The sequence below is a fragment of the Geotrypetes seraphini genome, chromosome 7 (assembly GCF_902459505.1).
Source record: "Geotrypetes seraphini chromosome 7, aGeoSer1.1, whole genome shotgun sequence".
NCBI lineage: Eukaryota > Metazoa > Chordata > Amphibia > Gymnophiona > Dermophiidae > Geotrypetes > Geotrypetes seraphini.
The window spans coordinates 140,998,794-141,287,151 of NC_047090.1; the positions used below are offsets into that span (position 1 = coordinate 140,998,794).

General features: G+C 42.7%; 1 protein-coding gene across 2 annotated transcripts; it reads left to right on the forward strand.

Moving 5' to 3' along the window:
* Positions 1-89,319: 89,319 nt before the first annotated feature.
* On the forward strand, positions 89,320-215,205 carry TMEM260 (transmembrane protein 260). Of its 2 annotated transcripts, XM_033952092.1 has the most exons (17): positions 89,320-89,775; positions 102,880-102,911; positions 113,594-113,745; positions 146,142-146,319; positions 146,847-146,960; positions 155,035-155,214; positions 165,217-165,257; positions 180,213-180,299; positions 182,857-182,971; positions 187,316-187,488; positions 190,782-190,953; positions 193,086-193,234; positions 193,376-193,465; positions 195,740-195,916; positions 197,785-197,838; positions 206,023-206,113; positions 212,560-215,205. In XM_033952092.1, the coding sequence occupies exons 1-17, from the start codon at positions 89,598-89,600 to the stop codon at positions 212,803-212,805; spliced, it is 2,229 nt and encodes a 742-aa protein (XP_033807983.1). In that variant the 5' UTR covers positions 89,320-89,597; the 3' UTR covers positions 212,806-215,205. The 2 variants fall into 2 exon arrangements, with proteins under 2 accessions (XP_033807983.1, XP_033807984.1); XM_033952093.1 differs by lacking the exon at positions 193,376-193,465 and having other exon boundaries at positions 89,324-89,775; positions 212,560-215,204.
* The last annotated feature ends 73,153 nt before the right edge of the window (positions 215,206-288,358 follow it).

Below are 288,358 nucleotides of genomic sequence, written 5' to 3' on the forward strand. Positions count from 1 at the left end.
CACAATTCACTGATGTTGCCCGCTTCAGGCCTTCCTCTCTGTCGGGTCCTGTCTTCATGAAAACTGGAAGTAGGCAGGACCCGGCAGAGAACAAGGCCTGAAGCCGGCAACAGCAGCGAATTGTAAACGCTGCTGCTGCCCGAAGAAGGTAATGGAGCACCGAGGCAGTCCGCTTCTCCCCCCTCCCAGCCGAACCCCCGCTGACCCTCCTATCTCCCCCCCCCCGTGAACCTTTCCGACCTTCCCAGCGAGAGTAGCAAACCTCCTTCGCGGCTTTCTCCTTCCTCTGCCGCGTTACTGATGACGTCATCAGTGATGCGGCAGAGGGAGGATAAACCCGACGCTACTGGAGGGAGGTTTGCTGCTTTTGCTGGGAGGGTCAGAAAGGTTCACTTGGGGGGGGGGAGAGAGATAGGATGGTCAGCGGGGTTTCGGCTGGGAGGGGGGGAGAAGCGGTCTGCCTTGGTGCTCCAAGGCCTGGCGCCATTACCTTTTTCGATAATGGCGCCGATGCTGCTTTCGCTGGGAGGGTAGGAGCGCGATAGGGACCGGGCCAGCTGTGCACCCCCCCCCTAAGGCGGCACCCGGGATGGACCTCCCCCTCGCCCCCCTTGGTACGCTACTGCACTGGGGAAACAGCCTGCAACAAGATCGCGCGATGCCAGAGATTTTTGCCTGCTTCGGCTGTTTCCTCCGCCGCGGTCCCGCCCCTCCTCTGACATCAGAGGAGGGGCAGGACCGTGGCGGAGGAAACAGTCGAAGCAGGCAAAGATCTCTGGCATCGCGATCTTGCTGCAGGCTGTTTCCAGACGCGACACCCGGCGCAGGGGGGGGGGGTAACTGGACCGGACCGGGAGCACCCCCTCAGGGCTTGGTACCCGGGGCGGACCTCCCCCCCCCGCCCCCCCCCCTTGGTACGCCACTGCAAGCATGCTTCTGGAACGAATTATGCTCGCAAACCAAGGTTTTACTGTACTCATGTCTGCCTGGGTGCCATCCCCGTGACTCAGCAGCTCTTCCATCTCTTCTCAGGTAGCTCAGCCTTAGCTGCTGATCTCAGGGCATCTTGGGGGTTGTAGTTTCTTCTCTCTGATTAGTGCCCCACCCCCACCCCTGCTGCATGGTGGTAAAATATCATCATTATTGAGGGAGAATTCCTGACTCTTTCACATACATATATATCCTGATACCTCCAACCTGGATTTCTTTTCTGCTTAGAAAATGAAGGCAGACTAGAATGAAATAGATCCTGAGATAACGAAGCAGTATAGCAACACTGGTAAAATCTAAATCAAAACAAAAAGTTACTTACAACAAATTTACTATTACGCCATCTCAAAATGTGACCCAAAGGAGAACCAACAGCAATGGGTGAAATAGTATTTTCATTTCATTTTTGTTATATAGCATCTTGAACAGCATCCATTGTGTCAAAGTAGTTTACATAGTGTAAAACAGGCACATAAAATCAAATGCAATGTAGTATCCAGTGACGTACCTAGCATATGTGGTACCTAGCATATTTGGCACCCCCCATCTGTATGAAAAACATTATTTTTAGTAAAATCCACACGTCACACAAGAGTATACCTAGGAAAAGGCAGCATCTTACATATTGCAGTGAGCAGTATGTCAATAAACCCATTGTAAAACTAAACAAGCCAGATTAGTACAGATCAATCCTACACAGTCAATCCTAACAGAAAACCATGTCTTTTCGAACACACAGAACACAGAAAATACCTTCGCCTAGTATGGAATATGTAATCACAAACTAACCCCTCCTCCTTTTACAAAACTGTAGTGTGGATTTTAGCCACGGTGGTAACAGCTCAGATGCCAACGCTAAAAAACGCTCTACAGTTTTGTAAATGGGGTGATAGAATAAAAATACATAGACAAAGATTAAACTGAGGCACCAAGAATCTGGACTCTGCATATAATGCAACACCACAGAAACAGCGATGCATCTCCCCTAAAGCAAAAAAATAAAAAAATTAAAAATTAATAAATAGAATTTTTTTCTACCTTGTCTTCTCTGGTTTCTGCTTTCCTCATCTTCTTGTCACTCTCTTCCTTTCATCCATGGCCTACCCTCTCTCTGCCCCATCTATATGGCATCTTCTCTCCTTCTATTCACCTTCCAGAAACTTTATGCCTCCCCCTTCCATCTCTCCCACACCCCCATGGTCTGGCATTTCTCTCTCTCCTCTCCCTTCCCCCCACTTCCATCAGCATCTGCCCCATTTCTCACCCTTCACCACGCTTCCATACCACCCTGACCCCCTTTCTCACCCTCCACACCCTTCCTTACCACCCTGACCCCCTTTCTGTCCACCACCCTTCCATACCACCCTGACCCCCTTTTTCTCCTTCCACCACCCTGCTATGCTCCTTTCTCTCTCCATCAAAATCAGCAAGGTCCCATGACGACTACTTCTGCTGCCTCTGCTCCGGAAGAGGTATGTGACGTTGGAGGTGGGCTGGGTCGGCAGACGCAGGGAGTTGCGGCAAGGTCCCGCGATGACTGCGGTTGCGGTCCACCCCCCTCCAATGTCACTTACCTCTTCCAGAACAGAGGCAGCTGAAGTAGTCATCGTGGACCTTCATGCACTTAAGCGCGGTTGCAGTATTTATTCCAAAGTAGAGTTGGAATACAGCAGCCGCGCTGATGTGCCGTTTTCAGCAACGCGGGAGCTTCTGGACCCGGCCGGCTGTGCACCCCCATGGAGCATGCATCTGGGGCGGACCGCCCCCCCCTCCCTCGCCTTGGTACGCCACTGGTAGTATCCCATCAATCTACCAAAACAGAATACAGAAAATAAAAGCAAATCTTCAATCTCCCCCAAAACAGTGCAAATAATCAAGCTTTCAAATGTTTTCCAAACTCTAAGACAGTTTGTTTCCTCATGTAACACAAGAAGCAGATCATTCTATGATTTCAGCCTAGCACATGGGTCGGCAACCTTTTTACAGCAAAGAGCCAATTTATCCAGTGTGTGACTCAGATTTACAAAGAGCAGCATGGTGTTGCTTCTCTTCCTTCCAATCTCTTGCAAGTCTCTATACCTCTCATCCCTCCCCTGTCCATAATCAAGGCTCTTTCCCCTCTCCAGGCCCCAACCCTTTAATCTCCCTCCCAACCCCAGGACACCCCTTGTCTTCTCTGGTTTCTGCTTTCCGCATCTTCTTGTCACTCTCTTCCTTTCATCCACTGACTACCCTCTCTCTGCCCCTTCTATATGGCATTTTTCCCCTTCTATTCCCCTTTATGCCTCCCCCTTACATCTCTCCCTTCACTACCATTGGTCTGGCATACATCTTCTTCCCTTCCTTCCTCCAATGGTCTGGCATCTCTCTCTTCTCCTTCCCTCTCCCACACCCCCATGGTCTGGCCCCATTTCACTCTCTTCTCTCCCTTCCCCCCACTTCCATCAGCATCTGCCCCCCCTTTCTCTCTCTCCACCATGCTTTCATACCACCCTACCCCCTGTTTCTCCTTCCACCACCTGCTATGCTCCTTTCTCTTTCCATCCAAATCAGCAAGGTCCTACGATGACTACTTCTGCTGCCTCTGCTCCAGAAGAGGTAAGTGACGTCGGAGGGGGGTGGGCCAGCAGACGCAGAGAGTTGCAGCAAGGTCCCACAATGACTGGGGCTGCCATTCCATCCCCTTCCAATGTCACTTACCTCTTCCGTAGCAGAGGCGGTAGACGCAGTCATTGCGGGACCTTCCTTCACTTCAGCGCAGCTGCCGTCTCTGCTCTGGAATAAGTACGGCAGCCGCGCTGAGGTGCCATTTAGAGCAGTGTGGGAGGTTCCGGACCCGGCCGGCTGTTACCCCCTTGGACCGTCCCTCCCCTCTTGGTATGCCACTGGAGCCATGTACCAATGTCAATGTTAGAGCATGACCATTAATACAAAAATTGGAAAATCAGCCTTTTTATTGCTCTGGTAAAAATGGTCTTAGAGCATGGGAAAGACCCACGTAACAGCATGATAAAGCCACTTTTTATGACCCCCTAAGTTAAGCAGGTGCAGAATAAAGTCTGTTTGCCTTACTAGCATTTTATTTATTTACTAGTCTTTAAGCCCGTTAACATTAACGGGTGCTAGACTAGATGTCTGTCTGTCTTTCTTTCTTTCTCTCTCTCTACCTCCTGCTGTATTTCTCTCTCCCTGACCCCCTTTCTCTCTCTGTCTTTCTGTCCCTCTTCCTGCCCCTGTGTCTTTCTTTCTTTCTGTCTTCCTCCCTCCCGCTGTGTGTCTGTCTTTATTTCTATCTGTCTCTCTCCCTGCTCCATATGTAACATTCCTTCCCCTTTCATTTCCCTGTGCAGCAGCATTTCCCTCCCCCAACCTCACTTCCCTGTGCAGCAACAGCAGAAGTATTTCCCTCTCCATCCACTTCTCTGAGCAGCAGCAGCAGCAGCGGTATTTACCTTCCCCTACAGATCCCTGTGCAGCAGCATTTCCCCCAACCACCCCCCCTTTGCTTCCCACGGTCTGGCCTACCATCGCACTCACTGTGGTTAAGGAGATCGAGAGGGCACAGCAGGAAAAATGGCAATACCGGAAGAAGTTTATTTTTAAGTTTAAAGTTGCCGCCGCGGTTCCTCTCAAGATCGCTGCCTGCGTCGGAAGCCTTCTCCGATGCAGGTGCGGCTCGTGAGAGGAGCCGCCGCAGCACCTTTAATCTTAAAAATAAACTTCTACCGGTAGTACTGTTTTCCCTGGATTTAGGTTTGTGCGAGGTGGAGAGCAGGGAGAGAGAGAGAGAGCTTCGGGCGGCCAGCAGCCGCTGCGGCCGACATCCTCCTCGGGCCGCCGACAGCCGCCGCGGCCGACATCCGCCTGGGAGGGGAGGGAGAGAGAGAGAGAGCTAGCTTCGCGCGCATGCACACTCCTACCTGCAATGCCCTACATCTCACGGAAAACGGACGCACGCAGATGGGAGTGCGCATGCGCGAGTAGCCTTTTATTATATTGGATTCAATTCAATTTTCTATACCATTCTCCAATGGAGCTCAGAATGGTTTACATGAATTTATTCAGGTACTCAAGTATTTTTCCCTGTCTGTCACAGTAAGCTCACAATTTATCTAATGTACCTGGGGCAATGGGGGGATAACGTGACTTGCCCAGGGTCACAAGGAGCAGTGTGGGTTTGAACGCACAACCTCAGGATGCTGAGGCTGTAGCTTTAACTTCGCCACTCTAGAAATCAAAATGTAGTAAAAGTGAGTCATGTTTAGGACAATGAAGCCATTGTGACATCACTGATGAGGCTGGCTCTTAGGCATTGGTGGAATGAGGCATTATGATGTCACAATACCAGCTCTGGTTATCAGAGGCTGAAACTTTTCACATTATTTATTCATTCTATTTTCTATACCGTTTTCCCAGGGGAGCTCAGAACAGTTTACATGAACTTATTCAGATACTAAAGCATTTTTCCCTGTCTGTCCAAGTGGGCTCACAATCTATCTAATATATCTGGGGCAATTGAGTGAATTGTCCAGAGCAAGGAGCAGCATGGGTTTGAATCCACAACGTCAGGTTACTGAGGCTGTCCCATATTCTCCTCTTTCATGTTTTTGTATACATAGATGTATGTGAGTGCTAGTATGCTGGACATTAACACACAAGTGGCGTGTAAATGTAATGCCTTGATCCTAGATTTACCCTTTAGGTATGTGTGCATTTGTTTTGTAAAATATACATCCAACTCTGCTCTATATCCACTCAAAATACACCTCGGGGAGGCCAGCCTGCAGATAGCATAAAAGTAGACAGAGTCTTTTGGTGAATGCGTACTCCTGCACAATTTTAGAAAAGCCTCTTTCCACTTTAGAAGTGGTTAGAAGTGGGAAATGCTTTACACAATTACTCCCAAAGTGTCTTAAGCATTGTGGATTCTATTAAAAGACAAATTGCATACGCTGATTATAAAACTATGATTTCAAGCTCACATGACCTTTACATCAGCACACAAATTCTAGGACTCAAGCACAACAAACACAGCACAAGCATTGTCTGTAAAAAGAAACACTTTGGGGAGGGAGGAAAAGGATTTGAAAATTATATATTTTTCCTCTGCAAAAAGAGAAAAAAATATGCAAATTGCTTAGCAATAACTCTATAACCTTGATTGTAATTATAGTAATTTATAGTGGCTGTAGTGAAGTTATGTTCAGCATAAATATATTCTTTCCTTCCAAGAGTACATGCTTTTAACTAGCTCCTTTCTTTATTCTTACACATGCACCTCTGCAAAGAATTTCCAAAAGCACTTTGAAAAGTTGCCTATGTATATTACGTATTACATTTTTTTGAAGGGGTGAATAAACATGTGGATAAAGATGAGCTGGTCGATTTTCAAAAGGCATTTGACAAAGTATTATGCCATGCCATGCTTTGTATTGTAATTTGAATATTTTTACTGCTGTAAATGTCTATAGCTTATGTTTGACTTATCGTATTCTTGCTGCACACCACCTTGAATTATTATTATTTTTTTTAATGTTAAATAAATATTAGGAACTTCAGAAGCAAGCTCTCGGACATACCCCCTCTTCTACGAAACAGCGCTAGCGGTTTTTAGCGCGGGGAGTCGTGCTGAATGGCCCGCGCTGCTCCCGACGCTCAAAGGAAATCAATGAGCATCAGGAGCAGTGCGAGCCATTCAGCGCGGCTCTCTACACTAAAAACTGCTAGTGTGGTTTCGTAGAAGAGGGGAATAGGGTCATCAGACATCTGGACTTCTCAGGACATGTCCTCCTTTACGAGGACATGTAGAGGGGTCTGAACGGCTTTTCAAAACCCAGCATTTTGTCTATCTGTGTTTGTTTTTCCCTTCTTAAGAGGTAGCCTTTATAAAAGATATCTTCATTGGTGATTATCTTTTCAAACTGCAAACTGGGAAAGAGACTTAGGCCCAAATTCTGTACACGACATGCTGCAGTTGGTGGCAGTAGGCACCCGACCGCTACCTAACTAACCAATCAGTGCCTTCCCTTTACAGCACTATAAGCACTTTATAATTTTACTAGTGTTTAAGCCCGTTAGATTAACGGGTGCTAGATGTCTCCTGCTTTTGAACTTGGGCAGGGGCAGAGGCAGAGCCGGGGCGGGAGGGAGTGACGGTGGGAGAGCAATTTCAAAGCCTCAGCAGCGGCGGCTCCTTGACCAATCCGCGCTTACAACGTCCCCACACTTGCGGTCTGGCTGGCTCCCCCACCAAAGCCCTTCGCAGCGGCAGCCCCTCCCGCATCCGTCCCCACGTCCCAAGCCTCTCCGAAGACCGGCTCCCACGAAAATGGTACCCCTCTGTCCAAAGCCGTGGCAGCAGCCTCCCTCAAGACACATTTCAAATCTGACATATTGTAATCACAAAACAGAAAATAAAATTATTTTTCTTACCTTTTGTTGTCTGGTCATTATTCATATCATGTAGGGGTCCCAGGCTATGGTTGGCTTTTGATAACTCGCTTGCCAGGGCCCCTTCTTTCTTCTTCCCTCCCTCCATCCCGGCAGCTGAAGACAGGCACCTCCCCCCAGTGGTCTGAGACAGGAGGGAGCAGTTAGGAGAGGGTCTGAGGGCAAAGAGGGGCTCAACAGCGCACAACCACCTTTCCTTCCCTCCCTCCATCAAGTGCAGTGCAGCTCCACCAATGTTAAAAGGAGCCGCGTCGAAATCGGAGGCCTGCCACTGCCGTAGCACATTCCCCTCTGCCTTGGTCCCGCTCCTTCTCTGACATATGGGACCGCGGCAAAGTGTTACGGTGGCGGCAGGGCTCCAATTTCAAAGCAGCTCCTTTTAACATAGGCGGAGCTGAACTGAAGGGAAGGAACGGTGGGCCCAAGTGAGGAAGGCCGCCTGCTAGGTAGGGGGACAACAATGGCGCTTATGCTCAAGCCCCCGCCGCAGCTCCTCTCTCGATCCTGGTGCGGTTCGAGAGAGGAGTCGTGGCGGCGGCTTGAACATAAGCGCGATTGTTGTCCCCCTACCTAGCCGCGAGGCTGCGGCGGGGTTTCCATGGCAACCCGATCGCGGATCTCAGTGTAGGGCCGGGTCTGGCGGAGGCGGGACCTCAGCACTGCACCGCCGGGCGGCTCACGCCGCCGGCCCCCAGGAGCTCGAGGCCGGTTGCGGACATGCCTAGCGTGGCATAGTGCAGGAGGAGTGATCGGTGGCGCGAGGTAGAGAGCAGGTGATGACAGTGATTGGTGGCGCAAGGTGGAGAGTAGGTGATGACGTAAAACGCGCGCATGCGCACTCGTGTTTTCGGGACGGATCAGGGAACACGTTTTTTTTAGTGCGCATGCGCGGCCTAGCATTTTATTATATTAGATAGAGCCTGTTAAAAATAATCAATTTGCATACGTCACTTTACCAAGACCGATGAGGAACACATCACCCCAGTAAGAGCATGAAAAATCAACAAAGTAGTGCCTTGGGTGTTTGAGGTCTGGTAATTAAATTTACTTGATACGAGTTTGTTCTCTATTTCATTCAAGTTTGTTTTTGGAACATCTCTGTATTTTTCCATTTTCAATTGACTTAGGTGTACTTAGGCATCCCTATGCGCCTCCATAAGCATGAGACCTGCACCTTAAATATAGGCCTTTAAAATGCTGGCCTATATTTAAGGTGCATGTTTTTTAAAAATAATCGCAAAACTGTGAATAGCGCCTATGTGTGAATAACACGTGATTGCGGCCATTTCATAGGCAGCTGCCGATATCAACACTGTTTATAGAATCTGGCCCTTAGGGCCTTTGCTGTTCACTGCAAGTTCTTACTCTCATTTTAGAAAATTATTAAAAACTTTTTATAGGTTAACTATCTACCTGAATGATGCTATGTAATTCACTATTGTTCAGTTTCTGTTTGTGAATTGTAAGCCGCATTGAACTTTATAGTATTGCGGGTTATAATTAAAATTTTATGTTATGTTATGTTTATGCTACTGATCTCAGGGCATCTCCCATGCCTATCTCAATAGCAAGACTATGGATTTTTCCAAACCTTTTTTTAAACCCATCTACGTTAACTACTGTTACCACATCCTCTGGCAACGTGTTCCAGAGGTCGGAGTAGTAGCAGTTAACCATTCTTTGAGGGCAAAAAATATTTCCTCCTATTAGTTTTAAAAGTATTTCCCTGTAGCTTAAAGTCCCTTAGTCTTTGCAATTTTTGATGGAATACAAAATCGATTCATATGGATATTGAACAATGCTGGTGATAAGATAGTAAAGAAAGAGTGAGAATGTGGTAATATTGATCCCAGTGAGACTGCTGGGTGCAGTCCTGGAAAAAAGATTTCAATCAGGCTAGACCAGGTCCTGCTAGCCCTGAGCCCTTTTAGTGGGTAATAACCATATTTCATCAACTAGCTATATTAAAAATCTGAAGCCGAACTGGAATGGATCCAAGCCATTTGTGGTTTATAAGACATCAGACAGCTGTTTCAACAATCTTACCTAGACATGGTGCAGTAGAATATCAAAGAAAGAAAATGATGAGGAGTGACAATTACTCAGCTCACCTCGTTCCAGTCTACACTGGATTTCTTTAAGGTTGGTTTTACTAGCACTTTTTTTAGGCTTTCTGATAAGTGGCTTCAGTTAAGAATGCTGAGGCAGTCAAGCATCCCTAATTTGGACTGCTTGGCTATCTGGGTGAAGTAGCATCCCTAGCATGTTGTAGCTTTAAGGTTCAAAAGAAGTTTGAAAAGTACATTAATGAGATCGTGTGTGTGTAAGGGAAGGTATAACCTGGAATGTCAGTGGTAAATACTCTTTATTCACAAAATCCACTTCTTCTTGGATGTTTGCAAGCTTGTCAGAGAAAGTTTTGCAAGCTTATTACAAGGTGCCTCTGAGATCAAGGTAGGAGATAGAGAGAGAGCAGATTCTTGCAAATTGTTAGCTTTCTGAAATAGTTCTCTTGGTGAGGTGGGGTGTTTTTGGTTTGTTTGTTTTTTGCCAGTTGAGTGTGTTTTCAGAAGCAGGCCTTTTGGCCTCAGCGAAGGTTCTATGCTAGAACACCAAGGGCTCCTTGCATTAATTTCTATCAGTGCTGCCAATTCCTATCACTTGTGTGCCAGCCTTCTTCCAGCTTGCTTTTTTTTTTTTTTTCTTTTTAAGTGCTGGTAAAAATTATATTTATTTATTTAATTAATTAATTAAATTAATTATTTATGTAGCCTGTCCTCCTAAAAGGAGTCCAGAACAGGTTACAAATCATGGATTTCTTTACCCTTGTTGATTTGGCCAACTTTCAGTGGGGCAATAATATTGTTGGTTATTTTGATTTAAGGCCTTTTTTTTTTTTTTTTTTTTACAAAGCCACGGTAGCAATTCCCCTGTGGCAAATGCATCAAGCCCATTCAGTTCTTATGGGCTTTGGTGCGTTTGCTGCATGAGAATCGCTATTGTGGCTTTGTAACAGGGGTCCCAAGTGCAACTCACTGCTCTTAAACTGAAAAATTCTACAGTATGGATTACATACTATGGGCCCCTTTTACAGTAATAAGAACATAAGAATTGCCGCTGCTGGGTCAGTCCAGTGGTCCATCGCACCCAGCAGTTCGCTCACACGGCGGCCACTAGGTCAAAGACCAGTGCCCTAACCGAGACCAGCCCTACCTGCGTTTGTTCTGGTTCTGCAGGAACATGTCCAACCTTGTCTTGAATCCCTGGAGGGTGTTTTCCCCTATAACATATTCCAGAAGAGCGTTCCAGTTTTCTACCACTCTCTGGGTGAAGAAGAACTTCCTTAGTAGTGATTCCCAGGTGGCAAATGTACCCCCCACCTACAAAACCGTAGTGCGATTTTAGTGCCGGTAACAGCTCTGGCGCGCATAGAATTCCTATGAGCGTCAGAGCTGTTACCGCCAGGGCCAGCGCTAAAAAATGTGCTACAGTTTTGTACAAGAGGGGATTATGCAGCCCATTCAGTTTCTATGGGCTGCGTCGCAATTGGCGATGCCAAGACTCACTACTGCAGCTTTGTCATAGGGGCCCTATATTTGCTGTATTTGTGAGTCTTTCTAGCTAGAAAGAGGCTTTATTTTAATAGAACTTTTTGCTTCATACTGAAAATTATATTAAATAATAATAAAAGTGTTTATTGGGTGAAAACCTGCCTTATGTTTTATTTTCCAATTATGCTGTCTATTAGCACGTTGCAGAGGGATTTTTAACCACTGAACCTACTCATTAGTACAATGGCAGCAGATACAGATGTGCTGTTTTTCATTTGGGACCCAATTGATTTAAAGATTCATTTGTTTCATTTTCTTTGCATTGATTCATTGATGAGGTTTCTCTGCTCCTTAGGGGCATACCATATGAAATCTTCCTAGTATGACAAATCTTTTTCATCCTTGCTCTTCATCACTAGTCATAAAATCAGATACCAATGCTTGAATCATTTAGTGACTGAAATAACCTCTCTGAACTGTATACTTGATGGAGCATTTTCTCAAAAACCACTAACCATGCTCCTCTTCCCACTAAAGACGCTACAGACAAAAGATATTTACTTGTAGAAAACAGATTGAAAATATCTACGCATGCTCAGTAAAACAGTGAAAGAAGGGACACATGAGAACTGCTTATCTAAAAGGCTCCCATTTAAAACAGGCAACCAAAGTGTAATCAACAAGGAACTAGATAGATCTCTAGACATATGATCTAATAACCAGAATAGTTTGCATGCTTTCATTAACCTGAAAGCCAGTTCAAGAACTGTTGAGGACTACTGACCTAAATGTTGCTTCATAAGTGGTTACAGCTGCTCTGTTCAGTGTCTGTCAAATGAGTAGATATTCTCATGAGACATTATCTTGGATGATCAACAACTTGAACTAAAAATCCAAATTTCCATATTCTTTGTGTCTGAATATTTATTTTCTTGGCCCAGCAGTTTTACCTCTAGCTATGAGTGGAGGAGTAGCCTAGAGCAGTGGTTCCCAACCCTGTCCTGGAGGAACACCAGGCCAATCGGGTTTTCAGGCTAGCCCTAATGAATATGCATGAAGCAAATTTGCATGCCTATCACTTCCATCATATGCAAATCTCTCTCATGCATATTCATTAGGGCTAGCCTGAAAACCCGAATGGCCTGGTGTTCCTCCAGGACAGGGTTGGGAATCACTGGCCTAGAGCTTAGTGCAGTGGCCTGAGAACCTAGGAAACTGGGTTTGATTCCTATTGTAGCTCCATGTTCCTCTGGACAAGCCAGTTAACCCTCCATTGCCCCATGTACATAATAAGTAGCTGAATATAATATGCAAACCACTTTGATTGTAACCACAGAAAGGTAGTAATATCAGCATTAGTGTGCTGGCAGGTCCAGAGTACAAGCAAAGGATTCTGGGATATTATTTTGAACAATCTGACCCTGGGAATATCTGCAGATAGTCTGAATGGCTCCTGCCAATTTGCATGTATTAAGCCCAATGTTTGGGAGTATCCTGCAAAGCCCTGAACTTTCAAAATATATGATAATTACAGGGTCCCAGACAGACTGATTCCATCCACCAGGTTGCCACAGGAGTCACACCCCCTTGTCAATTAAAGGGCATTGTTTCAAACAAATACCAAATTGTGACAGAGGAAGATGCTGGATGATACTATTTTTAGAACAAATTCAAATCTATAAAAGTCAGGCTTTAAGCCCTACCCCCTCTTTTCTCTCTTCCTCCCTCAGCCTTTCACTTCTCTACAGCTACCATTCAAAAACACAGGGCATTCATTCATACATATGCTCTCTGTTCTGCTTTCTTACACACCCACATTCTGACCCTCCAACCTCATCCATTCAGGCAGGACATAGACACACATACATTGAAGCTGCTTTTCAACTAATATATGTGCTCTATAGTTATAATAAGCCTATTCTTATATTATATGCCTTTTCTAAACCATCCCTGGCTGCTGTCTTGTTAATTTACTTCCCACTGCCTCTGAGGACTGAACCTGGGGCCCAAAATAAAATAGACAATACAAAACAGAAAAGATTACAGGTATGTCAAGTCCCATCCCTTTTCCTTTATATGGGCTTCCATCTCCTTTGAGAAGATCTCTATTGGTCTGCAGTTCTCTGAACCTTCATTGAAAACTGCCCAGAATGTGTTCCTTTTTCCCCTTCCCTTCACCCCACCAACCCCATTTCTATATCTTCCTTCCCTCTCAGCATGGACATTATAGCAAGAGTCCTTGGATAGTGGTCATAAACTAGAGCTCCTTTCCAAACTTAGCTCACATCTCCTGGCCTCTTGATATTGCCATTGATACTTCATCTCCACAGGCCCTATGAATGCTGCATCCCAGTCCTGGTTGGCCCATAAGGCAGAAGCCTGACTAGAAATCAAAGCATTTTCCTCACATAACTGTGCACAGCACTGAGTCACCGAGCAGACCTCATTTAAATCTGTTTGACAAAGGCAGGATGCAAATATTTCACATCAGAATAGTAGAGGTGTCAGAATCCACATGGATTTATTTAGCACCATTCCTTTGTGCTTCAGAATAGAATCTAGAAAAGAACTTAACCCCCCCTTTACAAAACCACGGTAGTGGCTGCTGCACAGCAAATGCTCCGATGCCCATTAAACCCTATGAGTGTCAGAGCGATTACCGCAGCAGCAGCTGCTACTGTGGCTTTGTAAAAGGAACAAGGGATAGAGAATTTACCAACAGTAACCGTATGAAATGTATATACAGCTTTGGTTGTACCACAGATAGGCAGGCGGGGGGTTCTTATACTCCCATAAAGCGGGGGGAGCCTCTGTATTTCAGAATCAACCCCAGTGCCGGTCTGATAATAGCATGGCAAAACTGTTGAGAAATCCCATTCAGTTCAAACCCTTCTTTACAAAACTACTAGATAACTTGCAGGCCAAGTACCAGAGCAGGAGTCTAGATAGCATGGTGCTAAGCAGATAGGCTTTGTAGGGTTCTAGTATAGAGATGTGGATTCAATCACTGGAAAAGCTGTGTAGGGCTCATCAGCCATCATGTTGCTGGGAACAAGAAAAAGTTCTCATTTAACCCCTTCCATGGTTAAGAACCCAATCTGGCTCCTTGGGGCTTTCTTTCTTTGGCTATACTAATACTACCCAACTGGCAGGATATCACAACTCATGGCAGGCCCTGACAGATGGCGTTGATAAAGTCTATGGTAAGGGACTCTCCCACAGGACAAGAGTGCATTTTAAACTCTCATACACATGAATATACAATCATAGGTCCTGATTTTTTTAAAAGCAAGAGCAAAAGATGGAAAATGGTAAAAGCTATCTGGTATATCCTTAGCACTGCGTACAGGAATAATTGACACCTGGATATGCCATTTCATATTTTTCTATTATCATTCACTAGGGTTCTACTATATATTGTGTTTTAAATGATGCTCTAATTCAACACAGTGTAAACTGTAATGTCCCATCTGATCATAACATTACAACAGATACAAATCTGAATACCAAGAAACTAGACATAATGGTGAAAGAGAAAACACCAGAATGGCATTGATCACAGAAGTGTCAATTCCAAACTGTTTTATGGAGATCTTCAGATACCAAGAAAACGTGGCAGAAGGATATGGAAATATTTCCCATTGTTTTGGGTACCACGAGCCTGATTTAAAATGACTTTTCAAGCATGTCTGGATAAATTGCTTTATATGTAACGTGAAGTCCAGCATGATGCAAGTATTTCAGAGAATGTCTGTAGTAAATTTGAGAGACTGAGATCATATTCCACATATCCTGCCATGGTTTGTGCAGAACTATAAAACTATAAAATGTTGGTGCCAAAGGAACCTTAACAAAGTCAGGTGGCCTCCCCAAACTGCAGTCCAAACAGACAAAGGGGGTAGAAAAAAGCCTCGGACTTACGTGATAGTAACCAAGGATGGGCTGGTTGGTTCCCCTGATGCAGCTGGTATGTCCGGCGAAATGAGGATCCTTGTTGATATGAAGACTGGTGGAATCCCTTTTTGGTTTGAAGATTGAAGCTGACTCATCAAGAAATAAGTGATTTCCGACTGTACAAGTGCAATGCATTGCAAGTTGTTGATGGCTGAGTCCACACTACAGCTATTCTGTTTAATTAGAGTAGGAGGGATGTACTTCTGACAGTATATGGACTTTGTATCCTTGATTTCTCTAAGAGATCCTAAGTGCCAATCTCACGCTTTCTTGAATTCAGACACAGTCTGTCTGTACCACCTCTTCCGGGAGATGTATGGAACAGTCACCTGGAAGAGGTGGTGGAGACAGAAACTGTGTCTGAATTCAAGAAAGCATGGGAAAGGCATGTGGGATCTCTTGGAAAGAGAATGAGATAATGGTTACTGCGGATGGGTAGACTGGATGGGCCATTTGGCCTTTATCTGCCATCATGTTTCTATGTTAAGTCTGAGGCTTTCTACTCTACCCTTTGTCTGTTTGGACTGTAGTGTGGAGAGGTTGCACGACTTTGTTAAGGTTCGTTTAGCAACAATATTTTCTGGTTTTGGAGTTTAATTACTTTGTTGCTTCCCTTGATTGTGGTGTATGTGCAAAACTACCCTATTTGGAGACATTATCCCTGAAAATGTAAAATAATTCCTGGCAAAATATCCCAGCTCAGTAGTTTTACCATAAATGCAAATGTCCTGGCAACAGAACGTATTCAAAATCTGACATAGTTTATGCTTCTTGTTTTGAGGCTGCTACAACTACTATGAATTTGGACGGGGGACATGATGTTTGTGGGCACTCGTTTGTTCCTCTTGGACTAATCTTATCATAAAAAAATCTTATTGCTCATGTACAAAGACCCCTGTGATTCTGCATTTCTTGTTTATATGATCACACATCCATATGGTGAATGTGACGTGGGCCAAACTACATGTGCACTTGGGACCCATCTGATTGAACACCGGAGCAGTATCAACGCTCAAGTTTTGAAGGCTCTGTCACTGAACAGACCTCAGAAGCCCCAATGTTCAAAAGCTTGCCTTGAAATTAAGACTGGTTGCAGCCCATTTACTTGCCAGGCAGCTGAGCCAGTGGCTTAGTGAGGGTAGGAGGTGCTTGTGGAGGTGGTTCCCCCCCTGCACCCTCCTCTTTACCCCCCCCACTCCTTCCGCGCCTCCATGCCACACTTGTGTTCTCCCTTCCTACCCCACAACCCGGAAGTGATTTCAGAGGGAGCCAGGCCTGAGCGAGTAGCAGGCTAGAGTAGTTGCTCATGCTGGCAAAGATTTTAAAGAGGTACAGAGGCAGGGAAGGGAGGGTGTGAGTGTGACATGTGGTGGAGGCAGAGAGATGCTGATGCCCCCCAAAATGGCATGTGGGGCGAGTGTGGCATGTGGGGGGAGGCAGAGAGGTGCTGACGCCCCCCTGAGATGGCATGTGGGGTGAGTGTGGCATGGGGGGGGCAGAGAGGTGCTGACGCCCCCACCCCCCCCCCGAGATGGAGCTCAGGGCAGACCACCCCACCGCTCCCCCTTATTACGCCACTGAGCTTAGCTTCCGACACTCAAAAGGATTATTGGGGGAGGGCAGAAGTCACCGAAAACCCTATGCAAATATATTACAAGGAACTCATTAGTATTAAAATGAGCACTCTTTGTAATGTAATGTAATGTAATGTAATTTATTTCTTATATACCGCTACATCCGTTAGGTTCTAAGCGGTTTACAGAAAATATACATTAAGATTAGAAATAAGAAAGGTACTTGAAAAATTCCCTTACTGTCCCAAAGGCTCACAATCTAACTAAAGTACCTGGAGGGTAATAGAGAAGTGAAAAGTAGAGTTAGAGGAAAAATAAAAATAAAATAAACATTTTAACAAGACAGCATTGATCTAAATACTTTGGAAGGTAGAAGAGAGGAGAGAAAAGAATAGAAGCATGATGAAGTGATGAAGTGGAGCAAGTAAGTTTATACTGCTCAGAAGAGAACATTCACCTCTTACTGGGCAATATTTTCCAGCAGGTCTGGAGCTCCTCTTAGCTTTTGGTACATGTGTTGTGTATGTCCCACACATGGTCAGAATGCGGCTGTTAGGCATGGGACACACACACAAAGAAGCTGCATCTATATCACATATATGAAACAACAACAGCAAAAACCCACAGAAAAATAAACCTCTCGGAGCTCTGATGATCAGGAACTCTACTGGCCCTGCACAGAAGAGCTGTGCCAACCACTTAGCTTTTCAGCATAGGTGCCAGGCACATTTTCTCCTGGGATACTCAGCACAAATAGCATGCCCCTAAAATCTAAATCACTCCCAACCCAGTAGAGAGAGTGGCGCAATGGTTAAAGCTACAACCTCAGCAACCTGCGGTTGTGGGTTCAAATCCATGCTGCTCCTTGTGACTCTGGGCAAGTCATTTAATCCCCCCATTGCCCCAGGAACATTAGATAGATTGTGAGCCCATTGGGACAGACAGGGAAAAATGCTTGAGTACCTGAATAAATTCATGTAAACCATTCTGAGCTCATCTGGGAGAAGGGTATAGAAAATTGAATACATAAATAAATTAATTTTTTAACAGGTTGCCAGAGCTTTGAGAATCTCCCCTAAGAGGTTTCCTGATAGAAAGTCCCATTTACAACTTAGAGAGCAATTTTGTTTTTTTTAAATTGAAATCAGTACAGTCGTTGGGTTTGAATGACTCTATATAGTGACTTTTGTATGGTTCAATACAATTTTCAGGATGTCATGTTGGGTACTCCCTTCTGTGATCAAATAGTGTCGGCATTTTTTCAGAGCCGTCATTGTAGCATACGCAAAGGATTCTGCAATGGAATAGAAGTCTCCTGCAATTCCAATACCAAGGCCCTCTTTTACTAAGGTACGCTGATTAATGCACGCTAATCGAATTAGCGCGCGCTAAATGCTAACGCGTGCATGTTAGTCTATGGATGAAGTTACAGGGAAATACTGTTAAAACCAATAGGAGGAAATATTTTTTCACTGAGAGAATAGCTAATCTCTGGAACGCGTTGCCAGAGGTTGTGGTAAGAGCAGATAGCGTAGCTGGTTTTAAAAAAGGTTTGGATAATTTCCTGGAGAAAAAGTCCATCGTCTGTTATTGAGAAAGACATGGGGGAAGCCACTGTTTGCCCTGGATCGGTAGCATGGAATGTTGCTACTCTTTGGGGTTCTAGAATCTTACTATTCTTTAGGATTCTGAATGGAATATTGCTACTCCTTGGGTTTTGGCCAGGTACTAGGGACCTGGATTGGCCACCGTGAGAACGGGCTACTGGACATTGGACCATTGGTCTGACCCAGTATAGCTATTCTTATGTTCTTACCTGAGCCAAGTATAGGACGATCAAGCCATTATAACATCACTGATGAGGTTGGCTCTAAGGCACTGTGGAATGAGGCATTATGACATCACAGTTTCATCTCTGGAATGTTGCTCTCATTGGGGTTCCAAAATCTTGCTATTCTTTGAGATGCTGGAATGTTGCTACTCCTTGGGTTTTGGTCAGGTACTAGGGACCTGGATTGGCCACCGTGAGAACGGGCTACTGGGCTTGATGGACCATTGGTTTGACCCAAAAGGCTATGCTTATGTTCTTATTGAGCCAAGTATAGGACAATTAAGCCATTGTAACATCACTGATGAGGTTGGCTCTGAGGCACTGTGGAATGAGGCATTATGACATCACAATCTCAGCTCTGGAATGTTGCTCTCATTGGGGTTCCAAAATCTTGCTATTCTTTGAGATGCTGGAATGTTGCTACTCCTTGGGTTTTGGCCAGGTACTAGGGACCTGGATTGGCCACCATGAGAACGGGTTACTGGGCTTGATGGACCTTTGGTTTCACCCAGTAAGGCTATGCTTATGTTTTTATGTTCTTATCTTCTCCAGAACTTAATTTATCCATGTTGCAAATGTAACACCATCATCTCAATATTTCAATCTAGTACCATCTTCCAATAACCATTCCTTTGCATTTATTGAGCTGCAGTTTGCCAGAGGATTGGAATAATAAAAACAGAATTAGATGGACGAATCACTATTGTAACCTCAGGAATTGTGAGGGTTGTCGTCCTGTTTAAAAATGGAGCTAAAAAAAAAAATCCCAGAATTATTTAAAACTGTACTATAACAAAGAAATTGGTACTTTAATGTTAAAAGCCGATGCTGAATACTTCAGTTAGCCTAACAAATTAGAATAGTTGGTAGCTGTGTTGAAATGATAAGCAGTATCTTGTGGAAAAGGACTTTAATCATTACAAATGTTTGCAATTCAAAACATTCATTACTATGAAGAGCTATGATAAATCGCTGCCCTTCCATATTAAACTGCACACAGGAGGGGGAGCTTTGGCAATTCCCTGACTCAAAATGGCTAGGCTAAGGAATTATATCATTTTTAAAATGGCCATTATTATTTACCAGTGATTCATTGATAGGATAGGTCTATATAAATAACTCCACCCCTCATTTCTTGTTAAAATAACCAAAGATATTGCCAGCATGAATAAGGGTGGTCCCAAAGATGGGGACAATAAGTTGAAGATAATAAATTTGCAATGTAAATAATGCAAGCAGAAAAAAAAAAATCTAGTACATTTTCTTAGAGTTAATTCACTTTCATATTATGCATTTGATAATCATGGTCTATCAGAGACAAAAACATATTACAATAAATGGAAATTATTAACATATCTTCCATACCTACCACAAACTGTACTAATAAGATAAATGTCAAACTTTATACTCACAATTAAGCAACAAATGCCTACCGTGTTGGCATCCTGCCTCAGGATTTATTTGTTTTTAATGCATATCCCAATTGGCTGCTAGATAGCAAGCAGTAGGATGCCTACTGCTACCTACAATCGGGACGCCCATTTATAGAATCAGCCCCCTGAAGTCCAGATTCCTGTATTTTTATACCAGAAATTAAACTATATAACTATGATCTAAAAGGCAGGAGCATAGCCAGCACTCCAATTTGGGGGACACCTAATGGTAGACTGGGGGGCAAAGTTTTGCTCCCTCTTCCTCTCCTACCCTCCCCTCAAGACAAATATGCCTTTGCTGGAAGGGATGCTGAGGCCCTACCAGGTAAAAATATACTGTGCCCACTCCTTTCCTCTTCGTGCTGGTTTCTTAAGGCAGAAGTTCAGCGTGAGCCTTCAGCCACTAACTTATGTCTTAAGGAAACAGTGCGAGGAGGAGAGGAGCAGTGGCACTGTATTTATTTGGCTTCAGCATTCCCTCCAGCAAAGGTAAAATGGTGCTATAGTTATGGAGGAGGTTTGAGCTCAAAGTGTGTTTGTAGGTGGGGGGGGGGGGGAGAGAGCAGGCCCCAGTCCTTCCCATGGCTATGCCACTGCTGTGAGATAGGAGAGGAACTAATTGAGGGTAGTTTCTGTCAACCCAATCTGGCATCATCTATGGAGCAAGATTAAATGATCAACAAGCTCAAATGCTGAAGAGACTGATCCAAAGATGTACAGTGATATTGTCTAAAACCCATCCGATTAGGATGGAGTGAATGTGTCTTGTTGAAGTCCATGAATTGGGAGCGAACAATAGATTCCGTGATTTTTGCTATAAACGGAAGGCGGGGCCTCTATCACAGTAGAGCAGGGATGTCCAACCTGCGGCCCAGTGAAGTATTTTGTGGCCCCGGTCGAGGGCGATGCAGTGTTTTCCTCTGCTGACCCAGGGTGTTTACTATCTTGCCGGCTCCCTCCTCTGTCTTGCTGCAGCGTTTGCACGTTTGTGTGGCCCCAGAAACATTTTTTTTTTGCCAATGCGGCCCAGGGAAGCCAAGAGGTTGGACACCCCTGCAGTAGAGAGACTGCAAGATCACTCTTGGTTCATAACAAGTCCAGGACAAATGTCAGGAGGTTCTGCTTTACGCAGCGAGTGGTGAACGCCTGGAATGCTCTTCCACAGGAGGTTATTAAGGAATCCACTGTGCTAGGATTCAAAGGCAAATTAGATGCACATCTCCTTATGAGAGGCATAGAGGGATATGGGTGGTAAAACTACATCAGGTGTATACCTGACTGGGCCTCCGCGTGTGCGGATCGCCGGACTCAACCACAAGGGGGCACCCGCTCAAACTCAAGGGCGGAAAATTTCACGGCGACACCAGAAAGTATTTCTTCACGGAGCGAGTAATTGATCAATGGAACAAGCTTCCAGTACAGGTGATCGAGGCCAGCAGCGTGCCAGATTTTAAGAATAAATGGGACACCCATGTGGGATCCCTAAGTGGGTCAGGGTAAAACATTGTATAGTATTAAGGGGAGGGTCTATAGAGTGGGCAGACTTGATGGGCCTTGGCCCTTTTCTGCCGTCATCTTTCTATGTTTCTATGTTTCTATGTTTCTATGATGGACCATGGGTCTGATCCGGAGATGGCAGTTCTTATGTTCTTATAACAGTAGGAGACAGGGTGCTCTAAATGCTTTTCCTACTGCTGGTATAACTGGGAAAATTGAAAGGGAAGATCGAGAGGTGGTGGGATAACACTGGTAGAAAATTGCAGGTAGACCTTAGGAAATTGGAAGACTGGGCATCCAAATGACAGATGACATTTAATGTAGACAAAGTGATGCACATTGGGAAGAATAATCCAACTCATAGTTACCAGATGCTAGGGTCCACAAAAGTGGTCAGCGCCCAAGAAAAAGATCTAGGTGTTATCGTAGACAGTATGATGAAACCTTCTATCCAATATGTGGTGGCGGCCAAAAAAGCAAACAAGATGCTAGGAATTATTAGAAAAGGGATGGTAAATAAGACTAAGAATATTATAATGCCTCTATATTGCTAGGGTCACCAGACGTCCGGATTTCCACAGACATGTCCTCCTTTTTGAGGACATATCCGGGGGTCCGGACGGCTTTTCAAAACCCGGCAATTGTCCAGGTTTTGAAAAGCTTTCAGCAACATGTGACATCGGGACGGCATCTGCGCTTATGAAGATGCAATGCAGTGATGTCATATGCAAGCATGTGAGGTTATTGCCATGCACAAATGCCGTCCCGATGAGCAAATGAGGTTAGGGACGGGGCTGGAGGCGGAATGGGGCGTGACTCTGGCAGAACGGGGCATGGCTAGGTGGAACAGGGCGGGTCTGGGGACGAGGCCATGGTTCCGGATTTTCATTTACGAAAATCTGGTAACCCTATGTATTGCTGCATGGTGCGACCTCACCTTGAGTATTACGTTCAATTCTGGTCACCGCATCTCAAAAAAGATATAGTAGATATGAAAAGTTCAAAGAAGAGCGACCAAGATGATAAAGGGGATGGAACTTCTCTCATATGAGGAAAAACTAAAAAGATTAGGGCTCTTCAGCATGGAAAAGAGATGGCTGAGGGGAGATATGACTGAAGTCTACAAAATCCTGAGTGGTGTCAGTTTCCTTGAAGCATATAAAAATGAAGTTCTATAAAAATGGCCTTTGCCCTGTGTATCTGCAGTCTTTAAAAAAAGAGGCTATCATTGCTTGGTAAGAGTAGGGATCTATTAATGAACTCTGTCATAATTCCTGTCAGTCTGGGAGGGATGGAGTGGGGAGAGGGTGAGTGTGAAAGAGCTATAATCGGCCATTTCTTCTGGAGTCAGAGTGACATCTGCTCAGCTGCTTCATTTTCAGTATGATACTGACCTTGACTTGGGACCATTTGGGACTAATGACTAGAAGCTTAAGGTTGTAAAGCACGGCACATTAATTACTGGGTTCCCAATAGAACTACAATGTTATCTGCAATTTGGGAAAGAGGCATGAACTGTAAAAAGCAATTGTTAGGCTTAGCTTCTGGATGCCACTTCATTTGTACTGTACTTTCATCAAGAGCTTGTACAGTTAGACTGAACAAGAGACACAGTGAATACAGTATGGCAGAAATTTTTCTTAAAATAAATCCAATTGTTTTGCTTGGTGATGGTGGAGGAAGGGGCAGTTGGGGGGGGTGGGAAGGAGGAATTTCAGCAGCAGCGGTCTGACGACCTGTGATGGAATTCAGCCAAGTATTTGCATGATTCTGATCATTTAGTTGACCAGGAACATATTCAAGAATTATATGAATTTTAGAAGCTTCTCTGTCTTGTTTCATATGCTGTGGAATATAACATGAAAAACTGAAATGATCTACCACAGAAATGCAATGGGTAACTAAATATTTGGTTGACTAATGACTGGAGCAGATCGTTTTTGATAAAGGTACACATCTGCTTTCATGGATCATTTGGGATAATATAGACTGAGGAATGATTCCAATGACAGGTCCCTAGGATTCAATGCAAATAAAGAGTAATAACCTACTGTAGTTACAAGAGCTCAAAAATGAGAAATCAGTAGTATGCATGTAGATTCCACAGTTGCAGTTAAATCAGGATGGAAGTTTTCTCTGAGAGGGGAGGAAAAGGCCTCTCCTGCCTACTTAAACCCCTTTGAAAATCTACCCGTTGGTCATTTCTAAGCTCTATTGTTTGTTTGTGAGAAGACTTGCAAGTTATATAACAGAACATGGGCAGGATGTTTTGGTGTCTTCTGAAACTTTGGATGTTTCTGCTTTTTAAAATCTTCCTCTAACAATATTTTTAACACCACCATCCTTCTTGTCACATCTCTCAGGAAGATTCATGAAGTTAATGCGTTAAAAGCCTATTTCCAAAAGGACATAAGACTTGAAGCGGACCAGAGGAGGGCAATGAAAATGGTAGGAGGTTTGTGCCAGAAGATGTAGGAAGAGAGACTGGAAGCCCTGGATATGTATACCCTACAGCAGGGGTAGGCAATTCCGGTCCTCGAGAACAGGGGCCAGGTCAGGTTTTCAGGATATCCACAATAAATATACATGAGATATATTTGCATCTCAAAGAGGCAGTGCATGCAAATCCATCTCATACATATTTATTGTGGACATCCTGAAAACTTGACCTGGCTCCGGCTCTCGAGGACCGGAATTGCCTACCCCTGCCCTAGAGTAAAGGAGGGACAGGTGAGATATGATTCAGATGTTCAAATACTTGAAAGGTATTAACGTAGAACAAAATCTTTTCCAGGGAAAGGAAAATGGTAAAACCAGAGGACATAATTTTTGGTTGAGGGGTGGTAGACTCAAGAGTAATGTAAGGAAATTCTTCTCTACGGAGACTCCCCACAGGAGTCTCAAAGTCCCTCCTTGAGGGCCGCAATCCAGTCGGGTTTTCAGGATTTCCTCAATGAATATGCATGAGATCTATGTGCATGCACTGCTTGCAATGTATATTCATTGGGGAAATCCTGAAAACCCGAATGGATTGCGGCCCTCAAGGAGGGACTTTGAGATCCCTGACGGAGAGGGTTGTGGATGCATGGAATGTGCTCCCGAGAGAGGTGGTGCAGAAGAAAACAGTGACAAAGTTCAAAAAAGTGTGGGATGAACATAGAGGATCTAGAATCAGAAAATAATAGTATATATTGCATAGTATATATTGAAGAACTAAGGCCAGCACTGGGCAGACTTGCATGGTCTGTGTCTGTATATAGCCGCTTGGTTGAGGATGGGCTGGGGAGGACTTCATTGGCTGGGATAGTGTAGATGGGCTGGAGCTTTGACGGAGACTTCAGTAGTTGGAACCTAAGCACAGTACCAGGCAGAGCTTTGGATCCTTGCCCAGTAATACCTAAAAAACAACAACAAATTTTTAGATTGAATCAGGTTGGGCAGATGGGATGGACCATTCGGGTCTTCATCTGCTGTCATCTACTACTATCTTCCTATGTATTTTTACTCTTATTCTGGAGGCTGCCTGAAGATTTAAGCAACACCAAGTTTCAAGTTTCAAGTTTATTTAACTCTTGATATATCGCCTATTTAAATATTCTAAGCGATGTACATAATATAATAAAACATAGAAACATTAATATACATTTAAAAACAGCAAATTTCAATAATGACTAACAAGAAAGCGAGGAAAAGGGGGCAAAGTTACAATAAGGGCATAGGAAAAAAGGGAAAAAACGAAAGGTTGGGTAAATAGTTACAAGGCACTCTTTAAGAATATTAATTTAAACAAAGTAGATACATTAGAGTTTTAAAGGTCATAGGCGTCCCTAAACAAATAAGATTTTAAAAGAGTGGGAGAAGAGTGGGTGGCAGGGCCAAAAAAAAGGCGACAGAGAATTTTTTGGGAGGCCATGATCCCTGTGGCCTCCCCCGTTCCGACGCCTATGGATTTATCTATATATTTAACTGGACTGGTAGATATGTCAGTCAGCTGCTGAATATCTCAATATAAAGTTCAGCAGCCTTTCACCATGACCAGATTAATATGCATCACTTTATATGATCAGCACTGAGCAAGATACTTTAATTCCAGAAATGTAAAAACATCTTTGACAGCATGAACAATGTCAAAATAGTTATGATTAATAGCCTGGAAATATCTATAAATAAGACAAATACAGGAAAGTGTCTGCACCATTCACAAGGATCCAAGGCAGGAGACCACCTGGATGATAGGGCAGTAAAAAAGCAAGCCACTTTAATCTAATCTAATGAACATATTTATTTATTTATTTCGATTTCTATCCCGTTGTCCCCAAAGAGCTCAGAGTGGGTTACATACGTGGTATATACATACGTGGTATATACATACGTGGTATATACATACGTATGTATATATATACATACATATGTATATATATACATACGTGGTATATACATACGTGGTATATAATTAACAGGTTACAATTTACACTAGATTAGCCATAGTTTTTTCTAACTAGACACATATATAGGGTCTAATACCAATATACAGTTTACTGGTTATAATTTACCCTGGTTATTCTACAATACAAGTTTTATCCTAATTGACAAACAGTTTTATAGATTCGATTTGCTTTCCTTAGGTGACACATAACGGGTTCTGGTACCAATGTACATTTCTTTGTAGTCCATCAGTCAAGGGCAGGGATTAGGTGAAGAGGTGTGTTTTTATTGCTTTCCAAAAGTTGAGGAGTCCTTCGAGGGATCTGATCTGCAGGGGCAGCCGATTCCAGTGGCTCGGTATGTAGTGGGAGGAGGAACGCCGTTTGGCGCTTTGCAGTTGCAGGGTACGACCATGGGGCATTTGAGGTCATGGTATTTCATTACATTGCATTACATTGTGCTTGTTAACCGCGTAACCACAAGTTCAACACGGTTTACAAAAGACTATTAACAATAAGCTTAGTACAAAATGAGTTAATTAATCAGATATTTGGAAAAAAGATACGTCTTCAGCTGTGTTCTAAAATGTCTATAAGAACAGGCTGTGAGCAATAACACTCGGAATTCTTTATTTGAGAATGACACGGTGACAAAATTCATCACCGTTCCCGTCCCCGCGGATAACCGCGGGAAACCATCTTCATGTCATTCTTTAAGGAGAAAGGAAAGAATCAGAGTATAATTGGGTACAACCACTGACCCGCAAGCTTTGCTCTGAAGAATGCTGGTGTAGAAGGACTGAGGTTGAAATAGACACTACAGAATGACAGTCTCTGGTATCCAGAGTAGATATTGTGATGTCATAATGCCTCATTCCACCAGTGCCTAAGAGCCAATCACATCAGTGATGTCACAATGGCTTCATTATCCTTGGCTCACATAAGAATCAGAGTATGAATGGCCACAACCACTGACCCGCAAGCTTTGCTTTGAAGAATGCTGGTGTAGAAGGACCGAGGTTGAAATAGACACTAGAAAATGACATGGGATTATTTCCCGCAGTTTTCCGCGGGAACAGTGATGAATTTTGTCACCGTGTCATTCTCTATTCTTTATCATGAGAAGCTGCTTGGTATGGTAGAGTATGAGCAAGACATTTTTGACTTCTACAGCCTTGGACAGAAGGAAAGTTAAACAAGGGATGAGTTTTTCAACTGTGTTTATATGACGCTAAGGAGAATCTATTGACCAAATAAGGAGGAGCTGATCCATACAGTACTTTATAACAAAAACAACCCAGTTTAAACAGACTGGGAGCAGAGAGACCGGCTCGGTACATATGTATCAACAACAAAAAACCATATTCATGTTTCAGTGGAGCCTGCATCCACCAAAAATAAGAAATAAATTATACAGTTTGAATGCATATCCATTACATACAAATAAAAATTTATCATGACATTTTTTTTATATAAATTGTAATTTGCATGTGAAGGATATTTAGGGGTCCATTAACAAAGGCGCAGCAAAAAAGTGGCCCTAGCATGCCCTTATGTGGGTCTTTCCCACCTGCTAAGGCCATTTTTACCACAGAGATAGCATGTGGCCTTCAGTGCATGAGTTCTTACTGCCACTTATTTTGGAGGCGGTAGGGACTCATGCGCTAAACCTATGCTAATTGGTTAGCATGTGACACTACCAATGCCCTAACCAATTTGCATAGATGTACCCATTCTCCACCCAGCAGACACACCTCCTCATAAAAAAAATTGAAAACATATGTTAGTGCAGTAAGGGAGTACAGGGGGATGGGTAGTCTGTCCTGGGCACAGTCTTCCTAAGGGCACTGCACCCCTCCTACTCTCCATTCTTCGCTCCTCTCCTTGCCTTTCCCCATACCTTTTTTATTTCCCCGGTGTCAGGTTGCTGCCCGTGTCGGCATCAGCACTCTCTCTGATGTCACTTTAGGGACCCGCACCCCATGGTACGTCATTTTAAGCTGTGGTAAACACACATTAATGCTTACCACAGCTTTGTAAAAGAACCCCTTTGTATTTTAGGGCCTCTTTTATCAAACCTAGTGCCATAAGACAAATGCACCGAAGCCTTTTGTATCCCCATGGGCTTCGGTGCATTTACCGCAACAGTCCACTCTATTCGGCTTGATAAAAGAGGCCCTTAATTGGCTGAGATTTAGGTTACATATTTTTCTACCTTTGTTGCTGCTTTGGTCTCCTGGAAAAATCTTTACCTTTAATTCCTAAAATGAACTTAATGCATTTCCACTAGGAATGTGAATTCATTAGCACACACATTCAGGGCCCCTTCTACAAACCCGCAGTGGCATTGCTGCCATGGTAAATGCGCCATAGCCCATAGGAACTGAATGGGCTTTGGTGCATTTACTGCGGCAGCATCGCTACCGCGGTTTTGTAAAATGGAGCCAGCAAAAAAATGAAAGGCCCTTTTACTAAAGCTTAGCCTGCACTAATGGAATTCGCATGCGTGAAACGGTAAGGAGCCCATTATATACCCCCTCTTTTACTAAGGCGCGCTAAGCTTTTTAGCGTGTGATAAATATTAGCATGCGCTAATCATGCGCTAAACGCTAACGCGTGCATGTTATCCTATGGACGTGTTAGCGGTTAGCGCACGCATTGTTTTAGCGTGTGCCAAACGTGCGCTAAAACGCATAGCACACCTTAGTAAAAGAGGGTTTTAGTGCATGCTAATTCCATCAGCGCTCGCTATTTACTAATGCCCCTCTTTTACTAAGCCGCGGTAGAGGTTTCTATCATAGCCAGGAGCGCTAAATGCTCTGACACTCATAGGAATTTTACGAGCATCGGAGCATTTAGCTCTTCCGGCTGCGGAAGAAACATCTACTGCAAGCTTTGTAAAAGGAGCCCTTAATAAAATACTGCTAGATTTTTTTGAATAAAATTTCTTTTTATCGGTACATCATTATTGAGTATGAAAACGTAAGAGTTCAACAGTAGCTATACTACCATGAAATTTGCTCCATTAAGCAAAATTAATAGCAAATTTTTTATTATTTTTTCATTTTAGAATATTCAATAAATGTTTACAAAAGAAACATAACAGGATATGAAAATCACAAAAGACAATTTTTTTTTTTTTACATGGAATCATCAAACTAAGAAATTCCATCTAGCCCTCATTAACTGGAGAGGAATACATTTATACAGGTGAAAGAAAGACATAAAAAACAAAAAGAAAGAAAAGAAATTCTTTCCTTAACTCATAGAAACATAGAAACATAGAAGATGACGGCAGATAAGGGCCATAGCCCATCAGGTCTGCCCACTCTACTGACCCACCCCCAAGTCTACTATCCTAGGGATCCCACTCCTGGTGACAGGTTCCCTTGGCTTAACCCTCTAAGGGATCCCACATGGGCATCCCATTTGCTCTTAAATTCTTGCACGCTGTTTGCCTCGATCACCTGCACCGGGAGCTCGTTCCAAGGATCAACCACTCTCTCGGTGAAGAAATGTTTCCTGGCGTCGCCGTGAAATTTCCCGCCCCCGAGTTTGAGCGGATGCCCTCTTGTGGCTGAGGGTCCTTTGAGAAAGAGAATCTCTTCTTCCATCTCGATACGGCCGGTAATATACTTCAACGTCTCGATCGTGTCTCCTCTCTCCCTACGTTCCTCGAGTGAGTACAGCCGCCAATTTTTCAGCCTTTCCTCGTACGATCGATCCTCTAGCCCCGAGACCATCCCGGTGGCCAACTCTACAAGCATCTATTCAATTATTACTCTTCAATAGAAATCAGTTATCTCAAACCTAAAAATGAAAAAAAAAAAAACCTACTTTTGATCAAGAAATTGTGTTAACTGGATAGGATCCCCGAAAAATATAGGGCTCCTTTTACGAAGGTGCGCTAAGAGTTTTAGTGCATGCACCGGATTAGTGCGCGCTATAGCGCACGCTAGCCGAAAATCTACCGCCTGCTCAAAAGGAGGCGGTGGTGGCCAGCGCGCGCAGCAATGTAGCGTGCGCTATTCCACGCGTTAAGGCCCTGATGCGCCTTCGTAAAAGGAGCCCGTAATCTTTACTTTGAAAGGTTACCGAGCATTTGCAGGGAAACTTCACAAAAACGGTGGCTCCGATCTCCACAAGTCGAGGCTTAACAGCAAATGTTAAGAAAAACAGAGCTTTGTGTGATCAGTGGCTTTGAGCGACCCCAGGTTGGTCTTTAAAAAAAAAAAAAAATTTAATTATTTTTTGATCAAGTGCGATGAAATTCATGGGAAAAACTTTTCAATTCGCACACTTTTCCCAACTTTAGCGGCCTCTTTTACAAAGCCGCGCTAGCAGCAGCGCTGCGCTAACGGTCCCGAAGCCCATCGAGATTTAAAGGGCTTCGGGGCTGTTGCCGCACAGCAGCCGCTAGCGCAGCTTTGTAAAAGAGGCCGTAGGTTTTTCTAGACAACCCTAATGTACTTTTATTTTTCTCCATATCTTTATTCATTTTTTAAAACCAACAACAGGTGCAACATATTATCAAACAGTGTTCAAAATAAACAGCACTTAGGGCTCCTTTTACGAAGCCGCGTTAGCGGCTTTATCGCATGTGACTTTTTATCACGTGCTAACCCCTGCGCTAGCCGAAAAACTACCACCTGCTCAAGAGGAGGCGGTAGCGGCTAGTGCGGCCGGCAGTTTAGCACACGTTATTACGCGCGTGAAACCACTAGCACGGCTTCGTAAAAGGAGCCTTAATTCCATCAAATGATATAATAAATACATACCCTTCCCCCCCCCACCCATCCTTTCATACAGTATAAAGATAAGCAAAAGTAATACAAATGATCTAGACCAACAAATTACAATCAAATAATAATTTAAAGGCATATCCCCCCTACCCCCACCCCTCCTGGATGTGCATAATCAAAGGGCTAAAACCAATAATCAATCTTTACAAAATTTTGTCAATGGGTCCCAAACATCCTTAAATTTCTTATAATGTCCCAACTGCATTGCTCTCATACGTTCAAATTTATAAGCTTGGCCCAAGGATTCCCACCAAAAGCTATAGTTTAACCTGTCTCAATTTATTAACAAATATAGGCCCCATTTTACAAAGCCATACAGCCGAGTGCCGCGTGGCAAATGCTCCAACGCCCATTCAATTCCTGTGGGTGTCAGAGCATTTGCTGCACTGGCCAGTGCTGTCGGCTTTTGTATAAGAGGGGGATAAGCATTACCGGTTCCTTCCATAGGGGCCCTTATACCATGCCACATTAAAGAGTGTCCTGCGTTATCCCCTCTGTGGGTCCTTCTCACTCGCTAAGCCCACTTTTAGCATGGTGGTAAAATGGCTCATTTTCTAGATTTCCTATTAATGGCCAAGCACTAGTGTGTAGCCATTAGCACCTGACACCTTACTCCCATCTATTTTTTAGGCGGTATGAACGGCACCTATATTGTATGCAAGGCTATGCTTATAGAATCCAGCCTAGTGGTGCCTAGGCGTGCTTAAGCATCACTAGGTGCCCTAAAGGTAGACACTGGCAAATTAGTATTCAAATCCACGCTACAAGCCCACTTTTTTGCAGCTGCCTTCAACTCTTAACTCTCACTCACTGTTGGATCTCCCATCGTGTCGTTTCCTCTACCAGAATCTCCTCAACCCTGAGATGTCCTGACTGTCTGTCCAAATTAGATTGTAAGCTCTTCTGAGCAGGGACCGTCTATTGAATGTTCATTGCACAGCACTGCGTATGCCTTTCAGCGCTATAGAAATGATAAATGGTAGTAGTAGTAGGCCAAGTTTTACTTCGCAGACAGGAAACAGAGGGTTGGAGTAAAGGGACATTACTCAGACTGGCAATGGGTCACGAGCGGAGTGTCGCAGGGGTCGGTGCTGGGACCACTCCTGTTCAATATATTTATTAACGACCTGGAGGCGGGAACAAAATGTGAGGTCATTAAATTTGCGGATGACACCAAACTCTACAGCAGGGTTAAAACCACGGAAGACTGCAAAGATCTCCAAAAGGATCTGACGACACTGGAAGAGTGGGCCAAAAAGTGGCAAATGAGCTTTAACATAGGGAAATGCAAGGTCATGCATGTAGGAAAAAAGAACCCGATGTTCACTTACAAAATGGGGGGATCACTGCTAGGGGTAAGTAACCTTGAAAGAGACCTGGGAGTGATGGTAGACACAACATTGAAGGCGTCGGCACAGTGCGCCACAGCCTCAAGGAAAGCAAGCAAAATGTTGGGTATCATTAAAAAGGGTATCACGACCAGGATGAAGGAAGTCATCCTGCCACTGTATCGTGCAATGGTGCGCCCGCATCTGGAATACTGTGTCCAGTACTGATCGCCGTACCTCAAGAAGGACATGGCAGTACTTGAAGGAGTCCAGAGAAGAGCAACTAAGCTGATAAAGGGTATGGAAAATCTCTCATATATTGACAGACTAAAAAAGTTGGGGCTGTTCTCCCTGGAGAAGCGGAGACTTAGAGGAGACATGATAGAAACCTTGAAGATCCTGAAGGGCATAGAAAAAGTAGACAAGGACAGATTTTTCAAATTATGGGGAACCACAAGTACAAGGGGGCACTCGGAGAAATTGAAAGGGGACAGGTTTAGAACAAACGCTAGGAAGTACTTTTTCACCCAGAGGGTGGTGGATACATGGAACGTGCTTCCGGAGGCTGTGATTGGCAGGAGCACGTTACAGGGCTTCAAAGAAGGTTTGGATAGGTTCCTAGAGGACAAAGGGATTGAGGGATACAGATAAGAGTTGACGTAGGATGTAGGGATAGGAGTAGAGATAGGTTATAGAAATAGTCAAGGACCACTGCTTAGGCAATAGGCCTGATGGGCCGCCGCGGATTGAGGGATACAGATAAGAGTTGACGTAGGATGTAGGGATAGGAGTAGAGATAGGTTATAGAAATAGTCAAGGACCACTGCTTAGGCAATAGGCCTGATGGGCCGCCGCGGGAGCGGACCGCTGGGCGAGATGAACCTCTGGTCTGCCTCAGCGGAGGCAACTTCTTATGTTCTTATCTTCTTATAATTTACCGGTGCCTAACTCGGATACCTAGCGACACCCAAGTCAACCAAGCCTATTCTCTACCCCCCTAACCATGCCTACTTTTCTGGTAGGTGTCATCAGGCATCTGAGGATGCCTCAGCTTAGATGGCCTAAGAACTTGGTGCCGAATTCTTAATTGGGTGATGTAAACTTTTTTTTTTTTATTGGCTGAAAACTGGTGCGGTCAATTACCACACCAATTAAGCCAATTGTTTTTTTAAAAAAAGTTTGTGCGGATTCCAGTTAGATGTCACTTGGCATCCTTGATTAGGGTTCCTAGCAGCTCCTAATGTAGGTATCCTAAACAGAATCTGGTCCTAAAGGCTTATGCATTAATCCCAAGCTAATCGGTTAGCGCATGACAATGTAGATGCACCAACCAATTAGCACAGAACAGGCCTATTTTCTGCCTCGACCCACCCCTAAAACTACTGCAGGACAGCTGAGCACACCTGCAGTAGTGATTTTTAACCTGCTGCAAACACACATCAGTGCTTACTACAGCGCCAGTAAAAGGACCCCGTGGTGGCGTGTTTCATTCGGCTATTGTTATCCCTCTAGGACCCGCAAAGCAGTTGGTTCTAGAACTACTGACGAGAAGCAAAAAGAAAACTGTAGACTAATAGGTACAAGATGTAGGCTATGTTTATTATACCAAATATTTCATGCAGTTAAATGCTACCACCTTATTACAAACCAGGAGACCCGACACGGTCCGTGTTTCGGAGAACACGCCTTCTTCAGGGCTCCTAATGAATATGTAAATAGCAGATCTAAGAAATGCGTACACGAAGAGTACAAAAACGGTGTGCAGTTATGATAATGTAATAAACCATATAAAGTGGTGAAACAGTGATAGTGCCATAAAAAAGGGATACTTGAAAGCTGTGCAAGACACTGCAAAAATACTAATATTCATTATAATGTGTAAAAAAGTGCCACATGCTAGACATAAGTCACTGCTAAAACTAAAATCAGGATGGTGAAGTGAACAAAAAAAACCGCTGAACCATCTGAAGAATGTGAAATGATTTATGGAAGTTCACCATCACGTATGGCAGCACCTATGACAGATTCCAATTCGTCGTCTTACTGGTTTTCGGCAATACCTGGGCACTGCTTCTGCTGGTAAACACCGACTGCACTTCTCCTATGCTACAAGGAGCGCACGGCCTCCACAATGCAGTCTCATCTGTTAAACGAGGGAACAGTGCCTGCAGGAAGAGATCAGGGGAGAATGTAAATCAGAAAGCCTGGCATTTATAGCTTGCAGCGCAGGTAGGGGAATGCAAATGAACTGGACGGAGCCTGAGCAGGCTGCAACATTAGCTGAAGTAAAATGAAGAGCAAGCCAAGACCCGACATCAGCTCTTCACAGACACATGAAGGAGATGCTTTACCTTTCTTATGTGCTCAAATGTTTTACAATGTTCATTTCCTATTCCCGAACACACTATTTTCTTCTTTCCCCTTCCCTCCCCTCCCCCAGAAATCCATAAACGTTTTTGCTGATTGTTATCCTTGGACATATGTGAATGATGCTTCCATCTGACAGTGGCATAGGGCTCCTTGACTGTATCTATACCATATAATGCCTCAAAATGTTAATAGAGAGGAACTCCACCAAGACACAGAGCTTAAGAACATAAAGAGCAGCCTTTACTGGGTCAGACCGACGGTCCATTTAACCCAGCAGCCCATCCTCACTAGTACCTGGCAAAACCCCACATAGTAGCAACATTCCAGGCAATATTTCCTGCAAACAGCTATCTAAACATTTTAAAACCAAAAGGCATTCCTTACTGCTTGATTTACACACGTGAATAGATACAGCTGGGAATTCTGAATCCCCCCCAGGACTGAGGACTTTAGAAGGCAACAGCTTTGGAAAGCCCACTTCCAAAATGATAGGTAATGAAAATGTTATGTGTCGATTTCTACCGAAAAACATTGCTGCCATCTGTGGTTGAAAGTTAATATTACACTTCATATATTGATAGTTTTGTCTTCTAAAACAGTGTTCTTCAACCACCGGTCCACAGAAATTTCCTGCCGGTCCACAGGGCCAGCACATGCCTCGGGCCCAAAACAATGTTCTTCAACTGCCTGTCCACGGTGCGATTGACGCGGCGTTATCTTCGAGCCAGCTCCCTCTTCCTAACTGATTCAGTGCACAAAGCCATGGGCATCCTGCGCCTGAACCAGACGCCTTCTCTCTGACATTGCAACGTTAGAGGGAAGGCTTCCAGATGAGGCACAGGACGTGCAAGGTGCAATTAGTACTATTAGGGGGGGCAGGGTCTGGGTGGAGATTGGGTAGAGATGGGCGGGGTCTGGCCCATGACTTAGCCCCGTGTTCTTCAACCGCTGGTCCACGGACCAATGCCGGTCCACAGAATAATTCTTTTATTTCTGCCGGTCCATAGGTGTAAAAAGGTTGAGAAACACTGTTCTAAAACCTCTGATATGATATAACAAAGCAGTTTGTATACTGAAAACAAACTAAAAGCCACTGAAGGGCTTGTGACCCACTCATGTTTAGCGGACAGTGAGGCTCTGTTTTTTTGTCTCCTTGAATTGTATAACAAACAAAAGCCCCAAAATGCACTGTACCTCCCAATAGAAACAAGGATACTTTAAAACGGGGCTGTATTTGTTATAAGACATTGTATGGCCTGTTGTGTCAACTTATCTTGTCGATCATTTTAAATTCTCAGACAGAAAGTCAATATTCTGTAAATTGACTATATTTACGTTTCCCACAGTAAAAGGTTGCATTTACAAATCAGGTGAGTTCTTGGGACAAGAGTTTCAGCAAGTTAGGTTAAAGTTCTTATCAAGTTTTTAGAAAGATGTTGAAAACTTATTTATTTGATATATTTTCTAAATGAGTTTATAATTCACAGTGTAAGTACAGTTTTTCTTAAATTTCCTTTGTAAACTGCTTAGAATTGAAAGGTATTGCAGTATATAACCCTACCCTCTCTAACTGCATTCCATATGTATTTTTCATACAGTTCTTCACTGTCAGTTTAATTTCCATCCTATAAGTTCACATAGAATTTTTCTTTTTTCAACCATCTTTATTTTCTCTTCTTTATTAATTTCCAGGTACTTTAGTTAGATTGTGAGCCTTCGGGACAGTAAGGGAATTTTTTAAGTACCTTCTTACTTCTCATTTATAATCTTAATGTATATTTTCTTCAAACCGCTTAGAACCTAAAGGATATAGCGGTATATAAGAAATAAATTACATTACATTACATATATAAATGGATTATTATGTTATGTTATGTTATAAGGTCAATGTACTAACCCATGAGTTTTAATGAATGAGCTGCTTTGCATATTTTTAAACCACAGCAGCTCATTCATTTTAAATTTAGTACACTTTTGCACTTAGACTATGAACAAAAGTTTACTATTGTGAATGAAAAATTTTGGAAGAAATTTTCAGAAACAGGGTGTTGAGTGCTATAATGCACAATTTTCACATGAAGGGTATCTGGCAGTGCTGAATTAGCATAAGATTGAAAGTTCTACTAGTACCAATTCATTAGGCTTAACCCCCTCCCCCCCCCCCCCCCCCCCCAACAACGCTGTGAGTGAAAAGAGCCTGGGATACAGGAAACAATGTACTGTGCACATTATTAGAGGCAGGAACAGTAATGTTTTCAGAATTCCTTCATTCACAGCTTTACCTCTGCAAAGTGCTTTTACAGTAGGGGACAAAAGGTCTCCTAAGCAAAGGTGCATCTGTAACCATTTATTGACAGATTCAGGAAAAGATTGGAAACTACTACTCTGAACAAGTCTTTGTATCAAATTAAGGTTTTGTTCCTTAAAATGGAGTTTATTTATTTTTTTCAAATTTTCTATACCGTTCTCCCAGGAGAGCTCAGAACGGTTTACATGGTTATTCAGGTACTCAAGCAGTTAAGGGTATGTTTTACTAGGGTTTACTAGGGTTACCATATGTTTTACTAGGGTTACCATATTTGTGAAGACAAAAAAGAGGACACATGAGTCTGCCTCCAAAGCTAAAGTATTTTAGTCAATAAATTCATTTTTTTTCACCTTTTGCTATCCGAGATTTATTTTTCCATTAAGTTGGTCCCAGTTTCTCTTTTTTCTGCTTTCCTGTCTTCTACAAATTCTTCTTCAAGCAGTTGCTGTCCGTTGGTTCCTCCCACCATGGTCCAGTATTTCTCCCCTTCTTCCCTCCCTCCCTCCCTCCCATTGTATAGCATCCTTACTCTTTTCCCCTCTCCACTCCTGCCCAGCATTTTTCCTCTACCCTCCTGTGCAACATGTATTCCTCTCTCTCTCACTGTCCACATCTCTCTTCCTCTCATTCTCTCTTTTCCCACTCCCTTGCTGAAAAGGGAGTGGGAAAAGAGAGAGGGGGTGGGAGGGCTCCAGGGCGCCACTCTCTCACCTCCCTCCCCCCCCCCCCATAGCCACATCCAACATTTCTCCCTTTCCCATCTCCCGGCCCCTGTGCATTATGTTTTGCCCCTCCCCATGCCCAGCATTTCTCTTCTATCACCCCTTTCCAGCACCATGCCGCATTTCTCCCTCCACCAAAGGTCCAACATTCCTCCCTCTTGCATCCCTTTCTCTCTCCTTCCCTCCCTCATCTCCAACACCATGTCTAACAGTTCTCTCTCTTTCTTCCTTTCCCTATGTGCACCATCTCTTTTTCTCTCCTCCTTCATGCAACCCATTTAACTCCTTCATGCAACTCCTTTTCTCTTCCCTCCCTCACCAGCAACATCTCTCTTTCACTCCCTTCCCATGAACCCCCAGTCCATGCAGCATCTTTCTCTCCCTTCCCAGCCCACCAGTCAATACAGCATCTCTTTCCCTCCCTTCCCACACCCTCTCCCAGTCTGTGCAGCCCTTCCTACCTAACCCCAGCCCATACATATTTTTGGACCTTATAGGCCTTTCTCTTCAGGCCGCTGGCAGCATTCCTTCCTACACTCTGCCAGTGGCTGACCTGGAAGTCTTCCCTCTCTAATGGGAATCAGGAGAGCAGGACATATGGTAACCCTATGTTGTACGAATAGGTAGCAGGTTATGATGTAAATTTGTATCTATATGTGTTGTATGTCTCTAAAGATATGTCCTACAGTAAGTTGTAGACCACTGAGATCTAGATAGGATGGGAGGTTTATACATCCTATACTATAAAGTGAACAATAATTGTATTTTGAATGTATGCAGATAAATTTTATCTTGATAACAGCTCTAAGGATTTTCACGAAATGTAATGACTCTAGGGTTTTTGGGTGCAAGAAAGTGATTTAGTTAGGTCTGGAGTTTGGCAAATTTCATTTGGGGGATTTTTCTGATGTGCCCGCTTCCCATTGCAGCCCATTGGTCAGACATTCCTAACAAAGAAGCTTATCCAGCCAATAGGTTGCAGGGAATAGCAGGACTGAACATTGCTAAGGCACTGTCTCTGTAGCTACTGCTCCTGCCTCCCCCTGCAGCCCATTGGTCAGACATTCCTAACAAAGAAGCTTATCCAGCCAATAGGTTGCAGGGAATAGCAGGACTGAACATTGCTAAGGCACTGTCTCTGTAGCTACTGCTCCTGCCTCCCCCTGCAGCCCATAGGTCAGACATTCCTAACAAAGAAGCTTATCCAGCCAATAGGTTGCAGGGAATAGCAGGACTGAACATTGCTAAGGCACTGTCTCTGTAGCTACTGCTCCTGCCTCCCCCTGCAGCCCATTGGTCAGACATTCCTAACAAAGAAGCTTATCCAGCCAATAGGTTGCAGGGAATAGCAGGACTGAACATTGCTAAGGCACTGTCTCTGTAGCTACTGCTCCTGCCTCCCCCTGCAGCCCATTGGTCAGACATTCCTAACAAAGAAGCTTATCCAGCCAATAGGTTGCAGGGAATAGCAGGACTGAACATTGCTAAGGCACTGTCTCTGTAGCTACTGCTCCTGCCTCCCCCTGCAGCCCATTGGTCAGACATTCCTAAGGATGCTTAGCCAGCTAATAGGTGTCAGCCCAGCCTTACATTGCTAGCTATCAGCATTTTCTGTTGGCCTAACGCCCTAACCAACGTCAGCAGAGGCATATGGGAGTCAGTGCAGATGGACCATCAGCCTCAGAATGCCTAAATTACATCTAAATTAAAAGTAACATAAGACCTTGTCACAGTCCTGAGGTTCAAAAGATGTGCTAAGATATGCTAATGTCTGGTGCTTAAGATAACCTCCCACTCAGTCCTAGGTACATCGATATCAGTTTTATTTCGTTTGGTCTCAGACCCACCACTCCACCGCTTCAGAAAACCTTTTAGCATGGAGAATTACATGGTTCTTCATCGTCGGCCTAATTTCTTAGTAAAACATTTACTTGTTTTAAGTTTTTTAGCAATTTTAATAATTTACTTATACCTTAAAACTTCAAGGGTTCATTAGCTATGATCAAAACTTTTTTTTATATAAACTTAGCTTTTAGTAAGTACAGCCCGGGAAGACATGACCCGACATGTTTCGCACCGGAGTGCTTTATCAAGGGTCCCCCTGCAGAAATGAAAACACAGTCAGAGACTTTTATCAAAGTGCATTCTCTCTTCTCATATACTAAATTATTATCTAAAAATGTAATGTAATGTCATCAGACTCCAATAGGATTTCAAGAGTAAGATGGCGGCGGCGTCTTAACCACCCATTTAAATACATCCTTCAAAACAGCTGATAGCCCCTGCCTACCATTGGACGAAGACATTAACCTATCAGGGAAGCCCATTCCACCTCCGTATTCAGGCCCTGCGGCTCGACTAAATCCAGTTTATAAATTAAACGCTGTTCCTTTTCATTTCAAAGTTTTTCCACATTGCCTCCCTCCCGCCCTTGTTGAACCATATCTACCACATGCCATTAAATCTCATCCACCTTGTGCCCCTTACTCATCCAATGCTGTACCATCGGAGCTTGTACACACTCCGTGGTCAATCTTGATTTATGTTCTGTCAATCTCAGCTTTACCGGTCTGCTCGTGCGCCCTATATAAATAAGCCTGCACGGGCAGACTATAGCAGAGATTACATTACTGCTGTTACAATCCGTCGGGACTTTAGATCTTATCATAATCTCCCTTCCTGGAACTTGCCAACATACCCCCTCAATGGTCTTCCAGCACCACTGGCATCTGCCACATCTCCCATGCCCACCCTTGTCTAGTAGTTTTCTTTCCCCAATTTTCTGAAAATTAAATTTTTGTCCTATAGTTTTTCCCTTGGAGGGAACTCCCTCAGCGAGGGATGAATCCCCACCACATGCCACAGATCTCTCATGATGTTCACCAATTTTGGAGCTGCTTGAGAATAGGGGAGGACACAGGTTAAATGTCTCTCCTCTTCCTCATGCACCACTTCTTCTAATAATAGCTCTCTCTGAGCAAATCGTGCTCTTAAATATGCTTTATGTATCGCTCGATTAGGACACCCCTCTATCTCTAAACCTTTGCCTGAGATTTTGTGCTTGTTCTTTAAAATTCTCCATAGAGGAACACACTCTAAGTGCCGTTAAAAATTGCAAAAGGCAATTTGTATCGCAGCTTGTAAGGGTGAAAACTAGTGAAGTGGAGTAAGGTATTACGTGCCACAGGTTTTCTAAAGAGGGTAGTCTCTATTTCTCCATTCAGCAAATTCACTCTAACATCTAGAAACTCAACAGTGCTTAAGATTCAATGGTGCTTAAGATAGACAGTAGCCCCAGCTGCAGGTTCTAGCACAGAAACCATTGTCAGAGTGATACTGGAAATTAACACTATCTCCCAGTCTAGGAGGGACAGTTTCTCTCTCTTTTCTTTTCCAGTCTCTCTTGCCCCACACACCTTATTTACCATCGTTTCAAACAGTTTATAAAAATAGGGGTACGTAACATCTATTTTTAGAATAAGACTCAAACTTATAAATATAAGTGGTTTATCGCTTTCTCTCTCTCTCTCTGGACCCTGGTTTACTTTCTCTCTGGAGTCTGGACTACCCCCCCTCCCCCCTTATCTCTCTCTCTCTCTCTATTTCCTCTGGACTTTTGCTCATTTCCCTCACAGACACAGCCTCTCACCTATCCAGAAACACGTTAATGCAGGTAAACTGTCCTTTTTCTCTCTCCTAAACAGCCACTCTGTATTTGTAAAGCTTATTTCTATTTCTTTCAGTACATCTGTAACCCAGTATATGCTTGATGTATCTTTCTAAACATTGCCTTTCTGTACTATTCTGTATAATATATTCTTTATGCAACTACTCTTGGCTGTCCTTGTCATTAATTTCACTTCCTACTGAACCTTCTACGAGGTATTGAACTCGGGACCTGGCGGATTGTAAGGCTGCCACCTTACATCCTTGGGGGCTTGTTTGCTGCAACATCACCCCTGCAAAGACTTACATTTTGGGGGCTTGTCCTTACAATAGGCTGCAGGGAAAAGCAGGACCATAGGCTGATGTTCTGTCTCCTCTGCAGCTTATTATCTGGCCTTCCAGAACAGCCACCCACTATCCCATCTTTACAGTGGCCCACACTCCTGAACTGCCAACACATCAGATCTAAAATCTTCCTGATGTAGAGCTGCAGGGGCAAGCAGGAAGAAAGGTAGTGTAGTTGTAGCTACTGCTCTTGCCTCTTCCTGCTGCCCATTGGTCAGATATTCCTAAGCAAGCTTAGTAAGCCAATAGGCTACAGGGAAAAGTTTATTGGCTTGTTAAGGAATGTTTGAGGAATGGACTAACAGCAGAGAATACAGAACAGCTGCAGTGTAGGTAAGAGAGGCTTCCTGCCTTTTGTCTCCCATAGAGTGCTGAAGGAGGCTCTGGGAAAGGAAAGAATAGACAGAGGCATTGGAGCTGGCACATAGGGATTGTGAGGGGAAGAGAGGTTGAGGGAACACACATGGATAAGGTGACCATTTATTTTTTTCATCAAAATGAGACATCTATTAATATTCAGCCCCTTCCCATGTCCTTAGTGCCCCCAGTGCCTCCTTCCCATGTCCTTAGTGCCCCCGGTGCCTCCTTCCTATGTCCTTAGTGCCCCCAGTGCTCCTTCCTATGTCCCCCTCACTGCCTTCCAGCCTTTGTCCCACCCCTTCCCTGAAGCCAGCCAGCCTACCTCCCTCCCTGCCGCACTAAAGCCATCCTGCCTGCCTCCCTCCCTCCAGTGCCGAAGCCTGCCCCCCCCCCCGGACCTGTTCCCGCTCCTGCTACCTACCTGCCAAAGCCTGGCCTACCGCCGCTTCAACACACACATACCCAACCGGTCTGCCGCTGCTGCTGCTGCCTGCCGCAACTAAAGAAAAAGAAGGTCCAGGCTCTGGCCTGCAAACCTTCTTCCCGACATCAATTCTGACGTCAGAGAGGAAGTTCTGGACCATCCTGGCAGTGATTGGTCTGGCATCCATCTTCTTTCCTTCCCTCCTCCAATGGTCTGACATCTCTCCTCTTCTTCCCTTCCCTCTCCCACACCCCCATGGTCTGGCATTTCACTCTGCTCTCCCTTCCCCCCACTTCCATCAGCATCTGCCCCCTTTCTTTCCCTCCAACCTAATTCCATCCAGTATCCTTCCCCCTTTCCCTGTACACCAATTCCATCGCATCTGCCCCCTTTCTTTTCCTCCAACCCAATTCCATCCAGTATCCTTCTCCCTTATGTCTCTCTCCTTTCCCTGCACACCAATTCTATCAGCATCTGCCTCCTTACTCTCCTTCCACCACCCTGACCCCCTTTCTTTCCCTCCACCACCCTTCTTTGCTCCTCTCTTCCTCCAAACCAGCAAGGACCCTCGATGATGACTTCTGTTGCCTATGCTCCGGAAGAGGTAAGTGATGTCGGAGGGGGTGGGCCGGCAGACACAGGGAGTTGCGGCAAGGTCCCATGATGACTGTGGCTGCCCGTTCACCCCCTCTGACGTCACTTACGTCTTCCGGAGTAGAGGCAGAAGGTGGCAGTCATCGTGGAATCTTCCTGCACTTCAGCGCGGCTACCGACTCTCCTTTGGAAAAAGTATGGCAGCCACGCTGAGGTGCAGGTGCAGATTACAGCAGTGCGGGAGGTTCTGGACCTGGCCGACCGGCTGTGCACCCCCCTAAGACTGGCATCCGGGATGGTCCTGGTAACAACAGCGGGAGCCAGTCCAGGGGGGCAGGCTTCGGCGCTGGAGGGAGGGAGGCAGGCAAGGCTAGCTTTGGCATGGCAGGGAGGGAAGGGAAGCGATTGCCTGTCCTGTTGTCCCCCCGCACATCTTAGGGATGCTGTCCCTGAAAACGGGACATTTTGGCATCCCAAAGCTGTGCGTGGGGACAACGGGACAGGGGATCTAAAAATGGGACGTATGGTCTCCTTACACATTGACTATAAAAGGGAGAACAAAACTGAAGTGAATGCATGATGGGGTTGTGTGCAAGGACAGTGATACAAAGATAAGGGGGTGAGGGAAGGGCTCAAGATAGAAACAGATGAGGACAGGGAGAGGAACTGTGTGTGATTCAAACAGCAGGGGACTGATAGAGGAGATAGACAGAAAAGGGTTTTAAGAAGAGAGAATCAGATTGGAGGGAAGAATAGGGTTACCATTTTTGTCTCCTGGAAACTAGAGGTCTGCACGGAAACGGGGAATGCGGGAATCCCGGGATTCCCGCGGGGGTCCCATGGAAATCCCCCCCTAACCCACGGGACTCCCAAGGGGACCCCCCTCTGGCCCACGGGACTCCCACGGAGACCACCTTCTAGCCAACGGGACTCCCACGGGGATGGAAGACTTTGGAAGCAGGGTTCGTCCATATAATATAATGGACACGTCAGCCTTAGTAAAAGAGGGGGTTTATAAGTTAATTACCTGAACAGAAAACAAAAAAAGGGTTCCATCAAAGAGATTCCACAAGGAAAAGAGCAGTGCAAACACAAAAGAAACTGGAATTGATGATCCTGTCAGAAATAATTGCTGCTTTTTATGGGGACAGGCGGGGATGGAGGTAATTCCTTGCGGGGATGGGTGGGGATGGAGAGGATCCTGACGGGGACGGGTGGGGACGGAGAGGATCCTGGCGGGGACGCGTGGGGACGGAGAGGATCCTGGTGGAGATGGGCGGGGATGGGTGGGATTTCTGTCCCCGCGCAACTCTCTACTGGAAAACCCGGACATATGACTCCACCCCATTCCACCCCCAGCTCCGCCCCCACAAAGCCTCCTCTCTTCTTCTGGCTGAGGTCCAGCTGCGCCTGGAGGCTTTGTGGGGGCAGGGTTTGGGGCAGGGTGGGATATGTGTCTGTGGTTTCCCAGGAAAAAAATATGGTAACTCTAGGGTTCATTGACTTGCCCCAGAGTCACAGAAAGCTGCAGTGGTGTTATTTACAGGTGAAATATATGGTTTTGTATCAAGGCAGCATCTGGACATAAGCATGAGACTTGCGCTATTCTGAATAAACATGGGCATGCTGCTCACGCCAAAGCAGTTAAAAAGGTATGGGGAAAGGGAAGAGGCGGACGTGCGTGACAGGGGGACAGGAAACAGGGCGGGGAAAGGCACCACCGCCCTGGCCACCGCTCACCCTTACTATGCCACTGCATCATTTCTGAGATGCAGCAACCACAATTGCATACAATACTCAAGTTGCAGTCTCACTATGAAGCGATATAAATGTATTATGATCTTCATTTTTATTCTCCGCTCCTTTCCTATGAATTCTTAATATTCTGTTTCCTTTTTTACCTGCTGCTGCACACTGAGGGCCTGATTCTGGAAACAGCGCCTGCAAAATGGGTGCCTACTGTGTGTCAAATCGCCAGTAGGTTCGGTGTCCAGATTTGCAACTTTATCTTGTACAGACACTTTAAATGTAGGCCAGCGCTTTACAGGCCTACTTTTAAAGCATCTGACTCGCACCTACGGAAGTGCCTAGGCCACTTCCGGCGTAAGCCACCCCTATGCTGGCCTTAGGCATCCGTAGGCATGCATAGGCACTTCCGTGGGCATGAGTCAGGTGCCTATATTGTAGGTGTCATTCACCGCTTTGATTTTTTTTTTTTTTTTAAAGTGTGTGTCCTGATTGGTCCATTAGATGGTAGTGGGATGCCTATTTATTTATTCAGTTTTCTATACCATTCTCCTAGAGGAGCTCAGAATAGTTTACATGAATTTATTCAGGTACTTAAGCATTTTTCCCTATTTGCCCCACAATCTATCTAATGTACCAGGGGCAATGAGGGGATTAAGTGACTTGCCCAGGGTCACAAGGAGCAGCGTGGATTTGAACCTAGAATCTCAGGGGTGCTGAAGCTGTAGCTTTAATAACTGCACCACAATCTTCCCCTACTGCTGCCTACAATAGGGAAGCTGTTTTGAGAATGACCCCTAAAATCCTTTTCCACAGTGGTGATTCCTAATGTGTAACCTCGTAACTGTAGCTACAATTTGGGTTATTCTTCCCAGTGAGCATCATTTTGTACTTATCCATCTGCCATTTGGATGCCCAGCCTCCCAAGGTCTTCCCTGGAATTTCACACAGTCTGCATGCAATATCAAAACTTTGAATAGTTTTATGTGTAAAAATCTGATGACCTCATCCAGCATTCCAATTTCCAGAACACCAGTTAAAAAGCGCCAGTCGCAGTGCAGTCATTCTCACTGCTCTTCAGAGTTGCTTATGTGCAGTCCATTTCACAGTCAGAGGGGCTGATTCTATAAATGGTGCCTAAATTGACCAGCGCCTGAAAAATGGCACTGGCTGCATGTCGGACACATTTAGACACCCGTTTACAGAAACGCGACTAGTCTGAAATGTAGGCAAGGGTTTTAAAGGCCTACACTTCAGGTGCCTACGTTTCTGGAGAGTCGCATTTAGCAGCACCTAAGTCATGCTCTGCCCACAGAAGTGTCCACTTAGGCGTTAGGCGCAGCTAAGCGCCATGCGATAAGTGTCTATCGCCTAATTAATTTTTTTTTTCTAATTGTTGAGGTATTAAGGGTATTTTGCCTATTAAGCTAGGCACCCTTTATAGAATCAGCCCGAGTGCCTACCCACCACAGAAACTGCACACTTGGAACCTATTAAAGCAGAGTGTCACAAACTGTGTGCCGTGGCACAATAAGGTTCCACAAGAAGATTCCGGGTGTGCCGCAAGAACATAATAACAGCCGCTGCTGGGTCAGACCAGTAGTCCATCGCGCCCAGCATTCCGCTCACGCGGCGGCCCCCAGGTCAAAGACCAGTGCCCTAACTGAGACCAGCCCTATCTGCATTTGTTCTGATTCAGCAGGAACTTGTCTAACTTTGTCTTGAATCCCTGGAGGGTGTTTTCCCCTGTAACAGCCTCCGGAAGAGCGTTCCAGTTTTCTACCACTCTCTGGGTGAAGAAGAACTTCCTTACGTTTGAACGGAATCTATCCCCTTTTAACTTTAGAGAGTGCCCTCTCGTTCTCTCTACCTTGGAGAGGGTGAACAACCTGTCTTTATCTACTAAGTCTATTCCCTTCATTATCTTGAACATTTTAATCATGTCCCCTTTCAGTATCCACTTTTCAAGGGATAAAAGGCCCAGAATCTCCAATCCCTCACCACACGGCAACTCCTCCAACCCCCTGACCATTCCAGTCACTCTTCTCTGAACTCTTTCAAGTAGTACCATGTCCTTCTTTATGTACGGCGACCAGCGCCGGATGCAGCACTCCAGGCAAGGGCGCACCATGGCCCGGCACAGCAGCATGACAACCCTCTCCAATCTGCTCGTGATCCCGCCCCCCAATCATTCCCAGCATTCTGCCCGCCCCCTCGCCGTTGCCGCACATTGCTCAGAGGTCTTCATCGACCTGTCGACCAATACTCCCAAGTCTCTATCCCAGGGACTCTCTCCAAGCACCGCCCTGGACATCCTGCACTCGTGTATGGGATCTTTGATACTGACATGCACAACCCTACACCTATCCATGCTGAACCTCACCTGCCATGTCGCTGCTCATTTCTCGAGCGTGGTTATGTCGCGTTGCAGATCTTTACAATCCCCCTGCGTTGTCACTACTCTGAATAACTTCGTATCATCTGTAAATGTTTGATTAATTTCAAGGGAGCTAGGTATACTTTTTTTGACTCTACACAGTTGACGAGATTCATTTTGGAAAAAGAGGTGAGGTCTGCAAGTACCCCTGTCAATATCCAGGAATGAATGTTCGAAGATAGACGTTTAGATTAGGTCCACTTCAGGCTTCCATCTGTTTCCTTAATAAGTGAGGGAGTAAAATTAGTCTTCAATCTTTATGAAACTCTTCCTTCATTTTATTGTGGACTAACAAACAGTTGAAACATGTCTAATTTACCTTATTATATTATTTCTTTTGAGATTTGATATAAGTTGGAAACTGTTGATTGCATATGATTGTTATTGTCATAAAAAATTGAAATTTAATAAAGAATAAGTTATAAACTGAAAGACTTGTGGACAGCAAGCCAAGAAGATGTGAGGCAGTAATCAAAGCTAAGGGATATCAAATGCGCTACTAGTGAGACTGATAAAGTCATTGGATAACTGGACAAATTATCATTATTAGTTTGGGTAGCTTATGAACAACATTATTGTTGTGAAATATGCCAAATACTATGCTGGTCTCGTAAAGTGATTTATGCATTAAATACAATTATGATATTATAGCCATTTTTTTTAGCGCAATGCCTAAAATGCTAAGTGTTTCCACAATTTTGGCCACTAGTGTATATGGAGGCAAAATAGTGCCTTTCATTATTTAAATGATTATATTCTGGCAAGAGATACATTGTGTACGTGAGTCTGTCACTGTCAGCACTGGAGACGGCGCCTCCTCTCTGTCCCCTCGGCGTACCTTTGTAAATGGAATTTTAGGGTTATCTGATGGAGGGATTTCCAAAACTCAGCAGTTGTTCCGGGTTTTAGAAGACTCCCGAGCGCAGGGCCATGTCTGGAGGTAATTCTGACCATGCGCAGACATCAGTGTGACGATGTCACGCACATGTGTATAATGTCATCGGTCAACGTCCGCATATGCTCGGAGGCCCTCTAGACGTGCCCCGAGTTTAGTGTGCCGGGCTAAAAAAAAGTTTGCACAACACGGTATTAAAGTAACGAAACACAAGAAAGCATCCACTTTTCCAATTATTTAACTTTTAAGAGGAGAAACTGAAACAGATTCTGTTCTGAGATCAATTGAGATGATGGTCTCGCACAGGCACAATTAAAGATCTGTTTGAAATGAGCAATTGCTGAGAGTATACTGGGAAGGACTTTTAAGCTTTAGTCTGTACTTAGAGTATCCCTCCACCAGAGGGCAGTATATCACCTGGGTAGAACAAAAAGGACATTAGCAAACAAAAACACCTGTGATGAATTTAAGTGGATAAACAAAACCATCATAGGGAAATAACCTCTCATTTACCAACTCATCAATTCAGATCAAAGATAAACTGTTAAAGTTAGAAAAAGTCTGATGAAATCAAAAGCTGGCACTACACACTGCTTAAATTTTCATCCTGAATGTTCTTACAGTGCAGTGCTGTATATTGTTTTGGATAAAATCCTCAAAGTTCACAATTTCCTATCATAAAAGTAAAATTAAAAAACAAGACAGCAGTCACTCTGGATAAGAACTGGCATGCTAAGGAATTATAAGGGGAATTCTATAACTTAGATGGCCACATTTAAAGGGATGATAAATGCATAAATGTTTAGGATAGACAGGCACAAATTGGATGAAAAGGTGTGGCTCACTGATAGACCTGCTGCCTCTGCAGCCCAAGGTTGTGAGATCAAATCCCAGTGCTGCTCCTTGTGACCCTGGGCAAGTCACTCAATCCTCCAGTGCCCACTGTTTTGAATGCCAAAGCCACAAAAAGGCAGTATACAGTACTCCCCTGAAATTCACAGTTCCAAGAACACCCGCAAATTTCAAACAACCACAAATGCAGTTTAGGAGCAGATCAGAGGCAGGAGAGGGCAGCTGGGACACCAGCAGGCGCTGAAAATCAGGTGCAGGATCGTTCTTAGTATTTTCCAACCTCCTCTTCCGGGAACTAAAGTCAGGCTACACCAATCAGGGGCTGCTTTGACACACTATCTGGCGTGTCAAAGCAGCTCCTGATTGGTGTAGCCTGACTTTAGTACCAGGAAGAGGCGGTTGAAAAATACCACTGAAAAAGACTGAGTCCGCGATTCGCAAACTGCAAATTCACAGGGGGGTATACTGCATAAGTCTCATTTCCCTAAGTGATTATCTGCTTACTTACATAGGGGCCCTTTTACCACACAGCAGTAAAAAGTGCCTTTGGTGCACCCTTAAGCAGGTCTTTCCCAGCTTAGGACACTTTTACTGCTGGGATAAAATGACCAAATTTCAAAATTAATTGACATAAGTACATTCATAAATCATATGCAGAAGCAAGCCAACTGTCTGTTCGCAGTTCCAACAACTATTAGTAGATAGAAGACTTGCTAAACAGAGTTTATGAGGGGTCCAAAGCGCTTTGTGGAAGAAGAAAAGCATGAACTGGAACATATTAGCTGAAGCTAGTGGCCCCACAGTTTTGCTCCATAACTGAGACCAATCTTTCTTTTCCAGGGTGGTGTCGCAATCTTTTTCCCAAAAGTGTTGCGTGCTGCTAATGGTAGTTTCGCATGTGGGCAATAGTATTTTTAAGATTGAGGCTGTATGTTCATTCTGTATTAATAGAGTGGCTTTATTTGGAATCGAAGGGATATATATATGGAAGATATTTAGAAGATTCTTGTGCGTAAGGCAATGGTGTAGTGGTAACCATTTTGAATCTGGTAAAAATTTCTCTCTTAGAATGGAAAAAGGAATCAGAGTGTTTTCAGAGGTTAAGACATCAGAAAGCCTAGTAATGCCTTTGTCAATCCATTCTTTCCAGAAAAATGGAATTCTGTTAATTAGTATGTGAGAGTTGTACCAGAGATCTGCATATACTGAGGAATGGAAAGGATGCTGTAGTTATCTTGTCAAATTCTCCTAAGCATAGGTATATGGAAAGCATGTGGATGGGCAGACTAGATGGGCCATTTGGCCTTTATCTGCCGTCATGTTTCTATGTTTCTATAATTAGGTTTTTGAAATGGGAATGTGATACTGATAAAAGTGTGTGTAAGGGCAGAGGTTGGGAGTATATTAAGTGAACCAATGAAGACCTTGTTGTGCGATAAAGGCTTTGTGATAACTAAGGAAATCAGGGAAGAGCACTCCACCTTGGTCTTTTTTTTTTTTTTTTTTTTACCAAATTTCTAATTTTTTGTATTAATGGCCAGACGCTAATTTTCAAATACAAAAAGGAGTCCAACAGTAGATCACAATATACAAATGTTCACCGCTGAGTATATTGCACAGGAGTAGCGACTGTTATTCACACTGCTTTAGTTTACAATAAATATAATGGTGGAGAAAAAGCCTCAGATCTATACGGTAGTCTAAAACTTTTCAAGTGTAAATGCTTTCATTCTCATGATCACTGGCCTTAAAAAAAACCTCCATCAATTGAATTATCTTAAACAAATACAGTGATACCTCGGTTTATGACGAGCAAAACATTCGCAATATTGGCGCCTCGGAAACTGAGCTTGCCTCGATTTGTGAGTGGCGCCCCCAGTGATCCGGCACCCCCCTGCAATCTAGCACCTCCCCCCCCCTCCGCTCGTGTCGCACTCCCATCCCCTGCTGCGATCTGAAATTCCCCAGATTCACCCAAACAGGCTTCTTACTTCCATCTGGCCACCGGCACCGGCACCAGCATGTCCTGTGTGTTGGTGCCGGTGCCCAAAAATCTGCCTCCTCTTCTGTGCTGGAAGTAAGAAGCCTGTTCGGGTAGGTCTGGGGGACTTCAGGTCGCGGCAGGGGGTGCCGGATCGCGGAGGGTGGGGGGGTAGAGCAGTGTCGCTGGCCTCGGGGGGTGGGGGTGGGTGGGAACATATCAAGCGAGTTTCCCTTAGTTCCTATGGGGAAACTCGCTTTGATATACGTGTATTTTGGTTTACGAGCATGCTTCTGGAACAAATTATGCTCATAAACCAAGGTACCACTGTACTGACTTTTACAAAGCCACGGTAGAATTTTCTACCACGGGCTGGTGAAGTAAATGCTCCAACACTCATAGAATTCCTATGAGTGTCGGAGCATTTACCTCGTTAGCCTGCGGTAGAAACCTCTGCCGGGGCTTTGTAAAAGAAGCCCAAAAGCTGGTTTCTCCTGAAGCAGTTGGTATATCCGGCGAAACATAAATTCTGTCATGACTTTTTTTTTTCTTGGGAATGACAATTCTTTGCTTCAAGAGATGATGAGTGAACCCTTTTTTATTTCTCTAAACTGGTTTCCTTTTGAAGTTGTGCATGTGAACAAACATTGAAGAGGAATTTCCATTGTGCAGCAGATATGCAAGGTTGTGTGAAATGTGCTCCACATTGCAATGTTTTGATTTATTAAGATAAATCAATTCAATTGGTGGAGTTTGTTATGCCAATGATCATGAGAAAGATAGCATTTGGACTTATAGCTTTGAGGCTTTTTCTCTACTGTTTTATATATATATATATATATATATATATATACAGTATTTTTAATTTTTTTTGGAGGGGGCGGGATTGGTATATCGCCTTTTTGTGGTTTTGCAACCACACTCAAAATGGTTTACATACAGATACTTCAAACAGTTTCCCTATCTGTCCCGGTGGGCTCCCAATCTATCCAATGTACCTGGGGCAGTGGAGGATTAGGTGACTTACCCAGTGTCACAGGGAGTAGTGTAGGGTTTGAACCCACAACCTCAGGGTGCTGAGGCTGTAGTTCTAAGCACCTCGCCACACTCTCCTCCTATTTGTTGTAAGCTAAAGCAGTGTGGATAACAGTCCCCACTCCTGTGCAATATACTCAGTGGTGAATGTGTGCATATTTATATTTTTGTCACCAGCTAATTTTGCCATTAGCACATGGCCATTAAAACGGATTAGCGTGTGAGCCCTTACCGCCACTCATTATATAGGTGATAACGACTCATGTGCTAATAGCTAGAGCAGGGGTGTCAAAGTCCCTCCTCGAGGGCCGCAATCCAGTCGGGTTTTCAGGAATTCCCCAATGAATTTGCATGAGATCTATTAGATCTCATGCATATTCATTGAAGAATACTGATGTAGAAGGACCGAGGTTGAGATAGACACGAAAGAATGACATTGGATGGTTTCCCGCAGTTATCCACGGGGACCAATTCTGTCTCCATGTCATTCCCTATGAGAAAGCTCTGCATGCCTTGGATGTAGTAAGTATGCAAATCTTTCTAATGCATATTCATTAGGGATATCCTGAAAACCTGGCCTGCTTGCAGTCTTTAAGGACTGAACTTGGACAAGCCTGGTTTAGAGTTTGTTTGCATGGCAGTTGGAATCAAGGAAGGTTTTCTTAGGGTGGTATATAAAGTCTGATAAATAAATAAATAGGACCTCAGCATTTCCTGTTACTTTCCTTTATCTTGTAATGAGATGTCTTGGGGAGGAACAGAGGCAGCTTGAAGAAATTTGGAAAGGTTTCTAGTCTAAGGGAAATGCTCTTCTTTTTTTTTTTTCGAATTATTTGTTTATTCAATTTTATCAATACAAACAAGCAATACATTACTTGTATTCAGATTAACATAAGTTATTAAAAAGAAAACTTATAAACCAATTCCACTTAAATCAGTGTTTGGTTATTCATTTATACTTCCAATATATTTAGTCCACAATCTTTTAAAAGAGATTCTTAGAAAAAAAAAATAAAAAAATTAACAATAGAAACAATCTTTATCCAACCTAGAAAGCGGCAATTATCTGCGGTGCTACAGCCATTCATGGCAGGTTATACATTCTCAGTCATAGGCACTACTTGCTCTTTGGATTCTATAAATCCTACTAGTTGTTTAGGTTCAAAAAACAAGTAATTCTTATTCTGATAAGAGACAAAACATTTTACAGGAAATTTCAACAAAAAATTTGCCCCCAAGGCAAGGACTCTTGGCCTTAATGCCAAGAATTCTTTCCTACGCCTCTGGGATCTTAAAGACATATCAGGAAATATTCGAACATTAGAACCTAAAAACTGATCATTAATATGACCCTTAATTTCACCAATGGAGATGGCAAGAAAGTATTTTAAGGAAATTTTGCTTATTCCTATTGAAAGTTTGCCACCTATTGTTAGAGCTAATTATTTTCAAATCAAGAGACCTGTGGAAGTTTCCACTCCTAATGAGATTCAAGGGACTAACAATGAAAATATGAACTTAACAACTTTTCTGGAAAACTCCTTGGAGGTTATAACGGAAAGGAAAACCCTGTTAATAACTCTCGCTTTGGAAAGTGATAGAGAATATATATTGCGTTTGTATTTTCGTCATATTAATGATCAGTTTTTAGGGAAATGCTCTTCTTTATGAAAAATGTCCCTGTCATTTTCTGCCTGCTCTTCAATTTCAACAGATTGGCACTTGAGTGGAAACCCTAATTGCTCATATTTTGATGTTCAGGTACCCAGTCTTAGATACAGCTCTGGTCCACAAAAAGATGAAAGTGCTGAGTTTCCAAACATGTAATTAACATAGCACGAAGGCAAGGACAAGAGTATAGACCAGACATGGGCCACTCCGGTCCTCGAGGGCCAGAATCCAATCGGGTTTTCAGGATTTCCCCAATGAATATGCATGAGATCTATTTGCATGCACTGCTTTCATTGGGGAAATCCTGAAAACCCGACTGGATTCCGGCCTTCGAGGACCGGAGTTGCCCATGTCTGGTATAGACACATAACTTCAAAATATGACTTGTTTGACTGATATTTCTTCAACAAAATGTGCTTTGGGGTTTGAAGCAATATACTTGGGTGCTCTTTATCCTCTCCCTGGGCTGGATTCCATGTAGATTCTCTTGCAAGTGCTTGTTGCCTTTCTCCTTTGTTATCCATTTATAGTGGCACCATAAGAACATAAGAATTACCGCTGCTGGGTCAGACTAGTGGTCCATTGTGCCTAGCAGTCTGCTCACGCGGCGGCCCTCTGGTCAAAGACCAGCGCCCTAACTGAGACTAGCCCTACCTGTGTACGTTCTGGTTCACCAAACTGTGAAGCCTGAAAATACCACATTACTGTATACCAGGGGTGTCAAAGTCCCTCCTCGAGGGCCGCAATCCATTCAGGTTTTCAGGATTCCCCCAATGAATATGCATGAGATCTATTAGCATACAATGAAAGCAGCGCATGCAAACAGATCTCATGCATAGTCATTGTGGGAAATCCTGGATTGCGGCCCTCGAGGAGGGACTTTGACACCCCTGCTGTATACTGTACCAACGCAATGTCTACAAACACCCAACCTAGATAAGTAAGCATTTATTGCAGTAAGAAAGACAAATGATGTCATGCATTATGTTATAAGTCTTCTTTGCTTTCTGTTTCCAGTGGATGGGTCTCCAGAGGCGGCAGGATCATAGTTTAGTCTCCAGCGAGAAATTGATTTTTTTTTTGTCCATTCAATTACAACACTATCTTTAGATGCTTAAGAACCATGAATATGACCTTCAGATGATCAAATGGAATGAAACAAACTACTAAAACATAATCAGCAATCTGCAACTATGTAATAGACATCTCTCTCTCTCTCTTTCACTGGGTTTATATCACATGCAGCAGAAATCACAGATTCATAAAAATGTGACAGGAGCTACCCTGTGAGTGTGTCTGCTTTGGCCTATGGAGTGGATTGAGGGCTAGATGCACTAACGATCATCGCTAAACTGGTTTGACTGGTTTAGCGACTGATTAAATTTGCCGACCCGATGCACAAAATGGCTCACCATGTGGTTTTCCGTGCAGCTGTATACTTTTCAGATTCTGGCATGAAAATGAGGTCATTAATATTAAAACAAGTCATCCGATCGATAGGCTAACCTTGCATGCCAGAATTGGATCTGTATTACTGACCCGGAAAACCCTTTTTTCAATTTTTTTATGGGTACAGATGTGTCCCCGCCCAAAAAAAAAAAGCCGTGCCGTGCCAGTCTCTCCCAGTGACCCCAGTATCAAAAAATTGGCAGGAGGTATGCATCCCACTAAAATGATGACCCTCCCAAACTGACACCTCCGATCCCCTACCTCACGCCCCTTCCTAAAAAAAAGTTGGCAGGAGGGATGCCCATAGGCCCCCCAAGCCCCCCCCCCAAACTCCTGAACTTTTCCCACACCTTAAAATCAGATGACTTCAGGAGGGATGCACAGTCCCTCCTGCTTGCAGGCCGACCACTCCAAAATGGCGGGTCTACCCCTTCCCATTGCATTCTAGGTTGTATTGGGAGGGGCCTAAGGCCCTGAGTGGCTCAGACATCTATGGCTCCTCCCAGGGGAGGGGCCTTATGCACCTGAGCCATTCAGGACCTTAGGCCCCTCCATGTGTATCCCAGGATGCACTGTGAAAGTGAAGGCCTACCATTTTGGAGTGGCGGGCCTGTGAACAGGAGGGACTGGGCATCCCTTTTGCTGCCATCTAGTTTTGAGATATGGAGAGGTTTGGAGGTATGGGGGCTTTGAGGTGGGACCAGAGGGGCACCCAGTAGAAAGAGGGAGTGGACATCCCTCTTGTTGATTTTTTTTAGGAAGGAGAGTGGTCAGTTCATGGGTCCTTGCGGTGGGGGGGGCAGTCAGTACAGGGTGGGGTTCATGGTGGCAGAAGGGAGTGGGCATCCTTCCTGCCGATTTTATGGTTCTGAGGATCTTTGGGGGGGGGAAATCATCGGGGGTTGGCTTGTGTGTTGTTGTTTTTTAATGGGGTAGATATTGTGCATGTGTAGCATCATCTGTGTAATTAAAAAGAAAAAAGCCCCAACAACTGAGTGGCAGAAGGCTGCTTTGAGGCTTCTAATCTAATCTAATCTAATCTAAATCTTGGGTTTATATACCGCATCATCTCCGCAGATGGAGCTCGACACGGTTTACATGGTTAGGGAAGGAACGGAACTCCAGTGGAATTATATAAGTATGAGAGAAGAGAGGTTGGTGTGAGAGTGCCAGGAGCGGGACGGGGTTACGTTCTGGAGAAGAGCCAAGGCTTCCCCAAACCGGCTCTGCACATGTGTGAAATCTCTCTCATAGCGACTGATCGGACAGGATTACAGCGAACTCTGTGCAAATCATTTGCATGCAAACTTGGAACATCGATCGCTGTTCCAGAATTGGCCAAAAAATCGGCCAACAGTGACTCACATGGTCTTAATGACCATGTTTTGTGCATCTAGCCCCAAGACATCTAAACTGGTGTCCCAGAGATAAATGGCTCTGAAATGCAGGGACTATTCTCCTGAGTCATCTAGGCCACACTAGGGCATGAGGTTAAAGGTTCAAAGAAGAGTGAACAAGATGATAAAGGGGATGGAACTCCTCTCGTATGAGTAAAGACTAAAGAGGTTAGGGCTCTTCAGCTTGGAAAAAAGACGGTTGAGGGGAGATATGATCGAAGTCTACAAAATCTTGAGTGGAGTAGAATGGGTACAAGTGGATCGATTTTTTACTGCATCAAGATTTACAAAGAATAGGGGACACTTGATGAAGTTACAGAGTAATACTTTTAAAACCAATAGGAGGAAATATTTTTTTTTTCACTCAGAGAATAGTTAAGCTCTGGAATGTGTTGCCAGAGGATGTGGTAAGAGTGGTTAATGTAGTTGGTTTAAAAAAAAAGGTTTGGACAAGTTCTTGGAGGAAAAGTCAATAGTCTGCTGATGAACAGACATGGGAGAAGCCACAGCTTGCCCTGGATTAGTGGCATTAAATGTTGCTACTATTTGGGTTTTTGACAGATATTTGTGACTTAGATTAGCCTCTGTGAAGACAAGATACTGGGTTAGATGGACCATTGGTCTAATCCAGTAAGGCTATTTTTATATTCTTATGGTATGGGGATTAGGGATAGGTATGTGGAACATATGTATCTAGAGAGTAGCATAGATGTGTATATGGAGGTGGAGGGGATGCGGTGTGTGGCTATTATTTTGTTAAGCACCAGCAAGATGTTGTTGACTCTTTGTGATCCACTGGACTAATTCAAGATTACCTATTGCCAAATGCATTTCAAAGTTGACGTAAACACACATCAATGTTGATATTGCTATGTCTAAATAAAGATATATTGTTTATTGGAAGCTTCTATACCACTATCAATGACTGGGAAGTCAATTCTGAGCGGTTTGAATGAGCTTCAGTAAAGGTGTTACAATACCAGAGCTTCAGTAATAGTGTTACAATACATGAGCTACATATCTGTGAATCTTACCTATTTATACCATCTACTATATATACGTGGAGGGGCATAATCGAAAGGAACGTCTAAGTCCGTTTTCGTTTAAGTCGCAAGTCGTCCAAAGTAAATTACATCCAAATTTTTTTTCGTTTTGAAAATCATCTAAGTTTAAGTCCTGCCGATCTTATCGTCCAAGTCGCTAAATTGTCCATCTTTATACCACGTTTTTGTCCAACTTTTCATCCAAGTCAAAAACGCCTAGAACAAGCCCTGTTGGACGTGGGAGGGGTCTGCAAAGTGATGGACTGAACACCTAGGCATGGCACCTAAATAGTTGGGTACCTTAAAGGGCACTGCTGTGAACTTCACAAAAAGGGTTCCATGTCTTCATCTTACTACAGCTCCCTTATAGGTCATGGTGAGCCCCCCCAAACCACTTCCAGAATCCTCTAGTCCAGGGGTGTCCAACCTGCGGCCCGAGGGCCGCATGCGGTCCAGTGAAGTATTTTGTGCGGCTCCGGTCGAGGGCGATGCAGTGTTTTCCTCTGATACCCTCGGGTATTTACCATCTTGCCGGCTCCTTCCTCTTTCTTGCTGCAGTGTTTGCGTGCTTGTGTGGCCCCGGAAACATTTTTTTCAGCCAATGCAGCCCAGCGAAGCCAAAAGGTTGGACACCCCTGCTCTAGACCCACTTATCTACCACCCCAATAGCCCTTATGGCTGTAGGAGCTACTTATATGCCAGTACAAAAGGGTTTTGGGGGTGTATAAGGGAGTGCACATGTTTCAATATCAATGCAGTGATTACATGGGCTTATAGGCATGGGTCCTCCTCTCCATGGGTCCCTAACCCACCCCCCAAGACTGCTTAAGACGCCTCTGTGCAGCACGACTAGGCTTTCCTATGCCAGGCTGCCAGGTGATGATGTTCTGAAGGCACAATTTTCAAGTTATGATTAATATTTTTAGGGGGGGGAGGTGATCACTGGGGTAGTGTGTGGGGTCTGTATTATGTGTTTGCAGTGCTTATCTGGTGACTTTAGGTGGTTTTTTTGTGACTTAGACCATGTTTTAAATGGTCTAAGTCACAACGTCCAAGTTCCGTCGATCCTGTGCTGTATAACTTTCGGCCCACATCCCGCCCAAATCCCGCCCTCGACACTCTTCCTGACATGCCCCGTTTAGCTATGGTCATTCAGCGGCACTGTGAAAGCCTAGGTCATTTTTAAATACGTTTAAAACCCGGTTTTATTTTCGGATGTTTTTGACTGATGATCGTCCAAGTGCCGACTTAAGCCGGTTTTTGGATGTTTTTCCTCTTTCGATTATGAGCTCCATACTGTATACTATAATTATTGTTTCTGTATTGTCATATACTCATCTCTCTCTGTATTATTTGTGAGTTCACCCTTTCATGTACCAAGTGGAGGGTAGCCTGCTGTTTCCTCCATGTTGCCATTCCCCCTAAATGTTTCTTTATTATTTGCTAAAGTGTTCTGTCTTTATTCCTTTCTTGAAATTTTTGGTGTCTTTTTCTAGTTTTAATGCCTTCAGAAGGGAGTTTCACCACATTGGGGCCATCACAGAGAACATTTTTTTCCTGATGCTTTTGTATTTGATTTCTCTGAAGGAGAGTATTTCCAGTAGGTAATCTTGGCTCGAGCATAGGGCACATGTTGGTGTATATAAGGTACCATGGTGGAGAGGAAAATAATTGTGATATAAGAGTCAAAATAAACAATTAATTACTTCTGTGATGAGGACATTTTAAATGTGGGCATTGTACTAGGTGAAGTTTCAGTCTAAAATTTGCAACAGAAGTCAGCGTCAGCTTGAGATGTCATTGTTATTTTCTGTTGTGTTTAAGACACCCACGTAGACGTGTTAAAAATAAAAAGAAGGGAAAACATTTGTCTTTGATATTTATTTGCTTAGAAAGGGCACTTTGGTAGTTCAAAGTGGACGGCAGTGTGAGTCTGTATGCTGATTTTGCCTGTGATCTTCACCATTCTGAAGCAGAGGAGCCTGTAGGCTAGTTTAAATCTCTCACTGTGTAATCTAACCAACAGGATTGATCCAGGTCAGGTATTAAGGGCTAAAATGGATTAAACAAAAGACATTTCCTTTGTAACAAGGAGGAACAAACTTCAAAGGTGGGATTTGTTCTTGTTATGACAAAGAAAGTGGATTTGCCAACCGCCTTGAGGCACACCCCTCTGCGGCTTTCAATTTGCTGGCCCCAGAAATGAAGAGACAGGACAAGTTTTCTGAGCTCCCCAAATCCTCCCTTAAGTGAGAACTTTAGCTTAAAAGGATTGGATCAGGATTTTTTTCTTCTTGTTTGCTTTAAAGGAAGATGCAGACCATATCAGCTGCTACAAAAAACACAGACAGCCCCCTTACACCACTCCTGATGATGATATGCAGATATCCAACAGTAAGAGCTTACAGATGAGAAGTAGGACAAGTTAGAGAGCTGACAAAGGCTCTGATTGTCATTCATCTAAACTTAGATCAGAGTTTTCATCTTCCTTCTCAAATTAAGTTGAAAGCAACCAAACTGCTTTATTATTTTGATTAATATATTTTTTTACATTTATATTAAATACATTACTAGTAATTTGATGCCTAAAAATAAGATGTGGTAAGAGCGGACAGCGTAGCTGGTTTTAAGAAAGGTTTGGACAAGTTCCTGGAGGAAAAGTCCATAGTCTGTTATTGAGAAAGACATGGGGGAAGCCACTGCTTGCCCTGGATCGGTAGCATGGAATGTTGCTGCTCTTTGGGTTTTGGCCAGGTACTAGTGACCTGGATTGGCCACCGTGAGAACGGGCTACAGGGCTTGATGGACCATTGGTCTGACCCAGTAAGGCTATTCTTATGTTCAAACTCTAGCTTCATGCAAAAGTTTCACAGTTACAAATGATGCATTCCAAAACTTAACTGTTTGCTTATACCTTACCAGCCGGTAAGAAATCTGTGATCTTCTGATGCTAATCTCCTCGTTTGTTCCTTCTTTCAGGAAACTACTATTTGATTCTTCCCGTAAAACAGCCTTTAGGTCTGTGGGCCCAAGCTTATGGAATCAATTGCCCCTTTCCTTGCAGTCCGATCCTTCCCATACTAGATTTAAATCATCACAGCAAATGCTGCTTTTTAAGCGTGTTTTCCTTGTAACTTTCTCTTGATGACCTTTTTTTCCAAGTGATTTATTCTGTTCATAGTTTTCCAGTTTTAATTGTTGCGCTATGCAACTATCCCTTACTCTGATTGTTTTTACATGTTGCTGTTTGTTTTCTGTGTTCATATGGGATATTGTGCACCGCTTTTTTTTTTTTTATAATCTTTATTAATTTTTAATACTTTCATTAAGTGAAAACAAGGAAAAGAATACATTTTACACTTTATACATCACCTAAAGTCTTTACAATATATAATGAGATCAACATATTTCCCCCGTAAAAATTATCTAATATAATAAAATGGTAGGCCGCGCATGCGCACTAAAAAAACGTGTTCCCTGATCTGTCGCGAAAATACGACTGCGCATGCGCGGCCCCGGTGGCGGCTTTCAAATTAAAAAAAAAAAAAATACACAGCGAGACAGGAGCTGCGGCGGCGGCGACGGCGACTTTCAACGACGAAGAAGCTGCAGCTCGGGAAGTCGGGGCCTCCCCCGCCACGTACAACCCGCTCCCTCTCCTGCAGCTCAGGCACCACAGAAGTTGTGAAAACGCGCAACCCGGTCCCCGCGTCTGCCTACCCTTCCCCCCAACACAGCGCATTTGCCCCCCCCCTCTCTGAGAGTCCTTTGCCGCTCACCACCCTTCCCTTGCTGCTGACCCGACTACCTACCCGGCGATTTAAGCAGCAGTCTTCACACGCTGCTTCAGGCACTTCTACTGCCCTGATTTGCTCTGCCGCATCTCTGATGATGTCATCAGGGACGTGCCAGAGTAAATCAGGGCAGTAGAAGAACCTGAAGCAGCGTGTGAAGACTGCTGCACAGGCTGCTTGAATGGGAGCAGGAAGAGGTGATGATGGACAGGGGGGGGGGAAAGGGAAGGGAGGCTATTGTTGGACAGGGGGAGCAGGAAGAGGTGCTGATGGACAGGGGGGGGAATGAAGGGAGGCCTACTGCTGGACAGAGGGAGCAGGAAGAGGTGCTGATGGACAGGGGGGAGGTAAAACAAAGGGAGAAGGACTGCTGCTGGATAAGGGGAGCTTGAATGGGTGATGGTGGACAGGGGGGAAAAATGAAGGGAGGCCTGCTGATGGACAGGGGGAAAAAATGAAGGGAGGCCTACTGCTGGACAGGGGGAGCAGGAAGAGATGCTGATGGACAGGGGGAAAAAATGAAGGGAGGCCTACTGCTGGACAGGGGGAGCAGGAAGAGATGCTGATGGACGGGGGTGTGTGTGTGTGTGGAAATGAAGCGAGACCTACTGCTGGACAGAGGGAGCAGGAAGAGGTGATGATGGACAGGGGGGAAAAAAGGAAGAGGGAATGCTGATATGGCTACTGTACAGGAAAGTAGACAAGGGGAGATAAATGCTGCATAGGGGGCAGAAAGAGAGACAAATAATAGGAGGGAGGGAGACAGAAAGAAAAGAAGAAAGACACAAGGGCAGGGAGTGAGACAGAAAGAAAGAAAGAAAGACAGACATACATATATTCTAGCACCCGTTAATGTAACGGGCTTAAAGACTAGTTATATATAAAGTGATTGATAAAGTAAATTCATACGCTTCCAAATATGCAAATATTTAATTGTGCAAACCCCCACCCAATCCTTCCCACCCACCCCACCCATCCCCTCTGGATGTGCAATTGATATAACAACAAATTCAAAACTATAATAGATCTACAAATGACATCAATGGGCCCCATATTAATTTAAAAATTGTGCACCGCTTTGATACTCTTCTGACACTGTGTTATTCCAAAATTTACAAATAAATGAATTGCTTTTCTCTCAATGAACAGTTCATGGAATGTGACGCTTTCCCTAGTGGTTTTAAGAACAGCTTATCATTTTAGAAAACTCAACTGCTACTATTAATTATTTCTATAGCGCTACCACACGTACACAGCGTTGCACAGAGTCTCAAAGAGTAAGAAAACAGTCCCTGCTTGAAAGAGCTTACAATCTAAACAGGCAAGACAGACAAACAGGATGACATTGATACAGTTAAGGGGAACGGTTGGAGGGCAGAGGGGAGTACAAGGCAATCAAGCCATTGTGACATCACTGATGAGGTTGGCTCTTATTGGTGGAATGAGGCATTGTGACATCACAATCCCAGCTCTGCTTCCCAAAGACTGAAACAGGATGTCATGGATACAGTTAGGGAAATAGTTAATCAGCGGGCTGGGTTGGAGGACAGAGGAATGGGGTTAAGGATTGAAAGCTATATCAAAAAGGTGGGTTTTCAGTCTGCTTTTAAACAAGGGAAGGGAAGGGGCTTGATGGACAAACTTGGGTAATATATTCCAGGCATAGGGGGCAGCTAGATGAAAGACATGAAGTTTGGAATTGGCAGTGGAGGAGAAGGGTAATGCTAAGAGTGACTTATCTGAGGAACGGAGTTCTCTGGGAGATGTATAAGGAGAGAGAAGCGAGGAGAGATATTGAGGGGCAGCAGAATGAACACACTTGTAGGTCAGCAATAAGATCTTGAACTGTATGCGATGGCAGATAGGGAGCCAGTGAAGTGACTTAAGGAGAGGGGTGACATGAGCGTAGCGAGGTTGGTAGAAGATGAGTCGCGCAGCAGAGTTTTGCACAGATTGCAAGGGGGAGAGGCGACACTGAGGGATACCAGTTAGGAGTATATTACAGTAATCTAAGCATGAGGTTATGAGAGCTTGGACAAGGATCTGGGTAGTGTGCTCAGAGAGGAAGGGATGAATTTTGGTGATATTGAACTGCACTGAAATATAGAGCTATCCCATTGGTTTTAAACCAATAACGAAAAGTTATACATGGCTGCTTGTTGGAGTGAAGATCCGGTATGTGTTGTAAAATAGGGAAAGAAAACTGTGAAATCTCACTTTTGGTCATAAGAATAAATGAAACGTAACCCTTTTGTAAGGGAGCAAGCTGAGCCAGCCACCCAAAGAAACCCCTGACAAAATGATGCCATTTGTGTAGCTTGGAGTTTAAAATATGGTTTATCTGTGTACATTGGGTTTGAAAGCCAGAGACCTGAGTTTGGAATAGTACAGAGGTATGCAAAAGGTTTGTTACAGGAGGAAATCACAGCGCTGAGCAAGACATCCCCCTAGGCTAGCCCACAACGCCTTTGGGGTTCCTTTTACCAAGCTGCAGCACATACTAATGTGTGCTTACTGTACCTTAAAAAGGCATGCAATGGGGCACGCTGAGGTGTTCTGTGGTACAATCCCAATGCATGTATACTATCCCCAAGCTTGTCTGATGGTCTGCAGGTTCTGTGTTTGGTTTTTTCTGGGGCTAGCTCATTCAAGGTTGTTTCGCTTAGGGAGCGCCAGTGTTTTGCGAAGTCTTGCGAAGTCTTGTGAAGTATTTATTACCTGAGTACTCTAAATATTCATTTTTCACACTTTATTCATTTGTTGAGTACTTTAATATTCATTTCAGATACCCTCTAAATATTCATTACCTGATTACTAACATAGTAACATAGTAACATAGTAGATGATGGCAGATAAAGACCCGAATAGTCCATCCAGTCTGCCCAACCTGATCCAATTTAAATTTTTAAATTTTTCCTTCTTAGCTATTTCAGGGCAAGAATCCACAGCTTTACCCGGTACTGTGCTTGGGTTCCAACTGCCGAAATCTCTGTTAAGACTTACTCCAGCCCATCTACACCCTCCCAGCCATTGAAGCCCTCCCCTGCCCATCCTCCACCAAACGGCCATACACAGACACAGACCGTGCAAGTCTGCCCAGTAACTGGCCTTAGTTCAATATTTAATATTATTTTCTGATTCTAAATCTTCTGTGTTCATCCCACGTTTCTTTGAACTCAGTCACCGTTTTACTCTCCACCACCTCTCTCGGGAGAGCATTCCAGGCATCCACCACCCTCTCCGTAAAATTATCCCCACTCTAAATATTCAGTACCTAAATATTCTAAATATTTATTTTCACACTCTAAATAGTCATTACCTGAGTACCCTACATATTCATTATCCACACTCAAAATGTTCATTGCCTGAAGATTCTTAATATTCAGTACCGGAATACTCTGCATATTCATTACCCACACTCTAAATATTCATTATGTAATTTGACCACTCTGGCCACAGGGCTTCAATGGACAGGACATGATGTGTTCCAGTTACAAAGACATCAGATGGAGATTTCCATTTTGTTGTTATATAGAGACCAAGGACATAGCACAATAGGCTACAAATAATTGATATATTGCCAGTCACATCACATTATGGTTAATGGAAATTATTATATCCATATCACAGACAGTAAATAATAGAATGTTCTTTCACCTAACATTTTATTCATGTTCTACTTTAATACAGCAAATGTCAAATCATCAAATCTCTTAGCAAATTGAACTAGTGTGTGCGTGTAGTGATGGTGGGGGGTATCTTCACACAGAAGATGGTAAGTTATTAATTCTAGGCTGTCTTCATCTTGCACAATTAGTCACTGTTTGGAGCTGCAAATGTTTTATTAATTTTCCAGAGTAGTTGATTTTCCACAGTTTTCGCCACTTAAATTAACCACTAAGAGCTGCTGTTTCTTTTTAAATGAATTTCCTTTCTACGCATACAAAAAAAAAAAAAAAGTGCCTCTGGTTATGTCAATTTTCCCATTTGATTAAAGTACCAGCAGGCAATTAATAACAGTGCATTTTACAGTACTTTTTGCAAAAGTAATTTGAAAAGCCAAACTTGTGTATTTGAATTGACTAGTGCTGAAGATTTCATGTACATTTCAAGTCACAGAATCATGGGACAATTTAAAAGAGAAGAAATCCTACTGCCTGCTTAATTTTGAGTACTGTCTTCATACATAATTACAATGTGCTCTGGTTTGCGGAAATAATTATCTCTAGCAGGCAAATGTGTATACTTCCAGATATTGTCACATAATCAAACTAATCACAGAGGATGCTGTATATCAGTGTTTTTCAACCTTTTTACACCTATGGACCGGCAGAAATAAAATAATTATTCTGTGGACCGGCATCGGTCCATGGACCGGCGGTTGAAGAACACGGTGCTAAGCCGTGGGCCAGACCCCGCCCATCTCTACCCAATCTCCACCCCAGACCCCGCCCCCATAATAGTACTAATTGCACCTTGCACGTCCCGTGCCTCATCTGGAAGCCTTCCCTCTGACGTTGCAACGTCCAAGAGAAGGCTTCCGGTTCAGGCGCAGGATGCCCGTAGGAGCCACTGCCTGTGGCTTTGTGCACTGAATCAGTTAGGAAGAGGGAGCTGGCTCGAAAATAACACCGCATCGATCGCACCATGGACCGGCGGTTGAAGAACACTGTTTTGGGCCTGATGCACATGTTGGCCCTATGGACCGGCAGGAAATTTCTGTGGACCGGCACTGGTCCATGGACCGGTGGTTGAAGAACACTGCTGTATATGACATTTGCCTCCATTTTAGACAGATCGTTGAAGTTACCTGTGAGCTTCAGGATATAGTCTAAAGTGGTCATTTTTTTAAGACTTTGATATTATTCCTATTTGAAGAAAACCTTGAAGTGAACCAGCTCGCTCCCTGAGACCAACAGTAACTGAGCTTTTGGTGCTGCCTTCTTTAGCAAAGATTCAATATATTGACACTTTTCAATATACAGCCAAACCTTGGTTTGTGAGCATAATTCGTTCCAGAAGCATGCTTGTAATTCAAAGCACTCATATATCAAAGCGAATTTCCCCATAAGAAATAATGGAAACTCAGACGATTCGTTCCCCAACCCAAAAACTTTAATACAAAATACAATATGTACTTGTATTGCAAGACCTCGCTCATTTAGAACAGCCACTACACTCCTGCAGCGTCAGAGAGAGAAGAACCATCGGCTCAGTTGTGATGTGTGTATTAGAGAGTTGCACGGGGACAGAAATCCCACCCATCTCCGCCCGTCCCCACCAGGATCCTCTCCGTCCCCACCCATCCCCGTCAGGATCCTCTTCATCCCCACCCGTTCCCGCAAGGAATTATCTCCATCCCCACCCGTCCCCATAAAAAGCAGCAATTACTTCTGACAGGATCATCAATTCCACAGTTTCTTTTGTGTTTGCGCTGCTGTTTTCCTTGTGGAATCTCTTTGGTGGAACCCTTTTTTTGTTTTCTGTTTAGGTAATTAACTTATAAACCCCTTCTTTTACTAAGGCTGACGTGTCCATTATATTATATGGACGAACCCTACTTCCAAAGCCTTCCATCCCCGTGGGAGTCCCGTTGGCTAGAGGGGGGTCCCCATGGGAGTCCTGTGGGCCAAAGGGGGGTCCCCGTGGGAGTCCCGTGGGTTAGGGGGGATTCCCGCGGGACCCACGGGATTCCCGCAATCCCCGTTCCCATGCAGACCTCTAGTGTGTATACTGTATGTACTTGTATTGCAAGACATTGCTTGTATATCAGTTACAATTTAATCAAATTATTTTGCTTGTCTTGCAAAACACTTGCAAACCAAGTTACTTGCAATCCAAGGTTTTACTGTATTGACACTTGTGACAGTGTGTTACCCCTTGCTGGACTGTGCCTATGGAATAAACTTCCTGGAAGTATTCGGATGCTCTCATCTATTTCTGAATTCAAGAAAAAAAGTGACCACCCCACTGTTTATTTGGGCTTTTATGGTTTTAAGGAAATGTAAAGTGGTTTTCAAGGCTTAATTCCATGTCCATGTTATATCTCTGAAAGCAGGCAGTGGCCTATGTTGCAGACACTCAGCTGATGTATTTTTAACCACATTAAGTGCAGATACTGAATCAAGCATATGGGGGTCTCAGGAGATAAGGAGTTGCAATTTTTATTAAGGATACTGGTGTTTCACACATCCTAAAAGTGTGATGTGCTCCAACTGAGATATTCAATTCATTTTGCGCAAGATAAAATGGCAGCCGTATTAATTGATTAAGAAAATCAAGAAATAATAAGATTAGCACCAGTTAGGACTTTGTAACCAAAAGGTCATTTTGACAGATGCAGTTTATGTTACTGAGCATCTAAAAATGAAGGTGCGGTTTATCTGAGGCCTCCAAGGCGAGCGTAGCAAAACTGAACCTGTCAGTATCTCCACAGAGGTCAGTTTTCAAAGTAATTTACACAAATAATGTTTTACCTATGTTTTGTCAGATGTCTGAAAATTGCCCTCTCTCAGTGTGCAAACACTACAGTATGCAAGATTTCCACAATGTACGGGGTTTTTTTTTAGCCACTTGGAAAGCAGATAATGTATGGTATGGTGAAGGAAGAAAAGTTATTACTGAGCTTGTATTTTCAGATCTTCACGTCATTTTCCAGCATCTCTTGACTTTAAGATGTTTCCCCCCTTGTACTAAGCTCAGTACTTTTGAAAGCCAGGACTTTGAGCTGTGTACAATTCCTCTCATCTCGGCCATTATATCAAACTTTACTGTCTGAAATTTACTGGTACTCTGCAAGGTGCTTACCTGGACTGTAAAGATGTTTCCACCAGAGGAGGAAAAGACAAAGAACGTTTGCAGGTTAAGGAAAGAAATCAAGGATCAGGAGAGAAAAATGATAAATGAAAAAGAAATACAGCTAAAAAGAAATATACAATATTGAAATGAAGTAACCTGAATGTGAGTACAGCTTCAGAAATATTTAAAAAAAATACTGACACACCCCATCCCCAAAGAGGAAATATTTGGGTCAATACTCAAAATACAAAAATTCTCAAAAAACAAAACACTGCCCCTCCCCCAATGCAACCCCCCCTGCTTAAAAATCTTATATAATAAGTTTCAAGATGCAGATAACAAATAACTCAGGAAACTGCTGTGAGCATGATGTACCTCCAGGAAAAATACTCTGCATCAGCTGATACTATGGGAAGGTAATAGAAAACCACCATGTTTTCAAAACTTTTCGAAATGCAGAATAACTTGGTGAATCTGAAACTGCTACAGGCAAGATATTTCACAACGATGGCCCAGCATAAGAAAATATTCTATTCTTTGTGGTAGTCAATCGCACTCTCTGTAAGGACAGAAGATTCTGTAAACTTCGCTGTGATGAGCGAAGTACTCTGCCACGATTTAATTCAATCAATTTCTCATTGAGATAGACTGGTTCCTGAAGGCAAAATGCTTTAAAAGATAGACATAACAGTTCAAATATAATTCTTGCATGAATAGGTAACCAATGAAGTTTCTAAGTATAGGTGTAATGCGATCATATTTGCTATTAAATGAGACCAACCACGCCACTGTGTTGTGAACTAACTGGAGCCTCTTTAGCTCTACCTTAGGAATGCCAACATATAACACATTACAGTAATCTAATCTACTAATTACAAACACATAGACTACATTTATCACATTTTCCTTTGTTAAAAGAGATTGCAATTGACAAATCAGCCTCAACTTAAAATAGGAAGATCTAACAACTACGTGAATTTGCTTATCAAACGTTAATGCTGAATCACAATGAACTCCCAAAGTTTTAATTTTTGATTTAATGGGGATAGGCCTACCTCCCAATATTAGTTGAGAAAGCAAAGGATGTTGTCATCTAGATCAGTGTTCTTCAAACTTTTTAAACCTATGGACCGACGGAAAAAAAAAAATTATTTTGTGGATCGGCAAACTACTAGGACTGAAATTTAAAAACCTCATTTCCGCACCGTCTCCGCAAGCTCAGTCCTTGCAAACCATCTGATCCCATCCGCACAAGCCTCAGTTATGATTTTATATTGAATGTATTTTATTAAAGTATAAAAAGAAACAATATTCTATTGTAATTTTATAAATACAAATAATATAGAGCAAGGATCAACAAAACCCCTGTCTATTATCAAGAAAACCGAATAAGCCAAATTATTACAGAATGCTACACAGAAATATCATGCTAACAGAATACCTCAGTCACACATAGCAGGAATAGGGTTAGGGGAGTGCAACTAGGGCAACTGCCCCCCTGGTCAGAGAGAGCCCTAAGCCACTGCCTGGACTTTGCAGTCCCCAGTTATGTCTAACACCAGCTCTAGCAGGATATATATTTCAAATCTGATATATTCTAATCACAAAATAGAAATAAAATTATTTATTTCTACCTTTTTTTGTCTCTGGTTTCTGTTTTCATCTTCTTTTCACTCTATTCCTTCCAGCGTCTGCCCTCTCTGTCTCTTCAATCCAGCATCTGCCCCTACCATCCATTGTCTGTCCTCTCCCCCTTCCATATGGTATCTGTCTTCTTTCTATGCCCCTCTCCCCTTTTTATCCAGCCTGTGCCCCCTCTCTCCTTTTTACATGATTTATTCCAGCTTCACTGCTCTCTTCATTTTTATCTCTCCTACACCAGATCTAGCATCTTTGTCCCTCTCTATTTCTCTGCTGACCCCCTTCCCATCTCTCTACTTTTTCATTCCTGTCTCTCCACTTCCCCTCCTTTAATCTCCTTGTCAGTTGTTTCCTTCCTTTTTCCATTTTCCTTCTCCCTTCCCTCCTCTCCCTGTCCAGCAGTAACTCTCTTCCCTTTCCCTCCTCCCCTCCCAGCAGCATCACTCCTTCTCCTTCCCTCCAGGTCCAGTAGCAGCTGTCCCCTTTTTTCCCTTATTCAGCAGCTTCCCAGACTCCTTTCCCTCCTCCCCTCCCAGCAGCATCTCTCCTTCTCCTTCCCTCCTGGTCCAGTAGTAGCTGTCCCTTTTTTTTCCCTTACCCAGCAGCTTCCCAGCCTCCAACAGTGCCTTTCTCCCCTCCAAGCAGCTGTCAGTATTTACCAGCGCAGCGATTCAGGAAGGCAGCCTTGGGTCCTTTGATGGGTTGCGCCGCCTCTGAGGAAAGAGGAAGTTGCATCATCAGGCGGCCGCGACTCAGCAAAAGCCCCAAGGCTGCCTTTCTGAATCGCTGCGCTGGTAAGTACTGACAGCTGCTGGGAGGGGAGAAAGCCACTGTTGGAGGCTCTCCATGATCTCCCCGACCCTGCACGGACTTCAGCTCGTCGATCTTGCCGGCCCTGCATGGATCGGCAGGAAATTTCTGCGGACTGTCACCGGTCCGCGGACCACCAGTTGAAGAACAGTGATCTAAATAAACCATAATGCTGCACATTTATCCACAATGAGGAATAAATCATGATCTCAAAGCCATTTCTGGATCTGCCTGCATCTTACACACCAAGATATACACCTAATTTCAGATGGTGTAACTCCTCATGTTCATAATTAGGTGCAGATCTCTGCGCAAAGTACTATTGTATAAAGGATGCTAATCCCAGAATGTCCATTATAGAATACTGTTTAGCACCAATTTATTTTTGTCCAAATTTTGGGCATCATTTACTATTACTATTTAACACTTCTATATTGCTGAAGGGCATAAGCAGCGCTGTACAATTTGACATGAATTAGGCAGTCTCTACTCGAAGAGCTTACAATCTAACTTGGATGGACAGACATAGAGGTAGCACCAATACTGACTGCATAAGAGCTTTTAAGTACTGACCTTTTTAATGTTAAACAATATTTATGGGAAGCACAAGAGTATTATCAAGCAAAATAAATGAAACTTTTCATATGTTCAACCTTGCAATGTTATTAAACTCTGCTTTTGAGGTCTTGCATTAAATAATTGTTCATCTCATACTAAAAGGTACTTCATAGAGAGTATCTATCAGCAAACTTGTTAGAATAAAACATATTCTTTGAGCTGTTCTTTAAATAATTATCTCTCATTTTTATTTTTTTTTACTCCTCCAAGTGACTGTTCCATACCACTGTAAGTTTAATGTACCAAATTGCTTTAATTATGGAGTAATTGCGCAGAGTGAGGGTAATTAAATCTTGATCATTTTAGGTAAATGAACGAATTAATTGCTCTAACTTGGAATGCACACCATAGCGAGAGAGGCTGTTGCGCACTTTAATTAAAACTAGCTACGGAATGCTTATCATTGCTGAAATGTGTTTCCTTAATTAGTTTTATATTCCGCTCTCATCTCAGCAGAGCTGGGATGGAATACATGCAGAGAGAGGTAGCTTTGATGGGAAATTGATATGAAACTTAGCAATCCTGTCATTTATCTACTGTTAGTTTGCTTTGCGATGAAATATGAAGATCCTGGACAGGTTCAGAGAAGGGTGGCAAAAATGATTAAGAGATGAAACACTTACCTTATGAAGAATAGCTAAACAGGTTAAGGTTTACAGAAAAGATAATTGAGAAGGAATATGATAGTGATTCATAAAATCATGATTGGGGTATGGCTATTTAATCTTTCAAACAACATATTGTAAATGCCGGCAGATAAAGACCTGCACAGTTCATCCTGTCTGTCTAATAATTTAGCCAGAGTTGTATCTGGCACTCTGCACAGGTTCCGTTTATGGTTTATTGACTTATATCCCGCTTTTTATAAAGCACAAGGCAGCTGGCAATTGCCACCTTGCCAAATTCATATAAACAGTTATCTGATGGAATCTGGCACATAATACCATTGCTTTTAGCTCTAAAAAAAAGTCTTTCCCTCCCTCACAGCTAATTAGCATTATTTATTTACTAATATCAACTTTATGATACTATCTCTCCACCCATAGAGATATGATTAAAAAGAAGCTAACAGGATCAGTTGCAAAGGTTAGGACTGTAAACCAGGCTTGGATGTTATTTAAAAATACCATTGAGGAAGCCCAGACCAGATGTATTCCACGTATCAGCAAAGGTGGAAACAAGAGCCAGCGTGGTTAAAAGGTGAAGTGAAAGAGGCTATTAGAGCCAAAAAAATCCTTTAAACAATGGAAAAAGGATCCGAATGAAGAAAATAGGATGAAACACAAGCACTGGCAAGTTAGATGCAAAGCATTGATAAAGACAGCTAGGAAAGAATATGAAGAATAACTTGCAAAAGAGGCAAAAATTTATAGCAACTTTTTTTAGGTACATCAGAAGCAGAAAACCTGTGAGGGAATCTGTGGGACCATTGGATGATCAAGGAGCAAAAGGGGTGCTCAGGGAGGATAAGGCCATAGCGGAAAGACTGAATTAATTCTTTGCTTCAGTCTTTATGGAAGAAGATGTAAGAGATCTACCAGAAATGGTTTTTAAGGGTGATGATGCGGAGGAACTGAAAGAAATCTCGGTGAATCTGGAAGATGCACTAAGCCAAATCGACAAGTTAAAAGTGATATATCACCAGGACCGGATGGTATACATCCCAGGGTAATAAAAGAACTAAAACATGAAATTGCTGGCCTGCTGTTAGTGATCTGTAACCTGTCGCTAAAATTGTCTGTAGTATCTAAAAATTGGAGGGTGGCCAATGTTATGCTGATTTTGAAAAAGGGCTCCAGGGGAGATCTGGTAAGCTGCAGGGGTCTGTACTGGGACTGGTGCTATTTAACTTATTTATAAATGATCTAGAAATTGGAATGACGAGTGAGGTGATAAAATGTGCAGATGACACTAAACTGTTCAAAGTTGTTAAAATGCATGCGGATTGTGAAAAATTGCAGGCGGACCTTAGGAAATTGGAAGATTGGGCGACCAAATGGCAGATGAAATTTAATGTGGACAAATGCAAAGTGATGCACATTGGGAAGAATAACCTTTATCAAGGTTACCGGAAGCTAGGGTCCACCTTGGGGGTTAGCGCCCATGAAAAGGATTTTGGTATCATTGTAGACAATACGATGAAATCTTCTGCCCAATGTGTGGCGGTGGCCTAAAAAGCAAATAGTATGCTAGGAATTATTTAAAAAAGGGATGGTTAACAAGACAAATCGAATTGTCTTCTAGATGAATGCCCATCTAAGATCATGCAAGTTGTAATACCCGAATTCAAAAGGGATCTATTTAACTGGACAACATCCACTCTCACAAGTGGGTCTTACCATGAAAATATGGGCCACATACTGATCACACCCATTCCCAAAAATCAGAAAAACTCAATTGCATTGACATCCAACTATAGACCCATAGCAAGTACCCCCTATTCACCAAACTAGAAACATAGAAACATAGAAAATGACGGCAGAAAAGGGCCACAGCCCGTCTAGTCTGCCCACACTAATGGCCCACCCCCTAACTACCTCCATGAAGAGATCCCACATGCCAATCCCATCTTTTCTTAAAATCTGGCACGCTGCTGGCCTCAATTACCTGTTGTGGAAGATTATTCCAGTAGTCAACAACCCTTTCGGTGAAGAAATATTTTCTGGTGTCGCCATGAAATTTCCCACCCCTGATTTTCAACGGATGCCCTCTTGTTGCCATGGGTCCTTTAAGGAAAAAGAGATCCTCTTCTACCACGATACGGATCATGACATATTTGAACGTCTCGATCATGTCTCCCCTCTCTCTGCGTTCCTCGAGTGAGTACAGCTGCAACTTACCCAGTCGTTCCTCATACGGGAGATCCTTGAGACCTGAGACCATCCTGGTGGCCATTCGCTGAACCGACTCAACTCTCCACACATCTTGGAACTTGTAAATCACCTAGATAAATTCAACCTCCTCAACGAGCATCAATCAAGTTTTAGAAAAGGATACAGCACAGAGACAGTCCTAGGTTCTATCCTCAACCACCTATATGATCTCTTTAGTAAAGGTACCAGCGCTCTGATCCTACAGTTGGATTTTAGCAGCGCATTTGACCGAGTAGATCACAAAATAATGCTGAATTGTCTAGACGCAATGGGCCTCTCAGGAAGAGTTTGGACCTGGTTCCAGGGTTTCTTAACAAAACGTTCATATCAAGTGGTCTATGACGGGAAATACTCCAATTCTTAGAAAAGCTCATCGGGAGTCCCTCAGGGCTCCCCCCTATCTCCCATCTTGTTTAATATCTATATCTCATCCTTAGGCCACTTATTACAAAAGTTAAACCTAACTTACTATATATACGCTGATGACATCTCTATTCTAATCCCTGTGACCAATCACTCATATTATGACCGAAATCGAAAAATGGACCACTAAGGTTAAACTGAAACTAAACTCAGAAAAGACTAAAATCTTCTTGGCAAGCCCAAAAGACAAAATCACTGCAACAAAAATACACCTAAATGGTCACGACCACTCAATATCTAACACTTTAAAAATACTAGGAGTCACCGTAGACACCCACTTGACCTTGATCGAACACACTACCTCAGTGACCAAAAAGTGCTTCTCCATACTTTGGAAACTAAAAACCATCAAAAAATATTTCGATCCTCTTTCATTCAGACTACTAGTACAGCCACTGATCCTATCCACCCTAGACTACTACAACATCATTTATGTGGGTATACCAAAAGAAACCGTGAGAAAACTAAGAATAGTGCAAAACACGGCTGTCCGATTAATATTCGGACTAAAGAAAAGTGATCACATCAGTCCCTAATACAGACTTCTACACTGGTTGCCAATTGAAGCACAAATTTTATTCAAGTTCTCCTGCTTTTGCTACAAACTGGTGTGGGGAATGGCCCCAAACTATCTATTACCTCATTTCGAGCTTTACACCCCCACAAGGCCAACCAGAAATTGCAACCTCTTTGCCCACCCGAAGATCATAGGTTGCAAATTCAGAACCTTCCTGGATAGATCTTTTAAGTTTCAAGCCGGCAGACAGCAGACCTGGTTAGGCAACTTCATTGATCAAACCAGGTTGACCTACGGCGCCTTTCGGAAAGAAATCAAGACCGCTCTGTTCAATAGATTTATTTCCTAGCCAGTCAACTCCCCCTTTTTTAAGACCTTACTGACCATGCTGATACTATGCACCATCTCTAACGTTTTTCTGTTTTTTCACAGACAACTCGATGTCTTCCTCACTTTCTGTATTCTGTAAATCGCTGACTTTCCAGCCGTTTTGATGTAACTTTTTAAGATTATTTCTGTAACCATTTGTACCCTGTAATCACTGACTGATCAGTGACTTCTTACCTAATTTTCACCTTGTAATTCGCTGATTGTACAGCCCTCTTCACTGTGAACCGCCTAGAAGTCGCAAGATTATGGAGGTATAGAAAAAATAAAGTTATTATTATTATTATTATTATTATAATGCCCCTGTATCGCTCCATGGTGCGACCACATCTGGAGTATTGCATTCAATTCTGGACTCCCTATCTCCTTACCTCTTCTACTAAACTATGATAGCAGATTTTAGCACAGAGAGGAATGAGAAGAGGCAGGGGGGCAAAGAGGAGGAGGGGTGCCGGTGCCACCACCAACATGGCGCCCATGGCGGACCATCTCCTCATCCTCCCCCCTTTCCTACGCTACTGGATAAGCAGTTGATTTCCCCACATCCACATTAATAGTGGTTTATGGACTTCTCTTTCAGGAAGTTATCTAAACCTTTTTTAAACCCTGCTAAGCTAACTACACATGTATAATTGCACATATTAGTTCCTGACCAGTCAGCTAAGCACTACTATTCGGCGTGAGATGACTGCTGAGTATTATCACTTAGCTACTAGCAGATAGTCAGTGATGTTGCATAACTTAGCCAACTATTTGCAAAATTTAAATAATAATAATAACTTTATTTTGTATACCGCAATACCACAAGCAGTTCAGAGTGGCCGGCTAAGTGTAGCAGCTAAATTAGGCTTCCTAAATAGCTGATCTATCTTTGGCCAGTATAAACTTAGCTGGCCATTGCTGAATATCAGCTTAGCTGGCTAATTTTATAGCATCCATGGGATGCCAGGCTCAACATGCAAACAGAGATCTTAACTCTGTGGTTTCTTTTGCCTGGTTACCTAGCAGTGACGTAGCGAGGGTGAGAGGCGCCCGGGGTGGTGGCAACCCTCCCCTGCCCTCATCTCTGCACCTCTTGCTCCTTTCCTGATCCCTCCTGCTGCGCGCCCCCTTACCTTCCCCCATACCTCTAGTGGTTCACTGCCGCAAGCAACAAGAACTTCAACGTGTTCCTCGTGACCCCGTTGTCTCATGTGCCTGATGTCACTTCCTATGCAAGGCACCCAGAAGTGATGTCAGCGGGAGAAATGATGCGGTCACGAGGAGCACGTTGAAGTTGGTGGTGACGGTAGTGAACCACTAGAGCAGTGGTTCCCAAACCTGTCCTGGGGGACCCCCAGCCAGTCAGGTTTTCAAGATATCCCTAATGAATATGCATGAGAGAGATTTGCATACCTGTTACTTCCATTATATGCAAATCTCTCTCATGCATATTCATTAGGGATATCTTGAAAACCTCACTGGCTGGGGGATCCCCAGGATAGGTTTGGGAACCACTGCACTAGAGGTATGGGGGAAGGGGTGTGTGCGTGTGGTGAGGGAGGAGTGGGAAGAGGTGGGGTGGAGAGGAGGAGGAGGGGTTCCGGTGCCACGTGGTGTACCTAGGGTATGTGACACCCGGGGCCCATCATTTTTTGACACACACCCCCATGTAAAAAAATATTTTTAGTAAAAGCCCTTGCCGGTCCGATGCTTTGCCTTCCGTCAAGCTGAAAAAACTACCGGCCTCGGCAGTGATTCAGCTACATTCTCCTTGGCTCCCCTTCTTGCTTTCCGCGTCTGCCAATGACGCAACTTCCTGTATCCGCCCGGGTGGATCGCAGCAGAGGCAGATGGAAAGCAGGAAGGGGAGCCGTGGGCGACGTAGCAGAATCACTGCCGAGGCTGGCAGTTTTTTCAGCTTGACGGAAGGTAAAGCATTGGACCGGCCAGGGTTTTTATTAAAAATATTTTTTACATGGGGGGGTGTCATAAAATGACGGGCCCCGGGTGTCACATACCCTAGGTACGCCACGGGGCACCGGCACCCCTCCTCCTCCTCCTCTCCATCCCACTTCTTCCCACTCCTCCCTCACCACACGCGCACCCCCTTCCCCTGTACCACTAGCGCTAACCCCCAAGGTGGATCCTAGCTTCCAGTAACTGTGATAAAGGTTATTCTTCCCAATGTGCATCACTTTGCATTTGTCCACATTAAATTTAATCTGCCATTTGGTCGCCCAGTCTTCCAATTTCCTAAGGTCCGCCTGCAATTTTTCACAATCCGCATGCATTTTAACAACTTTGAACAGTTTAGTGTCATCTGAAAATTTAATCACCTCACTTGCCATTCCAATTTCTAGATCATTTATAAATAAGTTAAATAGCACCAGTCCCAGTACAGACCCCTGCGGCTTACCAGTCTGTAATTTCCCGGATCTCCCCTGGAGCCCTTTATAAAAGGGACATCGGACCGGAAGAGAAGGCTGGGAATATGCTGGTCAACGGGGGCTACCCAGAGCCTTGTGGCTGGGCCGTGACTCCAAGGCCGGGAACACCCTCCTCATAGCTGGCATCTGGGGCGGTCCGTCCGTCCCCCTTGGTATGCCACTGCTGGCGCCTCCACCAATATGGCACCCGGGAGGACTATTCCCTCCCCCTTACTACACAAGTTAATCTAGTCATGTATTTTTTTAATGGGTATGGCTTATGGGCAGACTGGATGGACCGTTCAGGTCTTTAGCTGCCGTCATTTACTATGTTACTCTGTTACCACTGTTACCTAGGAATCCCTATAACCATTTTCTTAAGAAGTGTTTAATTAGTTCTACTCTATGTGGTGGCAAATTGCAGGTTTCTACATTTTCCCATATATGTTTTTTTCCTCTTTTCATTATGTCTCTAAGAGTTCTGCTCTTAAAACTGAAGTGAAATACAGTAAAACCTTGGTTGCAAGTAACTTGGTTTGCATGTGTTTTGCAAGACAAGCAAAGCATTTTATTAAATTTTAACTTGATATACAAGCAAGGTCTTGCAATACAAGTACATACAGTATACACGCATCACATCACAGCTGAGCTGATGGTTCTTCTCTCTGATGCTGCAAGAGTGTAGTGATTGTTCTACACGAGCAAAGTCTTGCAATACGAGTACATACAGTATACACGCGTCACATCATCACAACTGAGCCGATGGTTCGTCTGTCTCTGACGCTGCAGGAGTGTAGTGACTAAATGAGCAGGGCCTTGTAATACAAGTACGCATAGTACTTTGTATTAAAGTTTTTGGGTTGTGGAACGAATTGTCTGAGTTTCCATTATTTCCTATGGGGAAATTCACTTTGATATACGAGTGCTTTGCATTACAAGAATGCTTCTAGAACGAATTATGCTCACAAACCAAGGTTTGACTGTATATGGTGTTCAACTTTTATAGCGCCAACCCTTCTATCACTAGTGACAAGGAGTCCCTTTAAGCCTCTGACCTCTAATCAGATTTACTATGTTTACCAGATGTTTCTGCTGCATCATTAATAAAGTGATGACATCAGTAATCTGCCACTCCATTTGTTTATATAGCTGGAGCATTTCTTATCATTCATTCCTTTTTTGTAAATGTGAACATATGTTTGAACACTGTAAAAACATCAGTAATGGAGACTAATGCTTTAGAGAATAATTCTTTAAATGTTACTTTTCAGACTGATTTCAGATTATTGAAAAACATAATCCCATTCTATTGATTTAACCTAGTGGAAGCAGATGGGTTAGAGGAGTTTGTACAAAAGCATCAAGCCATCTCAAGTTGAAGAAAGTCTCATTTTTTTCTTACTAAAACACAGGGTCAGATTTATTTTTAAAAACATAGTTTAAGAAGAGATAATCTGCAAAACAGACTATATTTTTTTCCTCTGAGTGCAAAGGAAGTAGTGTATTTCATACAGATTTGGACATTAAATAGAATGGACACCGAAGTTAAAAAGTACTCGGCTCAAAGCAGGCTTGGAAAAACGTGTTTCAAAAATCTAAGCTGATATAAGCTTTTCCAGATATTCCCCAGCAGATGAATAGGTACATGGTAGAGGGATTGTGACCGCAGATCCTCTCTCATTTTCAGTGTATTTGTTGGGGAAGAGTGGTCTACAGTGGACCTTCAGATTTGCACTCCTTTCAATTAACTTTTAGACCCCTCCATATGAGCTCAAGATTTTCAGAAGTAAACAAATAATGTTTTCCATTTGTAGCATCTATTAGAAGTATATGATCGTCACACAACCATTTTTCTATATCGCTAAAGAGGTTTTGCCAAGGTAGAGATTATCAATGCTACTTTATGACAGCCAAAATTCTCCACATTAAATAAATTGTTTCCTTGTTCTGTGACCATCATTGTACTTTCTCTTTAAAACACACCAAATGTTTTTGCCATGCTTACTGAGACGTTTTTCTGATTCCATGTGAAGAACAGGTTGAGGGATGAGGCTGGGGCGTGACTTGGGCATAATGGAGCTGGGCTGAGTGGAACTGGGAGGGCCTGGGGGGTGTTGCTATGGATCCAGATTTTACAAGAGTAAAATCTGGTAACCCTATATATAATTACTCCCTACAAACAAGACTTTGTTTCAAACCTACAATATGAAATTAGAACAGAATTTGACCAATGTTAAGCCTTTCTTGTTTCTCTCAATTTCTGTTCTGCTTTTGGGATTTGTTTGAGTCAGAGATTGCAGTGTGTCAAACATGGTTCAATTTCACATTGATGACACCTTCTCTACCCCATACACTGCTTTCTGCAGTGTCCCTAAGGGCTTGATCTTAGCACTTACTCTTTTATTATCACCCCTTCCAATGTCGATACAAGCTGGGGCCCAGGACAGAAATCAAGGACAGGCCCCCAATTCCTCTCCTCTCCTCCCTGCAACCTTCCCCCGATTTCTCCACCTATAAATGCTTCCACATTCAGCACTCTCCATTCTTCCCTCCCCACCACCCCTAGGTCCATCAAATGTCCTCCCAACCAGCATCCCTCCCTTCAAATAAGCTGATACAGGGGGCCCCCATGGACTAGGAAGTCCTTCCCTTATTCCCACCCAGTTCCAAAGCCCCCTGACCTGTAAAAATGCAAGAAGGTTGCCAATAGTTCTTTAATGCTGCCCATGGCCTCCTTGGCACTGTTCCTCTGCTGTGGCCTGGACCATGGCAAATGAAGTGTGCCGAGGAGGCCATAGGCAGAGCTAGAGCATTTCTACTGTGCTGACCTCCTTACATTTTTACAGCTGAGGGAGGCTTTGGAATCAGGTGGGGAGAAGGAAGAGACATAGCCCAAAGGAGCCCCACTTGTGCAGGGCAGCTGCCCTGTTTGAACCCTCACCCATACACTGGCCCTGTCCTTGGTTGTAGTCCATACTGCTATGCAGAGAATATCCAGATTCTATTTACTTGTTCTTCTTCATTAGACATACCTAGTCTGACTGCCTGGTTGAATGACAACCATCTATTCCTGAATGTAACCAAACATGAATTTATTCTTTTTCCATGCACCTGCTACTTTATGCTTTCTCCTCCTGACATCATAGGATGTATTTTCACTTTCCAAGAATCTGTACCCATTCTAGGTATTCTCCGTGACTTCAGGAAGTGACATCAGAGGAAGAGGCGACGCTGGCACGAGCAGCAGGTTGGGGTTGCTGTTCACGCCGGGAACGTTAAAGAAGTATTGGGGAGGGAAGGGGCAGGAGGGGGTGGGGGAGGGCGCCTCTCACCATAACTACGCTACTGCATGCAGTAGTACTTACCACAGCTTGGTAAAAGAACCCCTTAGCAAGTCAAATGCTAGAAAATTACTTTTTAGAAATTATCAACTAGTGAGGAAGTGCAAATGTTTTCATGGGCATGCACAGAAGCAGAGTTTGTGCAGCATGGGCATCGTTTGCACCTAAACAGTTTACAGCATCCCATAATTTGCATATCTATGTGCAGAAAGTATCACATACAGCAGCTCTGAAGTTGTGTAAGTGCTAGCCTCTATATGCATGTACATTCTTTCACATTTTATCGAGTCATATAGGCACATACTTGACTTTATAAAACATGCATCAAATACTTTATAAAATTATCCTTTTAATGATTTATATACATAAAAGCTATGCACAAAAATGCTCTTATTTTAAAATTACCAATGTTTTAGCATTCAGCACCATCATCAGTAAGTGCATAAATGCTTTTGAATATAGGGTCCAATATTTTTTCTGCATGTGTTTCTTCCCTAGTATTTTTTAGGTCACACGTGGATTTGGGCACATTTTAGTATTTTGTTGTAGTAATTAGAATATAATAAAGGATTAACATTTTCAATGGCTGCTTTATTACTTTGATCTAGTACTGTGTGTGTGTGTGGGGGGGGGGGGGGGGAGGGATATGGATTGTACCTGTCCTTGCACAGAATTCATAAGAAATAACATGGTCTGGCCCTTAAATGAAAAAGATAAATTGATACAGATGGGCCCTGCTGTTCAAGTTAAAATGCCAACATTACACATCATTTGACATTTCATCACATTGAGAGCCTAGCACAATAGTTGTCAGACAGGCACAAATCCGTCTCAGTCAACCAAAATTGAGCCTTCACCAATACATGCCCTGCCCCTTCAATTACCCTTCTTCTTTCCCATCCCTTCAGTTCTGGGGGCTACGCCTCTTGGCCTTCCTATTTTCAAGAATGGAACAATGCATTATACAGTGTGCTTTCAAGCTTGTAGAAATGCCCTTTGCTTCACACATCTGAATATATTTCTACAGTTATACATACCTGTAAACTCAACCTGAATGCGTCTTTAGAAAACATTTATTGAAAGTCCATTATAACGTTTTACTTTCTTTCTTTTTTTTTTTTGTATTACAGTTTTCACACTACTCTCTCATGGATGGAAAAAAGGGAAGGAAATGATTTTCTTAAGGTCAGTGCTTTCTAGTAAGTGTATAATTCCTGTGTAGCAGAGGTCTCAGAAGTGCACTCCCCATATCCATAAAAAGGGATAGTCTTAAGTCAATATTTAGCCAGTAGTGGTCAAAAATTCAGTGCTGGTAACTACATACCTAATTGGGCAGACAGGACTGTTTTTTATGCAGTTCTATCTTCCCAATTAAGGTATACCATACCAATGCCTGCATGGTGATCACATAATTTCTGGGTATGCCACAATCCCTCTCATAGAGCCTAGCATTTTCCTAATTGTGCCAGGACACATTTGCTAAATTTTAGCTTCAAACTACCCAAGTGTCATTGAATATTAGTAGACATCAAGCTCTGCATGGTTGAAGGGGGCAAGAATGTCTCCTGCCCACTTAAACTATGATAGATATCAAGCCCTAAGCTCCTAAATCAAACCCAGGTTGTAATATGATGTTATGGAGGTTGGACCGCTCTGTCTCTCACACAGCAGGAGTCCCCTTTTCAACCCATCAGGGTCTCGCAAGTCAATGCCCATGTCTTCCTTCCATAAGGAGTCCAGAGAAATAGAAGAGGCTGAGGCCACAGCATAGCCAGGGTGCCGCATCTGATGTGACCAACTCAGCCCCTGCATCGGTGAGAGTAGTTCATCCACCAGCTGGCTAGGCTTGAACAAGCAGCTTGATAAATAGAAGAAAAATACAGTACAGACAAAGGGAGGTCTGTAAGAGGAGACAACAATCTAGCAACAGACGATGTAGGACAGAAGTCTCCATAGTTGTTCTGGGGGACCTCCAGCAAGTCAGGTTTTAGAATATCCACATATACATGAACTAGGTTCTCATGTAATGGAGGCAATGCATGGAAATCTCTCGCATGCATATTATTTTTGGGTATCCTGATAATCCAAATGGTTAGGGGTTGAGAGTCCCCTCAGGTAAGGTTAGAAACCTCTGCTGTAGGAAGGGCCTAACACCCATGTGTATCTCTAGTGTACTGCTTAAGGACTCAACATGGCGTGGAAAGGGATCCAGTTCCCAGGGGCATCTCTCACAAATTAGGCAAGCTTTTATAAAATTACCCCCAGTAAGGGTAACTTGGAGCATTTTGCATGTTTTTAACCTTGACATAAACTGCTAATAAAGGATCTCCGACCACTTAGCTGGTTTTGACATCTCCAGTGCCTCTTTTTGTTTGGTTTGAGGTTTGGTACCTTCTTTTCCCTTTCCTATTGAATTTTTGGGGACAACGCTGGCAGTAGTCAGTAAAATGCTGATCACTGTAGGCTGCATATCAGGCCCAATAATTTTAGCAAACATTACAGACTCCTGTGTTTGCACACGTGAAACTCATCTTCCACTAGAGTATGCTGTAGTGCCACATTTACTGTCACTTTCATTGCTTTATTAGAGTGAACTCTGAAGAGTTTTAATCTTAGAAAAAGGGTCAGAGAACACTTAGCTAGTACAAGTGTTTTAGGCTATTTTTGTAGCCTGCTCGAATCTGAAATCTGCACTCCACTTAGTAGTTAACTTAGTGTAGTCTACCTCTGTAGCAAATCCCAATATATACTTGTGATGATATTTCAATGGAATTCCTGACTGAGCATTTAAGCAATACAATTCAGATAACAATAGTTATCAGTAGTTGAAGGAACTCGGTACACTAAGGAGTTATTTAATATAATACAGTAGTACCTTGGATTACGAGTATAATCCGTTCCAGGAGCATGCTCGTAATCCAAAATGCACGTTTATCAAAGCGAGTTTCCCCCATAGGAAATAATGGAAACTCGCTTTGATGCGTTCCCCCCACCCCGAGAACCGGCATTGCTCCCCTCGAAGGCCCCTCCCTGTGATCAGGCACCCCCCCTGTGATCCGGCACCCCCCCTGCCTCGAACCGGCACCCCCCCGCCATGATCCGACCCCCCCCCGCCACGATTGGGCACCCCCCCCGACACGATCCGACCCCCCCTGCCACGATTGGGCACCCCCCGCCACGATCCGACCCCCCCCAACACGATCCGACATCCCCCCCGACACAATTAGGCATCCTCCCGCCGCTTCTTACCCTCATCTGGGTACTCTTGAAGATCGGCCTCCTCGTCTGCTGGGCCTTGAGCATCTGAGCATGCTCAAGGCCCAGCAGACGAGGAAGCCGATCTTCAAGAGTGCCCAGATGAGGGTAAGAAGCGGCGGGCAGGTGCCCAATTGTGTCGGGGGGGGGGGTGCCCAATCGTGGCGGGGGGTCGGAACGTGGCGGGGGGGGGGGGTGCCGGTTCGAGGCAGGGGGGGTGCCGGATCGCAGGGGGGGTGCAGGATTGCGGGGGGAGTGCTTGTAAATCGAGCCATGCTCGGTTTCCGAGGCACCGATTTTGCAAATGTTTTGCTCGTCTTGCAAAACACTCACAAACCGGTGCACTCGTAAACCGAGGTACCACTGTACTTGTGTTAAAGTATATGTGCTGAAAGATACTCCACAAGTTGATAATTACATAATACTTTAAAAAGAAGCAATTAAAAATGTGTATATAAAGTGCAACAAGTGCTATTAAAATACTCAGTCACCAACTGATAAGTGCTCAAAAGTACTAATAGAAGTACAAGCGCCGGTTGTATCTAGGGACCATCATAGCACTTTTTAAATGTCCCTTATCCAGCCTTCAACTCTTTGTAAATAACTTTGAGTGTTAAATACACAAAAGTATAATCAATGAATCACTTATCTTCAAGATGAAATGAGAAGGTGGTAGATCTATAGTCTCCTGCGTTTGTATCAATTTCTAGTAACACCCTTTAAAGCCCCCGTGTGTGTATAAGATCAAAAAGCCTCCCTTTGACTCGAGTTTCGTGTTAGTGTCATCAGGGGCAGCATTGCGACAGAGCCAACGTGGTGCTGAGGATGACGGCAGCCTGCAAGTATTGCTATAGCACCATGATCCTCTATGCAGGCTGACGATTATCTTAATGTATGAGCGGGAGGCTGGGGGGGAAACCGGAGGATGCTGCAAAGGCCTATTCCCAAATGACCCTCCCCTCTAAAGCAGGAGCGGCAGTGGATAGCCAGCAAGAGGCAGCACGGCTGTTCCTGCTTTAGGGAGCTAGGGGGGAGGGTTGGTAACTGAATCGGCGAGGCCAATTTTTTTTTTTTTAACAAATCAATTCGAATTGGTGAATTGATTTGAATCAGAAATCGGGCAGCACTAGTCTGCCCTGCATTGGTTATCTGGTCACTTTGGATAACGTCTGGGCACTTAAACCTGGTTTTAGATCACTTAAGTCACAACGTATAAGTTCCATAGAGGCAGCCTTGTAAATCTTTCGATTATCCCTATAGTACAACTAAGTCTAGGTCAGCCCACATCCCGCCATACCACTCCTTCAAAAATGCCCCTTTCAGTTCTGGGCGCACAGCAGGATTCAGAGGCATAAAAAGTCTCTGGATACGTCAAAAAATCCGTTTTGATTATTGGCACTTGGAGGAACTGTCTTTTTGATCGCCAAGTGCCGACTTGAGTGGGGTTTTAGATGTATTTCTGTTTCGATTATGAGCCCCATAGTATATACTCCCCTGTGACCACTCCTCAAAATGAAAATGAGGTCATTCCTAGGATGAAATTCCCATTGCCTTGAATTGGCAGAAGAGGAGAAATAGTAGGTGACAAGTAAAATTTCTTACATAGCCACGTCAAGTGGTACAGAATGGTCTCAACAGGAACATATAATGCATCCACTTTCCTCCTTTAGACAAAGAGGAGGCATGTATCATATAGCTAAAGTGACAGGGGTGCCACCTATATGGATAAATAAGAAAAATGGTTTAGGGTCCAAAACCAATCATTGATATGAAGCATATGGCATGCCACCACAAAATTATGTATATCCAACAAGCCCAACCCCCTTCCCTCCCCCCTTTTTCTTTAGGCAAACTAACTTGCCATAGTAGAAGTCACGCCCACAAAAAGGTCCTGAGTCTATTCAACTAGCATTCAGTTTTTCCCAACAGTGTCAGGGGCAACGTCTGATACAAGTACAACTAGTGGGGCATCATAAAGATTAGATAATGTTGCCAACTAAGTAATTTTATTTTAGTACGGTCATCAGTGGGTATATATTTAATTTTGAAAGACACCGCAAGTCTCATGGAATTTGAACTCCCAAATATTTTATACAGTCTACGATCTAATATAAGGTGAAAGCAACACCTCAGATACCTGGAAGAGTGTCTGAGAAAGTTAAAGCCACTTATTTGTATGTATTTAAACCACTCCTTCAAAAACACCCCTTTCAGCTCTGGGCACACAGCAGGATTCAGAGGCCTAAGTCTAAAAAAAGTCTAAATATCCATTTCGATTATCCTACGTAAAACCTATACTCATCCAAAGCATTAAGCATATGTGTTAAAGAGCGATTTGGGTCTGTGAGGACCAGTATAAAGTCATCTGTGAATGCTAGTACTTTAATAGTGTGCCAAACTAAGGTAACTCCCATTATTCGGTCATCTTTAATTAAGGTACAAATCAAGGATTCTAAATAAAGTAAAAAGAGAAGAAGCAACATTGGGTACCCCTGCCTGGAACCTCTTGTGATCAAGAAAGAGGTGTGGAAGCCATTAACTAACAGCGTCGCTCAAGGAGAGTCACATAAAGCACAGATACTTTGGAGGACCAGCCCTGCAAGCCCATAGTTTGCAATGTACAAAAGAGAAAGGGTCATTCTGCCTTGTTGAAAGCTTTCTCCACTTCTAAGCTTACCAACATATCTGACTCATCCCAACTCTGACAATGTGCTAAAGCCAATAAGACCTTGTGAACATTCACCACTGAATGATGGCCTCTCATGAAACCCACCTGCTCCTCCCCAATTCAATCCTGAAGATACACTGCAATTAGATTATTAGGCTGGGTATATATTCGTGATCACAAGACACCTTTGTATTTAAAATTCCTTTGGTTATCAATGGAATTTAGGATTAAATTTAAGCTCCTGATGTTGGCACATAGAGCATTATTTCAGCTACAGCCTTCATATCTTTCTAACTTGGTGCTATTTTATGTCCCAAGGTGTTTATTATGATCTCTGAACAATAATAGGGTAGTCATTCCTTACATCTTGAAGGCACATCTTGTGTCAACTAGAAATTGTGCATTCTTTTATTTAGTTCCGCGGTTATGGAATAACTTGCCCATAGATTTGAGAAAAGAAGAATCCTATTTAATTTTTAAAAGATGTTTAAAAGCATATATTTTTCAATTGGCTTTTTCCCAAATTAGAATGGAGTTAGGGACTGTGATCTGTGTTTATATAATGGTTGATTTTGTAATGGAGAATTTTTAGCTGTCTGTATAAATTATGGTTCATTGAGATTTGAATGTTTTACTGTTTTGTCATTAGAATGGTTTTTATGGCGATGTAGTTTGTTATAATATTTATGAAGAAAATTAAAAAAAAACCAAAACATTGTAACCCACTTGGATCCTTTTAGGCCGTTATGCGGTATATAAAGTTTTTAATAAACAAATTATCTGCTAGTACTAGAGATAAAATTTTGATGTATACATTGAGCAGGGAACTTGGCTGATACGAGTCAACCAAATGTGGATCCTTCCCTGGCTTTGGTATCAAAGAAATTAGTGCATTTGCCCCATAGACAGGAGGTTAATTTGATTATGTATAATAATATAACAGAGGACACTTATCGTTTATTAAACTTGATATACCGCCTTAGTTGCAGCACAGTTCAAGGTGGTTTACAATAAAATACATTAAAAAAAAAAAGAAACGCCACTGAAAATAGGATAGTACACTACTTTTGTACAGAAACATGAAACCTTTCATGGTCCATCACTGTAAAAATGTGTTCTCTACTAATTTGCTGGATTAAGAGAAAGCACATTCAAAGAGGTAAGTCTTCAAAGTACTCAAAACCGAGAATATGAAGATTCCAGACAAACTAGTCGGTAAAGAGTTCCATAAAGCAGGGGCAATTACAAAAAAATGCTGAGTGTCTGGTCTCATTTCGTTTTTGAGGGATGAGGAATCACTAGTCTATTGTCTAAAAGATTGGAGAACCCGTGATGGACAATATGGAATAATTAAAGATGTCAGATAGTCCGGAACACCCAAGTATAATGTTTTGTAAGTCAAACTTAATATTTTAAACTGTATCTGAAAATAAACAGGTAACCAATAACGGAGTTACATGATCATATTTACACGCATTACTAAGAATTCTAACTGCTGTATTTTGTAGTGTCTGAAGATGTTTTAGTTGTGATTTTGGCAGACCAGCATAGCAGATCACTTTACAGTAATCTAATTTTGAATTTATAAACAACTAGAAAAGTTTTAATAATGATTCTTTGGATACAAGGTTTCGAATTGTTTTAAGTCTCCGTAGGGTGTAAAAACCAGACTTAACCATAGCTGATATCTGTACAGTGAATAACTGGGAATCAATAATTATTCCCAGATAACGGAATGAATCAACTACCTGAATTTGTTTAGTCCAAAATGTAGGAATCCATGAAGGAATTGATTTCTCACCTGTTATCTAACATGTGTTTTTTTTTCATGATTAAGGCACATATGATTCTGATCTGTCAGCCAAAGTGAAATCTTTGCTAGGCAAGTTTGTAGACAAGAAAGATCCAAAGAAGTTAGTAAGGTGTAAAAAACCAACAATATATTGTCAGCCTAAGAAAAAAGTCTTACAAGATTGGATAAGTAATGTGTGTAGTTAGCGTGTTCAAATATTCTACGGAGGTCCATTTGGGCCTGATACTGTATGGGGTTTCATACTTTTGATGGCCTATCGTAGTTCTGCGCCTCTCATCAGAGCATTACGGTAACGAGCATTTCCTAGTAAAACTTGGGAGGGCTGCATCTTCCAAGTAGGAATCATTTAGGGAGGACTGTGAATCGGTTGATGTAATATTAAGCTTCTGAAAATGTTCATGAAAAGCTTGCACAATCTAGTCAATTTTATTAGTGATTTGGCCGGCATTTTTATCATGGGAACGAGATGGGAGCCTGTCCATATTTCAGCAATCTCACACATTTAAAAACATACACGAAACTCAGAAAACTACAATAGCAAATAAAAACACTAGAAAATAAAGTAAAATTGTAAAACTGCTGAAACAAAAAACCGCGATGAGAGAAAGCAGCGCAGAAGGCCGAAGCTTAAGCGCTCCCATAAGCCTCCCTTAGCAACAGTTCACCAGGAACCCATCACTCTTTTCCCGAACATACCAAAACTCTGGGCCGCTAAAGAGGGGGAGAGGTACGGGTCTAACCAGTACACAGGTGAACCCCCCCCCCCCCCCAATAATGCCTATCCATGAGCAGTCACACTATTCTAAAGTATGAAGCTTTCAGAAAGTAAAGGCACGCTACGGCCTTTTGTTCAACGAGTTGTTTTTCGTGTTATCAGGGGAAAAACCTCCCAGCCCGTGAAGTGGAAGCCGCCATTGTGACGGGATTGGTTCGGTACAGGGAGAGGCTGCTGATTTGAGCTGCGGTCGGTGTGAGACGCTGAAGGGAAGTAGTTCGCGTTTTCCCAAAAATAAATAAATAAAACGACAAACTCGAGGACCACGCCTTTCTGCTCCCATAGGGTTAAGGCTCATCAGTGCCGGAGAAACTAACCACCGCCTTTCCGAACCGGGATTGGAATTGATGGATTCCTGTAGGAGGCGGGGCCGCGGGCCGCATGGCAACCGTCGGGAAGGTGATTTGCGCTGTCAGTCCGTGAAGCCTACAGCCCACGCCGCTATGATCAGCCTCCTGGTGTTCAGCGGCGTGTCTGCGGTGTACATTAATACGCTGCACCCGTCGGTTCCAGGCGGAGACTCGGGTAAAGTAGCCACGTTTTCAGGTCACAGAGTGCGTTGAGGTTCTCAGTGCCAGGGATGTGACTGAGGGGAATCGCAGAAGAGGTTTAGTTCCAGGTTAGAGACTTCTTGGCCAGTCCTGGTTTTGAACTTGAAATGCAAAGCATTGTGGGATTTGTAGTGTCTGATCCTGCCCCATTGAAAATTAGTCCTGCAAGTCCCATAGTGCACCCGTTGGGATGGTCAGGAAATCCACCTGGAACTGGGTAACTTGGTACTTCTGGAATGACATCTTTGGAGACAGTCGAGGGTGGCTTTAACGGCTGATGATAACAGGCTTCCTTGGGAGAGGGATACATTTTATATTCTGGATTATTTGGAAGTAGGGCTTGTTTAAAAACAAAAACCAAACAAAATATTAAATCGCACATCAGTAGTTCAAAGTTAAAAATTTTTGCTACACTAATTTCCAAGCATAAACTTTCATTTAGAGAATATATTGTGAGAAGTCATACTTTGCCCTGTGTTGCATTCTTGGTCTCTTGGAATGCCATGGTGCTTGTATGAAAGGCTTCCTAGGAATGCTTTCAGGTACCCAGAAGTAAGCAGTAAGCTTTAAAAGACACTATCGTTTTTAATTTAGGAAATAGTGTAATGAAACTGAATTGCTTAATAGCATTCCTGATCAAGTATAAAAAAACTAAAATAGCTCTTTCTGGCTTAGAAGCAAGCCTTATTTTATTTTTCTCTCCCCATATCTCTCAAAATATTCAAATAATAGACTGTCACAAGATAAGAGGGAGAAAATATACTTAACCCTTTATTTGGCATTGTTGCTCAGAAGCAACATGTGCTTTCTATGGGTCTTATGGGAGATCTGCATCTCCAAATGTCTGTTACTTGGCACAGTTGCTCTTATTCAACATCAAGTCACGTAAAGCAGCAGTTTCACCATCTGCCAATTAAAGGGTTAATATTATTGCATGTTGTTAAATCTGTGTGGATATTTGCAAATTTGTTAAATGAGGAGCCTTTTTACTAAACTGTGATAAAATTTGCTTTTAACATGGCAGCCACTAGAGGTGTCCCAGCATTTGCCATTACAAGTGCCATGTCAAATCTGAAGATAAGGCTAAAGCACCAACTGCCAAATTCTATATAATCCCCCTAAAGATAGGTGCCTATATTGATGTACTGCCCTAGCCAATGTAGGTATCAACCAATATTTTTTGTTCTATTAGATGCACCCGACCATAGGAAGCACCCTCCTGTAGAGGAGGAAAACCCAAAGAAAAAAAATTCTGCCCACTGCCCTCTACCCTGTTCCCCATCTGGTGATCTAGTGGTAGGTCAGGACAGGTTACAAGGCAGGTCTACAGGTAGGAAGCTGCCCCCTCCCTCCCCGGGCAGGTCTAGCGGTAGACAGTCCTCCCCGGTACCTTTTTTTAAAATCCTAGTGGTCCAGTGCACTTTCTGCGCTCCTGCCTCATTGGATGGCTGCTGATCTCTTCTCCTGATCTCTTCCGGCAGCAGCAGAATGGCGCACAAGGCAAGCGCACGCCTGCCTGGTCTCGTGCCGCTCTCTGAATGGCTGCCGTCAGTTCTCGCAGGACTCACGAGAACTGACAGCAGCCATTCAGAGAGCGGCACGGGACCAGGCAGGTGCATGTATTCCTTGTGCGCCGCTCTGCCACTGCCGGTAGAGATCAAGGGAAGAGATCAGCAGCTGTCCAGCAAGGCTGGAGCGCGGAAAGCGCGCTGGACTGCCGGGATTAAAAAAGGTACCAGGCTGTGTGTGTGTGTTGTTATATTTGCTCCATAAGAAGCACCCTTATTTCCACCCACTTTTTTTGAGGAAAAAGTGTGTCTTATCGAGCGAAAAATACAGTACTTTAATTGTTGTAATAGACTTAATTGGCGCCAATAACTAATAGCAAACTGTAATTGACATAAATTGCACTTAATTGGATGTTAGGTACCTACTACTTTGAGGTAGGTGTCTAGTCCTAGGTACCTATTACAAAGTAGGCGTGGTTAGGGGGCGGATTGTGGTCATGTATTGTATGTAGATGCCTGTTTTAAGAACATAAGAATTGCTGTACTGGGCCAGATTGAAGGTCCATCAAGTCCAGTATCCTGTTTCCAACAGTGGCCAACCCAGGCCCCAAGTACCAAGCTAGATCCCAAGTAGTAAAACAGATTTTATGCTGCTTATCCTAGAATTAAGCAGTGGATTTCTCCATCTATCTCAATAATGGCCTATGGACTTCTCTTTTAGAAAATTATCCAAACCTTTTTTAAACCCCACTAAACTAACTGATTTCACTAAATTCTCCGGCAACAAAATCCAGAGTTTAATTACACGCCTTGTGAAGAACTATTTTCTCCAGTTTGTTTTAAATCTACAACTTAGTAGCTTCATCGCATGCCCCCAAGTCCTAGTATTTTTGGAAAGAGTGAATAAGCGATTCACACCTACCCTTTCCACTCCACTGAGTATGTTTATGTTTGTATTTATATACCGCTCTTCGCTGCAACATCAGTGCAATTTACCAAAAATAAGGAAGGAAAGGAACGCCAAAATTAAAAAGGACAGAAAAACAGTTTAAAGTTGCTGCAGGACCTATTTCCCCAAAATTACAGATTTAAAAATTCAAATTTAGAAATAAAAACATCAATAAAAACCTAAAAGTAAGAAATTAAGAAAATGCCAATCAAAAAAGATAAGTCTTCAATAAAGCCCTAAATTTAGAGTAAGAAAGTTCACATCATAATTCATTTGGAAGAGTATTCCACAAACTTGGAACTGAAGTAAAGAAAGCAGAATTGCGAATTGACGCTAATCTAACCAGATGAATTGGAAGTAAGGCCAATCGATTGATGAATGTAAAACATGAGTAGGTTTATATGGCACAAGGAATTTTGCCAAATAATCAGGCTGGCCAGTATACAATACCTTAAATGCTGAGGCTAAAGCCTTATGCCTTATGCGATATTTAATAGGAAGCCATTGATACTCCTTAAAAAGAGGAGAAACATGATCATTCTAATAGCAGTATTTTGAATAGTCTGTAATTTCTTAATAGACTATTCAAAATACTATTAGAATTCTTACTAATGCTCGCAGATATGATCATGTTTTTTGTAGTCCTCTTATCATATCACCCCTGAGATGTCTCTTCTTCAAGCTGAACAGCCCTAGTTGCTTTAGCCTTTCCTCTTAGGGAAGTAGTATCTTCTCTTTTATCATGTTCATCGCCCTTCTCTGTATCTTTTCTAATTATGCTTTTTTTTTTTGAGACACGGCGACCAGAACTACATACAGTATTTGAGGTGTGGCTGTACCATAGAGTGATACAAGGGCATAACACTTTCATCTTTGTTTTCTATTCCTTTCCTGATAATTCCTAACTAAACTAAACTAAACTAAGCCTTAGGTTTATATACCGCATCTTCTCCACTGAAGTGGAGCTCGACACAGTTTACAGAGTTTAAAAAATATGGGAAGAGAGAAGAGAAAGAGTTTACAAAGCATAAAAAGAGGGGATGTAATCAGGAGAAGAGATTATTATATGCTAGAGAAAAGCCAGGTTTTCAGTTGTTTTCGGAATAGTTGGAGGGAGTCCAGGTTCCGCAGCAGGACAGTGAGGTCGTTCCAGAGGCCGGTGATTTTGGAGAGGAGGGATCTACCCAGTTTACCTGCGTAGAGGATGCCGTGTAGAGAGGGGAAGGATAGTTTATGTCTGTGGGCAGATCTGGTGGTAGTTCGTGTTGGTGTCTATTTGCTTTCTTAGCCTCCGCATGAATAGACATAGAGTACACCAAAAGATAGGACACCTTATACCGCTTAGGCAATGCTAAGTGCTATTCTGTACAGTGCACCTAACTTTTATAGAGTCATGCTTAGTGCTGCACTGGTTAGCACCAATTTTTTATGTGGACTATATAATATTGGGCCCTTAGGCCCTGATTCTATAAAGGGCGCCTAAGTCACGCCTGAAGTTAGGCGTGCTTTAGGCGTCCAATCTAAAGTAGTTAATTAGCCAATTAAGGGTCTTAAGCGGTAATTGGTACTTAGGCGTTCAAAGATATAGACCCCACTTTGTAGATGCAGCCACAATTTCATGGACATCCATGTTTAAAACTTGCGCCTATCTCAATGGGTGTGGAATAGGCGTGGTTTGGGAAATGACTCAATTTGGGTGTCCTTTGATTCATTTACATAACACTGAGCGACCTAGGGCGTCCATATGATGCCTATATTGTAGGTGAATGAAAATCAGATCTACTTTTGAGCTTAGTTTGTGCTTCAAATAGATCTGAGTTCTATGGACAGAACTTAGGCCCTCTTTGGACGTTCTTTCGGAATTTAGGCACAGTTTGGATATCCTTAATGCGATCTTCTAAATAGCTCTCTGGGTTTTTATTTTCGCATTATTAAGCTAAAAATACATTTAATAAGACATCACATAAATGGGGCACATCAAAACAGATATATTGCAATCAAAACCTATTTTTGTGGACAAACAGCACTACTATTTGCTAATTAGAGGAAAAGATCCATTAACTGAAGCACAGCACATGAAAAACATAGCTTTAGTTTTCTTGCTAAAATGCTACCCTTTTTTTCTGACTAAACAGTGCTCCAATCAGCTCATTCTTGATAGCAAAGAAAGCACATGACAAAAATATGTAGATTGCATACATAACTTCATTTGCAAAAGGTTAAAAACAGATACAGACCTTAGTATGGCTTCTATTTCATTGCAAATGGAGGTTTGCAGCTGCACAATGGTGACCTCATTGTGAGATCATCAAGGTGCACCTGCAAGGTAGAATGCCACAATTAAAATATGTGCTGGGGGAGTTGAACTTATGACATTTGAAAGAGGAGCACAGGGCTTTTACTTATTGAGCTATAGCAGCTTCCAGATAGGTGTCTGACTGCCCTGTGATATGATAGCATAGGGATCTGCTAAGTTATCATATCACAGGGCAATCAGAGACACCTGCTTACAAGCTGCTATAGCTCAATAAGTAGAAACCCTGTGCTCTTTCAGAGGTCATAAGTTCAAATCCCAACCAGCTCCCCCAGCACATATTTTAATTGTGGCATTCTACCTTGCAGGTGCACCTTGATGATCTCACAATGAGGTCACCATTGTGCAACTGCAAACCTCCATTTGCAATGAAGTAGAAGCCATGCTAAGGCCTGTATCTGGATTTAAGCTTTCGCAAATGAAGTTATGTATGCAATCCATACATTTTTGTCATGGGCTGTATTTGCTGAATCCACCTGTTTTAAGAATGACCTCATTGGAGCAATCTTTAGTGAGAAAAAAGGCTAGCTTTTTAGCATGAAACATAAAGCTGTTTTTTTTTTTCATGTGCTGTGCTTTAATTAATGGATCTTTCCCTCTAATTAGCAAATAGCATTGCTGTTTGCCTAGAAAAATAGAAGGTTTTGCATCTTTGTATTGATGTGCCCTGTTTATGTGGTGGCTTATTAAATGCATTTTGAGCTTAATAAAGCAAAAATAAAAACTCAGAGCTATTTAGCAGATCACATTAAGGACATCCAAACTGTGCCTAAGTTCCGGAAAAGTAAAGCAAAGACTTTGCCATCTACTTTGGCAATGGGGCCTGATGGACTGACATCTTCACTCCATTTCGGTGACAACTTCTGACAGTAAGATGGATTTATTATCTCATTCTGTCTCACTCTCCTCGAGTGAGCCGTCACCTCCTTTCCAACCTGCATCAAATTTCTTAGGGAGAACCGATTCAAGTTTCAAGGAAGGGAAGGAATCATAATCACCCTCTTCTCAGACGCTTGATTTGGGAGTGACTACATATCTCCTGTTCAAATGATTCCAGGACCAAGTATTAATTTGGTTACTGGAAAAAGAGCTATTACCTTACAAGATGTTTGGACTTTGGTAAACCGAATAGAAACCTCATTACAAGGCACTGTTAGTAAGCTTTGTCAATTTTCAACAGAAATTACAAATAAGGTAACTGGACATGAAACTCAGCTTTGGTTGATAAGAGAATAGATAAATTAGATTCTTCTGTCTCTTTAATACAATCGTCTCTAACATCTAATATGAAAGACAGTACTTTAGTACATTTTCAAATGGAGAAAATGGAGAATCTCATGAGATCTGAAAACTTCTGTTTTTTTAATTTCCCTATATCTCATTATGAAGCACCACTGGAGCTCCTGAGGATGTATATGAAGGATATTCTTCAGTATACTCAGGTGGATGTTTTCAAACCTGATAATCTTTATTACATTCCCAGGAGTTCCAGAGGTACTATTGGAGGAGGGATAGATCAGCTAGTATCTCCTGATAGTTTAAATGTTTCTCAATTCGTAGAATCTTCTAAGGACTATTTAGCGGGAAGGGGTAAAACACAGCCCTGCGGATCTAAAACCGCATGTCCTTAAAAATCTAAGGTCCGTGCATTGACAAGCCCGCCTTTTAGCTTGTTTTACCCAGACCCTTATTCCACCGCTTTCCCTGCAGCTCAGGCCCCTGGCTCTGCCTTCCCTAATGGCTAAGGAGAGAGGAGGCGCACCGTGGCTTTTGCTAATTAGCCCGATCGTCCCTTCCTTCAGATCTCTCCCTCCACACTGATTCTGAGAACCCCCGCGATATGACACTGGATGGCAAATAGCTAGGTTTGGGGGGGGGGGGAATAAAAAAATGTGTTCAAAGGTCTGCAGTGCATCTGACCTTATGGACCTCACGGATCTGAACTGCACAATGCACATCCTTAAAAATCTGAGGTCCGCGCCACTTTTAGTTTCTGGCTCTGACAGACCTCTATGACATTTTAGTCGCTGACGGATCCTAATGCTTTTCCCTCCCTTTGCTGAGACTAAAAGTGGCACAGACCTCAGGGCAAAAGTTTTACCGCTAGTCTCAGCATAGGGAGGGAAAAGCATTAGGATCCGTCAGAGCTAAAATGTCATAGAGGTCTGTCAGAGCCAGAAACTACAAGTGGCACAGACCTCAGATTTTTAAGGATGTGCGGTTTTAGATCCGCAAGGTCCGTGAAGTCCGCGCTTTACCCCTTCCCCTATTTAGCTAAAAGAGCTACATTGTTAGTTACATTTAAATCTGAATTGGAAAAACAAGCTATTCTTAAATTTTGTTTTTCCAAGAAACAAGCCATGTTTTGTGGACAACAATTAAAAGTTTTTACAAATGTTTCCAAGCAAGCGCAATTTAGGAGTTCCCATGCAAATGTTTAATATCTTATGGTAATAATAAGTTTATATTTGTTGATCCATTTCAATTGGAAATTTTTCTTCAATATAAGCCTTTGCTTGATAATGTTTCTAAAATTAATACAGAGGTTGGAAATAAGTGACTTTATATAGCGAAATAGTCTGTTTGCTTAATCAAGGATAGTTTTTTTTGTTTTTTTTTTTCTTGATCCTTCTATGGAATTTGACAGCCCCAATAATGTAGGCTAGTATAGAAGAATTGGTATGGTTGAAAAAATTATTTTTTCTTTCCTGTATCTTCTTTATTATTTTGCTTGTACTTGTTATGATTTGTAACAAATAAATAAAGGTATAAATAAAAAACAAAACAAAACACGTTAATATGTATACTTTAGAGCAGTGGTCTCAAACTTAAACCTTTTTCAGGGCCATATTTTGGATTTGGAGGTACTTGGAGGGCCGCAGATAAAAATAGTTAGGGGTCCTTTTACTAAGGTGCACTAGCCGATTTAGCGCACGCTAAATATTAGCGTGCACGCTAAATTCTAAAGTGTCCTTTAGATTCTATGGATGCAATAGCGTTTAGCACGTGCTAAATCGGCTAGAGCGCCTTAGTAAAAGGACCCCTAACTCTTTTTATCTGCGGCCTTCCAAGTACCTCCAAATCCAAAATGTGGATTTGGAATGAAGCAATTAAGGAAAGATTCTATTACAGTTTATAAATCTTTCCTTAATTACTTCTGATAATTTCAATGAGGTTAGTAACTATGAGGCGTTGCCAGCATTCAATTCTCCCAATACCAATGGAAGATCGGCTGTTGAGAGAACGACATCGGTTGGAGTACGAAGGCCAGCTATGTGGCAATTGCTTTTCTTTTCCCTGTGCACAGTGGTGGTCGTTTGGTCCAGCTGTTAAAGTCACATTTGTTTAAAATGGAGTTTTTTGCCTATGATAAGACTGAACGGCTTGAAATCTTGATTAGATTGCAGTCTCATTATATATGCTTGAGGCTTTTTCTCCACTATTTGATTTAAATGTACATTTTCTGAGGTCAGATCCACCAGTGGCTGATAACATATTAGCATGTTTTGAATGCATTTTGGTATCAATACCTATTTTTCCTTGAGAGATTTTTAAATACCTACTTGTAAATGTGTATGAGTCGAGTCTCATTTGAAAGGAAGCTCTGGAATGAGAGGGCATAGGATGAAGTTAAGAGGTGATAGGCTCCGGAGTAATCTGAAGAAATACTTTTTTACAGAAAGGGTGGTAGATGAGTAGAACAGTATCCCAGAAGAGGTGGTGGAGACAAAGACTGTGTTTGAATTCAAGAAAGTATGGGATATAGAGAGAGGAAGAGATAATGGTTACTGCGGATGGGTAGACTGGATGGACCATTTGGTCTTTATCTGCCATCATGTTTCTGTGCCCATTCTTTGCCTGTGATATACGCATTAGTAAAAAGAGCACTTAGAACATAAGAACATAAGAACTGCCATCTCCGGATCAGACCTACGGTCCATCAAGTCCGGTGATCCGCACACACGGAGGCCCTACCAGGTGTACATCTGGCATATTTTTAGTCACCCATATCCCTCTATGCCTCTCGTAAGGAGATGTACATCTAATTTGCTTTTGAATCCTAGAACGGTGGATTCCGCAATAACCTCCTCTGGGAGAGCATTCCAGGTGTCCACCACTTGCTGCGTGAAGCAGAACTTCTTGACATTTGTCCTGGACTTGTTCCCCCTTAGCTTCAGTCCATGTCCTCTTGTCCGTGTCACATTGGACATTGTAAATAATTTTTTTCCCTGCTCTATTTTGTCGATGCCTTTCAGTATTTTGAAAGTCTCAATCATATCCCCTCGCAGTCTCCTTTTCTCAAGGGAGAACAGTCCCAGTTTCTTAAGTCGTTCCTCATATTCCAAGTTCTCCATACCATTTATTAGCTTTGTTGCTCGTTTCTGCACCCTCTCCAGCAGTTTTATATCCTTCTTTAGGTTGGGAGACCAATGTTGGACACAGTATTCCAAGTGTGGTCTGACCATTGCCCTATAATGCGGCATTATAATTTTCTCCGATCTACTCATGGTTAGGGCTGGATTCACTAAATGGTGCCCTGAGAAAATTGGTGCTCAGAGTGCAAATTCCCACGCCCAGCTTTTGTTGTAAGGATTTAAACCAAATGAAACCTTTTGTAAATCTCAGCATGCAAATTCTATAATTCAACTCTGAACTCCTTAGAATGCCTCTCTCATGGCCATACCCCCATTTGAGTTGAGCACTATGGGATTTGCGTGACCAGTGTTATAGAATAGCATGCAAATCTTAGTTGATCCCAGTTAATGCCAATAATTAACATCCAATTATTGGCTGCTAATTGCTTGTTAACCAATTGAGTTGTGCGTGCAGATAACAAATTTTGGATGCAACTTTCATGGAGAATGGCGCAGTGGCTAAAACTATAACCTCAACACCCTGAAGTTATGGGTTCAAACCTTGTAACCCTGGGCAAGTCACTTAATCCCCCCCCCCCATTGCCCCAGGTACATTAGAGAGATTGTGAGCCCACTGAGACAGATGGGGAAAAATTATATTACATTACATTATTGACTTCTATTCCGCCCCTACCTTGCAGTTCTGGGCGGATTACAAAAGAGACATCTGGACATTTCCAGGAGAATTACAAAGAGATATCTGGATATTTTCGGGAGAATTACAAGAAGATTGGTGAATTACAATTTAGGGGATGGGATACAGCAAGGAAGATTACAAGAATTACAAGAAGATTGGTGAATTACAATTTAGGGAATGGGATACAGTAAGGAAGATTGGGCTGTTTCCAGGGGAAATTACAAAGAATCATCTGGGCATTTCCAGGAGAGTTACAAGAAGATTGGTGAAATTACAATACAGGCAAGAAGATTGGTGAAATTACAATACAGGCAAGGGGAATGGGGTTAGAGCAAGGAAGATTGGGCTGTTCCAGTAGATTTACAATTTGTGGTGATGTAGAGATAGGGGATAGTGCAGTTCCTGTATATATACAATTGGGGAAGCAGCAGTTGTCGTGCTTGAGGCTTTGGTGAGTAACGGTAACTGGTGAGGGGGAGGGGTTGGTGGAGTTACCCGGAGGGGAATCCAGGGTTGGATTTATAACATCAGTATAAATTTTTTGAATAGTTGGGTTTTGATTTCTTTGCGAAAAGATTTGAAGTCGCTTGTTGTTATCAGCAGGTTGGAGCTGGTATGGTCCAGTTTCGCTCTTGTGTTGCTAGTAGACCGTCAAACATCTTCTTGCGCTGGGTGCCTTTGAGTGGGGGGGTAGGTAAATAGAGTCTTGGTTCTTCTTTGTCTAGTGGTAAGGTTTTGGTTCAGGTGGTTGTTTAGGTAATTGGGGGCTTTGCCATTTATTGCTTTGAATAATAGACAGTATAATTTGAACTGAATTCGCGCTTGTATTGGTAACCATTGTGAGTCTAGGTAGGCCGCAGTGACGTGGTCAAATTTTCTTAGCGAGTAGATCAATCTGTGCAGTGTTTTGGATTGTCTGTAGTTGTTTTATCATTGTTGCAGGGCATGGCAGGTAGAGGATGTTACAGTAGTCCAATAGACCTAGAACTAGGGATTGAACTATAAGCCTATAATGCTCTTTGTTGAAGAATTTTCTGATTTTTCGTAGATTGCGCATGGTTAGAAATGCTTTTTGGGTGGTCTGGTTGATTTGGGCCTGCATTGTACAGCATCTAGCTATTGTTACTCCCAGGAGTTTAAGGGTGGGTTATATAGGGTATTTGGAGGTATTTATTTCTAGTTCTGTGATGGAAGGTTTTTTGTCCTTTTCTAGCAATAGAAATTTTGTTTTGTTTGTGTTCAGCTTCAATTTTGGTCTGCCATCCATTTTTCCACTGCTTTTAGAGTTTTTTCCAATTTTTCAGTAGAAGTGGGGTCGGGAGATTCGAAGGGTAGAAGTATGGTGATGTCGTCAGCGTAGCTAAATGAGGTGACATTTAGGTTATCTAGGGTAGAACCAAGGGAGGATAAAAAGAGGTTGAAGAGAATAGGTGAGAGTGGTGAGCCTTGAGGAACTCCACAGGGGTTGGTCCAGGGTTTTGATTTAAGGTCGTTTGACTTTACTCTGTAAGATCTGGATTTAAGGAATCCTTGGAATCAGTTATATATTCTACCAGAGATCCCTATGGCTTCTAGTATCTGTAGTAGGATGGTGTGGTCAACCAGGTCGAATGCTGCAGATAGATCGAGCTGAATTATCAGCATCCTTCTGCCTTTGCTGAGGTGCTGGCAGGCTGTGTCTAGTAGGGTTACTAGTAGAGTCTCCGTGCTGTGGTTGGATCTGAACCCTGATTGAGAAGGGTGGAGAAGATTGTGGTCGTCCAGGTAATTAGTTAAGTATTGTGAAACTAGTCCTTCTATTAGTTTGACATATATTGGTATTGAAGCGATGGGTCTATAGTTAGCAGGGTCATCTATTTGGCCTTTGTGATCCTTCACAATTGGAGTGATTATGATTTCTCCTAGGTGCTGCGGGAATTGACCTTCAGTGAGTGTAATTTGGATCCACTGCATGAGGCTGGCCCTAAATTTGGGGGTGGCATTTGTTAACAGATACGTGGGACAGTTATTCAGGTCACTTGAGGCATGGCTGTATTTTTTGTAGCGTCGATTCATGTCTGACCAGTGTACTGCTGGGAATTCTGTCCAGATCCGGTCTGCTGCAATGGCATTTCCTATTGGGGGAGTTGTTGTTATCTCGTTGAGGTGGGTGTGTGTGTTATTGAAGATAGTCCTGATTGTTGTAATCTTGTTTTTGAAGTAGTCAGCGAGTTGAGTGGCTGTTGGTGGGTGCTTTCCTTGAACTGCTAGGTAAGGTTTGGTGTCGGTGAGGTGTTTTCACTAGGTTGAATAGTTTTTTTGTGTCTATAGACTCCAAGCCAACCAGCTTGGAGTAGTAATCTTTTCTTTTTTTCCTTCAGTTTGGTCTTGTATTGTTTGATTAGGCTTCTCCATGCTATTTTGGATTGATCTTGATTAATTTTTTTCCAGTTTCTTTCCAGTTGTCTGCAGTGCCTTTTGAGTTGGAGAAGTTTGGCGTCGAACCATTTGTCCGATTGTCTGCAGATTTTGTGTTTTGATTTTATTGGTGCTCTCTGAGCTCCCTGGGGAGAATGGTATAGAAAATTAAATAATTAAATAAATTTATAGACCCAGGGGGTTGTTTGGTTTCTCATATGGTAACAGCGGAACTACTGCAAAGCCCCTTAATGTGATTGTATGCTTGCGGTTACTACTTGGTAAACCAGATGTTAAGTTTAGATTCAGTAAATGAAGCTCAAAATTCAGCGCAGAAAAAAAATTGGTGCTGAACAGTATTCTGTAATGGGCTTTCTGGGATTGTCACCCTTTTAAAAATAGCGCCTAACTCAGGGATCTGCACTAAACTTAGAGTGTGGGGAGTTACACCAACTGAAATCAGGTGATGCAGATCAGCATTATCATGTAACACTGTGCACATTTTAAGGGAATGCCTTGACCTACCTCCCATGGCCACACCGCTTTCGCAGATCTGCTTGGAAATACTTAAGTTCAGTTCTATAAATGGGTAATGTAAGTGTCTTTTTTTGCGCAGGTCTATAATTTCTGCCATGCTTTGCTACCTTACATCCATTGGAATGCTTTTTCTTTGCTGAAATTTGATGTGGAAATAGTGCCTAATTCTGCACTATATATATTCTCTTATAAATGCTTAATGCTGTTTAGTAAAAGGGCCCCTTATTGTAGAACCCTGACACATGAACTTAGACTTGGAAAACTTTGGAACAGTGTTATTTCCTAATACTAGTTTTTGATCTTACCTTATTTTTTTCACAGGGGAACTGATCACAGTTGCACATGAGTTTGGAGTAAGTATTATTTACTGTTTAGTGTTTTCATTAGCAGTTTAGGAATTAGGGAAGTTGATGCCCGTTTTATATCAAGCCGCGCTAGGTTTTTTATTGCCAGCCACTGCAGTAAAAACTCCGAAGCTCATAGAATTCCTATGAGCTTTGGAACGCGGCTTGATAAAAGAGAGCCTTAATTTCTAAGCAGTAGTTTTTGTGTGGTCTCACAGTTTACCTGTGAAATATTCTTGAATATTGTTATAAGCACCCTGAATCCCTTCCCCACTCACCATGGTCTGGTATTTCTCTTTTCCTTTCTCATCCCCCTTTCTGGCTTGGATTTTCTTCTTTTCCCCCTTTCCCTCTACTAGTCCTGTGCGCACGTCTCCTCAGTTTTCATATTTTGACGCTCTACGCTAGACTCAGTTCTACTTCATGCCTTCTCTCACTGCGGCTTGTGTATTATTTTCTTACAGGGTCGCTGTGTTTCTTTGTGCGTTTTCATTTTTAAAAAAACAAGTTAATTTATTTTTCCTTTGTGTCACAGCGGGGCCTGCCTCGCGGCCTCAGGCTTCGAGCTTCGATCTCGCTGAGGCTATTTTTCCGTTTATGTCCCGGCCGGTCACAGGCTTCAAGAAGTGTAGCCGTTGCCAGCGCGCGATCTCCCTCACTGACCCACATATGTGGTGTGTTCATTGTTTGGGACCTGACCATCCGGAGTCGTGTGCCCACTGTGCTACCCTTCAACCTCGAGCCATCAAATGTCGTCAAGTTCAGGTGGAGAAACTCTTCGGTGGTATGAATCCACTTACTCTGGTCTCGACCTCGACCTTGAATCTGGTCAAGCTTCTCATGGAGGTTCCGCCTTCTGTCTCGACCTTAATCAAACCATCCTCGTTTGGTGGGGGGGAGGTAGGGGGGGTCCTCATCCTTGGGCAAATCTGCTAAGTCTTCTTCTGAGCAGCCGCTTTCCTCACTGCCTACCTCAGGTCAGGTACCAGCAGTGGTTATCAAGCTGCCCAAGAAGCATGTCTCCAAGTCAAAGAGTCATTATGCCTCCTCTTCCTCGGAGACTATAGCCACACCAAATGTAACAGATCTTCAAGTCTCAGTGTCACATTTGTAGGCTTTGATCCAGACCATTATGGCTCAGGAGTTTGGTAATATGCTAGCCAAACATACCCCTACCTCGACTCTGCTTCCTGCAGTCCAGTATCACAAGGAGTCGAGTCCTTGGCAGTGCTTCGAGCTGAATCTACCCACTCTATACAAGGAGTCGAGCCCTTGGGAGTGACTCAAGAGGATTCTACACACTCTATGCAAGGAGGCGAGTCTTTGCGAGTGTCTTGTCTGTACTATAAGCATACTATTCAAGGAGCCGAGTCCTTGCCAATGCCTTGAGATACCTCGACACAAGGAGCTCAGTCCTTTTGGTGTCTCAATCTCCAACCTCCAGCCCTCCTTCCTTGCATAAGGTGTCTCCCTTTCCGAGGCATAGGGCGAAGGCTCCTCGACGTTCCTCTCAGCGGGACCTGCCTGGTTCGAGGCACAGTTCTCCACATCAGTTGAGGCACTTATCAAGGTACAGGTTCTCTTCTCGAGACAGGCCTCGAGACTCTTCAAGGCTTCCATCTCCAAAGTTGAGACGTCGCCTCCAGAGCCTTACACCTATGCTTCTCCTGCGAGGGATTCTCTCCATTCTCTCAGTGAGTCATCTATACCTGCATATTCAGACCTCAGGTATCAGTACTCCAGAGAAGCTTCACCTTTGTTCTCTGCCTTGTGCGGTGCATCGAGGTCACCTTCCCCCCGAGGTCACCCTTCCTTGGAGCAGATATCTTTTTCTTCGTTCCTACGTCAAATGAGTAAAGACCAAAATATTACTTTGGACTCTGATTCCAAATACTCTACAAAGTATTTAGAATAAATGGGTATGCCTCGTCCTCTGCGGAATCTCTTTTATTGCCCATCAATAGACTTCTTTCTCAAATTTTCAAGCGTAATCTTGAAATACCTTATTCCATTCCTGCTGTACCAGGAAAGCTGGAATCTCGTTACAGGATGGTCCACTGCAAGGGCTTCGAGAAATCTCAGTTATCCTGTCAGTCCCTTCTCGTGGAGTCTTCTCTGAAAAGGACCAATCCTGCCAAAGTTTATGCCACTGTCCCTCCTGGATGAGAGGGCAGGACCATGGACAAGTTTGGTCGTCGTTTGTATCAAAATTCTCTTATGGCAACTAGAGTTTGAATTACAATATTATTTTCACTTCTTATTTCAAGCATTTGGCTAATATTCTGCCTGAATTTTGCAAATATATTCCTCAACATCATCTTACAGAGTTTCAGCATGTGACTACCACTCTGACTCAACTCCGCATGCATCTCCTTCAATCTTCCTATGATGCATTTGAACTTTCCTCGAGGGTCACTGCCTTCTCAGTGGCAATGCGCCGGCTTGCCTGGCTCAACACTGTAGACATGGGCCCCAATCTTCAAGATCATCTGGCCAACATCCCTTGTCAGGGCAATGATTTGTTTGATGACTCCATCGAGGCAGCTACTAAACGATTGTCTGAACATGAGAAATCGTTTTCTTCCATCATTCGACCTAAGCCTTCTACCTCTAAAGGCTTCAGGCCTCTTCCATCTTACCAGAAGCGTTTTCCACAGAGAGCAACTCCTTATACGAGTGCCTCCTAAGAAACAACCACAACAGCAACAGCAAAGGCAGCAAAAACCTCAGATTCCTGCTGTGCCTAAGGCCTCTCAATGTTTTTGACCATCTAATACAGAGCATAACATCTATCGTTCTGCCTCTGTCCTCGCTCCTTCCCATTGGAGGCCATCTCCATCATTTTTACCACTGCTGGGAGATCATTACATCAGACCTCTGGGTGCTGTCTATTCTCAAGGAAGGATACTCTCTTCATTTCCTCCAGATTCCACCAGATCTTCCTCCAAGAGAGTATTCTTCCAATTCATCGCAGACCACCCTTCTTCTTCAGGAAGCTCAAGCTCTGCTTCGTCTCCGTGCCATCGAGGAAGTTCCCTTGGAACAGCAGAGCAGGGGGTTTTACTCCCGTTACTTCTTAGTTCCAAAGAAGATGGGCGATCTGCTCCCTCTCTTGGATCTCAGAGCGCTCAACAAATTTTTAGTCAAAGAAAAATTCCAAATGTTGTCTCTGGTATCCTTGTATCCCATTCTAGATCAGAATGATTGGTTATGTTCTCTAGATTTCAAAGAGGCTTACACTCACATTCCCATTCATCCAGCCTCTCGACAGTTCCTCAGATTTTGGGTGGGAAATCTGCATTTCCAATACAGAGTGCTACCCTTCGGCTTGGCATCATCTCCAAGAGTGTTCACCAAGTGCCTAGTTGTAGTAGCAGCAGCTCTGTGGAACCATGGTCTACAGGTGTTCCCGTACCTGGATGACTGGCTCATCAAAGATTCAACATCTCAAGGGGTTATTGTAGCGACCCAACGGACTATTTGGTTCCTCCAAAGTCTGGGGTTCAAAATCAACTTTCCCAAATCCCAGCTACAGCTCTCAAACTCTACAGTTCTTCTTGAACACTATACAACTCGGAGCATTCCTTCCTTGTCAACGTCAGGCAGCTCTGTCACAAAGTGTCTTCCCTCTCTTCAATTTCAGCAAGACACATGATGGTTCTTCTAGGTCATATGGCTTCTATCGTTCACATGACTCCTTTTGCCAGATTTCACCTCAGAATCCCTCAGTGAACCCTGAAATCTGAGTGGGCTCAGGCTTTCGACCCACTCTCTCAACACATCAGAGTGACTTCTTCGTTGAGACAGTCTCTCCACTGGTGGATGCTCTCTTCCAATCTCTCCAGAGGTTTACTGTTTCAAACACCCCCTCATCAGAAGATCCTCACGACAGATTCTTCAACCTACGCTTGGGGGGCTCATCTCGATGGTATCTGTACTCAAGGCCATTGGTCCAGCACGGATCGTCAGTGTCACATCAATCTGTTGGAACTCAGAGCGATCTTCAGTGCTCTCAAAGCTTTTCAGCATCTTCTTCACGACCAGGTAGTCCTCATTTGGACAGACAATCAAGTCGCCATGTACTATGTCAAGCAGGGAGGAACAGGATCTCTCCCTCTTTGCCAGGAAGCTCTGAAGGTTTGGAATTGGGCAATCCTTCACAACACCTTCCTGAAAGCTGTCTACATTCAAGGAGAGAAAAACTGTCTACATTCAAGGAGAGAAAAACTGTCTACATTCAAGGAGAGAAAAACTGTCTGGCGGACAAATTGAGTCGTCTTCTACAACCTCACGAATGGACACTCAATTCCTCGCCTCTTCATCACATTTTTTCTTAGTGGGAAACTCCTCAGATAGATCTCTTTGCGTCTCCCCACAACAACAAACTGCCTCAGTTCTGCTCCAGGATATACTCCCCTAACCGACTGGAGGCAGATGCTTTTCTCCTGGAATGGACGAATTGATTTCTCTATGCGTTCCCTCCATTCCCTGTCATACTCAAGACATTTGTCAAACTCAAACAGGAAGATGCCACCATGATTCTGATAGCTCCTCGGTGGCCCAAGCAACCTTGGTTCTCCCTTCTACTTCAACTCAGCAGCAGGGAGCTACTACTTCTACCAGTTTTTCCCTCTCTGTTTACACAGAGTCAGGGGTCTCTACTTCATCTCAACCTACAGTTTCTATACCTGACAGCTTGGTACCTCTCAACCTAACTGCCACTCTACAGTTTTCTCAATCTGTACAGGACATTTTAGAGGCTTCTAGGAAGCCTACCACTAGACAAATGCTACAATCAGAAATGGACTATATTTTCTGCTTGGTGCACCATTCATCACAAGGAGCCTCAATAATAATAATAACTAATAATAATAACTTTATTTTTCTATACCGCAATACCACAAAACAGTTCAGAGCGGTTTACAGGATAAGAGACTGTACATTTACAGCGAAGTTACAGCTTAGTTCTAGCGAAGTTACATCGAGGTTACAGCAAATCGAAAAACAGTTCAGAGCGATTTATACAATGTAGGTGGAGAGAATTAGTTAACAATTATATGGTATAAACCAGTGACAATTACAAAATGATCTAATAATTGTTGCATGGGGGGAGGGGAAGGGTAGGGAGGGAGGCAAGGGATTATTAGTTTGGGCGGGGGGGCGGGGGTTAGAGGAATTTATCGAAGAGGTGTGTTTTTAGAGATTTCCTGAAGGATTGATAAGTTGGGGCAAGAGAGATGAGAGTGGACAGGCAGTCATTCCATTTGCCAGCTTGGAAAGAGAGGGTTTTGTCGAAGAATCTTTTGTGGATGCATCCTTTTGGGGAGGGGTAGGCAAACAGGTGTGCATTGCGTGTACGGTTAGAGCCTGGGAAGGTGAAGTGGCGTGAAAGATATATCGGGGCTGAGCCAGTTAGGGTTTTGAAGCAGAGGCAGGCGAATTTGAAGATGATCCTTGCTTCGAACGGTAGCCAGTGAAGTTTCCTGTAGAAAGGGCTGATGTGGTCTGATTTTTTGAGCCCATAGATGAGGCGGACGGCGGTATTCTGAATAAGTCGTAGTCGTTTAGTGGTTTTCTTGTAGGAGCCCAGATATATGATATTGCAGTAATCCAGGGAGTTTAGTATTAGGGATTGGACCAGCAATCTGAAGGTGGGAAAATCAAAGTAATGTTTGATGGAGCGGAGTTTCCACAGGGTGGAAAAACATTTTTTGACCTGGGTGTTAGTGTGTTCTTCTAAAGTGAGGCATCGGTCCAAGATGACTCCGAGGATTTTTATAGTAGAGTTGATTGGATATGTTAAGCCATTAAGTTGCAGGGTGGTGGATGTTAGTTTGTGGTTGGGACTTGCAAGGAAGAACTTGGTTTTTTCTGGGTTTAGTTTCAGTTTGAAGCGAGTGGTCCAGTTTTCTACCATGGTGAGGACAGTTGAGATGAATTGTTCTGTCTCATGTGACAGTGAGGTGATGGGTATGATGATTGTAATGTCATCCGCGTAGATATAGGATTTCAGGTTACGGTTCGATAACATGTGTCCCAGTGATGCCATGTAGATATTGAATAGTGACGGGGATAGGGGGGAGCCTTGGGGGACTCCGCAGGGGTTGCTCCATGTATGGGAGAAGGTTCCGTCATTATGGACTTGGTAGGTTCGGTTTTTTAGGAAGCCTGTGAGCCAGGTTAGTACTTGTCCGGCGATGCCTATGGAGTCGAGGCAGCTAATCAGAATGTCATGGTCTACTAGGTCGAAGGCACTGCTGAGGTCGAACTGTAGTAGCAGTGCGCTGTTTCCCAGTGAGAATAGTTGGAGGAGGTGATTGGTTAGTGAGGCTAGAACGGTTTCCGTACTGTAATTGGTGCGGAATCCAGACTGGGATTCGTGGAGGATGTTAAATTTCTCTAGGTATGATGTGAGATAGTGATTGACCAGTCCTTCCATGATTTTTTGGAAGAGAGGAATATTGGCGATGGGTCTGTAGTTGGAGGTTACGGAGGGAGATTCTTTGGGGTTTTTAATTATTGGAGATACGAGGATGTGTCCAAGTTCCAGTGGGAAGTGGCCGGTTGTCATGCACAAGGTTATCCAGTTGAAGAGTTTTGTCTTCAGTTTTGGATTACCTGTTCCATTGTTCTCAATCAGGCCTGAAATCCACATCATCTCAGTGCAATTGCTGCTTTTCATCAGCCTATTGAAGGGAAACCCCTTTCTGCTCATCGGGTGGTTTCCAGATTTCTGAAAGGTCTTTTCAATGTCAAACCACCTCTCAAACCTCTTCCAGTGGTTTGGGATCTCAATGTTGTTCTTGCTCAATTGATGAAGCCTCCTTTTGAGCCAATGCTTCGGCTCATCTCAAATATCTCACTTGGAAAGTGGTTTTTCTCATTCCTCTCATGTCTGCTCGCAGTCAGTGAGCTTCAGGTTTTAGTAGCGGACCCACCTTTCACAGTATTCCATTATGACAAGGTGGTCCTCCGTACTCATACTAAATTCTTACCCGAGGTGGTTTCAGAATTTAATCTCAACCAATCCATTGTACTTCCAGTGGTTTTTTTTTTTCAAAATCCTCATTCTCATCCTGGAGAAACAGCTTTTCATACTCTGGACGGTAAGTTTGCTTTGGCTTTTTACTTGCAAAGGACAAAGCCACACAGATCTGCTCCTCAACTTTTTGTCTCCTTTGATCCAAACAAGTTGGGGCATCTGATTTCCAAGCACACCATCTCCAACTGATTAGCTGCTTGCATCTTTCTGCTATGCTCAGGCTGGACTGCATCTACAGAGTCGAGTCACAGCCCATAAAGTCAGAGCCATGGTGGCATCGGTAGCTTTCCTTAGATCAACCCCTGTTTAGGAAATCTGTAAAGCTGCCACTTGGTTCTCAGTTCATACCTTCACCTCTCATTATTGCCTGGATGCTTTTTCCAGACGGGATGACCATTTCCGCCAGGCAGTGTTACAAAATTTATTCTCCTGAATTGCCAACACTCCCACCATCCCATTCTGGTTAGCTTGGAGGTCACCCACATGTTGAGAATAGGCTGCCTGCTTGTCCTGGGATAAAGTACAGTTACTTACCGTAACAGGTGTTATCCAGGGAGAGCAGGCAGCTATTCTCACAACCCACCCACCTCCCCTGGTTGGCTTCTCTGCTAGCTATCTAAATTGAGGAGACACACGCCCTGTGTCTGGCAGGAAGGCACTCGCGCTTGCGCGGTGCAGCAGTCGTGAACTTTCTAAAGTTCTTTAAGCAAGTCTGCTTGCAAAGCTATCCGCATCCGGGCTCCGTGGATGACGTCACCCACATGTTGAGAATAGCTGCCTGCTGTCCCTGGATAACACCTGTTACGGTAAGCAACTGTGCTTTTTTGTCATGTGCTTTATTTGCTGAATCCACCTGTTTCAAGAATGACCTCATTGGAGCAATCTTTAGTGAGAAAAAAAGGGTAGCTTTTTAGTAAGAAACATAAAGCTGTATTTGTCATGTGCTGTGCTTCAGTTAATGGATCTTTTTCTCTAATTAGCAAATACCATTACTGTTTGCCCAGAAAAATAGAAGGTTTGGCATGCAGTATCTTTGTATTGATGTGCCCTGTTTATGTGGTGGCTTATTAAATGTATTTTGAGCTTAATAAAGCAAAAATAAAAACCCAGAGAGCTATTTAGCAGATTGTATTAAGGACATCCAAACTGTGCCTAAGTTCTGTCCTTAGAACTCAGGTCTATATGAAGCTTAAACTATGCTGAAAAGTAGACTTCCTTACAATGCCTATAAGACCTACCGTATTTTCACGCAAATAACGCGCACCCGTATAAAACGCGCACACGGGTATAGCGCGCAGAAATCACGATGATATGTACAAAAACTTTGGTATACCGCGCTCACGGGTATACCGCGCATGCTGCCCGACGCTCCTTTCGCCCGCCCTGACTTTCCGTGCGCTGTCCCGACTCTCCGTTCACCCCCCCTGACTTCCATGCACTGTCCCCCCTTGAAGGTCTGTCCCCATCCTGAAAGCCTGATGCCCCCCCCCGACGTCCGATACATCCCTCCCCCCGAAGGACCGCCGACTCCCCAACAATATCGGGCCAGGAGGGAGCCCAAATCCTCCTGGCCACGGCGACCCCCCAACCCCACCCCGCACTACATTACGGGCAGGAGGGATCCCAGGCCCTCCTGCCCTCGACGCAAACCCCCCCCCCCCCACCGCCCGCCCCCCCCAAGAACCTCCGCCCGCCCCCCCAGCCGACCCGCGACCCCCCTGGCGACCCCCCCGCCCCCCCCCCCCCCCTTACCTTTGGTAGTTGGGCCAGAAGGGAGCCCAAACCCTCCTGGCCACGGCGACTCCCTAACCCCACCCCGCACTACATTACGGGCAGGAGGGATCCCAGGCCCTCCTGCCCTTGACGCAAACCCCCCCCCCCCCAACGACCGCCCCCCCCAAGAACCTCCGACCGCCCCCCCAGCCGACCCGCGGCCCCCCCTGGCCGACCCCCACGACCCCCCCACCCCCCCTTCCCCGTACCTTTGGTAGTTGGCCGGACAGACGGGAGCCAAACCCGCCTGTCCGGCAGGCAGCCAACGAAGGAATGAGGCCGGATTGGCCCATCCGTCCTAAAGCTCCGCCTACTGGTGGGGCCTAAGGCGCGTGGGCCAATCAGAATAGGCCCTGGAGCCTTAGGTCCCACCTGGGGGCGCGGCCTGAGGCACATGGTCGGGTTGGGCCCATGTGCCTCAGGCCGCGCCCCCAGGTGGGACCTAAGGCTCCAGGGCCTATTCTGATTGGCCCACGCGCCTTAGGCCCCACCAGTAGGCGGAGCTTTAGGACGGATGGGCCAATCCGGCCTCATTCCTTCGTTGGCTGCCTGCCGGACAGGCGGGTTTGGCTCCCGTCTGTCCGGCCAACTACCAAAGGTACGGGGAAGGGGGGTGGGGGGGTCGTGGGGGTCGCCAGGGGGATCGCGGGTCGGCTGGGGGGGCGGTCGGAGGTTCTTGGGGGGGACGGTCGTTGGGGGGGAGGGGGGGTTTGCGTCGAGGGCAGGAGGGCCTGGGATCCCTCCTGCCCGTAATGTAGTGCGGGGTGGGGTTAGGGGGTCGCCGTGGCCAGGAGGGTTTGGGCTCCCTTCTGGCCCGATATTGTCGGGAAGTCGGCGGTCCTTCGGGGTGGGGGTGCGAGTGGTCCTGCCGGGGGGGGGGGGATGTATCGGACGTCGGGGAGTCGGCCGGGCAAGAGGGCTTGGGCTCCCTCTTGCTCCGATCGTGGATGCGGGTGCGGGTGGGAGCGTGTGCGAGCGGTCGTTCGGGGTGGGGGTGCGAGCGGTCCTGCTGGGGGGGTGAATCGGGCGTCGGGCGGGGTGGGAACTATGTTTTAAAACTTTTGTATACCGCGCTCACGCATATAACGCGCGAGGGGTATGCGCGGTAGGTAAAAACGCGTATAACGCGCGCGTTATATGCGTGAAAATACGGTAGTTTTACAATTGCTATGCAGCTTGCTAGCTCACTCTATAGCACACTGATTAAACCTATAGCCTTCTACCCTAATGTTGCTGGTTTGAATCCCAGTCACTCTGTCTGATGGAAGAGAAATAAATAAAAGCATTAAACAGATCCATCTCCCAGTATTACAATTATAATGAAAAATAGCACAAAATCGCCATTCTAATAACAATAATAATAAAATATTATAACATTAAGGACATTGGACATCTAAATCTCCCCTAAAACCTGATTCTCTAAAGGACACCTAAAAAGTTAGATGTCTAAACAGTGCTGAATGCCGCTGAGCGCAATTCTACTAAGGACGCCTAACCTAGATGCTTGAACAGCACCTAACGTTAGACGCATTTTACAGAATCAGGGCCTTAGTGTGCGCTAAATCGGTTAGCGCGCCTTAGGAAAAGGACCCCAAAGTTACACATGAAACTGACTCTCTTTTATAACTTGCACACACAATTTTGCGCACTATTCACAAAACTGGGCACATAACTTTCTAGCATTAGGAAGCTCATGTTTAATGACTCCTTTTGTAATACAGATATTTATATACTATTGATTAATATTTTGAGTAGCTTTGATCTTTCTGGGTTTTTTAAAGCCTTTCTGTGATCCTTCACTTTTTTCTTAAATGAGATACTAGTGTCAGTGGCTACATATGAAATATTTATTAATTTCTTTTGGATATAACCGTAGGTTGCACATCCTCCTGGTTACCCGCTGTTCACTGTACTGGCCAAGCTAATGATTATACTTTTCCCCTATGGCTCTATTGCTTATCGGGTAAATCTTCTGAGTGGCCTGTGTGGAGCTGCTGCAGCCTCTCTGCTCTTTTATACTACCTGCAAGTAAGTTGGTTGCTGATACAGATATTTATTTTTGTAATTGAAATGTTCTTATACTACGTGGAGAACCTGAATACAGAACCGATAGCCAGTTTGAGATTTTTAAATGCACTACTGCTATTTATCATTTCTATAGTGCTGAAAGGCATACTTGGTGCTGTACATTTGACATGTAATAGAAGGTCTCTGCTATGAAGAGCTTACAATCTAATTTGGATAGGTTGGACATAGAGGGGTTGGAGAGTTTCTTGCAGAGAAAATGATAGGATCTCATGCCTATATGTATAGATTCTGACCAGGAAAAAACAAACAGCAATGAGGTGAAAGATGCATATATACAGTATATTTGAATCTAACAGAAACCGAAATTCAATAAAGTAGAAGGAAAGGGGAAGGAGAATGTAAAGAGATGCCAGGAAGCAGAAAGTGAGAACGTCCTAAAGCAGGAGGAGCAGCTGATGTGTGATGGGAGGAGAATCAAGAAGAAGAGCCTGAGAAATGGATTGAGCAGTACCAGGCTTATTTCTTGGAAAGAGAAGCCAGGAAGCAGAAAGTGAGAGCATCTTAAAATAGGAGAATGCAACAGTACAAAAGAAAGATTACAAGTTCTAGATTGCTCTGTTTCTAAAGATATCTGACTCTTAGTAACTTAGAAGCAGCTGATCACTCTGATTTGACCAGTAAGGGCCTGAGTCTATATATAGCACCCCAAAAAAATCAGCGCTGACTAGAACTGCACTTAGTACAATTCTACAATATACGTGTTCCTTTTATAGAATTGCGCTAAGCGCCAGTGCATTGCATAACTTTTAGGTGCACACAATAAGGCCAGCTAAAACCAAGGGTAACTGCCTGCGCCTAAGTTGTGCATGAATCAGGCACATTCTATAACAATGCACATAACTTTAAGGAATGAATGGCCACCGTCTGCCCATGCCCGTCTCCTGACCACACCCCCTTTTCAAATTCACACACTAGAACTAACGCATACTTTTTATAGAATTCACTTTCCAAGTTGTGCATGTAACTTTTAATTAGTGCCAATTATCTTCAATTTTGGCACCGTGTAGTTTTTGTGGTGAGGGGAGCTTCGGAACCGGGTGGGGAGAACATTTGGTGGAACCAGGGGATGGGGAGGGAGAAAGAAGGGAGAGATGCTGAATGGGAGGGTCAGAGGAGAGGAAGGAGATGGTGGCACATGGATGGAGGGAAGGGGAAGAGGAAGAGGAGGGAAGAGATGGTGTACATGGATAGAGGGAAGGAAAAGAGGAGGGAAGAGATGGTGTACATGGATGGAGGGAAGGGAAAGAGAAAGGTGTACATGAGGAGAGGGGAAGAACTAGAAAGATAGATTTGAGATGGAGGCAGTAAAATGGAAGAAAACTGAATATGAAAACTAGTGCCAAAGATGGATGAGGTGCAAGATGTGAAGAAGGAGAGAAAAGAAACAGCAAATGCATAAGGAGGCCTTGGAAACAGAGTTAAGAGCACAGAGGGAACAAGATGATCAAAAAAATAAAATCGCCAGATAACAAAGGTAGGAAAAATGTTTTTATTTTCAGTTTAGTGATTGAAATAGTCAATTTGAAAATTTACATCCGTTTTTATAATTTGAACTGTTAAGGAAGAAAAGCATTTCTTTCTATTTCTTTTGTGGTATACTGTGTTCAGAGTCTGGCATATTAGGGTTTCATTTGTGTACAATAGTACTTTTAATTTGTGGGTATGTATTTGAAAAGGGATTTTCTGTTTTCTGCATTTGTGACTGAGGCCAGGTGTTCTGGTGGAAGTAGTTCAGAAACTTTGGTTGGTGTCATGGCCCCAAGTAGGAAGATATTTGTTGGCTCTCCTTCAGCTTTTTTGGACTTGAAACAGCTCCAACTGAAAAATTAGTGATTACTTATGGCATTACTTAAGACACATACCCAAATTTCTGATTTCGGTTTATATTCGAGTCAAATTTTTTTCCTCCTTTTTGGGGAAAAGGGTTACCTTGGTTTATATTCGGATCGGTTTATATTCAAGTATATACAGTATAACTCGAGTATTTAATTAGTTCTATGGTGTAGCGCGCGGTAATTTCCCACGTGCGCTAAAAACGCTAGTGCACCTTAGTAAAAGGAGCCCTATATTTGTTCTATAATTAATTCAGAAAACTGAGACAAACTTGGTTTTTTCTTCTGCATAGAGCGTTTAGGACCCCAGTTAGATTACAAAACTTAAATAGTTCACAGTCTGATAGATGCTGGCACTGTAATCTTGAAGTAGGGACTTTAGATCATCTGTTGTTTTATTGTCCCTTTATCTTAGCCTTTTGGAACTCAATTTGGGATCAAGTAAATTGTTTATTGGAAAAGCATGTGGCATTATCTTATGATACAGTACTATTTGGTATGTCAATGAGGGAAAAAAGCCAAATATCATCAAGTAACAACAAGCTTTTATTGATAATGACAGGAGTCGCCATTCAGCACATCACAAATAATTGGAAAAATTACAGTAGACTTAATTATAATTTCTGATGGAATTCATTGTGTCACATATATAAAATGGAAAGAACAATAGCTATACAACAAGGGAATTATAAGAATTTCAAGAAAATTTGGGAGCCATTAACTTTTTATTGTAATGAATAAATACCATTTTCTTTTTCTTATAGAAATATACACCATTTTATGTTAGGAAGGGAGGGGATTTATTTATTAATAATTATATTTGGGGAAAACGGGTGGGTGTGATGGGGGAGGATAGTAATTTTTACTTATAATTTGTAAGATTATCAACTGATATGTATAATTGTATTGTTTTAACATTTGTACACTTGAGGAAAGTTTTAAAATGAATAAAGAATTAAAAAATAAATAAATAATTAATTCAGAAATATTTATTATAATTAAGACTTTACAATTTTTATACTAATAAACATTGATAAAACACCCCTAATGCAAACAAGGTGAAATACATCGGATGTTAGATAAATAATGGGAAAACATTACTTTCCCTAGTTCCTTGCTTGTATGGAATTCTCCATTCAGTTGGTTCCTCTTGTATGTTGAAAGCCCCTGTGTGGCACAAATATACAATACATAGTTTATTTAATCATAAAAGGTGCCCAACAATAATATCTGTGGCAAAAAAACACTGAAAAACATAGATTTTTTTGTACTCTTAGAATTCTCTAATCAGCTGGAAAATAAACACCTAATTTATAATTTAGGTGTTTTAAGATGAAATCTGGAAAATTACTTTTGTCAGGCATAGCAAACAATGCTTCCTTCAGATTTAAATATGAAAATGCTTTAATATTAAGAATACATATAATTTATGAAATACAAATCCTTTGGGAACATCACAATTCAAGTGGCAAATCTGTCTTGTCAAATCAGATACCTTTCAGTAAGGTGTAAGCCATATCTATGGTAATTGGACTAACAGTGTCCTATTGATTGAGTGGAAAAAGACATTATACATTGTCAGTTGGATTGTTATGATTTCATTTCTATTGTGACCTGAACTTGATCTCTCAAATCTTCTGTCAGTGGATATAAAACCACCAGCAGTGTATATAGGCTGTATTGACACTCTTATGTCAAAGGTTAAAAAAAACCCCAAACTTTGAATTTCTCTAATACTCCCAAACTAAGGCCTCCTTTTACAAAACTGCGATAGCAGTTTCTAGCGCAGGGAGTCGCACTGAATGGCTTGCGCTGCTCCCGACGCTCATTGAGTTCCTATGAGCGTCGGGAGCAGTGTGGACCAGCGTGGCTCCCCATGCTAGAAACTGCTATCGCAGTTTCGTAAAAGAGGGGTTAAGTGGTTAATTTTTAGTTTGTGACATGTTTTTGTGAAGGTCAGGCCATACTTTGCTGCAAGAGGTTTTTTTAATCTTATTTCTTGCTTTAACAAGTTTTTATTAAGCAATGAGTAAAGAAAAAAGAAGACAAAATTAACATCACAATCTTGATGAAATAGTGGTCAAATAAAGTTTTGCAATCGAAAATAGAAAAATCAAAACAATAAACATCCTAGAAAAGATCACTTCCTTATTATTCAAGTCCTAGGAACTTAAATTAAAATTCAAGTTAACCCATACATATAGATAAATATAATTCAGCTATATATCTTTACATAGTTGTACATCATCATCTGCCTCAGAATGACTATTCCCAAAATAAACTAAACTAAACCTTAAGGGGCTCATAATCGAAAGAGAAAAACATCCAAAAACCGGCTTAAGTCAGCACTTTGACAAACATTGTCAAAATACATCTAAGTGCCGATAATGAAAACGGGTTTTGGATGTATTTCTAAATGACCTAAATGATTTAAGTTCATAGTGCCACTGAACGACCAAAGCTAAATGGGGTGTTTCAGGAGGAGTGTCGAGGGCGGGAGTTGGGCAGGATGTGGGCCGGCTTAGACTTAGTCGTACAGCATGTATAACCGAAAGTTATACAGCCCACGATCAAGGGAACTTGGACGTTGTGACTTAGACCATGTAAAACATGGTCTAAGTTACAAAAACCCACCTAAAGTCACCAGATAAGCACTGCAAACACATAATACAGACCCCCACACACTACCCCAATGATCACCGACCCCCCCCAACCCCATAAAAATCATAATCGCATCTTTAAAATTCACCTCCAGACCATCATCACCTGGCAGCCTGGCATAGGAAAGCCTAGTCATCCAGCACAGAGGCAGCTTAAGCCGTCTTGGGGGTGGGTTAGGGACCCATGGAGAGGAGGACCCATGCCCATAAGCCCCTGTAATCACTGCATTGATACTTAAACATGTGCACTCCCCTATATACCCCAAAACCCTTTTGTACTGGCATATAAGTGGCTTCTGCAGCCATAAAGGCTATTGGGGTGGTAGATATGTGGGTCTAGGGGATTCTGGAAGTAGTTTGGGGGGCTCCCCATGACCTATAAGAGAGCTGTAGTGAAGAGAAGACATGGCACCCTTTTTGTGAAGTTCACAGCAATGCCCTGTAAGGGACCCCATATGTCTGGGTGTTCAATTCATCACTTTGTAAACCCCTCCCACGTCCAACAGGGCTGGTTCTAGGCGTTTTGGACTTGGATGAAAAGTTGGACGAAAATGTGGTATAAAGATGAACGATTTAGCGACTTGGATGATCAGATCGGCAGAATGTATAGTTAGACGATTTTTGAAACAAAAAAAATTTTGGACGTATTTTTTGAAAATGTGTCCTAGGCTGTTTTTTACTTTTGACGACTTGCGACTTAGACAAAAATGGACGTAGACGTTCCTTTCGATTATGCCCCTCCACGTTTATATACCGCATCCTCTCCATAGAGATGGAGCTCAGCACGGTTTACAGGAACTTTAATATAAGGAAGGAAAAACATAATAAGAGTTAGTGATTATAAAGAAGGTAGGGAGATTTACATTTTTGAGAATAGCCAAGTTTTCAGATGCTTTCGGAATAATTGGAAGGAGCCCAGATTCCGCAGCAGGGCAGAAAGGTTATTCCAAAGCTCAGTGATTTTGAAGAATTCCCTAATTTTCCAGCATAGATAACGCCTTTTAACGAGGGGAAAAATAGTTTAAGTTTTTGGATGGATCTGGTAGTGTCAGTTCTCGTAGAATTCCAAGATAGTGGAATTAGAGGAGGAAAAATGCCATGCAAGATCTTGAATGTTAGGCAGGCACACTTAAAGTGAACCCTAGAAATTACTGGAAGCCAGTGAAGTTTTGACAGAAGCGGTGAAACATGATCAAATTTACCTTTTGCGAAGATCAACCTAGCCGCAGTATTCTGGATCTGCTGAAGTCTTTGGAGACTTTTCTTGGTTAGACTTAGATAGCTGGAGTTGCAGTAGTCCAGCCTGGAAAGGATAATTGATTGTACAAGGACAGCAAAACGTTGGTGGAAGCAGGATCTTACTTTTGGAGACTGAAAAAACATTTTTTTACCAGTGTTGAGATGGTCATTAAATGAAAGTGTAGAGTCAATAATGACGCCCAAAACTTTGCTTGAGAATTCAATCTGCAGTGTGGGACCAGAAGGTAATGAAATGAGTGTGGGTAGCAGATCTAATTTTGGGCCAAGTCAAAGTAATTTTGTTTTGGGCTCATTCAGCTTCATTTGTACAGTGAGGGCCCAGGATTGGAATTTTGTTATGCATGCTGTTATATTCTCAGTGAGGCTGTTAAGATTCAAATCTATCTCAAGAAGGACAAGAATGTCATCTGCATATGTGTATAATGTTTCAGAGGGAGATAGTTGAAAAAGTTTCAGAGTAGACATATAGATGTTGAAAAGAATAGGGACAAAAGGTGATCCCTGCGGGACTCTAAATAATGGCTTCCAAGGAGAATCTCTGAGAGAGTGGGAGTCAGAATCTTGGAGAGAGCTGGAGCCAGAAGGCCTTGAACATGCGCAGATGCTCAAGGTCCAGGCCAGCAGAGATCAGTGGTAAAAGGCAGGCTTTTCTGGCACCGACACGCAGCACCAACCCACAGGACATGCCGGTGCCAGATCACGGTAAGGGTTTGGGCGGGCGGGCAATGTCAGTTTTCGGGGGTGGGGGCTTGTGGGCGGGGATGGGGGACGATGCCAGTTCTCGGAGGTGGGGTGGAAGTGCACTAGTGGCCTCAGGGGTGGGGTGGGGTCTTGGGATATGGTGGGGTGGAGTGGAAGCGAGCAGCACTGGTGGCCTCGTGGATGTGTGTGTGTGTCTGTTTTTGGGATGTGGAACCAATCAAGCGAGTTTCCCTTACTTCTTATGGGAAAACTCGCTTTGATATATGAGCACTTTGGTTTACGAGCATGCTTCTGGAATGAATTATGCTCGCAAACCAAGGTTCCACTGTATTTCCAAACAGGACACCAAAAATTGTTTGTGCTTTGGGAGCCTAAAAACTCCAATGCAACATACATTTATGTTTATAGTTGGGAAGTAGGCTTGATAAACTCCCAGATGCAGGGGCTTATTTTCAAAACATTTAGACACACAAAGTACCATAGAAACCTATAGTACTTTGTGTATCTACATGCTTTGAAAATGAGTCCCATAGTACTTGCTGTTTTATTGTAGGCCCCAAGATTGATGTTAAAGCTGAAAGTATTGAAAGAAAGAAAGATGACTGTTATAGGTAGTCTAATTTTCCTCATGGGAGTAAAAAAATCTTTATTTATATAAACTGTAAAAGGGGAAACGTGTGGATTCCATAGGCATTCCTATGTCTAGCAAAACATTTTGCTTGCATATGAAAAGTTGGTGAGATGTCTGGAGAGAGATACATCTGTTTTAAAGTGTTCAGGAGAAAAGTGTAATAATCATTCACCAATTCTGAGACAGAATTTAATCAAAAACTAAGAAGTCTTAACGGAGCCTGGGGGAATGGCCCAGCAATGTAGAGACTTGAAGCACGCTGCCCAATAATTCCATAAAAAAATTTTGGGCCCCCATTTTTCTCTGTGGATTCAGGCATAAATAAGATTGGCAAGCATTTTGGTCTTTTTTGCCTTGCCAAATATACCTCCCCCCCTTTTACAAAAGCAAAGTGCGTTTTTTAGTGTCGATGCTCATAGAATTCCTATGAGCAACAGAGCCGTTACTGCCACGGCAAGTGCTAAAATCCACGCTACACTTTTGTAAAAGGGGAGGGGGATATTTTGTTAGAATTTCTGTAACTTGCAGCAACTTGCTGTAAATGATTTTTTTATTTAGTACTTTCAGTTATACATATCAAGTATAGCTATACAAGAAAATAATAACATTGGTGAAATATTACAAATAGAAAAAAAACTAATTCTAAAGTCCACTTCAAGGAGAGATTTGCGAGGATAAACTAAAAGTAAATAATTCCTGATGGAAATCCAGTTAGCATTCTAACTATAAACATTGAGATCCTTTTTCTGTTTTAATTAACCTTTTTTTCATGTTCCAAAATAAATTTCTCTAATTAAGAATTATCAAAAATATAAATTGTTTATCCTGATAAGGATAATGCAAAATACATCTACAGGGAAAAAGCAGGACAAAAGTTGTTTCAATAGCCAAAACCCTGGATTTCAGGGCAAAGAACTGTTTTCTACGTTTGAGTGGCTCTCATTACATCTGGAAAAAATTGAATTGCTGCCTGCAAAAAAACAACTTTTTTATATTTAAAGTAAATCTGTAAAACTCACAATTTATTTCTTTCTGACAAGAAAGTTACCAACAAAGTTGAACAAGTGGAAATTATATCTTGAGGATTCTCTAAGAAGGCAGTGAATTCCCCAGCTGCTAACACTGAGGCTACATCCACCACTCCTCTAGTTGACATTGCTAGTGATGAAGGCAGGTACATAACCTTCTAAACTACAACTGACTCAGATATTTTCAGTTTTAAAATTTCCTTAAAATATTTTCTAAGCAATATTTCAGCTGAAAGTAAAGATGAACAAGAGAAATTTTAAAAAGCGTAGATTATTAACAAGCAAATGATTTTCCAGTTGTTCCAATTTATGATGCAAAATCAGATAATCTTTCACAGCTGAAGTACTGAGTGAAGTACTTTCATTTGATTTTGCATCTCCTCAATAGCAGATTTAATTTTTGTAAATCATCTTGTAATACAGAGATAGAAGATACAACTTGTCTAGAAATAGTACATAATTGTGCTACTTTCCCTTCACTCAAATTCTCAGTTGGGTGAAAACTCGCCAAATGTCTTTTAAGGAAATATCCCAATAATAAGTCAACTAATCAATCCTTATGGATAAACTCCAAGATTAAAATAGGCGGAGCCCAAGTCCTTTGGAAGAACTGGATTATTGCAGGCATTCGAACTCTAAATGATGTTATTTCGGATGGTAAACTGCTTGAATTTTCACAACTGCAACATAGATTTGGTCTTAGTAAAACACAGTTTTAAATGGTTGCAGCTGAAGCAGGCCATTCAGGTAGGGTTCCCTGAATGGAAGGCTTTGAACAATCAGCATAGTCTGGAGTTCCTATGCTTCCAAGCAGAATTCCTAGGACATCAAGCCGCATTGTGGTATAAATTATTATCTGGATACTTGAATAAAAAACCAAAGAATGGTCTGAGAGACATTTGGAGCATTGAGAACAAGCACCAAATTTCTGCATCTCAATGGCCACAAATTTGGTCTTGGAGAATGAGATGTACAGTGTCGGCATCTATGAGACAAACTTGGTTATTTTTGTTACATAGAGTGATTTGGACCCCTGTTCGTTTACAAAAACTAGATAGTTCTAAGTCCAATAGATGCTGGCACTGTAATTTGGAACCTGGGACATTAGATCATCTACTTTATTTTTGTCCCTATATTAAGATATTTTGGAATTCAATCTGGTCTCAAGTAAATGCATTATTGGAAAATCATATTGCACTTTCTTACGATACAGTGTTATTTGGCATGAAGATGAGGAAAAAGAGTCAAATATCATCATATAACAACAAGCTTTTATTAGTCATGACAGGGGTTGCCATCCAACATATAACCAACAATTGGAAAAATCACCTTAGTTACACATTTTGGTGGAATTCTTTATGCCATATATTTAAAATGGAACGAGCAATAGCAATACAAAGAGGGACATATACTAACTTTATAAAAATATGGGGGCCATTGGCAAAATATTGTGGTGAATAGTCATTAATTCTTCTCTTCTCCTTTTCTTTTTCTTTTTTAGCACACTAAAGGGGGGAGGGAATTGGGAATAATTTTACATAATATGTTATATAATATGTGTATATTCCTATTAAAATGTTATAAAGGATGGGTGGTAGGGGGGACTTATTGCATCACTAGATTTTATGTGGTAGATATTAATGTGCTATTGTGCAATAATTTGTATAATATATTCTTCTGTGCACTTGCTGTTCAATTTGAAAATGAATAAAGAATTATTAAAAAAAAAAAAAAAAGGAAATATCACCCTCAGGAACATCTTGAGTGCACAGAGAAGCCTTTATCCAGACCAGCCTGAAGGCAGGCAAGAATCAGCAAGGTCAGAGCACAACCTGGTCCTGGACACACCAACGTTGGAAGGCATTCCATGCCTTAGCGCAAGCCAAAAACTTGGACTTCTTAGACTTGAGAAGAGCATCTACAACCATAGCAGAATATCCCCTGTTCTCTAAGGCTGTGCGCTCAAGAGTCATACCGTAAGAGCAAAGGGCCCCATAACCTCCAAGGACACTGAACTCTGCGGGAGGAGGTCTGGATGGTCACTCAGATGAAGGCTGCAACTCCTGCACAGACACACCAGATCTGCGTACCATGGTCCACAAGAACAAACTGGACACACCAGAACAAAGTGGCCCTGATGGACAAATGATGTCAGCAGGAGAGATTACAACAGGAACGCACTGATCGAGCAGTTCAAGATTCTGGGAAGGAAGTTGAAGATGAGGACTCAGAAGATAGCATTTTCAAAGATCCTACTAGTACCAAGGGCAGGCATGAAGACATTTCATTCTGATGTCACTGATTTTCTGAAGGGGGCTCTTCGTGTCAGACTGCCGGTTAAACAGCTTTTCCCTTCCTGGGACCTTAACTTTGTGCTGTCTAGCCTTACCAAGACTCCTTTTGAGCCTCTTTGAGATGCTTCCCTCTTGGACTTGACACTCAATACCATTTTCTGGTTGCCATTCCTTCGGTGTGATGTGTGTCAGAACTACAGGCTTTGTCTTACTAAGCCCATTTCCTCTGTAGTTTGGAGGCTGGGGTTTCCCTTTGGTTGGTTCCTTCCTTCCTGCTGAAGGTGATTTCAGCTTTCAATGTTATTAAGGAAGTGTATTTGCCTGCCTTTTGGTCTACAGGTTCCAGGACTTAGGATTATCTATTGAAGAAATTGGATGTATGCAGAGCTCTTCTGTGTTATCAGGAGGTCACCAACGAGTTTCTTTTCTCTTACCATTTGGGCTGACTCATTCAGTTAAGAGGGGCACTCCCACTTCCAAAGCCACAATTTCTAGATAAATCCATAGGGCCATTTCGTCAGCCTACATTCTTTCAGGGAAACAGTCTCCTGTTGCCTTCAAGGTGAATTCTACCAGGAGTGTGGCTTCTTTGTGGGCTGAAGCTAGATTTGTCTCTCCTGAGGAGATTTGCAGAGTGACAACATGGTCTTCTTTTCACACGTTTGCCAAGTTCTACAGAGTGGACGTAGCGGCAAGACAAGACTCCGCTTTTGGGTCCTTGGTCTTATGGGTCAGCACAGCAGGCCCATCCTAGCTCTTTGGGGGACTGCTTTTGTATGCCCCTACTGTCTAGAATGTCTCACCTATTGCACTGGAAAAAGATTATATACTTACCCTTTTAAGCTCTTTTCCAGTAGATAGGTGAGACATTCTAGACTCCTATCCAGTCCTTCCTGCCCCTGTCTACTGTTTCAATCTGTTTTATTCTTCTCCAAGTTGAATCTTGGATTCCTGTCAGCCCTTGTGTGCTAGGAAGAATTTGTATATATTTTTTCAATTTATTGGGGAGTAGTTCCTGAGCTTTGAAGCTCAGATAAAAGCAGAAGAGGCATCAGCAGTAAAGCTGGTAGGACATTAACAAGTCTGTTCTGTTCCACCTTCTTGAAATCACTCTGAAATGGGTCAAGTAGATGATGTGTTACTAAATAATCATTTAACTGTTTCAACACCCATTTTTCCATAATCTTTGCTATGCAAATTTGATATGGGTCTGTAAATATTCTATTGCTTTATATCCAGAGCTTTGTCCTTCATAAGAAGCTGCACAACCGCCCACTTTAATAGATAGGTCTGTGGTAAAGTAACACAATTTATATAATTCACAATGATAGGGGATTAAAATAGGTCTTTCTCAGCCTTTAATAACTAAAATGGGCATGCATCAAACAAAGAGCCCTTGGAAGAAACTTTGATTACTAACCGCTCTAACATTAGTCCAATCATTGAAGTTTTCAGATAGAGAACATTAGATATTAGATGTGCTACTGTAATAGAAGAACTTAGTTGTTATGTAGCTAGACCAATCCTAAATATAGTTGTTTGCTAAATTTTTATTGGATTTATGTACGGTATATTTGGTTGAATTATAATAATGTACTGATTTTTTGCATGTTAAGTATTTTACACACAGAAAAGGACATTTATAAAATTGTGTGACTGCATATGGGGCTAATAATAATAATTTTTTAAAAGTCTATAAACAAACTGTGGGGGCCCACAACCACTAGGGGTCATTCGGAGAAATTAAAAGGGGACAGGTTTAGAACAAATGCTAGGAAGTTCTTTTTTACCCAGAGGGTGGTGGACATATGGAATGCGCTTCCGGAAGATGTGATAGGCCAGAGCACTTTACAGGGGTTCAAGGAAGGTTTGGATAGGTTCCTGGAGGATAAGGGGATTGAGGGGTACAGATAGAACCAGAGGTAGGTCATAGAAGGGATCATAAACCACTTCACAGATCATGGACCTGATGGGCTGCCGCGGGAGCGGACCGCTGGGCGAGATGGACCTCTGGTCTGACCCAGTGGAGGCAACTTCTTATGTTCTTATGTTAAGCCTAAATCAGTACTTGATCAAAAAGACAGGTCATCCAAGTGCCGATAATCAAACAGGGTTTTAGATGTATCTAAAACCAGCTTAGGCCTTTTCCCTGCCTCTGTGCGCCCAGAGCGAAAAGGAACATTTTTGGAGGAGTGGGTAAGGCGAGAGGCGGGTAGGATGTGGGCCGACTTAGACTTAGGCCCTCTTTTACTAAGGTGCACTAACTGAATAGCGCATGCTAAATGCTAATGCATACATGTTAGTCTATGGACACGTTAGCGTTTAGCGCACGCTAATTTGATTAGCGCGCACTAATCGGTTAGTGCACCTTAGTAAAAGAGGGGGGTTAGTCATCCGGCAGCCATAATCGAAAACTTTGACAGGTTGCCTAGACGGAACTTATATGTTTTGACTTAAACCAAGTCAAAACAGGTATAAGTTACAGATCGGGCCGCTGAGCTGATCGGGGTTGCCACAATTAGCTCAGCGGCCCAGGCAACCTGTCCCCCCACCCCTGAAATAATCACGCCAGGAGGGATGCCCAGTCCCTCCTGTCCGAAGCTGCCGCAATCCTCCATGAATATTCCCTGGCAGGAGAGATCCCTCGAACCCTCCCGCAATGATCGTCAGCAGGAGAGATACCCAATCTCTCCTGCCGCAATCCTTAACCCTCCCGTAATGATCGCCAGAGAGATGTCCAATCCTTCTTGCCGACACCCCCCAAAAAAGTTTGCCCCCTAACCTCACCCAGATCCCCTCACCCCTACCAGGATCCCACCCGGACCCCCCCCTCTAACCTGGGTTCGTTGGCCGGATGGACGGCTCCTGCTTGCATCTGGCTGGCAGCCCCGTCGTTGAAGGAATGGCAGGGCTGCCCCTTCCCGGTGCATCTTGGGATACACCTGGGCCAACCGTAATGTTAGACCTATCTCCCAGTGCATTCTGGGATGCACTGGGAGTGGCCTAAGATTCCAATTGGCCAGATCCCTTAGACCGGCCAACGAACCCAGGTTAGAGGGGGAGGGGGGTCTGGGTGGGGTCCTGGTGGAGGTTCTGGGTGAGATTAGAGGGGGTCCTGGTGGGGGTGGGTTGATCCGGCTGAGGGTGGGGATGAGCTTTCGGGGGTAGCAAACTTTTGGGGGGTGGGGGGGTCAACTTTCAGGGGGGAACCGGGGGATGGTGGTGGTGAACTTTCAGGGGGGGTAGATTTCAGGGAGGTGGAGGATCCGGGGTGGTGGTGAGCTTTTGGGGGGTGGGGTTGTCGGCAGGAGGGATTGGGGAACATGGTGGGGGTGGAGGGTGATGGCATCCCTCCTGTCGGGGAACATTGCCGGGGGCATGGAGGAGTGTTGGTAGGGGGGATTGGGCATCCCTCCTGCCGGGAAACATTGGCGGTGGTAGAGTTTGCGGGGTGTCGGCAGGAGGGATTGGGCATCTTTCCTGCCGCTGATCATTGAGGAGGTTTTGGGGGATCGCGGAAGGAGAGATTGGGCATCTCTCCTGATGGGGAACATTCAAGGGGGTCACGGAGTCGGGTCTTTGGGCAGGAGGGACTGGGAATCTCTCCTGCTGCAATCGTTGGGGGAGGGGGATAGACGGTTCCATGATTTTATAACTTGCACTTATGACAGACGCTGATTAGAGAATCATGCTTTTAGGCAAAGGATTGGTCCCTCCCATGCCTAAAAGATCTTGTTTTGGGCTTTTGGGACTTGGGCGATTTTTTTTTGTGTGAGAACAGAGCTTAAAGGTAGGCGTAGTGGTGGTCTGGGCGATTAAACTCTTGAATATACAGGTAGGCCATTCTCGAAAAAACCACATTTTGGATGTTTTTTTCGAGAATGGACATTTCCCTGCTGCCTACTTTGTGCGCCCAGGGCCTTAGGTCAAAAGGTGACTTGGATGTTGTTTTTTATTATGCCCTGCCACGTGTTTTGTGCTTTGAAGTTGAGAGAATATGTACACATGCATCTGCAGTTACACATAAGAGCATACCTTTTTGGAGAAGGTACAAACTAGTTTGTGGTCATTTGGGTGTTATTAGGATTATGTTTCCTTTATAAAGTATGCCTTTTTAGACTTTTTCACATAGGTATCCTGTTATAAAATTATCCCCAATTATGTACGAGGAACATTTGGATATTCCAGATTTAAATTTTGCCATTTATTGTGAAAGTCAAAAGCACCTGTGGCTAGGTAACAAGACCATGCTTAATTTGAGTCCTTTCTAATTTGTCTTTCTCCTACTCCTCTCCTTTTTTAAATTAAAGTTTAATTTTAGAATGATTATAAAGAAATCTTTGTTCATTTACATTTTATTTCATTTAACCCTCTTCAAACCTGGACTGCCTTTTTTCTGTTTGGGTAAAAGTATACACATTAGACTCAGACCAGCAGTGTTTCATTTGGAACATAAAATGAATCAAAACACTTTTATGATTTACAGTCTTTGACAGCTAGTGTTAGAATTAGTTCAAGGAAATGTTAATAATGCACTGCCTAGCCTAATCCTTTTGATATCACCAGGTATCCTCCTGTTCATGGGTTAATTGCTTTAAAAGCAAAGGCAATATTCTGAGCGGTGGGCCGCTTCACCTTTTCACAGCTGTTACCATTGAGTGACAACTAAATCCCATGTGTAAGATGAGGAAGAGCTCAATCTCCAATTGGGAGAAAATTTATGTAAACTGCAATCCCTTCAGAATGTGCGGAAGTCATAGACTTTCTTGATTTACTCTGCTTTTCCCAGAAAGCTCTATTGTTCACTTTCCTAAGTCCCATCAACCCTTTGTAGCAGAATATCAGAGCGGCAGCAGATAGCTTGAAATATATAAATGCTATCATAGTTCTTATTAATAGCAGTGCTTATGAGTCAAGTCTGATAACAGTTCAGCTCTCCACTCAATTTCAGATACTGCTAATGGAATCTGTCTTCTCCAATTGTAATATGAGAAGGCCTAATTTGCTATGGAGCTTGGAGCTGTCAGCAGTAGGGGATTGTGGGGTCAGATGGGAGCTGCCAGGTTTTTGCCCTGCAGCTTGTATCTCTCACTTTGAATAGAGCAGCCCCTGCCTGCCAGTTAGCTGATAGGCCGCCATGGGGTTTATGCCACTTCATACAATAAGAAAGGGCTACATAGGCTGACTTTATAATTGTGAAGCAAGCTCATATTTTCACAGCTACCATGCAGCATAATTTCTAATAAGTGGTTTTCAACAAATGTCAGATTATGAAAACTTTCATCAATTACAAAAACTTATAAAACATTAAATTGCTAAATCTGATTCCTGCAACATTTGTGCAGGTAGCAGTAAACATCACCTGTTATGGTTATGTTAATAAATGAATATTCTTTTTAAAAAATCTTTTACTACTTATTATGACAGGAGTTGCCATACAGCATATTACAAATAATTGCAAAAATTGGGATCGGCTATGTTATAATTTTTGGTGGAACTCTTTATGCCACATCTTTAAAATGGAGCGTGCTATAGCTATTCAACAGGGGCATTTTAAGAGATGTTTGGGACCCATTAACAAAATATTGTAAAGAATGAATATTACTTTTTCCCTTTGAACATACATATCCAAGGTAGGGGGTGTGGGGGGGTTAATTTTTGTTTTCTTAAAACTGAAGAGAATTGTTTTTTTTTGAGGGTGGGATATTTGATTTGAATTAGTTTCTGATAGAATATTAAGTCATCTTAAAGTGTAAAATGTTTTCATCTTGTATTGCACTTATTGAAAGTTTTAAAATTAATAAAGAATTAAAAAAGAAAAAAAAAATCTTTTAAAATTTATGAACCAAAAACCACAATTTTATTTGTGATTTTGGACAAGTTACTTAACCCTCTGTTGCCTAGATTAGATTGTAAGCCCTCTGGGGACAGGGAAATACCAACAGCCTCTTTTACAAAGCCATGCGGCAAAAGCCCCGAAGCCCTTTAAATCTCTATGGGCTTCGGGGCCCTTAGTGCAGTGCAGCCGCTAGCGCGGCTTTGTAAAAGAGGCCCTAAGTGTACCTGAATGTAACTTACCTTGAGTTACTACTCAAAAAGGTATGAACGAAATCCGAAATGTGGCCTGAAAATTGTCATTTCAAAGAAGAAATAATTAAATTACGATTCATGATTATTATTTGTATATGACAAAGATTAAAATTTAATGTTGATTTGATTTTAAAAGTGATTTTGTTAAAATTTTAAAGTAACAGTTCTAAGTTGTCTACAAATAGAGTGGAGGAGTAACCTAATACAGCAGTGTGCGGAGAACTGGGAGAACTGATGCAAATCCTTCTGGGACTCCTTGACCTTGGGCAAGTCACTTAACCCTCCATTGCCTTGGGTACAAACTGAGGGGCTCTTTTACCAAGCAGTGCAAGAAAGTGGCCTATGGTAGCCCAACACGTTCATCAAGAACAAATTTGCAAACAGAAAACCTTTTCACATGAATGTGCTTTGGATGATTATTGGACCACCTTTGCTGTTTTTAATATCCGTGGCAATAAATTTGGTCAAAACAGTCCTCTATTACCTATTTGGAGAATAAAATCTAACTCTTTCCCCCCTAAGCCCTTCTCTTTCAGCTCCAGGCTGCTTTCCCCCCAAAAAAGAATAATATAATTAATAAAGATGACCTGTTTTCATTAAAACTTCTGGTGTCTGTGTGTTTCCCCCTTTCTGTTGAAGGGAGCTTGTAGCTTGAGAGTCCCATAGCTGAGGATGCACAGTCCTGCTTGCCCTGGGCGAAGACAAAATTACTTATTTGTAGCAGGTGTTCTCTACAACCCTCTCACCTCCCCAAGGAGCTGTACTTCTTTAGGTAATAATAGACTGAGAAGGACCCACACAATAGTGGTAGATGGGAACAGGTGTGCATCGCTGTGACTCTGCCTAAATGCTTCCAGAAAAAGTTAAAGGGTTACTGTTTCCTGAGGATTCAAGCCCTGCTGTCCTCTGAGAACACCTGTTATGTGAGGGATCTTCAAAAAGGTTCCTCACTTTTATTTTTTTAAACACTATTTATTAAATATCTCAAAAGCAAATCACTACACTTTTCCTCATAATCACCCTTTATTGTGATACATTTTTCCCAGCATCCTACTAAAAGGCCCTCTTACCTTTTCTCCAACCCCAACCATTTCCCGTGGAAACTTTTTGAAAAACCCTCAAAGATAATGTTATAAAGAATTTCTATAAGAACTTATCCCCATTCACAAAATGGAGGGAAAGAGACACCATAAAATGCATGCGAAGAGAGAGACAGATGGAGATAGATACAGGCAGATAGAAACAGGCACATAGGTGTGTTAAGTACTGAATGCTCATTGCATTATTCAGACCATGCCCATTCTCCACCCTTGGTATGCTCTAGTTCCTGTCTCCTAACAAAATACAGTGGTGCCTCGCACAGCGAACGCCTCGCACAGCGAACGCTGCGCACAACGAACTTTATGTCTTGATTCGTACAACGGACTTCGTTTCACACAACGAAGTCCGGGGTTCCTGCGGGGTTGGATCGCAGCGGGGTTGGTCGAGCCGCGAGGGTAGTCTCCTTCTCCTTACCTGCCCTGTCGCAGCACACAGCCGAACGGAAATCTTCCCGATGTCAGCGCTGACGTCGGAGGGAGGGCTTAAGCAAAGCCCTCCCTTCCTCCGACGTCAGCGCTGACATCAGGAAGACTTCCGTTCGGCTGTGTGCGGCTGCGGCAGGGCAGGTAGGAAGAAGGTAATGGCGAACGAAAGAGGGGGGAGGGGGCGGTCCGCCCCGAAGAATGTGCACAGCTGGTCAGGTCCCCCGATCGACCGACAACAGGCCCGGCCGACAAACCTCCCTGCCCTGTAGCCGCGAATCTAAATTACCTCTTACAGCAGCTTCAATAATCCAGCTGCTGTAAGAAGGTAATTTAGATTCGCGGCTACAGGACAGGGAGATTTGTCCGACCGGGCCTGTTCTGTTGTCGGTCGGGTGCAAAAGCGCCACAAAGGTGGAGGCAGGGAGGGAGGAAAGGTGGAGTGGAGAAGAAAAGACGCTTAAGGGGGGAGAAGGCCGCTGAAAGCACATGTTGGAGCAGGGGATGAGAGGGAGGGAGAGAAGGGGAAATATTGGACAAGGGCAGAAGGGATGCTAAATCATAGGGTGACAGGCAGAGAGAACAACAGGAAAAAGAGTGGAAGCAATCTTGAACCCTGAGGGTGAGGGCAGAGAGAGGTGGTGAGATGATTGATCATGGGGAGAGGGACAAAAGGGAATAGAGATGGGATAGGAAGATAGTGGAAGTAAAAGGACAGGGAGATGTATGTTTTTAGATGTATCTAAATAAAAATAATAACAAAAAATTTATCTTTTTTATGTCATCTTAGCATATTTTATGCTGCAGAACGAATTATTTTTTTTTACATGTATTCCTATGGGAAAACGCGTTTCACATAACGAACGTTTCACATAACAAACTTGCTCCTGGAACCAATTAAGTTCGTTGTGTGAGGCACCACTGTATGTAGTTAACACACAAGTTAGCGTGCATATTTGTCATGCTATTAAGAACATAAGAGTTGACATACTGGGACAGACCAAAGGTCCATCAAAACCAGCATCTTATTTCCATCATTGGTCATAAAAAAACCCTCCACCAACATTCATTTCTTATTAATTATACTATCAGGTGCACAACGAGGTTCAAAAAGAACTTACCCCTCCATTTACAAAACTGTAGCACAACTTTTAGCACCAGCCATGGTGGTAACAGCTCCAATGCTTGTAGAATTCTTATGAGCATTGGAGCTGCATTGCCGTCACTAAAAACCGTGTTGTGGTTTTGTTAATGTCCCAGCCATCATGAACTCAGATGAGAGAAAAAAATCGCTTATCTTCCAAATCAGCACTCAATCTATTTATTTTTATGGCTGTCATTAATAATCTGTACTCCTCTTCATTCACAAACTCTCAAGAACTTCAAATCTCCGGCAGGATACCTGTTTCACAAAATATATTTCTGTTACATTCACTCCGGAGTCTGTACAGTAGGTGTTCAATCCATGCCCGTGAACCGGGACTTGCAAAAATCCACACATTTTCTTCATCTGCTCCTCCTACATGGCTGAGGAAACCAGAGCTCCCTTCAGTTTCCATTTCTGCAAGCGAACCATGCAGAAGTCTTTCTGCTCTGCTTTTTTCTTATTTTTTTAAAATTCATTTTTTTGCAGTGGCTTTGGTGCCATGAGACCCCTTTGGAGTGGTTCTCTGCCTGGGAAAGGAAGCAGTTTCTGCTGAGCTGGACTGCAGTTTCATAGAGCAAGCTTCATGTGAACCTATGAAACTAGCCTGCTGTGTGCCACCTTTCAGGCAGGGTCCCCCTGGGAGCTAGCTTGCCTTCTGACCTTGTCAGAGACTTAAGCGCAGGCTGTTTGCATCCTGAGTAACAGCCATCAGGGTGCAGGCTGTGAGGGGGTGGAGGTTTCGTCCATGGTCCCACGGGCAGCCCAAAGATCTTGAGGATTGGACTGTCTGGAGCACTTCTGAGGCAGAAATTCCTTTCCCTTCACTTCAGCTGCAGTGTAAAGAGCTGACAGGCATGGCACTTCAGAGACTGTGAGTACACCTCCATTTTATACTGTGAGAGAATTGGGGTGGTCTTAAAACAGCGGTTTTGACGGTTTCTATGGGTAGAGTTCGGATCTCCAAAACCCCAAAATTGGTGGTGTTTGGTTTTTTTTCAAATCATTTCTATGGGCCATTTTTGGCACAAATTTACTGGCAGTGGCCATCTTGGATTTTATTGATCTTTTTCTCAAAATATATTTTCTGTCTCAAAACCCCCTTGATTTTGCATAAAATCAGCAGGGATGGACTCCTCAGTCCCTGATTACTGAATTCATATGAGTATTGCGCCGGTCTACCGCGTGCCGCAGTGTGTGAGGAGAGAGGGTAGGAGCTTCGAACCTCACCTCCTCTTGGTCCTCTAGGGCTGGGGAGACAAAGTGGGTCTGAAAAATGGAAAAATATCCCGCCCGGTGTCTGTTTTTGGCGGAGGGGCAAACGCAAGCGCTCGGAGTCCAAGGACTCTTTACAGGTCACATTGCGGGTCCATCGGGACACTGCCTCTGCCCAGGTTTGTGACCTTTCCCTGAGCTTTAACCAGCTCATGTGGAGAGCTTATCTTATGGACCCATTTCATACAATGCACCCAACAGGTGCACCACATGCTTCCAAGCTGGTGCCTTCTTTGACGGGGGTCCCTGCATGGGTACCCTCTGCCCAGGCTCCTACAGACCCAGACTGCCTTAGTTGGCACACTGAAACTTTGACTTTTTGATGCCAGTCACTGCCTCCACCCTGGATGATGTGATACCCTTTGTGGAACAGTTCGTCAGGATACCTTAGGGAGCCTTGATAAGGGTGATGACCCCTCCATACGCCGGCTATTTCAGTTAGCGTCTACCCACCATTTTATTATGGACGCCATAAAGGTATTGAAGCTGGAGGGTCAACCCTAATTGTACTGTCTTGAGCCACTCTAAGGCTCTGACATACTTTTTTCCTGTGTATCCAGTTCTCATTGCCCTAGTCTCGAAACAGTGGGACATTCTGGAGAGACTTACACAGGCTATATCTAGAACTTAAGAACATAAGAATAGCCTTACTCGGAGTAGCAATATTCCATGCTACCAATCCGGGTAACGCAGTGGCTTCCCCCATGTCTTTCTCAATAACAGACTATGGACTTTTCCTCCAGTAACTTGTCCAACCCTTCCTTAAAACCAGCTATCCGCTCTTACAACATCCTCTGGCAGTACGTTACAGAGCTTAACTATTATTCTCTGAGTGAAAAAAAAATGTCCTCCTAAGTATTTCCCTGTAACTTCATCGAGTGTCCCATAGAATTTCAGCAGCTATTTGAACAACCCAAAGCTGATTTGGCAGTGACTCAGGTCACCAAGTGCACAGCCCTCTCTACTGTAGGAGGAGTGCTGCTTAAAGACTTCCAGGATCACAGGGTGGACATGGTTTTAAAGATGCTTTCTGAGATGGATTCTTTGGGCATCAAGGTGGCAGCAGCAGCTTCATTTGCAGCATGTTGGTCACATGAAATTATGCCGGGTGCTCTGAGCGGAGGAGGATGCCCGCCCCCAGCTTGTGCTGGAGGGCGTAAATTATGTAGCAGATGCCTTGTAATGACCTCACATAATTCTAGGCAAGTTTTTGGCTTATGCAGTGTTGTCTCATAGGATGCTTTGGATCTGCCACTTGGCTGGAGATTTGGCCTCTAAGGCGACACTGAGCAGGCTTCCATTCAAAGGTCAGATGCTGTTTGACAAGGGGCTGTATGACCTTATGACTAGTGTTACGGACTGCTGTCCTAAGTCTCTCTCTGGATGGCATATGTCCCTCATGCAGGTTTCACCAGAATTCAGCATCCTCCGCCCTGTGATACTCCCAGGGATTCTGGTAACACTTTAGCATCCTAGATGCCGGCAAGCTTCGGGTTCTTACACCAGCCCCTCTTCTAAGAAGTCCCTTTGTTGCTAGGATTTCAGCCATGCCTTCTTGAATTGGAGGCTGGTTGGGATTTCCCGAGCTACATGAACAGAAGCTTCACAAACAGATCAGGGACCTCTTGGTGCTTCCAAACCCCACTCCTTGGCTTTACTTTTAAGTATTGGGATCCATGGCAGCCTTCCTGGAGGTTGTGCCCAGGACCAGAGCAAATATGTGGCTTCTGTATGAATCTCGCCTGGATGGGAAGCTTAAGCTCTCTCTTCATTGTGACCTCCTCACTCGGGGTCCAGTCCCCATGGAGAACCCGCAGCGCTTTGGTCTTACGGCATGGCTCTTGAGTGCCAGGCCTTGATTTGGAAGGGTTACTCCGCTGTAGTCATTGCCACTCTGTTATAACAAGCCAGGACTTGGAAGGCTTTCCAGCTGTGGTGTGCCAGGACCCAGGTGGAACCATTAAATGCTCCCATTCCAGTGGTCCTGGCTTTCCTTCAGGCAGGTCTAAAGAAGGGCCTGGTGGTAGCTTCCCTCATGGTACAGGTGGCAAGTCTTTCCTGTTTCAGAGTACACTACAGTTCCAGTGCACTTATGGCTCATCCAGATGTGATCGAACTTCTCAAGGGGGTGTTTTGCTTTCGGCCACCCCTGCAACAGCCTTTTCCTATGTGGAATCTTAGGGTTGTTCTGAAAGGGCTTGTGGAAGCTCCTTTTGAGCCACTTAAGGATGTATTCCTTCTGAACCGTACAGTTGTTCTTCGTGGCAACTGGTTCAGCAAGGCGTAGTTCTGAGCTGCAGGCTCTCTTGTAGAGAGCCCTTTCTCCAGATCATAGAGACGGGAGTTTCCTTCCGTATAATTCTTTAATTTTTTTCTGAAAGTGGTTTCAGATTTCCATGTCAAGCAGAAAGTTTGTTTGCCTGTTTTTTGTCCCAAAGGGTTGGAGCAGAAGGATATGATTTTACGGAAACTGAATCTGCGGAGAGTTTTCCTCCATTACTTAAAGAAGACCACTAACTTCTGTCTTTCTGACCATCTGTTTGTCCTGACTAGCCAGTCTCGATGAGATAGGCCAGTGTCCAAGGCCTCTATTGCCAGTTTATTTAATTATTTAAAACATTTCTAATTGCTTTTTTTTTACCAAAGCGGCTCACAATTCACATACACAGCTCAAAATACATACAGTCTTACGAGACCAAATACATAACAGGTAAAAAGCAGAGGTCAAAGATACAAAAACTATCATATGAGGGTCTTAATGATGGCAACATAATCATCGATGAGAGGTATAGAGCTAACAGAAAATGCATGTGCAAAAAAGTAAGTTTTGAGCAATTTTCTAAATTGTAGCAAATTATCACAAAACCTCAGAGTGCCAGTCATAGCGTTCCTCAGAACGGGCCTAGCCATAGAAAAGCAGGATTTTTGTTTAGTTCACACATATCGAACACCATTCAATTTCCCTGTCAAGCAACATTCGATTTTCAGATCTTGGTGCCCTGGATGGTTTGTACTGCAGCAGGCATTTAGCCAGATAATCTGGCAGATTATCATAAATGCCTTGTTGAACAAATTTTAAGACTTTAATTTGAATACGAAAGGATCCACATAGCAAATTACATTGCCTGTGGGAAGCAGCCGCTAGTTTCTCCTTAAGTTCACTCGACCAGAGGTATTGCAGTTTCGTGGGCGAAGTCTCGATCCATTCAACCGGCCAAGATTTGTAGAGTGGCCAGTTGGTTGTTTCTTCATCCCTTTACATGGTCTTCAGAATTGTACACAACATTCTAAATGAGGTTTCACCAGAGTCTTATACAGGGGCATCAGTACCTCCTTTTTCCTAATGGCTATACCTCTCCCTATGCACCTTAGCATCCTTCTAGCTTTCCCCATTGCCTTTTTTTTTTTTTTTTTATTCTTTATTCCTTTTTATTTCTTTCAACAAGTGTACAATATTATTACAATTAATTCACATAACTCACTTGACATTCTTAAACAATATTATTATACATGTTTTAATACCCCCATCCACCTCCCATCCCTTCCCATATCAACAAAATATTTCGTCCAAACTTATACATACTTATACATCTCTCTTTCATAATACAATTAATCTTACATTAAATCTGTCCCTCCCCCCACCCTTTCTTCCTCAAACTCTTTATTCATTTTATTATACAAAGTGATGCACAACAATATATATCTCATCATAGTACATATATCCCCTTATATTTCATAACAACATATTTCCAATAAATTTACCCTCTTTCTTTTTCTATTCATACCTATATACCATGTTTCTTATATCCATTAATCAGTTGAAATATACCGTTAGCTAACTAAATTATCTTATCCCCCCCACCCCACCCTATTTTTATAAATTATCCTCTAAGGAAAAGGAATAAATCTTAATCATTATAATAATCAATTAATGGCCTCCACACCTCTTGAAACCTTTTAAAATACCCCCTTTGTACTGCAAGAAATCTTTCCATCTTGTACATATGACAAACTGAGTTCCACCAAAAACTACAATTCAATCTAGAACAGTCTTTCCAATTAGTCGTTATTTGTTGAATTCCCACTCCAGTAAGAATCATCAATAATTTGTTGTTTGCTGCAGATATTTGACTTTTGGCCCTCATACACATTCCAAAAATCACTGTGTCGTAGGATAATGCTACATGATTTTCCATCAATATATTGACTTGATCCCATATTGATATCCAAAATGCCTGAATACATGGACAATAAAATAAAAGATGGTCTAAAGTTCCAATTTCAATTTTACAATGCCAGCATCTATTAGACTTAGAGCAATCTAATTTTTGTAATCTAGTAGGGGTCCAGAATGCTCTATGCAACAAAAAGAACCATGTTTGCCTAATAGATGCTGACATCGTACCTTTAATTCTCCAAGACCAAATACGTGGCCATTGAGATGCATTAATTTGATGCTTAATCTCAATGCTCCAAATATCTCTTAATCCATTTTTAGGCTTCTTATTCAAATAATTAGATATAATTTTATACCACTCTGCGGCCTGATGACCCAGAAAATTTGCCTGGAAACATAAGAATTCTAAGCTGTAATGATCATTTAAAGATTTCCATTCAGGGAACCCCACCTGAATAGCATGCTTCAATTGCAACCACTTAAAACTTTGTTTTTTATTCAGACCATATTTATGTTGCAATTGTGAAAATTCAAGCATCTTACCATTATCAATTATTTCCGTTAATGATCTTATACCTGCTTTAATCCAATCTTTCCAGACAACCTTAAACCCGCCTATTTGTATCTTGGAGTTTACCCAAATAGTTTGTTGTTTCGATTTTAAAATAGAATCAGTAGTTAATTTGTCTATAAACCTTAATGTTTTCCAAGTATCCATTAATACTCTATTGTCCTTACGTATTCTAGGCATTTTTATACCAAGCAAAAGATCAAGCCTAAGTGGAAAGATAAGTGATCTCTCCATCTTTAACCACTCTGGTAATTGTTCCAAAAGCTCTGGGAGGACCCAATACATACCTTGGCGCATGATATAGGCTTGATGATACCTATAAAAATTGGGAAAATTTACCCCACCCTCCTCAATTGGTCTTTGCAAAGACACTAAAGCCACTCTTGCAATTTTACCCAGCCAAATAAATTTAACCAGAATACTATTTAATTTTTTATAGAAAGACCCCTGAAAAAACACTGGTATCATTCCCAATTGATAGCAAACCACAGGCAAAATCATCATTTTAACAGTTTGAACTCTTCCCCACCAGGACAAATGTAAAGGATTCCATTGCTCACACATCTCTGTTACTTTTTGTAATAAAATTTTTTGATTTATTCTCATTGTCTCTTCGAGTGTTTTATTCAACCAAATACCTAAGTACTTTATTCCATCCTCTTTCCATATAAAAGGGAAAGAATCAAATATACCTTTTGTACAATGCACATTTAAAGGTAAAATCTCTGATTTAGTCCAATTTATTTTGTATCCTGAGAATTTTCCAAATGTATCTATTACCTTCAGTAGACATGGAATTGTTGTTTCCGGATTTCTCAAATGAAGCAAGATGTCATCTGCATAAGCAGATATTTTATATTCCACTCCAGCACATGGAATACCCTGTATGTCCTTTGCCTGTCGAATAGCTAATAATAAGGGTTCAAGAACTATATCAAAGAGCAAAGGAGATAATGGACAACCTTGTCTAACTCCCCTCTGCAACTTAAAAGCATCTGAAATATTATTATTTATATATAAGCGAGCAGTTGGGGAGCTATACAGTGTTTGAATCATTTGTATAAATCCGGATCCAATACCAAACCACTCCATAGCTTGATACATGAAATTCCATTCTACACGATCAAAAGCCTTTTCAGCATCTAGTGATACCGAAAAAGCCGGATCATTAATTTGTTCTGTTAAATAATATATCTGAAATGCCAGTCTAGTATTATTAGAAGAGTGTCTCTGAGCAACAAATCCAGTTTGATTCATTCCTATTATATGCGGAAGAGCTTTAGCCAATCTTAATGCTAAAATCTTAGCTAATAATTTACCATCTACATTTATTAAAGATATAGGCCTGTAATTTGACACCAATGTTGGATCTTTATTTGGCTTTGGCAAAACAATAGTTAAAGATTCTGCCATAGTGCCTGATATACAACCTTTATTCAGTTGATCCTGATATAATTTTAATAAATATGGTAATAGGGAAATTTGAAATTCTTTATAAAACTCTACTGTAAATCCATCTCCACCTGGAGCGGTCCCAACTCTAAGGGATTTCAATGCCATTTGTAACTCTTTTAATGATATAGGTTTATTTAAACTTCCTTTTATATGATCAGGAACCTTAGGACCTTCAATTAAACTCAAAAAATCCAACCCATCTTTCTCTTTATTTAAATAAGACTCCGAAGAATACAGTGACTTATAATATTTTAAAAATTGTTTTAATATATTTCCAATTTGAGAATGTGAATTGCCTAACTCATCCTTAATTATGTTTATTTTTTCCTTCCTTTTCTTTGCTTTAAATAATTTGCCAATAATCTTCCAGCCCTATTTGCACTACCATAATATACCGCTTGCTGAGCAAAAATATCTTTCCTTACTAACCCAGAGGAAATTTCATTATATTCACATTTTTTTTTTAACAATATTTGAAATGTCTCCTGTTCCCATTTATTAACCAATTTTAATTCCAAATTTTTAATTTCTTTTTCCATATTTACATATTGCTTTCTTAGCTGTTTCTTTTTATATGCAGAATATGATATAATTTGTCCTCTCATAGTTGCTTTGAAAGCATCCCATAAAATTCCAATCGACATTTCCTCTAAATCATTAAGTAAAAAATATTCATTAATTTTAGTTTGAAATTCTGTGCAAAATTTAGAATCAGCAAGCAATGTATTATCAAACCTCCATATCGGTTTAGAATTATCTTGATCTACTAAATTAACTTCTATCCACACACCACCATGATCAGATATTATTATTGGTTCTATGTCAGCTTTTACAACTTTCTGTACTATCTGATCTGAAACAAAAATATAATCAATTCTTGAAAATGATTGATGAACATGTGAACAAAATGTAAATTCCCGATCATTAAAATGAAGAATACGCCATATATCTTTTAAATTACATGATTGTATCAAATTATCTAACCCCATTGATTTCATAATTCTACTTGGTTTTTTATCCATTATTGGATCTATAACAGCATTGAAGTCCCCAGCCACCACTAAATTAGTAGTAGCCAGTGGTAAAATTAATTGTTGTAGAGACTTAAAGAATTCATTTTGATTCGAATTAGGGGCATATACATTTAACAACGCCATTGTATTATTGCCCATGCTCATGTCAACAAGTACCCATCTTCCTAGAGGATCTGCCTTAATCATATTAAACGTTGCTGTACATTTTTTATTTATCAATATTGCTACTCCTGCCTTCTTTTTTATCGCTGGTGCAAATAAACATTGTTTTATCCAATTATCTGACAGCTTCATAGACTCTATCGCAGACAAATGTGTCTCCTGCAGAAAACATATATCTATATTCTGTTGTTTGATATATGACATTACCTTTTTCCTTTTTACTGGGTGATTCAGGCCATTAACATTTAAAGAAAATATTTTGAAAGTCATTACACAAATAAAAATTTAATATCTAAGAATCTCCACTTCAATATCATATTATACTCCTTTTCCTTATATCCATATTGTAAATTATCTCGGTCCCCTTCCCCCCAACACCTCCCTATCTCTCTATCAACATATTTCCCCCAATTCACAAAATCTTTAATAAATATTATACCAACATCTCTTCCTCCCATTCCCCTCCCTACTCCCTCCCTTCCCCCCCCAATTAATAATGCAAACTTGGAAACGCTCATATATAATCAGGTGACAAAAAGCTCCCTTCAGGCTCTGCCATATACATCATTTATCACTCTTAATAAGCTACATTATATAATATAATATCTTTCAAATAATCTCCTAAGTTCAAATCCTTTTTTTTATTTTTTTTTTATTTTTTTTTTTTTCTTCCCCTCCCTCCCCTTTTTTTTTTTTTTTATGTTTTTTTTCCCCCCCTATTCCACCCTTTTTTCTCCATTCCCTTTTCTTCTTTCACCCTCACTCCCCTCCCCACTTATCCTTAAATTATAAAACATCTATAGATTCAGAATCTTTCCCTCACATGCCCAAGAACCTCATTTTCTTATACCAATATCTTTTAATATTAAATTGAATTTACTACAAATAAATAAATCAATATTATTGTATTCCTGTGAAAAGAAATTACATGTTAATAAATTATTCAATTTTCTAATTGCATACCCCCTTTAATTAATCTAAAATCACCTTCTTAACCTTAAACATTAAAGTGATATTAAAATATATCATTATATATCATAAATAAACAATTTCATCAATCTTCCGCTTTGTGTAGAAAAACTCTCCAAGCATATTCAGCTTCTCCCCATCTCTTCAATTCTTCATGTCTTTATATCAGCTGCTTGTTTTAACTAATTCATCACTATTAGGCATATATTTTTATCGTTCATTCCCTTTTTTTTTTTTTTCATAAAATCCCTAAACAGTTTCAGTTCCTTTAATATATTATAGTCATATTAAAAGTCTGAATAAATCCAACCACACTTTCCAGTTTCATTATATTTAAATTGTCATCTATGTTTCTACAGAGTCATTCATACACTGAAGAGTCAATCCAAAAGAAATCTGATGTTCTTTGCTTTACAGTCAATTCATAGTGAAATTATTCTTAAATCCTGTTTAGATACTGCTTTATCCTTTACATCTCATACTTTCCTTGATCTTTCTTTCACTTCTTTCAAGTCACTTCTTCTTCCAAACAACTTGCATTTTTTTTTTTAATAAGTTTATATTCTCTTTAAAATTTAGGATTTATCTGCAATCAGGCTTTTGTCTCCTTCATATTTCCAGATTCTTTCCTTTTTTAGCGCAGTTTAAGTAATCATCCAATACAATTCCTTTTCTGTTTAAACCACCTCTTTTCCTGTAAAGTGTCTTATGCACTTAAGGAAATCTCCATCATCTACCGCCCTTTCCTTAATCTTTGAAATCATGAGTGTTTCTATTAATATAAAGTGCTCTTTGACCTCAGCTAGACTATATTCAATTCTAAAGTGTCAAGAATGTTATAAAGCTGAGATCAATATATTCCAGCACTTCAAAAAGAGTCTATAGCAGGATCCTATAAATTGCTGTTTATTGCCTGGAACATCAATATCAGATAAAGGGCTGGAAATGTTACTTAAAACTGCCTTAACTTCTGTAGGGAGCCTAATTTCAACAATTAGAGCCAGTCATTCTTAGTTTATATTTAACTTTTAATATCCACCTCAATCAGAGACATCAGAATGTTCATTCACATTAATATCCCTGAGATTCATAGCATGTGGAATGATGTCATCATAGAATCCTTGCATCCACATCCTTCCATTCAGTTCCATCAGCAATTCAAATCTGTTCCATTTTTAACTGTAACTCCCAAAGTCCAATTCTCCATAAAATATTCTATATCAGAAACCAATCAAAACAAATAAAAAATCAAATGAAGAGAGAAAAAAAAAAAAAAAAAACATCTCAGAATCAAAGTATTTCTTACTCCAATCCTTCTGTTAAATTCTAGTCTCAGTTTATGTATTCATAGGCTGTTCACATTGCTCTAAGAATTCTTTTAATTTCAAAGGATCATCAAAGTTTGAAGTTTTATTTGCAAAAGTGACCCTCATAATAGCTGGGTACATTAAACCGTACCTTGCTCCAATCGCTCTAAGCTGTGGTCTCAATTCAAGCAGTTTTTTCCTTTTTTGAGCTGTTGCTTTTGCAAAATCTGGCACTATATATATTTTAGAATCCTGGCACTTCAAGGTCTTATTTTCTTTTGCCAGTCTTATAATTTCCTCCACATGTTGATAACGGAGCAGCTTACAAATTAAAGGACGCGGACCCTTTTGATTATCATATCTTTTAGTCGGGACCCTGTGCGCCCTCTCTATTTCCAGAGGAAATTTAACTGTCAGAGGTAGAATTTTTGGTAAAAATTGCTCAAGAAAGGCAATAGGATTATTTTTTTCTACCCCTTCCGGGATCCCAATCAGCCTTAAATTATTTCTTCTTTCGCGATTGGAAACGTCCTCAAGATCCCTCTTTAATATTTCTATTTCTTTACAGTCTCTCTTGCATTGAGCTATTTCTTTTTCTGTTTTTTCCACTCTCTTATCTAATTGCTCCACTTTAACATCCACCATCTTCAAACTTAATTTAAGCCCTGCCAGCTCTTCTTTAACTTCCTGTATATTCTTTGCATTTTGTAAAACTATTTCTTTTATCTGCCGCAGTTCCTTAACAATGTCAATATCTTCTGTCTCATCCGTTGGCAATGGAACTTTAGAGGGGGCTATCGGCTCTATTTTTGATCTTTTATTACTTCCTCCTACTGAGTTAGCTTTTGTCAGCTTACCCGATGCCATTATGCTGTTGATCCTCGTCTTTTTAATGAATTTCAAATGTTTTTCTGTAGCTATATTTTATTTATTTGAGCCTTTTTTACAGAGCAGTTCAGTCACCCGACCATTCTCCTTCGTCTCCAAGCCACGCCTTTCCCCCATTGCCTTTTCAACCTGTTTGGCTACCTTAAGATCATCACACACTATCACACCCAAGTTCTGCTCCTCTTCGTGCACAAAATTTCTTTGGATTTTTGCAGTCCAAATGCATTACGATGCATTTCTTAGTATTAAATCTTAGTTGCCAAATTTCAGACCATTCCATAAGCTTCGCTAGGTTCTTCCTCATGTTTTTCACACTATCAGGAGTGACTGCTCTATATTTTAGGCGCCATTTAGAGAATCTGGCTCTGAATGTTTGGTGATTTATATATTATCTGAATTTATTGGGCATTTTCCTTGGAAAAAGGGTTACCCTTTCATTTGAGGGCTTGCTATATGCTTGATTTATTATTATTTCCTATTATACAGTGGTACCTCAGAATCCAAACTTAATCCGTTCCAGAACCCCGTTCGAGTTCCAAGACAAATTTTCCCATTGAAAATAAATAGAAACGGGATTAATCCGTTCCTTGGTTCCACAAACTCAGATCGGGCACCCTAACCGGCGTAGACAGCAAGATTGCCCCCCCCCCCAGCAGAGACAGCAAGATTGCCCCCCCCAGCAGAGACAGCAAGATTGGGCCCCCCCAGCAGAGACAGCAAGATTGGGCCCTCCCCAGCAGAGACAGCAAGATTGGGCCCCCTCCCCCCAGCAGAGACAGCAAGATTGCCCCCCCCCCCAGCAGAGACAGCAATATCGGGTCCCCACTGGCATAGACAGCAAGATCGAGCCCCCACCGGCATAGATAGCAAGATCGGGCATCCCTGGCAGAGACAGCAAGATCGGGCCCCCCACTGGCATAGACAGCAAGATCGGGCACCCCAACCGGCATAGAAAGCAAGATAAGGCACCCCAACCGGCATAGACAGCAAGATCAGGCCCCCGCTGACATAGGCCGCAAGAACGGCAACTGCAAGCGGTGCTCAACCCAAAGCTTCCCTCTGACATGAACCACCCAGGAGGAAACAAGAAGGTGCGTCAGAGAGGAAGCTTTGGGCTGAGCAACGTTCATTCAGATTCCAAAGCAGCGTTCGGATTCCGGGGCAAAATTTAATTTAAAAAAATAGTTTGGATTCCAAGTTGTTCGAGTTCTGGGGCATTCGGATTTCGAGGTACCAATGTATATATATTTTTCTTTATATTTCTTAGTTGGAATTATGTATGTACAGTATTATCCTTTTCTTTTCAAAGTGTGGGTATGTATTTTTGTTTGCAGGCTTTCAGGCTCATACAGTGGAGGAATTTTTGCTGGAGGTATGTTTTCCTTTTCGCGACTAACATGGCAGTGGTCCGTTGCAGCAGAAGTTTTTACCCTGAACACTTTGTTTGTGGGGGTGCTTATGGCTTTGACTGTACAGTTTCAGGAAGCAAGCACTACAAAGGAGAGATCAAAGGTAACCTATTTTAACCTAAACAAACATTTTGCGCTCTTAGTAAAATCATGTAAATGACTGATCTAGTTTGACTTTGATTATTTTATTTTTAGTAATGTAATTTGAAAACTTTAGGAAGTTCTTCTTCATCCAGAGAGTGGTAGAAAACTAGAACGCTCTTTCGGAGTCTGTCATAGGGGAAAGCACCCTCCAGGGATTCAAGACAAAGTTAGACAAGTTCCTGCTGAACTGGAAAGTGCTCAGGTAGGGCTAGTCTCAGTTAGGGTGCTGGTCTTTGACCTAAGGGCCGCCGCGTGAGCGGACTGCTGGTCATGATGGACCACTGGTCTGACCCAACAGCGGCAATTCTTATGTGCTTTTGTTCTCTAGAGCTTTTGTCATTTCTTTTTCTGATCATCTGTTCTTGATATAACCTCTGCTTCTATAGACCAACCTTAACAATGTTTGTTTCACTTTTTAACAAAACCTTTTAGAAAGATTGTTGCATTTGAACAAAGTTTTAACATAGTAATTTTTTTTTTTTTCAGATATCTAAAATTGGAGCCTTTTGTTGTGGGCTTAGTTTGTGCAATCAGCACACCATAGTGCTTTATGTACTATGCATTGCATTGTGGGTTCTGTTTCAGCACTTCAAAGAAAGGGTATGTTTCCTAATGTTGACATTTGATGTACTTTTCCAACAGCTAGTTATTTCCTTTTTTTTTCTATAAGAACATAAGATTAGTCATGCTGAGTAAGACCAAAAGCCATCAAATCCAGCATCCTAGCTCCAGCAGCAGCTAGTCTAGATTACAGGTAGCCAGCAGATACCAAAAAATTAGATCAAATTCTCATAGCACATTTCCAATGATAAGTGCTGGCTTCCCAGGTCTACCTGGCTAATAATTTTATATGGACTTGTCTTCCAAGAATTTTTCCAAACCTCTTTTGAACCCTGTTATATTAGTCACCTTGACCACAACTTTTGGAAACAGATTGCACAGTTTATATACCACATGAAAATATATTTTCTACAATTTTTCAGTCTGCTGGTTATTTTTTTCATTGTGTGTCCTCCTGTTTGTGTTGTAAATATTATATAATTAGGACAATAGGCTTAAACAATATTTTCTTACAAGGTGCTATTAGTTATTCACCCAAGATGATGTTGTAGATCACCCTTAATACCTTGTAACTAAAGGTGTACCAATCAATTATTCATGGCCCTCAGAGATGCCACCCAGGGATCAACACGATCATATCCCTCGGCTTTACACACCCAATCGTCATCGGGTCAATATCTAATATCTAATGTGAAAGTGATATATAGATCTTGACGTTTCTTTTTTTTCTTTTCTTTTTTTCTTCTTTTCTTGTGTATAATAAACTCTTATTACTAATCTTAAAACAATAAATATAACTATGAGTTTAAGGTAGATACTTAGCTTCACCGGGATGGTAAGTAGCAGTTGGTAAGGGATACATAAGCCAACATGTTTCACCCCTAAGAAGGGGGTTTCTTCAGGGCTACTATCCCTTTAATGCTAGTTGTACACGGCTGGCCACCCGATCTAAGTTTTTTTAAGATGCATCTTAAAAAAACTTAGATCGGGTGGCCAGCCGTGTACAACTAGCATTAAAGGGATAGTAGCCCTGAAGAAACCCCCTTCTTAGGGGTGAAACATGTTGGCTTATGTATCCCTTACCAACTGCTACTTACCATCCCGGTGAAGCTAAGTATCTACCTTAAACTCATAGTTATATTTATTGTTTTAAGATTAGTAATAAGAGTTTATTATACACAAGAAAAGAAGAAAAAAAGAAACGTCAAGATCTATATATCACTTTCACATTAGATATTAGATATTGACCCGATGACGATTGGGTGTGTAAAGCCGAGGGATATGATCGTGTTGATCCCTGGGTGGCATCTCTGAGGGCCATGAATAATTGATTGGTACACCTTTAGTTACAAGGTATTAAGGGTGATCTACAACATCATCTTGGGTGAGTAAATATTATATAGTCATTCTTTCTCATGCACAATTTTGAAAGCATCTATCATATCTTCTCTCAGTTGTCTCTTTTTTAAGCCAAAGTGCCCTAACTTGCCCTTTCATTCTAAGAGAAGTGTTTTATCCATTTTATCATTTTGTTGTCCTTCACTGAACCTTTTCTGGATCCACCATGTCCTTTTTGAGATCTGGCAACCATAGCTACATATCACCACCTAAAGATATTCATTCAATAACTTCCGTTATCAGAGATTATTTAGAGCAGGTTCCTATTAAGGAGAAAAGACCTCAGTGTTCCCCGAGAATAAAACTACTGTGCCAATTACTAAGTTGTCATAGGAAACACATCCTCGGTTAGAGAAAAACTCCGTTAAAGTGCAATCAGTGCTCTGGCATCTAAATAAATATATTTTCAAAGTCTCTTTAGATAGAAATACTTTAAAAAGTGTAGGAAACCTGCACTTATCTTAATGATGTCCTCTGATACGGGAAAGATCACCACATCTTGGTAAAATACACTCTCCCAGTTTGGTTATTCAATTTATCATAGTATGGAAGATCATCTAATAATTCTTTAGGTGGTGATAAATTATTTTTTTGATATTCTGCTTGTTTAGTTCTATATTTTAATCAAAGCTACATGCCACTATACACAAGGTGTGGTCATAATACTGTCCTAAACAGAGGCATAATCCCAAGTTTATTTTATATCTGATATACTACTTATTGGCACAGCCATATGAGCGGTTCACAATCATATCTAATCAGTTCATAATCTAATCAGGTACTCTAAGGGCTCCTTTTACGAAGCCGCGTTAGCGACTTTATCGCACACACATTTTTAGGGCGCGCTAACCCCTGCGCTAGCCGATAAACTACCGCCTGCTCAAGAGGAGGTGGTAGCGGCTAGTGTGGCTGGAAAATTAGCATGCGCTATTACGTGCATTAAACCGCTAACGCGGCTTTGTAAAAGGAGCCCTAAGTATTTTTCCCTATCTGTCTCGGTGGGCTCACAATCTAACTATGGTATCTGGGGCAATGGAGGATTAAGTGACTTGCCCAGGATCACAAGGAGCAACACTGGGCTTCTTTTTTTCTTCATCCCTTTTCAAATAATTTTTTTCATTCGGTTTGATTTTTTGGCAGCTGCTGGCCTAATGAGCTGAAAATGTTAGTATTTTTCACATTGACTCCAATACTTTTATTTTTTTTTTTTGGGGGGGGGTTGACTCCCAACTCCAGGATTTTAAACCTGTAGTAAAATTATTTTGCATTGCCTGGCACTTGACTTTCTTAATTTCCTGAACTATGGGCTCCTTTGACTAAGCTGCGATAACATTTTTAGCGCATGCAGAATTTTAGCATGCTTTAAACCCATGCTACACGGCTAGAACTAGCGCCAGCTCAATGCGGCGTTAAGGTCTAGCGCGCACGGCAATTCAGCGTGCGCTAAAACCGCTATCGCAGCTTAGTAGAAGGAGCCCTGTGTTTCATGGAAGACTTGTTAAATACCTTCTGAAAATAGAAATACGCCTTATCAACTGGCTCACTGTCATCTACTTGTTTAAATTTTTTAAAAAATCTAATAAATTGATAAGGCAAAACTTGCTTTTTTTGTACCCATGCAGACTAATTTCCGCATGCTGTGTCCATATATTTAATTAGTAATTTCCCCCCCCCCTTTTTTTTTTTTACAAAACTGTAGTGCGGTTTTTATGAATCTGAACCTGGCTAAAAGATTAGAAATGGCCAATTTTCTCAATGGAGAAAATGTAATTCTAGTGCAATAGGAACATCAGTTTTGAACCTATGGGTTGTGAACCTCCAATTACAAGATCCTGTGTAGAGAGCCTCATTTACATTTTTCTGCCCTGCCTCCCCTCACTCTGGGCTGTCCTGTAATTCCTCAGTTTTTCTCTCAACACGTGAGAGAGCCTTTCTCTTCATGTGAGAGAGCCTCTCTTCATGCTTATTTTTCCTTTAATTTTGGATTTTTATCCAGTCAGGAGGCTTTTCGATGCTGTAAAGGATCTCGGTTATGAAACATCTCTGGCTGCGAGAGGACACAGACTGTGGGAGATGTCTGCAGCCAAGAGGCAGCCTGCTTTGCAGGGCACCTGCGAGGCCAGTCTGGGAGCTCAGGGGCCATTCTTTTGGGAATAAGGCTCACTCCAGGTTTTGTCCGCAGAAAACATGAGCGCAGACTGATTGGCCCCAAGGTGGATTTTCACCAGAATTGGGTGCTGACTGCATTTCCTCCCCCTGACTTCATGCAAAAATTCCGGTGGGGGTTTGAAGTTTGTCTGGCCGGTAGGACTGAGGGGCAGTCTGAAGAAACAAGTTGTCTGGTTTTCCAAGCTTGTCTGAGACAGAAGTCCTTCCATTTCTCTGGTTGCAGTTTCAGTTCAGGCAGCTCCCAGTGAGTACAGGCTGTAATAGCCTATGAGAAAAATTGTGTGTGTGTGTGTATGTGTGTTTATGTCTACAAAAGTGATGTTTGGAGGTTTCTTTGGCAAGAAACAGGGTCCCCCATCTCTAAAATCCTATTTCCTAGATTTGTTGACTATTTAGCTCCCAAGGGCAGGTTTTGGCACCACAATTGCTGCTGCCATGGTAGTCATCTTGGATTTCCCAATTTTAGAATAAAAGCCCCTATCTGCCTCAAAATACCTCGATTTGCCTCAAAATTAGTCTAGATCAAGGGTGTTCAACCTCTTTTCTTGCCAGGTCAAGTTTTCAGGATTTCCCAAATGAATACATTCATGAGATCTATTTGCATGCAATGGAAGCAATGCATGCAAATAGATCTCAGACAAATTCATTGGGGGAAATTCTGGATTGTGGCTTTCAAGGGCCTAAGTTGGACAACCCTGGTCTAGATGGACTCATCAGGTCAGGATATCCAGGATTCATGCCAGATTTGTGCTGAATGGCTGACTGAGGAATGTGTCCCACGTGCTGTGTGGCATGTGAAATGGACAAGAGCCACTATCTTAGCCTCATCTAGTCGTATGGGGCTCCAGATGGCTCGAGTTCCATGTCAAATATCCTAGTTGGAGCTAGGAAATAGTGAAATGTGTACTTGGTGAAGTATCTGAAGTCTTGTATCTGCCATTAAACTCCAGAAAGGAACCTGGGAGAGCCTGCAAGGGCCCTCAACATCCTAGTCAGGGTTTTACTCCAGACGTTATTAGTATGATGTACAAAGTGTACTTGAATTACACTGGTTGCATTGACTCGGGGGTCACGGTGATGGTAGCGCCAGAAATTCCTCCTCCTAAGTGCTCAGTTTCCCCACAGCAGAGCCATGCACAGGAGACAGGGGTTTAGTTAGAAGAGGACTGGGATGAAGTGGATTCTGTATCTATGCCTTTACTTTCCCAGTCTGGGTCCTCAGTAGTAGGAGATTCTGCATCGCATCTGGGAGGACCATGTCCCGATTAGATGACAGCCCTGGAATCTTGAAGAGAACCCAGTGGTGCTCAGGCTGTTTAAGCTCACAGTGCTTTTGGAGATAATTCCTGAGTCTCTCCAAGAATTAAAGATAGAGTTTCTAAGACTCAGACCTCATGCTTTCCCTCCCATCTGGACATTACTAAAATGTTAACTGTACCAAAGTTAAAATGCAGTAATATAAAACCTTTTTACCAACCAGGAGATCCGACACGGTCCGTGTTTCGGACAATACACCTTCGTCAGGGGTCCATGGTAAATAAGGTATAAAATGTACTGCAAAGAATTTTTGAGACGTCTCACTTTTGGCAGCGACTTTTTTGAATGAATCATACAGGCACTTGGTTTTTCATGATAGTTGTTACCTTTATTCTTTGTGGTACATTTTATACCTTATTTACCATGGACCCCTGACGAAGATGTGTTGTCCGAAACACGGATCATGTCGGGTCCCCTGGTTGGTAAAAAGGTTTTATATTACTGCATTTTAACTTTGGTGCAATAAATATTGCCTGCATCTTGTACACAGTCTGCAGTTTTTTTTGGTTTTTCCTGTTTTGGTGGATTTTGCTGCAGATTTCGTTGGATTTTTTTTCTTGTTGCTCATTACTAAAATGTTGACAGACCATTGGGAGATTCCGGAGGATTCCCTTCGGGTGGCTAAGGACATAACGAAACTTTACCTGATGGTCACTGATTTTCATCAGCTATTTCTGTAATTAAACTCTGGAATTTGTTGATAGAGAATGTGGTGAAATCAGCTTAGTAGGGTTTTAAAAAAGGTTTGGATAATTTCCTAAAAGAGAAGTCTATAGGTCATTAATGAGATAGCTTGGGAAGGTGGAGTGAGGATCAAGATGGCGTCTGGGGAGGACGCCTGAATGAGCTGTGCTGCTCGTCTCACCTGGTGCCGCATTTGTGAGTCTCTTTCCCGGCAGTGATATGGGGAAGAGAAAGGGAGTCCCCCGCTATGCCCCTCCAGAGATGGAGTCCCCTCAATGACTGATCTAGACGATGCTTATGAGCGTCATTGCCCGTTCGGGTGAAGTGACCCGAACTACCTCAGGAGAGAACCTGGAATCTTTGGGGGACCTTAGCGCAGTGAATCGGGCTTAGTTAAGCCCAGAGCAGAGGCTGGTTCCTCCCCAACCAACTCCAATGCAGGGAATGTCTGGAGTCCTGCAGCCCTGAGAGGGAGAACTAGACCCCAGAACAGGAGGGACATTTCTACTGAACCCTTTGGAAGAAGGTGGAGATGGGAATCATCAGCAGTCTCCCTGCAACACAGAGGAGGAGGTGAGAGGTGCTTCGGGAGGGAATGTTATCAGTTTTGGGGAGATGAAGAAACCAGAGAAAATAGATATGGAGGCGCTGTGGCAGGCCATATCAGTCATGGACTCCAACCTTAAATGAGTCTTTCTACTTTTAAAACAGACTACGGAACTGTCTTTTCCAAGGTGGAACAGGGGATACTTCTAACTAATTTGAGTGAAAAGTTGGAGAACCATGAAACTAATTTGAATGAAGTAAAGAAAGTGCAAATGGAACTAGTCAAAGAGAGATCTTATGTTTCTCATAAGATGGAGAACTTTGAAAACCAACTGAGGAAAAATAACAAGATTTTTTTTAATTTTCCAAAGTGTTCTATTATATCACCAGTTGAGACGGCTAGAAAATATTTCCGTGAAACTTTGGCCATTCCATCAGAAAATTTACCTCCAATTGTTAGAGCTTATGATTTGAATATAAAGACACCACAATGGGAATCTACTCCTACAGAAATCCCAGTAGATAGAGCAGTGGACATGAATTTGTCTTCATTTCTAGAAAATTCCCTTGAGGTTGTCATTCATAGAACTACCATGCTGTTAGCTCTAGCCTTGGAAAGTGATAGGGAATTTATCTTCCGCTTGTATTTTCATTTTTAGGCTCAAATGTTCGTGTTTTTCCAGATTTTGCTCAGAAAACTCAGAGATGTAGGAAAGAATCCTTGTCCTAGAGGCCAAGAGTTCTGGCTCTGGGGGCTACATTTCTTGTTAAATTTCCTTCGAAGTGTTTTATATCTTATCAAGATAAGAATTTTCTTTTCTTTTAGACTAAACAACTTTTAGAATTTATTGGATCAAAAGAAAGGCTGGTAATCATCTTGCTGTAGTACGGGAATCTAATGCCGTGACCTTAAGTTAATTTTTGTTATTTCTGATTGGAAGTTTATTTCTTTTCCTGAGCCTCATTTTTGTGGACTAAATAAAAGTTAGCTAATTGTTTCTTTTATATGCTATATTGTAAGTAATTTCTAGATCTGTAGCAAGTAGCAAAAAGCAATGCTTATTTGTAAAATTGAAAATCTTATAAATAAATTTAAAAAAAATAAAAAAATTGAGATGCTTGGGAAAATCTACTACTTATTCCTAGGATAAAGCAACATAAAGTCTGCTAGAGCTTGAGATCTGGGTTGGCCACTGTTGGAAACAGGATGCTGAACTTGATTGACCTTTGGCCTGGTCCAGTATAGCAATTCTTTGTTCTTCTGCCGAAGGTAGATTCCCTGGTGATGCAGATTGCCAAGCATACCTCCCTCCCCAGTGAAGTGGAAGTAGTGTTGAAAGATGTACAGGACCACAAGCTGGATTTTATTCTTAAGATGAAATTTGAGGCTGTGGTATTGGGGTTGAAGGAGGTAGCAGTGTCATCATACATTTCACGTGCTTGCCACTTGAGGCGAGAACTTGCAGCAGCTATTCAGCTATTGGCCCATGAGGCAGGAGCGCAGGAAGACTGCTCCTGCTCCAGCCCGCTGTATGACCACCAGGGATTTCAAAGGTACGTGGGGAAGGCGGGAGGGAGTTAAGTTGTTGCAGTCAGTCGGGACAGGAAGGTGGGAGGGATCCCTTCTGTGCTGACCCACCAGGGATTTCAAAGGTATGTGAGAGAGGCCGGAGGGAAGTAAAAGTTATAGCAATCGGTGGGGACAGGAGGCGGGAGGTATCCCTCCTGTCCTGGCTCACCACAGGCCCACCAGTTCTTACGGCAGACCCGCCGGAGGCTTGCAACAAGTCCGGGTTGGGAGGTGGGTGGGTGTTGACCCGAACATAAGTCGAGACACCCATTTTGGGGCCCAAAAATCTCAGCTTATATTTGAGTATATTCGGTATATGTATACAAGTCAATTCTTGTATTTTATCTTTCTAGATCTATTAAGTTAATCTGATTTAATTCAAATTGTAACACTTTAATTCAAATTGTAACACTGGATGTTTCCCAACAGGAATTGTCCCTGGCCTACACTCTGAAGTTAGGTTTGTGCTTCTCTGCTGGTTTTGTGCCTTATCTCTATCTACCTGTTTCATCATACCTCAGTTATGCACGTTGGACATGGGGAGACCAGACAACATTTCAGGGATTTCTGACTCATTTGCTTCGGAAAGAATATGGGACATTCAACCTGGTAAACCATTTTTTTGAAAACACCGCCAACATTTCTATGAATTCTTGTTAATCTTAAGGTAGTGCAAAATACATACCTATCTATTTCAGCAGGATATAGGCATTTTTTGATTTAATGCTTATTTTCCAAGACATGTAAAGGGCATAATCGAAAGGGACATCTAAATCCGTTTACGTCCAACTTGCAAGTCATCCAAAGTAAAAAACAGCCTAGGACACATTTTCGGAAAATACGTCCAAAATTTTTTTACTTTCGAAAATCGTCTAATTATATGTCCTGCTGATCTGATTGTCCAAGTTGCTAAATCGTCCATCTTTATACCACATTTCCGTCCAACTTTTCATCCAAGTCCAAAACGCCTAGAACAAGCCCTGTTGGACGTGGGAGGGATCTGCAAAGTGATGGATTGAACACCCAGACATGCCTCCTAAATAGTGGGGTACCTTACAGGGCACTGCTGTGAACTTCACAAAAAGGGTGCCATGTGTTCATCTCACTACAGCTCCCTTATAGTTAATGGTGAGCCCCCAAAACCACCTCTAAAATCCCCTAGACCCACCTATCTACCACCCCAATAGCCCTTATGGCTGCAGGAGCCACTTATATGCCAGTACAAAAGGGTTTTGGGGGTGTATAGGGGAGTGCACGTGTTTAAGTATCAATGCAGTGATTACAGGGGCTTATGGGCATGGGTCCCCCTCTCCATGGGTCCCTAACCCACCCCCAAGACGACGTAAGTCGCCTCTGTGCTGGACGACTAGGCTTTCCTATGCCAGGTGGCCAGGTGATGATGGTCTGGAGGCTGAATTTTAAAGGTGGGATTAATATTTTTATGGGGGTAGGAGGGTCGGTGGTCACTGGGGTAGTGTGTAGGGGTCTGTTTTATGTATTTGCAGTGCTTATCTGGTGACTTTAGTTGGGTTTTTGTGACTTAGACCATGTTTTACATGGTCTAAATCACAATGTTCAAGTTCTGTCGATCATGGGCTGTATAACTTTCGGTTATACATGCTGTACGTCTAAGTCCCGCCCAACTCAACTCCCGCCCATGACACTCCTCCCGAAACGCCCCGTTTAGCTTTGGTTGTTCAGCGGCATTATGAAAGCCTAGGTCGTTCAGAAATACGTCCAAAACCCATTTTTAGTATCGGCACTTAGACGTATTTGAGAAGTGTTCGTCCAAGTGCCGACTTAGGCCAATTTTTTGGACGTATTTCTCTTTCGATTATGAGCCCCGTAGTCTTTTTCAGCTATAATCCGTACTATTATGTTTTGTATTTTGTGAGTGGAATAAGTTCCTCCCACTGACTGTTTCTGTGAATAGAAATTTTGCATAAATAAAATTAATTAATTAAACTTAGTGCTCTAATAATGATCCTTCGTAAAGGAACCACTAAAACATTAAATAATGTAGGCAAAAGTGAAGAGCTTTGTAGAATCCTACCTGTACTCCATCAACCAGGTCTCTGATATTCCTGTCTTTTTGTGAAACTGCAATTTCCTTTCTTCATGACATGCAGGATATAGGAATACTGTACATTATTCCTCAGCACCCCAAACCTGCCAGTCAGTCTAAAAACAAAGGGCTCCTTTTACTAAGCTGCGATAGCGTTTTTAGTGCACGCAGGATTTTAGCACGCGCTAAAGCTGCGCTACGCGGCTAGAACTAATGCCAGCTCAATGCTGGCATTAAGGTCTAGCGCGCACACGCTAAAACCGCTATCGCAGCTTAGTAAAAGGAGCCCAAAGTATGATTGCCATGATCAAAAGCTACTGAAAAATCTAGTTAGACAAGATATCCATTAAAAAAATATCTTCAAAAATCACAAACTATGTACAGGACCACAAACTATGACTAATTTGGTACTACAGTCTTACCTAATGCCTGACTGTGCTGGATCCAAAATTTATCCTGTATATCTCAATTTTATTTTTTTGCACTGTTTAAGATTTTATTATGAATGTTATTGTATATGGAAGCCATCTAGAACAGTGCTGGTCCACAGAAATTTCCTGCCGGTCCACAGGGCCAGCACGTGCATCAGGCCCAAAACAGTGTTCTTCAACCGCCAGTCTACAGTGAGATCGATGCGGCGTTATCTTCGAGTCAGCTCCCTCTTCCTAACTGATTCAGTGCACAAAGCCACAGGCAGTGGCTCCTACGGGCATCCTGCGCCTGAACCGGAAGCCTTCTCTCTGACTTTGCAACGTCAGAGAGAAGGCTTCCAGATGAGGCAAGGGACGTGCAAGGTGCAATTAGTACTATTATGGGGGCGGGGTCTGGGGTGGACATTGGGTAGAGATGGGCGGGGTCTGGCCCACGACTTAGCCCAGTGTTCTTCAGCCGCCGGTCCATGGACCGATGCCGGTCCACAGAATAATTTTTTTATTTCTGCCGGTCCATAGGTGTAAAAAGGTTGAAAAACACTGACCTAGAACATCAGTTGCTCAGCAATTGACACCTCCATCAGCTTTGCTAAAATGGATAAGTTAACAATAGGACAATAATTTTGATAGAGAAGAATATTCATTGTTCAGTATTCAGATGGGGGCAATCACAGTCTACTTAAGATTGGTTGGGATATTTGCTGTCACTCAAACAATAGGTTATAAAATGTGTCAACTCGTACATGGTCAGATATATCTTTAATCAGTTCCAAAAGACATGGGCTAAAAATAGATCCTCCTTTCTCAAAATGTTTACCCATGAACTGTAAGACGTGGTTTACCTTGTTAGGGTCATTACCAAAAGATGTCTAAACTCTGTGTTTTTATAGGACATTTTGAAAGGATTGTTGTTGGGGTGCCAAATTGTTGAGTTTAATTATTAAGGGGATAGGTCTAGAAGCCTGAAGGCCCTGAAGGATAATTGAGAAGATGGTGGAAGACTGAGTTTTTGCCTAATGTGCTTACTATCATTTTGATACACAACTATAGTTACTTTATATTACCAGAGAAGAAAGGGTTTAAATGAGTATTGTCCCCCTATAATTTTGATTTCTTTTTTTTTTAGTTCAATAGTTTTTTATTGAGTATTTTTAGAAAATACAGGAAGCAGTTCAAATACATGAAGTCAAAATAAAGCTTTCTGTATAAAGAGCATATAAATCTATATTTAACTATAGAGGAACATAACAGTGAGAAAGGTTCCTACTATTAAAACTGCATGTGAAGAGAATATAAGAAGAAAGTGAGGGAGAACAACAGAAAAAAGGGAGAAAGATGAAAGAAAAATAAAGAAAAGGAAATTAAAGAAAAGGAAGACAGGAGTGTCTACGAAGCAGAACGTACATAGGTATCTAGGAATGACCAAGGTGATTTGTTAAACTTCAAGTTCGTGAGGGTTCTAGATGTAATTTTTTTCTCGTATGCATATGATTCAAATCTATGGTACATACACAGAGAGTTCCACCAAAAAGTATAGTCTAATAACGAAGATGATTTCCAGTTTTTCAGAATGTGCATGAGAGCAGTCACAAACATGGTATCAATGAGTTTAGGAGGACAATTTGATTGTGCAAAGCAGGGATGTTGAGAGCGAAGGATTACAATGTCCATAGAGATCTCTTCCGAGCAGTTAGTAATAGATTGTATGGTGCTCCAAATGCGAGTCCAAAAGGATCGGACCTGTGTACAGTGAAAAAGCATGTGGTCGAGAGTTCCTACATCTTTTAAACAGTTCCAGCAAACAGAGTCTTGTTTTAAATTGGCTTTCCACATGCGAAATGGAGTCCATACTGCATGCCACATAATAAAGAACATTGATTGTGAGACTCTAGAAGATAAAAGTGGGCGATTTGTTGAAGACCAGAAAAGTTCCCAATCAATGTCAGAAAGCGGAATAGTGAGTATAGTTTCCCGGTGTTTCATAGATTGGGGTGTAAAAGTGAAGGAATGATCTCTTAAAATACTGTAGAAAAGAGATATCGCCTTGCCTTTAAGTAGAGACAGTATAGACCAATGACGAATAGTATGAGTGGAAGTCATGAAGTCAAAACGTATATGCATAGAAGACAGTGTTTCAGTGAGTGAGAGCCATTGTGAATAAACAGAAGGAGGCAGCGAATATGTAGAGCAAATAATATCAAAAGGAACAAACAGATTTGGAGTAGATAATTGATGGGCAAACCATAGACCCGCCCGCTGCCATCTTTTCCATGAAAGGGATTTGCCATGGTTTTGAATTTTAAAGTTATTCCAAAGGGACATGAGTGGATTATCATAAACTGAGATCTCAGCCAATTTATCTAGAAGATGAAGAGCATGTTGCGTTGAACTCAGCAAAGAGTACCTTCTCAAGTGTCTGGGTATTGACACTGTTAGTAGGCAGGAGGTGTGTAAAGGCATGCATAAAAAGCTCTCCATTTCAAACCAGGCAGGAGGATCTTGGAATAGGGAGTCAGTGAGCCAGTAAGCACCATATTTAGCTAGTGAAGCAATATAATAATGATAAAAATCCGGAAAATTAAGACCACCATTAATCTTAGAGGCTTTCAGCTTGGTGAGAGCAATTCGAGGTTTTTTCTTGTTCCAAATGAATTCAGATAGCTTCCTATTTAGCCATTGAAAAAATGACTTCCGGCATAGAAGAGGAAGCATAGAGAGAATGTAATTGATTTGAGGGGCCAAAGTCATTTTGACGGCTGTTATTCTACCCCACCAGGATAGAAAAAGTGATACATCGAGATGTAGTATTTAGTACTATATTTTTGACTTTGGATATATTAAGATCTTGAGCATATACCGGATCTTTATGTATTAAGATCCCCAAGTATTTCACAGCTTCATGCGACCATGAGAAGGAAAAGTGAGCTAGATCTGAGGGAAGAATATTATCGTTCAGAGGGAAGATCTCTGATTTCTCCCAATTAACAGAATAACCAGAGAGGAGAGAATATTGAGTGACAATTTGAATAAGGTGAGGAAGAGAGACTAGAGGGTTCCTAAGAAAGAGTAAAACATCATCAGCATAAGCTGCTAATTTGAAGTCTCTATTAGAGGAGGGAATGCCTTTGATTAAGGGGCATTGTCGGATAGCTGAAAGGAAGGGCTCCAACACTAAATTAAATAACAATGGTGAGAGAGGGCAGCCTTGTCGTGTACCTCTGTGAAGGGAAAATTTATTGGATAGAGAGTTATTAATTAGAATACGAGCTGTGGGTTGGCGATATAGCGTTTCTATCCAATCCGTGAAAAATGAGACAAAGTTATACCACTTCAGGACACGAAAAAGAAAAGACCACTCCACCCGGTCAAATGCTTTTTCGGCATCAATAGCTAGACCAATTACGGGGTCTGACATTGTTTTAGCATAAGCGTTAATATGATGAAAGAGACACAGGTTATCTCCTATATATCTTTGTTTAATGAACCCTGTTTGATCTTTATGTATGAGAGACGGGATTACCTTGGTAAGTCTTAATGCAAGTAGTTTTGCTATTATCTTATAATCTAAGTTAAGGAGAGAAATAGGGCGGAAGTTTTTAACCAAGGTGGCGTCTCTATCAGGTTTGGGGATTACTACAATTGTGGCCTCAGTGAAATTGAATTGTTTGTTCGGAGTGGAGTGGAGGAAATCATAATATGTAAGAAGGTAAGGAGCTAGGAGGGTTTGGAATTGTTTAAAGAATTCATTAGTAAAACCGTCTGGGCCAGGGGCTTTCCCAGCTGGTAAAGAAGATATGGCAGTTTCAATTTCTGATATAGTTATAGGGGAATCTAGTTCCAATTTAACAGAGTCTGGTATGATCGGATGAGTTAAGGAGGTAAGAAAGGAATCTATATCTGATTCAGAAGCAGCTAATTCGGATTGGTATAGAGAAGCATAAAAGTTTTCAAATTGAGAGGAAATTAAGGATCTGGTTTTGACTAAATGACCTGATGGATCTTGAATAGTTGTGATATGTAGCTGCCAGATTCCGGAACTTGGAGGATGGTTGCCTAGCAGTTGAGCTCCCTCCTTTGAACATCAATTATTAGACTTAAAGGTTTCACTAGTGGCCAGATCGGGAGCCCTTTCCAGCAGGGTACCTAACATCATCTACACCCCTTCCCCGTTCCAGCAGGGGAGAGAACTACATGAGGAGCAGCGCTGATGGTGTTCGGTACCAACTGCCAGCTTCACTAGTTTCCAGCAGGGGGGGCGTGGCCTGATCGCCGCGGAGACCACATGCATGTAATGACTGCTCCTCGCACCCGCACCTAAATCCAAGCAGAATCGTGCTTTTATATTTGTAGTTTCTGCTTCGTCAGATGTATTTCGCTGCCAGAGTCATCTTACAACCTCTGAAACTGACAGAGACTGAAAGGAAAGGAGCGACCCGTGTTCACTGGGGGGCGTGGCCTAATCGTCGCGGAGACCGCATAAAAGTGGAGACAGCCCCTTACACCCGCACCTAAAGCCAAGCAAAATCGCGCTTTTATATCTTATAATTTCTGTTTCGTCGGATGTATTTCGATGCCGGATTAGTCTTATGATCTCTGAGACTGATAGGATCTGGAGGGAAGGAGCGGCCCGCATTCACTCACGCTGCTTAGCAACAAGTGGCCCGGTCATGTGATGCAGCTGATTTTTTTTTTTTTTTTAAACGAACGTTTCTGAGCTTTCTAACCCACAGTTTCCACACGCCTACCTAGCTAAAACATACAAACTCTTCTCAAACCATTTCTGCTCCCTCTGGTGCTTCCGCTGATCGGTGTGTGTGTGTGAAGCCTCCGGATAGTGCGTGGCATGCCGGTTAAATCGGCGAAAACGCCGAAACACAAGACTACCTGTGCTGCTCTCAAAATGGCGGCGTCGCCGACTCCTGCTCCTGTCCTGACACACTGGGGTGAATGGGCCCAAGAAATTTCACGAACAGTCACTGCAGCCTTAGAAGATAGGCTTCACAAATTACAGCTGGCTATGGACTGTATTAATGAGTGTTTTGAGGCACAGGCTGGCCGTATAACAACATTGGAACAGAGGGTGTCAGATGGTGAGGACGCAGAATTACAAGACCGAGAGAATGTGACTACTTTACAAGCTCAAGTGGCAACATTGATTGGACGGCTGGATGAACAGGAGAACCGTCAGCGTCGTAATAATTTAAGAGTTGTGGGGCTGCCTGAGCTTCGGGCTGACCAAGACCTCTACCAATTTTTTCAGGTTTGGCTCCCAAAACAACTTGGCCTGACGACACCAATGGATGGTTTTATATGTGAGCGAGCACATTGCATGGGCCAGCGTATGGAAGATAGCAACCGCTTGCGAGCAGTGATCGCTAGATACATTAATTGGAAAGAAAAGGATCTCATCATGCAGGCTTTTCGGAAATCTAGACGGCTGGAATATGAAGGTCAAAAATTATTATTATTCAATGACTACTCCTTACATGTATCCTCCCTCCGTAAGGCGATGGCGCTGCTCTGCTCCACACTTCATCGCAGGGGAATACGGTTTGCACTCATATATCCGGCATCTCTGCGTATTTGGCGAGATGGGAAACCGAATACTTTCACAGATAAAACGTCCGCACAACAATTTATAGACTCTTTATCTGTGATAGAGACTGGAGAATCCACGGCTCAGACTCCACCACATGCTGTTAATTCTCGCATCAGCTAATTTTAAATCCAGTCTGCAGAAATTTCTTTAATGTTTCAGAATTCATTAAGATGTACCCGACGAAGATGAAAGCAACATACAATAACCACACTATTCCCTTCACTGAGCTTGAGATCCTGGCAACATTCCTAGATTTCTTACAAATATACTGATATGCACTGTTTGCTTTGTCTATTTCTCTTATGAGACTATGCAATGAAATACATATATTATGTTGTATGCTCTACTAGGTCAAGCACACTAATCTCATGTTTTCTGTTATTAAGTGGGTGTGGATTTTGCTAGTTGTTACATATGTGTAATTTCTCCGTGCTCACAAGAGCACCCTTAAATTGTTTTAAAATTTGCATGATAGTATGGTCCATTTCCTTTCTGACCATACATTATGCTGACATTACTGTTTCCTCTTCTCTTATTCTCAGATATTCTTTATTTCTCTTTTTAGACAAGATCGTCTACCTGGCCTCACGGCTACATCAGTTATTTTTTCTAGACAGTAGGGATATATATTTTGCTTTATTACTGTATATCATAGACTATGGCTGATTTACATGTTCTTTCCTTTAATGTGAATGGTTTGAACCATCCCATTAAAAGAAAAAAGATAGCTAACTATGTGTCAAATAAACACCCTGATGTAATTTATTTGCAAGAAACCCACCTCCCGCCCGCTGATGCCTCGAAATTCCAATTAAAGGGATTCTCCACTCATTTATACTCCCCTGCAACTCACCGAAAGAAAAATGGGGTTTCAATATTTCTCAACGATAAACTATCTCCGGTAATTCATTCTTTTAAAACAGACACGGATGGAAGATGGTGTCTAGTGTATGCTGCGGTGCACTCAGTAAATTTTGTTTTTCTTAATATATATGCCCCGGTCCAAGACCACCCAGATTTCTTCAAAGAGCTACAGCTGGCGTTGATTGAATTTGATTCTTGCCCTATGATATTAGGAGGTGATTTTAATCAAATTCAAGACTTATATATTGATAGATCATCTTCTTGCAAACCCTCCAAATCCAGGTCTTTCACAGCTCTTCATGCTTTAAATGATGCCTTCTCCCTTGTGGATCCTTGGCGCTTGCTTTACCCTAAAGGCAGAGAATACACACATTTTTCACCACCACATAACACGTACTCAAGAATTGATTTTTTTCTCTTGTCCTCTTCTCTTATTCAAGATCTTACCAATTCTATTATACATCCAATTTTTCTTACAGATCACGCTGCCATTTCTTTATATATATCCATATCAGCCCCAAGTAAAGAATCCCCTTTTTGGCGACTGAATAACACCTTACTCTTAGATGAGGAAATTGTTGAAAGAATCAATTGTTTTACTGTGGAGTTTTTTGAAAATAACTCTAAAGATCCTGAAATCTGTCCTTCAATTATCTGGGAAGCATACAAAGCAACCCTCAGAGGCAAATTGATTAAAATAGCTTCTTGGAAAAAGAAACAGTCTATAAGAAAGGAAAAAGACTTAGAAAATTCTATTAAAGCCTTAGAATTACAACATATGTCTAATCATTTACACGACCCAGCTACTTTCCAACGTATCCAAAATCTTAAATATGAATACAACACTTTGGTTTCATGTACAACCCGATGTGATATCTTCATCTCCACTTCTGGTCACTACATGGGAGATAACCTTATGGGTCGGCCTTTAGCTAGATACCTTAAAACCAAATTAAAAAAACTACATATAATTTTGATTTCTATTGATGAAATATGAAACATAGACCACGAGTAACAGACACATTTAATAGTTTTGAACTTGGGAAATATACTCGAAGGGTAATTGGCGCCAAGACCTACAATATCTCACTTCTCTTGATAGATTTTTCTGAGTAGAAGAGTTTTATCTTTTTACTTGCACTGGATACTATTGATGAGTATTAGATGTTAGCTCAAATGACTGGATTTTATATACTATGTTCTAGAAATGTCTGTGCTTAATATGTGACATAATATGTGCCATAATATGTGCCATAAATGTGTCTGTGCTTAATATGTGACATATTACTCATAATAGTTTTCCATCCTCTTTAACTCTCCTTTTCTCTTCTGCTTTTTGAGTTCAATGACTTTAGTTAAATGTGAATAGTCATTTTAAATGCTTATGCTGTATTTTCCAGAAGTTATTTTGTAGCTGATTTTACATATTTTCATTTGCAACAAGCATTCTTTTATTGTGTTGAATGTTGTCGTACTATTTTAGAAACTGTATTCCATTCCTTTGTCGTCTGCCTTAGTAGCATCAATATTGCCATCAGAATAGATAAATTCTTTGGGGGTTTTTAAAAATCTTTAATCATTGCTCTTCACTTATTTGAAATCATTGGATTATCAGTGAACATGCCTAATATTAATTTTCTTTTTGTGACTAGGCTCTATCAGAGATAGGTTCTGGCACCACACAAATGTTGATGTAAGTTGTTTTTACCTTGTATGTGAAAAAGTCAAATTAATGGATTTCAATATTTTTAAAATGGCTCACAAATTAACATAAGGAAAATCTTTTAGGCATGTTGAATTCCATTTCAGTTAATATCTCAAAATTGCAAGGGTTGACAATGGAATTTATTCATCTAACTTGTCAAGGTTCAGCTTTATCATATAAATGTAAATAGCCATCTGGGAACAGTGCTACAGGCATTGATTCCTAAGTTTTTATTTCATTTGGTAAACCACTCAAGACAAAGGGCTCCTTTTACTAAGGTGTGCTAGGACATTAACGCACGGAATAGTGTGCGGTACATTGCTGCGCAAGCTAGACCTTAACGCCAGCATTGAGCTGGCGTTAGTTCGCGCGGTAATTTCCTGCATACGCTAAAAACACTAGCGCACCTTAGTAAAAGGAGCCCAAGGTCATCAAAGTGGAGTACAATATATTAAAAGCCAAAGGAAGGACGTTCCTGTCAGAAAAGAACTCCATTACCTCGGTTTACAAGTGCACCGGTTTGCGAGTGTTTTGCAAGACGAGCAAAACATTCGCAAAATCGGCGCCTCGGAAACCGAGCGCGCTTCGATTTGCGAGCACCCCCCTGCGAACCGGCACCCTCCCCCCCCCTGCGATCCGGCAGCCCCCCCCGCCACCATCGGGCCCCCTCCCCCGCTGCCATCGGGCACCCCCCCGCTGCGACCTGAGGTCCCCCCCAACCCACCCGAACCCTCTTCTTACTTTTCTGTAGCCTCCGCAGCGGCACCTGCACCAGCATGTCCTGTGCGTGGTGCCGGTGCCTGAAGATCTGCTTCCTGTGCAAGGCCTGAGAGTTCACGTCGAACGTGAACTCTCACGTCGAACATGAACTCTCAAGGCCCAGCACAGGAAGCAGATCTTCAGGCACCAGCACCACGCACAGGACATGCTGGTGCCGGTGCCGCTGCGGAGGCTACAGAAAAGTAAGAAGAGAGTTCGGGTGGGTTGGGGGGACCTCAGGTCGCGGCGGGAGGGGGTGCCCGATGGCGGCGGGGGGGTGCCTGATGGTGGCAGGGGGATGCCTGATGGTGGGGGGGGAGGGTGCCGGTTCACGGGGGGGGCCTTCGGGGGGAGCAATGCCGGTTCTCGTGGGGAGGAGCAGCGCTGCTGGCCTCGGGGGGGGAGGTGGGGGGGTGGAAACATATCAAAGCAAGTTTCACTTACTTCCTATGGGGAAACTTGCTTTGATATACGAGCATTTTGGATTACGAGCATGCTCCTGGAACGGATTATGCTCGTAATCCAAGGTACCACTGTAGTGATAAAAACACTGCTGAGCCACTGAATTCACAGACCACATTAGCCATAAACTCTCCCATACCAGCAAAATGGGCAAAATAAATATTTTAAAAAACAACAATCAAGTCACCACTCCAAAAACCAATTGAAAAAGATGAGCCTTCAATAACCTTTTTTTATTTTTATTTTTAATTTATCTTTATTCATTTTCAATCCTTTAACAAGTGTACAAATAATATTGAAATATCACTTGCAAATCTATCCAGAAAAACATAAATTGTATATGTAAACCCAAATCCCTCCCAACATTTGTCTTAGTGGGGGAGCGTTCAAACGGTTAAAAATAATCTTTTAAAAGTCAATAATGAAGGCTCAAGCCATAGAGCAGTGTCTCTCAAACTTTCTCAAGCCGGGGTAAAGGTAGTGGCCATGGCTTGAGGCACCCAGAAGCGTGAGGACGTCACCGTAATGACATCACGCATATGCGTGACATCATGTTGACATCCGCGCATGTGCAGAGGCCCTCCAGATGGGCCGCCAGAAGGTGGTGCCAGCAGGGAAGAGGGCCAGAGAGAAGGAGAGGCACTGACGCCAGCTGATTGCCTACAGCAGTGTTTCTCAACTACTTCAAGCTAAGTACCCCTTAAGTCTAACAAATATCAACTGAGTACACCAACTACAGACCTCCCTAGGCCCTCCCAAGCTCTGACCCAGATCCCATCCCCTTTACTAATTGTAATGCAATTTTTTCCATTCATGTTTCATATATACATAATATACACAGCAGATATAAATTCTCAAAACTGACACATTTCAATCACTATATTGAAAATAAAATCATTTTACCTATCGGCGATCCTCTGCAGGCTGCTGTAATTAGCTTTAAAGGTGAGAGCGTGAGGCTAGGGGGCAAGCCGGAGGACGCTAGAGAAAAGGAGGAAACATTCAGGCCTTTAGCGAATCGGGCAGCGCTGCCCCTGTACTGCATAGGGAAGTCAGCTGGCAGGCGCCTCTCTTCCTCCTCAGTGCCATGGCACACTTGGAATCTCAGGAGGCCCACAGTTTGAGGTACACTGTCATAGAGCTACTGGAAACTGGTTCCCAAAAATAGGACCAATATTGAATTTCTAAATGTCATCAGGGGGCCTGATGAGGGGAAGGGACTATCAGCTGACCCTGGTACCATAAGCATGAGCAAAAATTAAGACAAACCTATGCGTAAAGTTTTATGGAGGGAAAGAGATAATTCTATTTAATATGAATAATTGTAGAATTCAAGTGATGTATTTAAATCAAACTGGTTGATACTTTTTGTTACACTTGATGTAAGTTATAAAATGAATAAAGAATTTTTTAAAAAAAAGTAATATGAAATGTTACTGGGAGCTAATGCTCCTCCCACAAAAGGGGGATAATATATTTTGTACAGTCATATTCTGAATAAGTTGGATCCTCTTCAGCTTTGACAGAGACATTTTGTAAATTTGTTTTCAATAATCCATATGAGACAGCACTAAGACATGCATAATGATTCTCAATGCACCCTTCTCCAAAAGATGCCATAGAATGAAGTTGCTGCAATTTAAGCAAACGCTTTCTCATCACTGCCGAAATGTGTGAATGAAAAATCAGATCGACATCAAATGTGACCCCCAGAAGCCTAATCGTCCTAATATCAAGATCTTGTATCACATAGGAAAAAATTCTTGAAATAAGGTAGAATTTGTTTTTTTTGACTTGGTAGCGCTATAGAAATAATTAGTAGTAGTAGTGAATGAAGAAAAAAATGATTATCACTGAGAAACTTGTATTCATGGCCAGCAGACGCGGGTAGTGAGAGCTCTGTGTCTTTCCCTCATTTAGAGACTTAAAAGCGAGTGTTTCTCACCTGATTCAGCTTTATTTTTCTGGTGGAGTACTCTGGGAAAGATGCTGAAGCCCCTGAAAGGGAAAGCTCCTACAAACCATTAAAGAAATATTGGTGTTCAAGGCCTTACAGAAAGAGGGAGCATGAGACAAAGCTGCAGAGCTCAGAGACCCTGATGGAGAAGATGGAGAGACTGGTTTGGCGGGAGAGGATGGTTTTGGCCTTGTGCTCCAGGAGCTGCGTGAGACTAAGGAAGAGATTTTACAAATTGTGTTGAGCAAGTTCGATGAGCGTTTCAAAAGTTTGGTGTCTCGAGTTGTAGAGACAGAGCAGAGATATCAGCATTGGAGGACTGGATGGAGATGGAAAGTACACTTCTATAAAATCTCTTCAATCTCAAGTGAGCTTTCTCTGAGACCAATTGGAAGATCAAGAGAATCAAAGTAGATGCTCAAATGTTCGTATTTTTGACATCCTGGAAAAGCGGGAGTGTGAATCCTTATCAATATAAGTGTTCTTCCATTGTAACCCTCCAGTTTTTTTTTTTTAATCTCTTTTGTAATCTGCCTTGAACCGCAGAAAGGCAGAATAGAAATCTCTAATGTAATGTAATACATCCAGGAATTGCTGCGCACGTGTTTTCCTGGCTCCATAGCTGCCCTGCAGTATGAGGTAGAAAGGGCTCACTGAGAACTTCGGGCTATTCCAAGGCCTGGGACTCCCCCGAGAGCTTTTATTGTTAAGCTCTTTCGGAATGAAGAGGTGGAGCACTTGTTATTGATGGTGAGATGCCAGCATGTGATGGATTACAATAGAATGCCTATACATGTTTTTCCAGACCTGGCTCAGGCTACAATGAAAAAACGCAAGGAGCTGCTGATTTGGAAGGGTGCTATGCAGAAGCTGGGATATAAAGTGGGAATTTGGAATCCGGCTAAATTGATGATTTTTGATAATGAGGTTTAGCAATTTTTTCCTACCCTGGAATAGATGGAAAAATTTGTTAAGTCTCTGTTGAACAATAGGGAGCAGCCAAATGACAGAGAGCCACAGAAGAACCATCCAGTGGACTCCTCGGAGTCTGCTTCAGAGAACACAGGGGGCTCTTCCGCAGGAGTGTGAATGAAGAGACCAAAAGAGAAGTCCCCAGAGGGGGATGTTGCTTGGACTGTCTCTTGTATGAGAAAGAGGACTCTGTGCAGCATTTTTCTATGCCTTTATTTTGGTTGTGATTAGAGTTCTCAGCTGCATTTTTCTTTGGTGTACTTTACTGCAGGACTGTAGTTGTGGTCTCTGGACTGTAACGATTTTGCAGAAAGGACCTATGGGAATGTGAAGGGAATATGTTGGACTGCTTGATATGTGTAAATGGGATGGTTGATTAAAGATGGTGATGGTGGGAGTATGATTTGTGTTGGGGGGGCGAGTAGAGTGAATGGGGGTGAGTTGTGTGGAGGGGATTTAGTTGAGGGGAGACTATTTGTTCTATTTGATGCAAGGCTTTTTTTCTGGTACTTGGGGTGGGGAGGGGGGATAGTGAGGATTGGGAAAGGCAAGGGAGGAGGGTGAGGGGTTTGAAGTTTTGGGGGAAGGGCTTTTGCTTTCTACCAAGTTGCAGATGGCTGGTTTAGGCAGAGGGAGGGATGTCCTTTGATACATCATGGGTCTTAAGGTGATTTCATTTAACACAGGGGGGGGGGATGAATGGGCCAGTGAAGAGGAAGCGGATATTAGGTTATTTGAAAAAAAATTGAAGGCAAATGTAATAATATTGCAGGAAACTAAACTTACAGAAGTGGACATTTAAAACTACAGAGAGGGGTTCTGGAGAGATTGTCACTATTTCCTTTAACAGTAAAAATCGGGAGGGGGAGGGAGGGGAGTTGCCATCTTTTTAAAGAATTCAGTGCCCTTTGTTAAATATGATGAGGAGAGGGATAAGGAGGGTAGAATGGCTTGGGTTACTGGACGCTTGGGGGAAAAAGAAGTGAGTTTTTTGAACTTATATGTCCCTAATGGAGATAAGGAATCTTTTTTTCGAATGTGGTTTGCTCCATTTGAGAAAGTGGCAAAAGGAGTGAAAATTATAGGGGGATTTCAGTTGTGTTTTGGTGTGAATTGGATGGGTTGGATAAATCTGGAAAGTGGTGGGAAGAGGGAAGGGAAAGCACTGTGAGAAGCTATGGAGTTGTATGCCTTTAGAGGCATGGGTTCTCGGGGGTTCGTGAATATACATGTTTCTCCCCACAGTATGGCACTTATTCTCGTATTCACCTTTTTGTGATGGAAGAGTAAGGTAACAGAAGTGGGTATGGACCCTATTTGTTTCTCAGACCATGCTGCTATTTCCCTGGCGGTGGACTTGGAGGGGAAATTGAATGTAGGAGATGTGGAGATTGAATGTAGGGTTACTAGGAAAAAAAGGGGTGTTGGAGCAGTTGCAAGCTGCTTGATTAGAATTCTTATCTTTCAATGATACGGCAGATGTCTCTGTTCATACACTTTGGGATACGGGGAAAGCTTTTATGAGAGAGCATTTGCTGAAACTGACTGCTCATCATAAGACATCCTGAGAGGTAGAATTGGGGGAACTGAGGGCTAAATTGGTACAACTCCAGAAAGACCTTGCTTGCAAGAGAGAAGTAAGGTCTGATATAAGGAGTTATTAGCTGTGAAGCTTAAAATTGATGCTTTGGAATTGGAAAAGATTGAATTTCTTACCAAATTAGCCAAGAGAACTTATCTGGAACATGGTAATAAGGCTGGGAAATTGCTCACATGGTAATTGTGTAAAAAAAGAGCCAGTAAATTGGTGAAAGAGATTGCAGGAGAGGATGGGTCATCCCGTAAGACAAATGCTGCTATTGCAGAAGAATTTAGAAAATATAATAAGCATCTGTATAGGTCCGAAGGGAAGTGTAGCAACTCTGCCTTGGAGCGTTATATTGATTCTAGTAACATCGAGGAGGACCATAGACAGTTTATTACTACTACTATTAATTATTTCTATAGCGCTAACAGACATATGCAGCACTGTACAGAGTCACAAAGAAGAAGAAAACAGTCCCTGCTCAAAAGAGCTTACAATCTAAACAGCCAAGACAGACAAACAGGATGTCATGGATACAGTTAAGGGGAATGGTTAATCAGTTGACTGGGTTGGAGGGCAGAGGAGTAGGGTTAAGGATTGAAGGCTATATCAAAAAGGTGGGTTTTCAGACTGCTTTTAAACAAGAGAAGGGGCTTGGTGGACAAACTCAGGTAATTTATTCAAGGCATAGGGGGCAACTAGATGAAAGGAACAAAGTTGTGGCAGAAGAGATTCAGAGAGTGATTAGGAGTCTTGCTAGAGGAAAGGCTTGGGGAGGGGTCGGTTTTCCGGTAAAATAATATCTATTGATGCAGAATGAGGTAAGCGAAATGTTGGCCAGAGTTATGAACGAGGCGTTGGTGATATAGGTTTTTCTATATCCATGTACCAAGCTAATGTGGTGGTGTTACACAAGGACAGAAAACCTTCTGAGTCCTGTGCCAGCTATAGCAGGTGTGCAGGTACGGTGAGTTAATTTAAGCTCCCATACCAGTTCTGTTAGCGCTGGGGATTCTTATTTGTGGTTTTAATAGCAATAATGATGTCACTTTCTCCAAAACCGCGAATAACATATTGAAAAGTTATTTGCGGTTTTTCCATATTCGCGCCTATAGCCGGAATGTATCCACCGCAAATAAGGAGGGAGAAGTGTAATGCTATATGCAGATGACACCTTAATAATGATAAGTGAGCCAGAGCAGTCCTTACCTTTCCTCTTACAGGAATTAGACTTATACTCAGCCTTTTCGGGGTACAAGTTTAATTCTGGGAAAACAGAAGCCTTGGTGATTGGTTTCCTCCCCTCAAACTGGGTAGGACTGTTTCCCTTTCGCTGGGTTACTCGTAGTTTTCACTATCTGGGAGTGTTGTTGTCTGCTAACTTGGTTAAATACCCACCTCTTCTTAAAATATGGAGGCAGAAATGGCGAGTTGGGAGAAGTTAACACTAAGCTGGTGGGGAGAATAGTTGTTTATAAGTTAATGATTCTTCCCAAGTTTAATTTCATGTTTGCCCAGCTTTCTCTGGCTATTCCTAAAACATTTCTTGCTCAGTGGCAGAGACGGCTGGGCAAATTTTATTTTGGGGACAGGCAAGGCTCGCATTCGGCAATACCAGCTCACTCATACAAAAGAGGAAGGGGGACTTAATTTACCCATATTACGGATCTATCATAAAGCAGCGCTATGTTTTTTCATTATAGATATCCCGTTGGTGTCTATTGAGAAGGTATTTCTTAGCCCTTGGAATATTTTTGAATGTAGGGGTTATTAGCTATTAGTAAAGAGGGGCTTCTTAAAGTTCGGGACCACCCCTTTTGGGGATCTTTGGTGCAAGATTGGGGCGTCCAGAGAACTTGGGGGACAACTTTTTCCAGAAAGTATCATATGTACTTATTATGCTCCCTTCTTGGGATCGTATTGGCTGTCTTTGGGTAGACAATTGAGAGACGGAGGGGTGACTAAATTTAAACATCTTCTGGAGAAGGGGATTCTGATTTCTAAAAGTCAATTGGAAGAACGTCTCCTGGGGACTTTTCCTATTTTAGCTTATTTTTGGCTGCGTTCATTCCTTTCTCAAGTCCTGTTGTCACATTTTGAGAGATCGCTTACTCTATTAGAAAGTGTTTTGTTTCTAGGTCTTGGTTCAAAAAATTATACATAGTTTCTAGAGCTTTAGTAGGTAAGTCGGAGCCCATGGATAATTCTCATACCGATAAGTTGGGGAAACAAAGTGGGAGGAGATTTATTTGTATATTCATAAATGCTCCTGGGCCACAAAATATAAGCAGTATAAAGTGGCAGATGGGGTTTATTCATGTCCTCTCCAGTTGTTTCGTATGGGGAAACGTATAACAGTGGATTGATGGCGGAGGTGTGGTGAATGGGGTTCTTTTGATCATATGTGGTGGCCCTGTAGGGGGTGATGCAGAAATTTTGGATGACAGTTAAGGGTTCTCTAACCGGGTGAGAGGGGATTTCAGCTGGGACCCTCTGTTGTGTTTTTTGGGATGGGGAATTTACAATAATCTGCAGGAGGGTCAAAAAGAGTTTATTTTGAATTTGCTACTGGCTGCCCAGTTTACTATAGCCACACAGCGGATGGACCACAGTTTTCTTGTTGGGAGACCATTAGGAGCTGTGTCTCTATAATAAACTGACATGGATGTTGCGCGATAAAGAGCACAAGTTTCATGAGATTTGGAAGTGGATGGACAGTTAAGGCTCTTTTAGATGGCAGAATAACTGTATTATATTATGAGGAGGGAATGGCCCTTAGTTCTCCAAGGAGTTTACATTAGGTTCTCTTGAGAGGTCTTTTTCTAGATTATATATGTCTATACTTTTCTTTATATGGTTTCAGTCACTGCATCTCAAAGTTACTTGGTAATAGGGGTGGGGAGGTGCATTTAGAGTCACAAGACCCCCCTCCCCCTTTAAGAGAGTATCTATCAGCCTGGTTTTTCAGCTCATCAGGGTTTGGGGAGGTTTAATGCCATGTCCTTTTGTTGCTACATTTTTTGTTCTATGCTGCATGGATTTCAGGAGAGGGATTATGGACGACATTAAGTGGGCCTTGTATCTAGTCTGAAGATGAGCTGACAATGTTATCTTTGTGCTAAGCGTTGTTGGATTTATGGCTGACAATGTTTTACGGACGATTCTCTGGTAAATGGTGTTTGTACATTTTTCAATAAAAAGCATTGTTAAAAAAAAAAAAAAAGAAAGTGATCCTAAGGAGGATTACATAGGCTTGTTAGTTATTTGTTTTCTGTAACAAATATAAATGTAAACTTCTTCAATATGAGATGAAAGAGAACTTTTAACTTCCAACTGAGATTTAAAAGAAAAGAACATGCTTTCAAGTTTAGTCTTAAATGAAAACTAAAATGAATTGAACCAAATGTGGTTTAGCTCGTTGCCTGAAAACCATTAACTGTTCTTACTGAATAAAATGGTTGTGCACTAAGGCCCTCTTTATTGATCTGCATTAAGGTTTTACAGGTAACATGCAATAACAACAAAAGTTAATCTGTAATAATGGCTGTAGAGCCCTTCACAATCCTCCTCTTTTACTATGGCATGCTAGCCGATTTAGCCCACGCTAAACGTTAACGCGATGGAATATAATGGACGTATTAGCATTTAGCACGCGCTAAATGGGCAGACTAGATGGGCCGTGGCCCTTTTCTGCCGTCATGTTCTATGTTTCTAAATCGGCTAGTGCGCCTTAGTAAAAGGACCCAAATAATTGTTGATACTTGGGGGAAGGTAGCCATGCTCTTAACATGGGACAGTGTTCACTATTTTGTTTAATGGTGTGGTCGCAAACAGAGAATGCAGTTAATTACATTACTGGAAGCATAGTTAACTGATAGACATTTTGGGGGAAATTTCACAAATGGCACCTTAACTTAGGTGCCCTACCCGCCCGGGAAACAAGTTTCAAGTTTATTTAGGTTTGATTAATCGCTTTATCTTAATTCAAAGCGATGTACATAATAAAATTACAATATAAAAAATTAATACATTAAAGAATGTTGACTAAACTGATGACAAATTTAACAATACTAGACACACATAGGAAAGAGAAGGGCTAGAAGTTACAATATAATATACAGATGGGGAAAACATTTAGGGAAGGTACATGAGGGAGGGGTAAAACAGAGTCTTGGAATTATTTTAAAACGATGTTTTAAATGACAAATAACTCTAAAGCGCCTACTGGTGCCTAAAGAAAAGGTACCGGAATCACTCCTCAAGAGGTGCCTACCTGTGCCTAATGCCACTGTGGGTGTGGCTAAAGCTGGAAGTGGTGTTAAGCACCATAAAGCACCTAAGTAGGCACGATTTGCAACAGATGGACACCAGAAATGTAGGCCTGGAAATCTCTGGCCTGCATTTCTGGTGCCTATCTTTCCTAGAGATGCAATCGGCAGCTGTTTTTTAGGCAGCCACTGATATCAGCACCATATAGAGAATCTGAGCCTTTGTGTGTATAGGGGAGGGGTTAATTGTATGTTAAAGATAATAATTGCAGGATATACAGGGTAAGAAAGAAGTACTGTGAGTTAATTTGGAAAGAGGGCATGGAAAATCTGTTTGCATTGGTGTGATATATAGGCCTCTTTCACAGGCAGATTTAAGACATTCACAATATAACTATGAGAAGGAAATACTACTATTAGGTGATTTCAATATGCCAGATGTTGGTTGGGGCATTCCTATTGTAGGCTCATCTAGAAGGAATGAGATACTGGATTCTTGACAAGGAGAATTGTTCCAGAAGTTAGCCTGATACAGGGATGCTGTTGGCTAATTTTGGTAGGCCTGAGCCCAAAGCAGGTGGACATTGCTCTTTTTTCCACCCTCCCCCCAATCCTGTGCAGCAGACTCTCTCTCTCTCTCCCTCCCTCCCTACCTCCAGCCCATGCTGCAGACTCTCCTTCCCTCCCTTTCCACCCCTCAGCCCTTGCAACAGATTCTTTCCCTCCAGTCCATGCAGCAGACTGTCTCTCCCTTCCTTTCCACCCCCTAGCCCGCATACCTTTTCTTCAGGTCGCTGGCAGCCGTTCCTACATGTTGCCGGCGGCTGACCCAGAAGCCTTCCCTCTGATTCGTTTACATTTTGCATTCAGAAATGGGGGGATAAGCGATTTTTTAGATATGTTAGTGATAGGAAGTGCAAAAGTGGCATTGAGAGACTCAAAGGTGAAGGGGAGCAATATGTAGAAGCTGATAAGGATAAAGTGGAATTTCTTAACAAATATTTCTGTTTTATATTCACAGATGAAGGGCTGTTTTATATTCACAGATGTAGGACTTCAGAAGGCAAACAACAAGAATGAAAGCGTGATAGACCTTAAGCAATTTTCAGAAGACTATTTGTGAAGAGCTAGCTAAACTAATCTAATCTTCAATTTCTGGGTCACTGTATGCATATCGAGGTTCAAGGCGACTTACAAATTAAGGTTCACATTACATTTAAGAGTTACAACACTGAAATATGAAGTAAACAGTATACTATGAGATAGTTAACAGAAATAGGAGATGTAGTAATCATCCAATAGAGGGGAACATTGAGCTGTTTGAAGTACAATACAGCTGAGTTAGATACAAGTAGATTGGTGTGATTATGTTATGTAGAGTTTGGAGAAGAAACTCTTGTGGTTTGTGGAAGGGTGAAATGCTGTGTAGGTTGCAGTGGAAGAGCATACTTGTTAAGTAGCGATGTTCTTAGAGAGGAGAGTCTTCAGTTTCTTTTGAAATTTGGGCTAGTTAGATTCTGTCTTGATAATTATTGGAAGATTGTTCCATGTCTTGGTGCTGAGGTAGGTGACTAGTGAGTTAAATTTATGCTAGTATTTTACATCTTTAAGAAAGAGAAGGATCAATTAAAATGTTTTAAGTTTTCTGACTGATACAGACAAAAAGGTTTATAAGTAGCTCTGTGGATGAGGAACATTACATATGATAGTTTGAAGATGATGCAAGCGTTAATAGGTAGCCAGTGCAGTCTACTGTAGTAAGGTGAGATAGAATCATATTTTTTCAGTTTGAATATTAGTCTTATTGCTGTATTTTGTATCAGTTGCAGTTTATGCATAAGGGTAGAGTTAATGCCAGAGAGTTACAGTAGTCTAATTGGGATAGCACAAATATCTTCTCAGTACAGCAAAGTGACGATCATGGAAGAATGATCTGATTAGTAATAGTTGTCTCATGCTGTAGAAGGATTTTTTCCTTAGTTTGGAGATTTGGGTTTCATAAGATAGGGTTGAATCGAGTATAATTCCGAGGACCTTAGAGGTTTTGTCTATACATTAGAGAAATTCCTGAGGGTAGTGTAACAGTTGTAGGGACTGTTTACAAAGTTTTCTGAAACCATATGACTTTGTTTTTTGTTGTGTTTAGTTTGAATTTATTGATTGTAGCCCAGGTATTTATTTTGTCTATGCCATTAGATATTTTTTGAGAGACATCATGTGTGTTGTGTTGTTGAATTGGTTGAGCAAGAGGATGTCATCTGCATAAGCATTCGTTGTTGTAATGAATTTAATGTGACCCAAGGAACTCATGAAGAGGTTGTATAGTATTGAGAGAGTGGAGATCCTTGAGGGACGCCGCAGAATGCTTTCCAGCTTCTGGAGAATGTTCCATTTTTCCAGATGAGATATTTCCTATTCTTTAGGAAATATTTGAACCAGCTTAAAACAGTGCTTTTTGCCTATTTCATTTAGGATGGTTAAAAGTAGGTGGTGGTTAGATTACAAAAGTTAGATAGCTCTAAGTCAAATAAATGTTGGCATTGTCATCTCGAAGCAGGGACTTTAGATCATTTATTGTTCTATTGTCCATTTATTATGTTTTTTTGGAAATCAATTTGGGGCCAAATTAATTGTTTATTAGAAAACCCGGTGGCATTGACCTATGATACTATATTATTTGGTATGTCAATGAGAGCAAAAAACCAAATATCATCTAAAAACAACAGACTTTTATTGATAATGACAGGAGTCGCCATACAACAAATTACGAGCAATTGGAAGAATTGGAGCCGGCTTAATTATAGCTTTTGGTGGAATTCATTGTGTCATATGTATAAAATGGAACGAACATTAGCCATCAAGAAAGGGATGCCAAAAAAAAGTACTGGGGGGGAGTGCTTGCCTGCCTTTGCCTTTGGGCTGGCTGGCTGGGGGTGGGGTGGGTTGGCTGGCTGCCTTGGGGCTCATTGGCTGGCTTGGGTCTGGCTGGTTGGCTTGGGTTTGGCTGGGGGCTGGCTGGCTTTGGGGTGGGTTGGCTGGCAGCCTTGGGGCTGGCTGGCTTGGCACTGGCTGGGGGCTGGGAGCTGGCTGGCTGGCTGCCACTAGACGTGCCTACCATTAGATGTGCCCACCATTAGATGTGCCCTGTCCCAGCCTGCTACAGGGAACAGGGCACACCATTTGCTTCAGAATTTTTTTTCTTGGTTTTTCATTCTCTACAGGTGGGTGCGTCTTATGGTCAGGTGCATCTTATGGAGCGGAAAACAATGGTAATAATAATAATAATAGCTTTATTTATATCCCATCATACCTTTTCAGTTCAAGACGGTATACAGTAATGAAAAAGTACAATGTGGATACCTACAAGTATAGGGGGTAAAGTACAGGAGTACCGGGGGATTACAGCATTGGTTTAGAGTGGGAATGAGTAGGCAGTAGAGTAGCGAGATACAAATGGAGTAGGAAGAGGGACGTGTTGGAAGTGTAGTTGGTCTGGGTGAGGAGTTTGGGAGTTCAGACAAACTTGTCGAATAAGTGGGTTTTCAGCATTTTTCTGAAAGATTAGTATGAAGGAGAATTCAGGAGAAGGTCGCTTAGGGTATTGTTCCAGAGGCCTGCTTGGAAGGATAATGTCTTGTAAAGGAATCTTTTGTATTTGCATCCCTTGGGAGTTGGGAACAAAAATAGTAACATTTTGTGAGAGAGGCAGGGGCTGTCCTGTAGGATGAAGTGTTTCTGGAGGTAGGCGGGCGAGGTGCCAAATAGTGTCTTGTAGCACAGGCAACCGAATTTGAAGATGATTCTGGCCTCGATCGGTAGCCAATTAAGTTTTTTGAAGTATGGGGTGAGGTGGTCTGATTTTTTTTTTTTTAGGCCAAAGATCAACCGTACCGCCGTGTTTTGGATCGTTCTTAGTCTCTTAATGGTTTTTTTGTGGGATCCTAGGTAGATTATGTTGCAGTAGTCCAGTGAGTTTAGGATTAGAGATTGAACTAGCAGTCTGAACGATGCAAAATCAAAGTAAGGTTTTAGCGTGCGTAATTTCCTTAGTAGGCTAAAGCATTTTTTGATTAAGAAGTTGGTATGGGCGTCAAGTGTAAGTTGTTGGTCGATGGTGATGCCTAGGATTTTTATAGTAGGGTTGATTGGGAAAATATATAACACTTTTATATTTTAATTTAACTTTTAGAAGAAAATCTTAAGAAAAATTCACCACCAACTTGATTCACCCTTGCTTAGTAGCACATGTAAAACAAAAAGTAGAAAATATATTTTTGCCCAGCATATAGTTTAAACTTTGTAATCACTACTGGAGCAGGTAAAAGCAGATAATGTAGCTGGATTTAAAAAATGTTTGAAAAAATTCCTGGAGGAAAAATCCATAAAATGTTATTAAGGTAGAGCTGGGGATAGCCACTGTTTATGCCTGGGATTAAATGGCTTGGAATCTTGCTACTTTTTGGGACTCAGATAAAATATTGTGTCCTGGATTGGTCACTGTTGGAAACAGGATACTGGACTTGATAGACGTTTGGTTTGACCCAGTAAAGTAACTGTTTATGTTCTTATTCAGCCACATAATGAATGCTATGCCTGCTAAGTCATCACCGTTAGCTTTTGTTTCTAAGTGATAGCTGAGGATCTCATAAAATACTTGCCAAGTTTTAGTTAATTCTTTATTTGTAAATAGCTGTATCACTTTTTTTAGAAATCTACTGACAAGATCCTTCCAGCGTACAGTTGTTTAATTTTAGTGGCATATGCTTTGATTTGTGAACTTTTGCAAGAACGAGAAATACCATATGTTTATAGAGCTTATTATATTAATACCTTAAAACTTAAACAATGATATTTTTTTAATAGCTTAAAGCCATTTATTACAAGTAGTAGCATTGTTTCTCTTTTGAAATATGAATCTTATGCAATGTTACTCTCTTCAGTTTCCAGTTAACAAGTATGAATACAGAACTTACTGTACTGGCACCGGTATTTGTGGTCATGGCATTAATACAATGTATAATAAAGTCGTAAGTATTAAGATTTTACTTGCTGATATTTTTGGTGTTTCATGTCAGCATTATTTATCATTCTTTACACAGATTCAATTTACAACTGTTTCATATTGTTTACAACTTCAGAAATTCTCTCATTTTGAACAGAATGCAAGCAAACACTATTCTAGTGCAATGTGGCTAGTGGTCCTGAACACTAGAGTTCTGAATCTGAACCTGCAAGTTGCTTGCAGAATGCTGTCAGTCATCCCAGGGAGCTGCTCCTGCCCCTCCGTTTTTTTTTGAAAGAAAATTGCTCAGAAGTATTTCTTCTTTCTAAAAAGTATTTCTTCTTTCACTACCAGATGAGGACACAGAGCTGTAGCAGGAAGTTCAGTATGTCAAAGACTGAGAGGATGGCAAGTCCGTTTCCATGCCACTATTGTCCCAGGATGCAGTTTCTCTGGCAGAGTCTGGTTCTTTGCATGAAAACTGTGGACTAGGGACCAGGGCAAAGACCCCTTGGTGCACTGGCTGTTCAAAGCCTCTGTTCTCTTGGGCATTATTTCTTCCTTGTTTCGAGAATTGAAGCTAGAAGTCCCCCCCCCCCCATCGCAGTACTCAATTATGAGTGGCTCAGTTGCTCCGACCACGTTCGTTCCTTCACATTTTGCAGTTCTTTTACAATTTGATTTATTGGCTGTGTTTAATGTAGTCAGTCATAAAGCTTTAATATTCCTCCTTTCACAAATAGATGTAGGAAATACCAATTTAAAACGGTTTGAGGTTTTTTTCTGTCTTTAAGATCCTATGTGGTACAAACTGGTGGAAGAACATCCACAGCCTGGTTTACTGACTGTGGTGTGCCCCAGGGATCTTCACTGACCCACACCCTTTTCATTGTTTACATGACATCATAAGTGTTCTCTCTTTAGGTCCAGGTCAATTTATTTTTACATATGCAGATGATATTTTTATATTACAAGAAGTTAGTCCAGATTTAAATAATAATAATAATAATAGAATGAGATGTACAATGTCAGCGTCTATGAGACAAACTTATAGAATGGAAAGATCAATAGCGATACAAAATGGAAATTATAATAATTTTATTAAAATTTGAGAGCCATTAACATCTTTTTGTCATGATTAAATGCCATTTTTCTATTAGTTATACACCATATAGTATTGGGAGGGGGGAGGGATACAAATATAGGTTTTTATTATGAATGAAGGGCTTTGAGGGAGGGTGGGGAGAGGGTTACATTTGTATTTTTAGATTATAATGATAAGATATGCAAGTGCTCTGATTAATTGTGTTTATTATGATTGTTGTACACTTGATGAAAGTTTTAAAAATGAATAAAGAATTATTAAAAAAAAAAAAAATAACTGTCTCTAATATTTGTTCTTGTATTACCAGATTGTTACAGTGGTCAATTTTGACCATGATGAAGTTAAACCCTGTGAAGACTAAAGGCTAAATTCTCACAAATTCACATTAAAAACCGATGGACTGCTGTTGCAGCCGTTATTGTAACAATTTTAAAAAGCAAGTCATTCTCCAAAAAAACACTCATGCAAATAAGGTTGGAGGAGAGTAGTGAAGGTTTGGTAAATTTGCATGTGCCTATCACTGGTGATAGCGATGAACACATGCACAGAATAAACGCAACTCACCCCCCCCCAAAAAAAAAATACAACAACAAATCGAGCCGCTGAAATCTAGCAACCCGGCACCCCCACCCTGGCAGTGGGAAAGAGTCCCATTCTATCCCACCGCCGATGTCAAGTGACCTCTCCCCCCCCCCCCGGCAGTGGGAGAGATGCCCACTCCCTCCTACCGCTGCACAACGTACATCCTGGCCCCCCCTTCCCGGCAGTAGGAGAGATGCCCATTCCTCCTGCCACTGATGTCAACGTCCCCCCCACCCAACACACACCCCTGGCAGGGGGAGAGAAACCCACTCTCTCTCGCTGCCACACAATGCACCTCCCAACACCCACTCCCCAACAACAGGAGAGATGCCCGCCCCTTCCCCTTACCTTACATACGATGGCTAGCCAGAGGGATACCTACTCTGGGAAGGTGCCTGAGGCTCCGATTGGCCCAGGTTGTTTAAAGCCCCTCCTGTGAACTGAGAGAATTTTTTAAAAAAGGAAAGCATTCAAGAATGTATAGTCATTTAAGTCTCTGCTTGATAGCAGGACATGTGAGTAGCTATGAGCTTTATATAAGATTAATGCTGGTTAATGGATATGTTTGTTTACAGCGCAGAAAAGAATTGTTGTGTCGGGGATTTTTCGCTATTTCCCTCTTTCCGGTTATATCTGTCCTTACAGTGCTACTTGATTTCTTTTGTACACACTGAGGGGGCAGGAGCAGCTCCCTGGGAAGAAGGCGGAGTTCAAAAGATGATTGACAGCATTCTACATACAACTGTGGGGACAAGTGCATAACTCTAGCGTTCAGGACCACTAGACACATCTACAAGAAAAAAGATTATTGAGGTAAGAACCTAATCTTTCTTTGTACTTATTGAATCGGTTGTCTTGACTGAAAGCATTTGTAATCATTTTGTGTCTTTTGCAGAGAGAAGTTGAAATATTCAGTTGTGTGGCTGTTTACTGTTATGCTTGTCATCTATTCATTGTTCTTTGCATGGAGGGCAAATCTCGATATCACAAACCCAATTTTTATTGGCGTGGTAAGTTCAACAAAAATTTTTTTTCCCCAGAACAGGTATTTTTCTTGTAAAGGGGACAATTTTATTTTAAATTCCTTTGATCATATTTTACTAAAATGAATTTAACCAATGTAATTGCAACTGTTTAACTAATTAAAAAGTAGAAGGGTTAAATACTATGTTACTGACATATGAAGAGTATATTATAAGCCTTCATAAAGTTGAGAGTTCAGAACATCCATGTTCAGTATTACTTTTCCTACTGATGGGGATAGTTACGTATCAAGCTGCATTAGGATACTGATCGGTTTTGTTAGCCCCTTAACGTGTTAAAGGACTGTAATTCGGGTTGTGGTGCCTCTACCAGCATTCTTTGCTCCTTAACACACGTTAAAAGGCTTTAATGCAGGTTGTGCTACTCTGTCTAATGCAGGCTCCCAAACCCTAAGCTTTAAAAAGAAAAGGTACAGTGGACCACCAAAAAGACACAAGAGGTGAAGACTGGAAACAGAAGAGCCCATGCTTCAGCAAAATGCCTATTTAACAGGTCACATGATGATCATAATCAAATGTTTGTTGTGCTGATGCTTTTGAACTGCACAGCAAACGGTGTCAGGTCAAAACCGCGGAAGACAAAGGCGCGCGCCGACAACTGAGCGCAGCGCGGAGGCGCGCGCCGAAGAAAATAGCTGCTTTTAGGGGCTCCAACGGGGGTGTGTGTGGGGGAACATCCCCACTTTACTTTATACAGATCGCGCCGCATTGTGGGGGCGTTGGGGGGGGTTTGGGGGTTGTAACCCCCCACATTTTACTGAAAACTTCACTTTTTCCCTAAAAACAGGGAAAAAGTTAAGTTTACAGTATAATGAGGGGGGGTTACAACCCCCCAAACCACCCACAATGCCGCCGCAATCTGTATTAAGTAAAGTGGGGGGGCTCCCCAACAAAACCCCCCCGTCGGAGCCCCTAAAACCTCATTTTCTTCGGCGCGCGCCTCCGTCTTGCGCTCAGTTGTCGGCGCGCGCCTTTGTCTTCCGCAGTTTTGTCTATGAACCCAGCAAACATTCAGTTATGAGACTATCAAATGACCTGTGACACCAGCATTTTTTCAAAACATGGGCCATGTTGAGTCCTCTTCTATCCTTTAGGTGACCCATTGCACTTCTTTTTTGCTGGGCTTATAAAACCCATTTTTAAAAAACAAACCAAAGTCCTGTATAGCCTTGACATTGCAGTGGTGATTCATTTTTGTCACAACTCAAATTACCCGGAGTTCAGTCATAGGTTGGGGTGGTTGTCATAACAGAAATGAAAGAAAGCAGAACTATTTGTTCAGGAAAACAGAATTGTTATTTTCTTTCACAATATTCAGACAGCTTGGAAAATGTGATAATTATGACCATTCTATACATTCCTTAAGTATCGTTCACTGTGCTTTGTGATTCTCCTTTAAATAGTATGCATTTGATTTTAAATCATGCTGAGGTTTATTAGTACATTATTCAGGCTTGAATTTAGGACACTTTTTTTGAATCAAAGTAAAAAAATATACCAGTCTGTTTAAAATAAATGTAAAATGGTTTGGAGGTCATTTACTAGTGATAGTATCCACCTGTGCATTAGTAAGTGATCCCTTTTTTTAAGCTATAAAAGCTGGTAAGCATGCATTACGTGAAAATAAGAGCTTCAATATTCTCAGTGGTAGGAGTGCTTACATAACATAACATCGTACTTATAAACCGCGTAACCATAAGTTCAACGCGGCTAACAAAAGATTAATAATAAAATAACCTAAGAAACATATAGCTTAATTCGCCAGATACTTTGAAAAGAGGTATTGAGTTATAAAATGTTTGTAAGAACATGGACTGTGCAACAGTGGTTGAAATTCCCTATCATAGAAAGCAGCGTGAAATGCTAATGTATGTTCTAGAGATTTCTTACTCTTACAACCCTGAGCAGATGGAAAAATAAACAAAGCGTTGTGGAAAAACTTGACGGAACCACTTAGGTTACTTTCTGATATTCAGAAATTTAAGGTGTTGAAGACAGCTTTATTTGTAGAGGCTTTCTCTTGAACAATTGTTTATTTAAACAGGAGAATTTTTTAGATGTATGTAAATTATCTTGTCTTTTATTGTCTTTTGAAGATTTATTTTGTGAACCACTTAGGTTTTAAGCAGGTTATAAATTTTTTAAATAAATAAAATAAGTTTTTTATATAAACAATGCAGTTTTGCTAATTGTCTATATGAAACAAATTCAATTTATCAGTTACTCTTGGTTTTAGAATTTCTTCCTTGTACTTTTTTACAAGAATAATAATAATAATAATAATAATAACTTTATTCTTATATACCGCCACAATCTTTCGACTTCTAGGCGGTTCACAATGAAGAAAAACTGTACAGACAGCGAATTACAAAGTATTGAAATGAACATCGTATGATGATACAAGGAAAATTTCAGGGTCGGAATATTACATGGTTTTATAATGTGTAACTTTATACAATCAGCAATAATTTATTACATGGTTTTATAATGAGTAACTTTATACAATCAGCAATAATTGAGAACATAAGTAGGAGAGGAGAAAGTAGAATGCGCGGTCAATAAGTTACAAGGAGAAAGACTTTAAAGATGATAGTGATGGCTTAGGAGTATTGGTGAGGAACTATTTTAATTACTTGGTACGTTAGCGGAGGACGGGCACCAATACCTCTCAGCTTACCCTTACTCAGGTATAACATGTTCATGAGATGAAAATCTCTCTCTTAATTGCATAATTTATGTGCATGCTCTTCTATGATATCACCGTCCTGCAAAATGTGGCTGACACATCCAAATACACTAACAACACATCGATAATTTGCTGAAAAATATTCATTATCGAGATCACCAAGGTTGCAATACTGTAAAGCTACATTGGAAAGGATCAAGATGCAAATATAAAATCTTCAAGCTGATAATCATGTTTTGTTTTTTAATTATCTTACTCGAAATAGAAATCAGATGGTGGTAGATTAGGGCTTCAGATTTTAGGGTTTGATGGATAAACTCTGATTGAATGCCCTGATTAAAAAAAACAAAAAAGGGGAGGGTGTTATTGGATAAATACTGGAAAAGCACTACTTTCCTTAATATTTTCCTACCCTTCCACTGACCTGAATTGGTTCCGTTTCCTTGTTTCGTGCCATTTCTGTTCTGATGCCTCAGTTGTACAAACTTATACATTTGTTCTAGTCAGAAAAGGTATCCAAAACTCTGATAAATGCAGATTTCTGGTAAGATCAAAGAAACTGTAATTAGCTGGAAAATAAACATCCATTTTTACATTTATTAACATCTAAGAATGGAAGACATGATTATATGTGAACAAATATTTTTACAGCTGTCCTAATCCTGGGGGAATCCTTATGTTTGCACAAAGGATAAAGGAGTCATGCTCCTTAATCCCATGCAGTTTATGTCCACCACCAATATGAAACCAAGTTAAAATTGCAGCTTCACTACTTAATTCACAGCATTAATGGTCAGTGAGTTTGTAAAATGAATCGCCCACACATGGAAGAGGTGAAATCGCCATCTCCACATGTAAGTGCCAACACCTCCTCGTGGAAGTTGCTGGGTTCATATTTTCATCTGTATCTTGACAAAATGGCTGCTCCCATTGCACGTGCCAACAACTACACATGTGTGTAGGCAGGTATTTTAGAAAAGGCTCTGTTCCGGCAGAATACTTTTTGAAATACCTCTGGAACTGGAGCCCAGTTCTGACCTCCAAGTTCTTTGTAAATAGGGCTGTGTGGGTATAGGTGGATTAAGTTGATCATTTTTAATGCTACCTTGTCATTGGGTTCTACTGCCTTTTTCTTTTTTTTAATTCTTTATTGATTTTTAATCACAAACAGTGTCATACAAATGAAAGAACATTAGGTATTACATACATTACACTAATAACTGTACAGGTAACATAAATATCATTCAATAATAATAATAATAGAATTTAATAATAGCACAATATAACCTAATATATAATACAAATAAAGAATAAAGTTACCCAAATAACACAATCAATATTTACTCCCCTCCATCCAACCTCCCGGATGTGTAAAGATAATTAAAACAAAGGAAAGATGTGATGAAAATACATTATTATGTTTTTACAAATTTAGTCAGTGTTTAGTCTTTGGGTTTTTTTTAGTTCAAACAAGTTTTACTGAAGTTTACAAGAACAAAAATCATAAACGCATCAGACATTGATATATGGTCATATGGTTTTTATCTGACAAATCATGATGCTAATGTTTTTCTCTTACCATTATGTAAAGGTTCTTTGTATATTGTTTCTTACATTTTTTTTAGGTAGAAAGATTTTGGATGCAGAGCAACGCAGTGATTTCTGTTCTAGCAGGTCTAGGGCTAGTATCACTTGTCTCTCTTCTAAGAAAAGTGCTAGAAGACCATCGGGTGATTCAGTGTCTAGAGTGGCTTTTTGCTATTAGTTTTGTTACTTGCCACATTCATTTTAATTACAGGTAATAACTGTTGTTTGTGTTTTATATATATATATATATGGCCTTCCATTTTTAACTAGTGCAAAGCAATTAATAAATATTTATAGAAGTGTTTATTTTATTTTAATAATTAAAATTTTAATATTAGATAAATTAATACATTTCCAAGATGCAATTACATGTAAAGTATTTATTCTAAGTACTTGAATACAATTCAAAAGTTATGGGGAAGGGGTCAACCTAGATGAAAATCTACCTAAACAGATATATGACCCTTGCATTTTTTTCCACCCTCCCACACTGGTTCTAGCATCTCTTTTCCCTCCCTGGATCCCCCTGTCCCACAGCAGCAACTGCACATATAACATCCCCTCCCATCATCATGCACGTGCTTTCAATTATACCTGTTCCCTGGCGCTGCACAGCATTTTCAGCACCAGCGAGGGCCTTATTAGTTGTACACTGTCTTGTTTTAAGGTATTAACAGGTTTACCGTATTTTCACGTAGATAACGCGCACCCGTGTAAAACGCGCACACGGGTATAGCGCGCGGCAAAGACAAATTTATGTACAGAAATTTTTATATACCGCGCACACCCGTATACCGCGCATGCTGCCCGACTCTCCTTTCGCCCGCCCCGACTCTCCTCTGGCCACCCCGACTCTCCTTTCGCCCACCCCGACTCTCCTCTCCCCCTTGAAGTCCTGTCCCCACCCTGAAAGCCTGATGCCCCCCCGACGTCCGATTCACCCCCCCCCCCCCCCGCAGGACCGCTCGCACGCACTCCCACCCGCACCCCCACCCTGAAGGACCGCTCGCTCCCCCACAGCCTCCCGACCCCCCCCATCATGTAGAAGCTCCTACCGGTGTCCTGCTGCTTTCTCTTGGCGATCCCGGCCCTTCCGTGAGCCCTGCGCCTGCGCTGCTTCCTCTTCCAGCGGTTCGCCCTTTCTCTAACATCAATCCCTCTTGCCCCGCCGACTCCCCGACACGATCGGGGCAAGAGGGAGCTCAAGCCCTCTTGCCCCAGCCAACCACAGCACCCCCGACACGATCGGGGCAAGAGGGAGCTCAAGCCCTCTTGCCTCAGCCAACTGCGGCACCCCCAACACGATCGGGGCAAAAGGGAGCCCAAGCCCTCTTGCCCCGCCGACTCCCCAACTCCCCGACAATATCGGGCCAGGAGGGAGCCCAAACCCTCCTGGCCACGGCGACCCCCTACCCCCACCCCGCACTACATTACGGGCAGGAGGGAACCCAGGCCCTCCTGCCCTCGATGCAAACCCCCCTCCCCCCAGCGACCGCCCCCTCCCAAGAACCTCCGACCGCCCCCCCAGCCGACCCGCGACCCCCCTGGCCGACCCCCCACGACACCCCCACCCCCCTTCCCTGTACCTTTGTGTAGTTGGCCGGACAGACGGGAGCCAAACCCGCCTGTCCGGCAGGCAGCCAACAACGGAATGAGGCCGGATTGGCCCATCCGTCCCAAAGCTCCGCCTACTGGTGGGACCTAAGGCGCCTGGGCCAATCAGCATAGGCCCGGGAGCCTTAGGTCCCTCCTGGGGGCGTGGCCTGAGGTACATGGGCCCAACCTGACCATGTGCCCAAGGCCCCGCCCCCAGGAGGGACCTAAGGCTCCCGGGCCTATTCTGATTGGCCCAGGCGCCTTAGGCCCCACCAGTAGGCGGAGCTTTGGGACGGATGGGCCAATCCGGCCTCATTCCGTCGTTGGCTGCCTGCCGGACAGGCGGGTTTGGCTCCCGTCTGTCCGGCCAACTACACAAAGGTACGGGGAAGGGGGGTGGGGGTGTCGTGGGGGTCGGCCAGGGGGGTCGCGGGTCGGCTGGGGGGGCGGTCGGAGGTTCTTGGGAGGGGGCGGTCGCTGGGTAGAGGGGGGTTTGCGTCGAGGGCAGGAGGGCCTGGGTTCCCTCCTGCCCGTAATGTAGTGGGGGTAGGGGGTCGCCGTGGCCAGGAGGGTTTGGGCTCCCTCCTGGCCCGATATTGTCGGGGAGTTGGGGAGTCGGCGGAGCAAGAAGGCTTGGGCTCCCTTTTGCCCCGATCGTGTCGGGGGGGGGGCAAGAGGGCTTGAGCTCCCACTTGCCCCGATCGTGTCGGGGGTGCCGCTGTTGGCTGGGGCAAGAGGGCTTGAGCTCCCTCTTGCCCCGATCGTGTCGGGGGTGCCGCGGTTGGCTGGGGCAAGAGAGCTTGAGGTCCCTCTTGCCCCAATCGTGTCGGGGAGTCGGCGGGGCAAGAGGGCTTGACGTTAGAGAAAGGGCGAACCGCCGGAAGAGGAAGCAGCAGGCGCAGGGCTCATTTTCGTACATTTTCGTACAACTTTCCGTCCAAGTCCAAAACGCCTAGAACAAGCCCTATTGGACGTGGGAGGGGTCTGCAAAGTGATGGACTGCACACCCAAACATGCCACCTAAATAGTGGGGTACCTTACAGGGCACTGCTGTGAACTTCACAAAAAGGGTGCCATGTCTTCTCCTCACTACAACTCCCTTATAGGTCATGGTGAGCCCCCCCAAACCATCTCCAGAATCCCCTAGACCCACTTATCTACCACCCCAATAGCCCTTATGGCTGCAGGAGCCATATATATGCCACTACAAAAGAGTTTTGGGGGTGTATAGGGCAGTGCACATGTTTAAGTATCAATACAGTGATTCCAGGGGTTTATGGGCATGGGTCCTCCTTTCCATGAGTCCCTAACCCATTCCCAAGTCGACTTAAGCTGCCTCTGTGCTGGACGACTAGGCTTTTCTATGCCAAACGGCCAGGTGATGATGGTCTGGAGGCTGAATTTTAAAGTTGTGATTAAAATTTTTATGGGTGTGGTTTGGTGATCACTGGGGTAATGTGTGTGGGGGGGTCTGTTTTATGTGTTTTCAATGCTTATCTGGTGACTTTAGATGGATTTTTGTGACTTAGACCATGTTTTACATGGTCTAAGTCACAACGTCAAAGTTCCGTCTAGGCTCTGTTGTAAAACTTTCGGTTATACATGCTGTACGACTAAGTCTAAGCCGGTCCATGTCCCGCCCTCGACACGCCTCCTGAAATGCCCCGTTTAGCTTTGGTCGTTCAGCGGCACTATGAAGGCCTAGGTCGTTTAGACATACGTCCAAAACCCGATTTTATTATCGGCACTTGGACGTTTTTGAGAAATGTTCGTCCGAATACCGACTTAGGCTGGTTTTTGGACGTTTTTCTCTTTTGATTATGAGCCCCATAGTGTTTACAGCAAAAATAAACTTTCATAGACAAAATAAACTTTCGTATTTTAAGACATTTTGTTCTTTTTATTTAGTGTTTGTGACCAAAGCAGCAACTATGTGGTGGATAAATTTGGAAGGAACATTTTATCCTCCATGAGTGCAGATGCAATAATGTTGCTTAGAGGAGATTTACCTGGAAATGCAGTTCGTTATCTTCAGTACTGCGAGGGACTGAGACCTGATCTCTCATTGCTGGATCAGGCAGTAGGTATACAGCACTTGTGTGTAAAATCCAAGAATAATATATTATTTGTATTCAAAGAATAAAAATGTAACATGACATAAGTTTTCTAATACTCAAAGTTCCTCTGAGTTAAAGCCATTTAGGGGTTGATTCTGTAAGCGGCGCCTGATGCAGAAGATGCCTAGAGAAGAGGAGCCTGCCGCGTGTCAATCACGGACAGGCGCCACTTACAGAATTGCAAATATAAAGGAACCTAGGCGCTGGAAATGTAGGTCAGGGTTTTGCAGGCCTACTTTTCTGGAACCTGGAGTCCTTATAGAATTGTCTATAGAAGTCCAGTGCCTCTGTGCTTTGGTGTCACGAAGCACCATTGACTCAGGTGCCAAACCCAGAGGGTGCCTAGCAGCATGTAATTTTTTAAAATCCATTTTGAGTTGGTTTTTAATGGCACAATCAATTATTGCGCCACTTAAAACCAATTAAAATATTTAAGTTAGGTGTAGGCAGGCAGTTTTTTGAGAATCCGGCACTTAGTGTCAAATGAAGGGCACTACTTTATCTGGGCACTATATTTGCATATGCATTATCCTCTGGATTCTCTATAGATTGCCCAAAGTTGAGCGCCCATATTTGAGTGCAGAGCCCAGATAGTGTGCAAACCAATTCATCAGTTTAGTTCTAATTACCAGTTATTGGAGTTAATTGGCACTAATTTGGATTTACATGAGCATGGGGATGGGGAAGGAAGCACTTCCAAAGTATCTCTTGAGCAACCCAAATGGAGGCAGGGCTAAGAGCGGGTCAGGAGCCTTCCAGATATTACAGTTCAGTGTCTTAGAATTCTAGGGTTATGCACCCAGTTTGGGAATCCACTCTAAGTGCTATTCTATATAGAATGATCAGTCAGGAGAATCCTTTTACTGTGGATTTTTCTCAGTGCCTAAATTTGAGCACTATTTACTGAATCTGGTCCTATGCGTGTAGATGATTAGAATATTAGTAGTTATGAGTATATGCATACACATACCCATGCAAGTACTAGAACAGTACAGTGCTCTCCCAGTCATTCGTAGTCGGCAATTCGCAGTCCCGGTCATTCGCGGTATTTTCTGACCGCGAATGACTGGGCAGGAGAGAGCAGCCGGGGCGCTGGCGAGTGAAGGAAATCGCTCGCGGTATGCTCCGACCGCCTCTTCCTGCACTAAAGTCGGGCCTCGCTAATCAGGAGCTGCGGGTCAAAGCAGCTCCTGTTTGGTGAGGCCCGACTTTAGTGCAGGAAGAGGCGGACGGAGCATACCGTGAGTGATTTCCTTCACTCGCCGGCGCTCCGACTGCTCTCTCCTGCCTCTCCGGTTGCCCTCTCCTGTCTCCCCCACTAAACGGTTTTTCAAGATTCACGGGGGTTCCTGGAACGGTACCCACGTGAATATCGGGAGAGTACTGTATTTCTAAGTTCTTTGCTGTTTATACTCACATAACTTATGAAGTGTTTATTTGCAGGAGGGAGCATACACAAGGGCAGGACATAATACTGAGATGCCACCTATGTACATGACTTATAGAATACTGTAAGTTATTCATGTGCAACATTTAGGTACCCATACTTATACCAGCTGTAGGTGCTGCTTTTTCCGGACAAGGATGGGTTGCCATCTAAAGTTTATTAAAGGGCTAAAATTATCTTTCCAGTGTGTTCTCAGGTGTTCTTGTACATGTCTCACAAATGTGCATGTCCCGACCTACTTAGATCCCTATAGAAAATAAATTTATAATATAGAAAGAAAGAAATATAGCTGTTTAAGTACTTCATTTTACAATTAAATCTGCCTCCAGGATGAACTTTCAACAAATTAAGTAATTGGATTGGATAATGATTAACTGAAGAAAAATATGTTGTTCTATTTTACTAGTAGAATCAGAATATAATAGTTTGATTAGAACTTACGGTATTTGTTAATACATTTTATATATCTGTCAATACAGTATTACAGATGTGTATTGCTACTTTTAAAAATAACTGTGTAAATGTAACATCTAGTGATTTAAACATCTTGAAATTACAATAAGTCAATTTAGTATTGTTATAATGAATTAAAATGGGGTTTTTTTGTAATCTGTGGACCACTTTATTTTAAGCTTGCTTACTTTGCAGATGATGACTTATGAGTGGTATTTGCCAAAAATAGCAAAGCATTTTCCAGGCATCAACTTTCCAGCAAACAGATGGCATCCTGTGGAAGGGATTCTTGCTGATGGAACCCGAACATATAATCTTCACCATTTTCTGAAAATAAATAAACAGTAAGCATTTCACATGATGTTAGTCATTTAAAATGATTAGTGTATGCAGCTGTACTGTATGCAGAAGCCTGTTTCTAGTGCAATGTGTTTAATCGTCCTGATTGCTAGTGTTATTTCCCTGAACCTGCAAGTTAATTGCAGAAGAATGTCGCACATCTATCAACTCTGTCTGCTTCCCAGTGGGCTGGCCCATGCTTCCTCAGTTTTCTGGTCTGCAAGCAAGTTGAGAAGGTATCTTTCTGATTTGCTCAAACTAGAGAATGACACGGGGACAAATTTTTCTCCGTTCCCATGGAAATTCATTTTCCGTCCCATCCTGGAGAGTTTTTTTTCCTGTTTCTGCCCCATTCCTGCAAGCTCTGTCCTCATCAGCACAAGAATCAAACACTTTAAAATAAGTGGCTTGTGCAGTTAAGGCATGGATGGGACAGAGACAGTGACAAAACTCGCAGGGACGGGGAAATTGAGTTCCTGCGGGGACGGGGAAAAGTTTGTTCCCATGTCATTCTCTAGCTCAAACATTTTGTTATTTTCAGGTTTTGTTTTTGGATACAAATTTCGAGGCTTGGTGCCCAGAGGTTTCCATTAACATTAGACCTTTGCCTGGGAGAAAACGCAGACTCACTGCACTGAGGTCTGCAGCTGGCAGGATCATCCTTTGAGGATACCTGTCTATCCAGCCTGCTTTAATATTTTTGGAGCTCTGGGTCCATTCCCCTAGTAGCTTGCTCGAATCCCTGACTTAGGAGCTTGAGCGCAGGCTTTTCCACCCCCCCCTGTTCATCCATCTGGGCTGCATTTTCTTCTCCCCATCACTGCATGAGGATTAGAAAAGGGTTGAGGCTCAGTCCTACTTCAGTTTGACTAGCAGCCAGACGACCACAGATTGTGGAGTTAATTGAGGCAGAAATCTTCTCCAATATCTTAGCTGCAGTTCTGATCTGAGTAGGCAGGCGCCTCATGGCACAGCGAGTAAGGCTATTGCAGCCTATGGGGGAAAATCTGGCGGGGGAGGAGGTTCTGAAGTTTGCAGTTTTAGGAGTTTCTGGGGCCAGGTATAGGGTCCTCCTCCCCTACAAACCTGGTTTTTGAATTTTTTTATTTTTACGTAGTTTGGCTTCCCTGGGCTGTTTTTGGCATTAAAATCGCCGAAGCGGCTGCTATCTTAGATTGCCCAGTTTTATTTTAAAAGCCTCTATCTGTGTCGAAACCCCTCAGTTTTGCTGAAAATCGATAGGGATGGACTCGTCAAGCCTTTCTAACCCTGTATCATGCCAAGTTTTTGCTGGAAGGTCAGCTGAAGAGCGTCCGTGTTCCACATACCACGGGGCACGTGAGGGGGGGGATGGGAGTCATGAGCTCATCCACCTCTGAGACTCTAGAGCTAGGGATCCACAGGGAGCTTGTTATCCAGGGAAGAGATCCCTGCCGGGGCCATCAAACAGTGAGTTGGTGAAGCGCAGATGTGCAGTTGCCACAGAGCCTAAAAGGAAACTGATTGAGTCCCTGCAGGGGTCCTTTGGGCCGTCAAGGTAGGACTTTGCTCCGGATTTTGTAAGTCTGATGTGGAGTGCCTGTTTAAATTGTCAGGGTCCTCCTGTGTCTTCTGAAGGCATGTCAGGGGTGGAGCATGCGGGGTTTCTGTCTCAGAGTACCTTCCGGCCTAAGACCAAGGACTAGGATGATTGGTGGTCTGAATACATGCCTTTATTGTCCCAGGGAGTTGCTTTTCTCATGGAAGATTTGGGTTCCAGACTGAGACTTGTCAAGAGGCAGCGGTGGCCCTAGATCAAGGGGAAAACAGCATTGCTCCCAGACCTTATTATGAGACTCACTGCAGGAATTAAAATTAGAATCCCCGCAAGCATCAACTTCACAGTGCTACGTTATGAATGACTCCCTAGCCCAGAACATGTTCTTTCCCTCACATCCAGACATCACTAGGGTTGTTACAGAATACTGGGAGGCCCCGGAGGACTTTCTGTGGGTAGCTAAGACCATTTATGGCTCCTGATTTCCAGCAGATGTTTGTTCAGGCTAAGGTGGATTCGCTGATAGCAAAAGTCACCAAGACTCCACTCTAGGACATACGAACTTCTCCTTGCCTGATTTCTGCCCCCATGACTCAGGGATGCTGTTACTCTTCCACTCTGTGAGCTAGCACCCCTTGCTGTACAATGGTGTAACTACAGTATTAGTGAAAGACTACCCTTCACTCCCTCAAAGAGAGCAAATGCTGGACATGTCTTTTGCTGGAAACAGCTTTCTAGTTTCTATGCTATAGTCAGGGCAGTTGACAAACTAGAAATGCAGAACGTTACTGCAGTTTAAGACTCTTATATTATGTATATGAGAATGGTGCAAATAAAAATTGTTTGATACAGGTAAAATGTTATATCTACAAGAACTTTATTTATGAGTTAATTTGAACCGCTCAGTAGTTTCTGATGATCAGGTTAAAAATAACTGAAATTCAATGAAAATAAAATGTCATTTGTTTTACAGTAAAGAAACCTTTGTGTGTATAGGAATTGATGATGATGACCCTTCCTGGAGAAAGAGCTATTCGCTGTGGCCCTGGGGTGTTTGTGATAAACTTGTTCATTTCAACAATGTTTTTGATACCGAGAAATGGATAAATCTAACATCAACCATATACAACTGGACTGAAGAATATGGAAGGTGTGCGCTGAGGATTACATTAAGACATGTTTTGAGTACTCTGTATTTTTAAAAGCAACTTCAGATACTGAGTGTCTTTCATGTCATGATGGAAAGTTTTGGGTTTTTTTTTAATGAAATTGTAGAGTTAATACTTTAGCAGAGAAAGATGCAATAATACATGGTAAGCACCATTTTACATTGAATGTTAAGGTAGAATTTGGAACATTCAAGCCCAGTTCTTCTTAATTCTCCTAGTATTATACAAAAGGCTCTGCTGAACATGAAGCCTTTTATAAATTATGTATAAGGACACCAGCAAATACATGTGTATTGGTTGGCATACTTTGAAGACTCATTTTTTTATTGGTTGGCACATACAGTGTGAGCAGAAAAAAATGCATACAGAAATAGAGCATCATCATTTGGGGCTTTACATGTATAATCACTAGTAACTACACATGTAGTTACTTAATCTTGCAACATATATACATATTTGCCAGTGTTTCCTCGTATATGTGATGGATTTCTCAAAGCTGCATGTACAAAAGTTGCTAATTAAGGAATTGGATAAAATACCTTTTCTTTTTAATGAATTATTTAAGGAGATGTTAGCACAATTGCTCCTTCAATCACTGGTGGAGATTGAGTCCAAATAAGTGGTTTGCTAGCACTTGCATGTGCTTCTGAGCAGGTGCAAAGTATAGTGGTACCTTGGATTAGAAGCATAATCCGTTCCAGAAGCATGCTCGTAATCCAAAATGCTCGTTTATCAAAGCGAGTTTCCCCATAGAAAATAATGGAAACTTGCTTTGATACGTCCCCCCCGATAACCGGCATCGCTCCCCCCACTCGCTCCAACCGGCACCCTCCCCCGCGCGAACCGGCCCCTCCGCCCGAACTACTTAAACTTACTCTGATCCCCGTCTGGCACCGGCACACAGGCACAGATCGTGCCAGTGCCTAGAAGATCTTCCGGCTTCTGCCTGCCTTGAGCATGCATCTGCGCATGCTCAAGGACTTTTAATTCTCCCTCTCGCCGAGAATCTCGAGGGAAAAAATGACAGACAGCAGGAGGGAGGGAGACAGAAAGAAAGGAAGAAAGATACAGGGGCAGGGAGAGGGACAGAAAGACAGAGAAAGGGGGCCAGGGAGAGAGAGAGACAATAGGAGGGAGAGAGACAGATAGACATATATTCTAGCACCTGTTAATGTAATGGGCTTCAAGACTAGTCTACATATATATATGTACACATATAGAAGTTCTTTCAATAGCTGTTTAAATGTGTTTGCAATCTTTACATTTAAATGTTGCTAATTCCACATGTACGAGGGGCTGCTGAAAAGTTCTTAACCCAACCAACACAGTTGGAGCAGTCTCCATCAAAGGCTATATACTTAGGGCGGCAACAGCCCCGAAGCCCTTTAAACCTCTATGGGCTTCGGGGCCGTTACCGCGCAGCTTTGTAAAATAGGCCCATAGTCCAGTGATTTTCCACTTTTTTTGTTCTGTTGGAAAAATACAGAACATAAAAAGTAGAAAATCGCTGGACTACATGTATAGACCTCAGTGGAGACTGCCCCAACTTTTCAGCGGCCCCTTGTAGAACGATCTCCATTATAATGCAATAGTATATAACAGATATAGAAAAACAGCTATGCCTCTAATTTGCAATTGTCCTGTGTTAAAGATACTGGATATACAGGGGCCCTTTTACCAGAGCTAAGCACATGCTAAATGCCATGTGTCCCATGGGTATAAAATAGGACATGGACATTAGTTCATACTAAATGCTGTATTAGCATGTGCTAAGCTTTAGCAAAAATGTCCCATAATTTGTATATATTGTTTAAAAGGCATATTGATAAGGTATATTTTTGTTTCTTAGGTTTGATCGTTCTTCATGGGAGGCTGTTGCAAATGAAGAAATGTGGCAAGCAAGGTAAAGAATTTTCATCCTATACTGCTTATAAGTAGTGCATGTATACAAAAATGGTATATCTTTGATTAATTATGGTATAAAGAAAAGATTATCCTAACATGAAAATAATGCAAAATACTCATAGATGTCAGGGAAAATATTTATTGTGAATCTTTTATGTTTCTAGCATGGCCCATAAAATACATATTTTTCTATTTTGTTGAATTTCTGGTCATGTGCTATTAGCATTAGCACATATCCATTTAAAAATAAACTTAATACAGGAGCATTTTCTGCATCCTATTTAGGAGGTGCTAATGGCTCCTGTTTTGTCAGCATTATTTAGTTATCACGTACGCTATTATTATTTAGTTATCAGTACGCTAGCTGAATAGTGCTTCTATACCCATTCTTCACCCTGACACGACCCCTTTAGAAAATACAAAAAAATAAATACTACTTGTTTAGTTGCATGCAAATGACAAAACACAGAACGCTTTAGTGTGTCCTGCATTTTTTCTTTGTTAAGTATGTGTTATTTAGTGCAGTTTAGTAAAAGGGCTCCATAGATACTGTACATAAAATTCTACAATACCCTCTAAATTGTATGTAATAAAACAAATTGTCAGTAGAGTTGAATTTTCTCCTAAATATTTCTGAAACAATCATGTCTTTATTAAACACCTAAACCTCAAATAATGATTTATCATCCTTAATTCTAAAGGTAAGTCATTCTTGCTGACCCACCTTGTTATATATAGTAGCCAAACGATAAGTCCTATTGATCAGCCATATTGTAAGAAATAGCTAAGCAAGCAAAAAATAAACTTTGAATGCAGCATTTTCTGGTTCTTGTTTTCAGATATGCATTTTATGCATTAACTAGTGTTTCAAGTCCGTTACATTAACGGGTGCTAGAATAGATGTCTGTCTGTCTTTCTTTCTTTCTGTCTCTTTCCCTGCCCCTGTCTCTTTCTTCCTTTCTTTCTATCTTTCTTTCTGTCTCTTTCTCTGCCCCTGTCTCTTTCTTCCTTTCTTTCTATCTTTCTTTCTGTCTCTTTCCCTGCCCCTGTCTCTTTCTTCCTTTCTTTCTATCTCCCTGCCCCATCTATGTTTCTTTCTTTATCCCAGGACAAGCAGGCAGGTATTCTCACTAGGGGGTGATGTCATCAGACAGAGCCCGATACGGACGTCTCACAAGCACGTGTTGCTTGTAGAAACTTAAAAGTTTCGAGATGCCCGCACCGCGCATGCGCCGGTGCTTCCCGCCCGGAGAGCCGGGCGTGTCGCCTCAGTTCTTTTCTTTCCGCGGAGCTGAGAAGTTCAACTTCATCATGCGCTAGCTGAATTCAGTTAAATTTGCCTTCCTTGTCCGCGTTTTTCGCTTTCTTTTATTTTTAATTGTAGTACATTTCTTTTTCAGTAAAAAAAAAAAAAAAAAAAAGATTATTTCCTCCGGCGGGTCGAACGGGCCGGCCACGTGGCTCAGGCCTACTGGCTTCGACCTCGCGGCGGAGATTTTCCGGCCTATGTCCCGGCCAATCACCGGGTTTAAAAAGTGCAGCAAGTGCCAACGCGCGATTTCACTCACGGACCCGTACCGACGCTGTTTGCAGTGTCTTGGTCCTGACCACATTCCGAAATCGTGCAGGCCTTGCTCTACCCTTACGGCACGCTCATTCAAACGGCGTTGCCTACTGTGGGAGTCGATGTTCAAGATGGACGCAGCTAAGGATCCTTCAGCTTCCACTTCATCTGATACCTCCCCGGTTCGTGCGAAACCGGTATCGACCCCTCCTGCATCGAGTGTGGTGAAACCGGCATCGTTCATCCCGACACCATCCACGAGCTCGACGTCGGTGCCTGCCCCGGTCTCCTCGGTTCAGGTACCTCTTCCTTCCACAGTACCACCAGTGGTCATCAAAGTGCCGAAAGCTACCAAGCAGAAGCACTCGACCTCGAAGGAACGCGATGTCCGTGCAGGAGGACCCCCTTTCGGTGCGGATCCCTCCTTATCGGCTTCGCTACGGTCCATGCTGGAAGCTCAATTCGTTGAGCTCATGCAGACCATCGGACCCGGGCTCATCGCTGCCATACAGGGTGACCTCCCGGTACCGGTCCAAAGGGGCGGTCCGCCCCCTCCCCCTCCCCCACGCCGTTCGACCTCGACAACCGACGAGGACGAACGGGGGAGGGCGGCGATGCCCATGCGGCAAGCCTCGCTTACTGATATGCCGCCATTAGAGCCCATTACGCCTCCGCGCCAACATGGGACCAGACCTCCGATCGATAATCAAAGCCCTGGGCATAGTCAGGAAGAGTTCTTCCGCACTCCTTACCAGACTTGGGTAGCATCGCAAGAACCTGCATCGCAACCCCTGTTACGATCCACCGCTTCCAGCCCTATCCATCACTTGGGGGCCTCGGGAGACCATGCGATGCACAGACGATCCCGATCTCCGTCCCGCCACCGAGAGGGACATCGATCCAGACACTCATCCTGGCACTCTTCACGCCATTCGGAGGTGTCACCGCAGAAAAAACTGCAACGTATGGGATACCCCTCATCAGAGGTATCCCCACCGGAGGGACCGGAGTACGAGGAAACACCCGTACCCGACTCTCCTTGCCATTCCCCGATGTCCATGGACCCGGAGGCCTCTTCCTCCTCCAGCCCGTCTCACAAACCGACGCTGGCGGATCAATTGTCTTTCTCATCATTCCTCCGACAAATGGCGGATGATCTGGATGTGACTCATGACACGGGCTCCCGATACTCCAAAGAGTATCTGGACACCATGCATTTACCTAACCCTCCAACGGAGTCGCTTCGGCTCCCTCTGCATAAATTGCTGGATCAGACCTTCATGCAGTGTTTCGAAACACCGTACTCCATACCGGCGATTCCCAGCAAACTCGATGCTCGATACCGCATCGTGCACCATAAAGGGTTCGAAGGCCCTCAACTCTCTCACCAATCCCTACTGGTCGAGTCCTCTCTTAAACGCTCTCATCCCTCTCAGGTCTACGCCTCTGTACCGCCGGGCCGAGAGGGGAGAACGATGGACAAATTTGGTAGAAAATTCTATCAAAACTCCATGATGGCGTCACGGGTGCTGAACTACAATTTCTTTTTCTCTTCCTATCTGGAGTTCTTCTTGCCGGTGCTCCGCAAGTTCACTCCTTTCATAGACACCCAAGCTCGATTCGAGTTCGAGGAAGTGGTAGCCTCCCTCTCCCAGTTACGCCTCCAGCTGATGCAATCCTCCTTCGATGCATTCGAACTCTCGGCACGTGCTGCCGCAAGCGCGGTAGCCATGCGCCGCCTGGCATGGCTCCGTACAATCGATATGGATCCCAACCTCCAAGACAGACTCACCAACGTACCATGTGCGGGAGCTGATCTGTTCGATGAGTCTATCGAAACTGTTACCAAGAAGCTGTCGGATCACGAAAAATCCTTTCAATCCATCCTGCGGCCCAAACCCAAACCTCAACAGTCTCGACCTTCCAGGCCACCCCTGATTTACCAGCGGCGTTACATGCCCCGACAAACGCCTGCTGCGAGACAACCTGCGAAGAGACAACCTCCCCAGAAGTCTCAGCAAAAACCCCAGCCACCGGCTGCACCTAAGGCTACCCAGCCCTTTTGACTCCCTTCCTGGGAGCATAACCGACACCGTTCTGCACCCCTCAGCCTCTCCCATAGGGGGCCGCCTCCATCTTTTCTACCATCGATGGGAGGCCATAACCACGGACCTATGGGTCCTTACCATCATAAGAGACGGATACTCTCTTCACTTCCATCGGGTCCCCCCGGACCATCCTCCAAGAGAGTATCCTTCAAGCTCGACACAGACCGCCCTTCTTCTTCAAGAAGTCCAAACCTTACTTCAGCTTCGGGCCGTCGAGCCGGTCCCGTCAGACCAATTGAACCGAGGGTTTTACTCCCGGTACTTCCTCGTCCCGAAGAAAACGGGCGACCTGCGACCCATTCTAGACCTTCGGGCCCTCAACAAGTTTCTGGTCAAAGAGAAGTTTCGTATGCAGACTCTGGCTTCTCTATACCCCCTCCTCGAGCAGAACGACTGGTTATGCTCCCTGGATCTCAAGGAGGCCTACACTCACATCCCCATTCACCCGGCCTCCCGAAAGTTCCTCAGATTTCGGGTGGGAAATCTGCATCTACAGTATCGAGTGCTACCATTCGGCCTCTCTTCGTCCCCCAGAGTCTTCACAAAGTGCCTGGTGGTAGTGGCCGCGGCACTCCGGGACAGGGGTCTACAGGTGTTCCCATACCTCGACGACTGGCTCATCAAGGCCCCGTCAGCCCCAGAGGTCACTTCGGCGGTCTCGGCTACAACTTACCTCCTCCAGAACTTGGGCTTCGAGATCAACTTTTCCAAGTCTCACCTACAACCCACCCAGTCCCTCCCCTTCATCGGGGCAGTCCTGGACACCAGTCGACTCCGAGCATTCCTGCCTCTTCAACGCATGGAGGCTCTTCTTCATCTCTGCCAGTCGGTGTCTACTCGCCAAACCCTACCGGCGAGACAACTGATGGTGCTCCTGGGCCACATGGCCTCCACAGTACATGTGACACCCTTTGCCAGACTCCATCTCAGAATCCCCCAGTGGACCCTGGCATCACAGTGGAATCAGACGTCCGATCCACTAACCAAACACATAGTAGTCACACCTGCTCTTCGGCAGTCTCTACTTTGGTGGATGACCTCTTCGAATCTATCCAGAGGTTTGCTGTTGCACTCTCCCCCCCATCAGAAAGTTCTCACAACCGATTCGTCGAACTATGCATGGGGGGGCCCACCTGGATGGTCTCCGCACCCAAGGATTCTGGACCAGTGCGGACAGACTACATCAAATCAATCTACTGGAGCTCAGAGCCATCTTCAGTGCTCTCCAAGCTTTCCAACACCTACTTCACAACATGGTGATCCTCATTCGCACAGACAATCAGGCCGCCATGTATTATATCAACAAGCAAGGAGGCACGGGCTCGGCCCTCCTTTGCCAGGAAGCTCTACGAATCTGGGACTGGGCGGTTCGCCACAACGCCTTCCTCAGAGCTGTCTACATTCAGGGGAAGAACAACGTCTTAGCAGACAACCTAAGTCGTCTTCTACAACCTCACGAATGGACTCTCCATTCCAGCCCCCTTCACCAAATCTTCACACAGTGGGGGACGCCTCAGATAGACCTCTTTGCGGCTCCCCACAACTCCAAACTGCCTCAGTTTTGCTCCAGGATCTACACTCCTCATCGCCTCGAGGCAGATGCTTTTCTACTGGACTGGGGGAAACGATTTCTATATGCGTTCCCACCATTCCCGCTGATCCAGAAGACTCTGGTCAAGCTGAAACTCGAGCAGGCCACCATGATTCTAATAGCTCCTCGGTGGCCCAGACAACCTTGGTTCCCCCTTCTACTTCAACTCAGCAGCAGGGAACCTGTACCACTTCCAGTGTTTCCTTCACTACTTACTCAACATCAAGGATCACTGCTTCATCCCAACCTGCAGTCTCTCCACCTGACAGCTTGGTTCCTCTCAACGTAACCCCTCACCAATTCTCACAAGAAGTGAGGGAGATCTTGGAGGCTTCCAGGAAGCCCGCCACTCGACAATGCTACTCCCAGAAATGGACTAGATTCTCCTCATGGTGTGTTTCTAAATCAAAGGAACCTCAGCGAGCTTCCTTATCCTCCGTGCTGGACTATCTCCTACACCTATCTCAATCTGGGCTCAAGTCTACATCCATACGAGTCCACCTGAGCGCTATTGCAGCTTTCCACCAGCCTCTACAAGGGAAACCCCTCTCGACCCATCCGGTGGTCGCCAGATTTATGAAAGGGCTCTTTCATGTTAACCCTCCTCTCAAACCACCCCCAGTAGTTTGGGATCTCAATGTAGTCCTTTCCCATCTCATGAAGCCCCCGTTTGAACCACTCAACAGGGCTCCTCTTAAGTATCTCACCTGGAAAGTGCTTTTTCTTGTAGCTCTTACGTCTGCTCGCAGAGTCAGCGAACTCCAGGCATTGATGGCGGACCCACCATTCACAGTATTCCATCACGACAAGGTGGTCCTCCGCACTCACCCGAAATTCCTGCCTAAAGTGGTCTCCGAATTTCATCTCAACCAATCCATTGTACTTCCAGTATTCTTTCCTAAGCCCCATTCTCACCACGGAGAATCGGCCCTTCACACTCTAGACTGTAAACGTGCTTTGGCTTTCTACCTGGATCGTACCAAGCCACACAGAACCACCCCCCAACTTTTTGTCTCCTTCGATCCTAATAAGTTGGGAAGACCCATATCAAAGCGCACCATCTCTAATTGGATGGCGGCGTGTATCTCTTTCTGCTATGCCCAGGCTGGATTATCACTTCCTTGTAAGGTCACAGCCCATAAGGTCAGAGCAATGGCAGCCTCAGTAGCATTCCTCAGATCAACACCAATTGAGGAGATTTGTAAGGCTGCCACTTGGTCCTCGGTTCACACTTTCACCTCACATTATTGTCTGGATACTTTCTCCAGACGGGATGGACAGTTTGGCCAAACAGTGTTGAAAAATTTATTCTCTTAAGTCGCCAACTCCCCCTCCATCCCACTGAGGTTAGCTTGGAGGTCACCCACTAGTGAGAATACCTGCCTGCTTGTCCTGGGATAAAGCAATGTTACTTACCGTAACAGTTGTTATCCAGGGACAGCAGGCAGCTATTCTCACGTCCCACCCACCTCCCCTGGGTTGGCTTCTCAGGCTAGCTACCTGAACTGAGGAGACACGCCCGGCTCTCCGGGCGGGAAGGCACCGGCGCATGCGCGGTGCGGGCATCTCGAAACTTTTAAGTTTCTACAAGCAACACGTGCTTGTGAGACGTCCGTATCGGGCTCTGTCTGATGACATCACCCACTAGTGAGAATAGCTGCCTGCTGTCCCTGGATAACAACTGTTACGGTAAGTAACATTGCTTTCTCTCTCCCTGCCCCATCTATCTTTTTTTCTTTCTTTCTGTCTCTCTCCCTGCCCTGTCTATCTTTTTTTCTTTCTGTCTGTCTCTCTCCCTGCCCTGTCTATCTTTTATTCTTTCTTTCTGTCTCTATCCTTGCCCCATCTTTCTTTTTCTCTATCTCCCTGCCCCGTCTCTATTTTCCTTTCTTTCTGTCGTTCTCCCTCCCGCTGTCTGTCTGTCTTTCTTTCTTTCTATCTTTCTTTCTTTCTCTCTCCCTGCCCCTGTCTTATCTTTTTTTCTTTTTCTCTGCCTGCCCCGTCTATATTTTTTATCTTTCTTTTTCTCTCTCTCCCTGTGCCCTATCTCTTTCTTTCTTTCTGTCTCTCTCCCTCCCAATGTCTCTTTCTTTCTTTCTTTCTTTCTTTCTCCCTGCCCAGACCCTCACTGAATCCGCCTTCCACCTGTGCCAGCTAAGGGATCCCTTGCCCTTTCCTCAGTCCAGCTGTGGCCAGCTGCCCGCACATACCTGCCCAGCTACACAACGGGCAAACGCGTCCCATCTCCCCTCTGGACCCCGTTCGCTCACCCTTGGTGCTGGATCGTCGCCTGATGCGCGAACTGCTGGGCCATGGCAAGCTGAGCCGAGACCCAGCGCGCACTTCTGCACTCCTCCACGCTTTCATTTTCTCGGGGGAGGGGGGGCTCCTTTAGCCCTCGCTCGCCGAGGTGGTGGTGGCCCACCCCATCCATGTACTCTCTCTCTCCTACCTGCCTATCTAGCTGGGGTCCATTCACATTCCCACTGTCTTCTAACTCGTTCCCTGGACCCTCTTCTGCTCTTCCCAGCCCTGCTCTTCCCGGACTGCTGCCTCATCTTCAGAGCTGCCAGGAGCCTCCGAGGGATCACTGTAGAGCCATGATTAAACTTCCTGCCTGCCCTGAGATCGCAACACCCCCTCATGCTTCCACCCGGGGTGTTCTGCCCTCTCTCTCCCCCCCCCCCTTGGTAGGCCCTGTCGTCACTGGATCCAGCCTCACAGCATCACCGAGGGAGGGCAATGGTGAAACCACCGCAAGCAGAGTTCTACTCTACTGCGCATGCAGCGGCACGGTAGCACGGAGGCACAGAACACAGAGACTGAAGTTTGCATGCTCCCTAAGAGTTTTATTATAGCAGATTATTTGAATCTAAGTACTTGCATGATTGACATTATAAAACTTATTTTGTTTTCTAGGATGAAAACCACTTACTATATTTTTGAGCTTGCAGAAAATACTCAGGTGTCTCCAGATATGAAAGCGCATCTTTATGCAAATTCTTTCAAAGTATGTAGCTTTTGTTTTTTCTTTCAGTTTTGGTTGTGCCTGTTGTGCTTGGTATATTCCAAGTGCATTCAAGATGCATTAGATAGATGTGCATTTTTTTCCTCTGTTACATGCAAATCTGTCTCTTGCATATTCATCCTGAATAACTTGATAACCCAGCTGATACTAGATATGTTCTGAGGACTGAACCTTTGGCTTACTTACCCAGCAATTTTAACTTTGCTATTGCTCTCTCTATCACACATAGACAAATTTGGTTCACTGCATTTGTTGAGATTTACAACTCACGTGATATGTTCGCCTTTAAATAATAGGCTATCAGGGCAAATATTGCTAGTGATTTTTTTTTCCTTTAGTATCAACTTCTGTTTCACTTGTAACATTTTTGTCTGTCCTATAATTTAGGTAGAGCTTAGGCCAGTGTATCGCAAACTGCGTGCCGTGGTACAGTAGTGTGCTGCGGCAAGATTCCGGTTGTGCTGCGAGAGGCATGTCCTGTAAATGAGTCAGCTGGCGCTGGTGCCTCTCCTCCGCACCTCCCCACTGGCATAGTAATTTCAAGTTTAACAAGCTGAGGACCCCATCTGGAGGGCCTCTGCCCATGCACGGGCATCAGCATGGTGACATCACACATGCGCGTGACATCATCATGTCAACATCCACACATGCATGGAGACCCTCCAGCCGCGGCCTTGACCCGCCCATACCTCTCCCATGGTCGTACCTCTTTTTGGGTTGCATGCTATGGTAATTGGGTGCCTAGCATTATGGAATAGCACACAGCCAGATCTTAATTGGTGCCAGTTAATGTCAATAGTTGGTTGTTGGTGCCTAATTATTGCTCATTGTCTAATTAAGTTGTGTGCACATTTTGGATCAGTGCCCAAATTGGGCACTATATGTGGAATCCAGGGGTACATTGCCTTCATGGGCACTGTTACCAAGCACCCATGCTAGCCAAGAGTTGGCTCCGAGCTCTGGTGGTTACCCTCTTGGCTTTTTCCACAGCACAGCTACTGTAACTGTAGCCAGCATCATCAGGTCATACTAGGGGAGGGAGATGAAGTGCATAGCCTGGCCATGCTGAGCTGCCGAGGCCAGAATGTGCCACAGTAAGGCTATTATAGCAAGTAACCAGTTGTGTTGGTCTGCCCCATGGCATAAGAACATAAGAATTGCCATACTGGGACAGATCGAAGGTCCATCAAGCTCAGTATCCTGTTTCCAACAATGGCCAACCCAGGTCCCTCAAGCTCAGTATCCTGTTTCCAGCAATGGCCAACCCAGGTCCCAAGTACCTGCCAAGATCCCAAGGTGTAAAACAGATTTTATGCTGCTTATCTTAGGAATAAGTAGTAGATTTCCCCAAGCCATCCCAATAATGGCCTGTGGACTTCTCTTTTAGGAAATTATAGAAATATAGAAATATGATGGCAGATAAAGGCCAAATTGCCCATCTAGTCTGCCCATCCGCAGTAACCATTATCTCTTTCTCTCTCTGAGAGATCCCATGTGCCTATCCCAGGCCCTTTTGAATTCAGACAGTCTCTGTCTCTATCACCTCTTCCAGGAGACTGTTCCACGCATCTGCCACCCTTTCTGTAAAAAAGTATTTCCTTAGATTACTCCGGAGCCTGTCACCTTTTAACTTCATCCTATGCCCTCTCATTGCATTGTTTCCTTTCAAATGAAAGAGACTCGACTCATGTGCATTTACATTACATAGATATTTAAACGTTTCTATCATATCTCTAAGTCTGTCTCCAGATGCCTTATGACGAAGACCACATACCATTTTAGTAGCCTTCCTCTGGACTGACTCCATCCTTTTTATATCTTTTTGAAGGTGTGGCCTCCAGAATTGTACACAATATTCTAAATGAGGTCTCACCAAAGTCTTATACAGGGGCATCAATACCTCCTTTTTCCTACTGTCCATTCCTCTCCCTATGCACCCTAACATCCTTCTAGCTTTCGCTGTCACCTTTTCAACCTGTTTGGCTACCTTAACATCATCACATACAATTACACCCAAGTCCCGCTCTTCTGTCGTGCACATAAGCTCTTCACTCCCTAATCTGTACCGTTCCCTCGGGTTTTTGCAGCCTAAATGCATGACTTGTATTTCTTAGCATTAAATTTTAGCTGCCAAATTTCAGACCATTCTTCAAGCTTTGCCAGGTCTTTCTTCATGTTATTCACACCATCCGGCGTGTCTACTCTATTGCAAATTTTAATATCATCTGCAAAGAGGCAAATCTTACCCGACAACCCTTCAGCAATATCGTTTATAAAAATGTTAAAAGAGCAGGCCCAAGGACAGAACCTTGAGGCCTTTTTAAAACCCCACTAAGCTAACTGATTTCAACACATTCTCTGGCAATGAATTCCAGAGTTTAACTACACATGTGTGAAGAAATATTTTCTCCAGGTTGTTTTAAATCTACTATTTAGTAGCTTCATTGCATGCCCACTAGTCCTAGTATTTTTGCAAAGTTTCAAGTTTATTAAAATTTTGGTATACCACCTTATCATTTATTTCAAGGTGGTTATACATTTTAAAATAGGGTAGAGAGACAACGTGACTATAGACCGAAACCAGATAAAAACATGAGAAACATATAATATAATTTAACATAACTTTAACAAAATAAACATACACGATTAGATAAAAACAATGACATACATGACTGGACAAACGGGTATGAGTGGAAAAGAAGGGGAGAACTAGAATGCTGAAAGAAAAGTAAGATATAAAGGTATAAACAAAAGGGTGGGGTTAAAAACAAGTAAGTCCAATAGAAGTGGACTTGTAGAAGATAATATGTTTTTTTTGTTGTTTTTTTTAAAATAAAAATCTTAAAAGGTCATTTACACTTGAAAGGCATCTTTAAAAAGGAATGTCTTAAGGAAAGATTTAAATTTCTCAAGATTAGTTATCTCTCTAAGAGCATTTGGTGCTGAGTTCCAGAGGGTCGGGGCAACTACTGAAAAAATAGTGTTTCTTCTAGTATTAATATGGTTCAAGGCTGGGATTACTAATAAATTTTGCTCTGAGGAACGAAGAAATCACGACATGCGTACGGTATCAAAAATTTATTAATGTATAACTTAAGTTGTATATGAAAGTTAATCAAGTGATATTGTATAAGTTTAAATGATATTGTCTGATACACATGTTGTAAGATGTAACATGAATAAAGAATTAAAAAAAAAAAAAAAATTATTAATGAATTCTAGCTGTCCATTGTTCCTTGTTTTAAAAATCAATAATAGAGTTTTATAAATGACATGGTGATGGATGGGAAGCCAATGTGCTTTTATCAGAAGAAGAGTTACGTGGTCGAATTTTTTGGCCTTATAGATAACTTTTAAGGCTGTGTTCAGGATTATTTGTAGTCGTTTTAACTCTTTTTTGGTAATACCGTGATATAAGGCATTGCCGTAATCTAGACAAGAAATAACTAATAAATGAATTAAAGTATTTAAGGCCGATGTATCAAGAAATTTAGTTAGAGAGCGTATCATTCGTAAATGATAAAAACATTTCCTTATAATTGTACTTATGTGATCATGGAAAGTGAGAGATTCATCCATAGTGATACCTAGAAGCTTGATATTACATACTGTATGTATTGGAATGGATTTGATTTTAATAGGAGACGGAAGAGAACTATCTTTCTTGAAAGGAAAGACCATTGTTTTGGTTTTAGTGGTATTAAGTTACAATTTGTTTGAGTTTAACCAGTCATGAATCTTGTCAAGTTTTTTGTTGATGGAAAGAATTTCATTTGGATCGTCTAAATTGAGAAGTACTAGTTGAATATTGTCTGCATAGGCAAAGACGGTAAAATAAGCAATTCACATCTACCCTTTCCACTCCACTCAGTATTTTATACACCTCTATCATATCACCCCTGAGCTGTCTCTTCTCCAAGCTGAAGAGCCCTAGCCGCTTTAGCCTTTCCTTATAGGGAAGTCATCCCATCCATTTTATAATTTTTGTTGCCCTTCTCTGTATCTTTTCCAATTCCTCTATATCTTTTTTGAGATGCGGCGACCAGAACTGCACACAGAGCGATACAAGGGCATTATAACATTTTCATCTTTGTTTTCCATTCCTTTCATAATAATTCCTAACATTCTATTTGCTTTCTTAGCCAACGCCACACATTGAGTTGAGGGTTTCAACATATGCTCAACAATGACACCTAGATTTTTTTTTCCTGGGCAGTGACTCTTAACATAGAACCCAGCATCACGTAACTGTAGTTCAGGTTCTTCTTTCCCACATGCATCATTTTGCACTTTCTCACATTAAATGTCATCTCCATTTTGATGCCCAGTCCTCCAATCTCACAAGGTCCTCTTGCAGTTTAACAACTTTGAACAACTTTGTGTCAACATCAAATTTAATTATCTCACTAGTTATTCCTATTTCTAGATCATTGATAAATATGATTGGTTACCATGGGTAAGGAGAGGAGAGGAGACTGCTGGGTTTAAAAGATGTTGTCTCGGGCATCTTCCAGCTTCTTTAGCCCGCTGTTTATGCCACCTGCTACCCTTTCTAAGTTAAGATAGATATACATTCTTTAGTCTTTAGATACTATGGTGCTTATTTTAGAACTACACTTCTCCCTCCGTATCCGCGGTTTCTGTATCTGCGGATTCGCTTATTTGCGATTTTTCGGATGCTGACTCTGCCCCCCCCCAAATTACATCATCATTAAAGTTCTTTTTCCTTTTACTGTACTGATATCGGTGTTTGGTCTTCAGAGCCCCAGTAAGGTATCAGACCTGTAAGTTTCAGACCTGAAACAGTTGGTGATCTTGTTCGATTGGGACAAGTCACCCAGAAGCCCTGACTGCTTGCAGCAAGAGCTCAAGTCCTGCTTGCACTGGGATGGAGCTGCACATTGTTAGGTTAGGGATATGCTAGCTGAAATAGATTAACGTGGTCAGGTTCCTTTGCCAGGATAACTAACAATGAAGCTGGACTCTTCTTTACTGAGCAAGGTGGGCATTCAAGGCTGCCTCAGTCTTGATTAGCCACCCATCCTGCATATCCGACAGACCCCCGTTGATGTCATTGTGTCTTTTTTTCCACTTTCCTGGCATCCAAGTCGGTGAAAGGGCAGCATCTGCCTCTGTTTGGATTTACTACTGAGGCCCTGCTTTCACTGCAGCACTTCGAAAACACATTTTCTATGCAATTTCAATATGTTCCATGTTATCTGACTTTTCAATTTTCTGACAACGGGGCTGGTCCCATTTATGTTAGATAATCGAGACTCTATTGTATGTGTAACTTTTAAAATAGACTTTAGCAAATTATTTGCACTGGTATATCATCAGGGTCTGTTTTAGACGTGCTGGGGCCCAGTGCAGAAATTAAGGAGGGGGCCCCCGATCCCCTCTCCTTCATCTCTTCGCCAGCCATTACTACCACAAATAAAATAACTTTAAATGACTTCTTCACACACAAAAACACAGGCAGACCTTTACCAAATACAGAGCAAGGTGTGCTTTCCTCTTGCCTGCATCACTACAGGCTCTGCCGGTCTCAATCCCAGCCCTCAAAAACAGGAATCCACTTCAGAGGGGTGCAGGATCGATCAAGACCGGCAGAGCCTATAGCAATGCAGGCAAGAAGGAAGCTCCTGCAGCTTTTGTTTTTGCTTCCCAGTTTAGCGGGACCAGGGCCAAAGACAGAACTGATAGCTGACTGAGATGCCCGGACCATGGGGCCCCCTGGAGCTGTGGTGCCTATGGCAGCTGCCCTATTTTCTTCCCCACTCCCCTCTCCCAACACCAACCCTATATATCATTTGAATCAAAGCAGACATCCAAAGCCAATAACCAAAGTAATATATTTCAGTTCACACAGGAGCCTTTTTACTAAGCTGTGTTAGGTGCTAGTACAAGCCTTACACAGCAAAAATGACTAACACAGGATGTGCTAAAGTACTCTACATAAGTTTTTCCAGCTGTACATGCTAAGTGTCTAGTACTTACTTATTTTTGGAGGGGGTATGTCAAGGGTAGAGAATGGGCGTAGATGTACTAACCAGCTGATGTCACTGAAGCGCTAACCGGCTAGCATAGGAGGTGTTACATGCAGCCATGGTAATTTTCTTAAATTGTCACGCACCAGAGCTGTCATTAGCAAACAGTCAGAAATAAAAAAAATATAAAAAAGTCCTTTTTGACAGCTGTGCTCAAAATGGGCTTACTTCATGGGAAAGGCTAGTGCAAGGATGCATTTAGCCCATTTCTTAGCACAATTTAGTAAAAGGGCCCTACAGGAGACCAGAAAAACACTATTTCCAAAGCTGATTTTTGACCCACTGTTTTTCGGTACATTACCTTTTTAAAAAAAAAAAATTTTTTTTAGAAGTATGTAAAACAGTAATTAATAAAATATATTTTGGTTTGTTTTGCAGTTGTATAAAGAAATTATATATTCCCATGAAAAGCATCCAGTAAATTGGCATAAAAACTATGCTATTTCTTGCGAGAGGATGTTGCATCTCCAGGGACTGGACATCAACCCTGAATTATTGTTATCTGAGATAATCAAACATTTCACCCTGTATATAGAGAAAAGCAAAGAGGATCCAGAGAAGAGCGCAATATTTGAAGCCATAGAACACATGAAAGGAGAGTTAAGCAGACTGAAAAAGTCATAATTTGGTTAAATATGAAAAATTGAGAGCACCATTTTTTTCTTATAGGGTGAAATTCTTGTGGTGGCATCTAGGCCGGCAACTTAGAGAGCTCTTAAGTTAAACAGTTTCTATGAAACTATAAGTGACTGGTGAGGACATTTTTTTAATGTGGTTCTTTGTTTCAGGATATTGTATTAAATATAGATACTCTCTTTAACAACCTATGCCAAATTCTGTTAACTATAATTTTCAAAAGAGCATTGTGGAATGAGAGAAATCCTTTTGGAAAAAAAAGTATGTTTAATAAACATTTATAAAATATACTTCATTTGGAATTTAATTCCAACAGTTGTAGACCAGAAATCAGTTTGATGATTAGATTATTTAACACTTAAATTACTGTTGCCACTAAGATGATTTTTTTTTTTTGTTTGAGAATCAGTTACAGTGAAAATGTTCAAATTGGAAAAAAAAGAATAAACACCTGTTGGGGCCAGCCCCCTGACTCGGCAGTAATGTAGTCTCCTGGCCACTGGGCAGGGAGTCAGATACATCAGGGAATCGGATACATACTTATAGCCTGTGGAAAAGGAAGCCGGCTGCCACTGCCCTCAGCTAACAGAAGAGCAGATCTGAGGGGGTTCATTCCTAGAGGTGTCTTTTTTCTTGTGATTGAATGGCAAGAAACAAATTGTGAAATTAACAAGAGAGAGAAAGATCGAACATGCAAAAATTAATAAATACATTTTATACTTTTGTGAAATTGACTGTGGGATTGGCAAATTTAAATCTGGAATCTAAAACAGTATTGAGAAGTACTTACAAAAGTCTGCTTATTATTGTACCTGCTTATGTGGTATTCTAGAAAAGCTGATTTCCTTTTCGTTTACCTCAGTTGCATGAACTGGTTGACAAATGAACTGGATTTCTTATTTTCCTAATTACTTTCATATTTGTGTTTTACCTCTATTTGTTCTCTTGTCGATCTGGTCTCAATAATTAGTAGTCTCCTGCTGCCAAAATGTTAAAAAGAGACTGCTGAGTTTCTAAAAATTCATTTCAGTTGCAAGAATCTTTTATACATATTACTAAAGAGAACATACTAAGAAATGCAAATAATTGTTCTTTATTTTATTACGACAGTTAATTAATAGCAACCTGTTTTAATGAATAAAGTCACTCAGAGTCCTTCAGCACTTCCTAAGTAGAGGCCAGAATCTGTAGGGATTCTTTTCCCCTGATTGTATAGCTCCTAGACTCCAAGCACTATATAGGCCTCTGTATAGAAATGCTCACTAATGAAGAGGGAGGGCTAGAAGCTTGTCTGCATTCAAAGATCACTGGTGAGTCATTCAGCAAGAAAAGGCCCCTTACTAGGAATAGTCACAGTTCCGTGGCATTGTGCTAGCAAAAGGACCTGATCAAAGGTCTCCTGTGGAGCTTGCATGGTTCCCTTTCATAGTACGACCATAATTAAAACCACTAATTCTCTTTTAAAATGCTGCAGGATGCCATGTAGGCATCTGTCTAGAGTGTCCTTTGTGATGTCATAAGCTGTTAAGGACCAGTACCGAGGGCTTTTGAGTGAAATGCCAGTCATGGAGGTGCTTCAAGACAAGGGTGCCTCTAAAGGCTTGACAAGGCCTTGACTACACAATTCGAGCTGAATTTGCCCCTTGTCAGCTGCCAGTAAATAAATCTCAAAGGGGGAAAAGCTGAAGTTTCATTACCTGATCCATGGCGCTTTGTTGGTTTTGGCATCACACAGGGGAAGCTCTTGCCTTGCCATTCTCTGGGTTTGAAGATGTCCATTGGAGCCTGCAGAGCTTGGACAGGGTTCAGAGTCGAACCTTTTGATGAGTGTCAATAGTTGTAACAGTTCAGCTGTTAAGAAGACAAATAAATGGTGGAGCTCATTAATCCTCCTTTTGGCTCTCAGTGCCTTTTGCCCTTTTATCACAGCCTTATTAGGTTCCTACTCATCTTGAACTAAAAAAAAAAAAAAGAGAATTGAAGTTGTTGAGTGCTAATTGGCAAAGACTTTTAATCATGGTCCAGGAACTTTCACTGACTTGAAAGTAACTTCTCTATAGGGAAAAGCGAAAAACTTAGATTTATATTAAAAGAAAAACCTGGTGAGGTTTAATGTAGTGTAAAATTTAAGGAAGCATTGTTAAATTGGTGATAAATATGAAATGTCATATAAATATCCATATTTTAAGCACAATGGCTTACAGAAAGAGAATTGCAAGTTTATTCCTTCTTGAAGCTACTAGTTGAGTTTTCTCTGTGGTAGGGAGGCAATACCTAGCAGATACTTATGGAATGCAGCAAAAAATATTTTTGAGAAACGTGATTTCCATTACCTTCAAAATTGATTTGGAGGCGCAGTTATCAATGTGGGCTACTGTTAAGATGTGTTATTTTACTGTTAACCCAAGTTGTTAGTATGTACTGTAACTAGGTCTCATTGTATAAAATGGGAAAACATCTTAATGGTAGCCCACATTGATAAGTGCGCCTCTTAATGAAATTAAAATATATATATATATTTTTTTTTAAAGTAAAATAACCATATAGGTAACATTCCACATCAGTGGAGAAAGATTGGTGACATTCAAAGGTCGTACATCGTAGTCTGTACATGAAGTTTTGGTATATATAATACAGATTGCAGAACTGTCATTAAACTGTTTCTTCAACTAGCAATGGACTGTTTTGACTAAGTATTTTCATGCTTATACTGTTCCAACAAACTTATAAAACTGTCAGCACTATGTTTGACAGCAAAAAATTCCTTTAGCTGAGTTTCACTACTTAATTCATTTGTTTTGGAAATGCACCAGAGTATGTCTGAAGGCATCACTAGCTTGGATCAAGACCAATGATCTTTTAGCTCAAATTTAAACCCTTTAATCACATAGGGGGTAATTCTCTGTGAGCCTATAAATAGGTACCTAGAGAGTGCCTGGAAGGAGTCTGATCTATAAAGGAGCATAGGCGCCTACATTCCTTTACAGAAACTAGTGTAACGGTGAAATTACACCTCTATAAGACATCTGCAATAGAACTAGTATTAAATGTGTGCACCTAAGTTTCAATGATACATGCATAACTTACCATTTATCCAAGTACAAGCAGGTATATGTGGGTGACATCATCCATGGAACCTGCTATGGCACTGCCACTTTAAAAAGAGATAAAGAAACATGTTGGCAGATAAAGGCCAAATAGACCATCCAGTCTGCCCATCAACTTCATCCACTATCACCTATTCTCTCTAAGAGATCCCACGTGCTTGTCCCATGCTTTCTTGAATTCAGACATCGTCTTTGAGGGGCATTTTCAAAACATACGTGTAAGTTCGATTTGGACATAAGGCGCTAGATGTCCAAAGGCAGCAGTAAGAAAATGCCTATTTTCGAAAGGCAAGCCACCATATGTCTAGAAATATATATTTTTTGAAAATCCTCTATCTGGAAGTCCAGGCCATCGGGATGCCCAGATCATCAGGACATCTATCTTTATACCACATTTTCGAACAAAGTTTTGTCCAAGTCCCAAATGCCCAGAACAAGGCCTTGTGGGAGGGGCCAGTCCTGTAGTCCTTGTCCACCCAGACAACCAAGTTGCCATGTTCTATCAGAAACAAACAACGGAGCATGGGTTCTCACCCCCTTTGAATGGAAGCGATCTAGATTTGGTATTGGGCAATTGCTTGTGGCATATTTCTCAAAGCGGTTTATTTAACAAGATAGCAAAACATCTTGGCAGACAAAATGAGCAGATTGCTTCAGCCACACGAATGGCCTCTTAGCACACCCATCTTGTGCCAGATTTTCTCCACATGGGGGACACCAGACATAGATCTCTTCACTCCCCCCCCCCCCCCCCACAAGAACAAACTTCCACATTTCTGCTCCAGACTCTATAACCCCCATTACAATGCATTGGATGCCTTCCTTATTTATTGGGGGGGACAGATTCCTCTATGTATTTCCCCTTATATCTCTCCGGGAAAATTGTACTCAAACTTTGCCAAGATCGAGGCACCATTATGCTCATAGCACCTTGTTCATGTCAGGTTTGGTTCATGCTCCTAGAGCTCTTGTCCAAGAAACTATGCAAGTTGCAACTGTTTGCAGCACTATTGATGCAGAATGAGGGATCCCTCCTTCACCAAACCCTTGCTCGTGAGCACTAAGAGTATGTTTTTTTTATTGAGCAACTAAATTTTTTCTGCCTCTCAACTGCAGTATCTGAAGCATCTAGAAAATCTTCCACTCAGCATTGTTGCCACTTCAAATGGACTAGATTTTCTTCCTGATGTGCATTGCATTCTCTGGAACTGGTCACATGTCCACTTCCATCCATACTGGACTACCTTCTCCACCTCTGCTCTAAAAGCCAATTCAGTTTTAATACATCTCAGTGCTATCAGTGTGTTTCATTCTCCCTTTGGACAAGAAAATTCTGTTCATCTCTTGGTAGCCTGTTTCATGAAAGGACTATTCCACATGAAACCACCTGTCAAGTCTCCATCTGTTGCTTGGGATCTTAACATACTGTCTGATCTTATGAGTTTCCCTTTGAGCCGCTTACATCTTGCTCTCAACTTCTCACTTGGAAATTCATTTTCCTCATTGCCCTTATGTCTGCACGCTGTGTAAGTGAACTTCAAGCTCTTGTATCAGATTCTCCCTACACAAGATTATAGACAGAGTAAACCTCTGTTCTCATCCAAAACTCCTACCCAAGTTTGTCTAGGAATTTTACCTCAACCAATCCAGAGTACTCTGTTTTCTTTCCAAAGCCACATTCGCATCCTGGAGAGGCAGCACAGCACACCTTGGACTACAAACATGCTCTGGCATACTACCTGCAATGCACTATACCTCATAGAAGATCCTCCCAGCTCTTTGTGGCTTTTGATCCTATCAGAATTGGGAGCTCCTGTTACCAAGAGAACCATCTTCACTTGGCTGACAGACTGTATCTCCTTTGAAGTGTCTATACAAATGCTAGAAGCCTAAAAAAATAAAATAGAAGAGTTAAGAGTATATAGTATAGCACTGAATGATGTGATAGATATAATAGGTATCTCGGAGACCTGGTAGAAGGAGGATAATGGAACACTGTTACCTGGGTACAAATTATATCACAAGGATAAAGTAGATCAAATTGGGGGAGGGTTCTGCTATATGTTAAAGAGGAAATTGAATTAAACATAATGAACATTCTGCATGACATAGATAGCAGTGTGGAATCCATATGGATAGAAATTCTATATGTGAAGGGAAAGAATTAACAGGTAGGGTTATACTACTGTTCCCCCCCCCCCCCCAGGACAGAATGAGCAGACAAATGAAGAAATGTTTTCAGAGATTAGGAAAGCTGGCAATTTGACTGGATAAGTGTTACATCAGGGAGTGCTAGAGAGGTAAAATTCCTAGATGTCATAAGCAACTGCTTCTTTGAACAACTGGTCCAGGAGCTAACAAGAGGGGAACTATTTTAGATTTGGTCCTTAGTGGAATGCAGGGCATAGTACAGTAAATAACTGTGTTGGGTCTGCTGGGAAACAGTGATCATACCGTGATCAAATTTGAGCTGATATCTGGATTCACGTTGCTAAAGAAATCTACTATAGTGTTAATTTTTGAAAGAGCAACTATGATAAAATTAGGATGGTTAAAAAGAAGCTAAAAGGATTGGTGGCAAAGGTTAGGACTATAAACCAGGCGTAGATGTTATTTAAAAATACCATCATGGAGGCCCAGACCAGATGTATTCCACATATTAACAAAGGTGGAAAGCAGAGGAAACGAGAGCCAGCATGGCTAAAAGGTGAAGTGAAAGAGGCTATTAGAGCAAAAAAAAACTTCCTTTAAAGAATGGAAAAAGGATCCAAATGAATACGAGAAGAAACATAAGCACTGTCAAGTTAGATGCAAAGCATTGATAAAGAAAGCTAAAAAAGAATATGAAGAAAACTTTCTAAAGAGGCATAAACTCATAGTAATAAATTTTTTAGGTACATTAGAATCAAAAAACCTGTGAGGGAATCCGTGGGACCGTTGGATGATCAAGGAGTAAAAGGGGTGCACAGGGAGAATAAGAATTATAATGCCTCTTTATTGCTCTATGGCACAACCTCACCTTCAGTATTGTATTCAATTTTGGTTGCATTATCTCAAAAAAATATATGGTGGAACTAGAAAAGGTTCAAATAAGAACGACTAAGATGATAAAGGGGATGTAACTCTCATATGAGGAAAGACTACAGAGGTTAGGGCTCTTCAACTTGGAAAATAGACCACAGAGAGGAGATATGATTGAAGCCTATTAAATCCTGAGTAGTGCAGAATGGGTACAAGGGGATCAATTTTTTTACTCCATCAAAAATTATAAAGATTAGGGGACACTCGATTAAGTTACAGGGAAATAATTTTAAAACCAGGTTTGGCTTCTTTTGGATCATGTGAAGGCCCAGGTTAATAGGGGTTGCAGAAAAAACATCTGAATCCGTGGCTTACCAGAGAGCATCAAAGACTCAGAGCTGCAAACTCTGGTGGAGACCTGGCTTACCCAGGCTTTGGGCTTGCCCAGTAGCTTGGGACCAGTAGTGGTGGAGCGAGTGCACCATGTGGGACAGAGGCAGTGATGGCTCGCTTCCATAACTGCAATAAAAATTTGACTGCTGGACCTGTTTAAGAAAAACCAAGCTTTGGAATATTTTGGAGCAAAAGGTTTGTTGTTTCAGGATTTTCCCCAGAAGGTGGTCTAACAACGGAGAACTTTGGTGCCATTCTGTGCTCAGCTATACGGACATCAATATCCAGCCAAGATTTGCCTCACTTACAACAAAACCTGAGGAGCTCCAGTGTTTCCTTGAGGGTCTGTCGTCACCATAAAATGATAGACACTTCAGCGCCGGAGATTTGGGATCGATGTTGGAGGCTTTAAGTTAAGTTTAAGTTTATTAGGATTTTATATACCGCCTATCAAGGTTGTCTAAGCGGTTTTTACAATCGGGTACTCAAACATTTTCCCTATCTGTCCCGGTGGGCTCACAATCTATCTAACGTACCTGGGACTATGGAGGATTAAGTGACTTGCCCGGGGTCACAAGGAGCAGCGCAGGGTTTGAACCCACAACCCCAGGGTGCTGAGGCTGTAGATCCAACCACTGCGCCACACACTCCTCCTTTAGTATATGTACTGTCCCCACAAACCTACACTGAACATTTCTGCTGCAGAGTACAGTCTTGGGAGTTTTTATGTCGCATGTCTGGGGGTTTGGTGCCGTTGCCATACAGCTTTGTAAAATAATAATAATAATAACTTTATTTTTGTATACCGCAATACCACAAACAGTTCAGAGCGGTTTACAATGCAAGAGACTGTACATACACAGTGAAGATACAATGCAAGGGAATGTACTATGCAGTTGAGCACAGTTTACAATGCAGGGGACTGTACATATTCAGAATGGGTGCTTATATAGCGAAAATACAATGCAGATTTACAATGCAAGAGCCTGTACATTTACAGCGGAGATATTTATACAGTGAAAAGAGGGTGTTAAGCTTGAATTTTACTATTTCAGCTTTATATAGCTGTTTACACAAGCTATTTAAAATCTGTTCATTAGCTTTCAAAATAAAATACCTTCGTTACTACTATTACAGCAATCCTTTTCCACATTCTGCTTCTTAACACATAAAGTTAATTAGGTTTAGATTTTAACCTCAGTCTCCTATTCTAGGAAAACTAAAACAACTCCTACCACTCTAATTTGACAGGTACATTTGAGCTTGTAACAATTTGTACACCTGGGATATATTTCCCATGAAAAATGCTAATAAAGTGCCAGATCTCATAACAATATTACATCTGGGGAAGGTAATATTCACAGTAAGTAGATCTTAATGAAATCCCTTGCCACTGTGCTCCTCAGACAATGCTTGTTGCTTGTGCTTCTGTAGATGTTAACACCTGTGACTTTTGCGGGCTTGCTTTACTGTATAAATAAACTTGTTTCTTCCAATACAGTACGTCCCAAATTGTACTTCTGTGACCTGTATGGGATTAGTATATTTTGGGTTAATGTGTATAACATATTCTGTATTGTTGACTTATTTCTTTTTGAACACATTGGAATGTGTTTAAATTTCAGAGAGACCATAATGAATGCAACTTTATTGCTCTGCTCAATAAAATTTTTATCCTAACAACTTTATTGCTTTGTAATTCAATCCACTTTGCTTTTAGTAAAACTACATTTTTGAAAATTATTGTCACTCATGTATGCTTGTGAGTCACTAATTCAGCACAGCTAAAAATAGTGTTCAACAAGTGTACTAGCAGAAAGGTGATTGTTCAGTCTGATTTAAAAAAAAAAAAAAATTCCTTCAAATCAAACCAGGTTGCAAAATTACTGATATCTTCTGACTTGGTCTGCAGGTATTGATCAAGGGAATTGTTATCGGAAACACTCGACATCTGTATAGCAAAGAGTATTTTATCATCATTACTGTCATTGTCTTCTACATTAGAAGCAGTGCAGTCTAATTCATCATTTGCATCTTCATCTTTATCTTCGCTATCATCAAACTGTCCAGTTACAAAGAAAGCTTTAACAAAGTTGGAATTCTTGTATTGTCTGTTTTAACAATTTTTTGTCAGATGTCAAACTTTGAATATGTTTAAGAACTGAGGCAAGAGCGTCAAATGTATGGAAATCCTTCAGTGTTAAGGTCAGGCAAGCATTGTCTATCAGTCAAGTGGACAGTCATCCCAATGTAAATTTTGCGATAAGATAACCAGTAGTTTGTTGTGATAGAAAACAAAAAAAACTCTGTGGAGTGACGATGTTCCTAAATGGACTTTATTTGAAAGAGTCAAAGTTCCAAAGGTACACCAAAATCATCCACATAAAATAATTTCATCCACATAAAAATAGATTATCCACATAAAAGCCTTAAAGGACCTAGTCCGCTAGGGATACAGGACCCAACACGGTCTGTGTTTCGACAAAAAGTCTTCTTCAGGGGTCCCTAGGGGTCCTATAAAGGTGAATACGTGGGAAACAATTCCTTTTGTTTTTTGCTTGTGTCAATTCCTTTTGTTTTTTGTCTGTTGTCAATTCCTTTTGTTTTTTGTTTGTTGTCAATTCCTTTTGTTTTTTGTTTGTTGTGATAGATACATATGTCTGTTCACCAAGAACTGCAACCAACTTCAGCGCCCAAGTAAAGGGTCTGGGTATCATTGTAGACAATGCGATGAAATCTTCCACCCAATGTGCGGTGGCTACCAAAAAAGCAATAGGATGCTAGGAATTATTAAAAAAAGGGATGGTTAACAAGACTAAGGGCTCCTTTTACGAAGGTTCGCTAGGGTTTTTAGCGCACGCACAAAATTACCATGCGCTATAGTGCGTGGTAGCCAAAAATCTACCGCCTCCTATAAGCTGCTACAGTCTTCTTTCTGAAGGCCTCAGACAGCTTTTTTGATCTTATCATAGTGTTCACTATCACTGCATCAGTCATGAGAACACCAAACCAAATGTCTGAGGTTTAAGTAGAGCAAACCTCCTTCAAAATGCTGAGTAACGTTCTAATCATGTGCACCTGATGAGATACACCTGTGTGTGATTTGAGCTACTTTAGGTGGGAGAATATGTGGGGGTGTCCTAATTTATTCCTCATTTACAATACACATTTTTATGGGTATCTTTTGTTTCATGAGTAATTCAAGGAAAATTTTTGTTGTTTACCTCCAATTACATCACTTTCTTTTCCCCAGATTTAAAAAAAAAAAAGATTTGACATCGATATATGAACATTTCTTTAAGAAAGAACTGAATATTTCATGGAGTGTCCTAATTTTTTTACATGACTTTGTTGTAACTTTCTCCCCTATTTTAACAGTGTAACCTTCTACAATGTGATGTAACCATTTGTCCATGATGCTGCATGGGCCTCTTATCTCATAAATCGTCTTGAACCTGTAAGGGCTAAGTGCGATGAAGAAATCCTGATTAGATTAGGCCCACTGCTTTATTAGATTTATACTTCCTAAGAAACACTGTGCAACTGAGGCTCTTCTTCCCTGAGGTGTGCAACCTTGAGAGTCTGAGAGGCTTTTGATGCAATTTTAAATGTATTATAGGTTGAACAGACCAGATGGTTCCCACACTCCTAACTAATATTCAGTAAATGAACAAACTTTCTTTATCTTGGAAATTTATTAGAAATCTTATGTGCCCCTTCCCTTCCTCCTCATGTCCAACAACTCTCCTTTCCTTTCCTATCTCCTCGTGCCCAGCATATCCTCTTCCCTACCTTTCCAACACTTCTGCATCTCCCCTTTCCAATATTAATACTTAATCATAGTGATGTGATAAGAGGCTATCCAAGGGCTAAGCATAGTGTTCTGGAAGAATTTTATCCAGCAACGTGTCCAAGTCTGTCACTCAAGCCCAGGAAATGATGAGGAAATGATACATTTCTGTTCACTGAGGACAAGCAAGAACTACCATCCACAAAAGTGCGAGTATTTTGGCTTGGGGGAGGGAGGAGAGGATTGCAGAGAGAGCGAGAGAGTAGTATGAATTGCAATTAAAAACGCCTGCTGCCATATTTTCAAATTTAATTACATTTTCTTTTTCCTTTGTTTTCTTTTTAAGATACAAGTTTTTCTTGAGTGAGACAAATATACTTTTCAAAATGAAGGTTGTAAAACCTTATTTTTTATTATGTAATTTGCAAGTGTATTATGATTCCAGCCTACATTAAAAAATCACTCTCAAAATTGAAACTTTGCAGGACATACCGGTGCTGGTGCCTGAAGATCTGCGTCCTCTGCTGGGCCTTGAGCATCTGCGCATGCTCAAGGCCTGCGAGTTCACGCTGTTTTCGAGATTCTCGGAGATCTCCGAGAATCTCGGAGAGAGCTTGAACTCGCAGGCCTTGAGCATGCGCAGATGCTCAAGGCCCAGCAAAAAAGAGGATGCAGATCTTTGGGCACCGGCATGTCCTGTGCGTTGGTGCCAGTGGCCAGATGGGGGCAAGCAGCGTGTTCGGGTGGGTGCTGAGGGATTTCAGATTGCGGCGGGGTGGTGCAACACGAGCGGGGGGATGCCGGATCGCAGGGGGGAGGGTGGCAGATCACGCAGGGGGGCCTTCAGGGGGAGAAATGCCGGTTCTCGGGGGGGGGGGGGAAAGCAGCGCCGCTGGCCTCGGGCGGTGGGGGTGGGTGGGAACGTATCAAGCGAGTTTTCCTTAGTTCCTATGGGGAAACTCTCTTTGATATAAAAGTATTTTGGTTTACGAGCATGTTTCTGGAACGAATTATGCTCGTAAACCAAGGTACCACTGTAAATATATATACATACACACACACATATATATATATATATATATATATATATATACACAGTGTATACATATATATATATATATATATATATATATATATATATATAAAATCGGAAGTATGTATGTGTGTGTGTATGTGCCGCGATCACGCAAAAACGGCTTGACCGATTTGAACGAAACTTGGTATGCAGATCCCTCACTACCTGGGATGATATGTTCTGGGGGTCTCGCAGTCCACCTGCACACGTGGGCGGAGCTACAAACATAAAATCAGATTTCACCCATTCATGTCAATGGAAAAAATGTAAAAAGCTGCCATTCTCACAGTAATTCAAAAACGGCTTGACCCATTTCAACGAAACTTGGTATGCTGATCCCTCACTGCCTGGGATGATATTTTCTGGGGGTCTCGCGCCCCACCTGCACACGTGGGCGGAGCAACAAACATAAAATCAGATTTCACCCATTCATGTCAATGGAAAAAATGTAAAAAGCTGCCATTCTCACAGTACTTAAATAACGGCTTGACCGATTTGAACGAAACTTGGTATGCAGATCCCTCACTACCTGGGGTGATATGTTCTGGGGGTCTCGCAGCCCACCTGCACACGTGGGTGGAGCTACAAACAGAACATCAGATTTCACCCATTCATGTCAATGGAAAAAATGTAAAAAGCTGCCATTCTCACAGTAATTCAAAAACGGCTTGACCGATTTGAACGAACCTTGGTGTGCAGATCCCTCACTACCTGGGGTGATATGTTCTGGGGGGTCTCGCGGCCCACCTGCACACATGGGCGGAGCTACAAACAGAAAATCAGATTTCACCCATTCATGTCAATGGAAAAAATGTAAAAAGCTGCCATTCTCACAGTAATTCCAACTACCTGGGGTGATATGTTCTGGGGGTCTCGCTGCCCACCTGCACACGTGGGCGGAGCTACAAACAGAAAATCAGATTTCACCCATTCCTGTCAATGGAAGAAAAGTAAAAAGCTGCCATTCTCACAGTAATTCAAAAACGGCTTGACCGATTTGAACGAAACTTGGTATGCAGATCCCTCACTACCTGGGGTGATATGTTCTGGGGGTCTCGCTGCCCACCTGCACACGTGGGCGGAGCTACAAACAGAAAATCAGATTTCACCCATTCATGTCAATGGAAAAAATGTAAACAGCTGCCATTCTCACAGTACATCACAAACGGCTTGACCGATTTGAACGAAACTTGGTATGCAGATCCCTCACTACCTGGGGTGATATATTCTGGGGGTCTCGCGGCCCACCTGCACACGTGGGCTGAGCTACAAACAGAACATCAGATTTCACCCATTCATGTCAATGGAAAAAAAGTAAAAAGCTGCCATTCTCACAGTAATTCAAAAACGGCTTGACCGATTTAAACGAAACTTGGTATGCAGATCCCTCACTACCTGGGGTGATATGTTCTGGGGGTCTCGCAGCCCACCTGCACATGTGGGTGGAGCTACAAACAGAACATCAGATTTCATCCATTCATGTCAATGGAAAAAATGTAAAAAGCTGCCATTCTCACAGTAATTCAAAAACGGCTTGACCGATTTGAACGAACCTTGGTATGCAGCTCCCTCACTACCTGGGGTGATATGTTCTGGGGGTCTCGCAGCCCACCTGCACACGTGGGCGGAGCTACAAACAGAAAATCAGATTTCACCCATTCATGTCAATGGAAAAAATGTAAAAAGCTGCCATTCTCACAGTAATTCAAAAACGGCTTGACCGATTTGAACGAAACTTGGTATGCAGATCCCTCACTACCTGGGGTGATATGTTCTGGGGGTCTCGCGGCCCACAACTCTATGTTGCTTGCTCAAGGGTGGGTTCACCCAAGAATTTATATGTTCTTGCTCCAGGAGGTGAAACTAAAAATGTTGTTTTTAATCACGTTTTGTGTTAGTTGTATTGTATTCATTTTGTCAAATATTTCACATTATAATTTGAATATTGTACTTTTTATAAAGCTGTAAAAAAATAATTTCATTCACCACTATAAAGTATCTTTATTTGAATCCATTTACAGTGTTATTGCTCTAATTAAATACCCGTGCAATGCCGGGGCATCAACTAGTAATCAATATAGTTTAGAGTTCTTATGCTTTCAGACGGACTTCCTGGGACACCAGGCTGTGCAGTGGTACAAATTAATATCTGGATTCATGAATAAAAACCCAAAGACAGGTCTTAGAGACATTTGGAGCATTGAGATTAAGCATCAAATTTCTGCTTCTCAATGGCCACGTATTTTGTCTTGGAGGATGAGATGTACAATGTCTGCATCTATGAGACAAACATGGTTCTTCCTATTGCATAGAGCATTCTGGACCCCTGTTCATTTAAAAAAATTAGATAGCTCTAAGTCAGATAATGTTGGCATTATCATCTTGAAGCAGGACCATTTATTATTCTATTGTCCAATTATTATGGAATTTTGGAAATCAATTTGGAGTCAAATAAATTGTTTATTAGAAAATCATGTGGCATTATCATATGATACAATATTATTTGGCATGGAGATGAGAGCTAAGAGTCAAATATCCTCTACAAATAATAAATTATTGCTCATTTTGACAGGAGTTGCCATACAACAAACAACACTTAATTGGAAAAGTTGGAATAGATTGAACTTTAGTTTTTGGTGGAATTCAGTATGCCATATTTATAAAATGGAAAGAACATTAGCCATTCAAAAAGGGAACTTTAATAAATTTCAGGATGTGTGGAGGCCATTATCAGATTATTGTAAAGAATGAGTATATATTTTTCTTCCCTAATTAGTACAAATGGAAATTGGGTGGGGGAGGGGGGTATTTATTATTGGAAAATGTTTTTATGAAATATAAAAAGATGGAAGGGAAGGGGATAAATTTAATTTGATAAGATTAATTGTAGAATTTCAAGTGATATATCTATGTTAAAATGTTAATACCAATGTTGATGTACTTGATGTAAGTTATAAAATGAATAAAGAATAAAAAAAATAAATTAAATAGAATTCTTACAAAATTTATTTGGCTGGGGAAAACAGTGAGAATTGCTTTAGTAACCTTACAAAAATCAATTGCGGAGGGAGGGGTAAATTTTCCAAATTTATATAGGTACCATAAAGCCTATATTATGCATCAGGCTATTTACTGGATCCTCCCGGATCTCATGGAAAGTCTCCCGGATTGGTTATGGTTGGAATGGCAGCTCCTATCTCCACTGAGATTGTGTCATATCTTGAGTGTTAAGATGCCAAGATTATATAAGGACAATAGAATTTTATGTGATACTTTGAAAACTTTAAAATTTATTAATAATTTAACATCTATTCCTATTCATAAATCCATGTGTCAGTCCCTTTGGCTGAACTCCAAGAATCAAATTGGCAGATTTAAAATCATCTGGAAGCATTGGATGAGGGCAGGCATTCATATGTTGGATGATGTGGTATTAGATGGAAAAATGCTTGCCTTTTTTCAACTATAGCACAAATTTGGTATTGCTAAATCTTAAAATTATAGATGGCTGCAGTTGAAGCAGGCCATTCAGGAAGGGTTCCCTGATTGGCTAACTTTTAAAAATTATTATAGCTTACAGATCTTATGCTTTCAGGTAGATTTCTTTGGTCATCATGCCGCGCAGTGGTATAAATTATTATCGGATCTTTTGAATAAAATACCAAAAAATGGTCTTTGTGCCATTTGGAGCTTTGAGATCAAGCATCAGATTAATACGTCTCAATGGCCACGAATTTGGACTTGGAGGATGGGATGTACGGTGTCAGAATCTATGAGACAATCTTGGTTTTTCTTGTTGCATAGAGTAGTATGGACCCCTGTTAAGTTAAATAAGTTGGATAGTTCTAAAACTAATAGATGTTGGCACTGTCATCTTGAAGCAGGGACGTTGGATCATTTGTTGTTCTACTGTCCACTAATACAAAAATTTTGGAAATCTATTTGGGATCAAATAAACAAATTATTGGATAATCCTGTGGCTTTAACATATGACACGGTGTTATTTGGTACAATGTTAAGAGCTAAAAGTCAAATTTCCTCTCACAACAATAAACTTCTTTTGATAATGACAGGGGTTGCTATGCAACTGATTTTGAGAAATTGGAAAAACTGGGACAGGTTGAACTACAGTTTTTGGTGGGAATCATTGTGTCATATTTTTAAAATGGAGCGAACGTTGGCTGTACAACATGGAAATTACAAAAAAAATTTAAGATTTGGGAACCATTGATAAGTTATTGTAAGGATTGATTTTATTTCTGGTTATTTCATTATACACATCCAGGTGGTAGGGGGGGATTCATAGGACAATTCTAACCAGATTTTATGTAATGGATGATTTTTTTTTTTTTTTTTTGGGGGGGGTTTAAAGTGATTGTTAGGTATATATATATTAGTTAAAAGTGCTTTTACTGTTACATTATTTGTGTAAATAACTGTTATGGAACTATGATTGTTTGAAACTTAATAAAGATTTATAAAAAACTAAAACTAAAAATTATTCTGATACTCAAGCATTTTTTCCCTATCTGTCTTGGTGGGCTTACAATCTATCTAATACAAGGAACAGTGTGTATTTGAACCCACAACCTCTGGGTGCTGAGGCTGTAGCTTTAACCAACGCACCACTCTAGAAATCAAAATGTAATAGAAGTTAGGCAAGTATAGGACAATGAAGCCATTGTGACATCACTGATGAGGCTGGCTCTTAGGCATTGGTGGAATGAGGCATTATGATGTCACAATACCAGCTCTGGTTATCAGAGGCTGAAATTTTTCCCACTATTTATTTATTGAATTTTCTATACTGTTCTCCCAGAGGAGTTCAGAACGGTTTACATGAATTTGTTCAGGTACTCAAGCATTTTCCTCGTCTGTCCTGGTGGGCTCACAATCAATCTAATGTACCTGGGGCAATGGGAGGATTATGTGACTTGCCCAGGGTCACAAGGAGCAGTGTGGGTTTGAACTCAGAACTTCAGGGTGCAGAGACTGTAGCTTTAAGCACTGTACCAAACGTTCCCCTTTCTATGATCCATAGGTCATTGTCATTGACAAGTTTCCATGATACGAGAGGAAATGCAATTCTGGACTTATTTCTAAATGGACTATGAGGACCGGCACAAGGTGTAGAAGTAGAAAGGATGCTGGGAAGCAGTGATCACAATATGATCTGTTTCAACCTGGACACAGGGGCAAAACATTGATCCAGAACGACAGCCATGGCACTGAACTTCCATGTCAAAGCAGCTCCTTCACTCGCCAGCGCTCCAGCTGCCCTATCCTGCTTCCCCAGACGAAAATCCACATTCGCAGTTTTTTTTTATATATTCACGGGGGTTCCTGGAATGGAACCCCCATGAATATCGGGGGAGTACTCTATTAAGCGGAAACAACCCGCAAAAGAAGTGGTGGGGCCGTTGGATGACCATGGAATAAAGGGAGTGCTAAAGGAGGACAAAGCCATCGCCGACAAACTGAACACATTTTTTGCATCTGTATTTACCCAAGGTAGAGAGAACGAGAGGGCACTCTCTAAAGTTAAAAGGGAATAGATTCCATACAAACGTAAGGAAGTTCTTCTTCACCCAGTGAGTGGTAGAAAAGTGGAACGCACTTCCGGAGGCTGTTATAGAGGAAAACACCCTCCAGGGATTCAAGACAAAGTTAGACAAGTTCCTGCTGAACCAGAACATATGCTGGTAAGACTAGACTCAGTTAGGGCACTGGTCTTTGACCTGGGGGCCGCCGCGTGAGCGGACTGCTGGCCACGATGGACCACTGGTCTGACCCAGCAGCGGCAATTCTTATGTTGCATATCAGACACTTTTATACAATTAAGAATTTTATATACAAGAAGATAATACTCATTTTTTGAAAATTAACTTTCTGATTTGAATGGTCTCCTTCAGGATCTGACTTCAGTAATTGCTACTGACTTTATTCTGCCTTTTTTACTGGCAACCTAATTATACAGTAGTATGAGTGGTTCTCAGTCTGGTCCTCAAGGATTACCTTGTCAGTCTGGTTTGCATGATATTCATTATCAGTATAAATGGGTAATTCAATCATTTTATTCATCCTTCCATTTCCATAATAGAAGCTGACTGAATCTTCTTTTCAGCACTGAAATTGGACCAATATCCATATTTGGCCTTGTTTCGGTTTTGGTGAAAATGCCAGTGTGTTTTTCTTGTTGGAAATGAAACTAACTGCTGTGCCCTGTAGTGCCCTTTCTCCCGCCTTTAAATGGAAGTAGTCCTTGCTATCCCTCAACAGAAGTAGCCCCTTTCCTAGACCCCTCTTCACTAGTACTTTATGCCCACCCACCTGTAGGCCCCCCAGGCATACCTTAGAATTGCTAGTGGCATAGTTGGGCGGGAACAATTTTCAGTCGCTCCTGCCAATGCTGTCTCCAGTCTCATAATAACTGTCTCAATCGCTAGTTGTGGTCTTGCGAGATTACTGCTGGAGATTGTAGTAGCTTCTTGAAGGCAGAGCCAGCTTCGGCAGGAGTAACTGGGGATTGTTCCTACACTGACTCTGCTAATAGACCACCAACAATTGTAAGGTGGACCCAAGAAGACTACAGTTGGGTGGGTAGGAGGGTGGCACTGAGGGGGGTGGTTTGGGAGAGGGCTTTTCCTGTTCAAGGGAGAGGGGAGAGAGCCATTGGGTTGATTAGGGATCATAGGAGTTTTGGTTAAAACTGAGTGATGAGTTTCAGTCTCAGGTTCAGTTTCAGCTGAAACAAACGAACAAAAAAATCAACAAAAGTTTTGATCCTCCTCTAGTCCAGACACTTCCAACTTCTGCAAAATGTTTGTGTGTTCACAATCATTGATCAGTTGGTTGCACCTATGGTACCTCCAGATGAGACATTAGGACCTGGAGAAGCAAGTTACAGAACAGCTGAGTCAGTTTAGGCCACACAGGTCTACCTCAGACCACGAAAGATGTCCAGATTTACCTGGACATGTCTTCTTTTTAGAGAACTGTTCAGGTGTCCGGACGGCTTTTCAAAACCTGGCACTTTGTCCGGGTTTTGCAAAGCTCCAAGCTCAGGGCTGTGGCTGGAGAGCATCTGTGCATATGCGGATGCAATGTGGTGATGTCACACATATGCACGCATGCGTGTGATGTTATCACATCACACCAATGCATGCTCAGAGGTCCTCCAAATGCGGATCCAAGCTCGTGAAGAGGTTTGGGGGCTGGGGTGGAATGGGGCGTGACTTGGGTGAAACAGGATGGGGCTGGATGGGCCTGGGGTATAGAATCATAAAATCTAGTAACTGTAGGGGAGAGAGGGTTGGGAAAGGAAGTGAAGAGAGGAGTTAGTAAAAGTAAACTCCCATTATCCAGAAATTTCCTTTCTTCAGATTTCCCGTGATCCCAGCTATTCTAGATGAAAAGTGCTCTACTGTATTTACATATAATAGAGGAAGGCATGCAGATAGATCTTATTCATTTTAATATGGATATCCTGAGAACAAGATCGGCTTTGTGCACCTAGAAGATTGGATTCAAAACCACTGAATTAGACTATATTGAGAAACACTATCATACTTATGAATTATTTTACAGGCTACTGTGTTTCCACCTTAAATTAATAAAAGAGTAGGAATAGGGTTTTAAAATATTTATTTGTAAGTAAAAATATAATGGAGTTTAGGTCTTATAAGAAGATAATTAAATATTGATTTAACTAATCTATACTGGTAGGGAGGTGGGGCAATAGCCGGTGATGTTATAAGGAGGCAGGAGAGTAATTTATTTCTCTCTTGGAGTAATCCCAAATTTGGGAAACATATACTCCTAAATCTGAGGCTTGCCCCTATTAGTATTAGATTAAATCTAATTCAATTTAATCAAAAAAGATTAATAGTTCAACTAATAAATTTATGAAAATTTAATGAAAATTAAAATTTTTTTTACAGGGAATTTAAAATCAGTGCCTATTTTTGATCCTTTACAAATGGTCTTTAATATTTGTATATTTTATATAAAGTACCATTTGAAATTTGTAGTGTTTTGTTGTATCTACCTTAAAATCAACACATATTTAATGAAATGGTCCTATGGCAAATACCTACTTTTCAGGAGCTAATACCACCAACATTCAGCCTTTTATCAGATTAGGAAAGGAATTGGGTTGGGGGAAAATAGGTCTGCTTCCTCTCTGCCAACGACTGGAACCCAGTACCCGATCGTGGTGTGCATATTAAATAGCGAGGTGGCTTTAATCATGAATTTGTATTCATTTGTTATCCAAGTTTCCAAGTTTATTAAATATTTTGATTTATCGCCTATTCAAAATTCAAGGCGATGTACAAGTAAATAAAAGTTTTTGGTAACGTACATACAATAATTAAATTAAAAAATAATAAACTTATGTATACAAATTACAATACATTTTAGAGGTAATTACTACAATCTATAATGAAACAGAAGGAAAATTATTTAATGGTTACAATCGCTATTAAAAACATTAAATTCAAGGGAAAAACATTAGGAAGGGGGAACGAAGACAGTTGGCCTAATAATTAAATTAAGAATATGAAGGCTTTAGTCGTTAAAAGCATTTATAAATAGAAAACATTTTAGTTCAGTCTTAAATTTTGACAGACTTTTTTCTTGTCTTAGGTATAGTGGGATACAGTTTGGCTCGACTAGCCTCCACTCAGGGCTTAGAAATAATTGTATTAGTACATAAATGTACTTGCTTCACTAAAGGATCCTTTTACTAAGCACTAGTGCATTGTTTACCACAGCTTTAAAGGGTTTACCATGGGATGCATGGAGGTATCCCATAAGCCACAGGTGTCAAAGTCGGTCCTCGAGGGCCGGAATCCAGTCGGGTTTTCAGGATTTCCCCAATGAATATGCATGAGATCTATGTGCATGCACTGCTTTCAATGCATATTCATTGGGGAAATCCTGAAAACCCGACTGGATTACGGCCCTCGAGGAGGGACTTCATGTTTTCTTTTTTTGTGGAGGGGGTGTGAAGGGCAGGATTAACCAATAGGCCAAGAAGGCACGTGCCTAGGGCCCAAAATGGTCAGGGGGGCCCCATGAAGGAGGGCATCAATATTGTTTTTTCCAAACGGCGATGGGCCCCTCCAGCATTGATCGCCAACACGGGTCCCCCCCGATAGGCAACTCGGGCCCCATCCATCAATGGAAAGTAAGACAAGCAAGCAACGCGGGTAAGAAAGGCAACGGGAACTGTAATTGTGCAAGTGGTGCTGCTTGCCCAAAGCTTCCCTCTGACGCAGCTTCCTGTTTCCGCCTGGGCACATGGTGGGGTGGGGCGGGGCAGGGGGCCCAGTGTACTTGGGTGCCTAGGGACCCTCGATGAATTAATCCTGCCCTGGGGGTGTGTCTGAGGGTAGGGAGTGGACATTTTTGCTCTAATCAGTTAGCGCATCTACATTGCCACACGTTAGCGGATGAGTGTGGATAAGCACTTGAGCCCTTACAGTAATGGGTCATGCACTAATTTTTTTGGCAATGGCCACATGCTAATGGAAACATTATCACATGACCATTATTTCAGAAAATTGAAAATTGACCATTTTGTAGCTGTGGTAAGAATAAATAGAGTGCACGGGTAAGACCAATGTAAGGACGCGGTAATACCACTTTTTACCACAGCTTTTGTAAAAGGACCCTTTGAGTAAGCAATCATATTCTGTTTGGAAACAAACAACCTGCACAACTGGAAAAACGCAAATAAATCTCCTTTATCTGTGTTTTTTTAGATTAACTTCTGCTTTATGACAGGTAATAACAAGTGTCCAGTTTCATTGTGAGGTTCAGTATCCGTTTTCAAAGCTGGCATAAGCCACGGCTGGAATAGAATGGAGGAAGTGTATGGAGTTTGTATATGCCAAGATGCCTAGACAAAGACCCTGATTCTATATATGGTACCCAAAGCCGAATGTAGACATGCTGGGGCCCAGGGCAGAAATTAAGGAGGGGGACCCTCTCTCCTCCTTTCCTCAGATCTGGTATCTGTCTCCTCCCCCCTCCCTCCATGTTCTGTCATCTCTCTCTCCTCTCCATTCCCCTTCCTTTTCTTTTCTTCCTTGGTCTTCCTTCTCAATTTATTTTCTGCCTCTGTCTAGATTAAATCTTCTTACTATCCAGTCCTCAATTTTCCTCTTTTCATTGTGTCTACCTACAGCTAGATACCTCTTTTCCTCACCCTTTAGTTTTTCACTAACTCTATCCTCCTCCCAATCCAGCATGTGTTCTTTTTTCTTTATTCCCTCCTTCCATCCAGTATGTGCCTTCTCTCTCTGTCCCGTTTCCTTCTGACTGCTCCCCTCTCTCTCCTCCCTACTTCCAGTGACTGCTTCCTTCTCCTCCCCATCTAGCATCTGCTCCCCTCTCTCCTCCCCATTTCCATCCAGCATCTGTTCCTCTCTCTCTCCTCCCCACTTCCTTACAGTGACTGCTTTCCTCTCTCTCTCTTCCATATTTCCTTACAGCTTCTGCTCCCCTCTTTCTCTCCTCCCCACTTCCATCCAGCATCTGCTCCCTCTCTCTCTTTCCACTACCATACAGCATCTGCTCCCCTCTCTCCTCCCCACTTCCTTCCAGTGTCTGCTTCCCTCTCCACTTCCATTCAGCTTCTGCTCCCCTCTTTCTCCTCTCTACTTCCTTTCAGCATCTACTCTCTTCTTTCACTCCCCCCACTTCCATTCAGTATCTACCCCCCTCTTTGTCCACACAACCTATTCCACTCATTGGGCCAACTCCCTCCCTTCCCCTCACTTTGAGGGTACTTTTCAAACTCAAAATTTTCTCTCTCAGAGAGGCTATGACACAGCAGCCATTCTCACAAATTGCATTCAGCTGCCCTGAAGCTTCTCCTGAGTTGCAATCTGCCCAGGTGAAAACAGTAAGTTGTGTCAGAGGAGAAGCTTCGGGGCAGCCGTGTGCAACTTGTGAGAACAGCTGTCATGTCAGGGCTCCTATGAGAGAGAAAACTGAGTTTAAAAAGTGCCCCTGAAGGTGAGGAAAAGGAAGGGAGATGGCCCAATGAGGGGAAGAGATGCCTGGACCACAGAGCCCCCTGGAGCTGTGGGGCTCAGGGAAGCTGTCCTATTTGCCCTCCCCTAACGCCACCCCTTATGGCACCTACTGGTAGGCACCTAGAACGTGACGCCTACTGATGTAGGCATTTAACTCCCACTATCTTTAACAAAACTAAACAAGAGGATTTTAGCTTTGACGGGTGTGCTGAATGTTCTGTGCTACTCTGCTGCTCATAGGAACTCTGTGACCATAGGAGCAGCGCAGAGAATTCAGCATGGTGGCCAGTGCTAAAATCCTCTTTCATGGTTTTGTAAAAGGGTGGGGGGGGGGTAATTTATTTTTTTTTATTAGTTAATTGGATCTGATAATTGAGAGCAAAATTAAAAACATTTTTAAAAAGCAATTTTAAAAATTCATTCGCCGGTAGGCATCTACATCAAGGTGCCTACCCCAAAAGTGAGTGTGGTTAGGAGGTGGAGTTTAGGTGTGGATTGAGTTAGATACCAGTAGGTGCCTACCTTAGGGAATGGTATATATACGTGCAACAAAAAAGCAACTATTGTGCGTATTAAAACTAAGCAGAAAAACTGAAAGGAGCACTTAACTTAATAAGCCCAACGGTAACTCAACTGACATTTCTTCAGGGACACTGCTTATTTTGTATTAATTCTGCATGTTCTTAAATGGCACTTACAACAGTCCACCAATCATTTTTTGTACGTGACTTATCTCATGTCGAGCCACTACATCTGAAAACTCGGCTTGTTAAAAAATGGCACAAAACCCCGCAGATATAATCAAAAGGGGATCAATGATGACTTACACTAATTTTGATTACGGTTGAGTAAATTCTTAGGCTCCTTTTGGTTTTTTTGGACACCTAACTTTGAATGACACGCGGCAGGCGCCGTTTATAGAACCAGGTTCAAAAATGACCCCTTTTCAATTATTGCACAATCTCGTTTACATAGTTTCTCAGGCAATTCTATGCTCTGCATCTACAGAAAGAATACAGAATGTGCAACATGATAAAAGCTCATATGCTTCACAGCTGCATTGTGCCACACCCATCGACTGATTCATGGATGTCAAACTGTAATGGCAAGGGGGAAAATACACAGAAAAGCGTAGAAATAGCACATTGCTGTGTTAATTGTCACGCCACAGTGGGAAAGTAATTAAGTGTCTCTGAAGCGTAACGTCCTAAGCTTATTGGGGAGGCACGAGAAATAATATACACTGGTTAAACTCTGACTCCCAGTAGCACAGCACTTAGCACTTGGATTGCATGAAAGAATTAACACCTTCTAGTGCTTAACAGGATGTATACTTAGAAGACATACTGTACCTCAACAGACTCTGCTCCTTTTCCTATTGCACAGGGGAAGCACCAAGCAATTTACATATTTATTTTATTTTATCCATTATTTATATTCCATCTGCACCAGCTATAAGTTTGAGGCGGATTACAATAATGAAAGGCAAGGACCCTGAATTGTAACAAATACTGTATAATCTAGACTAAGGGCTCCTTTTACGAAGTCGCGCTAGCGTTTTTAGCGCACGCACCGGATTAGCGTGCGCTATAGCGAACACTAGCCGAAAATCTACCGCCTGCTCAAAAGGAGGCGGTAGCGACTAGCGCGCGCTATTCCCCGCTTTAAGGCCCTAGCGCACCTTCATAAAAGGAGCCCCTAGTTACATAATAAAACCACTTAAAATCAATAGATATAAAATTCAGTTCACAATGAAAGATTGCCAAAATAGTTATGATTCTCCTGTGAAACCATGCCAAAACATGTATTTGCATGATTGAAACTAGCAATGACTTACACAGTTTTGTGGTACAATAGGAAAAAGAAAAAAAAATTGTAATTTTAATATTCCTAACAGAAGGAAATCTCCCCCCAGTGGCGTACCAAGGGTGAGGTGGCAGAGATAGTCCACCCTGGGTGCATGATCTAAGGGGGTGTACAGCCGGCACACTGAGTCTGGAACCTCCTGCCCTACTCTGCCGCTGCTGCCTTCCTGAACCAGCAGCAGTGGCAGTAAACTTTAAATTCAGCCATCGCAGGACCTTCCTGCACCTTTCTGTGTTTGCTGATCCACCCTCTCTGATGTCACTTCCTTGTTCTGGAGCAGAGCTGGCAGCCGCGGGAAGTTGCAGGAAGGTCCCACAATGACTGAATTTAAGTTTACAGCCGCTGCTGCAGGGGTGCACATCCAGCATACCAGATCCTGAACCTCCCACCCTACTCTTCCCCTGCCACTTTCCTGAACCTGCAGCAGCGGCAGTAAACTTTAAATTCAGTCATTGCGGGACCTTTCTGCACCTCCCCATGGTTGCCTGTCCACCTCCCTCCGATGTCACTTCCTTGTCCCGGAGCAGAGTTGGCAGTGCGGGGAGGTGCAGCAAAGTCCTGCGATCGATGATTGCATTTAAGTTTACAGCCACTGCTGCTGGTTTAGGAAAGCATACAGTAATGGTGGGGAGGTGGGGGGGGCAAGATACTCAATGGCATTGGGGTGGAGGGAGGGAGAAGGGAGCAGGAGACTGGTATGGAAGGGTGGTGGAGGGAAAGAAAGGGGGCAATTGTTGATGGAACTGGTGTTCAGGGAGAGAGAGACAGACGGAGTAAGGATACTGGATTAAATTGGGATGGAGGGAGAGAAAGGGGGCAGATGCTGATGGAAATGGGGTGGATGGAGAGAGATAAAGGGCAGACACTGGATGTTAATGGGGAGGGAGAGCCTATGCTGGATGAAAGTGGGGATGGGAAAGAGAAGGGTGCAGATGCTGGATGGAAGTGGGGAGGAGAGAGAGAGAAAGAGGGGAGCAGACAATGGAAGTGGAGGGCAGATGCTGGATGGAAGTGGACAGAGGAGAAGATGCTGGATGGAAGGGGTAGAGAAAGAGGGCACATGATGGAAGGAGAGGATAAATTAAAAAGGGCATATGCTGGATGGGGAGAAGATGATAAAGTTAGTGAAATACTGGAGGGGGTGAGGGAAAGAGGTGGCAAGCTGTAGGTAGATATAATAAAAAGGGAAATTGAGAAAATAAAATCCTGGCTAGACGACAACAGATTATCATTAAACGTTGATAAATCAAAATTAATGATTTTCCCTTATAAGGAAGGTTTAACTATTCATGCGCCACTGAAACTCAATTCTCTGTCGATTAAAATTGCTAACTGTTTAAAGTTGTTAGGGGTCTCTTTTGACAGCAAATTTACATACACATTAGCATGGTAGTTCAACGTTGTTTCCATCGCCTAAGAATGATTAGATTGTCAGCCAAACTCCTGGAATCTACATCTTTAAATGTTCTAATTCACTCCCTAGGACTATCTTGTATAGATTATTGTAACGCTCTGTTTAAGGGCATAACAAAAAAGGAAATCATACAGAACACTGCCGTAAAAATCATATTCAATGCCAAAAACTACGATCACATATCACCCCTTCTTCAAAAAGCTCATTGGCTTTTTGTCGAGCACAGAATAAATTATAAAATTATTTTATTGACTTTTAAAACCCTTTCAAGTAACCAACCTGAATTTATCAACAGTCTAATCATACCTTACTGTCCATCTAAAGCCCTTCGTTCTACATTTCAAAATCTCTCTTAACGATCCCTTCTTTAAAGCACATCAATACCATTAGATCCAATAACCATGGTAATCGCCCCTTCTCTTTGGAATTCCACTACTAATCATCTCCGTTCAGAAGTATCTCTTCCTCAATTTAAAATTAAGTTAAAAACATTCTTATTTCAAGACGCTTTTGACACCTAACTGCCCTTATTAGGGCTAAATTTTATTTTGTTTTATTTTTTAAATCCCCTTCCTGTCATACCTTACCTTTTATGTTCACTTTACTTTAACCATTGTAGTTCCTCCCTTTTTTCTTCCTTTTTCCCGTTCATTTAAAGTTTGGGTATTACTCATCTTGAGGTTCATTTATGTAAGTTTGTATTGTCTGTTCCTTATTAGTACAGTACTTATTTGTACACTGCTCAGATGTTTGGTTGAGTGGTATAAAAATTTTTTAATAAACTTGAAACGGGCTAGTAATTTAGGGATCCTTTTATGAAGGCACGTTAGGACCTTAATGCGTGGAATAGCTTGCGCTAAAATGCCGCACGCGCCAACCGCTACCGCCTCCTCGAGCAGGTGGTAGTTTTTCGGCTAGCGTGCGCTAATCTGATGCTTGCGCTAAAAACGCTAGCGCACCTTTGTAAAAGGAGCCCTTAATCAAGCCAGATGCAGAAAATTAATTGAGAAGGAAGATGAGGGAAGAAAAGGAAAGGAGAGATTGAAATGTCAGACAATGGGGGTGTGGGAGAAGGAAGGGAAGGAGAGGAGAGAGCTGCCAGACCTTTGGGGAGGGGAGGGGAGGGAAGAAAATAGATGCCAGACCAATGAGGGTGAAGGGATAGATGAAAGGGGAAGGCAGACAGTTTCTGGAAGAGGCATAGGAGAGAAGATGCCAATTAGAAGGGGAAGAAAGAGGGCAGACAGTGGATGTAAGGAAGAAGTGAAGAGAAGATGAAGAAAATAGAAACCATAGAAGACAAAGGTAGAAAAAAAAATTATATTTATTTTTTTTGCTTTAACTGTGTTGATAAATATTTATAAACTAGTCTTATAGCCCGTTACATTAACGGGTGCTAGCCCCAACTTCTCTGTGCAGCAGCAGCATTTCCCTCCCAACCTTCCCTGTGCAGTTGCAGCATTTCCTTCCTCCCCCCACTTTCCTTTGCAACTGCATTCCTACATTCCCTCCCCCTCCCCTCACTTTCCTGTACAGCAGCATTCCTACATTCCCTCCCCCTCCATTTCCATGTGCAGCAGCAGCAGCAGCAGCATTTCCCTCCCCTCCCCCCACTACCCTGTGCAGCAGCAGCAGCAGCAGCAGCATTTCCCTCCCACCCTTCCCTGTGTAGCAGCAGTATTTCCCTCCCCCCCTCCATTTCCCTGTGCAGCAGCATTTCCCTCCCCTCTCCCCACCCCACTTGTCTGTGCAGCAGCATGTTTGTTTCTGGCTGATTCCCTTACCCTTTCCAAAAAGCAGCAGCATGGGCAGCAGCAGCAGCATTAGCATTCACACTTCATTGCTGTTGTCGGCTTCAGATCTTGCTGTCTGGCGGGTCCTGTCTTCATGAAAACAGGAAGTAGGCAGGACCTGCCAGAGAGGAAGGGCTGAAGCCGGCAACAGCAGCGATCTGTAAACGCTGCTGCTGCCTGAAGCACCCGAGGCAGACGCTTCTCTCCCCTCCCAGCCCAACCCCTGCTGACTCTCCTATCTCTCCCTCCCATGCGACCCTCCCAGCGAGACAAACCTCCCTCCAGCGTTGGCAGCTGTTGGCTGCTTCACGGCTTTCTCCTTCCGTTGAGTGTCTCTGTCGCATCACTGAGGGACTCCCATCTTCCGGTGCCCAGTGCGGAGCGGCATGTGGGACCCTGAAGAGTTCACCGTGTGAGGAGGTTCCAGCGATGCAGCTGCTCTCAGTCCTGGGCACGTCTTCCCTCCGCCAACAGACACCTCGCCTCGAAGCCCTGATCCAGGCCGTACCCGCTGGCAGCTCCTAGCGTTCGCTCCCTCCGCCGGCTGTGGTGACATAGTAAGCGCGCATGTGCACTCTTGCCGGCCACAGCCCGACAGATCAGGGATCAGGGAAGCACGGGCGAAGAGCGCGCATGCACACTTAGCGTTTTATTATTATAGATAGAAAATGGAAATAAGGTGATTCTTTTATTGGACTAATTGTAATATATTTCTGATTCAGAGACCAAAACCCCCTTCCTTGGGTCAGGACAAGATACCATAACAGCAGTATACTTTACTGATCTCAGAAAAGAAGGTTTGGCCTCTGAAAGCTAATTGAAAAATGTATTAGTCCAATAAAATGATATTATCTTATTTTCCATTTTTGTTTCATTTTTCCCCCTTTTGGCCCCCTTTTTTGAAGCTGCGACAATATTAGTTCTGATGCTCATAGGAATTCTATGAGCACCGGAGCTTTTATTGCTAAGGCCGGTGATAAAAAAAGCTAACACGGCTTCATAAAAGGGGCAGTTTATGAAGCCATGTTAGGGTTTTTTATTGTCGGCCATGGCGGCAAAAGCTCCGAAGCTCGTAGAATTTATATGAGCATTGGAACTTTTACAAATCCAATTTTTTGGCCAATTCCAAAAGAGCTATTGATGCATTAAAAAGTTTGCATGCAAATGATTCACGTAGATACTCACCGTAATCTCTGTCTCTCTGATACGATGGATCGCTATAAGAGTGACTCACACACATTCGCAGAGCCGACAGGGGAAAGCCTTCAGCCACTCAGGAAACCTTTTTTTTTTTCTTTATTTTTTATAATGGGCACAGATGCTATGTGTGTTACACATGCACAGTATCTGCCCCATTAAAATAAACCCTTGATAACAGCCCTCCGCAATGACCTCCAATGAACGTGGCACTGGGAATTCCCCCCCTCCCTCCGCTGCGCTAATGCCATTCACTCCCCTCACATGAGACAAAAATGGCAGCAAGGATGCCCACTGCCTCCTTCCATACTGACCACCCTTTCCCACGGCAGCGAAATGGCACCTTTTTTTTTTTTTTACGTCACTTCCAGGAGGAAGTGACGTCAGAGAGAGCTCTGAAGCCGACACGGGCAACAAGTTCCTTAGTGCTTACACTGAAGTTAGAAAGATATGGGGAAGTGGCGCAGGCGCACACATGCAGAAGGGGGTGGGGAAGAGGACGGGAGAGGGGAGCCACCAGCCCGGGCACTAGTCACCCTCGCTACGCCACTGGATGCTTCTCTTATTATTTGTTGCTTTTGCTTATTATGTTTATCACCATACACAGAGCATGTTGGGTCAGTATGTGAGGCTTGAACTGCCACCCCCTTCCACTGTTTTGTTTTGTTTTTTCAAAATTTTTATTTTATTTTAACAAAGACACATACAAATTAAATACAACAGTCAGAACATGTACAAAACTTGTTCAAAACTAAAGATAAGATAGTCATCCGCGGGATTTCTGCACGGAGACTAAAGAACTCAACAAGACAATTCGAAAACCATCTCCCCATCCCAATCCCACCCTATACTCTCCCCCCTCCCCCCCAGCACAACAGTGTCAAAACGCCAAAAAAAAAAATTCAAAAATTCAACAGGACACTTCGGGCTCCATGGGACAAACTATCCCAAACAAGAGCCCAAATGGCCCGGAACTTTCTCCAACGATCAGGTCCACAATTCTTAATATCCAAGTATTCATACCTTTAACAGAGTGAATAGTTCATTTTTCCACATAGTAATGGTAGGTACCTCTGCCTGGCGCCACAATAAGAGTATACATTTTTAGCCAATGAAGAAGCTTTTTGCAATAACAAAGAATTGCCCTTAGACAATCCCAAGGAAGAGATTTGAGAGAAAAGCAGGACATTTGCCCGCAACAGAACTTACCTTCGCATGATCGTCTGCAGGTGAAGACCAACAAATTACCAAAAGGTTTGCAATCTGTCAGAAGACCAGAACATATGAAAAAAAACCAGCTGGCGTTGAATGGCACTTGGGACAGTTAGCATGAGAGGCTGTCCCACTGTTTATGTTTGATAGAGAACTTCATTATTCAAAACCGTCACAATCTGGCCAATGGCTCCCTTCACTTCGTTGAATTTTATCGAGAAAGAATAAGGTTCCTCTCTCTTGGCATTTTACATGTATATTTTAGGGCTCCTTTTACGAAGGTGCGTTAGGGCCTTAACGCGCAGAATAGCGCACGCTAAATTGCCATGCGCACTACCCGCTACCGCCTCCTTTTAAGCAGGCGGTAGATTTTCGGCTAGCGCGCACTATAGCGCACGCTAATCTTCTGCGTGTGCTACAACCGGTAGCGTACCTTCGTAAAAGGGGCCCTTAATGATATTTTTTTATTAGACAACTTTGAATTTGGATGCTGAAATTCAACGTGCAAGCCCATCATTTTTCTTTTTTTTTTTTTCTTTTTCTGAAATGGCTTCCAAAAATTACAAAATGTGAGTTTTTAACACTTCTGGTTATTGTGTACATCCTCTCAAAGGCTTAGCGTTTTTAATCTTTGCATATCCTCCACAAGAAGAGGAGTCTTATGTGCTGGAGATCTTTATGAGAAACAGTGAAGTGGATTGTTTTTCAGGTCCAGAAGAGCACATTTCTGCCCAGCCACCCAGAATATTTGTAATGGGATTTTATGTAAGAGATTAGAAAGCAAAACACCCAAGGAAACAATGCAGAGGTACAATACTGTGTATTGTATTAAAGGTTCCTTTGTGCGGAAAAAAAAGATATCTAATCTCGTTCTTCGGTTTGTCCTGATTTCATCTATCATTGGTAAGCTGCTTCCCATGACCTGTTTGTTGGCAGTGGAGTGCAAGCTTGTATGTCCAGCCCTTCAACACCAACTGGCAGAGGGTGCTCTTGCATAGCTGATCTTGAGCCTTTCCCTCGATAGGATGAGGTTGCCTTTCAAGCACACCCTGCCTCCATCTGCTTGAGGCTTCTTGTCCCCCATACGCTGCACCTCTGAGCCCACATCTGAAATGTAGAACTGCACTCTAAAATGCTATTTCGCTGATTGTCCAGCTCTTTTTAGTATAAACCACCTAGAACTTTTGGTTATGGCGGTATAAAAGAATAAAGTTTTTATTATTATTATTTCTGTCCTGATACTCTGAGAATGTGGTTTAATATTGCCCAGTACATTTAAAAAAAAAAACACAGTGCTCTGAATAGATGGCATAGTTCATTCATGCAGTGGAACTTTCTGCTTAGAGGTGTTTAAAAACTTTGCAAGATTATGTTCCAGAGGACCAGAGCTAACTAGAGATTCTGCAAAATCTGTTAAAATAAGCGGGCTTCGGTTCTCCTTCAACGCGAAACAAATAGGCATCCCGTCTTTCAACAACTTTAATTTCATTTGTAGATTAGAGATGGAAGTAGCATTTCCACTCGATTGGATTCTGGGCTTTAAGAAGACAAAATGTGCATTGTTAGCAGTGCTCAGAATATTTTTCAGACATTAAGCTATAGGTGGCATTCCTGATAACTGACAACATGGCACTTTTTTGTCAGGCATTTAGGAGACAGGATTTACTGTGGACCCATGTTAGGTGCATGTAAAGCAGTGAAAACAACAAAATGTTCTTGTCAGTTGGGCAAAGGAGTGAGGTAGGGAAGCAGGCGGGCTTGATCAGCTGCCACCGGGTAACCACAGCTTGTTGAATGGCATAATTAAAGAAAGATCTCTAGAATGTTTCTAATGGGAACAATTAGCAAGGGAGTGTTGGGCTATTTACATGTTTTATCATCGAGATAATAATCATTTTAAAAATCACACTGGTATTATAAAAACATGGAGTGGTCCTTCGTAAAAATTACTGACAATTTTGTAGATCATTTCTTGCTTTTCATAAAAAAAAAACAACAAGCCCTGTGCAGTTGCTAAGGGTAAGGAAGAGGGCTGAAGAAAATATTTCTTATATTATTACAGTCCCAAATATTATTTCTACTATTAATCTGGATTTGTTTTTCTACTGTAAAGCACTCATTGATTTCAATTGTGTGTCAACAATAATTAAAGGTGTATCCAGAAGCAATTAATTGTTCCCTAAATCATAGAAAATATAACACATGCAAAATCCTGTATGGTAGAATGTTAGATTTCGATTCTTTTATTTATTCAATTAAGTCTTAATCAAGGGGGGAGGGGGGAGGGAGCACCACCCTGGCCAGAGTGATCAATATCAACAGACTAATTGCTCATTTGCCTAAAACATGGCTGTGACCTGAGCTGACCTGAAGTAGCTAGTTTAGGACCACGGCTCTTTGAAGCTGAATATCTGATTAAATAATCACTTAAGCCAACGTTCTGGTTTATAGTCTTATCTTTACTCTTTTTTTGCCACGATTGACTATTAATATATTGAATAGAGAATGTCAGAGTAGACCCCAAAAGCTGCCAGAGACCTTTCAAAGATGAATGACATAATGAAACATGCATAAACTCTACCAGTCTGTGCCAAAGAGTGGCAAATCAGTTCTGGAGGAGTTTCATTGACACAGCGCTTCATCATGTTACCATGCCCACTGTGTTAGGGCAGAGTTGGCATTAGGGGGGGGGACAAGCGAGGCAATTGCCTTAGACCTCCATGCTACGGCGACACCAAGCCTCAGGCTGAAGAAGGCATAGTCTGCAGGTGGGCTTTAAGACCCCCTTCCCTAATTTCTGTCCTGGAGCTTTGCATGTCTAACACCAACCCTGTGCCAAGGGGACACATTTCTGGGTATGGTCACATGATTTGTTATGGTACTTTCATTTTAGATTTGTGGCCTTTTCTGTAATGATTTCAATTCCTCCAACAAGATTTTGTGGTTTTAGAGTTTTGAAAGAATGGAAGACAAGTTGCAAACATACAGCATAAAGAGGGCAGTGTTTTAACAGAGTGTCTATGAGATATGCATAAAAGTGGCAATAAAGGTTCCTGTGTACCTTTATAAACTAGGCTCTGCTAACTTATCCAAACAGTAAACAAATTCATTGGTATTAATTTACATGTGCTCTGAAGAAGATGTGGAGGGGCATTTTCAGAGCACATGTAAATTAGTACTAATGAATTTGTGTACTATTTGGACAAGTTAGCATCATCACCCGACACCCCCAACATCACCCAATATCTCTGTACCTTCTGATGAAAAATCGGCAGGAGGGAAGCCCACTCCTTCCTGCTGATAGGGTTGCCTCTTCAGAATGACAGGCCTTCCCCTCCCAATACATCTTGGGATGCAGTGGGAGAGGCCTAATGCCCTGATTGGCTCAAAATGGTGAGCCTTCCATTTTGAGCCTATCAGAGCCTTAGGCCCTTCCTACTGCATTCCAAGATGCATTGGAAAGAGGAAAGCCCATCACTTGAAGGTACGGAGGTGTCGGGTGATTTGGGGGGGGGTAGTCAGGTGTTGGGGGATGATGGGGGGAGGAGTGTAGTGCTCTGAGGACAGCAACTCTCTGTGGAGGGGTCTGCGGGGATCAGTGGGTATGAGGGAAAGAGGGAGAGAGAAATCACAGTTCTCCCTGCTGGTTCAGGGATCCTGAACAGCTGAGCCGGCAAGACTCCATGAAACCAGCTCAGCTGATCAGGGATTCCCCTGCGATCAGCTGATGGCAAGCCGTTCTGACAGGGTAGGACAATTGAAAAGTACTTGGGGGGGGGGGTCTGTCTTTGGGTGGTGGGAGGGGGTCGTGATCACTGGGGGAGTAAGGGGGGAGGGGAGGATTCAAGCCTTAAACCCTCCAGGGGTCATCTTGTCAGTTTGGGCAGTTTAGACACTTTAAAAATAGGTCTAGCTCCAAACATCTAAAAAAAAACAAACCCTGGATGTTTTGTTACAGTTTTGATTATCCCTGCTAAACATCCAAGTGCTAAGCCTACCCTAATCCTCCCCAAAACATGCCTCTAACACCCCCCTTAAGATTTAGATGCACTGGAGACAAAACAACCAGAAAGACATCCAGAAAGTTAGTGCTAAGAATGCCCACTTTGACGTTTTGACTAGTAAGACATCCAATTGGCTGTCTATGCTTTCTTTTACATGTCTATCTTTTTTTAAAATGAGCCTGACATATGTATATGTACTTTATGCTTGTTTGCAAATATATAATAAATTATGCGTGTACATGCTGTGCACAAATTATGCCCCACAAATCTCATAAACTAAGAACAGAAGAGTTGCCATACTGGGACAGATTAAAGGTCCATCAAGCCCAGTGTTCTGTTTTCCAACAGTGGTCAACCCAGGTCACAAGTACCTGGCAAGATTCCAAAGAATAAAACAGATTTTATGCTGCTTATCCTAGAAATAAGCAGTGGATTTCTCCAAACCTTCTTAATAATGGCTTATGGACTTTTGTTTTAGGAAATTATCCAAATGGTTTAAACCCTGCTAAGCTAACTGCTTCCAAATATTCTCCGGCAACCAATTGCAGAGTTTAATTACACATTGAGTGAAGAAATATTTTTTCCAATTTGTTTAAAATTTACTATTTAGTAGCCTCATTGCATTCCCCCTAGTCCACTATTTTTTGAAAGCGTAAACAAGCAATTCACACATCTACCCATTGCACTCCATTCTGTATTTTATACAATCTTGCAATGTCCTTACATTTTATGCATGCATACTCCCATGCAATTTTATAAAGCCAGTTTCTGCATTTAGAACATGCTTTACATGTTAAATCCAAAGGTCAGTGAGCAAACATAAAGGCACCCAAATTTGTGTGTGCAATTTGATTGTATAACAAGCCAATTAACACTGTTAATGAGGCACTAACAATCAATTATCAATTCTAATTGGCAATATTTAAAATTTACACATGCATCTTTTAGTAGCTATTCTAGAAAGATGTACTCGTAAATATATTTGTGTGGATAAAAAAAAAAAAGAGCATGGCCATGGGAAGGGCATAGGCGGATCAGGCACATTTCTGGAATTTGCATGCAATGTTACAAAATTAGGCATATCTACACCTACACCTACCCCTACTCCCACCCCCACCCCTTTTACAAAACCACGCTAGTGGTTTTTTATGACTGGTCATGGTGGTATAGGCTCCAACGCTCATAGAATTCCTATGAGCATCAGAGCTGTTTCTGGTGCGGCTGGCATTAAAAAATGCTAGCGCAGTTTTGAAAAAAAAAAAAAAGGGGGGAGGAGGGGGCTAATTTAGGCATGAGAATTTATACCAGGTTTCAGTTGGTGTACATCCTTGTGCCTAAAATTGGGCATGGATTCCAGCGCTAAGACCCAGATTCCATAGGCGTCGGAAGGGGAGAAGCCACAGGGGCCGTGGCCTCTCCAAAGATTGGTGGTCTCTCAATTGGTGCCCACCCTCCCACCCGCTTCTTGGTGTTCTAATTTTTAAATCTTCCGGCAGCTGCCCGGGGCTCTAAATGCTCCAATACTGCTCCAATGCTCATAGGGCTGCAGTAGAAACCTCTACTGCGGCTAAGTAAAAGGGGGGTTAATTAGTTAGTAGAAGGAACCTATTATGTCTACTCCAAGGTGCCTACCAGAAAGTAGCCAAGGCTAGGAGCAGATTCTGGGTGGATTTTGTGCATGGTTTGACTTAGATGCACTGATTTAAGCACTACTATTAATTATTTCTATAGTGCTACAAGACGCATGCAGCGCTGTACAGAGTCACAAAGAGTAAGAAAACAGTCCCTGCTCGAAAGCGCTTACAATCTAAACAGGCAAGACAGACAAACAGGATGTCATGGTTACAGTTAAGCGGAACGGTTGGAGGGGAGAGGGGAGTACAAGGCAATCAAGCCATTGTGACATCACTGATGAGGTTGGATCTTATTGGTGGAATGAGGCATTGTGACATCACATTCCCAGCTCTGCTTCCCAAAGACTGAAACAGAATGTCATGGATAATGTTAAGGGGAACGGTTGAAGGGCAGAGGGGAGTACAGGACAATCAAGCCATTGTGACATCATTGATGAGGTTGTCTCTTATTGGTGGAATGAGGCTTTTTGAGGATGCTTTTAATTGAGTTGTTTGAGTGTTTTTTCAATTGAAAATTAAGCAGGTAACCCTTTCCCATCCCATTGTTTTTTTACCTTTGCCCTTTTTTTTTCTTTATGAATTGTATTTAATCCTATTTTCCTTTTGTGTCTTGTTTTTGTCAAAGTTGTATTAATTGTCCAGTTTTCATTCAATGCGGGATTTTATTATTACTTGTAAATTGCATTGGATTGTGATTTTGTGATTTAATCAAACTTTGAAATAAACTTGAAACATCACAATCTCAGCTCTGCTTCCCAAAGACTGAAACTCTTCACACTATTACTACTACTATGAATTATTTCTATAGCGCTACCAGATGCATGCAGTGCTGTACAGAGTCACAAAGCAGACAGTCCCTGCTCCAAAGAGCATACAATCTAAACAGCCAAGACAGACAAAGAGGATGTCATGGAAACAGTAAAGGGGAACGGTTAATCAGCTGGCTGGGTTGGAGGGCAGAGGAGTAGGGTTAAGGATTGAAGGCTTTATCAAAAAAGGTGGGTTTTGAGTCTGCTTTTAAACAAGGGAAGGGGCTTGACGGACAAACTCGGGTAATTTATTCCATGTATGGGGGCAGCTAGATGAAAGGAACGATGTCTGAAATTGGCAGTGGAGGAGAAGGGTAATGCTAAGAGTGACTTATCTGAGGAACGGAGTTCTCTGGGAGATGTATAAGGAGAGAGAAGCGAGGAGAGATATTGAGGGGCAGCAGAATGAACACACTTGTAGGTCAGCAATAAGATCTTGAACTGTATGCGATGGCAGATAGGGAGCCAGTGAAGTGACTTAAGGAGAGGGGTGACATGAGCGTAGCGAGGTTGGTAGAAGATGAGTCGCGCAGCAGAGTTTTGCACGGATTGCAAGGGGGAGAGGCGACGCTGAGGGATACCAGTGAGGAGTACATTGCAGTAATCTAAGCGTGAGGTTACAAGAGCTTGGACAAGGGTCCGGGTAGTGTGCTCAGAGAGGAAGGGGCGAATTTTGGTGATATGGAAGAGATAAAAGCGACAGGTCTTAGCAGCATGTTAGATATATGTAGAAAATGAGAAGTTAGAATCAAAAACGATTCCAAAGTGATTCTAGAAATGGCCCCTAGCGGATGATTGGCAATAGCACTCCTCATCGCTTGAGGTTCCTTTTTTCTAAAAAGTTTATTTGATTGGTAATCATTTTTGTAATAAACCTCCCCTATAGGCAGTCCCTGGGTTAAGAACGAGTTATGCTTTTAAAACTGTTCATAAGTCAGATTTGTATGTAACTCAGAACACGTGGAGCAATAAAGGTCCTCAGCATATAAATTGTGTAGACTGAGGATCTTTATCTCCCCACATTTTTTATGTGTTTTGATTATTGTCACAGAATTCAATAGTGTGGTTTCCAATGAAGTATATCGCTCAGTGAGCTCTTGTCATGGACTTGTCCCCTCTACGTATTTCTCAAGTCTTGTAGCTGATCCAAATGTGAATAAAGCTAAACTTTAAATGCTGAATAGATTTCCACAGCTTATAATTTCAGAGGAAATGCTGCATTTATCCTAGATTCTTTTAGGAATACTGGTAGCAAGTGACCATTTGGGTAACTCCATAATTTAAATGAAGTTTTTATATGCTATACTTTAAAAAACAACAACCCCAAAAACCACACACACTTTTAAATGAAAGTATTATACTGTAGACAGAAGGTCTTTAACTCTGTCAGTAGCAGGGGTCAAAGTGAAACAAAGCCTGGGCCAAGACCAGCTTCAGCAGAAATGAAAGCAGATCAGGAAAGCACCACCTAGCTCCATGCAGGTTATTTCTTTTAACCATTCTATCCCCCCATGAAAAAGGAATATAACCGCTGCAATGATCCTGTAATCCAAAGAATAATGGGAAGGAGCCCCACCCCCACCCCTGCACTTCAGCGAGGAACCTGTGCTGCCAAATTTTTATCATGAAGCATTTCTTAACTTTTAAGTTAAAATACTAATCCATAAGCTGATGATATGACAGTGTCAAATGTGATGGGATTTTGTGAGTTCCATTATTGCTATGCATTGTTCTTATTTTGAGCATTCCATGTTATGTTTATTAATGCTACAAAATGGTAGACTTTTTTTTTCTGTAGCCTTGAGGAGCTTCAGATCACATTTATTCTCCAGCCTGCATCTATTTTATTCTTTTGTTCCTTACATTTTCAGTGTTTTTCATACGCACATTGCTGCATTTTTCATAAGAACCGATTATCGCATTTCATCTGTGACATGCAAGTTTGATATATATTTAGCACTTTTTGTAATTGATTTCTTTTAAAACGTATCCTTGTTAAAGAAAAACATCAAAAGGTTGCACAATACTTTGGGCAATTCTGTAAAATAGGTGCTAACACTTATGTACCAATTATAGCTGAAATGATTAGGATTATGGTATTTACATGCACATCTGCGGCATTTAAGTGCACACACTTTTGCCAGCACTACTCTGCCTAGGGTCACCACACGTCCGGATTTAGCCGGACATGTCCTCTTTTTAGAGAACTGTCTGGGCGTCCAGATGGCTTTTCAAAACCTGCCACTTTGTCCGGGTTTTGGAAAAGCTGTCCAGATCGGGGGTCGAGTCTGGAGTGCATCTGCGACACAGTGACATCACACGCGTGTGCGCACTCCAGACTCGGCCTGAAGAGAAGAGTTTTGCGTGGGGCTGGGGTTGGGGGGTGGGATGGGGGCGGGGCCAGGGGCGGAACAGGGCGGGGCCTCACATCCTCTTTTTCCAGATGCAAAATCTGATAACCCTAACTATGCCTGACATAAGTTGTTGAGCCTAAGCACATATGTGTGTATATACCCAGTTACAATAGTATTCTATAGAGGAAAGTAGGTGCCTACATTCTTCTATAGAATACTGTGTTTTCTCGAAAATAAGACAGTGTCTTATATTAATTTTGGGTCCAAAAAATGCATTAAGGCTTATTTTCAGGGGATGTCTTATTTTTTTAAATGTACAACAATCATCTCTCCCTTCCTCTCCTCCACCCCAATTCTTCCTCTTTCCTTTCTCCCCACCCCCAATTCCTCCCAACCATCCCCTTATGCAGCAGAACCTCACTGACCCTCCCATTGTGAGACTGACATACCAGCTGTTTTTAGAGGACTCAGAGTGGAGGTATGTCAGGTCTCACTGGGGTGGGGAGCGCTGAATTGATGGGTCCGATTTTTTTCAGTGAAGCAGGCAGCATTAGTGTCAGGAATGGAGTAGGAGAGTGTCGGGGACATTTGGTGGGGGGGCTTCAGGGGTCGATCTTAACTAGGGCTTATTTTTGGGGTAGGGCTTATATTAAAAACATCTTTAAAAATCATGCTAGGGCTTATTTTCGGGCTAGGTCTTATTTTCAGGGAAACTGGGTAGTTGCCTTAGGAGGGGGAATTCACCAATGGGTGCGAAGTGATTTAGCATGCACTAACTGCAATGGGGGTCCTGGTTTATATTCGTGTCAATGCCCCCTCCCAGAATATACTGTAATCCTCCACTGCCCCAGGTACATTAAATAGACTGTGAGCCCACCAGGACAGATAGGGAAACTGCTTGAAGTACTTGTATGTAAACCACTTTGAGTGCGATTGTAAAAAATGCATTGTACAAAACCCAATCCCTTTCCTTGATGTCATAATGTCTGGCAGAAACCCAAAGAGTAGCAATATTCCAGAGCTGGTATTGTGACATCATAATGCCTCATTCCACCAATGCCTAAGAGCCAGCCTCACCAGTGATGTCACAATGTCTTCATTAAAGAACATAAGAACATAAGAAATTGCCTCCGCTGGGTCAGACCAGTGGTCCATCGCACCCAGCAGTCCGCACCCGCGGCGGCCCATCAGGCCCATGACCTGTACGGTGATCCTTTCCTAAGCCCTTTAATAATAATAATAATAATAACAGTTTATATACCGCAATACCGTTAAATTCTATGCGGTTTATAATAGATTAAGTGAGGTACAAATTGATTGAATTTAAGAGGTGGGAAGAGGAGAGTTAATAGGACCGGAAATGCGTTGTTGAGGAGAAAGAGATTAATAGGACAGAGGAATCACTATGGAGGAGAAAGAAAATGAGTGGATCAGTTGTCTAGATACTTTAGGAACAGTTGAGTTTTTAGACGTTTTCTGAATTAGTGGGCGAAAGCAGTTGATCTAGGTCTTTACCCCACAATGCTGCTTGTTGTGAAAGAAGGTGTTCATGGTGTTTTTTCAGTTTACAACCTCTAACTGGGGGGGAAACGAAGTAGGAATGAGAGCTTCTCTTGTATCTGTTGGCAGAGAAGGAGAAAAGGTCAATTATGTATTTAGGGGCAAGTCCGTTTAGCGCTTTAAAGCAGAAGCAGGCGAATTTAAACTTTATGCGTGCTTCCATCGGTAGCCAATGTATCTGCCGGTAGTAGGGTGATATATGATCGAATTTCTTTAGTCCCTCCTATCTTCTGTCTATACTCTTTCTATAACATATCTCTACCCCTGTCTGTATCCCTCAATCCCCCTATCCTTCAGGAATTTATCCAATCCTTCTTTGAACTCCCGTAGTGTAATCTGTCCTATCACAACCTCCGGAAGCGCATTCCAGGTGTCCACCACCCTCTGGGTGAAAAAGAACTTCCTAGCATTGGTTCTAAAATTGTCCCCTTTCAGTTTCTCCGAGTACCCCCTTGTACTTGTGGTATCCAATAGTCTGAAGAATCTGTCCCTTTCTACCTTCTCTATGCCTTTCATGATCTTGAAAGTCTCTATCATGTCTCCTCTGAGTCTCCGCTTTTCCAGGGAGAAGAGCCCCAGCCTCTCTAACCTGTCTGCGTATGAAAGGTTCTCCATACCTTTTATCAATTTCGTCGCTCTTCTCTGGACCCTCTCAAGTATCGCCATGTCCTTCTTGAGGTACGGCGACCAATACTGGACACAGTACTCCAGATGCGGGCGCACCATCGCACAATACAACGGCATGATGACTTCCTTCATTGTTCTGTACTTGGCTCACTTCTGATATTGTATTGGAGGAGAGTGTGATGTAATGGTTCAAATGCTGGACAAATCACTTAATCCTCCACTCCCCACATTAGATAGACTGTGAGTCTACTGGGACAGATAGGGAAAATGCTTGAGTCCCTGATTTGTAACCCATTCTGAGCTCCTTTGGGAGGATGGGCTAAAAAATAAAATAAATAAATAAAATAATCCAACATCTGTCTTTCAGTACTGTCACTAGGGGGGTTCAAACTGCCATATTAGGGTACTGTAGGATATGGATAGGAACATATGTGTAAGATTGTATATGTGTGCATTGTATATTGTATTGTATATTGTATATGTGTGCAAGTGTGAGTAACTTTGGAGTATGGGGGAGATGGAATTAAAGGCTTTTCCTCTTATTTATTCCTATTTGCCTGGGGGGGGGAGGTTCTTTTGGAATGGAGTGCTGATGAGTATTCCGTGGCCTCTGCTCTCCTTAGAAAGAAATGGCTTATCTCAAGTATTTTGAACAGAGCCGACTTAACTCAGGCCAATCTACTTTCAAACTTCTAGAGAGATAGATGCAGGACTGGGATTTTGGCATCCTTTATCATCAGAGCCCTGAGCCAGTACCTCACCTGGTCCTACAGGAGGGGGAAACGAGAGAGGGGGCCCATACTGGATCACAGATATGTGTGTTCGGGTGGTGGGATGGGGGTGGGGAACGGAGAGATTGCGGTTTCTTGAGCTGGCCCTGATTATGAAGTCTGCCTCTTTGGAAAGGCTACTTCACTAAGGTTCAAATGTTTACAGTTCCAGTTCTTGAGAAAACCAGCTCTCTGCACGTCAAGAGGTGAAGTACTGCCCAAACACCACTAGTATCAGGAAAGTCCCTCGTTGATGTGACAGCAGCTAGCTTGTTTTTAGAGAAATGGATTTGTAAACCTGTGAGGTTTTGTGATGCATCAGCAGTTGTCTTTGTGGAAAAGCAGATTTTCTAAGTGTTGAGAGAAGCTTGGCAGGGTTGAAATACCAAAAGTGAAACTGGGGATACAAGGTACTTGAGGTCAAAGTTTATTTTTCATAATTAAGGTTTGTGGAAATCGGCATTTGGAGCCCTGAAGAAGGCACTCATTGCCGAAACACGGACATGTTGGGTCCGTACCACTACTTGTTGATGTATATTGTATAGATTGATATTACCTGCACCATTTGGAACATTTGTGAAGGGTTTCATAATAGACGTTGACTTCAAGTATCTTCTCCTCGATCTCCTGTGGAATTTATTGGTGTTCTTCTTGATAAGGATGAAATACCACCTATGTTGGGTTTCTGCTAGGTTGTTTCTTTGGCAATAAGTTTTTCATAATTTCAGTTTAGCAATAAAGATGGACTTAGTATGGTTAAATAAAGCTGCTTCATTTGATCGCTTGGAAATAATTTTTTTTTAACATAAATTTCCTTCCTTTGCCTTTTCTTGATTTTACGCACAAATAATAATGCATAAGCTTGCTTACAGTATGTCTACTCTGTAGCAGTGATTCATATATTATAGAGAATGAAACATGGCTAAAACATTTGCATGTTACTTTTATACAAAAGCCAAGGTTAACATTTCCTGATACCTATCAGATGAAAATAATTGTTTGTACATATCACAAAATGACTGAACAAGGCATCAGAGGTGTATCCAATTAAAATTCATGCCTTTCAACCTTTAGAAAAATCTGAGATCTGCATTTTTGAAAGACTGATTCCACTGAATGCCTTGATATTCTCAATTATTTGTGTGCCTGGTATTCCAAATAAATATTTGTGAATTCATTTCAAAAGATGTTAACACAAGTGATACCCATGTGGCCCAAAGGGATTAAACAAATTTCCATGTCAAATATTTGAGGCACATCGCTTATAAGGAAACAATGTTTTTGTGTTTTGATGCATTTCATTTCCATAAACTAGATTACTTTCTAAAATTACTTTCACACAGAGAACAGTTTTTATTGCATTCCAGTCAATGAGCTCTTGAGGGTGTGATCTGAATGAGAATGATAGGTGTAGCTTTCTCAGTGCAAATATTGCCTCTTTTGTGTTATGGGTGTACAACCCCCAAAATTTCATTTTCATTAGTTCCCCCTGTTCTTTATCGGAATTTTGGTTTTGTTTTGGGGTTTTAAAATAAATTGTTTCGGTTTCTTTTGTGAAATGTCTTTTTCAATAGAGCACTTTGTGCAAGAACCAAGGACTATTGAAAAATAGTGCGCACTCTTAAGAAAGGGAACACTCTTTATGAAGAGTGCACACCCTTCAGAAAGTATGCACTATTTACAACAAATTTCACGGTTTTCCCCCTGTCATTTTGCGTTTAAAGTGACACCAAACATTTCTCATGTTGTTTCAATTGAATACACAACCCCAGTGGTGTAGCAAGGAAGGAGGTGCCCTGGGCAGTGGTGTGTCCCCCCCCCCACACTCCTTGCCACACTCGCACTCTCCCTTCCTCCCCATACTCTTTAAATCTTCACCAGCGCAAGAAGCTTCTCTGGCATTGGCTTTCCATCTGACATCACTTCCTGGCCCCGCCACCAGGAAGTGATTTCAGAGGGGAGCCAGGCCAGAGAAGTTGCTCATGCTGGCAAAGATTTAAAGAGGTCCTGGGGGGGGGGAAGGGTACGAGCAGGGCAGAGAGGTGCCAGCACTCCCACCAAGATCACATCCGGGGCAGTCTGCCCCCACTCCCTTTACTGGCTTAGTAACGTTTTCGGGCACTCTTCATCCTACTTCATCCAGAAACAAAAACATCTTTGCCTACCCAAAGATCTCAGGCTGCAGATACAAATCCTTCCTGGATAGAACCTTCATGTTCCAAGCGAATAGACAACAAGTCTGGTTGCGAAACTGCATAAATGAACCAAAACTGACTTACAATGCATTCTGAAAAGCAATAAAAACCGCCCTATTCGACAAATTAATTCACTAAAACAGACCACCCTTAAATGAAAACAACCCCCCCATAATCACTATTCAATCTCTCAGGAAGCTCCATTTTTTCATGTATTATTTATCCATGGAACTTAATTTAGTATGTAATTTGTTTATGTAACTTTTCTATTTTAGGCTCCTTATCATTCACTGACTGTCCAGCCTTCTTCCAATGTGAACCGCCTAGAAGTCGCCTGACTATGGCGGTATAAAAAAATAAAGTTGTTATTATTATTATTATTAATTTTAGAAAACTATTAAAAACAAGTCTGTTCAATTGATTTATTAACTAAGAATCTTCTTATTCAATCCTGTAACCCTATGAACCTTTTAGCTTTCATATTCTTTATTATGTAAGATTGTATTGCTGACTTTGATTGTAACCTCTTCGCTGATTGTCCAGCGCCTCTTGCTGTAAACCGCCTCAAACTTATATGGCTTTGGTGGTATATAAGAATAAAATTATTATTATTATTACTATACCACTGCCCAACCTTGTTTTGTGCAGACTGGACATAAACCCCCTACTATTCAGCTAACTGTGGTCAGCATTTTTTGACTACTGCCACTACTAATCATTTCTATATGTAGGTGCTTTCTCCATCAGTTTCACAGAAGTATTGCCTGCAATCCACAAATTTTAAGGATTTTATACAGCATCGCTGTACCCCATATACAGTGGTGCCTCACACAACGAACTTAATCCGTTCCAGGAGCAAGTTTGTTATGTGAAACGTTCGTTGTGTGAAACGCGTTTTCCCATAAGAATACCTGTAAAACAAAATAATTCGTTCTGCAGCCCTACATTTCCCTCCCTCCACCTCACCTCACATGCAGAGCCTGCCAGCCTTCTCCCTCACCCAGCCGCACGATCTGCAGGAGGCTAAGAACTTCGGGAACTGGGTCAGTTCCCACTGCAGCTCCATGTGACTCTAGGCAAATCACCTGACCCTCCAGTTGTCCTAGGTCAGTGGTCGGCAAACCGCGGCTCGCGAGCCGCATGTGGCTCTTTAGCCACTTGAGTGCAGCTCTGCACTTGCCTAGGGCCCGAAACTGTCAGAAGGGTCCCAGGGCTGGCGTAAGAGGGGGGAGCATAGATCTAAGGGGCCCTGCGATCCAAACTTCTTTATTAAACACCTAAATTTTCCTTTTCAGAGGGACCCCGACATGGCAGCTGTTCTCATAAACTGCCGGTAGCTGCCCCGAAGCTTTCCCTTTGCGGCGATCTGCCCTATCAGAAACGGGAAGTTGCAGCAGAGGGAAAACTTCGGGGCAGCCGCAGTCAGTTTGTGAGAATGGCTGCCATGTCGGGGTCCCTCTGAAAAGGAAAATTTTGGCTGGAGAGGGCAGTGATCTCTTGCCTTCCCTACTGCTCCTCCCCCGTACTGTCCAGCTTTCCCTCCCCTGCTGGCCAGAACTCCTCATCTTTCCCCCAAGAAATTCAACAGTTTTCCTTCCTCCCTCTTCGGCTGTACCAGCAGGTTAGTTTGTCTGCACAATATTCACTGCTGCTGTGCATCAGCAGGTCTGGCTCCCGGCACGATCTCAAAAAGCTGTGCACGCGCAGCTGCTGGAGTTGATCAATGTTCTCCTCTCCTGCAACTTCCGGTTTCCGGTTGCGTCAGAGGAGAAGATTGAACAACAGAGCATGCGCGCATGTGCTGCTCCCTGAAAGCGTGTGGCTGGCCGAAAAAGAAAGCCGGAAAACTCGGCATCTGAGGTAAGGTGAGGGTGCTGCTGTTCCCGGCTCACATTAGGAAGCGGCGAGAGTAGTTCCGCCCCCCCCCCCCCGGGCCCCTCGGGCGACTTCGTTGTGTGAAACGAAGTTCGTTATAGGGAGCAAGACAAAAAGTTCGTTATGCGCAGCGTTCGCTGTGCGAGGCGTCCGTTATGCGAGGCACCACTGTAGTTCTCTATTAGTGAAGCACAGCACAACTTGGACCCCTGAAGAAGTAGTGTTTCTCCGAAATACGGACCGTGTTGGGTCCGATCTCCGTGTGTCCGAGAGCCATTCTTTGGAACATAACTTTTTGCTGACTTTTAATTAAAGTTCCCGTACATTCCTTTCTGCGGGTTTCTTCTTGTTTTTGGTGTTCTCCCTTCACTGTAGCCCTGTTGGATTTTTCTTTGCTTTGCTTTACTAACAAAATAACATGCACACATTAGCAGTGATTTTCAAAGTAAAAATATGCGTGTACTTAGGGATACCATATATCCTTTTTTAAGAGGACATTTCTCTTTTTGGACTTTTTCAGATACGGTACGTCCTCCAGATTTTTAATTTAGGAAAATATCCTGTTTTTTAAAGAGCCTATGACCCACACAATGAGAGAAACCATCTCTGGCCTATTAGTCAGTCCAGACACATAGGGGTCCTTTTATCAAGCTGTGGTAGGGGTTTAATGCGCGTAATACCGTGCATTAAACCACCTGCCATGCGTAATATTGTGTGTTAAACTGCCTGCCACGCTAGCCACTAATGCCTACATTGAGCAGGCGTTAATTTTTTAGCCGGCCTTGGGGGTTAGCACGTGATGAAATGTCTGACACGCTAACCCCGCTAGCGCGGCTTGATAAAAGGATCCCATGGAGGTGCTAAAGAGAAAGACATTTCTTACCTCCTCTATTTTCCTGCTGGTTGAATCTGTCCAAGGAATGTTGTTCATGCAGCATAACTTTAAGCTTATGTTATGCTAGGGTTGCCTGATTTTGCATCTGGTAAAGGAGGACATGTGGCCCTGCCCCGTTCTATCATTGGGCCCGCCCCATTCCACCCCTAGTCCCGCCCTGTTCCACCCACGCCCCGCCTCCCAACTTCAGCCCCACGCAAACCTCATCTCTTTGGGCAAGGTGTGCATACGCAGAGGTGACATGATGACGTCACACGCATGTGTGCAACACCACCTCCTTGCATCCGCGCATGCACAGATGCACGCCAGACTCAGCCCCAATGTTGCTGGGTTTTGAAAAGCTATCTGGACATAAGAACATAAGAATTGCCACTGCTGGGTGAGACCAGTGGTCCAATGCGCCCAGCAGTCCGCTCATGCGCCAGCCCTTAGGTCAATGACCAGTGCCCTATTTGAGTCTGGCCTTACCTGCGTATGTCCTGGTCCAGCAGGAACTTATCTAACCTCTTCTTGAATCCCTGAAGGATGCTTTCCCCTATAACAGCCTCCGGAAGAGCGTTCCAGATTTCTACCACTGGCTGAAGAAGAACTTCCTTACGTTGGAATCTATCCCCTTTTAACTTTAGCGAATGCCCTCTCGTTCTCTTCACCTTGGAGAGGGTGAACAATCTCTCTTTCTCTACTAAGTCAATTCCCTTCAATATCTTGAATGTTTCGATTATGTCTCCTCTCGGTCTCCTCTTTTCAAGGGAGAAGAGGCCCAGTTTCTCTAGCCTCTCATTGTACGGCAACTTCTCCAGTCCCTTAACCATTTTTGTCGCTCTTCTCTGGATTCTTTCAAATAGCACTATGTCCTTTTTCATGTACGGCAACCAGTGTTGTACGCAGTATTCCAGGTGGGGGTGTACCATGGCCAGGTACAGCGGCATGATAACCTTCTCAGATCTGTTTGTGATCCCCTTCTTAATCATTCCTAGCATTCTGTTTGCCCTTTTCGCTGCCGCCGCGCATTGCATGGACAGTTTTATTGACTTGTCTAGAAGAATCCCAAGTCTCTTTCATGGGGGCTCTCACCGGACATCCTGTATTCGTGCATATGATTTTTGTTACCGACGTGCATCACCTTGCACTTATTCACGTTGAACCTCATTTGCCATTTCGTGACCCATTCCTCGAGTGTGTTTATGTCTCATTGTAGGTCTTCGCAATCCTTCTGTGTCCTCACTACTCTGAATAACTTTGTATCATCTGCAAATTTAATTACCTCACTCGTCGTGCCAATTTCTAGGTCGTTTATAAATATGTTGAAGAGCACAGGCCCGAGCACCGAACCCTGCGGTACTCCACTCGTGACATTTTTCCAGTCCGAGTATTATCCATTTACCCCCACTCTCTGTTTCCTGAAAAGAGGACATGCCCGGATAAATCCGGATGTCTGGTAGCCCTAAGTCAAGCAGACTTTCATGCATATCTCAGAAACCAGCCAAAGCTGTTGAGGGATAGCCGCTCTTCTGATGAGCATACTTGGACTCGGACTCAAAACTCAAATCTAGAAGTTTTTGAAAAAGTTGATCGACTAACTTATAGTACAGCAGTAGACACTGTTTGATGTGTGTTCATGAAATAAAAACCAATTACCCATTTGCTACAATTAAATATTTCTTTAGCCAAAGGAAGCAAACATTTTTATTTTTGTGTCCTTTTTTGTTTCCCATAGCCTAAAACCCTATTACACTTTCAATTTGAAACCGACAGTAAAATACAGCAGTAAAGTTTACTTGCGGGTTTACACCAATTTGAGCAGCTACAGAAATGCATCGCAAAATGTGTACTACTGGTTAGGGTTACTAGACATCCGGATTTACCTGGACATGTGCTCTTTTCAGAGGGCATATCCGAGCATCCGGACTGCTTTTCAAAACCCAGCACTTTGTCCGGGTTTTGAAAAGCAGATCACATCGGGAGCGGGCATCTGCGCATGCCCTCCTGACCAATGAGAGGGGGGCAGGGCTAGGAGGCGAGGCTGGGGCGTGGTGTGGGCGTACTGGGGCGGAGATAGATAGAACTGGGCAGGCCTGGGGGTTGGTGTAAGGGTCCAGATTTATAACCCTACTACTGGTCTGACCATCTCTTTTCTAGCTTTACAGCACAGAACAACTTTATTAATGCCACTATGGTGCCTACATATATCAAAAGAAAGTAAAAGTCCAAATAAGAATAATCCGTTTATCAATCTTAATCTTTTTTTTTTTTAATCCACTTCTGCTTATTCTTTTTGAGAGATGTTAATATACAGTACAAAAAAATAGAATTGTCATTTATTCATGCAGAAGGATCGGCGTCTGTGGGAAGCATAACAGTACCTCCCCCCCCCCCCCCCGCGGGTTATTTTAACCTCTTTCTTTCTGCATTCTTTTAGATGCACTGCAACATTTGTGTGAAATGATACCATGCACACATTGTTTTGCCTTGGGTCAATTCATGTATCAAGTGACTCAGCATCACTTTAGTACCCTCCTCACAGGGCCTCCAATGTTTAAGCAAACATTAATACAATGGATATAGCAAAATAGCTGCACTAGTCAAATGCAGGTGAGCACTCGCTGGAAGGCATTTCAATTTCACGAAGGAGGAGGCAATTCATTTTATCTGGGGTTTGGTATTCATGATTGCGCTCTCCATGGGGAAGGGAAGAAACACATCCAGCAGACAACCACGACTGCCTACCAGGGGGAGGGGGTTATCATGTTAGAACTAGTGCTGTAGAGCAGTGTTTTTCAACCTTTTTACACCTAAGGACCAGAAGAAAGAAAAAAAATTATTCTGTGGACCGGCGGTTGAAGTACACTGGGCTAAGTCGTGGGCCAGATCCCGCCCATCTCTACCCAATGTCCACCCCAGACCCTGCCCCCATAATAGTACTAATTGCACCTTGCACGTCCCTTGCCTCATCTGGAAGCCTTCCCTCTGACGTTGTAACGTCAGAGAGAAGGCTTCCGGTTCAGGCGCAGGATGCCCGTAGGAGCCACTGCCCATGGCTTTGTGCACTGAATCAGTTAGGAAGAGGGAGCTGACTCGAAGATAACGCCGCATCGATCGCATCTTGGACCGGCCGTTGAAGAACACTGTTTTGGGCCTGATGCACGTGCTGGCCCTGTGGATCGGAAGGAAATTTCTGTGGTCCGGTGGTTGAAGAACACTGCTGTAGAGGGCCATTTTCTATAGACTGGATAATTAGAGGCACAAGTCTAAAGGTTCACCTTCATTTATTTTGTTAGTTGTTTTGTTCCAATTTCTTTACTCAGTTTGGAACAGAGAATAAGCATTAACAAGACACAAGAAACCTTGCTCTGGTTCACCTTTATTTTTTAAACTTGGTTTCAAGTTTCAAGTTTATTTACAAATTTCATATACCGCCCAATTGGCCTTCTAGGCGGTGAACATTATTTAAAAAACATATATGGGATAACTATACATCCTGTAAAACAATAATCATTATTAAAAACAAACAGAAACAAAAAAGGGAAGAAGGTTAGAACTACAATTTATCAAGTAAGAAAGAGAACATATAGGGAGAAAACAAAAGGGATGGTGTCTAAAAGTAGAATAAAACTATGTAGCCCTAAAAAGGGCATTTAGGTCTCGAAAGCATCGAGAAAAAGAAATGTTTTTAAATTCGTCTTAAATGGTGAAGTGTAGATTCTTCCCGTAAGTGGACTGGAATATTATTCCAAAGAGATGGAGCGCTGACAGACAAAATAGTAGACCTCATTGTGTTGATTAACTTCAGAGATGGAACAGATAAAAGATTTTTAGAAGAAGATCTTAGAATCTTAGAAGAACTATAGGGAATAAGAAGGTGGTTTCTAATCTTTCCTTTCGCCGATGGATATGCATATTAGCCAAAGATATGCACTCCAGCATCTGCATAATGGTTCCATATGCCTGGATGCCGAATATTGGAATGAGAAGACAGTTGTACCAGGCCAGGGGTAGGCAATTCCAGTCCTCGAGAGCCAGAGCCAGGTTAGGTTTTCAGGATATCCACAATGAATACTTACGAGATGGATTTGCATTCACTGCCTCCTTGAGATGCAAATCTATATCATACATATTTATTCTGGATATCCTGAAAACCTGACCTGGCTCCGGCTCTCGAGAACCAGAATTGCCTACCCCTGTCCCAGGCCAACTGATGCTAGGCCAGCTGTTTTTTGCATCCAGTGTTGGCTCTACAGAGGTTATATTCCTTCTTTTTTATCTAATTTTATTCATTGCTCAGCAAACAGAAAATCAAAGCCGTTGCACATCTGGAAGGTCCTTGCTCTCTAACTACAACTGTAATTGAGAGGGCTCATAAAAAACATGATACGTTTGCAAGGATGGAAGTTAATCCACTTATAAATTATCCCACTAACAAACTAAGCTGAAACTTAGTACCCATCTCCAAAATGTTTGACGGTAGGCAAGAAGGGGTCAATATTCAGTTGGTGGCAGTGAACATTTTGCAGATTGCTGCCAGCTTTATTCCTGGATATTCAATGTCCTGCCATGACTGGGTTATGGCATTGCATATGCTGTTTTTGCAGTGCTAGCTAATGAATAGCCAGTTAAGTTGATAATCGTCCATGGGTTATCACATAGAGATAGGACTGACTTTTATGTGGTCTCATTTACGTGGTTACCTTGGCTAGTTAAGTGCTGAATATCGGCGTTTAATAGGCCAAGTCCTGACTCCAGCCAAGAACATCCCCAGAATAGCTGGTGTTTATTTTGGCACTGAGCACTGAAATCTATACATTGAGCCTAAAAAAACTGGCGTACTGGTTACAGCTACAGCTTCAGCACCCTGAGGTTGTGGGTTCAAATCCCATATTGCTCCTTGTGATCCTAGGGAAGTCACTTAATCCCCCATTGCTCTAGGTACATTAGATAGAGTATGAGCCCATCAGGACAGATAGGGAAAAATGTTTGAGTATACAACTTAGGCTATAAGTGGAATAAAAATGCTTAAAATAAATAAATAAACCACATAAGAGCTATTCAATAAACTGCACCTAAAGTTAGGCATGGTTTATAGAATAGGGCTTATGCCTAGAAAGCTAGATCTAATTTTAGGTGCTGCCATGTGCACCAACAGAAACATGGTGCAAAATCTCACACCTAAATTTAGGTGTGGATGCCCCTCATTCTGTAATTATGTGTGTAACTTTATGGAACACGCTAATCTGTCCACAACGAGCTCTTCCTTACCTCTGAATCAACTGGTATGCCTTACTCTGAACAAAACTAGGAATTGCTGTCTGCCTCAAGGAAGCTGATGTCGAGTGGGTGGGAGCCCAATGCACTCCTTTTTCTCTTCAGCAGAGTGCCAGGAACAATAAAATTACTTGGCATCAGAGCTCCTCCCAATGTGACATATTCTGAAGCCATCTTGGAATCCTCCCCTGTGAAATAAGATCTGTTTGAGCTGCTGGTCAGTTGATATAGCATCTATTTCATCCACAGGAATCTGCATGGTTTAAACTGAAAATGTCTAAACCACTCAGGACTCCTTAGATAAATACTCCTGTGGCTGCATGACACAGCACCCATAAGAAGAAAAGAGGAAGGGAAGCAGGAAGCACCTAGGAATTCATGATCTCATCCTCATCAACTTCCATGTGCTTGGTAAAGGAAGAGAGATTGGGGAACGATAAAGAGAGATTTGAATGAACACAGCAGAACAAGAATAGGACTTAAAAACTGGAGACCTAGAAGAAGATGACAGGGACTCAGGAAATGGGAGTGGACAAAACTGAAGATGGACGGGTCAGGGACAAGTGGAGACAAAGCAGAAGATGGATGGAACTTGGGGGAGAGGAAGCAGAAGATGGATGGTGTTCAGAGATAGAGGGACAAAGCAGAATAAGAATGGGACTCAAGACGGTGACTGAATGGGGGAGAGTGAGTAAATTTGGTGGGAATGGTGAGGACCTGAGAAATGATATGTGTGTGTGGGGGGGGGGGGGGGTGGGGAGGGGGTTAGATATGAGGGGCATTCAATTATTATGAGTATGAAAAAAAAAAAAGTAGCAAGCATGTTGAAACAAGTCTGTGGATGTTGAGACATGTCTCAAGGTTACTCATGCACAGTTGTGGCTCAGTGCAGAACTAATATTACAAGAAACAGGATGTCAGGAGAATCCTTGTGCAAATCAAGTAAAAAAATGTTAGATTTGGAACATCATTCAGTGATAAAATTTCTCACGAAAGAAGAGGAAAAAGGCAAAGGGGATCCATAAACATATGATTGCAGTTTATGCTGAGTCTACCCCATCATCCTACAAAGTAAAATTTTGGAGCAAGCAGTTTAAGTGGGTAGAGTCCACTGAAGATGACCCTCACACTGGACGACCTGTGCAAGAAAGTTGAGGATTTAATTTTGTCAGTCAGGTGAATTAAGGTTTCCAGAATAGCGGAAGAAATGGGCAGGTACAGTTTGGAAAATAATTCATGAAAAGTTGTGCATGTCCAAGGTTGATGCAAGATGGGCTCCAAGAATGCTGATGCCATGCCAGAAGGCCATGAGGATCCAGCGCTCTCAGGAGAAATTGGAGATGCTTTGTGAAGACCAAGTGAATTATTTTCATTGTTTGGTGACTGGAGATGAGACTTGGGTCTATGACAGAGATCCTGAGTCCAAAATGGAGTCAATGCAGTGGAAGCAGAAGTTATCACCCATCCCAAAATAGTTCAGGATGTAAAAATCTGCAGGCAAAGTCATGGCAACTGTCTTCTGGGATGATGAAGGACTTTTGCTTCTGGAGTTCATGCCACACAAGACAACCATAACCGAGGAGAGTTACGCCAACACAATAATTTTGCGGGAGTCAATCAAGGAGAAAACACAAGGAAAACTCACAGTAGGCGTGCTGCTTCTTCACGACAATGCAATGGTGCACATGCCATGATAATCACAGGCTGCCATCCGAGAATGTGAGTTTCCGCAGCTGAACCATACACCCTACTGTCCTGACCTGGATCCCTCGGATTATTTCCTGTTTGGAGTTTTGAAGAAATCTCTCTGTAGCCAGCAGTTTTCAAGTGATGAAGATGTCAAGGAAGCTGTGACATCTTGGCTTGAAGGTCAGACAGAAGAATTCTTTTCAAAGGGGTTAAAGTCATTGCAGGAAAAGTGAATGAAGTGTATGGAGGTATCAGGAAACTAAACTGAAAAAAAAAACCCAATTTTTTGAAAACTCTTTTCTTTCCTACTGAGGTAGATAAATTATTGAGCACCCCTTGTAGCTTGGGAGAATTATTTGACTGGAACTGGGTCATTTGGTATCTCTGATGTCTTTGCATGCACGTGGAAGGGCATAATAAAAAAAAAAATCTAAGTCCCCTTTTGGCCTAAGGCCCTAAACGCTGAAAATAGCAGCAGGGAAAATGTCAGTTCTTAAAAAAAAAATATGTCCAAAATGAGAATTTTTTTGAGAATGGCCTACCTCTACATTCAGTAGTTTAATCACCCAGACCACCACTACGTCTAACCTTAGAACACATTATCAACCCAAAAAATTGCCCAAGTCCCAAACGCCCAAAACAAGACCTATTAGGCGAAGAAGGAGCCAGTCCTTTGCATAAAAGCTGGATTCTGTAACCGGCATCTGTTGAAAACAATACTGGTTACAGAATACACCCCCCCTCCCCGCCGCAACGATCGCGGTTGAAGAGATGCTTAATCTCTCCTGCTGCGATTCGCCGCAGTTCAGAGGAGGGATCATGATTGTGGCAGAAGAGATGCCCAATCTCTCCTGCCATGATTGCAATCCACCCCTCACCCCCTTACCCCGACAATACCAGCAGGAGGGAGCCCAACCCCTCCTACTGAGACAACCCCCCCACCCCCCAGACAATACCAGCAGGAGGGAGCCCAACCTTTTCTGCTGAAGCAACCCTGCGAAAGCCCCACCCCCTCAAATACAGGCAGGAGGGATCCCATGACTTCCAGATCATGGCGCACCCCCCCAACCACCCCCGAACCCCGAACCCCCCTAACCCTGAGATCCCCCTGACCCCTCTGATACCCCACCACCACCGACACACCCACTGAACTTACATTAAGTTGGACGGATGGACGGGTCTCATCTGGAGTACTGTGTGCAATTCTGGAGGCCACATTACAGTAAAGATGTGCGCAGAATTGAATCGGTTCAGCGGACGGCCACCAGGATGATCTCGGGGCTCAAGGGTCTCTCGTATGAAGAGAGACTGAACAAATTGCAGCTCTACACTCTCGAGGAACGTAGGGAGAGGGGAGACATGATCGAAACATTTAAGTACCTCACAGGACGTGTCGAAGTGGAAGATGATATTTTCTTTCTCAAGGGACCCTCGGCCACAAGAGGGCACTCGCTCAAACTCAGGGGCGGAAAATTTCATGGCGACACCAGAAAGTATTTCTTCACAGAGAGAGTGGTTGATCATTGGAACAAGCTTCCAGTGCAGGTGATCGAGGCAGACAGCATGCCAGACTTTAAGAATAAATGGGATACCCATGTGGGATCCCTACGAGGGTCAAGATAAGAAAATTGGGTCATTAGGGCATAGACGGGGTGGGTAAGCAGATTGGGCAGACTTGATGGGCTGTAGCCCTTTTCTGCCGTCATCTTCTATGTTTCTATGTCTCAAGCCCGTCCGCCTGGCAGGCCCGCCATTCTCTGAATGGCGGGCCTAGGGCCTGATTGGGCTAGATACCTAAGGCTCTGCCCATAGGAGGGGCCGTAGGTGCCTGGGCCAACAGGAATTGGTCCAGTTGCCTTAGGCCCCACCTGAAGGCGGGGCCCATACAAGGCTTTATCAAGGAAATCCCTCTGCAAACATACAATATCAGCATTAATAACTTCTTAACTACAAACATTCCAACATATTAGATATTAAATATTTATATAAGAAATACCTTTATGTTAGCAGACTCATGTTCCCTGCGTAAAATACTGGCTTAAGTCTGCAATTATGCATCTAAATGTAGGCATGAGCACCAACCCCAGCTCAATGGCTGGCATCAATGCTTGTGCCTTAGGCAGTTAGGTGCATAAATGGTAGCTCAGAATCTTCATTTTTGCTCCGGAATCCGTACGCTGCTTTGGAATCCGAACTGCAAGCAGTGCTCAGCCCAAAGCTTCCCCTCTGACGCAGCTTCCTATTTCTGCCTGGGAGGGAAGCTTTGGGCTGAACACCACTTGCAGCTGCCATTGCCGATCTTGCTGTCTTGCCACTGGGGATCCCGATCTTGCTGCCTCTGCTGCTGGGTGGTCCCGATCTTGCTGTTTCTGCCAGGTAGGCCCGATCTTACAGAGTTTGTGGGACCAAGGAAAGGATTAATCCAGTTTCTCTTCTTTTCAATGGGAAAACTTGTCTAGGAACTCGAACGTTTTGGAACTCGAACGGGGTTCTGGAACAGATTAAGTTTGGATTCCAAGGTACCACTGTATTCTGTAACTGTCAGATATTCAACTCAGGAATAAAAAAAAGCCTTTACAAAAAATATTCAAAACATCACCCACACACAGTGATGGAAAAACTAGCCCTCCCCCCCTTTATAAAACTGCTCTGCGCTGCCTCTGACACTCATAGGAACTGTGAGCATCGGAGCAGCATGGAACATTCAGCACGCTGGCTGGTGCGCGCTAAAAATGCTTTTGCTGCTTTGTAAAAGGGGGTAGGGTATGTGAGCTCATTATAAAAGTATGTGTGCAATTGCACTTATTTCATAACTTGAGCAGCAAATTTGTGCTCTAGTCACAAATTTGGGTGTGCAAATTTTTAGAATGACATGGTTATACACTTCTCCCTCCGCATTCGCTATGATAGGGGATTAACAGACCCGTGAATACAGAAAAACTGCAAATAACTTTTTCATATGTTATTCACTGTTTTCCATTAAAAATCATCTTGAATATGGTGAAACTGCGAATAACATGGTGGAAGACCTGGCCTGTTCCTGAAGGAGAGGCAAAGCACGATGAAGAAAGTGCCGGGAATCTGTGAACGCTTGGAATCAGTGATTTCTCTATGCAAGCTGATGTAATTTGAGGGGAGGAGCCAGTAAGCTAAAACCGTGAATTATCGAAACCGCAATTGCAGAAACCGTGAATACGGAGGAAGAAGTGTAGTTTAGGTCTGAGGGAAAGGGAACTTGTATACTACCTTTATGTGGCTTTGGCATTTAAAGGAGCGGGCACTGGTGGATTAAGTGACTTGCCCCGGGTCACAAGGAGAAGCACTGGGATTTGGTCTCACAACCTCTGGGTGCAGAGGCACCAGCTCTACCAGTGAGCCACACCTTCCCTCATGGTGCAGATTGGGGATAGATATGTACAACCATTCATCTGCAGAGGGATATATACAAGGGGAGTTTAGAAAAGTTTGGTGAAAAAGCGGATCTTTTCCAGCAAGCCCCGCCACTAATGGAAAAAGTGCATGCGCCGAAAGTTAAGCCCCGCCACCTTTTGCCAGCGCACGCAGTTCTCAGCACAACGCCGATGTGTATAAAGTAAAGTGGGGGGTTCCCCCCCATGCCGCTCCCGTCAGAGCACCCAAAAAAGATTATAAAAAAGAGGATATGAAACAATATTATCAAAAAAGATTATAAAAAAGAGGATATTAAACTTAATATTATAAAAAATAGGATAAACTGTCAGCCATTTTTTTAAGAGATCCGACGGGGGGGGGGGGGGGCGTGGGGGGAACCCCCCCACTTTACTTTATACAGCAGATCGTGCCTCTTTTTTATAATCTTTTTTGGGTGGCGGGGGTTAACTTTTTGGCGGGGCTTATCTGGAAAAGATCCGAAAAAGCAAGATAAACAACGTAGTCTTCATCGAGGGCTATATACTTAGTCCAGCAAGTTTCCAGTTTTTGTTTTTGTTTTTAATCATAGGAAAAATAGCTTATGGAAAAACTGGAAATTCTCTGGACTCAGGGCCTGATTCTGTATAGGATGCCCGTCTCAGCAGCCGCCTAAGTGGCTTTTGCGAATTGCACATGGGCGTCCTATACAGAATCGTGTCTGTCCTAACGGATAGACACCTAACCCCGCCTAACCACCCGAATTCTCTAACCAGCATCCTTGTCACAGGCGCCGTTTTTGCTGGCCTACATCTCAGGCGCCTATCGCGGCCCTAGGGAAACGCCTAGGGCCGCTTAAGCTCGCCTAAGGCCACTTCTGGACAAAACCATGCCCACGGTCAGCCTTGGGCAAGCTTAAGCGTCCCTCAGTGCCTCCCTGCACCCCCGACAGACGCCTACAGTGCAGGCAGCCTGCCTACCACCGCCTACAATCGGGACGCCGTTTATAGAATTTGGCCCTCAGTGAATAGTCCTCAAACGAGACTACATTGTTTACCTTGCTTTTTTACCAAACTTTTCAAACCACCCTCGTATGTCACTGAAGCATAACTTTAAAAAGAAAATAGATTACCGTACAGGAACTCCAAGTTCTGAAGGGGGGGGGGGGGGAGTGTTGTGTGCTCGTGCGTGTGTGCATATGCGCATGCACACACACACACTTTGCATTTCTTTTTAAGTAACAATTTCAATTTTATTAAGTAACACCCCAAAGAGAAATAACATTAGCAAAAACTCTTTGTTCATCGGACTGATTTTCAGTAACCTCTGCAGTAGTCTTTTTTTTTTTTTTTTTAATTAAATAAACCTCATCTCATCTAGCTTTTTTGGTCAGCAGTATGAACCCCCTACAGATGGGTCCAAAGGATTAACGACAAATCCGTCTTGACCTAGCACTAACAGATGGACGGCATGTGTCTGATAAATATAAGGCCAAGGTCTGCCTCCTCCTGTTTCCAACCAAATACCGTATACTCTGCAAATTACATTTAAAACCATGTCCCTTTGAAAAATCCAAACCAAATGGAATATAGCTGATAGGTAGTTCATATTTCTGGCAAATTATCACCTCAGAACAACCAAGTGACACTTAACCTTTAGGAAAATAATACCTTAGCTCCTGGAATGTGACTCACAAGCTGTCTTTACTTCTAATGCATGTGATGAATGCATGTGTGAAGATAGTTATTATACAGGCCAGCCTTCAGTGCTTAATTTTATTCTGTGCTATTCACAAATTTTTTTTGCCTATATGTTTTTATAAAATACTAGCCCAAGTCCTGCAGAAATCCTGCCTACTTTGGAGCTTTGGAACAGGTGTATATGTTAGTACATATTTATGTCTATATTTCATAAAATATTAAATTATAAAATTGCCCCAATCAACATTTTCAACTTTTTTTTTTTTTTTTTACTTTTTCTTTTGGGACCTCCTCGATGACACCCACACCGATATTCTATTTCATTATCGGTTGGGATTTATTAATCTTGTCTTCACCGATATGGGAGCCGGTGAAGACAAGTTGAATAAATCCCAGCCGATAATGAAATAGAATACCGGTGTAGTTGTCATCGCAGAGATCCTGGAAGAAAAAGTAAAAAAAAAGGTTGAAAGTGTTGATTGGGGAAGTGTTAATTAGGTCTATACTGCCCTTAAAAATAATTTAGATAGTTTAGGCTACCGATTGACAGTATATCATAAAAATAGACACTAACCCTCAAATTCTACATATGGCATCTAAGGTTGCGTGCATATATTGGTGTGTGCAGTCAATGTGTGTGCACAACTTAATTGATTGATTGGTACTAATAACTGGCAATTAACACCTCATAACTGATGCTAATTAGCACTAATTAAAAGCGTTTCCAGCTGAACGTCTAAAGTTGGAGGTACAAAAATGGCCATTTTCGAATGGCAAACTGCTGGACATCCAAATACGAGAATTTTTTTTTTTTTTAAATTGTCTATTTAGACATCTTGGCCACCAGAATATCTAACTTTATACCCCATTTTCGATCAGAAAAACATCCATGTTGAAAACATCTTAATCCTGACCATTTGGAGGTGGGTGGGCTCAGCATAGTAATGGACTGGCCACATAGACATCCCAACAGAGCAATGGGACACTTTAAAGGGCACTGCTATGCTTAGAACTTTCTTGCCACAGCGGCATCGAAGCCAGCATAATTTAACTTTCACAGGTCCAGGATTTCTCTGCTTTGAAATCAGATTTCTGGACCCCTGAGGAAGACAGTTTAGTCAAAACACAGACCATGTTGGGTCCTCACCTCTCAAAGCATATATGGATTGTGATATTGTGCCATGAGGATGTCCTCCAACAGATAGATAGATTGAACAGTGACAAATCACCAGGCCCAGACGGAATCCACCTAAGGGTATTAAAAGAACTAAGAAACAAAATAGCAGAAATACTCCAACGAGTTTGCAACCTTTCCTTGAAAACTGGGGAGATCCCGGAGGACTGGAAAATAGCAAATGTTACACCTATCTTTAAAAAGGGATCGAGAGATGACCCGGGGAACTACAGACTTCAGTTCCGGGCAAGATGGTAGAAGCACTGATAAAAGACAGCATCTGTGAGCACATAGAAAAAAATGGACTAATGAAAGCGAGCCAACATGGCTTCTGCAAAGGAAGATCGTGGCAAACAAACTTACTGCACTTCTTTGAAGGGATAAACAGCCATATGGACAAAGGGGAACCCATAGACATCATTTATCTCGACTTCCCTTTGACAAGGTACCCCATGAGCGGCTACTTAGGAAGCTGTGGAACCACGGGGTGGAAGGGGACCTATACAGATGGGTTAAACACTAGTTGGCAGGCAGAAAGCAAAGGGTTGGAGTGAAGGGCCACTACTCGGACTGGAGGAGGGTCACGAGCGGTGTTCCACAGGGGTCGGTACTCGGACTGTGCTGTTCAATGTATTTATTAATGACCTAGAAACAGAGACAAAGTGTGAAGTTATAAAATTTGCTGATGACACTAAACTCTGTAGCAGGGTTAGAACTGCGGAGGAATGTGAAGACCTAGACAAACTGGAGGAGTGGGCGAATAAATGGCAGATGAACTTCAATGTAGAGAAATGAAAGGTCATGCTTATAGGGAAAAAGAACCCGATGTTCAACTACAAAATGGGGGGATTAGTACTAGGGGAATGTAACCCTTGAAAAAGACTTGGGTGTGCTGGTGGATACAACAATGAAGTCAACGGCACAATGCGCAGCAGCCTCAAAGAACGCAAACAGAATGTTGGGTATTATTAAGAAGGGTATTACAACCAGAATGAAGGAAGTCATCATGCCGCTGTATTGTGCGATGGTGCGCCCGCATCTGGAGTACTGTGTCCAATGTTGGTCACCGTACCTTAAGAAGGACATGGCGATACTTGAGAGGGTTCAGAGAAGAGCAACAAAAATGATAAAAGGTATGGAAAACCTTTCATACGCAGACAGGTTAGAAAGGCTGGGGCTCTTCTCCCTGGAGAAGCGGAGACTTAGAGGAGATATGATAGAGACTTACAAGATCATGAACGGCATAGATAAGGTGGGGTGGGACAGATTCTTCAGCCTATTGGGAACCACAAGAACAAGGGGGCACTCGGAGAAATTGAAAGGGGACAGGTTTAGAACCAATGCTAGGAAATTCTTTTTCACTCAGAGGGTGGTGGGCACCTGGAATGCGCTTCCAGAGGTTGTGATAGGACAGAGTACATTACGGGGTTTCAAAGAAGGATTGGATAAATTCCTGAAGGATATGGGGATTGAGGGATACAGATAGAGGTAGAGATAGAACATAAGAACATAAGAAGCGCCATCTCCGGATCAGACCTTCGGTCCATCAAGTCCGGCGATCCGCACATGCGGAGGCCCTGCCAGGTATACACCTGGCTTATTTTATAGCCAACCATATCTTTATATGCCTCTCTCAAGGAGATATGCATCTAGTTTGTTTTTGAAGCCTAGGACTGTCGATTCCGCAATAATCTCCCTTGGGAGAGTATTCCAGATGTCAACCACTCTCTGTGTGAAGCAGAACTTCCTGATATTAGTCCTGAACTTGTCCCCCCTTAGCTTCATTTCATGTCCTTTTGTCCGTGTCAAATTGGACAATGTAAATAATCTTCTCTGCTCTATTTTGTCGATTCCTTTCAGTATTTTGAAGGTCTCGATCATATCCCCACGCAGTCTCCTTTTCTCAAGGGAGAACAATCCCAGTGTTTTAAGTCGATCCTCATATTCCAGTTTCTCCATACCCTTCACTAGTTTAGTTGCTCGTCTCTGCACCCTCTCCAGCAGTTTTATATCCTTCTTTAGGTAGGAAGACCAATGTTGGACGCAGTATTCCAAGTGGGGTCTGACCATTGCCCTATAAAGCGGCATTATAACTTTCTCCGATCTACTCGAGATTCCTTTCTTTATCATGCCCAACATTCTATTTGCCTTATTTGCCGCTGCCGCGCATTGTGCCGACGGCTTCAGGGTCCTATCTATCAGTACATCCAGATCCCTTTCTTGTTCACTTTTTCCCAGAGTTGCACCTGACATTCTGTACTCGTATTCCTTATTTTTACTGCCTAAATGCATTACCTTGCATTTCTCCATGTTGAACTTCATCTGCCATTTCTCCGCCCATTTTTCTAACCGACACAAATCGCTCTGGAGTTCCTCACTGTACTCCTGCGATCTGATTGCCCGGCAGAGTTTTGTGTCGTCTGCAAACTTGATGATCTCACTGGATGTTCCGTTTTCCAGGTCATTGATATAAATATTAAAAAGGATCGGCCCAAGTACCGAGCCCTGGGGTACACCACTAGTCACTTTCTCCCAGTCAGAGAACTTCCCATTAATGCCCACTCTCTGCTTCCTGTTATCCAGCCATTTGCCTATCCATCTTTGTATATCTCCCTCTATGCCATGGCTTTGTAGTTTCCTGAGAAGTCTTTCGTGTGGAACTTTGTCAAATGCTTTCTGGAAGTCCAAATATATTATGTCCACCGGCTTTCCACTATCAATTTGCTTGTTCACGGTCTCAAAGAATTGGAGTAAATTCGTCAAGCACGATTTCCCTTTCCTGAATCCATGTTGACTGGGTTTCATCAAGTCGTGTGTGTCCAAGTGCTGAACTATGCTATCCTTGATCAGTGATTCAATCATCTTGCCGGGGACAGACGTAAGACTCACAGGTCTATAGTTGCCCGGTTCTCCTCTCGATCCTTTTTTGAAAATTGGCGTGACGTTTGCTTTCCTCCAGTCATCTGGTATCTGACCAGTTCTGATTGACAGGTTTGCAAGTTTTTGCAATAACTCTCCGATTTCAACCTTCAATTCCTTCAAGACTCTCGGGTGAATTTCATCTGGTCCAGGGGATTTGTCACTTTTAAGTTTGTCGATCTGGTAGTATATCTGATCTAAGTTCACTTCAACTGTGGTGAGGCTGTCCTCTATTTCTCCTGTAGACAGTTTCTCCGCTTCAGGTATTGTTGAGGTGTCCTCCTTCGTAAAGACGGATGCAAAGAAGGAATTTAGTTTGTCTGCGATTTGTTTATCTTCCTTGATGTACCCTTTTCTTCCCTAGTCGTCCAGGGGTCCCACTGCCTCTTTTGCAGGTTTTTTCCCTTTCACGTATCTAAAGAAGGGCTTGAAGTTTTTGGCCTCCCGGGCTATTTTTTCCTCATAGTCCTGTTTTGCATCCCTTACCGCCTTGTGACATTTCTTCTGTTCATCTTTATGTTTGTTCCAGGCTTCGGTTGTCTTCGTGCATTTCCATTTTTTGAAAGAGTCCTTCTTTTCTTTTATGGCTTCCTTCACCTGTATGGTAAGCCATGCCGGTTCTCCTTTGCCTTTAGTTCTCCGATCTTTGGAAATCCTCGGAATGTAGAGATCTTGTGCTTCTGCAATAGTATTTTTCAATAGGCACCATGCCTGATCTACTGTTTCAAGTTTGTCCACCATCTTCTCGAGTCGTTTTGTTACCATGGCTCTCATGCAATCGTATTTACCCTTTTTAAAGTTTAAGGTGGTGGTTAAGGTTTTGACATGTTTCCCTTTCCCGATGTCAAGTTTAAAGTTAATTACATTGTGATCACTCGTTCCCAGTGGAACCATGACTTCTACTTCTGTTATCGGTCCGGTGAGACCATTTAGGACCAAGTCCAAGGTGGCGTCGCCTCTTGTCGGCTCTTTATGAAAGGGTATAGATAGAAGGATAAAGGGGAATGAAGTGTTTTAGACAAGGGATCACCTTACAGGTCATGGACCTGATGGGCCGCCGCGGGAGCAACTTTTTATGTTCTTATGTTCTTAACTGCGGCTGCAGTTTTGTGAAGAGAAGTGTGACCAGGAGGAGGGAGCTGGCCAGAAAAGGTAAAACCCCACTGGAGGGAGAAACAAATTTGGGACACAGAATAGAGGAAGGGAAGGATGAAGACGGGCACATTGGGACATGAGAGAGAGGGGGCGCATTGAGACATAGAAGGAAGGGAGGGAGCACAAACTTCGAACAAAGGATGGAAAGAAGGGAGGAAAGAGGGAGGGTGCATGAACTTGACACAGAATGGAGGGAGGGAGGGGAGCATGAGCATGGGACATAGGATGGAAGAATGGAGGGAGTGAGGGAAAGAGATGGTGAGGTGGAGGAAGGATTAGAAATGGAGAATGAGTGTCTGAGTGAGAGGGAAAGAGAGATGGCACACATGGGGAAATGAAGAAACAGGAGAATGGTTGGGCATAGGGATGGGACCATCTAGTTGCAGGGAAATATGCTCAGGGATCCCACTGATTCTGTAATATGATGAGTTGTATTAACATGTATATTGTATATATTATAATGTAATAATAATAGATATAAAGTGCATAATAAAAATATAATAATGACATTTATATTATATATGTAATAATTAGATGATATATTATGCACTTTATTGATTTTGTGCTTGAATCCATCCCTTTCCCCCCCCCCCCCCACCCCCCAGTCAGTGAACAAATTATCTTGCATAAAACTGGTCCCTGGTGCAAAAAAGGTTGGGTGACCGCTGTTTTAAACCATCTCTGATTCTCCTACAAGTCTGTATTAAATTGGTAGCCAAATGGCTTTTCAGAAACAGGTTGATTCTTAACAAGAACAAAACTGTGGCATGCTGGCTGGCAGGTTCTTGGCCCAAATTGGTTAGTTCCTGTAAACACCTTTCATTATCTGGGGATAATTCTAGATTCCACTTAATTTCTACTTCAGGATTCCAACTTACATAAGTCTAGGTTTTACGTTTTTCACCAGCTCCCAATAAGATACCTGTTTGATCAAGTCACCTTCCATTCACTGATACTATTTTAATTTGTTTCAAGACTAGATTACTGTAACATTGTATTTGCAAGCCCCTCAGTGTCTATCATAAAACAATTGCAAACCCTTCAAAATATAGCAATTAGACTTCTATGCAAGATACGGCAATATAAGGCCTCACCTTTTCTAAAATCCCATCATTGGCTTCTTTTCAAACCGAGGATTGTCTGCAAAATATTATTTCTTTCAAGGCTCTTGCCTTGGAGTACCAAACTATCTGTCAGTTATGACTATTCCCTACTGTCCAGCTTGCATTCTGCACTCTCTAAATCAGTGTTCTTCAACCACCGGTCCATGGACCAGTGCCGGTCCACAGAAATTTCCTGCCGGTCCACAGAGCCAGCGTGTGCATCAGGCCCAAAACAGTGTTCTTCAACCGCCGGTCCACGGTGCGATCGATGCGGCGTTAGCTTCGAGCCAGCTCCCTCTTCCTAACTGATTCAGTGCACAAAGCCACGGGCAGTGGCTCCTACGGGCATCCTGCGCCTGAACCGGAAGCCTTCTCTCTGATGTTGCAACGTCAGAGGGAAGGCTTCCAGATGAGGCATGGGATGCGCAAGGTGCAATTAGTACTATTATGGGGGCGGGGTTTGGGGTGGAGATTGGGTAGAGATGGGCGGGGTCTGGCCCACAACTTAGCCCAGTGTTCTTCAACCGATGCCGGTCCACAGAATAATTCTTTTACTTCTGCCGGTCCATAGGTGTAAAAAAGGTTGAAAAACACTGCTCTAAATGATGATCAGTTAGTCCTCCTAGCCTGAGACAGGTCCATTTTGAGACAATCAGACACAGAGCATTTTACTTCATTGCTCCTTTTGCATGGACTAACTTGACAATGAGACTCATTTTCAAAACACATAGACACACAAAGTATCATAGGTTTCTGTGGTACTATTTGAAAATGAGCCCCATAGTCAATACGCAGCATAACTTCAATTAAAGATTTCAAGGTGGTGGTAAAGACCTGGCTTTTTACGAGCATGCCCACCTTCTGCTCTAGCTTTGTAGAGTTTTTGGGGAGCAGTTTGGGTTATTCCTGCAGAGACCTTTGACTTTTCTCTATTCTTCTGTGTTACATGCGTTCAGTGTGTATCTTTCCTTTCAATAACTGGAGTTCCTTTCCTCACTTACTGCTTACTTCTTTCTGTTTGTGTAGATTTAGCATACAGAAAATTTGAAATAAATAAATGAGGGAAGGTGCATGGGCATGTCAAACTATTACACATTTAGCTTAGGTTCAAACAATTTTTATTGATGCAAACAAAATCAAATACAACATACGAGCACCTCATGGTGCATAATACAACAACAATGTATCAAATAAAATAAAATAAGAAGCATATATACCCCCCACTTCCCCCCTAGCCCCCCCCTGAATGGTATTCTCTTTTTCACCTCACTATGACACATCAATACACTCTAGGACACCCATCTTAAGACTGCACTTCGGCCCTAAGGATGCAAAGTTTGTAAGTAAGGATCCCATATATGCATAAACATACACATTTAGCTTAGAGAATACCATCATTTACATGCTGGCATGCCACATTTAGGTGTATTAATTCATGGTGTAAGTGGGCATGTCTAAATACTGGTGCATAAATAGCAACGTATGCTATTATTTTGATACCTAGAATTGCTCCTATTGAGCACTCTAATCCAATCCAATCCTTGGCCTTATATATCGGGTCATCCCCAGAAAGGGACTCGATCCGGTTAACAGAATTAAGCTAAGAGGCAAACGAGACAATGACAGGACAAAGATTTATCTGTTACAATCCCTTATTTATCAGATAAGAATTTCTTAAAAAGATACATCTTCAAAGTTTTTCTAAAAAGTGTCAAAGAAGAGAGGAGTCTAATTTCTGAAGGAACATCGTTCCAGATTTTTACCAAAGCAAATGCCATATATTGAGAAAGCCTACCTAAGATTTGTATACCTCTAGTGGAAGGTAATACTAATTTGAATTTATGTATTCCTCTGTCTAGATCATGGGTAGTTAATTCCGGTCCTCGAAAGCCAGAGCCAGGTCAGATTTTCAGGATATCCACAATAAATAAGCAAGAGATAGATTTGCATCTCAAGGAGGCAGTGCATGCAAATCCATCTCATAAATATTCATTGTGGATATCCTGAAAACCTGACCTGGCTGTGGCTCATGAGGATCGGAATTGCCTACCCCTGCTCTAGATGAAAGAGGTTGGAAACAAACAAAACTCCCAGAAAAAAATGACATGAACATTTTTGAGTTGTCCATCCTTGGTCTTGAATCCCCTATTATACCAGGGTATGGGAAATATGGTCTCAGCCTCTCACATTTATATCTCTTCTCTCCTTCCAGATTTTCCGTAAATTTATGAAAACACTGTTATTTCAACATTTCTTAGAAAATTGTCCCAAGGAAAATTAGTTATCTTCTCTCTAAGATGTTGGATGAGGGTCTTCATTAACAAGTTATTTTTTTCTCTAACTACTTTCACTTCAATTATCGATTTTTATGTGAACCAAGCTGAGCTCCTTATGGAGAGATGACACGGTATATAAATTCAAGATTTAGATTAGATTAGGGGACAAAAGCCTGTGTAGATAAAGAGTACCGTAATTCTAGTATGAAGGCCATGATGCAACAAAAAAATTCTAAAAGGAATCCAGTAGTTAATCAGGAACTAAGGGCTAGATTCACTAACATTATGATCCGTGTCTGATCTGTGGGCAATTGGAGGCAGGCTGACCGATTCACCAACCATCTTCATGCAAATGGGGGCGATCGGAGGTACGCCCCCATCCGATGACACAGATTGCTGGGTAGCGATCCTGACGCATGCGCAGACCATCTACTTTGCCTGTTGTTTTTTTGGTTTTTTTTTTAACTTTTTTTTTACTGGCCCCAACTCTCCTGCTCTCTGCCGCCCTTCCCTGCAGTGCAAGCCTGTGGTTTTAACCCGCGGATTTAAAGCAAGTTAAAACCACAGGCTCATACTGCAGGGAAGGGTGGCAGAGAGCAGGAGAGTCGGGAGAGGCAGAGAGCAGTTTGCGACAGAGAGCAGGAGAGTCGGGGGAGGCAGAGAGTAGGTCGCGGCAGAGAGCAGGAGAACCAGGGAGGCAGAGAGCAGGTCACGGCAGAGAGCAGGTTTATTTCAGGGCTGCAGGGCTAGCAAGACAGTCGGAAAGGATGTGAGCGACTGGTCTCCAGCAGTCACTTCTTGTTGATCGTCCAGCCTAGTCAGTGTTCAAGATTTTTGTTTAGTGAATCGCTGCCTGCCTATTTTGCATGCTTTATCCCCTAATTTGCATGCATGATCGGAATCGGATTGGCACAGCGGTTAGTGAATCGGGTCGGAGGAAAATTGAGTCGCAAAGGGTTTGCAAACTTATCGGTACACGATCGGTTTGCATAGTGAATCTAGCTTGAAGGCATGAAAACAAGAAGGTATATGTGACCTGGATCGACCACTATTGGACAGGATGATAAAGGGGATGGAACTCCTCTCGTATGTGGAAAGACTAAAATGGTTAGTGCTCTTCAGTTTGAAAAAGAGATGGCTGAGGGGAGATATGACTGAAGTCTACAGAATCCAGAGTGGAGTAGAACGGGTGCAAGTGGATCGATTTTCTACTGCATTAAGATTTACAAAGATTAAGGGACACTCGATGAAGTTACAGAGTAATATTTTTAATACCAATAGGAGGAATTTTTTTTTTTTCACTCGGGGAATAGTTAAGCTCTGGAATGCATTGCCAGAGGATGTGATAAGAGTGGTTAATATAGCTGGTTTTAAAAAAGCTTTGGACAAGTTCCTGGAGGAACAGTCCATAGTCAGCTGCTGAGACAGACATGGGGGAAGCCACTGCTTGCCCTGGATTGGTGGCATGGGGTTTTTTGCCAGGTACTTGTACTTGGATTAGATCCCGTGAAGACGGGATACTGGGCTAGATGGACCATTGGTCTGATCCAGAAAGGCTTTTCTTATTTTCTTATACTAGGCCAGAGGGACCATCAGTTTGACCCTGTATGGCTATTCTTATGTTTCTGAACATTTGCTAAGATTCCCAGTGCAGTATTTTGAATATGTTGTAATCTTCCTAGTCTAAATTTAAGAAAGCAGTCAAAACATGGCTATTCCTTAGATTTTGAATCACTCCTTATCACCACCTCTGTAGATCTGTTTCCACCTTGATTCTCCTCCCGCCAACTCTTTTCTTCCTTTAGCATTCACTCTGACTCTCCCTCCCATCCTGCCTCCCTACTTTTTTTTTCTACCTCCTTTCTTTATTCTCCTAGTTTATTGCAAGCTGATATGTTATGCCTGTGATATTAATAGCGGCTTATCAAATTTCAATGTACTGTTCATGATGACAGCACAAAAAAAAAAACCCAGGCCAAAATCCCCCGCTGTTACTTGTCTGTTCATGATTGCACCAAGATCATTTTCCTAAGCAGTGGAACCTAATATAGCGGAGAAATAATTTGTGTTATTTTTTCCCTTATGTACATCACTTTTTACGAGTCACACTAAATTTCATCTGTCATTTGTATGCTCCACTCTCCCAAGGTCCTCTTGCAATTTGTCACAATTTGAATATTTTTGTGTCACCTGGACATTTGATCACTCCTTGTTCTCATTATTTTAATATATTATAAAGCATCAGCCTTAGTACAGATCCCAGTGGCACTCCACTATTCACCTTTCTCCATTGAAAGGATTGGCCATTTAACCCTATTCTATGTTTTCTGGGTAATTCCATGTCAATTGGTCCAATTTCAAGGAGGGTCCACACTTGACATCTTCCACGGATACAAAAAAGTGGCCTAAATAAAGGGGCCCTTAACTCTGGACCTGGTTGAGATCATGCCCCAAAACTTTTGATATCTGCATTAGAGGTCCAAACGTATCCTCTGTAAAATGGCAGCAATTTCTGAGATGGTCGAGTGGGGAGTTGTGGACCACATGGCATGGAATGACCCTTCTATCTTTTAACCAGTGCCCAAACCAAAACAGAACATTGCTTCCTATTCCACAACTTTTAATTTAATTAGGAGTCACTTATAAAGGACTTTGTCAAAACTTTCTGAAAATTCCTGGGGGCAGTGGCACCCCTCCCCCACCCTCTTTTCCACACCCCACCCCCATTCTTTACCACCGAACCCCTGTCATGCATGTGTCCCCCCTTCCCTTTCTCAGTACCTTTTAAATTTTCCAGGTAAAAACATAAACTTGCTGCCCGCATTAAATCAGCTAGTCCTCTGATGTCACTTCCTAAGCATGGGTCATGACATCAGAGAGAGGCAGGCAGCAAATTCGTAATGTTGTTCGTGCAGGAAAAATTAAAGAGGTACAAGGGAAGGGAAAGGGGGGCTAGGAAGGAGGGGTGGAGAGGAGGACAACGTCCTGTACCCTTTACAAAGATCGCATCCGGGGCAGACTGACACCCCCCTTCCCCCCCACACACACCCCTTACTATGCCAGGGCCTGGGGGTATATATAATTTGGCCTTGGTAAAATTTACTGCTCTTTAGCTTGTCAATTTGGACTATTACATCTTCCAGGTTTACTGAGATTTGTTTGAGTTCCTCCAAATCATCACCTTTAAATACTATTTCTCGGTTCATAGACAAAAGCGTGTGATGACAAAGGCGCGCCGACAACCCAGCATAGACAACTGAGCGCTAGGTGGAAGTGCGCCGAAGAAAAACAGTATTTTAAGGGGGGTGTTGGTGCGGAACCCCCTCCCCACTTTACTTAATAGAAATCGCGCCGGCGTTGTGGGGGGGGTATGGGGGGTTGTAACCCCCCTCATTTACTGGAAACGTAACTTTTTCCCTCTTTTTTAGGGAAAAAGTGAAGTTTTCAGTATAATGTGGGGGGTTAAAACCCCCCAAACCCCCCCAATGCCGGCGCGATCTCTGTTAAGTAAAGGGGGGGTTCCCCCCACGCCCCCCGTCGGAGCCCTTAAAAATACTGTTTTTCTTCAGCGTGCTTCTGCCTTGCGCTCAGTTGTCTGTGCTGGGTTGTGGACGTGCCTTTGTCGTCGCGTGCTTTTGACCTGTCACCCTATTTCTCTCATGGGCATGTCCCTTACATCTTCTTCAGTAAAGACAAAAGAAAAGAATTCATTTAGGGTCCCTTTTACCAAACAACGGTAAAATGTGGCCTTAGTATGTCTTTACATGTGTCATTCCCATGATCTAAAGCCATTTTACCGCTAGGGTAAAAATGGCTGAAATTCCTATTTTTGGTATTTAGGTCCACAAACTAATTTTGCCATTAGTGCATAACTGTTAAAACAGATTGGGGGTCACGTGATGCCGTGCGCTTGAGCGGACGTGTCTCTCCACGGCTCCGGGCCACGCTGCACTAAACCTGCACATTACCTGCAGTATTTCAACATACCTCCGTGTTCGAGAGGACCTCTGACCACCTCTTACATCGCTGATCGTGCCGACGGTTTTTTCGGGGTGCACAGTGCGAGCGATGACCTCAAAACCGCAACGGGGCACACGAGACAAGGTGAAGCCGCAGGAGCCAAAAATGGCGGACAGCCACGAGGTTCCTATGTTTACGCTACAGGAGGCAGCAGTGCAAGAATTAACCCGATCCTTAACGCTAGTAATGGAGGACAAGCTGGCCAAAATACACACGTTCATGGAAGACATCAAGGAAAGCCTGGATAACCACGCAGGCCGTTTGCAGCGTGTCGAGGATCGGGTGGCACGCCAGGAAGATCAGGCTGCCACTTTTGAAGAACGATTGCGGGCCCTGGAAACCTCTAACAAATCCCTGCAGGACCGCGTGGATGACCACGAAAATCGAGGGAGGAGAAAGAATCTGAGGTTCATAGGGCTACCTGCAACAATCCAGGAAGTGGATCTACGCAAGGGGTTAGAGAACTGGCTAACGAAGACTTTGGAACACACAGATCCGGGCCTACTTGTCCAGATAGAACGAGCACACCATGTGTGCCAACGGGCGGCGGACGACACGCGACCGCGGCCAGTTCTCGCCAGGTTTCTCAACTTTGCGATAAAGGAACGGATACTGGCTCACTTCCGTAAAGGGGTAGACTTTCTTTATGATGGCAAAAAGATCCTGATATTTCAAGATTTCTCCCCCCTTATCTCATCTCGGCGGAAGGCGATGGCGCCCCATTGCAATACACTATACCGGCGCAATATTCGGGTGTCCCTTCTCTATCCTGCCCGGGCGCGGGTGTTTTATAACAACAAAGCCCTTTACTTTGAGACCCCGAGAGATTTGAAGAAGTTTATCCTGCAACTGCCTGCGCCAATTCCTCCGGATAATAATCCTCATTGAGCCTCCACGAACAACGGCTTTAGTCTCTGCTCCGTTCCCTGGCATTTGAGACCCGCTGCCGCGGGTCGGAAATAGATGGCAGAGGAGGATTCTGAACTTGCGACTCGGCCCGATCCAGCATGCTTCTAAACAGATGACTTGGGCGTTGGTAGCACGACGAACGGTCTGAATATCTAAGTTTGGCTCTTCATTGCTTTATTTCTTTATATGACCCTTTCCTGGTTGTGACTCTGAAGCCAATTTTCCTTTTTGTTTTCTTTACTTATCGCTGATATGAAGCTACACTGTGTTTTATGTTTATACCAGAGGGCACTATTTTGTTCATATTTTGTATTGCATGTGGGGCGTGGCCCGGGGCTGTTTTATGTTCACTGTTCTTATTTTCCCGCTCTCAGTGGGCGCTTTAGGAAGATTACATGGTTCGGGGGGGAGGGGGGATTTGTTCCGTTCTGCTTGTGGGGGGGGGAGTGAATGGGGTGTGTGCATGAGACTGTCTGAATGGGTGCTGCATGGGATTGCTGACTATCACTGCCGGGACCAGATGCTCACTAATACTAAGAAATATCTATTGCTGTCATACACTGTGGAGGGGGGATATGGCTGGGATGTCCCCTGCTCCGTGACTTTTTCTGCATCTAAAAGCTTTGTTTATAATGCATATGTAATGCTATGTCTTCTTTGAAAATATCTTCGCTTAATGTAGACGGGATCCACTCTCCCATAAAACGTACCAAGCTTCTCGCATATCTCAGAAGGGAACACACGGACATTGCATTTCTCCAGGAAACACATTTCACGGACGACGAACATCGTAAGTTGAAACGGGATTGGGTGGGACAGATTGGCTTCGCCTCCTATAGCTCTAGACAACGGGGAGTGGCCATTCTCATACACAAAAGAATACCGTTCACTGTGCAACACCAGGTGGCGGACCCCGAGGGGAGATATGTTATGCTAGTAGGTGACTTATGGGGACAGCAGACCGTATTATGCAATGTCTACGCTCCCAATACTTACTCTCCCGATTTTTTCTCACACTTGGTTACACTTCTGACTCCTCACATATCCAGCTTAATTGTGCTAGGGGGAGACTTCAACATAACCGTCAACCCCGCTCTGGATTGCCATCCAGCGAAACGTGCCCCCAAAGCTCATTTCGATAAGGGTGTGAATTATCTTATGAGGGAATTGGGATTACTAGATGTCTGGAGAACTCTCCACCCCGAGGAGCGCGACTACTCTTTCTACTCCCATCCTCATTTGTCCTACTCTCGCCTTGATCACTTCCTTGTATCCGAACTCTGGTTCCCCAAGTTCGCATCGGCTGCCATGCTCGCTCCGACCCTATCTGACCACTCTCTACTGCACATCGCTCTCCAGTTCTTGCGGTCCTCCGGAGAACGCATCTGGCGTATGTCCCCACAATTATATGCAGACAAAACTTTTCATGAATTTTTCACAAAAAAATGGGAGGACTTTCTTTGTACCAATTCCGTGGTGGACGTGGGACCGGTCGTTTACTGGGAGGCCGCAAAGGCTGTCATGCGCGGACACATATTGGCGTACTCCTCCGCTCTGAAAAAGCGCCGCGAGGGAGAGCTCCTTGCTCTCACACGCGAGCTTCAGGAGCTGCGTCGGGTGCACATATCTAAACTTACCCCTTCGATCAGGTCCTCTTTAAAACAACTGAAGGATAAGATCAATCATCTCCTTGATACACGAGCTCAACGAAGCATATATTTCTACAAATATAAGCTGCATGCTTGGGGTAACAAAACGGGACGTATGCTAGCCAACTTGGTTAGACCGCCCAAGGCCAGACATGTCATCACTAGTATTAAAGATAAGGCAGGTCGACTCCACACCGATCCCGGGGATATTGCAGAGAAATTTGTCAGTTTCTATAGGGATCTCTACTCGGCAACACCAGACGACCCCCAAGCCAGAGAGAACTTTTTCACAAACCTCTCATTACCATCCTTATCTGAGGAACAACAGCGCACATTGAACTCCCCTATTTCGGGGCAAGAAATCCAGACGGCTATTGGAAACCTCACTCTTGCAAAAACTCCAGGCCCTGATGGCATGGGGCCGGAGTTTTACAAGCTGTTACCCCCTACGGTTCTCCCAGCCCTGCAATCCTACTATACCGGACTCTTATCCGCTCTCCCACCAGGGGATACACACAACCGAGCGCATGTTATTATCCTACCCAAACCGGGCCGCCCGCAGGACCAATTGGGATCATATCGACCAATATCACTCCTCAACCAGGATGTTAAAATCTTGGGTAGCATACTTGCGAAACGGTTGAATGTTTTTCTACCGCATCTGATACATGAAGACCAGGTCGGGTTTGTTCCTGGTCGACATGCTTCTCTCAACCTCTTGAAGGTCCTAACGGTCTTGCAGGCCTCTCATTCCTCTGAGGCACGGGCCCTTATTGCCAGCCTGGACGTTGAGAAGGCCTTCGATATGGTCTCATGGGAACATCTTTTTTGGGTCCTGGGGAGATTTGGCATCACTGGTGACTTTGTGGGGTGGATAACGGCTCTCTATACCCGTCCATCCTCGCAGCTTCTGGTGAACGGGGAGTTATCGGCGTCCTTTCCGCTAGGCCGCGGTACACGACAAGGTTGCCCACTATCCCCTCTTCTTTTCCTACTATCCTTGGAACCCCTAGCACAGCGCATACGGCAAGATCCGCACCTTGAGGGCCTCCGCGTGGGGACACGTGAATTCCGCATCAGTCTGTTTGCAGACGACATGCTCCTTTACATTAACCATGCGGACTCCAACATGCCACGCCTCATGTCTCTTATACAATTGTATGGGCGATTTTCGGGCCTCAAGATAAACTTTGACAAGACGGAGGCACTCCTTCTTGGGGTGACGGGTACACCACGCTGGACGGAGAACTTAGGAGTAGGAGTGGCCCCCGGGAAACTTAAATACCTGGGTATCATGTTATATTGTGACCCCAAACGATTATACACAGCTAACATTACCAATGCAATTGGTAAAATCAAAACTCTGTGCCACCGATGGAGGGCTTTGCCTCTATCCCTAATGGGCAGAGTCGCACTGGTCAAAATGATACTTTTTCCCAAAATACTATACCCCATTCAAGCCATCCCTGTTTGGGTATCTCCCTCCGACGAACGTGCGTATATAGCCACTATTCGATCATTTATCTGGCGAGACAGGGCGCCCCGCATTAGTTTTTCCAAACTGTTACGTGCAAAACAACATGGCGGCCTGAACTTACCTGACATCCGCGTGTATAATGTGGCAGCCTTACTTCGATGGATGCACCCGCAACTAGCTCCGGATCC

Bases quoted from the DNA above. Each gene is read 5' to 3' on its own strand.
- TMEM260 (XM_033952092.1), top strand. From the start codon at position 89,598: ATGGATTCCTGTAGGAGGCGGGGCCGCGGGCCGCATGGCAACCGTCGG. The intron at 102,912-113,593 runs GTAAGTATTATT...ATATAACCGTAG, and splicing joins CAGTTGCACATGAGTTTGGA to GTTGCACATCCTCCTGGTTA. The intron at 197,839-206,022 runs GTAAAGAATTTT...TTTGTTTTCTAG, and splicing joins GAAGAAATGTGGCAAGCAAG to GATGAAAACCACTTACTATA.